Source organism: Grampus griseus (genome assembly GCF_964374135.1).
Source record: "Grampus griseus genome assembly, chromosome: 7".
Lineage (NCBI taxonomy): Eukaryota > Metazoa > Chordata > Mammalia > Artiodactyla > Delphinidae > Grampus > Grampus griseus.
The window spans coordinates 51,440,080-51,698,059 of record NC_139001.1 but is presented as its reverse complement, the minus strand read 5'-3'; the positions used below and the strand labels follow the sequence as shown (position 1 = coordinate 51,698,059).

General features: G+C 37.9%; 2 protein-coding genes across 4 annotated transcripts; one reads left to right on the top strand and one right to left on the bottom strand.

Annotated features, from left to right (window-relative positions):
* Positions 1-20,921: 20,921 nt before the first annotated feature.
* ITGA4 (integrin subunit alpha 4) lies at positions 20,922-103,706 on the top strand. Its single transcript, XM_082657925.1, has 28 exons — positions 20,922-21,197; positions 21,521-21,642; positions 42,974-43,080; positions 43,177-43,306; positions 45,562-45,629; positions 46,910-47,039; positions 48,457-48,542; positions 49,328-49,390; positions 49,482-49,619; positions 53,219-53,330; positions 57,440-57,534; positions 58,744-58,834; positions 59,444-59,489; positions 59,866-60,020; positions 63,150-63,304; positions 73,269-73,418; positions 79,826-79,902; positions 90,657-90,807; positions 92,099-92,194; positions 93,422-93,501; positions 93,901-93,990; positions 95,711-95,801; positions 98,226-98,333; positions 99,142-99,267; positions 100,030-100,149; positions 102,049-102,147; positions 102,516-102,635; positions 103,114-103,706. The coding sequence occupies exons 1-28, from the start codon at positions 21,001-21,003 to the stop codon at positions 103,210-103,212; spliced, it is 3,102 nt and encodes a 1,033-aa protein (XP_082514051.1). The 5' UTR covers positions 20,922-21,000; the 3' UTR covers positions 103,213-103,706.
* Positions 103,707-105,804: 2,098 nt separating this feature from the next.
* On the bottom strand, positions 105,805-255,823 carry CERKL (CERK like autophagy regulator; the record flags this gene model as incomplete). 3 transcript variants are annotated; one of them, XM_082658521.1, is made up of 13 exons in its annotated part: positions 105,805-105,886; positions 106,725-106,903; positions 114,051-114,147; positions 118,177-118,285; positions 118,381-118,406; positions 118,989-119,048; positions 119,128-119,305; positions 120,300-120,374; positions 125,866-126,008; positions 132,897-132,960; positions 140,872-141,003; positions 211,703-211,945; positions 255,586-255,823. In XM_082658521.1, the coding sequence occupies 13 exons, from the start codon at positions 255,821-255,823 to the stop codon at positions 105,805-105,807; spliced, it is 1,626 nt and encodes a 541-aa protein (XP_082514647.1). The 3 variants fall into 3 exon arrangements, with proteins under 3 accessions (XP_082514647.1, XP_082514648.1, XP_082514649.1); XM_082658522.1 differs by lacking the exons at positions 125,866-126,008; positions 132,897-132,960; XM_082658523.1 differs by lacking the exons at positions 125,866-126,008; positions 132,897-132,960; positions 140,872-141,003.
* Between the last annotated feature and the right edge of the window lie 2,157 nt (positions 255,824-257,980).

Sequence of the window (257,980 nt, the reverse complement as noted above, 5' to 3'; positions counted from 1 at the left end):
TTCTGACATTATTCTTAGTAAACCAGAACATTGTTGGGATTTGGAGATTGATTTTTATAGAATCAGAAAGAATTAAATAATTTTGCAAAAGGATGGCCTTGGAGCTGACTCTCTGGTACGTAAATATGTAGTTTACAATTCCGTGGCACTGAAGCACTTTCAAGACCAAGTCAAGAGACTCCATTCAGTGACACTAAGGCCATAGACAGTGCCCATGTAGAGCAGCCATCCTGTTTCCAAAATGAGCCGATGCGCTGAATTAAGCCTTTGAAAAGGCTTTGTTTTTAAGAGTAAGAAATACAGTTTTGCATCATGACACAGTATACTAATACACACACACACACACACCCTCACATTTATATATAATTGAAACTAAATTTCACAAAACAGTACTTATTGGAATTATAGCTAAAGCACTATTTTACTATTCTATTCTTTTCATCCTATTTTTTGTATGTTGACCATAACCCAGTAAGTTATGTCGTGTCCCGCTGAAGAGTAGCACCCAGCTTTTGACAAGCACTGTAAAGTGTGTTATAAAGACTGTCATGAGATGAGCACCTGTTATTCTCCAATTTCCGGTAAAGGTGCCCAAGGGAACATGAACTTCCTTTGATCAGTGCTGTCTACAAATTCTTTCACTTTTTGCCTCACAAAGACTGATAAAGTTGGAGAATCTAAGAAACTTTGAATGTCTAATACATTGAGACAAGTAAATGGAAACCTCTAAAACCTAAATTGAGTCACACAATCTCATTGGTTAAGTCTGCTTAGAAATAGCAGGTAGTCATTGATGTTTATGCAGTTCATGACCATGTGATATTATTAATTAAGCCTGTTTCTCAGATTAAAAATTGGGATCATCTCTTACTTCTAGCCACCTAGAGAAACAGTGGAGAAGAGATGAGATGAAGGGTCTGGCCTCCCATTCGGCTCTCTTTCTGTCTTGAGAGGGGAGCCTGAGCTTGGCTGTAGCCTGAGAATCTGAGAGGCAAAGGTTCTTTCCTTTTCATACACGAGGGGAGGTCTAGAATTATAGAATTTAACTGGACAGACTCTGGAATGGTCTGTGGGCTTCTGCTTGAACTTCTGCCAAGAGAAAAAAAATCCTTCAATTTATATTAAGTCACAACTCTTAGGAAAAATAAGTACCTTTCAGAGAAGTAATGGCCTATAAGCTTCTAAAAACTGACTGAGTTTATCAGAGTTTTTTGAAAGTGTCAGATGGCTAAAAATAAATGCAACAGGACTCAGGTCTTAGATGCCAAACAAGCCGAGAGCATGAAGGAAGGATCCCGGAACAGAGCGCACGTACACGTAGCTTCTGAGAGTCCGGGTGAATGAAAAGGCATCATGAAGACAGAGCAGAACCTGAAAGAGGAGGAAGCACCAAAGATGGCTTTGACCCCTGTATTATGTAGTGTAAAAGACTAAGCTGCTCTAATGCTATCCCGGGGAGTCTTAACGATAGAAAGTCTTCAAAATGACTTTATTTCCTCTTCACATATCAATGTGGGCCAAGTAAGCAGGCTGCTATCCTGCTATCCTGCATATGCTTCCGATATCCAGGCTTCTTCCGCCTTCTTCTCCAATTATCATCTGGGGTGTTTCCCCTACCCCATAAGGAATATTTTCTAAGGAAGGTTGGAGTTTTTTCCAGCTTTTTGAGGGAGAAAGTGCCTGAAGGATCATATGCACAATGTTTGAAGTCCCAGGACTGGAAGAGGCATGCAGCACTTCCAGTGACTTTCTCCTGGTGAGAATGAAGTCACAGAGCCATATTTAGAGGAGAGACTTGGGGGACGAGTGACAGTGCTAGAAAAGATAGCCCCTGCTTTGTGGTCACATCCCTAGCTTAGCTGTATTACTTTAAGGGGAGAATGAACTGTGATGAACAGCCAGCAGTCCCTGCCATAGCTATGTCTTAGTCAGCCTTGGCTCATGCTACATTTCTGTGTCTACTGTCCAAAAGCAGACTGTGGTGTGCCCAGGCTGCTGTGAATATGTGGAAAGCCTTCTTCACGGTGCAGATTTTACTTGAACATTTATCATCAGGTCATTGACATAACTACAAAGCCTTTTGAAAAATAACCTCATATTCATTTTAATCCAATTTTTCTCTTAGCTTGGAATGCTTTACATTGCTCATATAAAATTTCTGGGACTAAGGCCATAAGTTAAAAATGAATGTCTTTAATCAATTCCAGATTTCCAATCTAACTTCTAGTATAAATCTTGCTCCTTGAATTTAATATGTACTGTAAGAAACAAGGTATGATAGATAAGCCATAAGCTTTAAAAATTCTGGTTTGAACAGAAATCAGGCCAAGTATTAAGGTCTGACAACATCATCTATCTAACTCAAAATGTTCTTGCATATAAGGAAAATTAATCTGGTTTCTGTGTATGTGAAACAATGCACAGCCCAGATAAAATTATCTGTTAAATTTATGAATAATCTAGACTTGAATTTTAAGGTCTGAGAAGATTTTTTTAAGGAAGAGTCTTTTTTTAAAAATTATAGTTTTATTTCCTTTTTTATAATTTCCAGGTTTCTGCTGAAATTCTGATTCTTTAAAGTGTGATTCTTGAAAGTCTAATTTCATTTAGGTACTAATCATGATTATTTTAAGATTCATGTCTAATAACCCTAGTATCTGTACACTCTATCACCTGTTTATTCAGCCGTGTGGCTTTTTTTTTTTTAACCTATTATTTTTTTAACATCTTTATTGGAGTATAATTGCTTTACAATGGTGTGTTAGTTTGTGCTTTATAACAAAGTGAATCAGCTATACATATACATATATCCCCATATCTCCTCCCTCTTGCGTCTCCCTCCCACCCTCCGTAAGCCACTGCTCTAGGTGGTCACAAAGCACCGAGCTGATCTCCCTGTGCTATGCGGCTGCTTCCCACTAGCTATCTATTTTACATTTGGTAGTGTATATATGTTAAGGAAGAGTCTTGCAAATAGAATTTGAATGTAAGGGAAGGATTAGTTTGGGCTAAGTGGAAAATGAATTCAAAACCTAATATGTAGAAGACAGCTTAGATCCTGTCTAATTCAGAGGTGGGTTTTTGAGGTGGGACGTTATTTTTTGGGGTTTTTTTTGGTCCATTTCAATCTGTGGTATTCTCTAAGGATCAGTGCTCCAACCTTAAATCTTCATAGGCAGCCCTCCCTTATCAACATGATAGTGTTGTAGATGCAAGAGGTGTCAGCAGAAGGCCCAGATGGGGGTTCAAATGGAGTCAAAGACACAAAATCAAGTTTTGCAAGTGCAATTTTTTAAATTTTATTGAAATATAGCTGATTTACAGTGTTGTGTTAATTTCTGCTGTACAGCAAAGTGATTCAGTTATACATATATATTATTTTTCTTATTCTTTTCTTTTATAGTTTATCACAGGATACTGAATACAGTTCCCTGTTCTATACAATAGGACCTTGTTGTTTATCCATCCTATAAATACTAAAAATGCAATTTTTTTAGCCTTGCTAACACTCAGTGAATTTAGCCTCATCCCTGGGTTTAAAGAGATCAAAGATATCAGCAAGAACTTTGCTATTCAGAGTTCCCATTGTGATTTCCAAATGATTTCTATTACTCTGTAATGTTCTTTACAAACAACCCACCGCTTTCTCTTTTAAATGGCCATGATGGTTTTCTCTTTTAACTTTATGGATTTTGTTCATGCATTCCACACATATTTTCAAGACACTATGTGACGCACTGTTCTAAGTGCTGAGCACACAGAGGTAGACAAGAGCAGCTCATGTTTTCATATCCTAGTGGAGGCAGCAGAAAATAGACAAATGTAAAAGTATATGACAAAAAATATATATCAAAACAATAAAGCAGGTGTCTTAGAGAGCCTGATCAAGGAGGTTCTCCCTGAGGAGGTACCATAGCAGGGAATAAGGGAACAAGTCATGTGAAAATCTGAAGAAAGAAATGTATGGGCAGATGATAGAAAGTACCAAGGACACAAGATTTAAAAAATAGTCTAGGGCTTCCCTGGTGGTGCAGTGGTTAAGAATCCGCCTGCCAATGCAGGAGACATGTGTTCGAACCCTGGTCCAGGAAGATCCCACATGCCGTGGAGCAACTAAGCCCGTGAGCCACAACTACTGAGCCTGCACTCTAGAGCCCGCAAGCCACAACTACTGAGCCCATGCACCACAACTACTGAAGCCCACGTGCCTAGAGCCCGTGCTCCGCAACAAGAGAAGCCACCGCAATGAGAAGCCCACACGCCGCAATGAAGAGTAGCCCCCACTCACCGCACCTAGAGAAAGCCCACGTGCAGCAACAAAGACCCAATGCAGCCAAAAATAAATAAATTTTTAAAATTAAAAAAAAAAAAAAAGTCTAGCATTTCTGTGTAACTTGCAGCAAAAAGGCCAGGACTAGAATGAACTGAACAAAGCATGAGGTGAGGTTACAGAAATTCACAAGATCTGTTAGCCGTGACCAAGGAGCTGTATTTCATTGTGCTAAATGAAATGGAAACCCACTGGAAGGGCTTGAGCAGGGAAGTAACATGACTTGATTTATGTTTTTAAATGATCACTCCAACAGCTATGTGGAGAATTGATGGTAAGGAGACAAGAGTGGAAGCACCAGTAAAAAGGCTTTTAAAGAAATGAGAAAAGATGGTGACTTGAACCAGAATGAAAAGGGTGGAGGTGGTAAAAACATTTTTTAAGAAAAATCTCCTCTAGGCTTTGCTAGTTGCCTTCCCAGAAGCCATCCTCACTTTCACTCCTTGTTCATAGCTCTCTGACATTCATCTGGTGTGCCAGCCAGGTGACTAATCGGGACAGGTCTAATTGTATCCTGACCACTCCATCCTCCCTTGGTAGACATCCCCTTGGCCAACACAGCTCAGAATGTCCTGGTTTTCCAAAAAAACTTCAGAGAAAGTCATGTGACTTTCTCTGAAGGCTTTCTTTTTTATTGATGAGAGAAGGAATGACATCCTGTCCAGGTCTTCCTCAAGCCAAAAATTTAATCAATATGGAAAAAGATTGAAAATCGAAAGGGGAAACGTTTTCCAAAGTGTACTCTGTGGACAAACAAATTTGAGAAAATACTGTGGTAGAGTACAACAGGTTGATTTTCAGAATTTTTCTAATTTGTGGATGTCTAAGAGAGGGTTAAAGAATCCAAACTTATATAACCACAGAATTCCCCTTTGGGGAATAATAATCTGGTTCACAGAATTAGTCTTCTTCAGAACATCACTTATGGTAATATTGGACAAAGGGGTGAATTTTTAGAATCAACTGTTCTTCAGAATCGTGGTACATCATTGATATACTCAGCCCACAGCAGGCTGCAAACAACTAAATATTTAAGTGTTGAAGTCTTTCGAGATAAAAATAGATCAACTACTTGGTAGAATCTATCAATATAGATGTTTGATGTTAAGATTTGGATTCTCAGAAATCATATTCATTCTCCAGAATTAGAAGACTCATTCAAATTAAAATTTCAATAAGGATCCAGTTAGAAAATTGCTTTCTGGATTTTCCCCCTTATTAATAGACTCATTATGAACTTAAGTTATGGAAGCTACTACTCTCCTTTTAGGAAGGGAGGGAGGGAGAGAGGGAGAGAGGGAGAGAAGAAGGCAGGAAGGAAGGGAGGAAGGAAGGAAAGAAACAGCTAACAGTCTTCTGTACAAATTATTCTGTTAGTGTGAAAAAAGTATTTAAATAAAGAATCTGAACTACACTAGAAATTTTACCATGACAATTTACAGACAGTTATATAGAATGAGATGGGGTTTCTACCTGTAATTCATTGACTCTGTTAGTAAAAGATAACAGGCTTCAAAATTTTATCTCATCATAAAAAAAGGATTAATATGGCTTATAACTAAATGTCAAAATAGATTTTCATTACACAGTCTAATTTTTCAACCACAAGATGTTGACAGAAAAGAACGATTCACACTTAGCTGCTCAGTTCAGATTTTCTTTGCTGGCATTACTGACAGTAGATTTTATACTTTACTGGTCTAACTGTGTGATGAAACTCAACCAAGAATATTCTTTTAAAACCTTACTACTCATAGCCTAGCAGCTATGGCATCACCTGGGAACCTGTTAGAAGTGCAGAATCTTAGGCCCTCACCCCAGACATGCTGAATCAAAATTTGCATTTTAACAAGATTTCCAAGCGATTCATAGACACATTAAGTTTTGAGAAGCTCTGTCTTAGAAGACATTCTCCAGGTGTTTTGCTATCATTGAGGATTGTTCTGCCACCACCTGGGGTGATCAGCAGGTTTCCCTAAGAACATGACACTGCGATTCCAGCCCAGCCCCTTCCCTGTGCACCCACTTAAAATGTGTGAGCGGCAATAGACTGAGAATAATGTTTAGAGTGCAATATACATGCCACACTTTGTGCAGGTCTGATGTACAAATGTTGAATAGATAATTAATTCACATCTATCTAGTCTTCCTTTAGTAGGGCACAAGGTTACAAACCTTTATGTGTGTGCGTGCGTGCATGTGTGTGTGTGTGTGTGTGTGTGAGAGAGAGAGAGAGAGAGAGAGAGAGAGAGAGAGAGGGAGAGAGAGAGAGAGAGAGAGAGAGGAGAAATAGAGACAGAAAGAGAGCAGGGGTTGCCTGGGTTCCAAGTTCATCCATTAGCAAATATTCAAACAGCCAAGTCTTTAGCCACTGAGTTTCCGAACAAAACCCCGACTTTATTGGAAGTCTATGGCCTCATTGAAATCCTTCCGTCCTAGATTCTGAACCATGTTTCTCTAAAATCCCCAAGTTTATTCAAAACTCAGCCCACTCTCAAACACTTGGCCAAACTACCTGGGTGGCTGAGCTCCCTTAAAATGTCAAGAACCTCTGATAGTCTCAGAGTCTGACCTCTGTGACCCAACAACAGAATTCCATGCCGATCACTCAGCCCAGTACAGGGGCAGTGCTACTGGAAAGATTTGGCATCTGACAACAGGGCCTGGTGTATTATGTTGAAGAACAACCATGTCCTTAGCTGCCTTCATTCTTCCCCTGCTGAGCCCAAGACTTGGCCTTCCTGTGTATACCCTCTTGCTTCCCCTCCTGTTCCAATACAGCTGTATTCTCCATGTGAGGTTTGCAAGCACTAAGGTTTATATGTCCATCATCTCCTTCAAAGAACCAACTCCTTCTAAATTTGAAGAGGCTGAGGTAGCCAGAACTGGGGGCAGTGAAGTTGTTTGTAGGCAGTGGTCATCGTCAGTTGCCGTCCATAGAGGAGCAGAAAGGGAACTAAAAGTTAGAACTAAGGCTGGTAGAGTCGAGACTTGAGAGAGGGCTTGCTATCTGGTATTGGGTTGGCCCAAAAGTTTGTTCGGGTTTTTCCGTAAGATGTTACGGAACCCAACCCAATAGTAACCAGGGAGAAAGAAAATGAGGCCTATGCTGGTGGAAAAAGTGGGTAGGGAATTGAGGAAACCAGCCATATGGAAAAAGCAACATTCAGAGGGAGCTGTCCTCTTGGTCATCTGAGACATGACATGTCCCTGGTTCTCTCACCTCTCTGATGATTCCTTCATAGACCAATTGTGGCTTGCTTTTCATCTGCGTGACCCCAAACTTTGGTATCCTTCAAGATTCTTTCAAAGCTCTGTTTTATTCTCTTTACACATGCTCTCCATTGTCCATCTTTATATTAATGATGCTACCGAAATAATATCTGTAGCATAAGTGTCTCTCCTGAGTCCCAAAATTGTCTATCTAGTTGTCTCTAGAACACATTCACTTGGATGTCTCTCAGAAAATTCAGATTCAGCACAACCACCCCTGCTGTGATTATCTTCCCATCTGAAAGGCTCCCCTCCTTCACACTTTATCACAATGAATGGCAGCACCCAGTCACCCCAGAACTGTGACACCATGCTCAATTCCTCCCTTGCCCTCACCTCCATTCCTTCCTCTTTAGCCTTTTAAGATTTAATTCAGGCTCTTGGCATTTCTCTCCTATTTTAATACATCAGTCATTTGATTAAACTATCTGCATCTGATTTCCTATCACTCCAATCTCTCTAGGCATATTATGGTATTGCATAAAATATTTTTCTGAATGTAGCAAAAATTCATACTACTTAACATGACAATGAGGTTTCCATGATCTAAACCCTGACTACCTCTTCTGCATCTTTTCCTACCATTCCCTGCTCTATGCCACATGCCTAACGTTCCCTAACTGTACCACGTAACTTCATGCAGTCCTATTGTGCAACCAACCCATCCAGGAAGCACCTAATCATATTGAAAGAGTCAATGAAGATATCCCCCTTGAGATAAAGCTTTTTCTGAGTCTCAGAACTGACTACTCCTTTCTTTGTTCCTACATGGAGTATTGCACTTTAAAAAAATGTAGTTCTTTATTTGTTTCATGGTAATCTCATGTGTATCTACTGTAATTGCCTGGAGTGTGGCAACCTGTCTTAATTATGTTTATTTTTGTAGCTCTGAGCACAGTGCCTGACAGAGAGTAGGTGTCAGTAAATATTCACTGAGAGAGAGAATGAATATACAGGCATGGGATGAGTTCAAGGAAAACAGGGAACTTGTCTGTAGTTTACTTGTTGATGCCTCAAGTTTATCGTGACCAATCCAGGTTTAAAATGAGACTGGACAGCATTCCAGCATGGACTGCTGAAGGAAGGATATCAGAGTCATTCTTGTGATGGGGGAACCTGAGAGGAAGCAGATCTCCTAAGATATGGGCACTGACAAGTGGTCAGGGAGGTTCCAAAAGAAGAAGGCAGATTTTATCTGTGAACAGACATCTGAGTTACAAATACAGAGGAACATAAAAGAAGAAGAAGGCTTACCCTCAGACAGATGTTTCTCTTTTCACTTCAATTCCCATTTAGGAGACCTTTTGATGTTGTTTACTAGCCACACTACCATCTCACTTCAAACAATATCCCTAGCCTGTGTACATCTCTTGTCTCATTTTGCTGAGTTCTCTCTTGTGAAAAACAAGGAATTCCCCTAAATTCAATTGAAAAGCTGTTCGGAAGTCCTTTTAGTGAAGGACTATCTAATGAAGTTATGAAATCTGGGATTTTTTTTTTTAAGACAGTTCTCCTGGCTTAAAAAAAATAGACATGCAGGGCTTTGCCTGTGGCTTCCCATGTATTCAGGGGTCACTGGTGTGAAATTAAGTTCCTATTTTGTGGCAAGACAAGAAAAATTTAAACATGAAGGTTCTTCTCTGCTGTTTGGCTGCCTGCCTACCCCCATCCATCGTGCATTGTGCATTGACCAGGCCTCTCCCATTGGCGGGAATGCATACTCAGCCATAAAGAGCAACATTCTCCCAGAAGCAACAGGACAACTCCTTGGAATATAGCATTCCTTCTTGATCTTGTAGGGGGTCACATGACCCACCACGATGGTACTTAGATATGGATCATGTAAACTGTCAATAATACCTCGTCGATATACAGCCCCCCATCTCAAAAAACTTATATAGGGGCTTCCCTGGTGGCACAGTGGTTAAGAATCCGCCTGCCAATGCAGGGGACACGGGTTCAAGCGCTGGTCCGGGAAGATCCCACATGCCGCGGAACAATGAAGTCCGTGTGCCACAGCTACTGAGCCTGCGCTCTAAAGCCCACAAGCCACAACTACTGAGCCTGCGAGCCACAACTACTGAAGCCCGTGCGCCTAGAGCCCGTGCACCGCAACGAAGAGCAGCCCCCGCTCGCCACAACTAGAGAAAAGTGCATGCGCAGCATCGAAGACCCAATGCAGCCAAAACTAAACAAATAAAATAAATAAATTTATAAAAAAAAAAAACTTATATAAACTGTGTCTTGACTTCTAGCCGGCGGAACAGTCCTCAGAGCTTTCTGAGATGCTCTTCCCGGGTAATAATCCTCATATTTGGCTCGAATAAAAATTTCCAATTCTTTCTTAAAAAAAAAATAGTCTGATGCTATTGACAGTGTGGTTTAGAATGAGAGTCTGTTATGAGGGCAGTGGAAAAGGTTTATCCTGCCCCACCCTCGTTCTGCTCTATTGTTTTTATTTTATAAACTGCCTGAAGGACTCCAAGTTGCTAAAATGTCCATTGGCAGCAACTGCTGTCAATATGGACATTGATCCCAAAGCAAGTATTCTTTTCAGTCAAGCCGCTAAAATTTCATTTGACTCAATGAAGATTTTTCGGTGGAGCTATGAAAGTGTTTCTGCCCATTTCCTAAACCGTTCCTAGTTGGAAACTGAATTGGATTTCATAAAGATTTATGAACACTTCCAAAATCACTTAACGGCTGAAAGCCATATAGTAACTTTTTCCATGTCTGAATAGAAGGTGAGGCCTGTAGAAGCGACAGCTGTAGAAGAGCAATGTGATAAGATTTGGATCGTTCCCACCCAGACCTTGCTCTGTCTACTGCAGGGCCCATGTCCACTGCCCCTAATGAATTATGCAAGCTTGCTGAAGCCTTGGAGTGCAGTCTTTATACTATCAACTTATTGGAGTTCAATTAAATGTTAGTATAGCCCACCCCTAATTATTGGCAGTAACGATTACCCCGTTGTTACAAGGGATAATTATGTCTTAAGTGCCAATAACCTGAAAATTATTCTGAATGAAGGTTGAAATAGATTCAATTTTACATTTATACCTGAACATAGGTAGGTCAGGTACTCCAGGAATTATTTTTAATAAAGTCTCATTATTAAGATCTGACTTCCATGGATCTAGAAAATCATTCTCTTCAATTTCATTCCTTCAGCCTCGTTTCCGATTCCTGACCCTTATTGTACATGAAAAGCACTAGGCTAGGCAGAGTCGCTTCTCAAAACTGCCTTGACAGAGAGAGTGGTTCAGAGTCTGCTTTCCTAAGCCTTCCTTAGTTTACAAGGAAAACAAGGGGAAAGTTGTGAATCTGAAATCAACTAAGCTAGGAATTAAACAAGTAGGTACTGCCAACATTTAAAGGCATGGTTTCTTGGTGGAATCAGGGATGATTACTCAGAGTAGACTCCTTTTCAGATGTCTTCAGATACTGAGCTTCTCCTCTGTATACACAGATAGCATAGGCACTGGGGTATGTTGGAAAGAAATACTTTAAAAAAAATAGTACATTTGAGTTGCAGACCAGTCCTTGAATTCTATCTCAGTCACTTAATACTGTAACACCCTCCCCGGGCAATCTCCATATCTTTAAGATGTTAAAGCCAGTTGAGACAAGCCATACATGCTTCCGCTCTGTTCACAGCAATGGCCCAGGACCATTTGGACCTGCTCCTGTTTTGTCAGTCTGCCTGTTTCCTGAACCTTAGCTCTGCTTTCTTCTTTCCCCACTTCTGTTCTTTGGTTAAATGGATTCATCTTGGTTTCTCTAACTCAGACTTTAAGAAGGTCTTTCTATTTTTTGCCCAGTTCTGTTCCCAGAGACCCAAGCCCTGGCACCCATTCTGATAGCAGTCTTTCTAGATAAGCCAATCCAGTTTCCTTGTAAGGGAATATGAAAGGGTCAGGAATGTAGTCCCTCACCTTGAGCAAGCCCTTAACACTTTGGAAGCCATTGCCTCACCTCTAAATGAAATAAATCATCCTACCTAACAGTATTTTAAATGAAATAAATTATCCTAAAATGAAATAAATCATTCTACCTAACAGTATTTTCTTCTAAGGATCAATAAACTTAAGAGTATGTAAACCTATGATATAAAGTATTTAAGTAGTCAGGAATGAGCCTTGGTAAAATAACATTACCTCCTACTTAACTGGTATGTATTCTAGGCAGCAGAGTAGTGACTGCAATTTTTAGTCAAGATGCTTTAGGTATAATTAAAGCTGGCATCTCAGTACTTTGTACTAGTAATAAAACATCAGCTGGGATTGACTAAACTCACAGAGTAATGTGAACTACATGTGACTTACGGTACTACTAAGTTTTAAAAATCAGCTAGGTTAGACTTCAGATAGTAATTTTCAATCTGTCCTCCCTGAAGAATCAGTAATAATCTTTACCCAGTCGTGGCCAAGAAAATTCTTACTGGCATGGTCAATGCTGTTTCTTATCTGTTCTTTGACCTGCTTCCTGTACATCCTTTACCTCCATGCCCTGGTTTGTACTTGTATCACATTAATAGGACCTGAGGTGCACTTCCTTTTAGAAGACAGTTCATTCTAGAACCTATTTACAAAACAGAAATTGAGTCACACATGTAGAAAACGAACTTATGGTTACCAAGGGGGAAAAGGGGGGAAGGGATAAATTGGGAGACTGGGATTGACATATACACACTACTATATATAAAATAGATAACTAATAAGAACCTACTGTATAGCACAGGGACCTCTATTCAGTACTCTGTAATAACCTTTATGGGAATAGAATCTAAAAAAGAGTGGATATATGTATATGTATAACTGACTCACTTTGCTGTACAGCAGAAACTAACACAATGTTGTAAATCAACTATACTCTAATAAAAAAATTAATTGAAAAAAAGACAGTTCATTCTAAATACAGAGACTTCTCAGTTTTTCACTCAAAGCCCAATCTCTAATAACAGAGGCTCCAGTGTTTTCCAATTACACTGCAAAATCATTTTAATCAGGTCTGTACTACTCCAGGAATGCTCTGTCTTTGCGGTTCTCCCTGTCCCTGAGGTCTGTCTGTGATCTGTCTAGACTTTTGACATTTCATCTCTGAGTTTTGCAGTACTGCTCTTACTTGCTCACTTATAGATGAGACGAAGAAATTCCAGATTAAGCCTCTGATGAAAATCATGTCCCCATGGGGTTTTATTTTTGTTTTGGTTTTTAATTAAAAAATGTAGTCTTGGCTACCATGTTGCGTTTTGTATTATTTCCTTTTGCACCATACAAGCTTTATTGATAATTACTTCACATCTACTTTAGCACAGCTTGGAAAATGTACTTTGTAAATTATAAAGACCCACACAAGCACAATTTACTTTTTGCTCATTTATCAGAAGACACATATATGAGTTAAACTTCTCTATTTGCATATACTTAACTAAGCCAGCATATGATAAGATAAATGATAGATAAGATATCCAATTATAGACATTGACATATAGACGTGTAGAGTTGACATTTATTCAAGATTCATATTTTTCTCCTTGCAGTTGCTCATCTCACCTTCTCGAAAAGAATTAGCAACTGAATTGAATGCCCTTCACCTGCCTATTTGTCTGTGTGTGCTTTTTGATTCCTACTGCAGGCTCTGTAAGAACAGGATTCTCTGGTTGTGAATGGTAACTTAAAACAATAACATTTGGAGAGTGGAAAACATTAGAGACAATCTAAGTGAACCCTTTCAGTTTAATAAAATAGCTAGTTCTAGTGGGAAGGAGCCGCATAGCACAGGGAGATCAGCTCAGTGCTTTGTGACCACCTAGAGGGGTGGGATAGGGAGGGTAGGAGGGAGGGAGACACAAGAGGGAGGGGGTATGGGGATATATGTATGCATATGGCTGATTCACTTTGTTGTACAACAGAAACTGACATGGCATTGTGAAGCAATTATACTCCAATAAAGATGGATTAAAAAAAGCTGTAAAAATATAAGGGCAGTTCCATTATCAGTTTCATGTCTCCTAAATCCCTGTATGGTTTCTAAAACTGGTTTTTAAAAAGCTTACTGATTTTTACGTGAAGCAATGAAAAGAGTAAGAAGTAGTTCTACAATCCACCATATATATATTATATATATATATATAATTGTATTGTATTAGTATTACCATCCTTTGGCCAGAATAAAAAATATGGGTCTGAAATTTTTTTTTTTCACTTTCATCTACAATTCTGATGAGTTCCTTATGAACAGCATGTGGTTTTAAAACCAAAATAGTTTTTTAAGTTTCTGTAAACAGAGGGAATTTACTTTATTGGGTCAATATACTGTGCAACTGTTATAAACAAAGCTTTTCAGTGTGCTCCAAAAATAGAATATCCAAGCTGTCTGCTGACTTCCAATGCATAGATGTGAGATAGAGCTGAAATTATTTTTGTATTTGTAGTATTATTCATTATGTTTTACTAATCCAAATTATAATTATTTTCCCAAAGTTTCTTTGGGATTTTAAGTAATTCAGGGAACTTTGGTGCATTAAATTATTTCTCTTATTTTGCACTATTGTCCTTACAAAGTGGTGTAGCCTCTTTCCACTGTTTACATTCCTCCTATTTACTGATATTTTAGTTTCTGATGTTTTCTTATCTCTTTTATCTAGTCTACAAAGACTAATCTCTGTGTTCCCCCAGTTTGCTCTGATTTTTTTTAAAAAAGAAAACAAAACAAAAGAAACATAAGTGTAAGATTAAACTAAATTTATTTCTTTTAGTCCCCCAACAAAACCTTTTGCTATTCTGAAAGCATCACAATTGCATTATATAGCTTTTGCTATATTCACAACATATTTTGTAAGTTGCTTTGAAATCGTTTTCTGGTTTGAGGTCTGCATGTGTTGTCTATCTAAATTAAATTGGCAGATTTATCTATCTATTTAGATTGCCAGCTATTCAAGAATAAGAGCACATCTTTAACTTCTTGTATCCTCAGAGTACTTGGGATATGTGTACATAAACGTTTGTTGTGTGATAAAACTTTACCCATGATTAATCAATTTTACACTGTTTATTTACCATGTCCTTTTCTAAAGTGCCTAGGAACTCGGTTTTTCAAGATGAGGTCATGCGTATGAAAGGCTTCAGATAAGACGCTGTTGTATAGCCCTTTTACATGGACTCTAACCTCTGATAATAGGAGAGAGTGATGCTGTAAACTGTGTGTCTTGTGAACCTTTGAGATCTTGCATGGACCAGTTGTTAAATCATTCCAGTGCACAAATCCAATCTTCCAGATCAGATTACTTATGAGATAGAATGTTGTCACATAATAACTATGTGCTCTGAGGGGAGAATGGTTTTATACCAGGTCCTTTATACACTGTAACAAGAGAAGCAGTTGTTTCTTCTTCTGAACTGAAGCATGAAATAGACTTAGTTTAAGAAGTTATAAAGTATCAGTAGTTTCAGGAGTTGTAAAAAAGACTGATAAAAAGTGAAATTTCTCAAAATTGTCCTTCTATTCCAGAAAAATTGCCCCGAATAATCCAGCCAGAAGAAACTTGTCTGTTGAATTTCTCTGTTAGGCACCATTTTGTATGGTATTTGGTACCTACTGGCTCAAATAGTTATTTCTTGATCTGTTCATTTCCCAAACTAAAGGGAACATTTCCAGAGGGAAGGAAAAATAGGCTGTGTTTGGGATGGGTTGAAAGAAAGTTTGAGGCCCAGCATGGAGGGTATTAGGCCCCAGGCAAGAAATTCTAACTTAATTGGGTTGAATTGGGGGAGGAGCCATTAAGGGTCTCTGAAAGGGAAATGATGTATTCATAGTTGTAGAAAAAAGCATCTGCTTATGTATGTCAATGTACTGAAAAGTGACAAGGGGATAAAAGTATCAAGAGGAAAAGAATCCCAAATCTGTCTGCCATGTTATGCATAACATCTCTCAGTTATACGTAATAGGTGTTCAATAAATATTTGTTGAATGAGTGAATAAATAAACAGAAGCAAATAGAGACAGAAAATGCCTTTTATTAACTTAAACAACCTTCCACATGAGTCATTGGCACTGAACTCAGATTTCTATACAGAGTTTATTTCCGTTGGTAGTTTATTTCTGTACAGATTGCATCATTAATGATGATGATACGAGAAGAAAAGAAGGATGAAGGAGAAAGGGCTACTATTATTTTCAGTATCGATTATGTTCTAAGTACTGCATTAAAGTGCATTATCCACATTCACTCGTTTTCCCAGCCAACCAGAGAAAACTTAAGAGATTAAAAACCAAGCTTGAGTAACACTAACAAACTGTGTATGGTTTTGATTGGCAGTTGTGGCCAATGCTGTCGATGCTCCCCGCCCCTTGGGCCACCTGAGCTTCCAGAGCTCCCCTGCCCAGTACAGTTTCCAAGGTTGGCAACTTCCCTGCTCAGGTGCCTTTGTCCCTCATCTCCCACTGAGGACTCCTCTGGCATGTGGGAACGTGCTTGCCTGTGAACAGGTGCAACCTGTAAGTGTGGCAAGGTTAGCTCTCCACCAGTAGAGGGTGAGTCCTTGGATAAATGCCCCAGTCTCCAGGGTTGGGGATTCTGAGGTATGTTTTACACAGTTTCTCAGCCCATTTCAGAACTCTTATAACGAGGAGAAGCATTATTTCATGGTTCTTTAAAAAGGAACCTGGTTGTTTATATTTATATTCAAGCATCAGGAAATTCGGACTAATATTACCAATCAGGGTAAAAAAGCTTTTTGTTTCACGTTGGGAACCTTACTACTGTGAAAAAAATTATCTCCTATGTCGTAGCTCAGATCCCCCAAGAGCAGACCTTGAGACAAGCACTTGGAAGCAGTTGTTTTACTTGGGGAAAGGGAACACTTTAGAAGGTTGGGTTAGAGGGAGGCAGGAAGAGATCGCAAATATATTCTTTATGCATCACTACTTGTTTTACATGTTACATGCTTTACTTTGGTAATTTAAAAATATCTATTAAAGAAAACATAAAAAAGCTTTTTTAAAAAATCTTAAAAACTACTTGCTAGACATGTCTATGGATGTTCCACCAATATCTCAGACTCATCTCTAGAACCCAGCCAGCATTATCCAAACACATTCTCCTCTCCCTCCCTATTCCAACTCTTCTTTTCTGGTTGCTTTTTCTTTTCTTTTTCTCAAGGCATATCATATCTCTCCTTATAAATTATAAGCTGATTAAGAGTAAGACCCATGTTTTGTATACTTGCAAAGTATATCTTTGAATCTGCCAAAGGACACATCCATAATGCATGAACATAGACTTATAAATATCCAGATTTCTTTCAGTTTATGACATTAGTGATGTTAAAAGTCCAAATCATGCAAGGGCCATTCATAAATACTGACTGCACACATGCTGTTGGTCAGGCAGCGTATCAGGTGCTGGAGATAGCGTGGTGAATAACGTAACAACACAACATGTGTTCTGCCCTTGTGCTCTAGAGAGGAAGACAAAATGAAAAGGTAAAGACACCTGTGATTATAAATTAAAGAGCTATGAAGAGAATGAACAGGATGGTCTGCAATATGGTGACCTATTTTAAGTGGATGGGCAGGAAAATCATCTGTGAGAAGATGATCTTTCAACTGAGACTGAAGAAAGAGAGGAATCATGTGAGAAGTCAGAGGTTGTGTGTTCAGGCAGAGGGAACAATGTGGGCAAGGGCACAGAGAGTGAAAAAAACCTTGATGCACTTAAGGAAAGCCAGTATGAGCTGGCAATGTACTCAGAGGCCAGATCAAAGAGGCCAGTCCTTGGAGGCCATGTTAAGTGTGGTTTGTACTAGAAGAGCATGGGAAACTATTTAAAGGATTTAAGCAGAGACTTCCCTGGTGGTCCAGTAGTAAAGAATCCACCTTTAATGCAGGGGATGCGGGTTCGATCCCTGGTCAGGGAATTAAGATCCCACATACCGCAGGGCAACTAAGCCTGCGAGCCACAACTACTGAGCTCATGCGCCTCAACTAGAGCTCATGTAAAACTACAGAGGCCATGGGCCCTGGAGCCTGAGCACCACAACTAGAGAGAAGCCCACGCACCACAATGAAGAGCCTGCGTGCTGCAATGAAAGATCCCCCGTGCCGCAACTAAGACGCGACACGGCCAAAATAAATAAATAAGTCTTAAAAAAAAAAAAAGGATTTAAGCAAGGGAGTGGCCTGCATGATTTGATTTAGAATTCTAAAAATTCACTTTAGCTTCTATGTAGAAAATCGATGATGTGGGGATGGGATGAATAGGGAGATCAGGTCTTGGATTCCTGAACAGCTCAGATGAGATTACCGTACTTGAAAGAGGGTAGTAGCAGGGCAGAAGAAGCTCATCAAACCGATGAGCTGGAGATATATTCTGAAGGTCGATCAATAGAACTTAATTACTGATGGATTAGATGTGGGGAATAGAGAGAGAGAGGGGACTCAGAATTACTTTCCAAGTTTCTGGTCTGAACAACCGGGCAGATGGAGTGCTGTTTTGGGGAAAGAAAGATTGAGTGGAGGAATAATTGAGATACGGGTCAGAATTCAGTGTTAGACGTGTTACGTGCGCCATGCCCAGTAGACATCCAAGTAGAGATGTCAGGTAGGCAGTAAAACATATGGGTCTGGAGCTGAGAAGAGAGGTCCAGGCCGGAGACACGAACTGGGGAATCATGGTGGTATTTAGCGGGATTATTTAGTTGGTACTTAAAGATACAGGAAATCGGTTAGAGCTCTTAAGAAGGAGAGAAAGAGAAGGAAAGAGGGCTCAGAATGGAGCCGTAGGCCTTTCCGACACTTAGAGTGGAGGGAAAGAAGCCAGCAAAGGAAACTCGGAGTGGCCAGATAGAAAGGAGGGAAGGGCTCAAAAAGTGTCATGAAAAGAGAGCCTTTCAAGGAGAAATGCTCATTCTTGATAACAGCTGAGAAATTGGGTGAGCCCATATTAGAATCCTCTCTACTGGGGAGGACTTCTTACCAAGGATAGAAATCACTTGTATTTTGTCTTTTATTTGAGACCTTAACGCATCTCCTAGCACACAGTGGGCACTTGAAACATATTAATCAAATGACACATTAATTGAATGACTGAATATTTTGGTTCAGTTGAGAGTGAGTGATAGGCATGAGAAGTTTGAAAAAGTCTTTCTGTTCTCCTGCCTACATGCTCTCCACCCCCCACCTGATTCTCACCCTTGCCTGCAAAAGTAATTGATTGGGGTTAGAGCAGTATCTTCAGGCTCTGTAATAGCAATGTTAAATACCCTTTATTTCTCCCAATTTAGGAAACATGGACTGTTCTCTAAGCCTTGGAGGAAGAATACTCGGGGCTACCATAGTGTATGAGATCATAAAGGGTGGCTGTTTCTGCAAATGTAGTGAAATCATAACCATAATGACCATCACAGAAATTAGGTCCTGCCCTATGAAGTGCTCTACTGGCCACTCTCCTCTTAGTTATCCTGTGAAAGAATTGTGTTGAGTGGATTTCATTGTGTAAGATTCTGGTGAAAGGAGGGAAAGAAAGAGGTAGGGGTTCAGATCAGTGGCTCTGACGCTGCCAGTGCCTGAGGGTGTGTGAGGGCTTCTGAAACCCGCAGCTGATCCAGACCAGTTCTCCAACAGCCTCCTTTTAGCTCCAGCATAAACACTCCTAGCCTGGCTTAGGAGGTTCACAGCGTGTCCCTGCCTCCCTACTCAGCCTCATATTGTACGATCCTGTGTGGGAGCCGCTAACTGCTCTAGCCAAGACCGCCTCTTCTGGTTCCTCTGCCTGGCCCTGCTCGCCCTGTCCCGCATCCCTCCTCTCAAAGTGCTTAGCCTAACAACCCTCCTTGTCCTTCAACTCTAACTGTCCCTAAAGCATCCAGAACTTTCTCTAGTTAGTAAATGTTTGTCTACCACTTGGCTGAAAATTTTCCTGAAAGCTTCTCCTGCCTTGTTCACCGTGGCATCCTGTGGACCTAGCAAAGTGCCTGCGCAATGAATATGCTGAGTGAGTGAACAAGTAATTTAATTACGTGTCTGCCTTTACAACTTCAGAGGTGCTATTTCAGTATGGTTTTAATGCACATGCGCACACACACACCATTTGATGAATGCTGTTTCTTTCTCTCTTTTTTTCCAAACAGTAATAATTAATAACTGTACCTGCATCTCCTGCAAATACCGGCCTAATTATCTATGGCTGTCTCTGGTTGCTCTAGAAAGAAACCTGAGGCACACCTGCATTAATTAGGACGAGAATCAAACCCAGTTCAGGTGTGTTGTGCTGTGGGTCCCCAGCGCATTTTCAGAGGCTCATTATGATGCCTGACTCTTGACCTCAGCTGGGTCTAAGCTCTGATGGCAGGTGTATCCGGGGGAACTGAGTGGATGCGTGGGAAGGGGGAGCATCAAGAACCGGAGGGAGGAATCCGTTGAAGTGAGGCAAGTCACAGTGCTTCCTTAACCCAGACTCGCCCTTGGACTCGGCCACAACCTAAACTGCCCGCCTGTGCCTTTCAGCTCGAGCCACTGCTCCTCAAGCAAGCAGCCCGGACTTAAGAGGAAGTATGGGGAGGAAGGAAGTGGGCATAGAAGAGTGCAGGGTTCTGAGTCTTGAAGTGATATACCATAACGTCTTTATCGGGCGCCTTCAGGGAGTGCGCTTTGTGTTTAATTTGTGGCTCCCCAGTGGTTGCTTGTGCCCCCAAAATCAGGTATACCGCTTAACTATCAACGAAAGATCAGGACAGTTCCCCGCCGCAGTCCCTCCCGGCGCCCAGGTTTGTGGCCGGCCTTTGGGCTACTCCGGGCAGGCCGAGGAGCCTCTGCGTTCATAGTGGGGCGCGCGCGGGTCGGATTGGGGCCACGCCGCTAACATCTAGGCCTCAATCACGGATAAAAGGCGAAGCCCCGGACCCCTTCCGGCTCCACTCTTGCAGTCCCGGGAGCCCAGAGTCATCCCGTGCTCCGGGACTAGGAGGCCCCGGCCTGGACGCGCGTTCTGCGCAGCCAAGGTCCCCTAGCGCCCCCTACAGTCTCACGCGCGGGGAGACGGCATCGGGTCCTGCGCCTCCGCACTGCGCCCGGGACCCCACCCAGCGGCCCGCGCCCCGGGACCACGTGAGCACCGCACCTCCAGACTGCAGAAACGGGGCGTGGGGACCGGCGAGCGCGCAACATCCCCGGCCACCTCTGATCGCTCCGCCCGCCGCTGCCTGACTTCCCCTCCCTCCCTCTGTCCCTGCCCCCCACCCCCGTTCCTCCCGCCCGCCCGCCCGCCCGCCTGCCGGCGCCGGACACGCTGATCCTCTTCTCTTGGGGCGCTCTTCCCCTTGGCCGACCGTCTCATCCCGTGCAACTTTGGGACGGACAGTGGCCGTTTGGTGTTGAATGTTCCCCTCGGAGAGCGCATGGCTGCGGAAGCGAGGTGCGGGCCGGGCCCGCGAGGGGCCGCCGTATGGGAGGCGGTGATGCTACTGCTGTGCTTGGGAGTCCCGACCGGGCGCCCCTACAACGTGGACACCGAGAGCGCAATGGTTTACAAGGGCCCCGCCGACACCCTGTTCGGCTACTCGGTGGTGCTGCACAGCCACGGGGCGAACCGATGGTGAGTGGGGTCGGAGGCGGCGCCCTCGGTATCTCAGAGCGGCGAGCGAAAGGCGCCTCAGGGATTCCCTGCCCGGTTCAAACTTTCCTCCCTCCGCGGGAGGCAGGAGGGGAACCCTGCGACGGCCAGCTCGCTAGAGAAGTGCTCGGGAAACTAACTTATCTTGGGGTGGCAGCACCCGGGGTGCGTTCTGGCGCCAGGCCCTGGAGTTTGGGGTGGCGGGTTGGGTGCGCGGAGTGGTGGGCGGAGGAGTCCGTGAAGACCCGGAGTTCAGTGGGCAGCACGGCTCACGTCTGCGCGCACGTGCCCATTGCTCACTTTAGGCTCGTAGTCGGGGCGCCCACGGCCAGCTGGCTCGCCAACACTTCAGTGGTCAATCCTGGGGCGATTTACAGATGCAGGATTGGAAAGAACCCAGAGCGGACGTGCGAACAGCTCCAGCTGGGTGAGTTGGACCTGGGGCCGGGAGCTAGTGACCCACTCCCCCCAAAACACACACACACACACACACACTTGTGAGCCCCACGGTAGCAGAAGTCCTGGAAAAACTCGTGTTGCCTATTACTTTTAGTTTAAAGCGAATGACGTTCACTTAACTCTAGGCCATCTTCCCTTCTAAACATAAAAGTGGTCTCCTTTCTGTCAATATTGTTCTCCCTTTTGCTTATGACAATGATTGCAGTACTCTGACCAAACTACGTGGAGAAAAATTTCTTATAAAACCTTCTCCTCACCTCTCCCCTCCCCACCCACCCCTCCCCCACTCAGCAAAGTGTAAAACACATCTTAAAGTCTCTCAGCACATTAAGGACAGGATCCAGCTGAGCCAAGACTTGAGAATTTTATTTCTATCTTTGACCTATCAGCCTTGTTAAAGAACAGGCTAAGGGGCAGATCAGGAATAGCAGTTGGAAGTGATCCCATACCCTGTCATTTAGCCCAAGGGCTTTCTGAAAAAGAAAATTATACAGTTTTACTTAGATATGAAATGTAAAAAAGGAGAACACAAGAAAAAATTGGCATCTCCACTGTTAATATAATTAAAATGAAGTTTAACATATAATTATTAATTTTTCTTTCCAGAAACTCCGATGTTAAATGGATACCTCTATTTGAAATCATTTCTTAGTGTCTTTTCTTAGATTTGTGACAGCTTGAAAAATGCATTCTGATGGGGGAGAGGAGAAAGTTCATGTTTCAAAGCCAAAAACAAATTTGCTTTGCATAGACACATGGGGGAAGAAAGGGGAACTAATATCAATGCAGACCCTATCTTGCTTCGAACATTGTTAGGAGCTGCTATATATGTTTCTTGTTTTCCACAAAACACCACTGGGTCATGGTTGGCATTGTTCTTACTTTACACATGAGGACTCTGTGACTCAGAGAGTTGCAAGGACTTTTTCTAAAGTTATTCAGCTAGTGAATGGAAGATGGGACCTCAAGTCAAAGTCAGGTCTGCCTGGGTCCAATGTCCAAGCCCTTTTCTTTCATGTATGCATCTTCAGTGAAAATAAAATTCAATGAGTCCGATATGTTGTCTGCTGAGCTGATGAGTCATCTGTGAATGGTGAATAAAAGGTCATATTTGGTACCTTTTTCCTATTTATCTTTGCTATCAATGGACTTTTGGGATAAGTTAGTTACTGAATCTTTACCACTCCCCTCCCCCCATTTTTGGTAGTAATCTTTGCTTTTTCTCAAACTGGGAAGCGGCTTCCCTTCATTGAGAATGAAGTCAAATAGAGTATGCACATAATGGAAGTTTATTTTTGACTCAGCATCCGTAAGAGTCTAGGAGTTGTCTGCAGTGTGTAGAATAGGCCCCAGCCTCTCATTAAGCATCTTCCATCCCCAAAGGCAGACTAGGAAAGCATAACATATTCACAGACCTATCCATTTGGAATAATTCTGCAAAGTATAATTTTCATTGCATGAGAGACTTGTAGGATGAATTAGGGAGCGGAGCAGACAGGCTTGATCTGCCAGAGGATCTTGACAAGGTCTCAGGAGGGGATGTTTTATTTTTGTTGTCCTGTCATAGTTTCCTGATTCATGACATTATAACTACTGGTATTTAACTCCTACTTCCTGTCTGGAAGGGCACTGAATCTATTTCTAGATGTCGGTATTTAACTGGAAATATTCTGTCATAATATTATATAATATTTAAAATTTAAGATGATAATACCTGTCAAAATTGAAGGGAAACGTATATTGATTGGGCACGTGGAGCATAGGGGTTGACTACAGAAATATCCACAGAAAAATGTGCACATGATAGATGTTCAACACACATGAATTAAGTGAAGATGTACTGGATGGATAAATGAATAAAAGCAAAGTGAAAGTTTGTCATCGACCTGATCGGTGAATAAGAGAATTAGTTAGAAATGAGAAGCCAAAGGGATATTTTTAACTTTCAAATTTTTGATCAATAAAAAGGTTTCTACTGAGATGAAAGACAAAAAGGAAGACAAGATTTCTAGTCAGTCAACTGGTTGAAACACTAATAGCTGTAGTAATAGCTATGAACATTTGCAAAAGAGTTGACTGAAATTACTTCTCATATGACATTTCAAACGATATATCTTCTCTTCCTTATATGAAGAAATTGTGTGTTTCAATTCAGCACAGACTCAGAAGTAACTTGAAACTGTAAAATAAGGGATTGAGGATAATGTCTAGAAAGGAAACACTGAAAACAATACATCGGTAACTAAAGACATTAAAAAATTCTCAGGTTTGTGGACTATGTAGTATTCTTTATGAAGAATTTTCAAGGAAAAAATACATACACAATCGTCTATATAAGATGGCTTCAGTTGTTCTGTCTCAAATATGGGTGACTATAAAATAGGCAAAATGTTTAGCTCGGTACCTGACATACAACTGACATTCAAAAAATATTAGTTTATTTTTTATCTCTATTTTCTACTTAAATCTGTATCTGCATGTTATCTGTTATAGGCAGGTTGAGGTTATAAATATGGATAGTTAATAGATGAAACCAAAAGTTAAATGTGTAAATGAAAAGGTAGCAGTTGAAACACAATGAAAAATATTTTTTGTTGGCCCAAGCAAAAAATCTTTATTTTTTTTTTTAAACATCTTTATTGGAGTATAATTGCTTTATTGGGATAAGTTAGTTACTGAATCTTTACCACTCCCCTCCCCCCATTTTTGGTAGTAATCTTTGCTTTTTCTCAAACTGGGAAGCGGCTTCCCTTCATTGAGAATGAAGTCAAATAGAGTATGCACATAATGGAAGTTTATTTTTGACTCAGCATCCGTAAGAGTCTATTGTAAAGTCTGTTGTAAAGCTGGCTGGCTTTCTTCTCTGATTGCTGTGGCTAAAACTTCCAAAACTATGTTGAATAACAGTGGTGAGAGTGGGCAACCTTGTCTTGTTCCTGATCTTAGTGGAAATGCTTTCAGTTTTTCACCATTGAGGATGATGTTGCCTGTGGGTTTGTCATATATGGCCTTTATTATGTTGAGGAAAGTTCCCTCTGTGCCTACTTTCTGCAGGGTTTTTATCATAAATGGGTGTTGAATTTTGTCGAAAGCTTTCTCTGCATCTATTGAGATGATCATATGGTTTTTCTCCTTCAATTTGTTAATATGGTGTATCACATTGATTGATTTGCGTATATTGAAGAATCCTTGCATTCCTGGAATAAACCCCACTTGATCATGGTGTATGATCCTTTTAATGTGCTATTGGAATCTGTTTGCTAGTATTTTGTTGAGGATTTTTGCATCTATGTTCATCAGTGATATTGGCCTGTAGTTTTCTTTCTTTGTGACATCTTTGTCTGGTTTTAGTATCAGGGTGATGGTGGCCTTGTAGAATGAGTTTGAGAGTGTGCCTCCCTCTGCTGTATTTTGGAAGAGTTTGAGAAGGATAGGTGTTAGCTCTTCTCTAAATGTTTGATAGAATTCGCCTGTGAAGCCATCTGGTCCTGGGCTTTTGTTTGTTGGAAGATTTTAAATCACAGTCTCAATTTCAGTGCTTGTGATTGGTCTGTTCATATTTTTTATTTCTTCCTGATTCAGTCTTGGCAGGTTGTGCATTTCTAAGAATTTGTCTAAGAATTTCTTCCAGGTTGTCCATTTTATTGGCATAGAGTTGCTTGTAGTAATCTCTCATGATCTTTTGTATTTCTGCAGTGTCAGTTGTTACTTCTCCTTTTTCATTTCTAATTCAATTGATTTGAGTCTTCTCCCTTTTTTTCTTGATGAGTCTGGCTAATGGTTTATCAATATTTTCTTCTCAAGGAACCAACTTTTAGTTTTATTGATCTTTGCTATCATTTCCTTCATTTCTTTTTCATTTATTTCTGATCTGATCTTTGTGATTTCTTTCCCTCTGCTAGTTTTGGGGTTTTTTTGTTCTTCTTTCTCTAATTGCTTTAAGTGCAAGGTTAGGTTGTTTATTTGAGATGTTTCCTGTTTCTTAAGGTAGGATTGTATTGCTATAAACTTCCCTCTTAGAACTGCTTTTGCTGTATCCCATAGGATTTGGGTCATCGTGTTTTCATTGTCATTTGTTTCTAGGTATTTTTTTGATTTCCTCTTTGATTTCTTCAGTGATCACTTCGTTATTAAGTAGTATATTGTTTAGCCTCCATGTGTTTGTATTTTTTACAGATCTTTTCCTGTAATTGACATCTAGTCTCATAGCATTGTGGTTGGAAAAGATACTTGATACAATTTCAATTTTCTTAAATTTACGAAGGCTTGATTTGTGACCCAAGATATGATCTATCCTGGAGAATGTTCCATGAGCACTTGAGAAAAATGTGTATTCTGTTGTTTTTGGATGGAATGTCCTATAAATATCAATTAAGTCCATCTTGTTTAATGTATCATTTAAAGCTTGTTTTTCCTTATTTATTTTCATTTTGGATGATCTGTCCATTGGTGAAAGTGGGGTGTTTAAGTCCCCTACTATGAATGTGTTACTGTCGATTTCCCCTTTTATGGCTGTTAGTATTTGCCTTATGTATTGAGGTGCTCCTATGTTGGGTGCATAAATATTTACAATTGTTATATCTTCTTCTTAGATCGATCCCTTGATCATTATGTAGTTTCCTTCTTTGTCTCTTGTAATAGTCTTTATTTTAAAGTCTGTTTTGTATGATACGAGAATTGCTCCTCCAGCTTTCTTTTGGTTTCCATTTGCATGGAGTATCTGCATGGAGTATCTTTTTCTATCCCCTCACTTTCAGTCTGTATGTGTCTCTAGGTCTAAAGTGGGTCTCTTGTAGACAGCATATATATGGGTCTTGTTTTTGTATCCATTCAGCCAGTCTGTGTCTTTTGCTGGAAGCATTTAATCCATTTACATTTAAGGTAGTTATCAATATGTATGTTCCTATTTCCATTTTCTTAATTGTTTTGGGTTTGTTATTGTAGGTCTTTACCTTCTCTTGTGTTTCTTGCCTAGAGAAGATCCTTTAGCATTTGTTGTAAAGCTGGCTTGGTGGTGCTGAACTCTCTCAGCTTTTGCTTGTATGTAAAGGTTTTAATTTCTCCATCAAATCTGAATGAGATCCTTGCTGTGTAGAGTAATCTTCGTTGTAGGTTTTTCTCCTTCATCACTTTGAAGATGTCCTGCCAGTCCCTTCTGGCTTGCAGAGTTTCTGCTGAAAGATCAGGTGTTAACCTTATGGGGATTCCCTTGTGTGTTATTTGTTGTTTTTCCCTTGCTGCTTTTAATATGTTTTCTTTGTATTCAATTTTTGACAGTTTGATTAATATGTGTCTTGGCGTGTTTCTTTTTGGATTTATCCTGTATGGGACTCTCTGTGCTTCCTGGACTTGATTAACTATTTCCTTTCCCATATTAGGGAAGTTTTCAACTATAATCTCTTCAAATATTTTCTCAGTCCCTTTCTTTTTCTCTTCTTCTGCTGGGACCCCTATAATTCGAATGTTGGTGCGTTTAATGTTGTCCCAGAGGTCTCTGAGACTGTCCTTAGTTCTTTTCGTTCTTTTTTCTTTATTCTGCTCTGCAGTAGTTATTTCCACTATTTTATCTTCCAGGTCACTTATCCGTTCTTCTGCCTCAGTTATTCTGCTATTGATCCCATCTAGAGTATTTTTAATTTCATTTATTGTGTTGTTCATCGTTGTTTGTTTCTTCTTTAGTTCTTCTAGGTCCTTGTTAAATGTTTCTTGCATTTTGTCCATTCTGTTTCCAAGATTTTGGATCATGTTTACTATCATTATTCTGAATTCTTTTTCAGGTAGACTGCCTATTTCCTCTTCATTTGTTAGGTCTGGTGGGTTTTTATCTTGCTCCTTCATCTGCTGTTTTTCTGTCTTCTCATTTTGCTTATCTTACTGTGTTTGGGGTCTCCTTTTTGCAGACTGCAGGTTCGTAGTTCCTGTTGTTTTTGGTGTCTGTCCCCAGTGGCTAAGGTTGGTTCAGTGGGTTGTGTAGGCTTCCTGGTGGAGGGGACTAGTGCCTGTGTTCTGGTGGATGAGGCTGGATCTTGTCTTTCTGGTGGGCAGGTCCACGTCTGGTGGTGTGTTTTGGGGTGTCTGTGACCTTATTATGATTTTAGGCAGCCTCTCTGCTAATGGGTGGGGTTGTGTTCCTGTGTTGCTAGTTGTTTGGCATAGGGTGTCCAGCACTGTATCTTGCTGGTTGTTGAGTGAAGCTGGGTGTTGGTGTTGAGATGGAGATCTCAGGGGTATTTTCGCCGTTTGATATTACGTGGAGCTGGGAGGTCTCTTGTGGACCAGTGTCCTGAAGTTGGCTCTCCCACGTCAGAGGCACAGCACTGACTCCTGGCTGCAGCACCAAGAGCCTTTCATCCACACAGCTGCTAGTGTTGGAGGGTATTCTGCAGAAGCGGGGGGTGGCTGTGTCTCACCTTCTGAAGAAGGGGTCTCTGTTCTCCTTCATGTGAAATCTGGCAGTGTTTCCGTGACCAATTTTGTCTCAATTTGGAAAACAATTCTAGAGGTTAGAAGTCCAAAATCAAGGTTTCAGCAGAGCTGGTTTCTTCTGAGGTCTCCCTCCTTGACTTGTAGATAAATGGCTGTCTTTTCCCTGTGTCTTCACATAGACTTCCATCTGTTTCCAAAAAATCTTATAATAACTAAAGATTCAGCTATGACTGCCATGTCATAAAATGTTTTCTTTCATTCATGGCCTAATTTGCTATCAAAGAGATGAAGTTGAAAGAGCTCTTAAAATGGTGCCAATCTCCTATACAATTCAAAGTGCTATCTACATGGACTAGTCTTTAGGTCTCAGAATTTCAGATCAAAGTTTGATTCAGGTAGACTCCTTCCCTCAGAAGAGGAATCAATACTCTTCCCCCCTACCTCCTAACCCCTCTTCCCTGCAGTGGCTAATGTTGTCCCATACTATGGTATATTCACTGTAGTCATAATCAGAAGTGAGCAGCAAATGCCTGTTTATCTAGAATGTTCAGGGTATGAGATGTTGAGAATCAGATACCCCTTTTAGTGAAGTGAATTGACTGTAGAAGAGGTGCATTTCTTCCTGTGTGCAAACAGGCTTCTTCCACCTTCCTGCCCGCCTAAGAAGGGTCTCTCCCCTCACTTCCTTGGTACTGCTCTCTGTGAACCAGAGGAAGGTAGTCTCGCCATCAGGCGGGTCTGAATCCAAACTTGTTCATGAAGACTCCGTGTCTGAGGAGGCCATAGTGATTTCCACAGGTTCAGTTGCTTTTCCACTCAGGTGCTTTGCATCCTTGCTAAGTTTTTTAAAAGGAAACTTTGATCACAGGTGGTTGCTAAATTAAGGCATCACAAATAATGACTTCATTAATGTATTTATCCATGGATTTCCAGTATTTGAACAATTAGAACATAATAAAATACATAAATGGCTATAAAATTATACTAAAAAGATTACCTTTATTTGGTCATTCAAAAGGCATACTAGATCTTTCATTATTTTGAAGTTGCCACTAGTAGCATTATACATGCGTGTTTGGGCATGCACACGTGCGCAGGCACACACGTGCGCGCGCACACACACATGTCTGGGTAATAGAGGCTAAAATTATACAATTACACTGTACAGTACAGTAGCCACTAACCACATGTGGCTATTGAGCACATGAAATGTGGCTAGTTTGTAGTGAGAAGTACTATAGGGCAAATTACGTTCTGGATTTTGAAGACTTAGTACCAAAAAAAAAATACATACACACACACATACGTATACATAAAATCTCTTAATTTTTTAGATATGGATCACATGTTGAAATAAATATTTTGAAACTAATATTGATTACATTTTTAAATGAAAACATTTTGGATGTATTAGGTTAAAGAAAATATATTGTTAACATCAATTTTACCTATTCCTTTTTAATGTGACTACTGTAAAATTATTTCATATGCGACTTGTATTAGGGTTCTGTCGGACAGCGCTGTTCTAGAGAAACATAACTTCCCTATGTAAAATAACACTAACTTTTTAGCAGGTGCTTTCCCAGTGTCTATGCATAAAATGATTGGAATTTTCACTTTTCTAGACCAATGTTGTATAGTTACTCGACCTTTAAGCTCTCTCCTTGTACCTCTTTTTCTTACTAGAAAGAACAGTGGTTTATTTAGTCAGTCATCATTATTCCCCTTCAGATTTCTTCCTGGAAATTATATTGCCTTAGCCAGCCTTCTGGTTTATATTACGTAACCTACTTGGAGGAGGTTAAGTTAATTAGCGTTTGTGTCATTAAACTAATGATTACCTCACTCACTTCTGCCTGATTTGTAGGAATTATTAGCTTAACAATAAAAGGCAAACCTCTCACTGTTGAAACTTCAAATATGTCCTTGATAACTTTCCTTTTCTTTCTTATTTGTGATACTCTTTAAATTGTAGCTTATGAAGATGATGTTGATACAGACTGGTCATTTTGAAAAATCACCCCTGAACAGAGGTTGTTATGCTAATTACGCACAAAATTAAGACAGAGAGCTTCATGAATAAACCATCATATTACAAGAATTGTTTCCTTATTTCCAGCAATTTCCCAAACTCCATCTCTAAAAGAATGGTTTCCACCTAATTTAAGAGATGAGATTTTCTAAAATGTATTTTATTTTTTGCCTAAAGTTTACTTGACCACTGGGTGATATTTCTAATGACTAAAAAACCTCTCCCTTTGGCAGTAGTTCTTGGGCCAGATATGGTAATCCATTGTGCTTGTAGGTCATTTATTGAGGGATGTCAAAGGGCGAGAACCTGGGCATACAAAAGAAACATGGCCCTTGCCCCGAGGGGTTTACAGTCTATAGGTTAGGTTATTATAAGAAAGTATGGTGAGAAGATCTAATCTGTTTAGGAGATTGAGGTGATGTCTTCCTAAGGAATTGATGTTCTAGTGGAAAACTGCAAACAACAACAACAACAACAAAAAATCAAGAGTTAGCCAGAGGAAGAGGTTATGGGAAAGGGTGCCAGACAGAGCAAACAGTGTATATGAAGACCCTGAGGTCTCTGAGAGGGCAGCGTCTTTGGACTGAAAGAAAAATGCATACAGTTGAACTGTGGAGTGTGAAGTGGTGATAGGTTGGAGAAGTAAGCAGGGATTGTTTGTGTTACAACTTGGTAAGCTCTCTGGAAACTGAAGAAGCCCTGGCTGTCAGCATGCTCGTGTGTGGTTTCACACTCTTCCTCGGTGTGTGCACAATGCAGTGGAGGCTGGTGCTGGGTGTTGGGCTGGGGGTAGCAGATGCTCAGTTGGAGGTGTTGGCTTCAGGTGGGCGTTGTGGTGCCGAGCAACAGAAGGCACACCCTGACGCAGGCCCACAAAAACTTACAGGGGCCCCAGCTGTCCTTGTGCTCCCTCATGGCTGCACACTTTCCCCTGGGCGTGTGCACTGCAGTGAAGCTTGGTGGTGGGCAGAGGGCTGGTGGCATGCAGATGCACAGCTGTAGGGCCGAACCCTGAGGCCGGGCGCAATGGTGGAGTCAGCCACAAGGGTCTAGGCTGGTGTCTTGCACTTGGGCTTTGGTGGGTACAGGGAGGGGCTCAAGTGGCTGGCTTCTTATACTAGGGTAGGCACAGAGGCCTGGGATGACCGGTGGTTTCTGGGCTTTTCAGTGAGAAAAAAAGGGAGTCGGGAGGAACCCAGGCATCAGTTAACACTAATACCTGTGGGGCAAAAGCTGGCAAGATCTGCAGGGGGTCCACAGTGGCTGTACTGGCCTTTGGCTTAGTGCTGAAATCTGCTATTTTCCTGCAGAGCAGGTCTCCGTGAACTGGACTTTGTAATTATTAAACGAGAGAGATGAAAAAGGAGGTTTCAAAATGTTACCCAAGGTTCTGACTTGGGCTGTTGGCTAGATGATGGTGCTATGTCCTGTGAGATGTAAAAGTAAATATCTGGAAATCAGTTGGATGTATGGGTCTGGAGGGCAGGTGTGGTCTAGAGGGCAGTTCAGAGTTGAAGGTAATTGGCATAGAGATGGTAATCAAAACCATGGAGATTAATGAGTTTAACCTGGGAACTCTCTAGGCTGAATAGATCATCAGGCCCAGAAGAGATCCCAGAGGCTTACCTACAACTTGAGAGGCGGCTAGAACAGTGTTGGTCAACTCTGGCCGCAACCTAGGTTCTCCTGCAGAGGTTTAAGAATACCAGTGCTGGTGGCCTCCTCCTAAACTAATAAAATCTCTGGGGGTGGGTCTGGGGTAGGATTTGTGATTTATAATAAGAATATATTGATATATTTGGTTTTCACCCTCATTTCTGGCACAGAGATCCTAAAACCCTTGGAGTTTTCTAGAGTGATAAATATATCTTGTTACGTCAGTGAGATGACTTTAGGACCTAAGGATGTGGCTGGTTGCCAGTGGAACCAACCATATGATTAGATAGTTGGAACTTTCATTCCTATCCCCCTGACCTCCAGCAAGAGAAGAGGGGCTGGAGGTTGAACCAGTTGCCAATGGTCAGTGGTTTAATCAATCATGCCTATGTAATGAAACCTCCATAAAACCCCAGAAGGACAGGGTCGGTGAACACGTGGAGATTTAGGACTAGTGGTGCATTCAGAGAGGACCTGGAAGCGCTCACTCCCTGCAAGTTCCTCATGCCTTGCCTTATGTGTCTCTTCCATCCGGCTGTTCCTGAGTTACTTCCTTTTATAATAAACTGGTAATCTAGTAAGTAAAATGCTTCTTTGAGTTCTGTGAGCCACTCTAGCAAATTATTCAAACCAAAGGAAACTTCAATAGCTGGTGGACTTGAGATTGGTATCTGAAGTTTGTGCATGTGGGGGGAGCAGGGGTATGGGAGGAAAGCAGTCTTTTTAAATTTTTCATCTGTTTTAATCAGCTATTAAACAGATACACCCAGTGTATTTTTACCTTTCAGGTTTCTTTTAAAAGTTCTATTACCCATTAAGGAAGTTTTGTGTTAATTTATTAAGGTTGCCTAAATTTTCTAATACTATAGAAGATAGTCACAAATTACTAAATGATAGTAAGCTATTTTTTGGTGTTGCTCAGTAATGCACTGTATTTATTTTTCTCTTTGTACCTTTTGACTCCCTTCACCATTTTTCCCTCCCCACCCCCGCCTCTAGCAACTACATATCTGTTCTCTCTCTCTCTCTGTGAGCTTGTTTTTTTTTCTTTTTTTTGGATTCCACATGTAAGAGAGATCATACAGTATTTGTCTTTCTCTATCTGACTTATTTCACTTAGCATAATGTCATCGGGGTTCAGTCATGTTGCAAATGACGAGATTACATTCTTTTTTTGGCTGAATAATATCCCATTGCATATATGTACCACAATTTCTTCATCTACTCATCCTTCAGTGGACATATAGGTTGTTTCCCGTCTTGGCTATTATAAATAATACTGCAATAAATATTGGGGGTACCTAATATTTTTTGAGTTAGTATTTTCATTTTCTTCTGATAAATACCCAGAAGTGGAATTGTTGGATCATATGGTAGTTCTATCTTTTATTTTTTGAGGAAGCTCCATACTGTTTCCATAGTGACTGTACCAATTTACATTCCCACCAACAATACATATCCTTTTTCTCCACATCCTCACTAACGTTTGTTATCTCTTGTCTTTTTGATAATAGCCATTTTGATAGGTGTGAGGTAATAGCTCATTGTGGTTTTGATTTGCATTTCCCTGATGATTAGTGATGTCGAGCATGTTTTTATGTACCTCTGGTCCATCTGTATGTCTTCTTTGGAAAAATGTCTATTCAGGTCTTCCACTCAGATTGTTTGCTTGTTTTGCTATTGAGTTATATGAATTCTTGATATATTTTGGATATTAGCCCCTTATCAGATATATAATTTGCAAATATTTTTTCTCATTCAGTATGTTGCCTTTTCTGTACAGAAGTTTTTTAGTATAATGTAGTCCCACTTATTTATTTTTGCTTTTGTTGCTTTTGCTTTTGGTGTCAGATTTAAAAAATCATCACTAAGACCTATGTCAAGGAGCATGTAGGACTGAACCCTTAACCTGTGGGATCTGACATTATCTACAGGTTAGATAGTGTTACAATGGAGTTGAATTGCAGGACACCCACCTGGTATCAGAGAATTGCTTGTTGATGGTGTGGAAAAACTTCACACACACACACACACACGTTGGAATTGGGTGCAGAACCCTTAGCAGTGCATCAGGAGTTTCCAAAGGTCCCCAGATGATTCCAATATTCATCCATGGTTGAAAACCATTGGAGAAGAAAAAAGAGCCTGAAAAATAGATTGAGAAGGAAAAGCCGAAGAGGTAGCTAGGAAATCAGGTCAGTGTGGCACTATGGAAGTAGAGGAGTGAGAGGTTCTATAAAGAGGTGAGTGGTTGGCAGTATCAAAAGTTGCCGAGAGGTCAAGCTAGGTAAGAACTTAGGAGGTTTCGTTGGATTTAGAGAAAATTGGTTCATTAGTAACCTTGGTAAGACCAGTTTTAGTGGTGATACCAGACTTCAGAGGGTTGAGAAGTGAGGAGTGCGAAAATATTGGTGGCAGATGTCAACTCTTTTAACTGGGTTCTTCCTTTATTAAATAAATTTTATCAATTACTTATGCTGGTACTGGGAATAGAAAGGTGGCTAAGATGGCTAAAGCCCTGAAAGAACTCAGTGACAGGAGAAACAGGGAAACAGATAATTACTTACAAGAAAACGTAACATGCATAATGATAGAGACACACAGTGGGGAGAAGAAAGTGTTTGGATGACGAGAGAAGTTTTCCTGGAAGAGTAATTGAGCCAGTTCTGACCAGTTTTGATGAGCATGTAGTAAAATCTCAATGAATGTGAAATGGATGGGTGCATTTCTCAGATATGGGTGGGATCCTCTGGGGCTTGCTGTATATTTCAATATTGTTCCAAGAGGTCTAGGCCAGCCTTGGGTTCCAGACTCTGCCTACTCTACCAGGCAATCTAAAGAATACACACTCCTGAGATAGGGAGCTCGGAACTGACTGTCTTTCAAACAAGGGGATTTTAATTATAGGAAGAGCTGGAGATATCAAATTAAATATGGAAGTGGACTTGCAAGTGACAGAACTGGGCTCAGTAATGCAGTGTGTTGGTTCTGATGCTCTCAGTTTATCCCCAAGAATCTATTTTTAATGATTTGAAATCTTTTTCATATAATTTATATGAAATACTGTAATTCTCAATGAATATGTTCAGAAGTAGTAAGAGTATAGATTTAGTTATCAAATCTCTTTTGCAGGAAATATTTTGTGAAGTGGATTAGACATGTCCTTTTAAAATGATACCCTTTGTAGAAGTCTCTTGTCAATATCTACCCTCTGTGAAATCTTTCTAGGTCTACCTCGCCCCAGTGCTATTCTCTGTTTTCTTGTGACCATTTTCTAGTACTTATTAGAATATCATTATTTTGTCTGCAAATCATTGTCTCTGCAACATATTATCCCACAGTTTAAACTTTGAATGAAAAGATGTCCTCTGTTATCGGTAACCCCTCATCTCAGTCTGATCCTACATTGATTGGTACAGAATGATGCCATGGACTCTCTGACTGATTTTTACTTTTCTCACTTTTTTTGGCGGTACGCGGGCCTCTCACTGTTGTGGCCTCTCCCGTTGCGGAGCACAGGCTCCGGACGCACAGGCTCAGCGGCCATGGCTCACGGGCCCAGCCACGCCGCGGCATGTGGGATCTTCCCGGACCAGGGCACGAACCCGTGTCCCCTGCATCGGCAGGCGGACTCTCAACCACTGCGCCACCAGGGAAGCCCTCACATATTTTTAAACCTTGTTATTAGCCTGACCTCCTCCTCCATCCTACCCTGTGAATTCCAAAACCAGGCTCAGAACTTCAGTATTGACCACTGAGCATTAAATGAGGGCAGGTTTCCCTGGAGTTTTTTTTCTGTTTACATTTTTGCCTTATTCTTGTTTCAAAGACACTCAAAATGGTATCTATATATGAGTGATACTTTTTCAAATGAATGCTTAAGTCTAAGAGATTAGTTGAAAACCATGGAAGTACAGAATTTTCTTTCTTTATTTTCTAATATTGGAAGTTAATGTTATATAATAAGTTATTATAGAAATAGAATTAGAATAAGATTATTAATAATGTTGATACTTGGATTCATTTCCTGATTAACAGTGAAAAATACTAATAGCAAATCATTGTAAAGTGGTGTACGGTGGTGGATGACAGTACGGGTTTGAATCCTTCCTTCCCCCCTTACAAGTAGTGTGACTTTGGGCAAGATGCTTAGTCTCCCTTTGTTTCAGCTTCTCCATCTGTGAAATTGGGATAATGATAATAATACCTGCCTCATAGGGATATAGCGAAAATTAAATGACTTAATATACATGTTTACATGTATTAAAAGTGTGCCTGGCACATACAAAGCTTATAATGTGTTATTTATTATATAAATAATTCTATAATTATTGTAAGAAAACATTCCTTCTTTAAATTATGCACAGCAAATATATCCGTTGCTGTACATTTTTCTGCTGTACTTAGTAAAAATACTTGTATAGGTTTTCTGTAGGAATTTAAAGAAGTTTGGCCCTAAGGCACCTGGAGGAAACCCCGATCTTAGGTTCAAGCTCACCAGCAGGATGGTTTTCTAGGGTTCTGAAGCCTAGTGATGTCTCAGGATCAACTCAGATTCATAAAATTGCAACCATCAAGCTTGCCTCTACTGCCAGAACTTGTTCACTTCTGTGTGGAACTCTCTTCCTAAATACAACACAGTAAAATAAATATGGTTATTAAATAAAAAATGTAATTAAAATAAAATGAAATAGAGGACTTAAATAGCTGGCTTTTTCAGGCCTGTGATTATAGGAGTTGTTTCTCACATAAATTGAGCGTGATTATCAGCCATTATCAGATTTTTATTAGGAAGTCGTAGAATATGACACTTAAACATATTTTTCCAGAAAAAAAATACTTCAAGAATGGTTTCTAATTTTGATGTTTAATTTGATATTTTGACTCTCGTTTGCCCCTAGATGACTTGGAGGAAATGGTCTTGGAAGTTTAGTACTTTCATGTCCCATATCTCCTGTAAAACTTGGGTATTTCACTTTTCATTACTCCAAGTTATTGTTATTGCTGTTAAATTCATGAACATCACTGTTACCTTTCAGAAACATCTCCACCACATTTTATTAGATATGTGGGAAAAGTACACAGTTTAATATAATAAAAATAATATAATGAATCTAATAGTAATTAGTGTCTGATAAGAAACAAAAACAAGCGGCCATTTGGCTTAAAGAGCTGAAGGAAGGCTGCTGATCCAACCTCACAACATTGTGAGCTCCCTCTGCTGGTGTGTCCACATCAACGCAATGTGGGTACCCTGGGGAGCAGAAGCATTTACATTTAATGAACACCTACTAGGTGCCAGGCAGTCTTGTATGCACAGACACAAATTTTCTGTAATTTTTATAACCCTCCAGTGGTAGGCCTTGTAATCTGGTCATCTTTGAATTGGTTCGTTTGCTTTTAATCCCATATGTTTTTTCTATATTCTGAATCTTGGTAAATGAAGGAATTGTATGATCATTTTCCCTCGGTAATTATCGCTTCTACAAATAAAGATATCTTGCATGAATGAACAAAGAATCTTTATAGAACATAGACTAGAACAAGGGTCATTTATTTTTCAGGATTATTTAAGAAAAATTTCTAGTGGAAGAGTTTGAAAATACAGGACTCATCTTTCAATGGAATAGAGCTTCACGTTAAAAAAAGAAAAAGTAATTGGTGGAAGTAAGGTCTTTCACTGTTTTTCTGAAACTTGAAAATTATGTCACATCTTTTGAAAGATCAGATAAATGCATGTGTTCTCTTAGTAGCCAAAAGGCCAGTCTGAGAGCCCCAATCAAATGTCTGAACTGATGAAGCCACAGCCCAGTGACACAAGCAGATAAACCAAACTTGTCATTGCATCCAGAAGTCCCAGGCTCCCCTACCCACAAAGTGTGTCACTCAAGCTGTCAAAAGGTTACAGAAAGAAGACCTTTGAGTCTGGTCTTTCCCCTTGGTCCTTCCTCAGTGTAAATGCCAAAATATTGAGAACTGATCTCAGTTGAGGAAAAGGTCAGGGTAAGATAGGGACCAAGTAAGTAACATTTTTTGTGAACACTAGAAAGTTGACTGTATAGTCTGTGGGCAGACTTGTGATATTTTACACATTTTCATCGGAAAAAAAAGGTTTAGAAAGTAAAATTTATCCAGATAATTCATATGTCTGAAATATGTGTACAGTTCTATTGTATATACTCCAGATTAGTGGAAAGTAACTACTTTTAGATCTTCAATTTCTAAAAGCTTTTGATTTCCTTTTTTTAAAAATTCTTTTCCATTATGGTTTATTACAAGATATTGAATATAATTCCCTGTGCTATACAGTAGGACCTTGTTGTTTATTTTATATGTAGTAGTTTGTATCTGCTGATCCCAAACTCCTAATTTATCCCTCCCCACCCTTTCCCCTTTGGTAACCGTGAGTTTGTTTTCTGTGTCTGTGAGTCTGTTTCTGTTTGGTAAAAAGTTCATTTATATCATATTTTAGATTCCACATATAAGTGATATCATATGATATTTGTCTTTCTCTGTCTGGCTTACTTTACTTAGTATATTAATCTCTAGGTCCATCCATATTGCTGCAAATGGCAGTATTTCATTCTAAAAGGTTTTGGTTTTTGATTCTAATCTTTTCTGTTTACCAGCCCCATGGATTTGGGCAAATCACTTTACTTCTTTAAGATTCTATTTCCTCACCTGTAAAATGGGATCGATAACACTGTCCTCTGTTGCTACTCTGAGAAATAAAGAGTTAATGTGTATGGTAAGGGCTCGCTGACATTGATATGCCACAAATATGTTAGGGAGGAGGATATATCCCATGACATATGTGCAGCTTAATCGTATCTTTAGCTTAATCCTTAAAATAATAATGTCAGCATCAGCTAATGTTTTCTTGCTTTCTCTGCCAGGCTCTAGCCCGAGCCCTTCACATATACCTCATTTAGTCCCAAAATCCTTGCAGAACCCCTCTGAGACAGGCACTTCCTGGAGGCCCAGCTAATTCTCAGTCCTACATCATCCTACTCACATATCGCACTTTGTAAAGATCTTCAAACCTGCAAACGCTGTTTTCCTTCAGACCATCTGTTACTGTCTTAAAACTTAAGGGACTAATATTTTGGAAGTAGGAGAGAATAGTAGAGAAGGAAGAAGACCTTTCCAAAGCTTAGATCCCTGAGAGTTTGGTGAAAATTTTGTAGTAGTATCCTCTACTAGAGGATTTTGTGGTGGTGTAAGGGGTTTCAGAATTCCCTCCCTCAGCAAACATTTTGTTCCTGCCTACTGCATGTAAGGCCCTGTTCTGTGCTGTGGGAATGCCACAGTCAACAAAATAGTCAGTCTGCCCCCATGGAGATGACAATCAAGAGCAAATATCTAGTCTTCCATATTCTCTGTCACATTTTGGCACTTGGAAAAATGGCACTAAAACAGATGATGTGAATAAGAGCAAAAAAGACAAAGCGGGGGGAGTGGTAAAGAATGTACCTAATTGGCTTTGTACTAACATCCTTTGTATCCATCTGTCAAAATTACTGCTTATTCACATTTATATACTCATGTATACACTGAAACAAAATCAATAAGTGGAAATAAAAACTGAATAGTAAGCATACATTTTTATATTTTCTTTCCCAAATGAAAATCGAAAGAGGAAAAAAAAGAAAGGGAAAGATGGGCTTAATTTTTAGAATAAGGGTTATGGTTTTTATGTGCTTTATATTTTTAACGTCTACTGGGAAAATGCATTCAACTGCGCTAAGAATTAGTCATTCTAGTTATATAAAAGCATGGAAAATTATCACATGTTAATTTCTGCTGACCTCTTTTATGTTAAACCATGTAAAGTACTTTTTTCAATTATGAAGCTGATTTGATTTTCTGAGTTTAGATCAGTAATGTATGGGCTGAATTGAAAACCAGATTATAAATCATTTCAGCATGACATTTGGATAAAATATAATCTGCGTTTATTTATGGTGTTCTGTCAGGGAAATTCATGAGAATTAGCTTTCTCATGACAGTTCTAATGATCATCATTTCTGACCAAATCAGAAATACTGTATTTCCACATGAAGAAAATTGGCTTAATATTTGATATCCTATTCCAATATTTAGGTGAAACCAAGGAGGGCAAAAAGGTATTACTACTATTTTCTAAATGGAGTAGTTCCTTTCACATATAACACAGGAAATGACATAACCATGTACATTGCAGAGCAGTTGCTCACAAGCCCAGCTGCACACTACTGTTACTGGGGAGCTGTTTGAAAAATTCTGATGTCTGTGTCTCAACCCAGGCACATCAAATCGGAGCCTCTGGGAGTGGGACCAGGTGTCAGTATTTGTTCCAAACGTTCCCCCCCACCACCACCATCACCCCAGGTGATCCTCATGTCCAGTCAGGGCTGAGAACCACGAGAAAAGGCGTGGCCTCCGGAGCAAGGAAGTTAAGGCAAAGCTCTGGAGGGGCCCTGAGCATAAGTTGGTGATGTGAAGGGCTGACCTCTCTGCCAAGATTCTGCAGGCATTACAGAAGTAAAGGTGAAAAGTTGCTAGAAATGAAGACCCAGGTCAGTAGTGGGGATTTATAGGCTGTTCTTTGAACTGATATTGTCTTGTAACCAGTGCTGAAAGTACCTCAGGATTCTCTTTGCTGTTGGGTGCTACTCTGTGGCAGAAGCAGTATTAGGAAGTGGAAAGAAGAAACCTGTATAAGTGTGAGTCTGTATGTCTGTCCACTTACTAGAGTTATCTAAGTGTGTGACTCTAAGTGTGAGAATCTGAGCAGTGATGACATTGTGATGTCACCTGGTGAGGCTAAAACTAAAACAGAAAGGATGCAATGGGGAATAATCTGTGGACACAGAAAACAGTTTTATAACACAAGAGTTTCTCTAGTTTTCATTTTCAAATCTACAAATAAGAGAGCTCAGCTAGGAAACAGATGACAATTCACAATTTTTGTGCATAAGAACTTTTGGGCCATTTTCTTCAGCAATTTACATGGTATTTTTTAGTTCTAAACTATTGTATGTTTACTACGTACATACTATTATATGTTTTTAAACATTGGGGTGGCATCTCTAGGACACTAAATTTGTTCCTAAATATTGGCCGTAATCTTAATGAAACTGTCCATTAAATATACCACATTTTAACAGAGATAATGTGTTATTTGTGAACTCTGTCCTCTCCTGTCCTTAATTTTCCTCCTGCACAATTGCTTAGTTAACTGAGTGTTGACTGTAATTTGAGGAAGACTTTGGTATTTTCAGAGAAGATACTTTGTTGAAGTATCTATTGGGATAAATAATAACTTCAGCTCCAGGTAGACGATCTACCATTTATCATCTATTTTTGACATTAGTAAAAAAAAAAAAAAAAAGCAACGGACAGTTTTAGCAAAAAGTCAAACTGAAATTTGCATCACAATGAAAATTTAAATTTATTTGTCATTCTTTCACTTTCTTTCAATTACGTTGGTAACAACTTTCTATGTTAGACCTTACCCATTCAGTAGTACAACATAATTGTCTTTCCCTCTCCCTTATTCCTTCCTTTCTTTATTAACTTGAATATAGAAACCTTATGCTTCCACCTGGACCATCCTTGATCAAGGTTTGGGCTGCAGCAATATCCCCTTCCCATTCCAAGTAGACATTGCTAATCAACCCCAGCATTCTTTTTCCAGACAGATCCTTAGTCGTATTTCTCTGTCTCATGCTCTTGGCGGGCACTACCAATAGGTGGGAGTTGACATTACTATTCTCCAAGAAAATTGGCCAAAAAAAGACTATCCATATACCATGGTAACAATGTTCCAGATCATGAGAATCACCTGGGGTAATCAGGGCCTCACCTGGACCAACTAAATCAATCTCCAGAGACGGGGCTAGGAAACTTTCTTCAGTTTAGCTGTGTTGAAGGGTTGGTTTGTCCTGAACAACATTTTAAGAGAACGAACAAATGTTCATAAAATGTATGCACAAATATCTTTCCACACTCCTTAAAATCTCTCTTACCCAGGAGACTTAACTGCAAATAATTTCACTTTCTAATACTAACCTCATCTATGAAAGTATTCTGAGTTTGCCCAGGAAGCATTATCTAGGGGTCAAGGTTATAAGTGCTTGATGATTTAGAGCGTGGTCCCTATCAATGTATGAAAACTTGGTACCAAAATTAAGTTAAAAAAAAAAAGTTCCATGTCCCTATCCAGTCAAATTGATGCAAATGTTTTTATCTGCCTTTGTAACGGAACTGTCATGTGGCAATTGAAGTGGGTGGAAATAGCAAAAGGAATCTTAATATACTGCATCTTATTCTCCCCCAAAATCACTTACTTGAAATCACATTTAATACAGGATCCCAGCTACAAAGCAAATAAGTCACTTTAACAAAAAGAAAAATTACTGGGCTGATCACTTTTTCTTGCACAGTTTAGAAGTATTGCCCGTGTGTAATATTTTACTTTTGGCTTTCTGGTTATTCATGCCTTTGTGAAAGTGCCTATTGAGGTTGTTTCTTTGCTAAAATAATCCAGCTTTTCAAAGTCTTTTTTTCTTTGTTGAGAATGTCACAAACCACTAAATGTAAACCATAGGGCAGTTTGTTTTAAATACTGGCATTATTAGTATGCTAATTATACACAGCTGCTTTCCACATGCTCCATCATCACCTCCAGCTTCAACAAATTGTGACTTAAATGCTGAGGACCATATTGTAGTCCTTCTATTCTTAATGTCTCAGAACAAGAAACGTTTAAAAAAAGTGCTCTGGAAATGTTGCCTACATTGCTAGATAAATGATCAAAACAAAGATGACATTCTTTGCCAAGTATTACACAATGCAGTTGGACTTGCACAGCCAATGTTGTTTTAAACTGGTTTCCCCTCTCTTAGTCATGTTGGTTAGCTATCTCCTATTTCAAGGCCATCTCTTCCTGGTGTTAGCAGTCAGAGGGCATTTCTACAAACAAAAATCACCTGTGAGAGAACAATTATGTTGGCACAGATTAACTGACGGTTACCCCAACAATGTGCACCAAATGTATGATGACAAAGAAGCAGGGAAAGGGGGCATTCCACAGAGGGCTGAAGGAAAAAACACTGGGGATAAGCATGTGTGTTTGTTTGCTCTTGTAGAATAATATTGTTTTCAAGATAACTGATGATAAAATTATTTTCAAATGCTGTAGGTAGCCCTAATGGAGAACCTTGTGGAAAGACTTGTTTGGAAGAAAGAGACAATCAATGGTTGGGGGTCACGCTTTCCAGACAGCCAGGAGAAAATGGCTCCATCGTGGTAGGTTATTGAAATTAGTCCACTGATCACATCGTGAAATCAGATACCCTGGGTGTGACTTTCACATCATATGGTCTACTTTTATGTTTTATTCAGACTTGTGGGCATAGATGGAAAAATATATTTTACATAAAGAATGAAAATAAGCTCCCCACGGGTGTTTGCTATGGAATGCCCTCTGATTTACGAACAGAGCTGAGTAAAAGAATAGCTCCATGCTATCAAGGTAAGGCATGGTTTTGATATTAACTGAATCAAGAGAAATAAGTGAATGCCTTTAAAAATTTTTCTTCAATTTTCAATTTGGGATGTTTGGTTTGGGGTGGGAGGATCTTTGAAATAGCTCTGTTTCCTTTAACTACTCAGAGTATTATTTCCTTTTTTATCCACTTGCGGTTGTTTTAATTTTCAAAAATGTACTGTGTTTTTAGGACTAGGAATTCTACAATTTAATTTGAATAATTTTAGCATCTAGTTGAGCATTACCACTTTAGCATTAAATATATTTTCTATTCAGTATAAGGGAGTCTAATGCCCAGCAAGTGCAGGACACTTCAAATCATGAAATAGATTGAAAAATACGATCAGAAGCAAGAAAATTGTTTAAGTTTCTTGCTTTACCTTTAGCTTCCAACAAGACTTAGAAAGATCCAAAGTATAAATGTAAGCAGATCTTTCCCACTCACTGTCTTTTTTATTTCCCCAAATTTATTTGTTTTCCTTGACATTGCAAGGGATTGGTATCTTAAGTTTGAAAGGTCTTTCCCATAAAAATTTTAGGTCATGGTTAGTGCATGCAGAGCTAGGACATAAACTGAAATGAGCAAAGTTAGAGGTAAATGTCCACAGAGTATTGAAAAAATGATACCTGCAACAGAACTAAAATTCTGAAAATGTATCTTTGGAAAGGATAAAATATATATGAATGCCAAGTTCCAGTTTTTCTAACCAAAATGATTATCCCAGTGTCCAAAGGAAATTTCTATTACTTGACAAAACTTGGAGCAAGTATGCAAATTGAGTTGGTTTTATTAATATTGGAGTCTTTCCTCCCTGGAATTTGATATAATAGAAAAGATTATATCGTCTGTATTCCTAATTTGCCTTTGAATGCCAAGAAGATAAAAGGTGAATTTTAACTTCTCAATTGCAGTAAAACTTACTCTAGCTATTATCCTCTTTTGCGTAATAGTTTATGCTTTACACTTCAAAACATTTCACAGTAGAGGCCTCTCTCCCTGGCTGTAGCGGCCTTCATGGTCATTTGGGGTCTTGCAGTCTCTCCATAATGTAAACCTGCCCAGCCTGAGTCATAATCTTCAGTTCAGGTGAGGCCTTTTCCCTTGTGAACTTGGTTCCCTTTAAAATCAACTGTGCAAATGTTTGACAATAGGAATTAGCTGTATAGGCTGAAGGAAACCTGTCAAAGGACAGTCTAGTAGAGATGCAAGCTAAATACACCCCTCAACTGCAGCACCCCTCCCCACCTAGCTGGCCCCATGTCTGGGGCTTTTAATTGCCCCAGAAACAACTTCTGACTATTCTACTGGTGTGAAGTGATGCATTTGACCACTTAATGTTCTGCAACTCTTGTCCTACTGCTGGCTGGTCCCTTCACAAAATGCTGGTGCCTCCCTGGGTGTAGACTTCAGTCCTGTACATTTTCTCATGTGTTCTCTGGGTGACTTTGTACATGGACATCCAGTGTCCATAGATGACAATGTGCACCACCCCCAAATATATATATATATATGTAAATAAATATATGTATAAATATATACCTAGCCACATTCTATGAAAAAACAAAACATGATGGCAGAAACCTAAGACACCTAAAATTATGGTAATATTTTTTAAATCAAAAAATATATATAGGACCAGAGAAGATATAAAAAGGAATGAAAAAGCATGACAGGGAGTGGTCATTATAAATGACAGCAATTTATTTAACATTTCTGGTTAGCAAAGCCAAAATGAAGATGTGGTCCTGTATCTTCATAGAGGTTTACTCATGTCAGTTCTTCAGGTAAAGCAAGTTTTGTGCCCCTAGTAAGTTTCACAAAGCAACCATTCATGGGGGCTTTGTAAGAAGAGACCCTCCATCTCCATGCAGATCTTGACTCTGTTATTTTCAGCCAGGCAAAAATCTAGGAAGCCTATTTTAAATGGAAACCTGAACTGGAAGCCACAAATCCTACCTCTGTCTTAGATACTCACCTGACAACTTTTTGAGTGTATGCCGCATGTTCTTCCCATGGAAAAGAGGCTGGGTAGATTTTTCTAGTGCTATTTCACAAGAATATTTTGAAGATCAACGTGGAAGATATTTGTGACCTTAAATTTTACCACTTACTATTTTTTTAAAAATAATACTGTAAAAGAGCTCTTAAAAGGTATACTTATAAGGATTTATAAATAAAATTATGCAGATTTTGTCTGTTTTAAAATGAAATCATGAATTGTTTTTCTACTTTATTTTAGATTATGTGAGAAAATTTGGAGAAAATTTTGCATCATGTCAAGCTGGAATATCTAGTTTTTACACAGAGGTAATTGTCCCAAAATAGCTGCTATGGATGTTTACATATAGAATTTTAATTTGACTTAGAAGATTGATATTATGCTTTGAAGAAAAATTGTATAATACTCAAATAATATGTCTCTTAAATTTGAGTGTAATACAACTTAATTTTCACCACTCAATATTCGACATACGTATTGATAAAATATTAATATTTAGATGGCTGTGTCACGCAAGACCAACTAAAAGTCTATACTAAAGAAGGTTACTTTTATGAAGAATTTAATAGAAATCAAAAGTAGCTGTAGTTATTTGTTAATTTAAGCATTGAAAATATCTAGGTGTGTTATATTTAGTTATTAAATTGCTGGGGGGAGGAAGCGTATGAGTTAACACTTTTCATTAGAAGTGTGAGAACTGGGAGATTTAAGAACTTAATAATATCCTCTTAAATGAGATATGGTCCCAAACTCTATTATTCTTTTTCTAACACTATCACATACACAGTGAAAGATCACAATTGTACTCAACTCCTAAATCTCCCAGTTTCTCTCAACAACCCATTATGAAGTTATGAATGTTTTCTAAATCTTTGTAGACAGGTTGTATCACGCCTGGGGTTAACAATTTCCTTAAATATTGCCTAGTATGGGAAAATAATAATGCTTGCTTTCTTTCTATTTAAATTGACCTTTTTTTTTCAAAGTTTGGATTGTTTAGGAAATTTAGAAATGTTACATAGCTTTAACTGCTGAAAAGTTTTCATATTTCACCAGACAAGTGTCTGCTCTTTCCTTTCTTCTAAATTCCTACGCTTATCATCAAGTATGCCCCAATTTCATTTGAGTTGTTTTTTTTCCAAGCTAACATTATTAAGGAACCTATTCATTAGCTTTTTGCAAATTGAAATAAATTAAGTCCATTTTTTACTCTTTGGCAACACACAATTATCTCTGTAATGAGCACTAATGAGTTACCCAGATAGATAGGGTTTACTTTAGTAGAAAACCACATTGCCTTTCTCCCCAAAGCTTACTCTAGTGTTCAGTGATTCTACCTTTGATTTTAAAGTCCGCTGATGAGCATGAAATGAGAGTTTCAGCGTTTCTTCTCTGAAATTCTCATTTTAGGTGAAAATTCATTAGCTAGCTTCTCTGGCTTTTTTGATGTGTTTTTAAACTCATAAAATGCTTACATTTCAGAAATTTATAAACATGTATTTTTGTCACTCTTAAAGTGTGTATCTGGAGGAGGTTTTGGGTGGTGAGATTAAACTTTTAAATGATGATAATTTTTTTTTTCTTACAGGACTTAATTGTGATGGGAGCTCCAGGATCATCGTATTGGACCGGCTCTCTTTTCGTCTACAATATAACTACAAATAAATACAAAGCTTTTTTAGACAGACACAATCAAGTGAAATTCGGAAGTTATTTAGGTACTATAAAAATGGACAAACTCGAATTATCTCTGCCTTACAGATACTAGTAATTATAAATAAGGGAAGTTGTATCTTCAAAAGATCAAAATGGGGCTTCCCTGGTGGCGCAGTGGTTGAGAGTCCGCCTGCCGATGCAGGGGACACGGGTTCGTGCCCTGGTCCGGATGCCATGGAGCGGCTGGGCCCATGAGCCATGGCCGCTGAGCCTGCGCATCCAGAGCCTGTGCTCCGCAACGGGAGAGGCCACAACAGTGAGAGGCCGGCATACCGCAAAAAAAAAAAAAAAAAAAAAAAAAAAAGATCAAAATGGCCAGTAGTAATTAAAAAGCCATTTCAGAAACTCCCTTTTTAAGGATATAGTCTCTGAAACTTCAGTTAACTTAATATTTTATGTATGTAACTATTATCATCAATATATAATTCTTAGATTGGAACTCCTGGTTTAGCTTCCTCTTTTGCAGTAAATCACTTATAAGCTTATCTTTATGCAGTCAACTTGTTATTATAAAGATAGCATCTATTGAGTGCCTGTCATCTCCTAGGAACTTTTGTAAGCACTCTACATGAAACAACTCATTTAATCATGAATGGATGAGTAAGTATAGTTTCTTCAAGGACCAGCTGAAAGTCAGTGGGACTGCAGACAGCATTCTAGACAATGGGTAACATTATGAAGAATATGGGTCTAAAAACGGCCCATTGACCTTTGCCTCATAAGTTCTTAGAATATTTCCCAGAGCATAACTATTTTTATCATTCTTATTGTAATTATTTCTGAATATAGGCTGTTCACATTTGAAGTGAACCTCCCCCCCCATTCATACAGAAGGAATTTATTTTAAAATGGAGGGAATTCAGTTATAGTTCAGCATTTACTTGTTTATGGTTGAAGGATATCTTGAACCATTATGTTAAAAATGTAACTTAGTATTATGCCTTTTATCACATAATAAAATAAGAATATTTTACCTTTTGTGTAATCATACAGTTTTATCACAATCGGAAGGTTTCAGGGCAAGAAAAGTTGAAGTTTAAGAAGACTTTTTTTTTTACTTAAAGTTCAAAATGTTATATTTTATATACGTTAAAATATTTCTGTTGTAATCGTAGAAACTACCATGTCCTAATATACAGAGACTAACAGACCACATGTAAAGGTGCTATCTTCAGTTTCTAAGACTTAAACATATAAGCCATATTAACACACAGATTAATAATTGCTTAAAGCATATAAAAACCAATTTTGAGTATTGCTATTCTAAATATTCTTAAAACTCTATTTACTGTTGTCATTTTGAATTCAGTCTCATTTAATTATGAATGGATTTATGATCCATTCTATAAGTGGATTTATGATAATGAATTGTACCCATTGCGAATGATGATTCTCATACTTGTCTCCATTTTCTTGAAGGATACTCGGTTGGAGCCGGTCATTTTCGGAGTCGGCACACTACCGAGGTAGTTGGAGGAGCCCCTCAACATGAACAGATTGGTAAAGTAAGAGTTACATTTTTATATTTATTTCTTCTAAAAGGTTCATATGGATTGCATGAGAGAATGAGATATTACAGGAGGAACTGCAAAAATTCTAAGCAATGAAGCTGGAAATGATGAGAAGTGTGCTGCATTTAGTGGGCGAAATTTAGTGTGCTGCATTTAGTGGGGAAAACGGGCGAAAGTCGTATGGCTTTTAGATACAATTGAGCAGGAAAGCTTTCAGGAAGACTGCATAAATCAAATGAGGCTCTTCTTTCCTATGAGTAATTGTTTCTGAGATAGAATTGTCTCAAGATGTCCAAGGAATACATTTATTGGTTAATAAGTTTATAGCTGAAGGCAAATCAAGGCAGCTACATTCCTGGTACAATTGTGGTAGGACCAGAAAGAACAAAATGTTATTTCTCGTTCTAGTTTTTGTTACATTGCTGCATGAACATGACTTTGAGGATTGAGACAAACAACATTTTCTTTTTTTTTCTTTTAATTGGAGTATAATTGCTTTACAATGTTGTGTTAGTTTCTGCTGTACAAGGAAGCGAAGCAACTATATGTATTTTCTGTGCTCTCTAAGGAAACAGTAAGATTGTTCCTGAGAAGGTAGTTTTTCAAGGAAGACATCTTAATGTGAACTTGGTTCCCTAAGCCTTTTGTATCACTCTGAAAATGATTTTTCAGAAATCTATTTGAGCAATTACAAGTTATGAAAATTAATGTTTTCATTGACTGAAACATTTTTAATGTGATAGCAGTCTGACCTTTCCGAATTCTTTTCCCCATTGCAGGCATACATATTCAGCATTGATGCAAAAGAACTAAATATCTTACATGAAATGAAAGGTAAAAAGGTAATATGTCTCTACCTTCGGTATCACTGAGGGCTTTGGTGAGTAATTCTGCTTTTTTCTCAATGACTGGATCTGGTTTGCCTTGGAGCAGCTTGGGTCTTATTTCGGAGCTTCTATCTGTGCGGTGGACCTCAACGCAGACGGCTTCTCAGACCTACTTGTGGGAGCTCCCGTGCAGAGCACCGTCAGGGAGGAAGGAAGAGTGTTTGTATACATCAACTCTGGCACTGTAAGTCTGATTGGCTGCAATTTGGAAGCCATGTATGGGATTTTGATTGAAACTGATGCTTTTCTTATTCCAAAGTTCTGAGACTATAGATTTTTAGGCTTATTTTACTGATGAAAGTAAAAATTGTGGTATTGTACTGATGCTTTAGAAATGAAATGGAATATGATGATGAATGGGCCACTGTCCCATTTTTTTTTTTAATTTTATTTATTTATTTTTGGCTGTGTTGGGTCTTCGTTGCTGCACGTGGGCTTTCTCTAGTTGTGGCGAGTGGGGGCTACTCTTCGTTGAGGTGTGCGGGCTTCTCATTGCAGTGGCTTCTCTCATTGTGGAGCACGGGCTCTAGGCGTGCAGGCTTCAGTAGTTGCAGCACACGGGCTCAGTAGTTGTGGCTCACGGGCTCTAGAGCACAGGCTCAGTAGTTGTGGCACACAAGCTTAGTTGCTCCGCGGCATATGGGATCTTCCTGGACTAGGGATCGAACCTGTTTCCCCTGCATTGGCAGGCGGATTCTCAAGCATTGTGCCACCGGGGAAGCCCCACTGTCCCATTTTGATATCTTGAAAGTATGAGATCAGTTGTCTGGAGTTTCCCTATGCACAGCTTGTATGTGTTCACTGAAGTAGTTGAAGTTTCTTCCAGTTTTATTATGATGCAACTCTAATTTGAAAGAATGATTTTTATACAGCCCTAAAACTGTGAATGTCCTATTGGTTTGATGGTGAATGTCCCTATGTAATTTGGTAATTATAAAACACTACTAGAGGGCTTCCCTGGTGGCGCAGTGGTTGAGAGTCTGCCTGCCGATGCAGGGGACACGGGTTCATGCCCCGGTCCGGGAGGATCCCACATGCTGCAGAGCGGCTAGGCCCGTGAGCCATGGCCGCTGAGCCTGCACGTCGGGAGCCTGTGCTCCGCAACGGGAGAGGCCACGACGGTGAGAGGCCTGCGTGCTGCAAACAAAACAAAACAAAACAAAACAAAAACACTACTAGAAGTAGAAGATAAAGTATGAAATGTTTTTAATTTCTTGATTTGAAAACAATTGGAAACAAGATATGTTTTGATAAGATGTTAATTTGCACAATTTATATAGATTATATTCCTGATAAGAATGTAAAATTGCCGTAGTTTATTCCAAAGTAGATACAGTAGTTGTAGAAATAGGTATTTACTTGCTTATGGTTGAGTTTTCAATTCTGGGGGGTGTTTTGGAATAGAAACTGACCACTTGACAATTCAATTTAAAGAGTTCCGCTGGCCTTATCTTGACAGTCTATCTTCCTGGCATCAAATCAAAAGAAATAATTGATAGGGCCTTAATGGGGTCTTCTTGGCCTGTTTCTTTGATTTAAGAGCAAGAACAGGTTTGTGAGAAAATTGGTTCATTTCTTAAGTCACAGCATTTTCATTTAGGATTTAACAAAGTAAAATCTGTTTCCAGAAGGTATTTTTTTAAATCAGTTGTTTCAGAGCATTTAGTAAGTATTTAGCACCAGGCTAAACTCTTTACAATTTAAGAGAGAAAATACTCAGTCTTACAAAGCTGGGAGATTCTTAATGTTCCAAATATAGAGCAGGAAAGTTATTCTCGTGCTGGGATTTCCTCGACTGTTTAAACCTTAATTTTAATAGTAAAAGCGTATCATCTATGAAGTGATCATTCATATCTCATTAGTAGTGAAATCAGACATTACTCTCTTATGTAGATATTTCACATTTTCCTATCCATAAATGGTCTTCCTTATGCTAGCTGCATACTTTTCTTTCTCTTTAAACTAAAGTTTTTGAGAACAGTTTAAACAGTAGCATATATACCTAAAGTAAGGCAATAATAGAAACGTTTTTCCCACTGAAATCTCAAGCAATCCCAATATGAAAAACAGATAAAAGTGAATTGCCTTTGCTTAGAGGGCAAGGGAGGAGATCTACCCATTCGACTATCCTCTTGTTCGCCCCTCACTTCTACATCCCTCAAGAGAGGGCATCGCTGTTGAATACTGGGGTTAATTTTATAATTGATTTCAGCTTTTAAAACCTCTTGCATAAGTTATTCTTCTTTTGTTGCCTTCCAACTTCCTGTTTCTTAACTTTAAAAAGACACTAACCACTACCTGACATTATATTATATGTTTATTGGTTTGGTTTGCTGTTGTTTGTCGGTTCTTCCGTTGGAGTGTAGACACCGTGTGGAGAGAAATCATCTGTTTTATTTACTACTGTTTCCTCAGGGCTTGAAAGAGTCCTGGACAAGTTGGTGCTCAGTAATTGTTTCTGCATGAACTCAAGAAAGAATGATACTTGAATGAATCTGGCTTCCACCTACTTCTGCTAAAATAGCTCTCAGGGGTCCCCAGTGAACTCTTGGTCACCATTCTGTGCCTGGAGAATACTTGAAGAATAGTGATCACCACTTCTTGAAGCTCTTCCCCTGGAACTTCAGTGCCTTTGTGTTGTTTTAGGTCTGCACCTTCTCGTCCTCGCCTCTTCTGCTTTCTGCTCTTTACATTAGGCATTTCTCTAGGAGCAAAACAAGTATAGGAATTTTTTAGTTGGAAAATAAAAGGCGAAGGGCACTTCACAAGGGGAAGAACGTGTGTGCTATGGAAATGAACAGACTTGTTTGAGAAGAGGGAAGGATCTATGATGAGTAGTGCATGGGGTTTGGTTTTGTTTTTAATACAAGGGAGTGACGTGATCAGAGTTTGGAAAGAGGTCTGGCAGCTGTTACTGCAACAGCTCCTGTTGAAACATTATTGAGTGTCTAACTGTAATAACTCATCTTCCAGCTTCAGAGACAACAGTTGACCAATCCATGCTTCAGTGCTGCTGGAAAAAGATCACCTAGGCCAGCTTCAGTCGTGTCACTCCTCAACTCAGAAACCTTCAGTGGCTCTGTCTTGTTTTCCAAATTGAGAGTAAATTTCTCCCAGCCTTCAAAGTCCCACCCCATAAGACTGCAGTCTGACTTTTTTCGGCCTCATTCATTGTACATACAGTTGATTATAGCCAAATTCTTTGCAATTTGTGTTTTGCTGATTATTTTCTCTGTATATCAAAACTTTGCCCATCCTTCAGTAGCCACCTTGACCGCTACCTCCTTTTTTGAAATCTCTGCTGGCTCTCACAGTTAGATGTGCTCTCCTTGCTTGTCAATATTGCGAAGCAGTCTGTACGTCTAAGGCATGTACATGCTTGGACTATGCCTTTTCTGTAACTGGGGGCTTCTTCAGGAAAGGGAGTGTCTTATACACACACTGCCTTGTCCCCTTTCACCCATTCAGTCTTTGCACAGTGCATGGCCTTTGCTAGGAACTCACTAAATATTTGCTAAATTGAATTATCAAAATGATTTATTGGATTTTCAAAGCTAGGGATCATGAGTTTGACAATTTTTTTTCGTCCTCTGAGCTCTAATTATATGTGTTGACATACTTGACAGATATTTATTGAATTGAACTGAGATGTGTGTACTAAAGCTCAGGCTATAGTTTGTCCAACCTGTTTGAAGCATTAAGAAAAAATCCATACCCAATTACAACAGTAAATCATGTGTAAAGTTGTGTTATAATGACACCTTTCTCCCCCTTTCTATCTAGGGAGCAGTCATGAACGAAATGGAAATAGAGCTCATTGGAAGTGACAAATATGCTGCAAGATTTGGGGAATCTATAGTCAATCTTGGCGACATTGATAATGATGGCTTTGAAGGTAATTAAAAGTATCCAATTTGGTACATGATTTCCACTTTTAAAGTGGCACATGGAAAAGAATATAATTGGAGTTTTATGTTGTTTGTCTTTCTATAGAAAATGGAGGCAGACTGGTATGCTAAGTTGTTTTTCTTTAGTGTTATCCCTGATTTCTTCTCAGTTGCCAGCTATCGTTTCTTACTACTGTTAATAAAGAATGATATTCAACATACCTTATTTCATTGCTTCTAAGGCACCATTGATTATAAGTTGTTTTATTATAAGTCATTATTTTATGTGCCCCGAAAAAATGGTGCCTCTTAAACCGCGACTCACTTTTTTTCTATTTTAAGAAGGACCCTGATTTCAGGAATGTGAAAATGTGGAAAAAAATGTGCATCATAGACTCGCTGGATAACAGTATTTAACTATCAGTGTAGTAAAGACACTGACAAAACCCAACAGAGGCTGGCCACAGAGCTGGAGCCGGGCTCTGAAAGCCCCCTTGCAGTGCCAGGCTTTCCTTGTTCAGCTGCCCTGTTGTGGGAAGATTTGGGGATCCCAGGAGAGAGTCCTGAGTGGTGGTAAGGGGGCAACCGGTAGACTCAAGGACAGTGGATATTTACCACTCGATAGGGGTGCGTTTCAATAATGGAAGAGATGGTCTCATCAGAACTGTGACTGTTGCCTAGATATCAGTCCTGCTGTTGAAGTATCTGTCTCTACCAGCTTTCCCTCTTAAAATTTGCTTTTTGTTCAGTCTAGTTCTAAGCGGTAACTAAGTCTATTAAAACTGTGCCTAAAATGATGAATGGGTTTGAAGGGAGAGTGTATAATTCCTCAAGTTCAGCAAATAAGTATTCGATATTTTCAGGGCTCAGAATTGTCTTCTAGATATGGTCATTGGCAATTGGTATATGGTAGAAGTAGGTCAGAATTTACTTGGATACTGGACATAAGTGAGGGAGTACTGTAAATTCTCACTTTCTTAATATCTTCTTATGCCTAAATGCTTCATTCTACTTTAAATGTATAAAATGTTATTCTACAAGGAGCAAGCTAGTTGGTTATTGAATATATGCTTCCAGTGAGCCCTCTTGAATGTAAGATAGTGTAATTTGGTATACAAATATTACCATTTCTGGATTTATTTTACTATTTTTAAAACAAAAGGAGAGAAAAAGTATACATATATATTTCTATGGTTATGATTACACATAAAATTTTACATTAAAATATCTAAAAAATGTTATTATGATGTTACATTTCACAAGCAATCAGCAATTCTGTGATATTTATTGAGGACTTATTTTTTGTCAGTTGTACCGTGCCAGGTATAGAGTATGTACCATAATGAAAGTAAATGAAGGAAATAGTGGCACTCCTTTTTATAGTTTTACAATCGAATGGAATATAAGATTAAGACGTGACAAAATAAACATTATATAAGTGGTAAATTTAGATCCAACCTAATAAATATCTGTGAAAAAAACCATGTTTTTGCACCTTGATATTTCATATATATTATATAAAATAGTAAAATTCTTTCTTTTAAAAACAAAATCATCATTTAGTAAAATACTTATTTTGTTTACTTATAATTCCTTCTACATCCTCTTTTAATTGACACATCCAGGGAAGAGTATTCACTATTTTGAATGTATTAAAATATTTGAGAATGATTTTTCATTTCTCATGTGAACATACACAGATGGTTGTTGCATATGACAGGATTTCCTTCTTTTTTATGGCTGAATAGCATTTCTGCTTTGCCCATGGCTATGTGCTTTCTACATTTTAGATATTAGCCAAGACCATGCTGATTTGGAAGTAGGCTCAGTGTGTTCTAGCTCTTCACTGAGGTCTTTAATTCCACCATCTTGCTCTGTCTGCCTGGGTGAGCCATCAGGGCATCTATGTTTAATTTTTCGTTATGTGATTCCCTATTCTTTTTCCCCATCTTCTAACTTAGTTTGTTTTGCTGGGATATGAGTGAAGTTACTTCACGTTCATGGCAGAGTGTGTGGGATTGTGTAGAAAAGAGATGAAAAACCCACCTGTTCTTTTTCCTTCCTTCTCCAGTCTTAGATGCAAATCAGACTTAATGTTCTTTTACTATGCACAGCTTTGTGGTGTTTTGCATAGTAGACCTCAGTAATTTTGGCGTTCACGACATCATTTTTTTATTCTTCAAAAGAAAAAAATTAGAATATATTTCCTGTGTCCTTAGGAAAGCAAAACAAGCCATTTTCTAAGAATATAACCAATCAATTTGGCAAGAGTCCAGCATAAAAATTTCATCAAAAGTATGAGAAAGTTAAATAGGTAATAGACAAACCTATTCAACCAATGTGACCAGACAGACAGATGATAGCATTTTAGCCATAAAATGCTTTTGGCAAGACCACTTATTTTTGTTTTTTTATGTTGAGCCCTGTCATCTGACTTTTAGACTATATGTTTGAATATTTTTTTGAGCAGAACCATAATAAAGTTCTGCAGCTGTAAACTATATTATTTTATGTGCTCCTGAAGTGCTTATATATTATCAAATCATATATTGAGCACTTCTTTCATACATGTGCTAAGAGGGGAGAATGTTGGTCACAACTTTACTGTTGATGATTTTATAGAACATGGTGATGGAGAGCAAAGGTTGTGGAGCCAGACTGCGGGGTTTAAATCCCAACTCTACCACATCCTGGCTCGGTGACCTTGAGTGAGTTACATTCTGTGCCTCAGTTTCCTCATCTATAAAAAGTGAGGATCAAAAAGAATTTGATAGAGCTGTTGTGAGAGCTACACGAGTTACAGTGGGTTATGTGAGAATAACATGAATAACAGCCTCTAGTGCAATGCCTGCATTGTAAACAGTATATAAATACTAGCTGATGTTAAGATTGTTATGATCATACTAATGATAATTGTTATGGTTTATACTAACAGTGTAGTAAATGTTCAAATGGAAAGTAAAAACAGTTGTCAGATATCTCTGTTTATTCTCTATGTTTTGTCCCAATGGTGTTGCATAGGCATGGAAAAACATTATTATTAACATGTATTCTCCTTATTTCTATAATGATAGCTAGAACTTTAGGATATTATATAATAGATCCAAGTGTCATCTTAGGAAGTAAGAGTTTGGATCTATATATAAGCTAGCCAAAGACCGAATATACTTCAGTATCTTCTGCTTGGAATTAAATTGATCTGGGCCTTCTTAATAGTTCAGTACTTTCAATATGTACTTTGTATTTATAGCACTTAAGCAACCACGTTATTCGTAGTTTCTATTTTCTCTTGGTTTTCTTATGTGAAAACATACCCTTAACAGATACTTTAATTACTTTCATTGGAACAGGAATTAATTCAGAAGTCATTTTGCAGATAAAGTAAAACCTAGAGCTCAAAAGAAGCGTTCTTGTGGTTACAGTATTTACAGTGATAATAACTTACTATGTGCTACACACTGCTCTAAGCACTTCACATGAGTTACATCTTTCTGTGCCGAGGATGAGTTCTCTTACAATCTTGTGCTGAGGTGAGGGAACTGAGATACAGAGAGGTTAAGAAATGGGCCCAGCATAGCACAGCTGGGCACGAGGGCAGTGCTGGGGTCAGGCCTGGCCATCTGGCTGTAGGACCTGTGTCCTTAACCATTCTGTTAGCCTGTCTCTAAGACCCTAAGACTCTAAGCTTCTTCCACACACAGACTTACCTGTACAATCCACTACATTGTTATGACAGTAACAGTATTTTATAATTTTTTTCTGTCCAGTGGGAAAAGTGTCTTTGTTTTGTTTTTTGTTTTTGCGGCACGTGGGCCTCTCACTGTTGTGGCCTCTCCCATTGTGGAGCACAGGCTCCGGATGCGCAGGCTCAGCAGCCATTGCTCACGGGCCTAGCCGCTCCACGGCATGTGGGATCTTCCCGGACCGGGGCACGAACCCGTGTCCCCTGCCTCGGCAGGCGGACTCTCAACCACTGCACCACCAGGGAAGCCCAGAAAAGTGTTTTTTGATAAGGAGTTTTCTTATGTGATATTAATTAAAGAGCATGAAGGTTAGTTTTCAGAGTTGCATTCTTTGCATTAAGAATTTATTTTCTGTCATTTAAATTCTTGAATAGATGTTGCTATTGGAGCTCCACAGGAAGATGACTTGCGAGGTGCTATTTATATTTACAATGGCCGAGCAGATGGGATCTCGTCAGCCTTCTCACAGGTAGGATAATACTATTCTATTAATACCGTCAAAAGAAGCATTGGTAATAAAATCCTTCTTAAAACTTCCAGCGTTAATGTGGACTTATTTTTTTTAATTTGGTCTTTCAAATACTTAATACTCTTTCACCATTTTCTTATAATAACAGTAGATGGCCACATTTTTAAGGTCATTAATAACTCTTTGAAACCATTTTGTTTTTCATAAATAAGAGTTCTGGTTCACTTCCATTCTAGCTTGTATTTAACCTATTAAAGACATTCTCTCTGCATTTCATCAAATTTATGTTCTGAGGTAATACCCATAGTATTCCAGATGAGGCCATTTGGATTTGATTAACTGTGTCTTGCCCTATGGCTAAAGCCCCATGTTCCATGGAGATTGCACAGGGAGAGCAAAGACTCATGTGATACTCTGTGTTCCTTTTAGTGCAGAGAGTAAGATGAGAAAGTTCCCTGATCTAACTCTGCCTTTACTTTCACATTTTGAAAAATCAGGGCATTTCATTGCATAGAAAAAAACTACATACACGTGCGGAGAAGAGAAGTTTTTCCAAAGGTACTCTTAGGGAAACATTAGCTAATACTGTTATTTTTGATTAGGCAAAAATAGGTAAATTGTTCTCTGTATAACGTGAAAGATATATACTTGTCTAGTAAAGAATACTGATTCTCTTAGAATGGACAACCCTGATACTTATAAATCAGTATCTGGACATGAAATTAAACACATGGGATAGGAAGCACATATCAGACTTGAGTTGTCCTTGTCAAATACTAGGAAGCAATCTGGCTAAATGAGGTGGTTATTATAAACCTAAGTAGTAGGCTCCACTAAGTGATCATAGATGTCTTATTTTCTTATTATTTGTTTGGTTACTCATGTTGCTTAAGGAAATAAACACAGAGCCTGAAGAAAGACTGGGGAGAGAGTGTCAGGACTGTTTTAGGAGATCTTTACTACATAATTTTCCCTTTGCTCACAAAGTAAAGAAAGTGATTTTTTTCTTGTCCCAAAATAGATGTCAACTTCCCACTTCAAGCTGGAAACTACTCTTTCTCTTAGACACATGTATTTGACTTAACTACAATGCATTTGTTAATAATGTGCCAGGGCATGTACCAGGACTCATTATTTAACTAAATCATTGTTTCTCTGGGATATTACGTATTCAAATCCTGTTTCCCACTCAACTTTACTATTTTTCAGAGAATTGAAGGGCGTCAAATCAGCAAATCATTAAGTATGTTTGGACAGTCTATATCTGGACAAATTGATGCAGATAATAATGGATATGTAGGTGAGTATAAAATTTACCATATTTTAGAAATTGAAGTGAACTCTGTTGTGGATGCTGCTTTATTGTGAAGTACATAAAACTGGTAGAGAAAAGTTCTAATTTACTAATGAGTTTTTTCCTTCATTTTTAAAGCTCTTTTGAATTCAAGGATGGATCAGAAATAATCAAGTAATTCCTGAGCTTTAAACTGTTAGTTACTTAACACTTTATTCCTTGTTCCGGAAAAAAATTAAAAGCATTCATGAAAATAAGTCAAACACACAATGATGAAAAGAAAGAGGGGTTTCTTTGGTAATTTAAAAAGAGATTTCTGGGTGAATGTTTATAGTCCAAAAATTGAATCTTGTTTCAGCAAGGCTGTCTTTATATCATATGTTTATATCCTAATGTTTATATTTATACTGTAAAGGGATGTATGTCATTGTAAATGAGCAGATTCAGACATATGTGAAATGAATCTTAAGATGTAAGCATACCTCTTCTAATTAATTTTCTGTAAATAGTGTTTTGATATAGTCGAAAGGTGATATGTAGTTAAGTATTTACGGCTGAAAATAATTCTCTTTGACTAATGATGATCATTAATCTGTGTTGTTTTTTATCCTCCAGATGTAGCAGTTGGTGCTTTTCGGTCTGATTCTGCTGTGCTGCTAAGGTAAGGTTGATACATTTCACTGCTTAATGACAGTTGGGCTTAATTTAAATGATGGGAGGCAGTTTTTAAAATCAGCAGGGTGGTGACCTCATAACACTCCTTTTGATACTCTGAAATTTAATTATTGAACTTTAGGATATTTTTCCCACCTTACCTAGATATATACATAAATCATCAAAGTCAATATTTTTAGAAGTTTAAATGAAAATTTCTTTTGATTCATACATGGAAATGTAATTGGGTATATATATACACATATTATTAAACAGTTTCATGAAATTACTTGATCAGTGGAAACTGACAAAACAAATGTTAACTGTCATCTTAAGGAAAAATAATTCTGCAATTAATATTGCTAATTTTATTTCCTTCTTAGGACGAGACCTGTAGTGATTGTCGAAGCTTCTTTAAACCATCCTGAGTCAGTAAATAGAACAAATTTTAACTGTATTGAAAATGGATTGCCTTCTGTGTGCATGGATCTAACACTCTGTTTCTCATATAAGGGCAAAGAGGTTCCAGGTTATATCGGTAAGGGTGCCCTTAACAAATTAATGCCTGATAGAATGTGCACTTCCCTCATAAATCTCTTGGTCATCTTTCGAGCTCTCTCTGTATTTCACCATGGAGGGGATTTTAGGGCAGGAGAGAGCAGCCACCTGATAACCTTTCCTCTTCATCTTCCGGATTCTCGCTTTGTTCTAACCAATGAGTTGGACACATTAAGGCTCTAGTTGTTTAGAGATTATGGCAGGAAATAGAGCAAGAGTATCACTTGCTGTGTTATTTAAGGTAAACTAATTGAGCTTAATCTGTAAGATCTCTTTGGAATAAAAAGAACATCACCACAGCTCCTCCTGTTTTATGAGGCTCACTGAAGTCTTGAGCTGGCTTAAGTTGGAGGCCTGAGAGGGGGAAGATTCTTTTTTTCTTATTCTATCCTCTTTGAGTAATTGAAGAAGCTTATCTGGAGTCTAGACCCTGATTCTAATTTCCATAAATAACACACATCTCTTAAGGATTTACTATGACTATCGGCTCCTAAGAGCCATGCCCATTTGCCTGTACATAGGCAACTCTCAGTGATCTGCTCTGGAGAAAGTATCTTTGATATGGCTCATCCAACATTGTGGTTAATCTCAAATAACGTATATGTGACTTCATAATCATTACATTTTTTTCTAGCAGGTTAATGTTCCTAATTATGTTATATTTAAGCTAATATTAGAATAACTACTAATGAAACTAGCCCATGGTAGGAGAGAAGCATAACGGAGTTTACCATTTGGACATTAATAATTCATATATTTCCTGAGCCCCGCAAGGCCTATCAAGAGTTGTTCGTTCCCATGACCCTGCCGGGTGTCATCTAAACATCATGAAGGGTAGCAGATACTGATTGAACCAAGCTATAGATATGTAGCAGAGGCCTCAGTCTGAATTAGCCTGTAATAAGAAGTAGAGAATGAGCCTGGTATTTCTATTTTAGATCAGATTCATTTTTTTTAAATTTTAACTTTATTGGAGTATAGTTGATTTACAATGTTGTATTAGTTTCAGGTGTACAGCAAAATGATTCAGTTATACATATATGTATATTCATTCTTTTTTAGATTCTTTTCTTACAGATATCATAGATAAGATTCATTTTTAATGGTACTCTGCAGAAGTCCTCATTAAAGATGCAGTGATAGGCCAGTGGGCAAAACCTTCATCTGGTTATTGATTGAAGAAGTAGCAGTTGGAGAGCATGACCCTAGTAACACAGTGACACAGACAAGCTGATGATTATCTGAGAGACACATGTTAAATAGAGAGAACTATTTCCCTTTATGGAAAATCAGTATTTGTCGTACTACCGATTCCATTGTGACCAAATATTTCTTTAAATGATTGAAAACAAATATATGAAAATCATAAATAATCATAGCATTGTTACAAAACATGCTTTATAGTTGTCATAAAATGACTCCTTGGGAGAAATAATTCACATAGTAAGCATATTTAATAAAACCAGGACATTTTGCCACTTACTGTGAATGGATTTTTATTTCCCTTGTTTCATGTGCTCTTGTCTGAGCTCAGAGTGATGAATTTGTAGGTGACTATTTCAGTTGCAACTCTATCTCGGAGGCATTGAACCTCAGTTATAGTAATTTTGAAGCCAATTGATTTGGACTTTATTTTCTAAATAAAAGGAAGGTTGAAAGATTTATTTGAAGTTTGTAGGAGTGATGTAGGTTTTATACTTATGTTTCCTTGAAGTAGATAAAATCCTTCCAGAAGAGTAAGATACTCCTAAAATGTAAATGAACACTTGAGGAATAATATAAATTATTTTAAATATCACTTACGAATTATTTCTCCTATATAATGAATGATCTCTCAGTGGACTACTAGATGTAGCTTGTCTTGTAAAGAAGCCTTTTATTTTTCAATTTTTTAAATTGAGGTATAACTGACGAACATTATATTAGTTTCAAGTATAAAACATGAGATGATTCAATATTTGTGTATATTGTAAAAATAATCACCAAAATAAGTCTAGTTAACATCCATCGTCATACATAGTTGTAAATATTTTTTTCTTGTGATAAGAAATTTTAAGATCTACTCTCTTAGCACCTTTCAAGTGTGCAATACGGTATGATTAACTGTTGTCACCATGCTGTACATTACATCCCCATGACTTCTTTTGTAGCTAGAACTTTGTATCTTTTGATCCCATCACCCATCCCCCACCCCTCACCTCTGACAACCACCAGTCTGACAAAGAACCCTTTTATATTCAAGAAATAGCTCTCTCTTTCTTGGTAAGATCGGTCTTGGAATTTTTTTTAGTTGTTGTAAATTTTCCTTAATTTTTTGGTTATTGAAGATCTTCTTTAGCACATCATTTACCATGTCAGATTTGAAATAAGTTCTTACCAAACTGCCAGAATAGTTATTGAGAGAATGTCTGTATATATTTGTTTATTTTTGCATAAATCAACACTGGAAGATCCAACCAGAAACCAATAAAAACAAGGAAGGGAAATAATCAGGGTCTAGGGCTGGAAAGGAGATGTCTGTGAGTCAGCTGTTTATGTAGGTTTGACTTTTAAACCATGTGTTCACTTCACGTTAAAAAAAAAAAAAATCAAAAGAAAAATAGCAACCCCTCAAATTGGAAACAAATGGAAATAAATGAACCCAACCATATATGAAATTAGTTCTGTAACCACACAAGATAAAATTATTACAAGTGACATTTGGGTGCCTGTACTTCCTCAGTCAGACGTTCGACGGACAAAAGGACTCAAAGAAATCTGAAACTTTACTTGAGACTTTTATTATTAGTAAGAACTTTGGTAGTGTAGCTGTGCAATGTTTATATGTAGGAGGATTAAGCAAATCACTAAAGATGTTAATTTTAAAAGTAGAAACCTAGAGAAAAGTTTATAATTCTTTTTTTTAATTTATAAAAATAATTTTTGAAATGTGTATTTTAAGTTGTTCCCTCTTTCATATTTCAGGTTAGTTTTTAGAAAGTTATTTAATGAAGATAATTTAATATATTTCCAGTATTCTATATAACTTTGACTATTATCACTTTAAAAATAACAAAACAAATGCCTTCAGATAATTATACTAATTGCAATTCTCTCTACATTTTTGCAGTTTTGTTTTATAACATGAGCCTGGATGTGAACCGAAAGGCAGAGTCTCCATCGAGATTTTACTTCTCTTCCAATGGAACTTCTGACGTGATTACAGGAAGCATAAAAGTATCAAGCAGAGTGGCTAACTGTAAAACACATCAAGCATTTATGCGGGTAACGTAAACTTGTTTTTATTAACAGATACGTAAACTTCAATATTATCAATACGCTTAAGTCTTCTTGCATTGGTATCTTTTATAAAACACGGTGAAAAGCAAGTATTACTTGAACTAGCTGATCTATTGTTCCAGCGTCAAAATGTTAGAGGATCCTGTGACAGATCTAGATAATTCAAACTCTACTTTTTGCTTCTTCCTTATTTCACATTTATCACATTTTACCGCGTCACTGTTTTTTAAAGATTTGCCTTTTCCTCTTCACAATTGCTATTGTCCCTCTCTGTTTATGCACTTGCCTAAAAATGTAAATGTCGAGTAGCTCTGCTGAGCCCCAGATCTATTCCTGGTAGATAATGGAGGGTGGGGGGAGGCAGGGAAGTTGGTTTATTTTTCATGTGACTTTAAGAAGCAGAATCCAACGTGACTGCTTTTGGATCGTGCCTTTGTCTCTATGCCAGCATTGTCGGTGATGTCAGTGGGAACTTGCACAGTTGTAGCGTGATGGGGATCATCTGTGGGCCAGGATGATGCTTCTCATGATGGTTTGGGGTATATCCTGCCAAAGCACAGCCAGTTTCATGTTTCTTTTATTAAAACACTCATTCCCAAACTGATCATCACGTTCCTTGCATTGATCACATTTTATCGTATGAAGCGGTGCCAGGTCTTTTTCATTAGGGAATGGTGTACTTCAACAGAAAAACTACTGTCACAAAAAAGCCAAACTATTCCCAGGAGCCTTTTCTGGGATTTCAAATAGTAGCCTCAGCTTAGAACTTAATTTTTCCTTAGATACTTATTCCAAGCAAATGCAAACAAGCATCAGGACTATTAAATACTAACAGCAATAATCCCTATGCTATTTCCTCATTTCCCTTAACAGTTTTTATTGTCGTACTAGAGTAAAGCTATTAGATGGTCGAGAGCCAAAAGTATAGAATGATATTAGTGCAACCATCATTGATGTGGTGGGGATTAAAGAGGGTTTTTTCTTTTTAATTCTGCATAGTTGATTTTACTCAGGTTAATCAATTTTAGAGCCTAACATTGAGACCATTTTAAAGGGCAGTAAAAGGACCAACATCAGGCATTGACAGACATATTGTGTTGAATCTGTATAAATGGCAGCAAATTGATCTGATTTATTTAGTCCCGTTTCTTGACATTGTTCCTATGACTAAGGGTTCATCAAAATTGTGCACTTTCTTCAGAATAGATTTGTACCAGAAATGACAATTTAGCAGAGGTTTCTGTGTTAGTTGCATATATGCTTGTCACTACCATGGTAACACAACAAAAGCAGGTTACATCCATGACTTTGGGCCATACTGTCAATGTCAAAAAAAGCACTTAGCTCTGGGATTGGTACATAGAGGGACTGTTTTTGAAAAAGTGCTTGTTTCTTCCAATATTTTTTTTCCTTCCTAACTTACCTTGCTTTTGTTTGGGACGTTTTAAAACTCATACATAGAAAGGCAAAAGGCTACTCCAACACTCTCCCTTGCAACAAATCCAAAGGCAGGTGTAAGAACCACAGAAACAGCTGCCCTAATCTTGAGTTTTGTCAAGGACCCCTAGCTGTTACTTAGGAGAAGATGAAAATATAATGAGTGCATTTCCCACCCCCACCAGCATGGTACCCGAGGCTTTCGGAAACATTAACCGGATTGTTCCTTTGCTCTGTAAAGCGCGTCGGGTGTCAGGAGTGTTAATATACATGTGCATTCTACCTCAGCGCCCCTTACAGTGAAATAAGGTGACACTTGTTAATTATGTGCTCAGGGCCACAGCCCCCACCTCTCAGAGGACTCCCTGCCTGCTGGTTGGGCATGCTTTCTTTGCATAGCTCCTGTTGGCTGTACCAATTAAGTTCCACTTCTTCCAGTTAATAGATATTGAGTACCTATGTAGTGTCAGGTTCTGTTTGAGACACTTATACAGGTCAGTGACTGAAACAAAAAGATTACCACCCTCACAGAGTTTATAGTCTAGTGTGGTGAGATAAACAACGGCACAAAATGTAACGATACACAATAGTAACAAATAGTAACACAATAGTAACAAAATGTAATAGCACAATAGTAACAAAATGTAAATTTTATAGTATTTTAGAGCAGCAGACCCCAACCTTTTAGGCACCAGGGACCGGTTTCATGGAGGACAGTTTTTCCACTGGGGCGGGGGGGATGGTTCAGGAGGTAGTGTGAGCGATGGGGAGCGATGGGGAGCGGCAGATGAAGCTTTGCTCGCTCGCCCCTCACTCACCTCCTGCTGTGCAGCCCAGTTCCTAACAGGTCACAGACTGGTACCGGTCCATGGCCCGGGGATTGGGAACCCCTGTTTTAGAGGATTATATGGGTGATGGAAAAAGAAAAGGAGAGCAGAGCACAGGAAATTATAGGGTGCTGGGGAAGGAGTGAAGAATGTAATTTTAAATAGGGTGGGCAGAGTGGGCCTCATTCAGAAGGTGACATCTGAGCAAAGACTTGAAGGAAGCTAAGAAGTTACCATGTAGATGTCTGGGGCAGTGGTCCGCAACTTTAGCATGCAACAGCGTTACCTGGGGGGCTTGTTGAAACACAGATTGCTGGGCCCCACCTAGAGTTCTTGATTCAGTATGTCTTCAACAAGGCCTGAGAATTTGCTTTTCTACAAAGTCCCCAGGTGATGCTGATGCTGCCAGCTTGAGAGCTGTACTTTGAGAACCCCTGATCCAGGAGGAGAACATTACTGAAAGAAGAGCTAGGTAAAAAAGCATCAGGAAAAGAATGAGCCTGGTTGTTTTAGGAAACCATGAGGAGGCAAGGATGGCTGGAAGAGTGAGCAAGGGGGAGAGCAGTAGAAAAAGAGTCAAATCGCATAAGACCCTGTGACTTTTTCTCCAAGTGACATGGGGATCTATTGTAGAGTTTGGGGCAGATAATTGACATGATCTGACTGAGTAATAAAAAGGAATACTCTGACTGCTATGTTGAGACTACACAGTAGGCGACCACAGGTTGACACAGGAAGAAGAGGACACTGCAATAAGCCAGGTGAGAGTTGATGGCTCCAACGAAGGTGGTAGCAGTGGATCTGCTGAGAAGTAGTAGAAGACAGATTCTACAAAATTTACTGACAGACTGGATGTCTAGCATTTGAGAAAGAAAGGCTCCAAGACGACTCCAAAGTCATTAGCCCAAGCAACTAGAAGAATACAGTTTTCATCAATAGGGCAAGGGAAACAACTTTTGGGTGTAAAATGTTGGAGTTCAGTTGTGGACCTGCGGAGCTGGAGAGACCTATTTTACTTTTAAGTGTAAACAGCAATTAATCATTTGTATTGTATATACTCATCTGGAATTGGAGAGGGGCATGGAACTGGAAATCTAACAATGCATCTTTGGCGTATGAATGGGTTTGAAAGTCATGTGAGGTGGCTGAGATCATCACAGGAGGAGAAAAGAGCTGAGGTCTGCACTCTGGACCCTACAACATGAAGTGGTTAGAGAGAAGAGAAGGCTTACAAAGGAGATGAGAAGGACTAACCAGTAAGGAAGAAAAACAGGAGCTTGTGGCATCCCGGAAGTGAAGTGAATAAAGCAGGGCAAGGAGAAAGGCGTGACAGTGTTTTCAGTGCTTTCCTCTTAGTTGAAGAAGATGAGGGCTAAGAACTCACCATTGGGTTTAGCAATGTAGAAGCTATTGGTGATCATGACAACAGCAGTTCAGAGGAAAAGGAGGAGAGGAATTGGAGACAGGGTGTAGCTTATTCTTTCACAGATTTTTGTTCCAAGGGGAGCTAAAGAAAAGGGGTGGGGAGTCAGTAGCTGACAAGAGAAGTGGAGAGACTTTTTGTTTCTTTTAAGATGGGAGGAATAGCATGCTTTTATGCTGATGGGTGTGTTCCAATAGAGTAAATGAGATAGATAAGAGGAAAGAATCAGAATCGTCAGTGCAAAGAGGGCAAAAAGGGTGAGATTAATTGTACAGATGAAAGGATTGATTCTAGATAGCACATGCATAGTTCATTTGTTTATTTGCTTGCAGATGCTGGGCAGATGTGGTTGAGAGGACTGGAAGTTCTCTTCTGATTGCTTTAATATTATCAGTGAAGTAAGAAGCAAAGGCATTAGCTTCCATCGGAATGGGAGAAGTGGTGTTTAGAGTTCGGGAAGAAGACGTGAAGTAGTCTTCTAGGAGAGTGGGAGAGTGAGAAAGTACAGTATGATCCTGAGATGGAGTTAGGCTCTAAGTTGCATCAGAAAGTGAGATGAGTCAGTATGGTTGTGGTTTTTTCCAGTCATGTTCAACCTTACAGATGGGGGTAGATAAAGAGTTACAGTCAACCATGGTTGTGGTCTGCCAATAGAGTGAAGCAAAGAAGGAACGCACTAGAGAGCCGAGGAGTATGCAAGGGAGTGGTTATATTTTTGGCCATGAAGATTAAGCAGGGTAAGGAGAGGAGAGAGGACAGCAAGAGGGTGTGTGAGGGACAGGGGAACAAAGTTGAATTGGAGGTCCCAGTGGGAGCAGCACATTGTTGGACTTGAGTATTAAAGAGAATGAGCCAGAAAGATTTCATCAGTATGACAACATGTTAGAGCCATTGGGGACCTGAAGGTGAGAAAAAGAATTGAATTTTATTTTTATTCTTGCTCACAACCCCTTGATGATCTCACATAAATGAAAGTCTTTAAACCTACTTATATTTAAAAAAAACCCATCACAGTCTTTGATAGTAGAGAATTTGGCTATTTTAGAAAATCCACATCTTCTCATAAAACTTGGCTTTTATTAAGTCCTTCTCTTTTAGTCACACATTCTCTAGTTTCATGTATTGGATCTTCTTGGAATATAGGAGACATTGTTAGCAATCTAATAAGTATCACATCACTAGCATATGCATTTGCTGGTATGTTATTTTTCTGAGACTATATGGTCATTTACCTGGTTGGTAAGCACATCAGTTTTCTCACGTCTGCTTCATCTACTCATAATTAAAACGGGTATTACATAAGACTGTTTTATGTGTACGGTCAAAATGTATTCCTCAGAAAATAAGGCAGAAATTATTTTTTTCCTTATAGAACTCCATTTTTTGGTGGTTTTTAATTATGCCAAGCTTTATTTTTTACTGTTAGAGCCTTACAATTATTAGATGTTATGAAAGGAGAATCTAGAATTTAGAGTTGGGAGTTAATAAAAGGTTTCTATGGTAGAAGGCAAATGGTTAATTTTTTAGGCCTTATAGTGTTTTATCTATTGAAATTCTGTTCTCTTGGACCTCGCTTTTCCCTTTATGAAAATGTTTCCCCATCCATGTAAGCATATTAAAATGAATCTTTGTTATCTTCAAAGGTACAACTTGATTAGGTCTTAGAGATTTCTTAGGACAAGATTTTAGGACAAAGGATAATTTTGAGGCTGTTTTGATTTAGAGAAACCCATTCAACAATTGGCAACAATATTTAGAAATGTTGGAGCAGCCATGGTAGTGAGACTTACCTTCAGGTTTTTAGAGATATTTCTTGATTGATCTTGATGGAATCTCTGCATCAAAATACTCTCTGATGTTTGAGAAGAAAACAAACATTCCCTTCCTGTCTACAGCATTCCATAAAATCTAGAAATATTTAGCTTAGTCATTGGACCAGGAATGCCTGTCTCTACTGGTATCTGAGATCCAGTGAGTTCAGTGGCCTTAGTATGTTGTATAATAATCATGAAATCAACCTGCCTATGTATTTAGTAGATTAGTTTATTCTTTCTTTCCTTTGGTTTCTCTAAATTCTGGATTTTGGACTTCTGAAATAAAGGAATTTTATTTTGTTATCTAAGTCTTAGGTAACTTATAAAACCCATCATTTTCAGTAATAACTTCAAAAAATGAACACGTATTTGATTACTAAATATATGTATTTGTATTTTATTTGCTTATATTTTTAAGCTATACAAACACATAGTTTAATGAAGTACCATTTGCTCCAAAGTAGTTATATTTTAACCACTGTGGACCAGTCCATATATGCATGCATTTCTGCTGAAAATCTAAATACAGACCAACTATATAACTATACTGATATGGTAACCTAGAAGATGATTGATTATTCCAACATATATTAATTCTTTGTTAGATTACAAGGTCTTTGAAGACAGGATATTATCTTTTCCATGTTTGTTTTCTTCTTAGAGCTAGCACAACTCATTACATAAGGCCCCCAATCAATCAATATTTAATAAATTTATAGATGATGTGTTCTCAGAGCTTTTTAAAGAATTCTGTGAGGGAAAATCTGTAATGTTCTATTCGTGTGATGGTGAGGGCACCTGTCTTGGGGGTGTTGTCTTTTCTCAGGAAGTTGTAGTCCCAGATGTTTGACAGTTCACCCTCTGAAACATACTTACTAGATAAAATGGTTATAATTACACAGGGCATTGCTAGCTCAGATTCCAATCTATGCCTCAGTCTTAACCTTCTCCACACAAATCTGATCACATTCCTTCTTAAAATTCTTCTATGTAAGAATTTTCCCATGCCCTTTCGAGTGTAGGTTAGGTGGCCCTCCCTCTTCTGTACTTCTGTCTGCCTGTATCAGAATGCTCACCCCTCCACCACATGTGTGGATTTATGGGTTTTAAAGTGTAATGTAGGCACTGGCTTTCAGTTTTGTATCCCTAGCTGCTGTCTTCTACAGAGTAGACCCATGAATAGATATTTTCACATGTTTATTTATACCTCAACATCATTGTTCATTAAGTAATATTTTATAAATATTTCTGGCTCCATCCTTTAAATAAATTCCCTCACTGCATAAACACAATAGGATGACATGGGCCTACAGCTCAGTTCTCAAGCTGGCCATAATAAAAATTTCTGTGAAAGTCAGACAAGAAGGCAGACTTTGTATAATTTCAGGCATGTGCTAATTTGTATGCTTGTGGGTGCCCTGTTTTATGTAATTTTCCATAAAAATGTGGCATGGAATCTTCATTATTTTTAATATAGATAGCACATGCCATCCAAATTAAAAATTTTAAGCAAATCTACTTTTTCCTCCTGTATATTAATTAGTCACTTTAAGAATTTTTGATATTATAGCTTTTGTCCTTAGGTGGAGCTGTTAAAGTTAAGTAAGTGTGAATATCTGTCAAATACAGTTCTTGCAAGAGTGCACGTACATTTTATATATTGTGAGAAAGGCGTAATTAATAGCAAATTAGGATAATGAAAGTAATATACACCAGATGTAGAGAAGACCTTGTGGAAAATTAGTATGAATTAGATAACATGTGATGTGGTCAAAGCAAGCTTGTTGAGAAGAATTAAAACAGTGGACATGTGGAGGGACAGTCAGTGGCTGTCTAGCTCCTACACCTAGGGAATAATTTAATCAAGTTTGCTATTGTAATACTCAGGGCTTCAAGCTGTTCCATTTTCACAAGTTGATAACTTGGGATTTGGACCTTGATTTGCAGCATTCCTATATGGTCAAGGTTTCGAGTTGAGATGATCACTTACCAAGTAATCTAATAAAAACATCTCCATGTGTGAGAATGGAAAAGCCATGAGAGATCTTGAGTACTCTGAGTCATGCTACACATCTTCCAGGTACCACTTAATTAATACAAGTCTAATAGTTGTATTAGTAGAAAACGTAGCTCATTTTCTATTTAGTGTTCACTGGTTGGCAATAGACTAATTTTCTTTTTTCTTATTCCTTCCAAATAGTCACCAGAATTTATTATAAGAAATTGAACTTCTGTAATTTCTTGGTTGGCTTATATAGCTACATTTTGCAGTAATATACACATAATAATTATAATATTTAACATCTATTGAGACCTTAATACGTACCAGGCATTGTACTAAGTGTTTTACATACATTATGTCATTGAATCCTCACAATAAGGTATAGGTGTCGTAATCATCATTTTCATTATCATTATTACCAACCATTTTCAGATGAGGTAATAGTTCCATAGACAGATTATGTAATTTGCCCAAGGTTACATATAGATAACAAGTGAAGGACCTGAGGTTTGAACCCCAGTACTCTACCTTCAGACCACTTGCTTTTAACCAATTTATATATATATATATATTTATATAATTTATATATAATGTTGTAAATGATGAGAAGAAACAATTACATCCTTTTTTATAATTACATAAAAGACATAGGATAGGTGTAGTCTTATGTGAAATGTCATCTTTATTAACTTCATTGATTTTTATCAAAAGTTACTATAGGCATAAATAGCATAGCAGTAATCTGTATGATAGGTATTTTTTTCTATTCAGTAGGGATTGTTAATTTATGAGCTTTGGAAATCTGCTTTTAGGCAGAAATGTTTAAGCTATATTCCAGCTCTGAATTGTCTAGATAAATAGAAATCCGCTGACATTATTCAGTAGGAGGTCTGTCAATTACAGTGTCATGGATCTACTAAAGAACTCACTAAGTGTAAATATAAACCTCATAAATATAAAGCTCAATTATGGTTAAAATTAGTATGTCTAGTCCCAATGAAAACACTTGAGTTTCTTTAGTGGGACTTTGATGAATCTATTTTTTTTTTTTAAATCAGAAGAAATGTAAATTGAAACGGGCATATGAAACGTAGAATCAAGCCAAGCTTTACATTTAAATTGTTAGTGTGAAAGACAAAGTGTGTGACCAATTCTCTGAATATCTTCTGAGTATAGTAACAATTCTAATACCAAGAAAAAGAAAAAAACTGCATAGTTCCTGTGTAGGTGGACTGTATCTGCTGATCGTGAGCTTCTCTCTCAAATCCTGATATAATATCTACTTTTAATTTTTGTTGTGCATAAGCTACTTGTTCTATAGATTTGCCATCAACATGTCTTATTTCGTGCAGTTTAAATTGTCAACTGAATTCTGTTATAAATCCTCATGGATTACTTTATAGTGGAATCTTATTTGCCCATCCTCTTAGATAGGGAGAAAAATAAATGAGTCTGCTTTGTTCAATATATTTTGAAAATCTCATATCTGTATAGGCAGGGCTGCTCTGAGAAGCGCTTTCTAAGAGATGCCATGTTTTTTATCTTACTTGACTTCCTTTTTTTTTTTTTTTTCACAGACTTGGGATTCTAGAACACCTTTACTCTTTAGGGAAGTGTTTTCTTAATTGAATGCCAAACTACTTCAAAGTTATTTTCTTGTCAGTTATTTTAGTGTTTGTGCATGTTTATGTTAGCAAATAATTTTGATAGTAATGTTGTATATTCCCATTTAATGAAGGGGCTATTGAATAATCAAATGAAAAGATGAAATAAATTTTAAGTTCATGGGAAAATGTTTTTAAAAGAGAGAAAAATAATGCCTGCATGTAGAAATAAAGATTAAAATATATGAATTGACAACCAGTGTAATAAACTCAAGAGTCATTCCTTGGGGGGCAGAAGACAATAAATTTTAAAAACCTAATCCCTCAAAGACTTTTTGACTACATATAAAGAAGATTAAGAATGATAAATGCTGTGTAAAAAATTAGTAAAATATTAAACTTAAAAGAGTGTCATACAGAGCAGAATGGATTCCAAATGGGTTACAATTCCTGTATCATTGATAAATAAATCCAAGAATTCTTTCTTTATAAAGTGTAAAAGCACAATAAATGTAGAAAAACTGTAACAACTAATAAGAAAATTGTATGCATAGAAAATAGCATTGAAGAAAATATGCCAAAATGTAGACCTGCATAACTATTATTGGATAGTTACGGTTTTTCATTTTTAATACATTTTGTCTTTTTCCTAATAAATGTGATTGCTTTTGTAATGTGTGAAAATAGTTCAATTTTTTCACAATTTAGCTTAAAAGGAAAGGATTTTCTTTGACTTCCATATATTGTGTTTGACCTTATGCAGGAAAGGAGGCACTTTATATATATTTTTTATTTAGATGCTTATTTTTGTTATTAATTCATATGGCTTTCAATTTCTTTAGAAAGATGTACGGGACATCCTCACCCCAATTCAGATTGAAGCCGCTTACCACCTGGGACATCATGTCATCAGTAAACGAAGTACAGAGGAATTCCCACCACTTCAGCCAATTCTTCAGCAGAAGAAAGAAAAAGACATCATTGCAAAAACAGTAGGAAATTTTTCCTTTATTTGAAACATCATGTGACATATAACTGAAGAAATTTTTTGGAAATAGTACATAGTTCTGAGGAAATGAACTCCCTCTAAATTTCTTTAAAATTATAATGTTTTTATAAAAAAGATTTATGGTATGTCTTGTTTTCCATTTTTCTTTATTTTTTATATTCCCTTTAGGATATTGAACTGAATACTTTTAAATATGCATTTAGTCATAACAGTGGTTTCCCATATACATAAAATGTTAATTTTCTCTCCTTGATGCCTTGCCAGTGAAGAAAATATATTTCCAGAGAGCACTCCTAATGGAAGTGAGTTGCATTCATGAGTTATTCAGCATCGTCATGTGTGTTCAGCTTATCTTTCTCATTTTCTGTCTCCTTCTTTTTCAGTTTGTCTCCCTCTCAGTCACCCTACCCACAGATTCACTCATGTCTTGTTAGTCAGATTTTACTCATTTATAAACGTGTATCTATGTTACACAACAGTTTCTCTTTTTAACTTAACTGTATGTGCATATTGAGATGGATCCTGCATTCTAAACAGTGAACAGCTTTTTAAAATGTATCCCTGAAGTGATGAAAGGGAAAAACCTACAACCAAGATTGCTCTACCCAGCAAGGATCTCATTCAGATTTGATGGAGAAATTTAAAACTTTACACAAAAGCAAAAGCTAAGAGAATTCAGTGCCACCAAACCCACTGTACAGCAAATGCTAAAGGAACTTCTCTAGGCAGGAAACACAACAGAAGGAAAAGACCTACAAAAACAAACCCAAAACAATTAAGAAGATGGTAATAGGAACATACATATCAATAATTACCTTAAATGTAAATGGATTAAATGCTCCAGCCAAAAGACAGAGACTGGCTGAATGGATACCAAAAAACGCCCCATATACATGCTGTCTACAAGAGACCCACTTCAGACCTAGGGACACATACAGAGTGAAAGTGAGGGGATGGAAAAAGATATTCCATGCAAATGGAAACCAAAAGAAAGCTGGAGTATCAATTCTCATATCAGGCAAAATAGACTTTAAAATAAAGACTATTATGAGAGACAAAGAAGGACACTACACAGTGATCAAGAGATCAAGCCAAGAAGAAGATATAACAATTGTAAATATTTATGCACCCAACATAAGAGCACCTCAATACAGAAGGCAAATGCTAACAGCCATAAAAGGGGAAATTGACAGTAACATATTCATAGTAGGGGACTTTAACACCCCCCTTTCACCAATGGACAGATCATCCAAAATGAAAATAAATAAGAAAACACAAACTTTAAATGATACATTAAACAAGATGGACTTAATTGATATTTATAGGACATTCCATCCAAAAACAACAGAATACACTTTCCTAAGTGCTCGTGGAACATTCTCCAAGATAGATCACATCTTGGGTCACAAATCAAGCCTTGGTAAATTTAAGAAAATTGAAATCATATCAAGTATATTTTCTGACCACAATGCTATGAGACTAGATATCAATTACAGGAAAAAGTCTGTAAAAAATACAAACACATGGAGGCTAAACAATACACTACTTAATAATCAAGAGATCACTGAAGAAATCAAAGAGGAAATCAATACCTAGAAGCAAATGACAATTAAAACATGAAGACCCAAAACCTATGGGATGCAGCAAAAGCAATTCTAAGAGGGAAGTATATAGCAATACAAAATCCTACCTCAGGAAACAAGAAACATCTCAAATAAACAACCTAACCTTACACCTAAAGCAATTAGAGAAAGAAGAAGAAAAAAACCCAAGGTTAGCAGAAGGAAAGAAATCATAAAGATGAGATCAGAAATAAAGGGAAAAGAAAAGAAGGAAACAGTAGCAAAGATCAATAAAACTAACAGCTGGTTCTTTGAGAACAGAAGCAAAATTGATAAACCATTAGCCAGACTCATCAAGAAAAAAAGGGAGAAGACTCAAATCAATAGAATTAGAAATGAAAAAGAAGTAACAACGGACACTGCAAAAATACAAAGGATCATGAGAAATTACTACAAGCAACTATATGCCAATAAAATGGACAACCTGGAAGAAATGTACAAATTCTCAGAAAAGCAGAACCTTCTGAGACTGACCCAGGAAGAAATAGAAAATATAAACAGACCAATCACAAGCACTGAAATTGAGACTGTGATTTAAAATCTTCCAACAAACAAAAGCCCAGGACCAGATGGTTTCACAGGCAAATTCTATCAAACATTTGGAGAAGAGCTAACACCTATCCTTCTCAAACTCTTCTAAAATATAGCAGAGGAAGGAACACTCCCAAACTCATTCTGTGAGGCCACGCTGATACCAAAACCAGACAAAGATGTCACAGAGAAGGAAAACTATAGGCCAATATCACTGATGAACATAGATGCAAAAAACCTCAACAAAATACCAGCAAACAGAATCCAGCAGCACATTAAAAGGATCATACAGCATGATCAAATGGGGTTTATCCCAGGAAAGCAAGGATTCTTCAATATATGCAAATCAATCAATGTGATAAACCATATTAACAAATTGAAGGAGAAAAACCATACGATCATCCCAGTAGATGCAGAAAAAGCTTTTGACAAAATTCAGCACACATTTATGATAAAAACCCTCCAGAAAGTAGGCGTAGAGAAAACTTACCTCAACATAATAAAGGCCATATTTGACAAACCCACAGTGAACATCATTCTCAATGGTGAAACACTGAAAGCATTTCCTCTAAGATCAGGAACAAGACAAGGGTGCCCACTCTCACCACTGTCATTCAACATAGTTTTGGAAGTTTAGCCACAGCAATCAGAGAACAAAAAGAAATGAAAGGAATCTAAATCAGAAAAGAAGATGCAAAACTGTCACTTTTTGCAGATGACATGATACTATACATAGAGAATCCTAAAGATGCTACCAGAAAACTACTAGAGCTAATCAATGAATTTGGTAAAGTAGCAGGATACAAAATTAATGCACAGAAATCTCTTGCATTCCTGTACACTAATGATGAAAAATCTGAAAGAGAAATTAAGGAAACACTCCCATTTACCATTGCAACAAAAGAATAAAATACCTAGGAATAAACCTACCTAAGGAGACAAAAGACCTGTATGCAGAAAACTTTAAGACATTGATGAAAGAAATTAAAGATGATACAAACAGATGGAGAGATATACTGTGTTCTTGGATTGGAAGAATCAACATTGTGCAAATGACTCTACTACCCAAAGCAATCTACAGATTCAATGCAATCCCTATCAAACTACCAATGGCGTTTTTCACAGAAGTAGAACAAAAAATTTCACAATTTGTATGGAAACACAAAAGACCCTGAATAGCCAAAGCAATCTTGAGAAAGAAAAATGGAGCTGGAGGAATTAGACTCCCAGACTTCATACTATACTACAAAGCTACAGTAATCAAGACAGTATGGTACTGGCACAAAAACAGAAATATAGGTCAATGGAACAGGATAGAGGGCCCAGAGATAAACCCATGCACATATGGTCATCTTATTTTTGATAAAGGAGGCAAGAATATACAGTGGAGAAAAGACAGCCTCTTCAATAAGTGGTTTTGGGAAAACTGGACAGCTACATGTAAAAGAATGAAATTAGAACACTTCCTAACACCATACACAAAAATAAACTCAAAATGGATTAAAGACCTAAATGTAAGGCCAGACATTTTCAGACTCTTAGAGGAAAACATAGGCAGAACACTGTATTACATAAATCACAGCAAGGTCCTTTTTGACCCACCACCTAGAGAAATGGAAATAAAAACAAAAATAAACAAATGGGACCTAATGAAACTTAAAAGCTTTTGCACAGCAAAGGAAACCATAAGCCATAAGCAAGACCAAAGCAAGACCATAAGCCATAAGCAAGACCAAAAGACAACCCTCAGAATGGGAGAAAATATTTGCAAATGAACCAACTGACAAAGGATTGATCTCCACAATTTACAAGCAGCTCATGCAGCCCAATATCAAAAAAGGAAACAACCTAATCCAAGAATGGGCAGAAGACCTAAACAGACATTTCTCCAAAGAAGATACCCAGATTTCCAACAAACACATGAAAGAATGCTCAACATCACTAATCATTAGAGAAATGCAAATCAAAACTACAATCAGGTATCACCTCACACTGGTCAGAATGGCCATCATCAAAAAATCTACAAACAATAAATGCTGGAGAGGGTGTGGAGAAAAGGGAACCCTCATGCACTGTTGGTGGGAATGTAAATTGATACAGTCACTATGGAGAACAGTATGGAGGTTCCTTAAAAAACTAAAAATAGAACTACCATATGACCCAGCAATCCCACTACTGGGCATATACCCTGAGAAAACCATAATTCAAAAAGAGTCATGTACCACAATGTTCATTGCATCTCTATTTACAATAGCCAGGACATGGAAGCAACCTAAGTGTCCATCGACAGATGAATGGATAAAGAAGATGTGGCATATATATACAATGGAATATTACTCAGCCATAAAAAGAAACGAAATTGAGTTATTTGTAGTGAGGTGGATGGACCTAGACACTGTCATACAGAGTGAAGTAAGTCAGAAAGAGAAAAACAAATACTGTATGCTAACACATATATATGGAATCAAAAAAAAAAAAAGGTCATGAAGAACCTAGGGGCAAGATGGGAATAAAGATGCAGACCTACCAGAGAATGGACTTGAGGATATGGGGAGGGGGAAGGGTAAGCTGTGACAAAGTGAGAAAATGGCATATACATATATACACTACCAAATGTAAAATAGATAGCTAGTGGGAAGCAGCCACATAGCACAGGGAGATCAGCTCTGTGCTTTGTGACCACCTAGAGGGGTGGGATAGGGAGGGTGGGAGGAAGGGTGATACAAGAGGGAAGAGATATGGGGACATATGTATATGTATAACTGATTCACTTTTTTATAAAGCAGAAACTGACACACCATTGTAAAGCAATTATACTCTAATGATGATTTTTTAAAAAAATTTATAATAAATAAAATGTATCCCAAAATATATCAGTTTCACTCACTGTGTGTTTATTCCCAGGAGTCCAGTTGTTCAGACTTTTACTGTCCAACAACACAAAGACAGAGTCAACAGGATGTTTGGGGCCATGGTTAAAGCATTCATTAAAACATTCAGTAATGGCACACAGAATGCAAAAGATGAAAGGGACATTTAAAGGTCCTGTTCATATCCTGTCCAGATAAAATTGCCCCTACGTCACTTTAACATATTTGAGCTTACAGTCAGCACTGTCTGGTCTACAATACTAGATCAAATGAAGATGATAAATTAAGAGCAAAGTCTTTCTATAGCCTTGTATGAAAATATTTTTGGAAGTCGGTTTTTTTCACTCTTCTGTTGAACTTCAGTTTTCAATATCAGCTACTTTTAAATGTCTTTAATAATGAACCTCTCAATATTGTAAAGTACGTAAGCCCAAACCTTAGCAATTTGTAGTTATATTAGAATGAGCTACAAATGAGCTACATTTTGATTCTTCAAGCCACCTGCTTTACGAATAAGAGAAGTAGAAAAAAATTATATTAATAATCTAGAGAACTATTTACACTTTCCCGCTGCTCCCGCTGGTATAGGCAGTCTCTGGTCTGACGCGCCATTTGACAACGCTCTACCCACTTCACGTTTCATGTGCCTGGCTCCTTCTCTGACTTTCTAGATTTCTTTCTTGTCTGCATCTCTCCCTCTCTCACCTGTTCCTCTCAGCTTCCTTTCTTTTTGTATCTCTCTATTTTTCCTTTGTCCAGATTATACCTCAGGGCTTCCTGTGTACCTTGCAGTATCTCTGGGTCCTATTAAAATACTCAGAATTAAATAAATTCTGGAACCTGTTGATAAACTATCATTTATTTTTATTCACTGTATCCTCAAAGTAAAATTTCTAAATTTTATTATTTTCAACCAATATAAAATCACTGTTCTGCCATCTGTGAAAATTAAGTGTCATGCGTATGCATAATAGGCGGGATCAAACGGCAGCACCAGAAAATCGAGAGGGACTCAACGAAGAAAATCTTGGCAGCACAGGTTCTAAACATTTACAGAGGTTACTACCACAGTCTGATTAAACTTCTTTTTATACAACTATTATGAAAGAAAGAAGTTATTTCTTTCGCTTAACAAACTTAGGCTTTAAATTTACCTATTGAAAGAACGTGGTTCCTTTAGCCCTGGAATTGTCATCTGAACCTACTGATGCTCAAATCGAACTCTTCAAAAGGTATAAAGGAGTTATCCATTTGCTATATTAGTTTTATTTTTTCATGTGTCATAGATATTTTATCCTTTAAAAAACATAGAAATACACCTACTGATTTGAACTAAGATAAAAAGTACTGTCATATTTTATTTCCAGATAAACTTTGCAAGATTTTGTGCGCATGAAAACTGTTCTGCTGATTTACAGGTTTCTGCAAAAATTGGATTTTTGAGGTGAGTGTAGTTGGCTCTCTGCTTACTTATCAGGATGGGGTAATGGGTGTGTGCATGTGGGTTCTAAAGAGTAAAGGACTAAGAACTAATCCTTGGGGGTTAGCAGCATTTAAAGACCTGGAAAAGAACAGCAGTCTCATTCTGCTGAAAGAGACTAAGTGTTCTGTACAGCAGTCACATAAGTATACACTCAAAGATTACCACTTTTCAAAAGAATGAGAATGTGTGAGCACCATGGTTTTATCAAGCATGATTTTAACCTTTCACTGATAACTCGGAAGATATTTCAGGATTTAAATGTGCTTTGGGCTATTGTTATCATAATTGTAGTTATTTTTCAGACATCTGTAAGTGACTGTTAATAGAGTTTTGGTTCAAAATGAGCTAACCTTTACTACATAATGCTTAGTATTTTATCATCCAAAAACTGGTTACATAATTCAGATTGATGTACAAAACGAAGATATCCCTAAATATATATGTGACCCATTTGAAAGGGAATAAATCATCTTTGTCTTCTAAATTCATAGAAGGGAAACAGGAAAAAGAACATACATGTAAACGTGCTTAGAATAGTGCACACAGTGCAAACTGGATAAATGTTGATTGCTATCATTATTTATGTTGGGAAATAAACCATTGTAATTCTGTATCATGTCTATATCCCCTCTGTTGACATTGTTCTGCATGCCAGAGGGAAGATGTGAAAATGAGGACCAGAGAGAGAGAATCCACACTTCAGGTTAAGAGCTGGTTGTGTATGGAAAGTGAAAGAGGGCAAGGAGGCATCACTGACAGGGCAGGAATATGGGAGACTGTTTGGGGGAGGTAGGGATATAGAGGAAGCAGGTTTAAATTGGGGTGTGTTGAATTTGATGAGACTTCTATATGTAGCTCTGCAGTGGAAAATCTAGTTCAGGATTATGTTTGGAGGTCCTCTTCACATTAGTTATGTGAATGCCTGCGATGGAAATGTGAATTTCACAAAGAACTAAGGATCAAATCTTGAGAGGGGTGGGTAAATTCTATTTAAAGAGCTTAAAAAGAATAAGGACTTAACTCCAGGAGACTGAAAAAGTATCTTCATCGAACTAAGAGAAACCACCTCCAAGGTGAAATAGCCAATGGAGAATGTAAAAAGAGGGACCTAATACTGTGATTTTGTAGCAATCAGAGAGCATAATGACTGAGGAAAGGTCGTGGAAGTTGGCACTTAAAATGTGACTGGTGGGGGAGAAAAGGATGTCGCTGGCAAATTTTAACAGAAATTTCTGTGCAGTCATAGCTAAATGGCAGCATCAGTGATTAAGGGAAGGAGAATTTATTAGGAACAAGTAGGTTCAACTGAATTTTTATGTATTTATCAAATGTTATTTAATTATGGGAAGATATAAACAAGTATGAGGATCAAAGGCAGGGAAAAGAATAAATTGAACAAAGAAATAGTCTGCTTAAATCCAGGGGACACTTCGTATATTACTTGATCTGTCCTGTGAAGAATTTGACAGCTGTTCACTTCCTTTTTTTCAATGTCTTTTAATTTCCCGGATGCCATCCTACTCCCACTCTCCTTTTACTTCTCTAGGCCCTCCTTCTCACTTGTGTTTGGAGGACCTCTGAATTTGCCTCTTTGGGCTCGCTTAATAGCCCTCTCTCACTCCTTCTCACACTCCCATATTTTCCCTGGATAATCTTGCCCACAACCATAACCTCACCTGGTCTGCCTCCTCTGCTGATGCCCAAATCAGTGTCTCTGAGTTCCACACCCACCCATCCAGCTGGCTATCAGACATGCAGTCTTGGGTGCCCAGTCACTATCCACCAGTGACACAACCATTAGTTAGTTACCAAAGCCAACAGCCTGGAGCTCAACCTGCATTCTTCTCTCTCTCTTATCCCTGACATCAAATAAATTACCAAGTCCTATAATACTACCACCCAGATGTGTTTTTTATCCATCATACTTCTCCATCTCTACTGCTATTGCTCCAAATCAGGCACTCAATATCCTGCCTGAATCACTGAGCTTTACCACTTTCTGGGCTACTGGCCTCTGATTTTACATTATTCAAATTCCTCTACCAAGACGTTTCCAGAGTGAGCTTTCTAACTTACACTTTTGATAGCAAGGCTTCAGTAGCTCATTAACATCTAAAGTCCTTAGTGCCCTTCCTCAGCAATTCCACAGGACTTCTTTCCATTGATTGCAGAATAGTTGTGTGGCCATGCCATGCTCTCCTGAGCCTTTGTATCTTTTCACTTTGACTTATCTGATTAATGCTTATTTATCTTATAAATCTCAGCTGTTTTCTAGGTAAAGCCCCCCCCCCAACTTTGTCTCCAGCTACATAAACCTAGTCCTCCTGTGGCCCTGGTCCCATTGCACCTGTGCTCAGAACTATTATTGTCTGTCTCCACACTATCCTGTACACTGCTTCAAGCTGGGTTCCTGTCTTTTCATCTTTGCGTTCCCAATAGTGCCTGGAACACTGTAGGTGACAAGTGGATGTTTGCTGAGGATGGAACAGGGTTCTAAAGGAAACAGCATGTACCTGGGATCAGACTCAGGTGGAAGGGTTAGCCTTAGAAAGAAGTTAAGATTCCCCTTGTCTTGAGCTAAGAAGCTGTGAATAGATGCTGACATTGATTAAGAAATTTTAACGTGGAAGGAAGGGAAATATAGAGAATTAATGGATGGCCAGAATAAAAAATGGGTTTGTATATGGAAGGTGAGGGCTCTGAGGTTGGGTTTGGGACCTTGTGAAGGGAATGGGAAAAGATTGAAAATAGCTGTGAAGATAAATGGGATAGGGAATCAACCAGGAATGAGTAAAAAGGTTGACAAACAGCACTGAGTACCCTGCTGGGGTGGGATCACATATGGCAGAGAATAAATTAATTCTTTTCACCTAGGCAATGCCAGGATAGCCTTGAGCATCCACAGTTGAGGGCCAAGAAGCCCTAACCTATTTGATAGATAATTGGACTTTATACTTAAATTATCCAGATTGGCTGCTTAGATAGTCCAGAAACAGCAACCGCTAACTGCTTTGTAATCCAGCATGTAATTGTGGTGCCTTTGTTGAATTATTAGATGAATAATTTATAACCTTCCCATTCACATATTTGTTTTCTTTCTAAAATGCTTAGTCTTCCTGGTGCTTTGGCTCTCATGGGCCTTTGATAAGAAGAAGTATTTTGTGTGGGAAAGATTATCTAAGCTCCAAATAAGTGGTGTTTTCATCTTCTCAAATCAGACACTTCCATGGTTACCTTGTCATCTTTCACTGCAGTCCCTCTGGCCCGTGAAAAAAATGAGATGTTGAAATTTATGTGGAAATATTACTGAGAATGCTTATTTCCTGAAGAATGAAAATAATATCTTACTGAATTAAGATATTAAATCATTAATGTAATTGAATTATCAGTTTTTCTTCATTACGTATTTCTCACGAGAAATTACATTACCTACATTGCATTTTTAATTTGAAGTGATAATGTTTCCTGTAGTCGAAATATCAAGTCCATTATGATTTTGTATGGCAGCCAACAGAAGGTAAGGCAGTTTTTCTCAAGGTGTGGTCTTTGAGTCACCTTCATGAGAATCACCTGGGATGCTTGGTAGAAATGCAGGCTCCTAGGCCCCTGACCATCCAAATCAGAATCCATGGGGACCAGGCCAGAAATGTTCATTATTAAGAAGGCTGTCAGTGGTTCTTATCAAGCTGAAATCTGAGAACCAGTGTTGTGGTGGTTTAGAGTTTAGATTTGGAGTCAGGCTAACCTGGTTCAAGTCTATCTACCATTTACTAGCTGAATGACCTTTTCAGAGAAGCCTTTCAACCTCTGTAAACGTCCTTCCTCATTGGCAAGAAGGTAAAATAGTACTCTGTAAGGTTGTTTTAGGAGGCCAGTGCCTTATCCATTAGGCCACTGGGGCTTCTGTAAGGTTGTTTTAAAAATAAAATGGGATAATGCAGGCCAGTGCATTGCATAGCACAAAGCCTGGTACATATGAAGATTTGAGAAAAGGTGTTATTTTTGATAAATTATGGTTGGAATAGTTATAGACCACGATAAAAATGTTTTCATTTGGATAAAAAAATGAAATATTGCCAGTGAATTCTAAACATTTTCTGCACGTGTACTGGTTATTTGTCCAGAGTTTATTGTTTCTTTATGTCCCGAGATAGCTGCTGACTGTGCCTGGGTCAGTTGTTTTCAGTTCTATGAAGTTTGTAGTGGCCTAAAGGCCAGTGTAAAGTGTAAGCCCCACATGTTTTGCATCAGTTAGGAAGATTACAGGCTCTTTCCATTAGGTAAATAACTTATTTGAAGAGTTTTCAAATGAAAACTCTTTGAATTAGTTTTTAGGCCCACGGGTGAAGGGTTCTGACAAACTACTTTGCATTTTAATAAATGATGCTCTCTCAGAGAACAATTTGCCTCTCCCTCAAAGGAGTCCTCTCTGCCTTCTCGGTCGTGGTAGGCAAATTGCAACCATATGTCCTATGCCTTCTCCCGACTGTAACTCTGCTGGCACTAGTGGTATTTCTGTGTCTCAGAGCTACATACCTGCTTCAGGTATGATGAGTTTCTGATGGCTGCACTAATAGACTGCCGACAGCAAACTAAATAGTGCTGATGCACTCCATCTCATGTTTTCGTTGAGTTGAGGCTTCCTCCTGAATCTCTAAATTCTCAGGACAGTAAACCACATTCAAATGGACTTACAGTACGAAATGAAAATGAACAAATATGACTTTATCTAAAAGATTACAAATAGTAGAGCAGGTATTAACCATCACCTAGGTAATTTAAAATCGAGTCTTTCGCAGAGATGACTGATCTAAATGACACTACTTCTCTTCTGTGCCTCCGTCATGCTTCCAGGGTAAGTGATGGAGGTTTTTCCTGAACAAAAGTGCTTTCATATCAGTGAGGAATGCTTTTAACTGTGAGTAACAGAGTACGGGACTAATAGTAACTTAAACAAAGGTGTTTAATTCTTTTGCATAATAAGCAGTCTGGAGAAGGTGGTTGCAGGTTTAGTGAGAAGCTACCAAAATCTGGGCCTTCGTGGTTCATGGTTATCTTTCCAGTTCTCTTGGCTTTTCCCTTGTGGCGGCTGGGGCATCAAGGTTCCCAGTAAACAGAAAGGGGCAGGAGCAAAATTCTATGTCCTCCTGAGGCTGCCTTTCAAGGAAGGGAAGTGTCTGAGCAGACGCCTTATTCTGATTAACCAGAGTGGTGTCACATGCTGCCCCTGATCTATCCTGGTTGAAAGAGGATGGAGTCGTCACGATCATAGTAGATCAATCATAATTCACTCCCTGAAGCTGAGCTGGGGGCTTAGCTTCTGCAGTATCAAGGGGATACTACCGACTGCCTGGCGAATCCAGGGTTCTGTTAGCAGCTAAGAAGGGAACTCACTGTTGGGTAGACAGTGAGCGGTGTGTAACCGCACTGTGCTGTTACCCCCAAAAGAGTGAGTGTAACAAAACTGTCCATTTTTAAAATGCAGATAGTGGGAATATATGCCTCACTGATGTCACAGAGTTTGGGGAAGAGGAATCGTGTGCTTCATACACTAAACATTCTAATTCCTAGCTCTATCTTCCAGTCCATGTTCTTCTGCTATCCTCCTTGGCATCTTAGTGAATTTGTCTGTTCAGTAAAATCTTCTTAAATGTCAGGTATCTGATATTGCCCAGTAGATGAGAATTTTCCACTATTTTATTTTTTTCCCTGAAGTCAGTAATAAAGAAAAAAGAGGACAAAATTTTACTTGGGCCTGAGGCCACTTTGCCGCAGGCTAGTCTTTTGTCAAATAAATGACTCGTATTACCTTGACCTGGGTACATAGCAATTTCTGTTATATTTTGTTCTAGCATCTTGATTAAAAACATGTTAGCTATGAAGCAGTCATTCATCTTATCAAGGCAAAATGCATTAATTATATGAAGACTTAGGGAGCATTTCTCACAAAATAGAACAGTAGCGTTCATTCAGGAAAAACGTAGAGCCTGGTGCCGAAATACATCATTTTTCTGTTTTTCCTTTCACTTATTAAGTTATGATTCTGTATGTACACAGTATCTTGATTTGTTTAAATTACATGGATTCTAGGCTGCTTTGTAAATTTCAAGTCTGCATTATGCATGTTTTAATAAAGAATGAACTGCGATTCCCGGGGAAAGCTCTGGTTCGGCCTTGTCACACTTCCAGATGTGCACCTGGTTCTTTATTATGTCTCATGTAAAAAGCTAGTGGGTATCTTTCTGACAGCACCTTGTTAATCAAGATACAGTAAGATGTATACACACATATATATATACACACACACACATAAAGAGTAGAATTGTAATTATGGTAATGTGGCAAAATAGCTTAAAAATGGAAAACAGACCAGCAGCCTCGCTGTTGAAATGTGAATACTGTGTTTCTCTTTCATTTGCTGTTGTCTTGGAACCTAGCTGTTTATGCAGTGCTTTCACCTTCTGTTGCTTGTCTAAGTGCCAACTTCTTTCCCAAAGGTGTTCAGTGACTAATGCTTTGGTTACAAGCCAGAATATTTTATAAATGTCTATTTATAGGCAGCTCTTCTACAAGTCTTAATTAAACTTTAATGTCAAGCTGAAGTTTACTTTTAGAACCTCTTAGTTTCCTTTAGTTGTACCGTGGTTCTAGAGAAGTAGAGGGGATGTGGGACAGCCATGTTCCCGCACGTCTTCACTCTGCCCTTTATCACAGGGCCACCAAGCAGATGCGTGCTTGTGTAACACAAAGGTTTACAACACAAGAATAAGCCACAGCCATCCCCTCAAACACTGGGAGGAATAGCACATTATGACTGAGTCAGATTCTTCCACCCTCAAATGATAGCCATGATTCAGAAGAGGTACTGCCTTGTTACTTATCATACATCCTTCCAGAAATATCCAGCTTCTCAAAGCCGGGGGTCAGAACTAGAAATGCTACATAGGGACATTTTCTTCATTCCTTTCTCCTCGATGTCTTTAGTACCAGACAAGGAATTATGAGGTCTGGGAGATCGTTTCCTCTAAGGCAGCATCGGGTGCCATCTGAAATAATGAAGCTTCTGTTATCGTCAGAATAATACAGGTTTTAAATATAGTAATATGATGTGGTACGCTTATTTTGAAACTAATTATGCTCCTCAGTCAGACTGCCCAATGGCAGAGCCAGCAAACTTTTTACTTGAAGGGACAGACTGTAAATATTTTAGGCTTTGTGGGACAGAGATGTCACAACTGCTCAACTCTGCCGTCATAGTGCAAAAGTGGCCACAGACGAAAGAGCATGGCTGTGTTCCAATAAACCTTTATTTACAAGACCAGGCAGCGGTCCCAATTTGGCCTTCAGGCAGCAGTTTTTGAACCCCTACTCTCTGGTATGCTTTCTTTTATATGATAATCCTGTAGGACATTTTTATTTTTTATTATTTAAATATAGTTCCTTATAGTGTATTTTATTTTTTTAATGTAATTTGTTAGTAAAATTTAAGCTGGTTGCCAAAATTAGCCAGATTTAGAGGTTTTTTTCAGGAATTAGTCCTGGGTTAATAAACCATAAGGGCCTGCTCATAGATAGACAGACAGACTGACACAATGGAATTATGTATATATGTTTACTGAAAAACTATAAAGGCTCCAAACTGTAATTGCCAAAATTCCCAATGATAGTTGAAAGGATAAATAAAATGTGGCGTATTTACAAAAACTAGTATACACACCAATGAGAAGAAACGATTTACAACTCCATGCATCAATATAGATTAAACTTAAAAACAAAATTTTGAGTAAAGAATGTTGGATACTCCAAGATTACATACTCAGTGATTCCATTTATATGAAATATAAAACTGGGCAAAGCCAGTCTATACTAGTAAAAGCAAGATGGTGGGTAGGGCCAAGAATTGGAAGGGGGCACAAGGGTATTTCTTTGGTGCTGGCAATATGGTTTTCTTGATCTGGGTGCTGGTTTCACACATGTATTCAGTTTATAAAAATTTGCTGAGCTCTACACTTAGGTTGTGCGCATTTTTCTATATGTATGTCCTACCTTGATAAGAAGGTTTAAAGTGAAAAGCAATTAGGATAAGAAGGGAAGAACTTTTAGGTATTAAGTGAAATGTCCAGTTTCTCATAGATATATTATTAGAAGTATCAAAGTGGGGGGAAGTGTTCAAAATTATAATAATTTTGTTTGTAGATTCTGAGGCTCATAATAATTTGCTTCTCAAACTCAAACAGTATCGATGTTACCATTAATTTATTGGTCAACTCAATAGTTGTATTGCCACTAAAACATTAGGTTATATGGGCGGGGTATAGATCACATGATGTGGTAGTAGTAGATGTTTACTTTATCTTAATGAAACATTTGGAATTTGCATACCGTCACAGAACAGATAAGCATGGCTCTAATTTCATAGAATGTATAATGAGTTCATGAACTCTTAACAGTCACTTATCCAGTAATTTCCTCAATCTTTCAGACTTTTTTTTTTAGTGTTATCCAGCCCTTTTTAATGTTTGATACACTTACATACCACACATATATTTTGAACACTGTGTTGCTAGCCTCTGAGAAAACAGTGATATTCATGACCCGGCACCTTTTCTCCAAGAGAACTTATTCTAGTGGTGAGAAAAGCCAGGCAGTGTGAACATATTGCATTAGAGGGTTGCCCAGTGTGTGGGAAAGTGGCAGAGAGAGAAGCCATTTCTGTTGGGGAGGATGCAATGCTGGGTGAAGGGGCTTAGCAATAAGTATCAACTGGAAGAACTTCTGAGGACTCTTAACATTGACACTCAAGCTGAGTCTTGAAGAACAAGTATAAGTTAACCAGATAACATGAAGAGGGAAGAGGTTGAAGGCAGAGGGATGGCTTGAAATAGGACACAAAACACAGGTGTTTGGACCCCTGTTTGTAGGTGAGCATGGCTAAAGGGAAGGAATGGGTTGTGCAGTGGAAAGTAAGGCACGACCAGCTCTTGCAGGCTGCATCTGCTGCACTAATCAGAACTCTATCTTGAAAGCACTGGAGGAAAGGAAGCAGACACGTGACATTATCAAGTTTGCTTTCTGCAAAGTGACCACCACCCGCCCCCAGTAGTGTGAAAATTGGAAGAGGACTTGACAAATCAATTAAGAGTATAATCCAAGTGAATGCCAGTTCAATCATGAAATTTTCAGATGTTCTTTATTTAAGAAAAGAAATTTTAATCTTCATTCAGCTCAACCTAAATAACTAGAATAGTACAAAAGCAAGAAGCAACATGCCTTTGCTACCCCCAGGCAAAATGGGTCCCCGCCCTGGTCCCAGAGCCCTTCGTTCATAACTCTTTTCAAGTATTTCTAATATCTGTTTACATCTGTTTATAAATCTGCCCTTTATAAGCTCTACAAAGCTGGGAATTTGTTATACTATTTTTGTATGTGGGAGTAATAGATGTAACGATTGTTATACAGGGGCTTTCAATTAAAATCACTCTTCATCTTCAAGTAATGCTTAAAAGCATCAATCTTGAAACTTGTTCTTTAACTCTGTCCTTAAACATTTAAGACATTAAATCAACTCACAAATAACTACTAAATGCCTACTATGTGTTTAACATTTCCATAAATAGTTTATTCAAACACAAATACAGATGTTGATTAGAATGATACAATGTAAGCATTGTTGAAGAAATGTTTTCTAAACTCTAGTTGCTAGGTGAATATCTTTCTTATTGTTATGATTATCCTCATCTGATATTCTGCCTTGGGTCATATTCTTCTCTGGTTGAACTAATTTGTTTTTAATTTAAATACTTTGATATCTAAGAGTGTCTGTTTTTGAGGACAGCTTACAGAATCATGACATTCTGTAGCAGGTTCTGAGCTCTTCTAACCATCTAATCAGTAAAGGGAATGGGTTGCCTTGAGACTTTAGAACATTCTAGCTGTGGTACCTTGAATACATTTCTTAAACCTCAGGTTCCTTGGGGTTTCATGGAATGTGCATGAGTCATATCTTCACTGAACAGTAGTTTTTATTACAGGTGGGGTGACTTGAGTCTTTAAAATGCTAAATGACCTCTCCCCCGGAAGAACGGGGGCCAGAGCCAGAACTTGAACTCACTTACGTGTTTGGATTTGTAGCAGTGTTCCCTTTCCAGTTCACAAGATGGTGAAACACTTCCGCAATTCTATTTTTAATTTGGTCTAGTTCTTGGTAGAGGTGACCAGCCTGCCTTAAGAAATTCTTTCTAGTTCAACAGATTTTAGTGGCACCCACGTGCTGGCCATAGCAGTCCTTTCCCATGCCATGCTCACTTCCACCAAAGCATCCTCTGTTTTGGTGGAAATAGTCATTCTCCTTTGGCTTTGGCAGCAGCTAGTTCAATGTCTACTCAAGAATGAAGAAAGAAAAAAAAAATCTTTTCTTTTAGGAAGATATTTTGAAATAATGAGAAAAATATGCTAAAATGATAGAAGCAAGAAGTTAAACAGAAAGCAGACTAGTTTAATTATAACTAAATTAGAAAACTTTTCCTGTGTAATAACTAACTGAATTTATCTGAAACCTGGGAAACTGAGTTCTTTTTACAATGGATTTACATCTACTTGCGTGGGGTCATCTCCTATGGCTGTGCTTCCAAATTAGTATTTTATGTTCAGGATACATAAATGAAGAGATGGGATTTTTAGTTCCAAACGAAAACTAAATCGTACTTAATTTTTAGGCCACATGAAAATAAAACCTATCTTGCTGTTGGAAGTATGAAGACATTAATGTTGAACGTGTCCTTATTTAATGCCGGAGATGATGCGTATGAGACAACTCTGCATATCAGACTACCCACTGGTCTTTACTTCATTAAGATTTTAGATCTGGTAAGAATCGAAAACTACAGTAGCATGATACTACATTGATATTTTACTTAACTTTTAAAGAATGTAAATGTATAAATCACTTTATCATTTGAGGTATAAATATTTGGCGTATGAGTCTTAATATTCAGACTTATCACTCGGGCTTCCAGTAATTTTTTTCCTCTGTGCCCCTAATCAAAATGGAAAGTTCCTTGGGATCTGACTGAGATCAAGAGAGTCAGCTTCCTGCTTACCAATGCTACTGTGAGACAGAAGCGATTGTCCAGTTATCCAAGCAAGCTGCCCGGGTGTCATTGCTTTTCTCACTGGTACAACCTCATCTGGTGCTGTGATGGTGTTCCTCATGGTTGGGGTCTCTACACGGGCCATATTGGTCCTTCATGCTGGGCTCCCAGAGTTACTGCTCTGCATTTTAAGTTCACGTACACTGTCTCGATCCCAGAGGACCTCCAAAATGCTAGAACCAGCGTCAAATTCCAAAATCCTGGTGCCAACCAGATTGTAGGCAAGTTTCTCCTTTCCTGCAAGAGTTTGGAGCACCTGGAGACCTTTTCCTTTTTTTTTTTCCTTTTTACCACTGTGCCTCAGTCATGAGCACTTAAATCCATCAGTGAGGTATTAATAATGTTAAATTTGAAAGAGAAAAGTCTCAGTCACTTTCTCCGTGGATGCTCCTCTGCCTCTTAGAAAAATTTACCCACCTCTTATCCAGAGACCATTTCTTCACACTAAGGACATTTAGAAAGGCCTTTGACCTCTTATAAATATCTACTACCCACTTCCTCTAGAGCTTTGGGAGCCTGTTTGCAATGGTAAGAGGGAAAACTCAGTTATTCAGGGAAATATACATCTGTGAGATGTATATAAATTTATATTTCCCTGAATATTTGAATATATATATAATTGTGATTACAGTTATAATTAAATACCTTTATCACACTCTCACAACCCAGACAGAAGGCAGCCAATGAAATATAGACCTTATGAATTCCTTGCTTTGTGGTTTTTCAAGGAACCTTGAGTTAGGGAACACAGAAACATGGTTGAAAGCTACAAATCCAGGAATTATTCTGTGGAGAATATATGTGAATATTAGAATGAATCTATACTTGTACACACATATTTATGTAGTGTATTTATATTCCTATTGATTTATCCCCAAAGTAAACAGAAATTAGTCTTCCAAGAAAGTATTCAGGGATGATTTTCTTTTCAAAAACCATCCTTAAACATATGTTATGAACTTCTCATTCCTTACCTACTTAAACCAGTTATTTCATTTTCCTTTTAGGAGGAGAAACAAATAAACTGCGAAGTAACAGACAGCTCTGGCATAGTAAAACTTGACTGCAGGGTTGGTTATATATATGTAGATCATCTATCAAGGGTAAGCATTTAGCATTTATAGTTTTTGTTACTGACATGAATATAAAATATTTTCTGTTTCCTTATGTTTGTGCTGCATGCAAATAATTTGTTGTTGTCGTTTTTATTATTTACTAAGAGTAAGTAGCTAAATGAAATAAAACCCAAACCAACTGGGCTTGAGATCTTTGAGATTGTGTTTATATTCTTGGCAATGTTCACTGTTTAAAAGAAAGAAAAAGAAGGGGGCGCCTGTTTGTGTCAGGACGGGCAGGTGAATGTGTCAATCAATTCCGCTGCCCAGCCTCACCCTTCCCCAACACTCCCCCAACTCCACCCCGGGTGGTCCTATCTGCCAGGCATGTCACCTGTCCTCTACTAAAAGGTGTTTCTGGCAAGAGTGCCCACTCAAGTTGTTAAAGCATCTCTAATTTTGTCAGTCTGGACCTGCCTATCTACATTCAGAGGAGGCTTTGTCTCTGAACGTCACTCGTGGAAATGCTGCTGCTTTAAAATTGCCACAGACCGGACAGCTTCCCCGTAGTTCTCTGAGTGAGGGTTAGCCTATGCTTGTAGGACATCATTTCGTATCTGTATTTCACAGAACATAAATAATAAGAAAAACTAAAATTCAGATTGTAAAAACAAACTTTAGATTATTTTTATTTTTTTATTTTTTTTTACATCTTTATTGGAGTATAATTGCTTTACAATGGTGTGTTAGTTTCTGCTTCATAACAAAGTGAATCAGTTATACATATACATATGTTCTCATATCTCTTCCCTCTTGCGTCTCCTTCCCTCCCTCCCACCCTCCCTATCCCGCCCCTCCAGGCAGTCACAAAGCACCGAGCTGATCTCCCTGTGCTATGCGGCTGCTTCCCACTAGCTATCTACCTTACGTTTCGTAGTGTATATATGTCCATGCCTCTCTCTTGCTTTGTCACAGCTTACCGTTCCCACTCCCCATATCCTCAAGTCCATTCTCTAGTAGGTCTGTGTCTTTATTCCTGTCTTACCCCTAGGTTCTTCATGACATTTTTTTTTCTTAAATTCCATATATATATATGTGTTAGCATACGGCATTTGTCTTTCTCTTTCTGACTTACTTCACTCTGTATGACAGACTCTAGGTCTATCCACCTCATTACAAATAGCTCAATTTCGTTTCTTTTTATGGCTGAGTAATATTCCATTGTATATTTGTGCCTAGATTATTTTTAAAATGAGCGTTCCCTATGTTTTTCAGACAGATATTAGCTTTCTTCTGGATGCCAGCTCACTCAGCAGAGCAGAAGAGGATCTCAACATCACAGTGCATGCCGCCTGGTATATTTCATTATGAAAAAACAATTGTGTTAAAGGAAATGAACCCCTGACTTTTGGGGGGAGAAAAGGGGGGTGACCTTAGGGGAACCATGGAGCTGTGTTCCATTGTCTGCAGGAGAAAACTTCCTTATGTGATCTGTTAAACAAACAAAAAACCCTTCTAACACAGGGTTTTATAGCATAGAAGCAAATAACAGCATAAATAATGAGAGCAAATTTCTGCCAACTCTGACATAAATATTTCTTACTACTGCGTCTACTTTTATCCCCGCTCCTCAAAAAGCATTTTTTAAACCAACCTCCAAGTACATTAGGTATACATGGGGCGTAACTAGCTCCCTCTGAAGAGAAGTTTTGTGCTGACTGGATTCTAAGACGGTTTTCTATTTGCTTCTGTAGTGAAAATGAAGGAGAAACAGGCAACGTGAAGCGTAACAAAGTGCCTTTAACAGTACCTCTCAAGTATGAAGTCATGCTGACTGTTCATGGGTGAGTAGATATGGAGGACTCCTGTAAAATTCTGAGCTGATTTTGAATTCTGTTGCTTCTTAAACTACTGGTCAAAAGCCTATTTAAAGTTTTTTAAGAAAAGGTCATGTGCTGTTTCTGTCTCTTAACAATTACCTCGGTGTTGCAGCCCATTGCTTAGGTGTTCGTTATTTTAACCCACTCTGTAGTGATCACTGAGACCACCTCAAACTAATGCCCCAACGGAGGAGATTTCTTACTGGAAAAGCCCAATAGGAGGCCACGTCCAACCATTCAGCGGTACGCCGTGCAGGCCAGGGCCCCAGAGTGCCAGTGTGCACTTTGTATCATGCTCAGTGGCCAGGGCAAGTGTGAAGTTCAGAGAAGTGGAAGGTTGGCCAAATCGCCCTTGTGCAGACCCCGCATCTACCTGCGTGGCAGATGAATTGAGATACAAGAGAGCCGGCTCCCTTGTCCCCTCTTTATATCCGTGAATTACAGAGTTCCATAGCCACAGCCCAGCAGTCACTGATTCCTCACAATTTTAGTAATTGTTTGAATGGACCCTCCTATGACTCAGGAAGGAGATGTGAAGAGAAGGAATTAAAGGAGTATCATGAAAACCTTTCATGATTTTACTGGAAATTATTGAGCCTACTAATCTTTGTTTAAAACCACATTTTTAAAGCAATAGACAATATGAGACACAGGACAAATAGATGAGCTCTTCTAGTTGCCCTAACTATAAAGCATCCCTAGTCATTTTTAACCACCCATAAAGGTGGCATATAGTTATATAAAAATAGTGTCCGAAACTGATGGAACTGATTCTCCAGTTTGTGAGAGAAAACCAGCGGAGGAAAGAGGAATCCATTCAAGGGCGAGTAGTGGGGAGTAAAGAGAAGTCAGTTGCACGTTGCCTGGGTTCGAATGCTTACCTCGCCTCGCCTCCTTGGTTCTGTTATAAGTATGTCCTCCTGCTTTTCCGTCATCCACATCTCATTTTGAGCAAGGGATGCTCTGCAACTGTCAAGCTGCCTAAATCTACAACATTGGAATATTTCTCATTTCTTTCCTTTGTAAAAGAGTCTCTAACATATTACCTCATATTAGCTGCCAAATATTAGCAACTTGGGGAGTCGGGATTTTCCTAGAAAAATACGTCTTAAAGTTCATTACTGACCATGCGTGTGCCTCATCTCAGGTAAAGGAATGACAACCTTGTACCCTAACAAAAATTTGCCCTACTTCTTGATGTTTGAATTGTTCCCCAGACTTGGGGTCCATTACAAACAGCCAGCAGGAACTGGGCGTGATAAGAAATCACTCAAACATCTGTCAGCTAGATTGAAATACAGGAGGATACTGGAGCCCTAGGGAAAAGCTAAGAATTTATCTCATATTCGTCAAGTTTGCGTGAAGCATTTGAGGGCTGAGAGAGAAGGAATGGTCACTAGAGTGAGCCAGGCAGTATTGGGAAGGCAAAGGATATTGGCGGGAAGAGAAATGATCACCCCAGTCAGAGCACGTGGCTTTCTAATTTCATTACATTTTCCCTAAAATTCTTACCTTTACAAGAAACCAAAAGTATTCCATGGTACTTAGAGGCACCTGTCGTCTGAATGATGGCATATTTAAGGGATATTTAAGAGATATGCTATATTTAGACTAGAGAGAAAGACTGTTTCTAATACCTCATCAAATAAGACAGTTAAATTAAATCTGAATTCATTTCTGGCAGGTTTGTAAACCCAACGTCGTTTGTGTATGGCCCAAAGGAGGAAAGTGAGCCTGAAATGTGTATGGCAGAGAAAATGAACTTCACTTTCCACGTAAGAAAAGTTGATTGTGCTGATATTTGTAGCAAACTGAAAGAATGTTACTGATGCATTGCTCCAGAGGACATCATATCTGTGTGGCATCCCTCAGCTTTGGGCCACCTCAGCTGGCTGAGGGCGAGAAGGGAGCTGCAGCAGGGCTCATGCCCTTGCCTGGTGGGCCCCTGCGCCTTCTCTCCCATTCATCTTGTCCCTGTTATTGAGCCCACTCTCCTTATACTACCTCTCCTTATACTACCTCTCCTTACAGTAAGTGCCTCCTGGGAACAGAGGTAATGCCTGAAATAGGCCAAGTTATGGGAGGAACTGAATCTGCTAAAGATGCATGCAGAAATCAGAATAGGTCAAGAAAAGGCATCTTTGGGTCGTGGTCCAAGCTTCATACAAGTCCTAACCTTACCAAGTAAAGGAAGCTTTTACCTCCACATCTCCATTTAAGGTCTACTTGGTCAGCCTTTCAAGCCATTGGTATATGACCCATGACAAGTGATCCATCATTTACTAAATAATCTTTTTAAAAAGGAAAGAGTATCATCATCATCCGGAAGTATTAACATACTAATAGAGAGCTAAAATTTCATTAAACACTTTTTACCGTCAAACTGAAATTTTTGTTACAGCATGGGTGTTGATAATGAGCAAATAATTGGAGATAATGTCCACATTTTTTGAACCTAAAGCACTGCTCACACATTCTCAAGAGCTATATAACAATCGACAGACTGTGAGTGAATCTGCATTAGGTACATTATCATATTTTGTAAGGCAATGCTTTTCAACATGTGAATCAGAATCACTTGAGGTGCTCATCCAAAATGCAAACCCCTGGGCCACTGCCCCAATCTGTGGAAGAAGAATGACCTCAAAATTCTTTTGAGTCAATACTCAAGTTGTTGTTACACTAGTATACCCTAGTGTTGGAAAAATGTCGCCCTCTACTTTGAAGTCCCCCAAAATGCTCCTGTCACAGTCCAGTGGGGGTTTGTACTCTGATAAACAGAAACTGAGTTGGACTCTAGAAGGCCTATTTATTACGTTGCAAATAATAGTTCACAAGTATTGTCTAGTTAAATTACAATGGAGTGACTGGGCATGGAGATTCTTTCAGTCTGTAGGCTTGGTGCCTTGTCCAAGTATGAAGATGTTCTTGGAGGTCTAAATGTTATTAGGCGAACATGCATAAAGAATATTGTAAGTGAGCTTGGTTATTTGCTGGCGTCAGGAAGACCTTGTCTAAAGGTCTGGGCAGTGCTGGGTCCCCATTGCTGACATTGCCTTTTGCAACTGCCCTTGTGCTTCCAAGGCCTGGCAGTTACCACCTGTCCCAAAGCCCAGGGATACTCTCTCTCTATTTACATCGTGTGCGTTCAGAAGATTATTGCAGGTCTTTGAGTCATGCTATTTCATTTAGATATTGTAGCACATCTTTTTTCTGACTTACTGTGTTGGTTTTATAGTTCTCAGGAGGCCATATTTTGGCCCAATTTCCTTCTTCAGCGTTCTGCAAACCCCAGATTTATCAACAGTAATGAAGTATCTTCCCCTTATGCATTATTAAAAAACTGGTTTTTTTCTAAAAGCCAATAACCTACCCTCTTCTGATTTTATGAGTGCATCAGCATTATAATTTTCCTGAATTTAAAATATTTTTATTCACTTACTGCTGCTGATTATCCTCTCAGCACAGAGTGACTTTGTGAAACCCACATAGAATTTAGAATTAGAATACCTGGGTTTTGGTCCCGCTTCTTGTCACTTTTTAACTTTCCTCTTGGTTACAACGTTAACACCTCAGCATTTTCCTGAGATGGCAAATAATAAAATGTCAGCCCACCTCATGGGATAGTTATAAGGACAACCGATCATGGTTTTTAGATCTATAATGTGCCATACCCAGGTACAGTTGGCCCTTGAACAACACAGGTTTAAACTGCACGGGTCCACTTACATGTGGATTTTTTTTCAATAGTAAATACTGTAGTACCACACAATCCACGGTTGGTTGAATCTGTGCAAACAGAGAAACCATGTAGGCAGGGCTGAGTATACATTATATTAGGAGTTTCAACTGTGCTGAGGTCAGTGACCCTAATCCCCCTGAGTGGTTCAGGGGTCAACTGTATATTATTGATGTCTTTTTCCTCAGACTACTTCTGCGGTAGACCATCAGTGTAGACAGTTTGGTCTAATCGGCACCAAAAGGAGAGGTCTAGGAATAATGACTAGTTATATTATTAACAAACGTTTTAAAGTTCTGACTGGATATTCTGTCTCCTTTTGCCGTGCAGCTGCCAACTCCAAACCCCCACCATTGTAAATGTTATGTGAAATATATGGGTTCACCTGAAAAGTTCATTGGTATCTGTACTTCTATAAAAAGTATTTTTTGAGTGTTTAAATTTTCTTTCTCCTTATCAGGTTATCAACACTGGCCAAAGCATGGCTCCAAATATTAGTGTGGAAATAACGATACCAAATTCTTTTATTCCCCAAACTGATAAACTGTTCAACATTTTGGATGTCCAGGTAAAAATGTGTTCCTTCCTTTATTCTAAGTAATATTGCTAAAATGGAGATTTCTGCTACTTCAGTCACACTTAGTCTAAACTATGAATGCACCATACATTTACTGTGCACACTTTGAATATCGCATTAGAATGGCAGGATTACAGTGGAACCTCTACATGTGACTTAACACAATAAAAGAACTATGCTGTACCATCTTTGGTAGATTTTCTTTGTGATAGGGACCTGTGGAAGTAATTTAATTGGTGGAATTCTCCATAAAGCTTGAGACCACTGTTGAAAAAGCAATACTTCAGCCTTTTATTAATACTCAAATAACTACTTAAGAATCAATATTTTTGTGTTGATGATTCTATCAGAATTGTTTTTACGTTCCCAGTTTTGAGACAATCGACAAAGAAACCTACTCAGTAGATCTGATATATAGTCCTTAAAAATCTTACTTGAATCCCAGATTTAGATGGTAGGGCATGCTTTTAGAACACTTTGTTGTATGTCTAAAGCCAAAGAAATGTTCAATATAATGCTAATGTTCAAATGTCCATTTTTCGTATTGCCCTAATTTCTGTAAAGTTAAGGCCATTTGATCAATTTGGGACCTATATCCAACCCTTTAAAATTTTTCTGGGTTTTTGTTGCGTTTTCTGCTACAGAGATTTAATCTCTCCCACATCAAAAAATATTTTCACACAATTTTATAAGTACTTGATATATTTCAGGAAAGGTAAGCTTTAAAAGGTAAGTTTTAAAGCCATGTAGCTGTTGTTCTTTCCAATATTGGATAAGATTTTTCTTTCTTTCTTTGTAGACTACTGTTGGAGAATGCCATTTTAAGAATTACCAAAGAAAGTGTGCATTAGAGCAGAAAAAAGGCACAATGGAGACCCTGAAAGATATATTCAAATTTTTATCAAAGACTGATAAGAGGCTACTGGTAAGTTTCAATTTTTCAGGTTGTAGTTTTTGCTTTCCAACCTACAGAACTGAAACACTTAAACCCATGAACCAAGGGGTTTTGAACTGTCAGTTGAGTATAGGAGAGAAGCCAGTTCAGGTAATGTTCTTGTGTGTGAGGAACAGGCATGATTGGAGAGTTGAGAGACACCCAGGGTTAAATATATACAACATACTTTCATTATTTATGCAACAAGTGCCCAATTTATGCCAACCAGACGTTGTGTCAGACCCTTTGCGGGTCAAGATGCTGTTCTCAGCTGAACGGCCTTTGTGGCATGAAATTAATTTTCAGTATTTTCATTTTAGTGAATGTATGGGGAAAAAAACCCAAGAAAGCCCTTAAAATGATCCAAGTTTTACAATGAACATAGAACATGTAACGTAGCAAGACTCTGATTAGGTGTCTTACTTTTTCTATCCCAGAAGATTAAGTTCATAAGAATAATGAAAACATGTGATCTAGTTCGAATACTTTGTTTTTGTTAATTTACTAAACATTTGTGTTTTGTTTAAAACAAGATAATTTTTTAAGTGCCACTAATGAAAGCATATCTTTAATTCCATGTTTATATCAAGATAAATTTCTGCAAAATGCCACTAAGGGGAGCAGATCTTGAACTCCACGTATATTTAGCCATCTAAATATTTAGCCATCTAAATATTCAGCCATCTAAATATTTTAGCCATCTTTTTTTAAAATGTTGAAATTTTAACATCGCTCTTTTGTATTCTTTTCAAGTACTGCATGAGAGCTGATCCACATTGTTTAACTTTCTCATGCAATTTTGGGAAAATGGACAGTGGAAAAGAAGCCAGTGTTCACATTCAGTTGGAGGGTCGGCCATCCATTTTAGAAATGGTAAGTCTATGATACAGTGACAACTTTGTGGAGAAGACTTCATATAGAATCTACAAACGCGACCATCTTATACAGGTAGGATGTCACGTAAGGAGGCATTCAACAAATTAAGACGGTATGAATGAATGTAAAATCTGGAGTGAAACTCCAGAACTGTTTCCATTTATCACTACAAAATACATTGTCTAAATGACATGGCTTTAGTAATTAAACAGATTACTAAGACTGTAAATAGACTATAATTAAGAGATTTTAGAAAGCATGTCCAACTATTTATGAACCTTGATCAAATTAGAGAAGTTAGCTGCTTTAACATTTCATCTATCCTTAAAATTCTTTCCAAATTACTTTATGCTTAAAAACCTACTATTGTATATCGTATACATTTATTAATATATATTTGCTAAAAATTAAGACTTCCAGAAAATCAAACTAAAACATCAAAATTTATCAACAACAGTAAAATACAAACACACTTTTAAGAAGATGAACTTTGAAAGGTTGAATTAAAAATTAACTAAATACATGTTGGACTTCTTCCTAAGAAGCAGTATGCATATTTATGAGAAGTACTTTGAGATCATTGGTTTTATCTGGAGTTCTGTTCTTCAGTTTCCTTATCAGATTAATATGGGTAATATCTCTTTTTCAGGGTTGCTGCAGATTAGATGATTTTCATAAAGCACTTACTGCACAGCACATAATAAGCCAAAGGAAATGAGAGCTATTATGTTTTGTTAAGAGGAGTAGTTGAAATTACCGCAAGGTGGTCAAGAGGAACACGCACCAGACAGGGAACTAAGAGCTGTCTGTTTTAGTTACAAGTTATTTAAACTTTTGCAGCCTGCCTTCACACTCTTTTTGAGGTCCAGGTTTCTCAACAGTGGGCACTAGTAGCATTTTGGACCAAATGCTTCTTTGTTGTCAGGGGCTGTCCTGTGCATTGTAGGATATTTAACAGCATAGCTGGCTTCTCCCCACTAAATGGCAGTACACTCCCTCCCAAGTCCTGCCAGCCAGAAATGTCTCCAGACATAGCTGACTCTCCTCGAGGGTACAGAATCATCCCTGTTGAAAAAAACTGCTCCAGATAAAGTATATATTTTTAGCCCTAAAATTCGACATGTTCTCTCCAAAATGTTAAATAACCTTTACACAGTAGTTTTAACTTTTGTTGGTCATAGTGTCCTCTTTAAGAATTTGACAAAAGAATATATTCTCATCTACCCTAATGAACGCACATATGAAAAATAAAAAAATCTCGATTTTGACTACAACTTCAAAGATCCTTAGAGTCTATGGAGCCTGTCCACAGATGCCCAAGCTCTGGATTCTGGGTGATAAAGCCCTCTGTTAGACAGTAAAGCTCTGAGGTCAGCCACTGATTTTATTTTTGAATGTTATAAATATTTGTACCGGATTTTTTCATTACGATATTTGGTACACTAATCTGTATTTGATCAGAGCAGAAAGATGACAACACTATTAAGAAAAACAAGCCCAAATAAAATTAATTTGAGGAAATGTTTATCAGACAAAGAAAGTCTTCTTTGGGAATAAAAATTCAATAGCTAAGGTAAAAATACACTGGTAATTATCAAATAGTATTTAAATATTAACTATTATAAGCATTTAAATCAAGTTCTCTGCAAAGCAGCCATGTTTAATAAAAGGATTTCAACAAAATGATGCCATATAAATTAATACCAAGGACATGCCTTTGGAACCAAAGGAAGCATTGCATTGCAATTAACTACAAATGGTGAAACCGGAGAAGCTAACTTGTGAAAACCTTTAGAATAGAAGTAGTTTCTCATGATTCTTACCTGCTCTGTGTTTTCATGAAACAAAACGATGTATCAGGCTACAGTGATCTTTTTTTTTTTATTTATTAAACAGGATGAGACTAGAGCCCTGAAGTTTGAAATAAGAGCAACAGCTTTTCCAGAGCCAAATCCAAAAGTTATTGAACTAAACAAGGATGAGAATGTTGCACATGTAAGATTATTACCTTTTTAACCAAAACATTGTGGGAAAAAATATTGCTAGTGTTTGGTCAGGAAAATCATGGCAAGCCTAATATACTTTACAGGGGATTGGTATTTTCTACAACTGCCAGGAAGGCATGACATAGCTCTTTCAGGAGGTGATTTTGGTAGGATGGATTGGAGGAAGAACCACAGATATGGCCCATTACACACCCTGTTTCTGCTAAACAATTACCAATGTTTCCTATGGTTTGTGTTAGACCAGCAAGAGAATGGGATGGGTTATTCTGAATACTATTGGGGATCGTGGAGGGGCTTCAAACGAAATAGAGGCAAGGTTTTAAAGTGGTGTTTCTTTATTTTGGTTAATTTATGTAGGTGCTACTCGAAGGACTACATCATCAAAGACCCAAACGCCATTTCACTATAGCTATTATTTTAAGTAGCTTGCTACTTGGACTTATTTTACTTTTATTGATTTCATATGTTATGTGGAAGGTAAGCCTTTAATAATTACCATTGTTAAACCACTCAAAATGCCATTCTTGATCTTCTCAAAGCCAACTTGTGACTCCCACGTTACTAGATTTCAGCATTTCAGTATTTTTAATGTTAATTCTTATACTGATTGATATTGCATATTTCTCTTAACTTTAGTACCACAGTCTTTCTAGAAAAATATGCCTTCTTAAAAGATAACTTATCTTCAACAAATGTTCAAACTATAACAAACGTTTTGAAAGATGTTCTTTCTAACTAAGCATTGGGCAAACACTGCACGTTATATGTTGAATTTCAATTTTGGAGAGTGCGTGCATCACTGAGAAATCCTGCAGTAACAACAAAACAATGCTCTTTAACCCAGTATTTCCCAAACTAATTATTTCCCAAACTAATTTTTACTGACTACAATTGACATTGACTCTTATTATACTCATATCAAATAGCTAATGTTCATGACTAATGCTATTTTCAGGCTGGCTTCTTCAAAAGACAGTACAAGTCTATCCTACAACAAGAAAACAGAAGAGACAGTTGGAGTTACATTAACAGTAAAAGCAGTAAAGATGATTGAAGACTTCTTTCAAATTGAGAGAATAACAGACTCAGGTTACAGCATACTAAAACAAATTTAGACATTGTTTACAAGAAACCGTGAATTTTGCCTCAGACTTCTTCTGTGTACTTCTTTTAGTCATGACCTTGTGACATGTTATGTCTTAATGCAGATGAAAAATCCAAGCAGTGATTATTCTAAGAGAAAATAACTCCAAAAGTAATATTTTAATATATCCAAAAAGATAATCTTTCAGCTCTTAAATGGATAGAAAAACACTAAAGCATCAGCTTATCCAAGATAAGTAATCCCTGGACAATACCTTGAAATGAGTGCATCTGAATTAAAATTATGTTGAAGTAAACAACTCGACTGGAGAAAACTTGGCCTTTGAGGTATCATTCCTTTAAAAGAAATACTATTTACCATATGTGCTGGCTTTGGTAAAATTAATTCCACCAAATAGGTAAGGACTCATTTCTAATAGCTCTTTGAGACTTGTTTGGAATATGTTCTCTAGAAATATTTAGCAGAATTTTTGAAAGGCTGTTCCCAAATTTTCTAATGAATAGAAGAGGAACATTATCATTTTAAAGCATATTTTATCTTTAAAGACATTGATTTGTAATATATTTCCTATAACCTTTGATCAACAACCATCTATTCAGCAGTCTATGAATACTATGGCCTGATGAGCAAACTTCAGACTGAAGTTATACACTGGTTTGAGCTTAATGGGATAATTTCTGGCTAATTATTGTTGATACAGCTATGGATTTTTTTCTTTCTGTACATATATATATACATAAGTTTTTAAGAGAAAATATGTTTATATAGGTATAAATCCAGTAAGTCCTTCTATAACACAATTTTATCAAGGGAAAGGTACTGAAGAGTAAATTGTAAAAATCCATCTTTAATCAAATTTTTTGTTTATAAAAACAACAGTACTTAGAATTCTAATTTATATTCTAAAACAAACAGATCGAATGTTGCACTTTAGCTGATATATGTAAACTATGAAAACTGTACCTCACTAATTTTTAAAAATCAAAGCTCTGCAAAGAACATATTGGGGACCAGTATTTCATACAAATTAGATACTGTTTAAAATGTTGACTATCAAATTCAGCAAATAAACAAATTCTTGTTTGGATGTTACTCCTTTCTCCTCAAATGTAAGTATGAAATGTGTTTTCACCAGTACTATAAGAGCGTTCTCTTCTTCAGGGAAATAAATAGAGAAGCAAATTTAACTGTAAAATTGAAAAATATAGATTTAGCTTGTATCAGGTAAAAATGTGACATCAAAATTTCCATGTTTTAGTGATGACTGAAGTATTTTAAGTTTTTTGTTGGTGTTATCTTAGACTTTTTATAATGAAGTAGTTTTTCTGCGTCTAAAATACCTCTTCACTTGCAAATACAATCACTTTTTGTAATATTTCTTCATGCATATGAACTAAATGCTGATAAACACCAGAATATAATTTCCTCTGATTTGTCCCTACGTCTGTCTTGACATGAAGGTTGTGGCCAAATTTTCGAAATCTGTTACGGGAAGTGATAGGTTAGAGGGCAGTCTTTACCACTATGGAAGAGGATTACTTCATAGAGGTCCCTGCCAACAGCTGTCTTCCTCAGACCACTTAATTCCTGTAAGTTATCTGTTCACAAATTGGTGGCTGGAGAATGAAAAATGCACAGAAACTTGTGAAGGCATTTGAGCAGCGGGACCCAATGAGCACGAAAGCTCCTGCATTCGGGGGTGTACCAATAGAAATTAATTCAATTTTAAAGAACCCTTTGAACAAAAGATACTATTTTTTTTATGATTAAAAAACAAGTAGTTCTTTCAAGAAAATGTCTAGGCTCATTGGTGGAAAATCAAATCCAAATTTAGAATTGCTTCCTCAAGGATGATCCCTGAGGAAATTTAAATTTTGTTCCTTCCTACTAGAAATGACACCATTTCAGGTAGGATTCTAACCAGTTAGATAGTTTGAATAGTTTATGTGTATTATGGATTTCAAAACCCTACCACTTTGAGTTTTCAACTTTCAGAGACTATTCACCAAAGTGGTACTATAACTTTTTTAAAAATCCATCTTTTTTCTTTTTGGCAAGTAGTCTAGGTATTAGAGAGCTTTTGAAAAAATAGTACTATTTCTGGTTGTATCATTTCCTAGCTGTGTAATTTAATACCGCTGGATTACGTACCTCATCAAGAAATCAGGACAGTCTTTCTTACATGAACTCTGTGGTCTGTTGGCATCAGGCTATAGGAAATTTAACATCAGAATTGATGGACTCAAATCCAGGAATCCAAATTAGTTCATTTTGGAATTAATCTAGGTTAAATATTGATATATCATGTTTAAATTTCAAGTATATGAAAGATTTACTTTCCATTCCAATAAATACTTTCCAAAAACCAGAATTTAAATCGTTTTGTATATATTTCACGTCTTAAAGCCTAGAAGCTAATTTTTAGTAACATCAAAAATAGCAATTTTAATTTCTTTTAAAAATAGTTTTTCCCTTACTAAAATATCTGTTTAAAACATGACAGTATCCCTTCATATTAAAATTCTAATTTTCACATTCCTCTTATAAACAACTACATGTTACTTTGGAATCATTCGTTTCTTCCATGCTTTTTCCATAAAGATTGATAAGTCTTGGGTGTACTCTGTAAAGAATATAAGAATATGTATGATTATTTCATCAACCTATCATTCTGTTATTTTTCACACATAACCCCTATCGAATGTGGTGCACAATACCAAATAGAAATCTAATGCTAGCCAACGAGCATACATTCATGGCAGAGCTGCCATCTAGGAAAAAATGCAGGGCCTAATAAATCAGCAGCAGTAATTCCTGTAAAGCCCAGTCACCCACGCATGTAGAAAGCGCACACCTAGCAGGCTACTCAGGGAGCCCTGCACACTTCTTCTACCCACGGAGTCATAATGCTTATCAACAATAAGTTTGCCTGTTCCCAAGCCTGTTTGTAACCCATTGCTCTTGTTAATATGTAAAATTGTTCTTACGTAAAGTAATGCTTTGGAAAGACGATAAAAGCAAACTGCTGAACACAAAGTGTTACAGTATTTGTTGTGGGTAAAAGGAAATTTTAAACGACTGGGGGATTAAATTGTAACCATCTGCTATTCAGATGGCATCACAAGGTTTGAGATCTTAATCCATTTTTTAAAATTCAAAATGGAAATTGTAGACGTACATTATCTGTATAGTTTGTGAAGAATGGTAATTCAGAATGCCAACGTAGAGACTCATAACCAAAGAAAATGCTTTGGTTCTACATAACAATTAGTGAATAAATACAGTTACACGTCTTTATTTATTAAAATTGTACATGTGTCTTTTTATGCTTCCCTGACTTACGAATTTAAAACAATATTAGCCCAACTGCCTGTTTTGATAGTTATAAGGCAGCAACTTCCATTTATATGTCTATCAGACACAAAACTGATAGTACAAGATGGTGAAATAATTAGACTTACCTAACATGGACCTCTGATGCAACTTCCATTAAATCACCATCTACATTCCAAGGGAAACTGCTTCCTGTAGCAGTTTCATGTGGTACGTCTTCTTCCTCTGGATTGTGTCCACTGCTGTTACTCCTTGGGTGAACTTTTACTTCTTCAACAGTGTAAGTCTCAACAAATGGAAAATTAAACTAAAAAAAACAAAAAATAAATGCAAATAATCTTGGTACTTGCTTTATCCCTAACTGTAATGCAAACTAGGAAAGTTCACTGTGCTCTCATTTGCAAGTAAATATCAGTGTGCATGCTGATGTTTTCATAGCTTTGAAACCCTAATTAGTTCCAATTTCTTTGGAAGAAGGAGCCCCTTTTCTGCTTTCCTAGCTCATTTAGATCTAGCAGCTGGCAAACTTGTTTTATGACAAATAGTATATGTCTATGAAATTGTATACAATAATTTCCAATAAAAACTAAATCTTTAATATTGGTCTGTTGTTATAGAGAATTTATATAATCCACTGACTTGATTATTGTCAACTAGTTTAACTGATGTACAGCAAACTCTAGAATAAGTTTCACATTTGGAATTTAATTACGAAGAACTAAACTTATGAAGGTAAAAAGAGAAAGTCCATCCCATGTGATTTTGACAGGTATTTGCCTGTCTCATCCTCACTTTAAAGATGGACACAAGTGGCATGATAATTATGGTTGCTTACTGACCACTCTAGCATGGTACAAAGTCAGCTTCATATTTCAGTCTTTCTTGGTCATGCTACCCAAAGCAACCTACAGATTTAATGTGATCCTTATCAAACTACCCATGACATTCTTCACAGAAATAGAATAATCCTAAAATTCATATGGAACCATAAAAGACCCAGAATTGCCAAAGCAATCCTGAGGAAAAAGAACAAAGCAGGAGGCATAACCCTCCCAGACTTCAGACAATACTACAAAGCTACTACAAATACTACTACTAATCAAAACAGTGTGGTACCGGCACAAAAACAGACACATAGATCAATGGAACAGAATAGAGAGCCCAGAAATAAGCCCACACACCTATGGACAATTTAATCTTTGACAAAGGAGGGAAGAATATACAATGGGGAAAAGACAGTCTTTTCAGCAAGTGGTGTTGGGAAAATTGGACAGCCACATGAAAATCAATGAAGTTAGAACATTCCCTCACATCATAGACAAAAACGAACTCAAAATGGCTTAAAGACTTACATATAAGACATGACACCATAAAACCCCTAGAAGAGAATACAGGCAAAACATTCTCTGACATAAATCATACCAATGTTTTCTTAGATCAGTCTCCCAAGGCAATAGAAATAAAATCAAAATTAAACAAATGGGGCCTAATCACACTTATAAGCTTTTGCACAGCAAAGGAAACCATAATCAAAATTAAAAGACAACCTAAGGAATGGAAGAAAATATTTCCAAATGATATGACTGACAAGGGCTTAATTTCAAAAATATACAAAGAGCTCATACAATTTAATAACAACAACAACAAAAAAATCGAAAAGTGGGCAGAATATCTAAATAGACACTTCTCCAGAGAAGACATACAGATGGCCCATCGGCACATGAAAAGATGCTCATCATTCCTAATCATCAGAGAAATGCAAATCAAAACTACAATGAGGTGCCACCCCTCACTGGTCAGAATGGCCCTCATTAAAAAGTCTACAAATAACAAATGCTGGAGAGGGTGTGGAGAAAAGGGAGCCCTCCTACACTGTTGGTGGGAATGTAAATTGGTGCAGCCACTATGGAAAACAGTATGAAGGTTCCTCAAAAAACTAAAAATAGAGTTGCCATATGTTCCAGCAATCCCATTCCTGGGCATATACCCAGACAAAACCTTAATTCGAAAAGATACATGCACCCAGTGTTCAAAACAGCACTATTTATAGTAGCCAAGACATGGAAACAACCTAAATGCCCAACAACAGATGAAAGATAAAGAAGATGTGGTACATATATACAATGGACTATTACTCAGCCATAAAAAAGAATGAAATAATGCCATTTGCAGCAACATGGATGAACCTAGACATTATCATACTAAGTGAAGTAAGCCAGACAGAGAAAGACAAATACCATATGCTATCACTTATATGTGGAATCTAAAATACAACACAAATCAACTTACCTACAAAACAGAAACAGACTCACAGAGAACAGACTTGTGGTTCCCAAGGTGCGGGCAGGGGAGGGAAGGATTGGGAGTTTGGGATTAGCAGATGCCACCTATTATATATAGGATGGATAAACAACAAGGTCCTACTGTGTAGCATAGGGAACTATATTCAATATCCTGCAATAAACCATAATGGAAAAAAATATGAAAAATATTATATATATGTATAACTGAATCACTTTGCTGTAAGCAGAAATTAACACATTGTAAATCAACTATACTCCAGTAAAAAATTTTTTAAAAATTTAAATTTTTCTTACTTGCCTAAGGAAACTATAGTGAAAAAATATATATTCTCTGAAATAAGATAGCCAAGTAACTTTTTAGTAGAAATGCACAACTACTCATTTATTTCAGTTTTCAGATAAATGGCATGAGGTTTATCACAAATACATTATCTACATGTTTTTTTCCCTTCTTTCACATGTAAACCTCGATGAAGCACAGAATTTTAAAAGTTGCCGGAAAACTATTTTCCCCAAAACCCTTATTTTGCCAAATGTGGAAACATCAATGTCCAGCAGATCTTACACTTTATAGTGAATAATGCATGGGTTACATGGTGGATAACACTGGGTTACATGATGGCAACAGTTGTTCTATTTGAAGTACAGGGTTAGCAGGCCCCAAGCAACTCTCTGTTGGAAAAAGCAAGGCTCTCTCTAAAACTGCCTAATAGTCACTGCATTAGACTTCCCATTTCAGGTGTAAGGTTTGGGGCCACGCTTCACACTGCACTTGTAAAATGTTCTACATTTTTCATTCATTGTAAAAATAATGTGTTTTAGTTGTTTTTTAAAACATTTTTTAAAATTTTATTTATTCATTTGGTTGTGCCGGGTCTTAGTTGCGGCAGGCAGGCTCCTTAGCTGTGGCATGTGAATTCTCAGTTGCAGCATGCATGTGGGATCTAGTTCCCTGACCAGGGATCGAACCCGGCCCCCCTGCTTTGGGAGCACGGAGTCTTAACCACTGCGCCACCAGGGAAGTCCCAAAATAATGTGTTTTAAATGAGTCATTTAACCCATAACCCATTATGGGTTAAATTGTGTCCCCCGTAAAGATATCTAGAAGTCCTAACTCTTAGTACATGTGACTGTCACCTTATTTGGAAATAGGGTCTTTGCAAATGTAATCAAGATGAGGTCATTTGGGTGGCCCTAATCCAATATGACTGATGTCCTGGTTAAGAGAGGAGAATGCCATGTGAAGATAGACACTCAGGGAGAATGTCATGTGATGAAGGGGTCAGAGACTTGAGCCATGCAGCTAAAGCCAAGGAGTGTCAGGAACTGATGGCCATCACCAGTAAGTCTATTGTCTTACATCGTCAGTTTTCATGTGCACACTTCACAAAATGAAGCTCCATTCATCCATGCATGCACATTTATTACCTAGGAAGCCACAGACATTGTTAGATGGGACTTAGGGAAGCCAAGAGCGTGATATCACGTGTGAGGGTGTGTTTGGGGCATGAGGAAGGGAAGTTAATAATTAAAGTTGTGATATATATATAAGTGCCATGATGGTATAAGTACAGAGAAATGAGAAGAGGCAAACAGGCTCAGGATATTGGGTGAATTGCCCTCTTGAGCTGAGTCTTAACACAGAAGAATTAGCCTGAAGGTGAAGAGAAGCTCTGGAGAGAGGAAACCACGTTTGCAAGAATACAGAGATATGCCATGATCAAGCATAGTGTGATACTGATGGCAACACTGGTATTTTGGCATTTATTTTTCAGAGTATGTTAATGCCTATATTTGATTTTAAAACATAGACACAATATGGTGTTATGGGCTGAATTGTGTCCCCCCTCTCCCCAATTTATATGTTGAAGTCCTAACTCCCTGTACCTCAGAATGTAACCATATTTGGAGATTAGGTCTTTAAAAGGTGATTAAGTTAAATGAGTCTTTTAGGGTAGGCCCCAATCCAATATGACTGGTGTCCTTATAAAAGGAGGAAATTGGGACACACAGAGAGACCCCAGGAATGTGCATGCATAGAGAAAAGATCAAGTGAGGACACAGCCAGAAGGCAGCCATCTGTAAGCCAAGGAGACAGGTCTTGGGAGAAACCAAACCTACCCAGCCTGTGGTATTTGTTATGGCAGCCCGAGAAAACGAATTCAATGACCAAAGCACGAGAAATCTGGTGGAGGATGGCAAGAAGCGAGGCTGTGACACAGGCAAGGGCTAGAATACAAGGGGCCTTGTATTCCACACTGAGGAAATATGATGTCATCCTGATGACAATAACAAACACATTGAAGAATTAGGCAGGAGATAAATCAGATATGTATTTTAGAAAAATCCCTCTAGAATGCAGTGTGGAAGACCAGAGAAAAGAAAGATCAGAAGGAGGCTATTGGAAGCAAGAAGGGATTAAGGTTTGAATTAATTGGTGGACTGGTTGTGAGGAATGAGGGAGAGGGATCCAGAGTAACTCCAGGATGGGTAGAAAGTGGTACCATTGCCCTTTGTAGGGAAACACAGAAGGAGCACCATCAAGGAAGAGGGCGATAAGGTAAGTAGTGGACGTGCTGGACTCAAGATGCCTGTGAGTTTTATAACCTTCTCAGCACACAGGAAGGCACAGTGGTCCTGCAAATCAGAAAGGAAGAGAGAACCCTTGGTAGTGTGCAAAGTTCAGATAGTGGTTCAAGCAATGGGAAGCAGTGAGATCACCCAGGAAAAGGTATCATGAGAAGAAGGTTACAAACAAATCCCTGGGGAATAACAAGGGTTTTTAAACCCCCTAAACAAAAATGAGGGTCAAAGCAAACGTAGGAATGTTTTCAATATGAACAGAGGAAACAAAGGCCAGCTACAGGATGGAGTTGAAAAGACTTGAAGAGTAATTTTTACCTCTATCTATTTCACACAGAGATGGGAAACGCAAGATGCGTCACCTACAAATGATGGTTTTCAGTACATTCTACAATTGTTCAGATACGCGAACATTCAGTTCAACCTGGAAAGATGGCTCAGAGACCTAGACTGTTGCTCTCCTTAGGCTGAAGTGCCGCATTTCCCTTCCTGGATACCAGAACTGCTACTAATTGAGAGTGGATTATATAATCTTATATTTGTCTGGTCTTTATAATATTACATAATTTATATAAGTTTATATTTTTGAACATGTCACCATGAAGGAAAGAGACTACACATACACATGTATATGTGTATATGTATGTCTGTGATTTTTTAACAACTGTATCAGATTAACATTGCTTGAAAGCAGTCACCTTGGGAATCAATCCAATTATTCTTACTATATACTATTATGCAAAACAGTTTAGAATTTCTTTGCAAAATACTACAGAGCAGTAGCATGGACTTGAATTTTTGGAAAGAGCTGAGCCAATCAGTTAAGCCTAATGAAACACACACACACACACACACACACACACACACACGCAATAGTTTTTTTGTATCAAAAGCAAGATATGACTGGTTGAGTACCTGAGAAAAATGGTTATGTCTTGCATAACATGGTCTTCTTTTGAAAAAATTTACTTTCCTATAGATACAGAATTACATTCACTACTATGTCTTTGTCTTTATTTTTTATAGTAAGCATCTATTACTTTTAAAGTCAGAAGAAAGCTACTTTCGTAATGAAAAAAGGATGTCTACAAAAATTACCTAAGACATTTGCCCCTTAGGCAATTCCAAAAGAGAACTTCTGTAAGTAATCTGTGCAATTGTGCCTCCCTAAAATAAATATACAGCTTCTCAGGGTCAGTACCTTGGGGTTATTACTCCTTTAAGTTCTCATATGTATTTAATAGAAAAAGAATAGGAAAAATTTATACCAACATAATGGCACTCATTATTTCTTGGAATATAGAATTTTGAGAGCTTTTTATATATATTGTTATCTTGTTTCTATTTTCTGACTTACAGAAAAACCAATGAACATGTATTGCTTTGGATTAAGAAAAATAGTAAAGTTGCAAACAAAATTAGCAACACCTGAAAAGGCATACATTCCTTTAAAAATCAATAAATCACTATTTTCCCAAACACATAAAGTTATTAGTTAGTCTTACAACCTACCTTATATCAGCTTTTTTCCACTTTGTCTCCTTAGAGATTTATATTTAAAGAAAATAGGCCTGTATATAATTTTATGACATAATTTCCTAAACATTTCATTCAACTGGTTGCTCAATAAACATTGATCAAATAATGTAGTAGGCAGAGGAGAACTGAAACTTCATGAAGCCTGCCTGAGAAAGTTTAAAATTATAAAGAAGCAAAAATGACAGCCTTGCAGTGGCTACCTATGTAAGAAAGATACAGCTGCTGGTCACCGGCTGGATTTACTCTCCTTCCCCCATCTGTTCTCCCCCAACTACATCCAGGCACAATTTTATACCTGGAAGAAGGTATGAGACTGTAGGGTTTTACATGCATACTCTGTACTTCAAGATTCATAATTTCAGAAATTCACATATTTCTGGATCAGCTTCCTAATAACCGGCTCAGAATGTCTGCCCAAAGAATATGGCTTATAACAGTCATTGCTTCTCTTTAAAGCAAATCCCTTAAGAACGGAAATACAGTTTTATCTATCTCTACAAATACCACCACACATCCTAAGTTTAGAATAAAATAAATAACATCTATATAAAAGTAGTGTATTTTAAAATATATTTCTGCAAATCTATTTCAATCAATGTCAGTAGGCTGATCTTAAACAACAGGAAAATCCAAAGGTCATAACTTTAGAGGGAGTCTGCTGCCATAAAATCAAGAAGGCTAAAAATCTCAGATTTCACTACTCTTCATTCTGAAGAACAGCTGAGTATGTCATTGTATCCTTAATTTACTTCACATTTCAATGTAACACTACATTTTCTATTTTCTCTTTGCACACACACACATAAATGTGTATAACCACCAACCCACAATTCAAAAAGGCCAATCCGTATTAATACTGGTGGATACTTTTCAGAATTTGAAGAACAAATTGAAAAAAAAGAAAAGGTTAATGCATTCAGAAGAAAATAAAGCTTTCTTACAAGGCAGGACTCGGTGTCAACTCCGGCAGCATCTCTCTCCCCATGATTAATTGCCTTGCACACAGGTAATCTAAATGGTTTACTGTACCTGGTTTTTAACACTTGCATATCTTTTCAGGTGTTTTATAAATTCTGGTCGAGAAGCGTGTCGTGAAATTATAAGAGCCATGCTTCCATTATTTAATCTGAAATTAAATATTTGTATTTAACATTAAAATATTTATTAAGAGAGTACATCAGAAACTACTCTGTATCATTCCTCCTAACAAATAATGTTTACTAGAAGTTATAGGCAAGCTAGATAAATCACCATCACATTAAATTTACCTAAAATTATTAAATCATATCTTGCTGTGCTGTCTTTTAAACGAAACAGCCTTTCAAATTAGTTTTATTAAACAACTGACTGATTTCCTTCTCACCAAGCACTGACACCAAGCACTTCTTAAAAAATGAATCATCATGCATCCTATTCACATATCAAGACATAATTTGAAATCCAATGTACTTACTTAGGGATTCTAAGTGTGAAACCATGTATTTTTTTAAGGATGTGTTGTACGATAGTTAATAAATACAAATGGTCTAACAACTAGTTCAACACTTTTTAAGATCTAAAGTGTGATTTAAATATTTATTTATGGGCAGGTCTAAGTGACACAGGAAACCAAATAAATCAGAGGCTCTTGGATGGATGAACTGGAGTGAACAAATGCTACCACACATGCTCAGTTAAATGACTGAACATTTTAATCTTGCATAACTCTTCAGTTCAATATAAGAGGCTGCAAATTTAGAGGTGTGATTTAGTGCCAAAAAGCCACTCACAGATGCATCTAGCTTTAGAAGGCAGTTTGCAGAAATATGTGCAAATGACTTCTAGGCTCAGTTTCAGTGCAAATATAAAGTTATTCCAAGAATAACAATGACGACATAAAAAAGAGCTCTTTAAATCTTATGGAAGCTCAGGTTAGAGCTGTAAGGGACCTTGGAGATTACCCAGTCATTCACTCAGTTTACGTAGAAGGAAAAGAAGCCCCGAAGTTTAAGTGATTGGTTCAAAGACAGAGAAAAACAAAATAATCACTGGAACCAGAGCGCTTAATCCAGGGTCCACCATTCCTTTTACGCATTATGTCACCTCTTCCCAACTGGAAATAAACAGTACCAAAACATCAAAAAATCTAGAAACAATAAATGCTGGAGAGCATGTGGAGAAAAGGGAACACTCTTACACTGCTGGTGGGAATGTGAATTGGTACAGCCACTACGGAGAACAGTATGGAAGTTCCTTTAAAAACTATAAATAGAACTACCATATGACCCAGCAATCCCACTACTGGGCATATACCCTGAGAAAACCATAATTCAAAAAGAGTCATGTACCAAAATGTTCACTGCAGCTCTATTTACAATAGCCAGGACATGGAAGCAACGTAAGTGTCCATCGACAGATGAATGGATAAAGAAGATGTGGCACATATATACAATGGAATATTACTCAGCCATAAAAAGAAATGAAAATGAATTATTTGTAGTGAGGTGGATGGACCTAGAGTCTGTCATACACAGTGAAGTAAGTCAGAAAGAGAAAGACAAATACCGTATGCTAACACATATATATGGAATCTAAGAAAAAAAAATGTCATGAAGAGCCTAGGGGTAAGACAGGAATAAAGATGCAGACCTACTAGAGAATGGACTTGAGGATATGGGGAGGGGGAAGGGTAAGCTGTGACAAAGTGAGAGAGTGGCATGGACATATATACACTACCAAACGTAAGGTAGATAGCTAGTGGGAAGCAGCTGCATGGCACAGGGAGATCAGCTCGGTGCTTTGTGACCGCCTGGAGGGGTGGGATCGGGAGGGTGGGAGGGAGGGAGATGCAGGAGGGAAGAGATATGGGGATATATGTATATGTATATGTATAACTGATTCACTTTGTTATAAAGCAGAAACTAACACACCATTGTAAAGCAATTATACTCCAATAAAGACGTAAAAAAAAAAATAGTACCAAAACATTAGTGTTTTGTGCATTCTTGATTTTATTTAATTACTTAGTAAATTTACTGGTAAACATGAAAAGCATTTCACGTGTCTACGTTTCAATACTTACTAGTAATTGAAACACAAGCTATGTGCCTGGCACTGTTCTAAATATTTTCCATACATTAATTCATATAATCTTAGAAAAAATCGAATATAAAAAAATTAGTTCCTATCAGCAACTCACACTGAGGTATTTTGAAGTAAATTATACTTTCCTGTGAAAAAATAAATAAAGGTGGAAGTTGAAACTCCTTTGCAATTTCGCTGAATCATCCAGAAGCTAAATTTTTGAATACCTTGGTCAGCTGAGGCTCTGATGTAAAGGCCTTTTAAAAAATGGCATGTTTGCTTACAATCCACAGAAGACATCTCTAACTAATCATCCTCCTCTGAAAAATTCATCAATGCAGATGGAACCTGGAGAGTAAGCAGTGGAATTCCAGGCCAGCTGGAAAATGACTGGAGCAGCTTGGAAGGAGGCATGAATCTACTGCTCCCAGGAGAGCAGGACTACTTCCCACGAAGGTCCTCGAGCAAACACGAGAGTCAGAGATGGCGTAGGGCTAGAGCAGCATTGTGTCGAGTCCTGGAGAATGTAGCTCTAGTCAGCCAGCCAGATCTTCACTTTTCATGGAGGAAACTACACTAGGGAGATGCACAGCTATCTAGGGTTTCTGAGGGTATGGGGAGGAAACAATCAGCCTCAATTTCTAAACCACACAAGCTCCAGCACTAGAGATAATTAATGAGACTCTGACATCTGATTTTTAAAATAGTTTCTCGGGCTTCCCTGGTGGCGCAGTGGTTGAGAGTCTGCCTGCCGATGCAGGGGACACAGGTTCGTGCCCCGGTCCGGGAAGATCCCACATGCTGCAGAGCAGCTGGGCCCGTGAGCCATGGCCGCTGAGCCTGCGCGTCCGGAGCCTGTGCTCCGCAACGGGAGAGGTCACAACAGTGAGAGGCCACGTACCGCAAAAAAAAAAAAAAAAAAAAAAGTTTCTCTTCTTCTCTAACTTTGGATATTTCCCTCTTTCTTACCTTCCTATCAATTGCCAAGGAAAACATTTTAAATCAATCTCTTTACCAACTGTTAATCCTTCAGATTAAATATTTTGCAGGGAAGTTGAAACTAATCATTAAAATGATGTTATGAATTGCCAAAGTACATACATAAGTCTTTCATTCCACTTCTGGGGAAAATCTAGCGGTGACGACATTACACAACATTCATCACCTTTTTTCTATGCTCTACAGAAACGCAAGAGAAATATATTTTCAGACCAATGATGGACAACTACATGAAAAGGATGTGCAAGAGATGGAACAGCTATAGCTTGTGGATAAAATGATACATAAAATGTCTCATGAAAATGTGGGCAGTAGATTCCGATGTACCACAATTCACACTAAATATAACTAAAATGTTTCCTTTGACTAAAAGTATCATACACACATACATGCTATTCCTGCTACGGTTGTATACATCTGCACTAAAATCGAAAGGCAGAGGGGTGCATAAGGAATACCAGAATTAAATATAATATTCTCAATGACTGGTAAATAAATAAATAAAGCAAAGTAGACATAAAATAACACAATAAGATCATGTCAATAAAACCCAAGGAATATTATTTTAGCCTCAGTGATATTAAAAAATCAGAGTAAATTATCATTTTTCCAGCATAACAGTTACTCTCAGCCTACTCTGAAGACAAATCCCTTAAAATCAACTCAGAAATGACCTCTTGATAATATTCTAGTTAGCCAAGAGTTAGCAGGGTATTCTGAAAGATAAATGTGGTTTATAGAAAAGTTTCAATGGGGCTTCCCTGGTGGCACAGTGGTTAAGAATCCGCCTATCGATGCAGGGGACACAGGTTCGAGCCCTGGCCCGGGAAGATCCCACATGCTGCTGCAGAGCAACTAAGCCCGTGCACCCCAACTACTGAGACTGCACTCTAGAGCCCACGAGCCACAACTGCTGAAGCCTGCGTACAAGAGAAGCCACCACAATGAGAAGCCCGCCCACCCCAACAAAGAGTAGCCCCCGCTCACCGCAACTAGACAAAGCCCGCACGCAGCAACAAAGACCCAACTCAGCCAAAAATAAATAAATGAATGAATGAAAAGTATCAATGATTCAATAAAAACGCTTACTAACCTGGTATTAGGTGCCAAGCCTCTAGGTGCCACTGAACACAGGCATGGAATTGCCATAATGCTGACATTCAAGAACTGACCCTGGATCATTTGCCACTGATCATTACAGTCTAAAGGTAATGGAAGGGATTGGTTACTTTCCCCCACCAGATCAAAATGTCAATAGAGCCCTGCTCAGTTCTCAAGGAGGTAACTTCATACTCACCAGATTTCAGAGATCCCTGTGCCCTCCTAAAAGTAAGAAAACAAGACAAAGAAACATCACATCACACACGAAAAAATAGCATCTATTAAACATGAGATGATTAGAGAACCCAACATTATATATATGATTCAGCAGTAAGTAAAAATATGTGAACAATTCTGTCACTGCATTAGTTGTTGATTCATTGATTCATCAGTAACAATGATTTTCAAAATTTCTTTTAAGACTAGAGCACTTCCTTTGTGTGGCTTTGAGTAATATTTTTGTTCCACATTAGAAATTCTCATGAGGGCAGAAACTATGGATTTTGTTTGTTTGTTTGTTTGTAGGCATATTTTATCCAAGGTGTCTGGCATACAGCAGGTACTTTAATAAATAGATATTGAATGGACAGATGGATGGATGGATGGAGTGAATAGTTGTTTCTGAAGACAGATGCCAAACTACGTGGCCTAATAGAATCTGTAGGACCCCATGATTCTATATTCTTCACTAATACGATAGAAGAACAACCAAAGATCAGAAGTCTAATAAACTGTTTATATTAAACAGTTTTATGCTTCAAAGAAAGATACAGACTCCTGTATTACTTTGAGCTGTTCACTTACCTTTCTCCTAAATCCTGAGGGTCGTTAACTGGTAAAAATGATATTTCACATTCCTCTGGCCTAAAATATAATGAAATTTGTTATTAGCACTCATTGACTCTGGGATATGAAATTTGGGGGTTAAGAAAAAAAGACTTACTTAAGTTTTGCCAGTGCCTTAATGACAGCAAAATCCATACGTTGGTTAGGGGACATCCATCGATGTTTTTCTGCCAGAGCCAAAGCTCTTCCACCAAAGCCAAACATAGCTGAGAACCCAAAGCGAAGAAACTTGCCAGTGGTGCTGAAGGTGCAGACATCGACCGGTTGTATGTGCCCTTGAATGTTATATTGAGTATTAGTCAGCAAGTAAGTAGAGCCAGGTGTCAAAATGGCAAACATAGGAGAGCATAGTTATCTACTCAGAGAAGAAGAAAATGTCAGGCTACTTTATACCATAATATCCTATTTTCTCTTCCACTCTCACTACCTACAATTACTGCAATTGCCATTTATAACTTTTTTTTTTTTTTTTTTTTTTTTTGCGGTACGCGGGCCTCTCACTGTTGTGGCCTCTCCTGTTGCGGAGCACAGGCTCCGGACGCGCAGACTCAGCGGCCATGGCTCACGGGCCCAGCCGCTCCGCGGCATGTGGGATCTTCCCGGACCTGGGCAGGAACCCGCGTCCCCTGCATCGGCAGGCGGACTCTCAACCACTGCGCCACCAGGGAAGCCCCATTTATAACGTTTTCAGGTACCAAGGGAAGAGACACAAAGTGGTAAATGTTGCAGCTTACTGCTATTTTAAACAAAGCATGGCTGAGGAAGTGAAGTTGAAGTACATGTGCAGAGTAAACTCAGATTTAACAGATTTGCATTTGTTAGAGCTTACATGCTTTACATCAGTTGAGATAATAAAAGGTCTAGTGGAAGTACACTGGCTAAAAGTTTTTTTCTTGTGCTTTTTTTTTCTTTTAATAACTAGTCCTAGAGTTTTGGTAGTCAAACAACAGTACCTGATATATTTCATCAGTATGCATGGATTTTCTTGACCTGGTTATCAAATTGTGATCGTGAACATTATTCTATTATTTTCTATCAAGATTATAGTAAAACTTCACTTACTACTCTTTAGAGCACCTGTATTCTGAAAAAATCAGCAGTCAAAATAGTGAAGCTTTGCCTAACTGACTTTTGGTTTTTAGTCAGACATTTCCCTGCTTTGAGAGATAAAGAATCTGTCTTAGACAAGCCTGAAGGATATAAAATAGACTTCCTTATATAAATAGAAACTTCCTTATAAAACATAAACTTCTTTGGAAGAATTCTTACCCATTATAATGTGCAAAGTTGCAGTTACCACATGAGAAATTCCATGAAGAGAATGTGCCAATACATTAGTAGATCCTGCCAAATCAAATTTAAAACATGTATGATCAGTATAGCAAACATTTTAAATTAACCATTTGCTCCTACTTTATAGAGATGTCACTATGTAATGTTCAAATGAAAAATTAAGTGGAAGTGTATAAGTTTTTGTTCACATCATAGATGCACACTGAATGGCTACTCAATTATTATTTAATCTTTAAATAACTTAAAAATTAGGAAACAAGTTATAGTATCTACTTGCTCACAGCATCTTCCATCATGAATGTCTGTTTTCTACCTGCAAAAGTGCTAGTTATATCAAAATCTGCTCCATTCAACTTTAATAAACGGGCTTCTTTACCAAAATGCGCACCAACAGCAGAAGGATGGCTCTGGAAAGCAGACAAATGCATAAACACAAAAAAGCCAAATAATAACTAAGAAAAAAGTATAAAATCACTATAAAGTACAAAAGATATGCTTTAAATACATTTTAAAGCTCTCAACCAAATGGAGATCCCTTCTATTATCTGAAAAATGGTACACCAGATGAAGAAAACTCTTCATCCCATGGTATTTGCCATAGTTTGAGAATCTGTATTGAGACATTATAGGTTTCTGTTTTCCATAATCACTAAGATTATTTAAGATCCACATGAATTTTTCCCACCAGCCTACAAAGAGAAAGAGCTTTCTCAAGTCAGGCCCCTGTAACATTTGTGTGTGTCTGAGATCTTCGGGTAAAGGCCTGGTTTCGAAGGGGAAAATACCAGCTAGCCACTGCCATTCCCAGGAGGTAAAAAGCATTTAAAATTAAGAAGCTACATTTTTCTTGATTTAAGTCCAGTAACAGCCAAGAACTGTGAAAGCATGGATGTACTGTGTACAATCGCTATCAATGCAAAGGCTAGCTAATCAGGACCTTTCCTGTGTGGTCATATGTAATCCCTTCGGTTTGTGTCACTTTGAACAGATGTATTATGCTTGGGCTGCTCATCTGGAGAAGCTGAGTCAATGAAGCCATTATCAAGCAAGACTGTCATTAAAACAATAGTCATCCTGAGGTACCTATCTAAGCATTCATGATTTCCAGACCTCTAGTGAAACCAATGCAAAGAAATGTCCCCCTTAACCAATTGGTAAACTGGTTTTAACTGATTCATCAAACAGTAGTTTATGTTCTGACCCTTGTTACTCAGAATATGTCCCACAGCCCAGCAGCAATGGCCACACCTCCGTGTTTATTACACTCTTGACTCTCAGGCCCCACTCCAGACCTAAGGAGGCATAGTCTGCATTTTATAAGATCCTCAGGTTATGCATATGGAGAGGCCCTCCTCCAGAACATATGGTTCGAGGATCAGCAGCATCAACATTACTTGCGAGCTTGTTAAAAAGGGAAATTTCTGGGGCTTCCCTGGTGGCGCAGTGGTTGAGAGTCTGCCTGCCGATGCAGGGGACATGGGTTCGTGCCCCGGTCCGGGAAGATCCCACATGTCGCGGAGCGGCTGGGCCCGTGAGCCACGGCCGCTGAGCCTGCGCGTCCGGAGCCTGTGCTCCACAGCGGGAGAGGCCACAACAGTGAGAGGCCCGCGTACCGCAAAAAAAAAAAAAAAAAAAACGGGAAATTTCTGGGTTCCACCTCCAACCAATGGAAAGGGAGTAGCTGGGAGTGGGGCCCCCGTGCCCATGTCTTAGCAAGTTCTCCAGGTGATTTGTATGCACCCTAAGGTCTGAGAAAAAGTGATCCAGAAACCGGTTCCTCAGTGGATCTTTACCAGGAGTCAATTACCTAGGTTCTTCCGATTATTCTTTGACCCTCTACAGCCTGCCCTTTGGCTGTCTAATACTAATTAACTTGGAATGGGCGGGGGAAAAAAGCAAAAACAAATCAATTTTGCTTCCCAATCGGATTTATGGTAAAGGTTTTGGAGGAGGCCGCATAATTAGAGTGAGATATTTAAGATTATCCATGGATTACAGTACTCCATGAAACACATTTCCTCCATTACCATGGTTAATTAAGAGTAGACCATAAAAGCATTCCTCTAGAAAGACTATTAAAAAACAAAATGTAATGTTGTCATGTGCAATAGAGAATGACACATATCATGGCTCAAGAAAATAAAGACCATTCATTCCCTGTGAGTTTGAAGTACGCTAAGTATGCCAAAGTACAAATCCTCTTAGAATGCTAGACATTGCTTTTTTATTTCTATGTCTTCTCAGGCTTTGCAACTTTGCCACTTTTCTTTAATTCCACTGAACTTGGCAGTGATGACAGACATGACCAGAAATCAGAAAATCATCTCAGTCATCTTCTACTCTGCTTGACCTGTACCTTAATCCTTAAGAACGTTTTTAACACTCTGAATTTAAAAGGAAAGTTCATGAAGAAAGTAGATGTAAAATTATAAAACTATAGATTGCTCCATATTTTTGTTTGAATAATCTAAAAGAGTACAATTTCCAGAAACAAAATGGGATGCAACCAAAAAGATATCTACATGCCAAAAGAACATGCTGCTCACATAAATAAAAACTATGTAATTTTAGCATTCTCACAAAAGCTATAAATGTTCTACCTCAAGGTAAACATTTTAATTAGCCTGAAAAGTTATTTTTCTTAACACTACCAGCAACTCTGCTCACCACTGCCACCCCAAACCTGCTAAAATGTGCCACATCCAATGAGTAAGGACAGAAGTAGCAGCTCATGTAAAGCATGACTGGTAGAAGAACCAGGCAGAAACTACAGAGGCAAGAAGAAAAAAAAATTGTCCTTGGAAGTGCAAGCACTTCTGCAGAACAATTAACTTAATTAACCAGACATCATGAATATTCATAAGGCCATTAATGTCTCCCACATCCAAACAGATAAATGTGATGTAATGACTTCCTAGTCAAGCATATCTAAAATTCTCATGAAAACTGCACCTACACTTGGTTCTTTGCCTGAAATATCACAGAAATTAACAGTCCCTTGGCAATATTTTATTCTCCTCAAATTAATTGGAAAGCATGAATTTATTTATGTGAATGCTATAGAAATATATGGTTCCCAGTCATCAGTATGTGGATTGAGCCTTGTTTTACAACAACTGGATTGCTTTTTTATTTTTATGTCCTCTCTGGCTTTTTTCCCTATCCTCCCCCTCATCCCCTTAATCGGAATCTCTCTGTATAGTTCCTTAGCACCAGTTCCCATAGCAACAAACACCGTTGCTAATGGCCAGCAGTTCAAATACAGGCTTCCCCACATCTGATCCATCTGAGTCTGACCATAATTCAGCGGCTTAGTCTGTTGGCTCAGTGGAGTAATTTACTAAACACTCTCCCTCTGGGTGTCTCTCTCCAGGAGGCAAATGGCTTCAAAGGCAGACTCTCTTCTGCGTTAGCTTAGAAACTTCCTGCCTAGCTCGTGTTCCCATTCATTATCAAAGCCCTGACCAGACATAGAGTCCTCATATTAAATACATCCTGCACATGACTTCCTCCTCCTATTAGATGGAATCCACAAGCTAGAACTCTATACAACCACTAAAGTTTTGGCAACAGGCTGTATCTTCTAAACAAAAAGTGTTCCAATGGCATTTCTACATATCCACTGTATCTAAAAAATGCTTTCAAAATCAGAAATATGCTTAAAAAGTATAATGATAATAAAACTCAATGCTGTTCCTTTATAACATCTGAGTTACATATTAAAAATGTAAGCATAACCACCAGTTTTTCTAGCTAGCTATTCACTTTATGTCAAATGAAGATCCATGGGGACACCCATCTTTCCACTTTTGATGCAGAGCAGTGAATGAGTGACTTCGGGGGTGTAAGTACTAAGGAAGAGAAACAGTGACCTAAGCACATCCACTCTGTACAGAAGGAAATGTTGGGAAATTTCCACCATTACAGACGGCACTTCTAAAGTGACACAGAAAGGTCAAAGTGCAGCCCAAATGCATCGTTTTGAGTTGATGCATTTTGTTCTCTTCTACCTAAGGGGGTCTTTCTCACAGATTTTTCTTAACAGGTTTTTACAATCATCAGGATATATCCCAATATCCCTCTCCTTTTAAATTCTTATTTTTATGAAAGACTTTTTTCTCTAGAAGGGCATTGGTGTGTCTTTGGCTCTTTGTCAATTAACAATACTAAATATACTGAAATTCCTACTAAATGACTCTGGTCATCAAATGGATAGAACGTTGCTTTTTTTTCAACCATGTGTAACCATGTGTCTTCTATTTTCATAGGAAAGAATACAGCTGACCCTTGAACACAGGTTTAAACTGAGTGGGTCCACTTAGACATGGATATTTTTCAGTTGTAATTACTACAGTACTTCATGGTCCCCGGATGGTTGAATTCGAGGATGCAGAGGAAAGGAGGGCCAACTGTAAATTGTTCAAGGGTCAACTGTAATTGTTTCCGCTTTTCTTGTAGAGATAATAACATGTGATGTTCTAAAGTGAAAAAAAAAGTCACTTTCCTTCACTACTGTTTATTTCAATAATAATTTGAGAGGAGGGACTCATATAATAAACCTGCAAAAGATACTTTTGTCTTCTCTGGATCCCAGTGTTGCTCTGGCTGCTCTCCCTGGCTCTGACCTCCACTTCCTCTTCCTCCCTTCCCCTAATCAGGAATCTTCCTAGAACAGGCTCCCAGCAGGTTGCTCCCTTGCTCTAAACCTCCCATTGTTCCCTACTGATCATCAACTGCAATTCAGATCCCTTCCTGTGGCATCCAGGAGCCACCATGATGTGGACCTGTTTTGACACCAGTACTACGAAACAAATGGCCTGTTTTCTATTCCTCAGCATTCCTGGATTTTGCCTTGCCATTTATTATTTTTGTAGCCAAGAAAATAACTCATTCCCATCTTTCAGGCCAGAAAAAAAATTGTCATACCTATTTTTAGGTGCAATTCAAGTGTTACTTGCTCTGTAATGTCTTCTTTCCATTTATTCACTTAGACTTTATCGAGTGTTCACTGTATCACATTCTGTTCTAGCTGCTGGAGGTACAGCAGTCAGGATGAATCCTTTTGGCATATTCAAGCTTATCTGTTTACACTTCAACTACGGGAATTGAGTTACCACATTTTACCCCCCCCCCCAAGAAATTATAAACAGCTTGACTGGAATGGCCCTGTTTCAAAATTTCACATCTGGGACTGTGTGATCATTAGACCTTTATGTGGGAAGGTAGAATAACGGTCCCATTTATTGTTTGCTTAACTATGTATTAAACCCTGCACGTATACTATCTAATTTAATACTATAATAACCTTGTAATAAAGTGAGTGTCATGTGTGTTATCTCTCTTTTATGAATTAGAAAAATAAGGCTCAAAGAAATTAAATAACTTGGCCAGTCTCACATGTGCTAGTGGAGATGCCAAGCGTGGGTCTTTCAAACTCAAAGTCTGCGCGTTTAACTCTGTGTGACACTGCCTAGGTTAGGAAGTAAACCAGGGGAAGATAGGCGAGGGGTTCCATTTGGCAAATCCATGGCCCCTCCCTTGCCTGCTGGTATCACACCAAGTGGAAGCTGGGCTCGGACAGGAGTCAGGATGCTGTCTGTTTCCACCCCGGCGTTCTTCTGGGCACTAAGAAGCAAAGCATGGGCTACTTCACTGGCAGATCCATCTCCACCAACACAGACCACACTAGAAAAGAAGAAATTAAGTCAAAGAATGAACAACATCAAAACAATTGGTGATAATTCGTGAAATTTTGACTTTAAAATATTGGGTTGGCCAAAAAGTTTTCGTAACACCTTATGGAAAAACCCGAACGAACTTTTTGGCCAACCCAATATTAATTTTATATATTCTGTGTGTGTGATTACTCACACCTTCAAACACTTCAACATGTGTCAATGGATAAGAAGACATTAGCACTGCTCTGATAAAGTTTACTTCACAAATATCATACCTAGATGATACCCCGTAGGCAAAATATTTTTAAATGGGTTAAGAGGCATTAAACACTTGAACATGTTAATTCACATCTGACCTGAATTTTCCTCTGTTAATATCCCAAAGCATATTATCCTCATCTTGTTTATGTTAATAATAGTCGTTGCAATTCATTTAACTAACACAAGCCAAAGTCATAAACTCCTGCTCATTTTCAATATAGCTCTGAAAAGACAGACAGCAATAAAAACCATGTAAAATATGAGGCTTTAATTTAAGGAACTGCTAATTATCATTAGTATGTAAATGTTAATTGCAAACCTGAACTAGTTTTCATCTCCTGGACATTACTGCGATATGGCACTTTTAAAATTAGTGTTACTACCCTTTGACCCTAGTCAGTCATACTAATATTTTTTTTAAAACCTCACCATATGTACACTACAGGAGTGATGGGGTGGGAATCCATGAAAGTCATTCAAGGTATCAGAAGTTTTGTCATAATCATTCGTGTTTAAAAGATGCAAAATAGGGGCTTCCCTGGTGGCGCAGTGGTTGAGAGTCCGCCTGCCGATGCAGGGGACACGGGTTCGTGCCCTGGTCCGGGAAGATCCCACATGCCGCGGAGCGGCTGGGCCCGTGAGCCATGGCCGCTGAGTCTGCGCGTCCGGAGCCTGTGCTCCGCAACAGGAGAGGCCACAACAGTGAGAGGCCCACGTACCGCAAAAAAAATAAAAAATAAAAGATGCAAAATAATCTTAAGTATCAAAATCACATCAATTTACCCAAAAGGAAAAGATTTTGTGTTACTGAGAGCAGGTGTCACACCCCAAGGCCTCCAAGGCCCAGCAGGAGCAGAAGAGTCTGCTCAGTCTAAAGAACAGGCAGCTTCTCAGCACCAGCCCACTCCCGTCATCCAGGAGGTAGGCTTTAGAGGACCACATCTTCTGATTTCTCTAGGGAAGCCACAGGTCCTGATTTTGGGGACAGTCTCCTAACTTACAAACACTCACAACTAGCATTCAATATATTTAAAAATTGTATGTGCCAAACAAAACAGCCTGTGGGCCATAATCAGCAGGGGGTCCTGGTTCCCTAAGTTTAGGAAGCTCCAGAAGTTGGTGAATCCAGAGGCTGAGAATACTTTTTGCATCAACCCCTTCTACCTCTCAGCCTTCCAGCCCCGGCACCTAGGTGGGGTTCAGCACTAGGGCTGCACATAGCCTGGGCGATCCAGGTCCATCCTAATTAGAAGAAACTCCAGGATATGAGATACGACCCAGGTCATTTTTGGCTGGGGGTATTATTTTGTCTGAACTGATTCCAGGGGCCATCAGTGTGGTCACTGATTCAGAGAAGAGTGATTATACCTGCTGAGGACCAACTTCACATCAGGTAATACATTGGCTCTTTTCTGTTAAATTCCCAGAATTCTGTAAAGTAAGCGTTAGCCTCATCCTTATATATGGGGAAGCCAAGGTTTCATTTGAACCTTATCTGTATGATTTCAAAAACCTCTATGAGCAGATTTCCAAACGTTCTGTGAACTTAATTATAACTTTCAGTTCCATGCCTGTCTACCAACCGAGGTGTATGTGGCCTAAAAGGGACCCGTAAAGTCTTCCAACACAGCATCTAACTTAGAACAAAGAACTTGCCTCTTCCATATAGTATGTCAACACTTGAACCCTGGAATCGTGCATCCAGTTACAGCACATGTTAACTCATTGCTAGAGTTAGTAGAAATGGCCTTTCTATGAACATGCTCTGCTACAAAAACCTTTGCAATTTTGTCATAACACATTCTGGGGCTTCCCTGGTGGCGCAGTGGTTGAGAGTCTGCCTTCCAATGCAAGGGACACGGGTTGGAGCCCTGGTCTGGGAAGATCCCACATGCCGCGGAGCAGCTGGGCCCCCCGTGAGCCACAACTACTGAGCCTGCGCGTCTGGAGCCTGTGCTCTGCAACAAGAGAGGCCGAGGTAGTGAGAGGCCCGCGCACCGCGATGAAGAGTGGCCCCCGCTCGCCGCAACTAGAGAAAGCCCTCGCACAGAAACGAAGACCCAACACAGCCAAAAATAAATAAATAAATAAATTTATAACACATTCTGTGTTAAATATTTTGAAACTATAACAAGTGATAATTATAACAATAAAGTAACATTTAGTGAACAATTACTATGTACCAGACACTGTTGTCAGCACTCTCCATGTATTAACTTTTTAAATTTGAACAATAACTGTATGCAATAGATACTTTTACTCCCAATTTACAGATTAGGAAACTAAGACATAAAAAGATTAAGAGACTTTTCCAAGGTCATACTATAGTAAGCTATGGAATGAGATTTTGAACCAAGACAATTTGGCCTTAGAAACTACACTACTATTTGATATATTAGACTCCTTTCTTATATATAAAACCTAATGAAAATAGCCTTATGAGAGTTTTATTATTTTGGAAATCCGTTTACCAGTAGAATCACTGTGGAATTAAATAAGTGAGAAAGGAATATATTTATTTATCTTGACAACTACTAGATCACTGAGATCATCTCAAGATATAGTTACTCAACCTAGGGAATATGCTTAATACAAACATATTGCAAGAGTCTAGATATTACAAGAAAAGGCAAAAAATAAACTTTTTATAATGAGTTAATTTAACCACACTTAAGAGCTACCCTAAAACATACACCTTTACAAGTGGTACACCTTGTGTTTTCAGAATAAGCAAACTCTTTCTTGCCATGACCCAAAGTAGAGCTTTTCTGTCTAGAAAAGTACAACTGGTGGCTAATATCTTCTCTTTTTTAAAAAGTGACAGGAAAATTTTTAAATTGCTGTTCGTGTATTTGTCTATCAACCCATATCATTATTGAAATGTTTATTATTGCATTTTTGACTTAAAATTTTTTTTGAAAAGAGATACTTTTTTTTAACCTTATTTAGTAATACAGATATGGTGGTGATAAAATGTTAGTGCAAGCCAAATAATGTCTAGATTCTCATGAAATTAAAAGAAGGAAAAAACTATAATTCAACAAATTAAAATTTTAAAATGCTGTGAAATAAAACAGGAAAATATTAGTATATGTATAATTGCATAAGAGCTACAGATTAGCTTAACAATTTTCACATTCATAAATCCAGCTGTTACCGCTTCAAGTCTATGCACCCAATATTACACTTTTCTTTGCCTTTACAAAACTTCCTATTCATGCCACTGTAAAGAGGGGTCAATATGGAAACGGACGCTCCTGCAAGCTCTAGCAGTGAATCTGAGAGTATTTGCTAGAACACACTGGAGCTGCACACAAGCTGTCATGAGAACTGATACACTGTTCCTGTTGGCATTAGGAATATGTCGCAATATGTCTTCATAGAAACATATGCAACTCATTTAAAAAACTCCAAAAACTTAACAAATAATCTTCTTAAACATTATTTACTAATCATTTTGCTTTACTGAAAAATATACATAGAATTTCTCTTGGATCTTAAAACTCTCTGTCTGGTCTGTGTCTAAAAAGCTTTAGATGATTTCCTAGTCACTCCCTACCAACAGCTCCACTAGAGTCAGGCAGAGATGCTTCAGACTCAAGCTGAGCTCCTCTTTCATCAAAATACCATAGAATCCTGGGGTTACCTTATCCCGACCTTGAGTCTTTTGTATCAATTTCTCAAAAAGTCCTCCTATAGCCACTCTTTGAACAGATTCAGGAACAGGGAACTCATGAATGTAGTGTCTTCCACTTTCAAACAACTCTACTTGTTAGAGAATTGTTCTTTGGAAGTGCCTACAGAAACTGTTTCCATTGTTCTCCTATACGTATACTTCTCTATGTAATTCTAAGTAGAGTGACTTAAAATTACTATTTTATTAAGACAGTTATCCCAACCACCACTTCGTCTCCTAACTAGAAAGACTGGGCTCAAATAAATAAATAAATAAGCTATTTAAAGGATCTTAGAAAGATGAGACAACTTGCAATAGAAATTTTAAATTATTATAAGTTCTAATTAATTCAGCATGCTGTAGAGCAGCGGTCCCCAACCTTTCTGGCACCAGGGACCTGTTTGGTGGAAGACAATTTTTCCACGGACGGTGGGCGGTGGAGGTGGGATGGGTTCAGGCGGTAATGCAAACGATGGCGGGGATGGGAAGCGGCAGATGAAGCTGCACTCCCTTTGCCCACTGCTCACCTCTTGCCGTATGGCCCAGTTCCTAACAGGCCACAGACCGGACCGGTCCTCAGCCCGGGGGGTGGGGACCCCTGCTATAGAGTTTAGAAACAGTGAACTCACTGGAACTCAATTGACATAATGGTTAGGCCAAACTACTTGGTTTAAAAAAATGTAGTTAATAACTAAAGGATCTATATATCTTGCGCTGCCACACTGCAAAATAACAGCACCTGCCATGTGGAATAAACAAGAATTAAGTATGTTCAGGTAAAGAGAAAAACATTACTTGTTGTGCTATAGTCTTTCATCATTCTGCAAAGTTCTTCTTGATCCTTGCATAGTTAATTACCAATGGAACTTAGTTATCGATACCACATCTATCAGAACATTTCATAACGTGGACAGGCAAGACCAGGTCTAATACCTACAAATACCTGTTATTATTTATATAATCACGTTTCGAAGCAAGGACTTATTTGCAATGCAACATCTCTTATATACTCACAAGCTGTGCTTCAGGACTATGCAGCATATTAAGGTAGGTAGCTGGTAGGCATGATTCCCCCAATTACTTTTCCTAAATTGTCTACTTGCAAGATAATTTCCTAAATGTAGCCTATTAATCAATCTGTCTAGCTCTAAGTATAAAGCTCTGAAGTAATCTCCTACCTCATATTCTTCATGCTCAGTATTTATACAACATTGCCATCTAGATTTGCTCCCCTCAATTAAATTCAAATGCTCGAGAGGGTGTGGAGAAAAGGGAACCCTCTTGCACTGTCGGTGGGAATGTAAATTGATACAGTCACTACGGAGAACAGTACGGAGGTTCCTTAAAAAACTAAAAATAGAATTACCATATGACCCAGCAATCCCACTACTGGGCATATACCCAGAGAAAACCATAATTCAAGAAGACACATGCATCCCAGTGTTCATTGCAGCACTATTTACAATAGCCAGGACATGGAATCAACCTAAATGCCCATCGACAGACGAATGGATAAGGAAGATGTGGTACATATACACAATAGAATATTACTCAGCCATAAAAAGGAACGAAATTGGGTCATTTGTAGAGATGTGGATGGATCTAGAGACTGCCATACAGAGTGAAGTAAGTCAGAAAGAGAAAAACAAATATCGTATATTAAAGCATATATGTGGAACCTAGAAAAATGGTACAGATGAACTGGTTTGCAGGGCAGAAATAGAGACACAGATGTAGAGAACAAACGTATGGACACCAAGGGGGGAAAGTGGCGGGGGGTGGGGTGGTGGTGGTGTGATGAATTGGGCAATTGGGATTGACATGTATACACTGATGTGTATAAAATGGATGACTAATAAGAACCTGCTGTATAAAAAAATAAAATAAAATTCAGAAATATAAATTCCTTTTTGAAAAATTATGTTTTACTTACCAAACTTTCTTCTTCATCCAATAATACTTTTCACACCAACAAATATTAAGCACTTCTGAAAAACAACCCTACTAATTCTGATTGCAGCACTTTCCTCTCTAACACATTCTAATAATTTTTCGGGAAGAGCAAAGCCTTTCATTTCAGTTGAAAAACCCAAATGCCCTTCCTGATATTGTGAGTGTATTGTTGCCCCCCTGTCCATTACCACGTTACACAAACAATTCACATACCTGCCACCTTTTAAAACTCTGAAATATCCACCCTTGCAAAAAAAATCTTCCCTAAAAGAATATGTTTTTAGTCTTGTACATCAATCCATCACTTTAGCAAACTGATTCACCTAAATTTTAAAAATGTCAATTAAAGTATATGTCACTTGCCTTGTTTCTAATGTTTGCATGCCAGTGAACAATTTCTACACACACCAGCAATGTATTGCAAACAACAGTTTCTAATGCCTACTGTGAATAACATATACTTATTTGGTAGCTACTAAATTAGAGAAGGTAAGTAAAATTAGCATATTTTTTCATCCTGAAAAATATATATTTGTTTTTACAGAATATTTACACTCAGTCAATCATATCCAAATTAACCAGTGGGTAGCTATTAATACTATCAATAAATTTGCAAAAAATGATCATAGTATAGTTATATCACACAATCAATACAATATGTTCCATCAATGCTTTTCTATATACTCACAGGGTTAAAGCCAAGAATTAAGGACTACAGAGGCAAATGTATACACATTAGGTAAGAATAAGGTGATACACTGTGATTTCTCAGTACTTACATTTATATCCCTCCTTTTGCTTTCCTATGCCCCATCCTGCAAGGTGGATGACTATGCCGTAGTACATTATCAGCACTGTTATTACACAGATACAAATGAACTACAGCCTAATTACATACATCACAAACATTTAAAAATTGTAAGTCTCAAATATGCGGCTAAAAACTAATGAAAACATTTAATAACATAAGCCATATGACATTTATAGATTAATAATACAACCTACCCATCAAATCCCTGTAGTTCACATTCTTTTAGCAGTGACACGGCATGCCCTTCATATTCTGTTACTATATGAAAAAAAAAACAACACAGAAAAAGTTGAAAGTTTTAAACAAATGATCTACACTTTTAAACTTGGTTTGGCAAAATAATACGCTAAACATATGGTCAGGTCGTAAAACAACATTTATTCTTGAATATTTATATTTTAATCATGGGAAAGAGGATTAAGTGTTACTTGCCTGTTATGTTTTACAGCTTTATGTAAAAGAGGGTCATATATTTGTTCCAACTACATAAGTCATTTGGGGATATCCCATTAGATAATTTATCTTGGTGCCTGTCTGTTTAGTGTTCCCTAAATAAGACACATTTCCTTTAAATCAGAAGCCTAGGAGCAGCAGTATTTTGAAAATAAGGCATATTAGCTGGCACCAAATAGTCAATGTTAAATCACTTTGGCAACCTTACATGAATAAATTAGTTGAAAGGTTAGTGTAAGATTTACATACTAGAAGAATGTGTGTCTGGAACTGCTAGACTAAAAAGAGGAGGAGTTGGATGTGAAAATGTGAGGCAAAGCCAACACCAAGGATAACAGACCCAACGCCAAGAAGGGTGGCACACATGCCCACCAGAGCCCAGATTCTCTGAGGAAATGAATCTGTCACTCCCTATTGCTGCCTCTACAGTCATGATGCCCTATGCGGTGTTGCAAATGCCAGAGAAGACAGGATAAACTGGCACACTGCAGATGGCACCAAGCATCCCAACCACATTTAGCATTTTCTAGGGCAGCTTTGCCAGAAGAGACAGCCCAGCTGTACCCACCCATCAAAGATTTCTGCTGACTGACGTGACACTGCAGATGGATGTTTTTGTGTAAGAATGTGCATCATTATATGCAAGATTACATTAATCTTTCATGCCTGTCTGTCCCTGGGGCCAGCATGGTTCAAGCTTTTCCTACAATGCTTTTAGATATTGTTAAAAATTATCAGTCTTGGTGTCTAAAAGAATCATTCTGTATCCAGCAGCATTACATTGTAATTCTCCCACAGCTTATTCAAATGCCGTTAACATTCACATGAATAAAACCTCTCTCTATTAAATTCTATTCAGAAGAAAGCTACAAGAAAATGAAATATTTAATATTAACAAATTTAGGTTATCGTAAATGATTGTGTGCTGATCATTCATCTATAACTTCAGCAAATAGTTGCAACCTTAAAAAGCAAAATAATAAAGTGTCTTACAAACACACATTAAAAATAATTAAGGATATTAGGAAGAAATATTTATGCTGAGAATCAGTTTATCAAGTCTCGCTTTTATTCCAAAGCTTACTTTGGTAAAGCTTTTCGAATCCAAAACAAAATTAGCCTTAAAATTATCTTGTAGCTGAATGCTATTTTTACTTAGGAGAAATTTTGAAATAATAGTCTATTTCTTCCTTTCATCTTGCAGGTGAAATGTGACTATACACTGATGCAAATTATCCAAGAACAGTAATTTTTTAAGTGATATTGTAAAAGTTAAATAAGATGACTGATCCGGAACAACAGACGGACAAGATGACTGAAACCTGACCACAATATACTAGGACAATGAACAAAGTTTATCAAGTCCTTGGCCTCAGGGAGGTTACATTCTGGAGACAGAGGATACTCACTAATTTTTTTCAATGAATGTACAATATAAAGTAGTATTAAGTGATTATGAAGAAAAATAATATAGGGGAAAAGGATAGAGAGTAATCTGAACTACTATTTGGAAGGAGTAGAAGAAATCAAAACATGTGTTTAGACAGTGTATTATGGGCTCTGGAAGCAGAAAGAACCAGATTCAGATCACTCCACTTCACAAAGACATCAACAGTGGGCAGCTGCACTTTCAAAAGAAAGTTACTGGCCTCTTCTTTCAACTACTTTCCTTTGCCAATGAGACTGACACGCCTCTTACATAGGAAATTTGGAGTTTTTATCATTTACAACTCTTTGAACACACAGTTCTCACTGCTGGGATCCCCCATGCACCCCAACCTTCAGTTTAAATATTACTACCTTCCTCCAATATTGTCTTTCTGAGGAAATGTCTTGAGGTTGATACTGAATGTTGAGGAAACAGGCTGAAGTCAAATCAGATGAGTTCTGATTTGAATGTAAGGAAACATTTCTTAGTCTGGTGATAAAATTCTATGATGGGATAAGGTACTGAGATGTCATTTTCTTTCCTGTCCCTTAGGTACTTCAAACTTCGTAAGTTCAAAATAGAATCCATCATTTCCACCTTCAAATATACTGCCTTTCAGTTACACTATTCTTTTGTGTGTTCCATCATCCACTCCCCACTACCCAGGATAAGAAAATGTCTTCTTTCTAGAGTATCCCTTTCTTTTACTCTCCAAAACCCCTCCATGCCCAAAGCCAGTGGTTTCTGTCTTTTAGTTTATGCGGCTGCATCCAACATTCCTCAAGCCAAGGCCCTAAACCTAGTCACCACCATCTTTAATATGCAAACTACATCAGCCTCTCCTCCAGTCTCCCTCTAACATTTATCCCACTCTAGCCAGAATGACCTTTCTCAAGCACATGTTTAACCACATCTCTTCCCTACATAAACACCACTGATGACTATTCATTGTCCCCAGGGATAAAGTTCCAACTCCCTGAGATCCTATTATTAGAAATGGGATTGGTCATATACATACATAATTATCCTAGGGATAATAAAAAGAACTTTTCACCCATAATTCTCTCCCTCTCTAGCTGGATCTGATTCATGGAACATTTACGATCCAGATTTTTATTAAAATGTAGGTAAAACTGGAAGTGAGTAATGCCTCAGCGTACTAGCATCTTTTGTAACAGTTTTATCAGATTACCTAGCCTCCTGCTCCGTGAGATCAGGAACCATTAGAGGCATCTCCAGGGAATGGAGGGCTTCAAGTAGAGACATAAAGAGCCAAAGAGAAAGAATTCAAAGAGAAGATTTGGTAAAAGTGTCAAAAGTTAAACACATCGTTCTAGAAGGAGGAAAAGAAAGTGAAAATAAACCCCACTCTTTTGACAACTCTGCCCAGGCTCAGAAAGGAGGTAAAATTATCTGGTGAATAGGCACTCCCATGGGCCCTGAGCTGGCAGAGATCAAGGCTACATTCAGAGAAGTGTCTTTGACCACGATAATGATAATCAGCGTGATAAGGTCTAGCAGCTTTGTTACTACCAAGATTGACTGAAGGAGGTGGAATTGCCTGTCTTGAACAAGAGAGATCATGGGCAGACATGAAATCTGTTTTCAAATACCTCAAAGCTCATGGAAAACACGTATTTCATTTATTTTGTATCACTACTAAAGATAACGTCAACACTGAAAGTCACAAGGTGGCAAACGTCAGCTCACAAGTTCTTGCAGTTTATGTCTTGCACAAAGGCATTTGGCAAAGGGTCAGGTAGGTTTGCAATCCAGCCAGTACTCCTATTCAGCATGTGAGGTGACCTTGGGCTACATCAGCCCAGAAGGAAGAGCACCTTTTTGTAAGTTAGCACAAAGGAGGTGCTCTTTTCTAATATGACCCTGAACTCCAGTTGAGAATATCCATCAGTATTGTCCAGTAACGGCACATACTGACTCCATCACAGGGTGCCCAGGCCGAGGCTGGGTGTTCTTCCACCAAGAGCGTCACGTGACTGCACTCCACCGCATGAGGGAAAATGAACTAGATGGCCTCCAAAGTTCTTTCCAGTTTAATTTCTCTGCTGCCTTGACTCTTTCACTTTATCGTTCTATGAATTATCGTATGAATCTATGATGTCCAAAATTCCTCTCACACCTTTAATAGTGTAATTCCGAAAGTCTGCTCTGAGAGGAAGAGAAAGAAATGGTATCATATGCCATTTGATTCACATATCAAGTTATTAGGAATAAATAACTCTTTTTTTTTTTAGGTTCTTCCAGTTCTTCTGACACCCTGTCCCCCAACCTCTGGAAATCTGTTCTCTGAATCTACATGTTCTGGTTTCTTTGGGGGAATTTTTTAATAATATTCCACATATAAGTGAGATCATATGACATTTGTCTTTCTCTGACTCATTTCACATAGCATAATGTCCTCAAGGTCCATTTATGTTGTCCCAAATAGCAGGATTTCCTTCCTTTTCATAGCTGAAGAGTATTCTGTGGTATGGCATGCAAATATATATGTATATGTATACACACACACACACACACACACACACACACACACACACACCACATCTTCTGTATCCATTCATCAACTGATGGACACTTAGGTTGATTCCATGTCTTGGCTGTTGTAAATAATGCTGCAATCAATATGGGGCACAGATATCTGTTTTGAGTTAGTGTTTTTGTTTCCTTTGGATAAATACCCAGAAGTGTGGAATTGCTGGATTATATGGTAGTTCTATTTTTAATTTTTTGACGGGCCTCCATAGTGGCTGCACCAATTTACATTCCCACCAACAATGCACGAGGGTTCCCTTTTCTCCACATCCTCACCGACACTTGTTATTTCTGGTCTTTTTGAAAACACCCATTCTTTTTTTTTTCTGTACGTGGGCCTCTCACTGTTGTGGCCTCTCCCGTTGCAGAGCACAGGCTCTGGATGTGCAGGCTCAGCGGCCATGGCTCACGGGCCCAGCCGCTCTGCGGCATGTGGGATCTTCCCAGACTGGGGCACGAACCCGTGTCCCCTGCATCGGCAGGCAGACTCTCAACCACCGCGCCACCAGGGAAGCCCTGAAAATACCCATTCTGACAGGTGTGAGGTGATACCTCCTTGTGATTTGATTTGCATTTCCCTGATGATTAGTGATGCTGAGCACTTTTTTATGTACCAGTTGGCTATAGGCATATCTTATTTGGAAAAATGTCTACTCAGGTTATCTTTGCACTTTTTAACCAGATTCTTTTGTGGGGGGTTTTGCTATTCATTTTTTTTAATGTATAGAAAAATTATAATGTATTCATCTAGCTATAATTTTTACATCATGCCTCATTTATACAGCACTATCTCTTAATGAATTCATCATCATACAGAATTTGTTACATAATTCATATTCCATTTGGACTTGGCAGTGCACAGAAGATATGTTAAAACAATGGTCACACTGGACATGCAGAAAATATGTACTCTTTCTGCTTTACTCTTTCATAGAAAATACTTTTTCAAAGTTTGAGTTGAATCTTACTGTTACATAATTTATGAAACTGAAATCAACTGCATTATGACCATGTTTTTATAGTACTTTACAGTACACAAGGTAGTTTTAAATATACTACCTTATTCAAATTATAAAACTATACTGTGAGATAAGCAGGAAGATTCTAAAACTTTTCAGATACCCAAATGTTTATTCAGTCCTTCACATGAAACAGGAGATATTTTTAATATAAATATTTAGCCAATATACATATCAAAATGGTTTTATAAGCAAAAGATGCAATTTTATAATTTTGCCTGTAGGAGGAGTGTTAGGCAGCTAATAATTAGCCATGCTGCACAAATATATAAATAAATTCTATATTTGCATTTATGTAATATTCTAATTTTATCTTAAACTAAACATAATAAGCAAAAACATCTAAAATTCAGGGAAAAAAGTCCTAGAACATAACATTTTTCTCTCCAATACACTTGTTTTAAGAAGGAAAGCACATCCTATCATCTCCTCTACCTTAGTTCAGGCCTCATAGGCTGGTTTCCTTTCCTCCAATCTCTCCCTCTTCTCTTCCGATATTTATTCTGATGACATAATCATCTTTGCCAAACTAGATTACAACACGATGATAAAAAAAGTACACCACCTCCGAATCAATGCATGATGAATAAACTCCTGAGTGTAGCATAAAGATTCATCCTTAATCTGGACTCAGACTTCCTCCTGTGCACTTTGTTGGGAGCCTTCCCAACTTCAGTTCAGGTGTCCTCAGCCTTTAGGAGAAGGGGGTCCCACCCTCATCCCATGGGAAGGGTCTTGATGCTTAGACAGTAAGTGCTCCAGGTGGGGTATATGTACTACATTAGGACAGTCAAACTGATAGGAAAAAATTTTTAATCCTTGTTCAGGATTAAAACATGTTGAATCTCTTGCATATACACACCTCTCCCCATCTCACTAGATTTGAATAAAGAAGAACTGAATTCATTGGCACCATTTTACAATGATGGAAAGGACCATATTTAAGATAAAGCCAACGTTATGAAACAACTACCAAAACACTATGGGTACAGCACACACAGCCACACCCACTTGTATGTGCTGCTAGCGTGCCTGCCTTCTCTCACTTTTCTTTTCTGCTATATATATATAGTAAATATGTATATTTATTATAACGGTAAACCATTATTTGCCTTCTCTGACTTTCTAAAACTGTCCAGTTCAAATTCTTTTCTTGGGTCTTCTGATCAAAATAAATAAGACCCCTGAGATACCATAATTCCTTTATGTATATCCCAATTATATCTACTTTAAATATCTATTTTAATCCCTAATAAATTAACAGTCACTCAAGAGCAGGTAGTAGAACTTATCCACCTTGCATGGTGCATAGTGTTTAACACAAAGCATTCAACAAGAGTTTCTTGAACTGAATGATATGTCGTAATATCCATGTAAAACTGTTTTGGATACTAAATCAATGAAACAACAATTAAATACTATTGTGTTCACCAATAAGTTTATTCAACTTTTAATTGGCTCATCCTAATATGAACTTCAAACTTTTCCTTCTTCCAATCCTTGAAAATCTTCAGGGAAAGCAACAATAGATCTGAATCGTTTCTTTTTCTTATAAATCACCTCCAAGTAAGACAAAAGCCACAAAGATGAAAGATTAACTCCTTCACTACAATTTTATTTTAATTCAGAAACTCCTCTTGAGTTTTTCATGGTAGTTTCTCTCCAACCTTCATTGTAGTAGATGCCTTTTGGGGTGGATGACCTTCTCCAAAAGATTATTGTTGCTGCTTTTTTTGTTTAAAGGAATTTCCTTCTACCCCATCCATCAAGTCATGAGATGTAGGTTTATAAACCTTATTTACGTTGTGAGACCCATCTCCCCTGGTGACAGCAGAGCAAAGCCAGGTCACTCTGAATCCCTTCCCTAGGAACTTATGACTGGGACTGGGAGATTCCAAGTACATTCTGGCCTTGTATCCTGAGTAGGCTTATTATGCAATATTCTTCATCAATTAAAATTTACTACAAATTTACACTGTGCGTTAATGAAGCTACACAGAAATAAAACCAGAAGAACTGAGGGTGTGATTCACGATAACGTCAACCCTCCTCACCCCACCCCCGTGGGAAAAATAAGAGTCTCAAGGAAACAAAGGAATCTGGTCACCAAATTTTAAAAGCTGAAAAGAATTTTACTAATCTTCTTTATATGAACTTTAGCATTAGCAAATTTCTGTCTTCCTGGGCACAAACCTAAGCACCCTTCTTATTTTAGACAATGAATTTAAGCTTCTGGCTTCTCTAAATTCATCTAAAATCAGCAGTTAAGTGCTTAGTTTTGACCTAACCAGCAGGGGTCAGAGTCAGAACAAAAACCACCTAATGAAGGATTCCATGGAAAGACATCAAACATTTAAGTGAACAAAAATCAATTGCTGCTGAACTGCAGAGATAATGTTTAAATAGCCAACATCTCAATGAAGGCATCAAAACGTGTGCAGCCCCCTTAAAAATGACACCTAATAATTTTTAAAGTCTGAAAAAAGGTTGAAAGAGAAAATACTGATATTCTAATAAAAATAACACAATTAAAAGAAAACAAAATAATTGAATTATAATCCTGGAGCTGGCTGCAGTAAGTTATCGAAGCACAAAAACAAGATTTAGATATTACAAGTAGCTTCCTAAATTGGACTCAAGAGCAAACTCAAGGTTATTTTGCTTCCTCAAGTATGATTTTTTTTAGAGGTGAAATTATATTCTGAAAATACTTACCTGTTACATCCGTCTTTATTCCCGCAATCTTCAACAGTGGTTCAACCTTCTCATAATAGACCTGAGTAGCTTCTTTTTTGTGGCTTTGAGGGTTAAGGACTATTTTTAATGACTTCGGTCTGTCTGAAAAACCTAAGAGGAAAATATAAAGACAAAAATTATAGTCTCTGTCGGCATTTTTTTTCTTTCCCTTTAAAACCATACACTAAGGCCAGTTAGAATGTTATACACCTATTTAATTACTGTTTGCTATTTTTATTTGAAATTCTTCCAAGAGTTTTCCTGAATATGGCATTATTTTAAAACATTTCACAGTTCCTAGCAGTGAAATAAGAATATCCCTCTTAACGTAAGTCATGAGTTATAACAAAGCATTTAATTTATGAAGGAAGGTGTGAATGAAAGCGACTTCATGAATATTAGGCAATGATTAGTATATTTACCAAATCACCGATAATATATCCGATGTTCCTTTAGCATTTGTTTCTGGGGAAAAAAGCAATGGACTATAACAGATTAGAAAGTCCATTTCCTCTCCTTGGATAAATGTGCTCATTATTGGAATTGGGCATTCCGGTAACCCCAGGGCTACCCAGGGCTGACCTGCTGAGCCCAGAGTGGAGTGGAGGATGCAAGGCCAGGTCAGGGCCAGCACCCAGAGCAATGCACGCTGGAAGCTAAAAAGAGGGTTTAGGTCGGAGTTCAAGCCTGAAAAGGGGCCAAGGGAGAAAGAACTCTTCCCTGGGGAATTGGGAAAGCAACGCCTCTCAGCGGGGGGTCGGGAACATAGTGCTGCCTCACAGTTGGGGCTGAGATTTGATACTACAATTTTCTGGGCTTGCAAGATGCTTAGCACTTAGAGCCCAGTTGGAGCAGGTGCAAAGCAAATTTTCCGTTGTTAGGAAGGGGCAGGAGAGGACAGAGGAGCCAGAAGAAAGCTGACGACTATTTCTTTCACGGTAAGCTCTTCTCACGGGGCCATGCTTCAAAGTTAGAAAAGCAGTTACTAGCATCCATTTTTAATGAAACCGTTACTAAAGCCAAAAGAAAAATGTCCATTACACCCACGTCAGTTTTTGTGCCTCAAGTAGAGACAATATTTTATTTCTTACCATATTTGAAATAATAACAATTTTTCAACAACACATATTGTTTGAATTCAGGGAGTGCCTTGGCTGAGGACCAGATGGGACGATGCTGAACTCCTTACCTCTTCTGTACTTGGCCCTGGGATCCCATTTTGGTGAGAGACTTCTGCCAGTCTCCTAATCACCCAGTCTTGCAACCTCAATTCCTTGTTTTTCTTTCAATTCCTACATTCAAATGAGTGCCCAGATTCGTGAGGTGATAACTATTTGCTTCCACGCTTCTGCCCTTCCTGGCTGTCTCACTCTGGCTCGGCGTTCTCCAGGACCACTCACGGGTACCTTGCAGCCCCCCCTTCCACCATATCCTCAGACATCACAGCTCCCAGCAGCCCTGCACTGGTCCAAAGCACCAGGGCTCATCACTGCCTGTGGGGCAAGCCTGACCCCTGAAAATGACATCCAGAGCCTCCCCCAACCAACTCCAACCTATCCTCTCTCCTCTCACACATATTCAAGAAATACTTGTTGAGCATTTGCACTGAGAACTGGGAAGAGGTGGAAAGTGATTAACATGTGTTCATGCTTTACAGGGGGAAGACGTATCCACAAATAGAACCAGTACAAGACAGAACAGATTTGTTAACACGAAGGCACAAAGTGCCCTGGGAGTGGATGAGAGGAGGGTGGTTAATTCTTATTAGGGATCTGGAAAAGGCTTCCCAGAGAAGGGAGCATTTGAGCGGGACTGGGCTCATGCTGTTTTCACTACTTGCAATTCCCTCCTGCCTCACACTTCATCCTCCCCTTAGCGAAACAGCAGGGGTAGTCAGGGAGGAAATACCAAGCAGTGAGACCAGCACAGAAGATGCTCGAAGCAAACTAAGTGCAGAGGGTTTTCTGTTCCATTTCCACTTCCCCTTCACGATCCAGACCCGCTGTATTACTTGCTGAATACCAGCTGCTAGGCCTTCCTCTGTTCAGACAGTTCACCGTTTCCACTCTGCCTCATCTCCAATCCTGTAAAAATCTGACCACTTTTTCAAAGCTCACCTCAAATACCACTTCCTCACTGAAGCCCTTCCTGACCAGCAGAATTCACCTCTCTGGCTTCTTGCTCCCGTGTTACTCTCTGTACCTCTACTATCGATTTTTTATATCATTTATACAGAAAACTCTGATAAAGGACTCAATGTCTCAGGACTGCCATTGGCCAAACCTGGGACAACACAAAATGGAATTAAGACAGTAACATATCATACGTACTACAATGACTTTTTAAAAAACCCAATTCTGGGAGTCAAACCGACACTAAATACACATATAAATAAAGGAGGAAAAGGAAAAACTTCATCTTAGAGTAACAATTAATAAATACGGGAAAATTACAGAGTCAGAAAATCACTATTTTCAACCATCATAATAATGATGGATTTAGGCAAGAATCAGCAATGGATGCTAAAACCATCAGTGACAGTCAGTTGGGGAACAAAATACTTACTTATTCTTAAACTCTGTCCTTCCCTATTACTCTATTTACAGAAAGTAAAAAGGAATATTTACAGTAGGGAAGTCGGGCAGACACGTCCTCAGTCAAGTGATCAAAGTAAACAACACTCTGAGTGTTGTTAACTCAAACTGACACAAACTGAGTGATACAAACTGACACATGTGCCTCATGTACGAGATACACAGCACTAAGGACACACAACTTCTGTGGGAGTCCTGCCCCAAGTGCATACATAATGTGGACCTAACAAGATGAAACACTCAGACAAACCCAAGTTGAGGGGCATTCTCAAATTACCTGCCTTAAACTTTTCAAAAATGTCAAGGCCACGAAAGACAAAGAAAAACTGAGAAAGTGTTCCAGATTAAAGGAGACTAAAGAGTGACAACTAAACGCAGTATGTGACTCTGGATCAGGTCAAAACAAAACTGCCATGAGGGGGGCTTCCCTGGTGGCGCAGTGCTTGAGAGTCCACCTGCCGATGCGGGGGACGCGGGTTCGTGCCCCGGTCCGGGAGGATCCCATGTGCCGCGGAGCGGCTGGGCCCGGGAGCCATGGCCGCTGAGCCTGCACGTCCGGAGCCTGTGCTCCTCAACTGGAGAGGCCACAACAGTGAGAGGCCCGCGTACCGCAAAAAAAAAAAAAAAAAAAAAAACTGCCACGAAGGACAGCATTTGTGTCCTTTAACCAGGAAGGACGAAGCAGATTAATCTAGGGCTCACTTTTATTAAAACACGAAAAGGACCAGAAATTTGTTCTAAACTCCAGAGTCCAGACAAAACATCTGTTTAGGTTTCTCTTACCTGGTAAATTTGTTGGAATACCCTCATTTCTCCAGCAGGGACAGACCCAGTAAGGAAGGTGTCTAGCCACCAAATTGCAGTCCCCAAATGCTGTCATACAAACCAACTTTTATTTCCCCCTTTTCTTATATCATGACTGTGGAGGGACAGACGTTTGTGGAAATGAGAAACAGTCATTTGGGGTTAGTGAGGATAAGCACATTGCAGTCGAAGGCTTGTAGACCTTAAACATATGTTTAAAAGTGCACGCTATACGTCCCACCCAATCTTTGTGACACAATCTTCTTAAAATGGCAGGAAAGGGGCTAAAATTATTTTTAAAGACTTTCTAAAAGGATTTAAGCAAAATAATTTTATTTTTAAGCCTCAGTTAACAACAACAGCAATGAAAACTAAATTAATCAGAAAGTCCCATTCCTTAGACATTCTGGTCAATCAAGGGGTTTTTAAATACAAGTCAACAAAGACAATTTTTTTTTTCTTTACCAGAGCACGTATTCATTTCCTCATTTCTCTTTTTCTTTTAGATGCATCTAATATGATGACTATGAAGATAGAGCCTAAGTATATATGAATTAGGTAGCAATTTGAAATCAATTTAGAGATCACGATGGAGACCTCTACCGAATAAAGTCAGATTTTTAAAATTTTCTTAATTAAGTGGAATAAAGAGACATAACTAACAAATCCCCATCCTTCTCTCCTTCCATGCTCCCTCCTCAAGCCTCCTCCTATTCCATTCAGTTTCTTGAACTCCTTTGTTCCCTCTACCACAGGGTCCTTGCACCTGCTCTCCCCACTAGCTGCCCACCTACACCCGCTGCCACCATAGCCACTTTGCCCAATTAACCCCCTCTTCTCTTTGTCTTGATCTCACATCAGTCATTGTTTCTAGGGAAAGCCTACCATGGCTTCCTTGGCTTTGTGACTTCAGCTAGGTCATTTCCCCCTTATCATTTGTTCTCACAAGTCCATATACTTCCCAATCTTGATTCTTACACTGCTGTTATTTTATATCTATTTATTAATTATTCTTCCATATTAGACTGGAAACTCTCTGGGTTTTTCTCCACATTCTATTTCCTTAGTGCAGGGCACATAATAGATGATCAAATACTTGATGAGTGAATAAAAGGGCAGTGTTAGCTTTAGGTCATCTAGATAACAATAACAGCCATTCATTTATTCACAAATAACTACATGCCTGTTATTTGCCAGGCAGGGCTCTAGAAGCTGAGGTTCTATCAGTGAACAAGGAAAGCCTCTGTCCTCATGAAGCTTCCATTCCAATGGTAGGAGACAGAAATAAACAAGAGAATTCAGAGCATGCTAAGTGGTACAAAGTTCTAAGGATAAAAGTGAAGCTCAGGACCTAATGAAACTTAAAAGCTTTTGCACAGCAAAGGAAACCATAAACAAGACCAAAAGACAACCCTCAGAATGGGAGAAAATATTTGCAAATGAAGCAACTGACAAAGGATTAATGTCCAAAATTTACAAGCAGCTCATGCAGCTCAATAACAAACAAAAAAAACCACAAACAACCCAATCCAAAAATGGGCAGAAGACCTAAATAGACATTTCTCCAAAGAAGATATACAGATTGCCAACAAACACATGAAAGAATGCTCAACATCATTAATCATTAGAGAAATGCAAATCAAAACTACAATGAGATATCATCTCACACCAGTCAGAATGGCCATCATCAAAAAATCTACAAACAATAAATGCTGGAGAGGGTATGAAGAAAGGGAACCCTCTTGCACTGCTGGTGGGAATGTAAGTTGATACAGCCACTATGGAGAACAGTATGAAGGTTCCTTAAAAAACTAAAAATAGAACTACCATACGACCCAGCCATCCCACTACTGGGCATATACCCTGAGAAAACCATAATTCAAAAGAGTCATGTACCACAATGTTCATTGCACCTCTATTTACAATAGCCAGGACATGGAAGCAACCTAAGTGTCCATCGACAGATGAATGGATAAAGAAGATGTGGCACATATATACAATGGAATATTACTCAGCCATAAAAAGAAACGAAATTGAGTTATTTGTAGTGAGGTAGATGGACATAGAGTCTGTCATACAGACTGAAGTAATTCAGAAAGAGAAAAACAAATACTGTATGCTAATACATATATACGGAATCTAAAAAAAAAAAAAAGTCATGAAGAACCTAGGGGCAGGACAGGAATAAAGACGCAGACCTACTAGAGAATGGACTTGAGGACACAGGGAGGGGGAAGGGTAAGCTGGGACAAAATGAAAGAGTGGCATGGACATATATACACTACCAAATGTAAAACAGACATATTTTACATGGACATATATACACTACCAAATGTAAAACAGCTAGTGGGAAGCTTCTGCATAGCACAGGGAGATCAGCTCAGTGCTTTGTGACCACCTAGAGGGGCGGGATAGGGAGGGTGGGAGGGAGGGAGATGCAAGAGATATGGGGATATATGTATAGCTGATTCACTTTGTTATAAAGCAGAAACTAACACACCATATAGTTTATGGTGTATACAAAGCGATTATACTCCAATAAAGATGTTAAAAAAAAAAAAGTGAAGCTCAGTTGTGGGAGAGAAGAAGGGCAAAGGTAGAAGAAATGACTTGCTGGCCAGAGAAGGTCAGATCACCCAGAGCTTTGTAGGCATTTACAAGGATTTTAGCTTTGGTTCTGAGTGAGAGAAGAAGCATGGAGAATTTTGAGCAGTGTTTACAGCAACATAGCCTTAGGTGTTAAAAGGATCACTTCAGCTGCCATATGGAAAGTAGACACAGTTAGGGTAAGGACTAACAAAGTAAAGAACACTGGCAATAGTCTAACACTGTGTGCTTAGGTACAGTGGTTGAAGTGGACATTATAAGAAAAGTCAGATTCTAGATATATCTCCACATTGAAGTATAATTGACATACAGATTATACTAGTTTTGGGTGTACAATATAATGATTCAACATTTGTATCCATTGGGAAATAATCACCACAATAATTCTAGTTACCATCTGTCACCACAGAGTTACAAAAAAATTTTTTTCTTGTGATGAGAACTTCTAAGATTTACTTTCTTAGCAACTTTCGAATGTATTTTGAATATATTTAGATATATTTTGAAGGGAGAATGGATAAGATTTGTTTCCTATTTTGATATGGTATATGAAAGAGAACAAAGAGTAGTCACATGTGTGGCTGAAAAAGGGGAAAGTAAGGACATAAGAGGGCTAAGGACTAGTGAAAAGCGGCAAAAACAGTAAATTGTGGTCTCAGTGGGGCTGAAGGATTATAGGGGTTGGGAGAGTTGATCTGGTGAGCTAGGAAGACAGAAGGCAGTAGCCACATGGGGGGTAGGATGATTAAAATTGAGACAGAGAGTTATTGCTAGTGACAATAACAAGATCTGATGAACTTCCACATTCATCAGAATCACAAAAAGGAGCTTCTTAAAACAGAGATTTCTGGGTCCCAGCCCCAGAGTTCTGGACTCAGTAGTCTGCGGTGGGGTCTGAGAATTTATAACTAATTCCCAGGTGACGCTGATGATGTCGGTCCAGGGGGCCACACTTTGAGAACTACTGTACTAGAAATATGATTATGGGAGAAAATGGGGAAAGTGAAATACCTGTCAAGATCTCTGAAGGAGAAGAGGTAAAAACTGAGAGAAATGTACAAAAAAACCACATAAAATTATGACAGCAGTAGTATTGGAGGGAGTGACAGTGAGGCAGGAGCTAAAGTCTTCAAGGACTGGCAGAAGGATGCAGCAGGCTGTACAGGACGGCAAGTAATGCTAGCAGGTGGTGTCTGATGGACTGAGCTTCAATGCTGAGGATTTTTAAGAGAGTACGCTGAGAAAATGGTCCCCAAATATCAGTGAGACGCAAGAAGACTTCAAGACATCAACAGCACCTCCAGCACCAGTTGTATGAAAGGAGAGGACTGCAGGGGACGCTATAAGCTCCTGGAAGAGCTGTGTCTCTCTACTAAAGCAAAAGGGGGATATTTGGAAAAGTGGTTGACAATATAGATTTCGCTAATGATGAATCGTTCATTCCACAGGGCAAAAATAAAATGGTGTCTGGAGTTGAGGAGAGTAGGGGATGGTGTCAGGTTAGGCGGTACACAGAGAGGGCCTTAGAGGGATGAGAGTCTAGGTGATGAAGGGCCTCAGGCGGCAACACAGTGTGTGTAAAGAGCTAAAAATTGTGTGCAGCAGTTGGGATTGGAGAGTGGGGCAGTGATGAGTGGAGTTTTACCCCAAGCACAAAAAGCTCTATGGATTCTGTCTTCCCTCTGGTCAATATCCAAGTTAGGGAAGAAGCAAAGTTGCCCGGAACTACAGTTGCTCCAAAGCCCCTTTCCATCTGGCAACCATCCAGTGTTGGAGTCTGAACCCAGGTCTGTCTATGGCACTTGGTTACACTCTTCACCATGTGACCACATGCAAACGTCTCTATATCTGAGAACCATATACACAATTATTTTCTGTACAAATTAAAATACACACATTGTACAGAATTCAAAAATCTCATTATTCAGCTCATTCCCTGGTATCTAGTTCCCTTCCTGAGGGGCAACCACTGGCATCATGTCAAGAATCTATTCTCTGCATATACAAAAATGTAGGTATACGTTCTGTGACTTTTTACATAGATGGTAGCATCCCAACCCACTATTCTGTGCCTTGCTTTTCCTTTTACAATATTTTGGAGATAATTCCATATCACTACATAGAGTGCTACCTTACTTTATTTAAAGCTGCCTAGCTTTCTTCCTACGGATGAACCTCAATTTAATTAACGAGTTCCCTGGGGATGGGTATTTAGGTTGTTTCCAATCTTCCTTTACTGCAAATACAGCTGCAATGAGCGTCATTTTGCATCTATTTACATAAAACTGCAGGACAAACTTCTAGAAGTAGAAACACTGGGTCCAAGGGTATGTACAATTTAGAGTGCACATTCCCAAATCACTTGCCATAGAAATTTAGACTTGTGACTGAAAAAAAAAAGTAAATGCTAGAGTAAAAGTAACTGATCTTAAATCCTGGCTCCTCCATTTGCCAACTGTGTGACTTTGGGTTATTGTTTAACTTCTCTGTTCTTCAGTTTCCTCATCTGTAAAATGGGGATAATAAGAGTGCCTCTCACAAACTGTGATGATTAAATAAGTGTAAAGTACTTAGAAAAGTGCATGGCACATAGTAAGTACTCAGTTTACCTATTATTTTTACTACCAATTTACAAGGGTGTTTTCTTACACCCTTGTAAACCTTGTAAATTTTCAAAATTTTGATCTTTGACAATCTGAGGGGTGAAAAACCGCATATCACTCTAATTTCAATTTACATTTCTCTTATTATGAGAGAGGCTGAGAAACTTTGCAAATGTTTAAGAGCTACTTATATTTTTCCATGAACTGTCCGTTTATATCATTAGCCAATTCTTTCTTTGTACTGTTTGTCATGTTAATTGTAGCAGTGCTCCATACAGTATCAACCTTTTACTTGTGTGAGTTACAAATATTTTTCCCCGTGTGTCATTTAGTGCTTTTAATTTTATTTATGCTGTTTTCTCTATGTCAAACGTTTTCATTTTTATGTGCCTATGGTTGAATTTATCACTTCTTTTATGGTTTCTGGGTTTTGTGTCATATTTAAAAGCTCCCTTTGTGACAAAAAAAATCCCCTATATTTTTCTAATAATTTTATGGTCTCAATTTCATATTTTATTTAATACTATCTGAAATTTATTTTGATAGATGATACAAAATTGGGAGTTGACTTTACTTTTTTCCAGGTGGCTATCTATCTGTCCCAACATAACTCATGGCATAATCAGTCTTTCTCCTACAGATTTCAAATGCCACCTTTAGATATACTAAATTTCTGGATGTATTTGAATCTCTTCTTGAGTGTCTAGTCTGAGATCTATTGATTTATTCATATGCCAGTATCATAATGTCTTAAATATTATAGTTTCATAACATGACTTAGTAGCTGATAGAGTTCCTTACTACTTTTAAGAATTTCCATGTCTATTTTGACACATGATCTTTAAAATCAGTTTGTCTAGTGTGAAAAAATTCTCCTGGTATTTTATTCAGATTATGTTAAATATATATTATCTTAAGGGCTGTTAACACTTTTATGAGATTCAGTCTTTCTTTACAGAAACATGGTATGCTTTTCCATTTTAAGTCTGCTGTGTCCCTAAGTACCATGGTAAACATTTTTCAGATAAATGCTGAATAAGTCTAGGTTTTTCACCTTTTTTTGCTGCTGCTGTCAATATGTTTCTAACTCCATCTCCTAACTGACTCTTGACGCCATATATCAAAACCATTAGATTTCTACACCTAGCACTTAATTTTCTCATTGTTCATCATAGATTTTCCCTTATTCTCTTGGATTTTCCAGTCTAATAGTTATTTCATCTTCAAATAATGGTAATTTCCTCTTTCCAACTGTCACACAAATTCATGTTCTTTTCTAGTCTACTTGCATTGGTGGGTTTCACCAGAAGAATGTGACCAACATTCTGATGAAGGATACTGTTGTCAGTTTCAAAATTTAATGGGACTCCCTCACATGTTTCTCCTATTATAGGCTTTAAAATGAGATATATATTTATCATGTTGATAACACAGCCATCTATTCTTATTTTATTAAGGGTTGTTTGACACTCATAAGTAAAATCAATCTATACTTTTCCTTCTTTGGACTTCATTGTCAGATGTCGGTATTAATTTCATGCAAGCTCTAGAAATAAAATCTGGGAGTTTTCCATATTTTCCTATGCTCCAGAATAATTTATATAGTATTGAAGTTTTCCTGTTCCTTAAAGGTATGGTGCACATCCCTGTGAAAATATCAGAGTTGGTGCTTTTTTTAGGAGTAACCAAAAATTTCTGCTTCTTTGGTGATAACTGGTCTTTAACATTATCTATGTCTTCTGGAGTCAGTTTGGCCATTTTTATTTTCCTGGACAATGTGTTCATTCATTTCATCCTGCTCCTAAGAGGCAGCCCAGGTTGCCTGCTGGGTTCTAAATATCATCCTCCTATTGAGTAGTAGTAGCAACACTATTTCCCCCTGATAATCAGAACTGATCACCTTTGCCAGCAGAGCAACTTCATTATTAATTTTTCACTTGCTGGTTCAGTGATATGGTTCAATAATGTGGCCAGGTAGTTTTCAATGTCCAATTCAATTGAACCACTGTCATGTTCCCATATGAAAGTATTCTTTTAAACTAAAAGCTCTAAATCAGCAGAGTTCAAAGTTGTAGAGGCCGGAAGCAAAAATATTATGAGTGGGTCACAAAAGATGGAGATAAGAAATGACACTTCTACCTTAACTCATTCATTAGTCCATAGACCCATGTATTCTGTTTATGGAACTAAAAACTACTTTAATATCACAAGATTTAGTCTCCCAGGTGGAAGACAATATTATAAAATAGGAAAAATGGTAAGACTAGTGAATCCCATACTTGTCAGCCAACTGTTTCACTATTTTTGATGTGAATGAGTCCCTTGATCAAAAGCAGTATTGTATAGGATGCAAATTCACTGAACACGGCATTTAGTAGGGCCACCAACGGTAGTGTTGGCAGAAACATGGTGGACAGGAAATGCAAATCCATACCAGAAGTAAGCATTCATAGCAATGAGGCCAAGCCACTGACCTTTCACAAAGGAGAGGATTCAATGTATCAACCTGACACCAAGTGGTGGACTGGTTGCCCTGGGATATGGGGTGTATCCAGGGCTAAAGGCTGATCTGCTCGCAGGCAGAGTACTCAGCAATGGTGGTAGTCAAATCAGCCTTGGTGAGCAGAAGTGCTTATTGCTAAATCCCTGTATTTTTCTCCTTCCTGCTTTAAGGCCACTTTGTTTATATGTTCATTGTGCAAGCCCTGGGTTTGCTCTGAAAAGAGGCTGACAAACATCTATAGAATGGAGCATCTTACATACCTGGTTATTTCCTGGTTATTTCTAGAGAATAAATTTTCTTTGGTGAGCATTTACATAAAACACAAATCTCATATTCTGTTCTTATTCTGTGAAAGTCATCCATATACTTTTGCTTTATACATCTTTGCCACCAACCCTCCAAATTTTTACTTCCAACTATTTGGCCAAGCTCTTCGCCACTGTTCATGCATTGAGATACATCAATCCCTGTGGCCATCGCTCCTTAACAACTAGTATCAAGTGTTTGAAGTTCTCACTACCAGAAGGATCTCCCTTCCCTGCTATCTTTTAGGAACACCTTGAGTGGGGCTGTAATGCTTCAGGAGCTCACTTCTATTATACCATGCAGAGCTGTCTCTGAACTAGGCCCCATTTAGTTCCCTTAGGCAACTGGTCAGAGAAAATGTTTCATGAGGCCATATATGTGGGGTGAGGGGGAAAAAAGCAATCAGCAACAGTTGTAGGCCACCAGCACATTCGATGCCCTAGAACCTTCTCTAGCCCATTAATAATATTATCTGTATAAAACAGTTTTCTATTTAAAATAGCTAGAGTATTTTATGTTTTATATCAACTGAACTTTGATCAATACAAATGTTTAATAGACATCTCAAATTTAACATATTCAAAACTGAAATTCTGCTTTTCCCCACCAAACCTGGTCTGTCTACCCACCATCTTCCGCTTCTCACTAAATGACAACTTCATCCTTCCACTCACTCCAGTCAGAAACTTCACTTTACTTTGAACAACTACTTAAGCATTTATCCTGCCTTTCTAATATGCACTATACTCCTAGCTAACCAAACAGTACCAGTTACAGAAGCAACATCATTTTTTAAAAAAAGAATAGCACTCATTTAGGAAGAATGGTTGAATTAGAAAATCTCCATGATCTACCCCTAGTTAAATAATCAGTTCAGGCAAGGATAATCAATGCATGTTAAAACCGTTAGATGAAATATTTACTGAGGACTACACATTCCCTCGGTCCCTGAGTACCACCCAACAAATTATCTGCTAGTTTCAAATAGAGACATTACAATGGAGGGATCAAGCTTTTTCACCTCCTTGATTCAGGGATCAGTCTTAGCCTTGGGGAAGTCATCTTGGCCTCATTAACAGTAGAGAAGTCAGACATTCATTATGTACCACCTGAGATGATAAAAAATGAGTACCCATACCACCTTGCCCCAAATTTATAACATAAATCTAATTAAGTCTTTAGATTGAAAATCCAGTTTATAGTAAATACAGAGAATAGAAGAACAAGTTAAATGATGCCCCCAGGAAGCAATCAGATAGGGGCAGAGCAGTACTGCTCAAAGTCTGTGGTCTCCACAATGACACCCCCGTATCACACAGCAGCTCATTAGAAAGGCCCACACCAGATCCACTGAATCAAAATTTCTGGGAGTAAGGACCAATAATCTATATTTAAATGGGCTAAATGTTTCTTATGAACACCAAAATGTCTACAGGACAAATAATCCAGTCTCTTCCATAAGTCAGTGTCCGAGAGGATATGAAAGATGAGGAAGAGCATGTTGTAGTGTTGTCGTTTAAATGCATTTAATTGACTGGACACTGATGGTTACAAATCAGCTATAAAAGACATTCTGGAAAACAGGGGGGAAATGTCAATGTGGACCAGGTATTAGATCATAATAAACAATTATTGTTCATTCATTTTATAGGATAATGATATTTTGTTATTTGTAAAATTTCTGTTTTTAGAGATGCATACTGAAATATTTCTGGGAAAAATATAATGATGTTTATAATTTACTTTAAAACACATTGACAGAATAAAATGTTTGAAGTCACTATGGAAGAATGTTAAGAACTATAGAATCTAGGTAACAGAAATACAGAAAATCTAAAATCATTATAATGGGCACCTTGATGTTTGATAATTTTTCATAATAGAGTAAAAAATATCTTGATATCATCCTTGAATTTTTTTTTCAATATCCCCCGTATCCACTAAGTCAGTAAATCCAGTCATTTCTATCTTCAAAAACAAATGCAAAGACCAACCACTTCATACCATGTCTCCCGCTCCTACCCTGATTTAAGCCACCATCTCTTGCCCAGATTATACTAATTTCACTTAACTGGTCTCCTGCTGCACCCACTCACCCACTCGCAAAATCTACTCTCTACTTGGCAGCCAGAATATCCATTTTGAAAGTAAGTCAGACCATGTCGCTCCTCTGCTTAAAACTCCCCAATGAGCCCCCATTCTTCTCAGAATAAAAGTAAAAAATCATACAAATCTTGCAAGATCCTTCATGGCTATTCCCAGCCACCTCTGTGACGTCATTTCCAATTATTTGGCTCCCTGTTGACTTTACTCTGCACGTTGACTCTACTCTGCACAAGCTTTCTTGCTCAAGCTTTTGCACTTACTGTTCCCTCTGCTTGGAACATTTCCATATCCATATGGCTCCCTCTAACACTTCACAGCCCATGAAGTCTCTTCCTTGACCACCTGTGTACATTTCACATCATAAATATATTTGACATTTTTTTCAATTCCCTCTTCTTATGAATTAAATACTTGTGTCCCGCCCCCAAATTTATATGTTGACATCCTAGTCCCCCAATGTGAGGTATTAGGAGTTTGGGCCTTTGGGAGGTAATTAGGTGATGAGGGTTGAGCCCTTATGAATGGGATTAGTGCTTTTATAAAGGAGACCCCAGAGGGCTCTAGCTTTCTTTCTGCCATGTGAAGACACAAGAAGAGGGTTCTCACCAGAACCTGACCATGCTGGCACCCTGAGCTCAGACTTCAAGCTTCCAGGACTGTGAGAAGTAAATTTCTGTTATTTATAAGCCACCCTTTCTATGGTACTTTGTTATACCATCCCAAACAGACTAAGACACTCCACTACCACTAGAACATAAGCTACTAGAGGTCAAAGACTTTGTGGTTCTGCTCTCTGCTATATTACTAGCCCCCAGAATAGTATGTGGCACACAATAGAAGCCATATATGTGTGTGTGTGTGTGTGTGTGTGTATTCTTTTTAAAAATAAACCAAAAATTAAAGAAAAAATAAATTATAAAACTGTAATTCCAATTGCATCATAGAAAACAAGAGATCAACATTTAAGCAAAAAGCCTTCCTTTTAAAATTGCTGTGATATAAAATAAGTCTAGAAACATAACCACTTACATTAATTCTTAAAGTAAAACAAAAAGACTAAGGCAAATACTTCACAAAGAACCAAAGATTTATCAACAGTAGGTTTTGCAATAGACATTTATATCCTTTGAAAGAAATATTTAGCATGAAAAATCAAACAACCTCTTATTGCTGCCAAGTTAAGCTTTTAAAAAATAATTCAATCACTAACTCATATTTACTTCCTATATATACAAACTTATGACCAGTAGAAGAATTTTTTAAGAGCTGGGGAAATCTTTTCTAAATTAAATTTACAGCAACAATGAAAATAAATACTAACCCTTTTGCTCAGAATTTAAAATAAATCAGTTTGCCCTCCAAAAAAAAATCATCAGTTATTAAAAAATCAGAAAGTGGGCCAGAAAGAAACTGCCTTTACTGCACATGGTACTAGTTGGTTTTGAAAAACAACATCAGTTGTCCCATCTTAGGCTTGGACTGGGAGTGCTGCCCTTCAGGCCCATCAGAGCACTTGTGTGCCATCATCTCACATGAATAAGGACAACGCAAAGAAGCAGGTAGCCAACAGGATGGTACCAGTGTGTAAAGATGATGACATACAGATGGCCAACAAACACATGAAAAGATGCTCAACATCACTAAATATTAGAGAAATGCAAATTAAAATCACAATGAGATATCTATCACCTCACACCAGTCAGAATGGCCGTCATCAAAAGTCTACAAACGATAACAGCTGGAGAGGGCATGGAGAAAAGGGAACTCTCCTACATGTGTGGTGGAATGTAAATTGATACAGACACTATCAATTTGCATTGAGGAAAACAGTATGAAGGTTCCTTAAAAAACTAAAAATAGTACTACCATATGATCCAGCAATCCCACTCCTGGCCATATATCGGGAGAAAACCACAATTCAAAAAAAACACATGCACCCCAATGTTCAAAGCAGCACTATTTACAATAGCCAGGACATGGAAGCAACCTAAATGTCTCAACAGAGGAATGGATAAAGAAGATGTGGTACATATATACAATGGAATATTACTCAGCCATAAAAATAAATGAAATTGGGTCATTTGTAGAGACGTGGATGGACCTAGAGAGTGTCATCCAGAGTAAAGTAAGTCAGAAAGAGAAAAACAAACATCGTATAAAAATGCATAAATGTGGAATCTAGAAAAATGGTATAGATGATCTATACCAAGACAAAATTCACCAGGTGAGACTGCCAAATAATCTAATAAACCTATCTTCCACAAAAAGAACTGTAACAGTTAAGAAAAGAATTTGGAGACTTTGAAAACTAGGTTAGGAAGGTAAAAAAGAGGAGGAAGTTCTCTAAGTTTTATGAAATTTATTTATTGATTGATAAATAAAGAAAAAGGAGACATTTTAATTTCATTTGTGGGAAAATAGACATGCATCCTAGATCTCTTGCCCAAACAATAAACATTCTCATGTACTATAGAAATATAGTTCACTGTAAAGATTTATGTAAATTACTAGCTACAAAGAACTCTAAGGAAGACATTTTTAGAATGAGATGATGTGAAGCATCAGGCAGTCACAACCTTGCTCTTCTCTAGTCCAATTATGACAAACTGTTTAATATGAAAGCTGTATAGAGACACATAAATCCCCTGAACTCTTTGAAAAAATGAATCTGAAAGTGATTATTATCATTCATTCATAATTTTACAATAGTATAAGCATCCCCCCAAAAGATAATCCAAGATTAAACTATAGATATGATTCAACATTAATATGCAGCTGACTTGGTTCTCAGTCTTTTGGTAGCCTCTCAATTCAGACTCTAGAGTATAGACCTTTTTAGCACACCAGTTTGCAGTGAACAAGCAATGTAAAACAGAATGGCCAACTGTTCCTCCGTTAGTAACAAATGTGCTAATATGTACTAGTTTAAACTTGATCTATCAGTGAGTCAATGAACCATGAAGGGTGGGGGTTAATCAGGGTGTTCTCCAAACAAAGGCTCATGAGAGCAGTGGGGACGCCACTCCCAGACTCACATCTGTGCTGTTTTGAGTGCAGCATGATGGAAATGGCATGGTGTTCATCAAAATTAAGAGCCCAGAACCTTGTCATAGTCTTGCATATAGTCACAACCATTTTACACAGAAAAGCAACCAAATTGTTGCAAATCAAAAATCCACACACAGGAAATAAAGACCTCAGTTAGCCACAATTCTCAGGAACTATTAATATTAAACTATACCCAGTTAATGTGTAACAGTGATGGTAAAAACCTTTCACACATAAGATTTAACAACTTCCCAGCAGCACTCAGAGTTGGAAGTATTTTATATTACATGATATATATTTAAGTGCATCAATTTCACTTTATTATTAGCAAAAGCTAATTGATGCACATCTTTACACATACCAATGAAAACAATCTAAATGCTATATAATCTACTTAAAGTAACAAACAAGCTCAATAACTTCTGAATGCACATGCAGCCCACCAATGTGACATATCTCTATTTCTAAGAGCTGAAATGGACTGAGCAGCAATTAGTAGAAAGAATCACCTGCTGCCAGGAATAATCACCTCCATACTTCAGTATTTAAACAATAAGGGAGTTAAGACTATGTAGACAGAGCCAGAACAAACAGAAAGAAAAGAAAAAGAAAATTTAACAAAATATATCATCCATTTATTTTTACCAGATTTTTATAATAATCTTGATAAAATAAATTTTTATTTATTTTGTTCACTATATCACTTTCCCCAATACAAAACCCAGACTGAAAAGAAACACATGTTACTGGCTTCAGGAAAGTTTTTTATTCCCTTGCTCTGCTTAGAAGTTGACCACAGAATTAGTTAAAATAATTAGCATTTAAATATGACTAACTTTATGAAAATCCGATTTGATGAAATAATTGTACATTTAACCCTTCTCAAGCCATGAAATTATGAAAATATTAGAGAATTTAATAAACTTTTAAATTTTTTCATTGAATTATAACTGATATACAATTTTATTACTTTCATGTGTACAACATAGATATGCAACATTTGTATATACTGTAAAATATTCACTGCAATAAGTCTAGTTATCATATTCAACATACAGAGTTATAAAATATCACTGAATGTATTCTCCATGCTGTACATTATATCCCCATGACTTATTTATTTTATACCTGGAAGTTTGTACTTCCTGCTCCCCTATACTCATTTCACCTTACCCCTTATACCCCTCCCCTCTGGCAATCATCAATCTGTTCTCTGTACCTATGAGTCTGGGTTTTGTTTTATCTGATTTTTTAGATTCCACATATAAGTAAATCACACAGTATTTGTCTTACTAGGACTTATTTCACTTAGCGTAATACCCTCAACATCCATCCATGTTTTCGCAAATGGCTAAATTTCATTCTGTTTTTATGACTGAGTAGTATTCTGTTGTATATATGTACCACATCTTCTTTAACCATTCATTCATCAGTGGACACAGGATCTTTCCAAATCTTAACTATTATAAATAATGCCATAGTAAACACAGGGGGGCATATACATTTTCAAATTACTGTTTTTGTTTTCTTTGGATAGATATCCAAAAGTGGAACTGCCGGATCACATCACAGTTCCATTCTCAATTTTTGAGGTACCTTCATATTGTTTTCCATAGTGGTTGCAACATTTACATTCCCACTAACAGTGCATGAGGGTTCCCTTTTCTCCACATCCTTGCCAACATTTTTTGTCTTTTTGATAATAGCGATTCTGATGGGTGTGAGGTGATTATCTCATTGTGGTTTTGATTTGCATTTTCCTGATTATTAATGATGCTGAGCATCTTTTCATATGCCTGTTGGCCATCTGTATGTTTTCTTTTAAAAAAAAGTCTATTCAGATACTCTGCCCATTTTTTAATCAGAGTGTTTGTTTTTTTGTTATAGTGTGAGTTCCTTATAAATATATTTTGGATATTAACCCTTTATTGGATATATGATTTGCAAATATCTTCTCCTATTCAGTAGGCTGCCTTTGTATTTGTTGACGGTTTCCTTCACTGTGCAGAAACTTTTTAGTTTAATGTAGTTCCATTTGCTATCTTTGTTTTTCTTGCCCTTGCCTTTGTATTCAGATCAAAAATATATATATATCGCTAGAACCAACGTCCATGAGCTTACTGCATATGTTTTCTTCTAGGATATTTATAGTTTCACGTCTTACATCCAAATCTTTATTCCATTTTGAGTAAATATTTGTATATGGTATAAACAGTGGTCCAGTTTCATTGTTTTGCATGTAGCTGTCCAGATTTCCAAACACCATTTATTAAAAAGACTGTCCTTTCCCCATTGCATATTCTTGCCTCCTTTGTCATAAATTAATTGACCACATAATGCATAGGTTTATTTCTGGGCTCTCTATTCTGTTCCATTGATCTATGTGTCTGTTTTTATGCCAACAATAGACTGTTTTAATTACTATAGCTTTGTAGTATACCCTTCTAACCTGCAAAGTTTATGCTGAAAAATTTGCCGATAGCCTTATGGGGTTTCCCTTGTATGTTACCAGTTGTTTTCTTCTTGCTACTTTTAAGATTCTCTCTTAACTTTTGATATTTTACTTATAATGTGTCTTACTGTGGATCTCTTTAGGTTTATCTTATTTGTAACTCTTCAGGCTTCCTGGACCTTGATGTCTGTTTTCTTCCCTAGATTAGGAATGTTTTCAGCCATATTTCTTCAAATAAGTTTTCTGCTCCTTTCTCTCTTCTCCTTCTAGGACCCCTATAATGCAAATGTTATTCTACTTGATGTTGGCCCAAAGCGGGCATGTGTGTGTGTGTATACATGCTCTTTCTGGGTGAGTTCCATTGCTTTGTCTTCCAGCTTGCTGATCTTTTCTTATGCTTCATCCAGTCTGCTGTTGAACCTCTGTATTTTTTCAGTTCAGATATTGTATTCTTTAATTCTGTCATTTCTATTTGGTACTTTCTTGTGGTATTTTCTTATGTTTTATACCTCTTTATCGAAGTTCTCACTGTGTTCGTCTATGCTTTTCTTGAGTTCAGTGAGTATCTTTACAACCATTACTTTGAATTTCTTATCAGGTAGATTCCTGATATCTCCATTTCATTAAGATCTTTTTCTGAGGTTTTGTCTTATTCTTTCATTTCCTCATTTTTGCCTGACTCCTCTCTGTGTTTGTTTCTATGCATTAGGCAAAACAGCTACTTCTCTCAGTCTTGAAGGAGTGGCTTTTTGTAGGATAAAATCCCTGGGGCCCAGAAGTACAACTGCACCCCCACCGGCCACCAGAGACAGGTGCTCAAGGGGCATCCCCTGTGTGGGTTGCATGAGCTCAACAACTGTGGTGGAGAAAGTCCTGGCAGATTCCTGCCTCTCCAGTAGATGCTTTAAGATTAGTACTCACATGTGGTTTATGTACTTTTCAGACTGATGCTTTTGCATTGGAGTCCCTGAGTCTGCATGCAAGCCCTTCAAGAACAGGTTCTCCATTCCCTACAGCTCTGTGGTTCTCCTGGACATATTCCCCATTGTTTTCTAAGGCCAGATGTTTTGGTGGCCCATCTCTCCAGTGCTGTGCCCCTGATGTGGGGCACAAACTGCTTGCTCCTCGGGGAAAGTTCCATAGTTTTGAGATCCCTCCCAAATGTGGGTTGCTGTACCTGGGTTGGGATTTTGGCAAGACTGTCTCTGCCTCTTCTGTCTCAATGTAGCCCTTTTACCCTTTGTTGTGGAGCTGCTATTCATCTAGCTTTCAGGGTTTTATCAGAGAAAATTATTCCATATGTAGTTGTAGATTTTTTTGGTCCAGAAGAAGAGGCAAGTTCAAGATCTTCTTATGCCACCATCTTGAACTGCCTTCTCATGAACATTTTTTAATTCAATGATTTTATAAGTTAGAAGGCTTTTACAAAGTATCACCTCTGGATCACATGTAAGTAAATAGGTATGACTTTTAAGAGAGTTTTTAGTTATCTGCAGGGCTCCAAAAAAAATCACACAGTCTTCAACACAGTCCTTGACTTACAATGGTTTGACTTATTATTTTTGTCTTTATGATGGTGTGACAGTGATATACATTCAAGAGAAACTGTATTTTGAGTTTTGAATTTTTATCTTTTCCCAGGCTACCAATACGTGGTAAAATATGCTCTCATGGGCTTCCCTGGTGGCGCAGTGGTTGAGAGTCTGCCTGCCTATGCAGGGGACACGGGTTCGTGCCCCAGTCCGGGAAGATCCCACATGCCACGGAGCGGCTGGGCCCGTGAGCCATGGCTGCTGAGCCTGTGCGTCCGGAGCCTGTGCTCTGCAATGGGAGAGGCCACAACAGTGAGAGGTCCGCGTACCGCAAAAAAAAAAAAAAAAAAAAAAAAATGCTGTCATGATGCTGGGCAGTAGCATGTCTCAGTCAGCCACATTGTTCACTAGGGTGAACAATGACACACTTACAACCATTCTGTTTTTTACCTTCTGTACAATATTAAATGAATTACGTGAATTATTCAACACTTTAACACCTTGTGTTAGATAATTTTGCCCGACTCTAGGCTAGTGTAAGTGTTCTGAGCATGTTTAAGGTAGGCTAGGCTAAGCTATGATGTTTAGTAAGATAGATGTATTAAATGCATTTTTGACTTAAAGATATTTTCAACTTGTGATGGATTTAGGACACACCCCCATCATAAATCCAGGAAGATCTGTATTCCAAGAACATATGTTCCATTGTAAAATGAAGGTTCCTGAAAAAGTTTATGTGCTATAATATATGTTGCCAAAGAAAAACCTGAGCTGAACGGTAGTGGAAGTGGTAAAAACAGATTTTATCAAGAACTATTGCAATAGGAGGAAAGAGACCTCAGTACAGAACAAGTCTTATTTCATTATACAGCATGAGAAACTGGGAGTTTACATCCAAGGAGCAAGATAGGGGTCAGTGGATAGAAAATTACTAAGAGGAAATATCAGAGGTAATGGGTATTCTGGCTAAACCGACCTAACAGGATTCTTTGTTGAAGACAGGCCAGGATGATCAGATATTACCAGGAAGACGGCAGAGAATGAGAAACCTGATCAGTTACTGTGGGTGATCAGATATGGAGGGTGGGGGGTCCTAGATTAACTGACTTAGCAGGGTCTTGCTAAGAGTGGAATTTACGAGGAAGTGCACAGATGGGCCTAGGAAAAGGTTCAGGAACCTGATACTTACATAAAATTAGCCCTGCATTATAAATGATAATCATAATGTGTTTCCAAAAGCTTAACATTTCAGTATAAGAAAACTGAGAAAGAATTCTGAGGGATACTCTCCATCAAAATGATACTGCTTTGGGACTACCATTTTGGAACACTATAGCAGCTGCCTGAAACCGAATTTTGCTGCGTGAGTTCTGGCCCAAGATGTCAGTTCTTCCTAAGTTTATTTATAAATGTAATGTGCTCTCAATAAAAATATCAAATTTCTTCTAGATCTAGATAAGTTGATACTAATATATATATATATATATATATAAAATTAACTTTCAAACATAGGTAGGAAACACTGAAAAACAAAAAAAAGATCTAAGAGAGAAACTAGTCCCACCAAATCCTGAAACATACTATTTACAAAGCCTTTTTAAATAAACCACTGGCATATGAATAGACAGACCAACCAATGAAATAGAATAGAAAGCCCAGAAATAGACCTGAGTTATATGGGAATTTAGTGTATGATAAAGGTGTTAACTCAAAACTCTGGGACAAAAATAGACTTTTTAGTAAATGGTATTGGTACAACTGAATAACTATTTAGGAAAAAGGTCCATTTTATACCACACAAAAACTAACCCCAAATAGATTAGAGATCTAAAATTAAACTATGCAAGTACTAGAAGAAAATATTGATGATTTTCTCTATAACCTGTGTATAAAGAAAGGCTTCCTACTATGATTCAAATACCATATGCAATAAAGAAAAAGAATGGCAAATTTAGCTACATAAAAATTTTAAAATAAAAACTTTGAATCACAAAATCACTAGAAGAAAAAGTCAGGAGAAAAATATTTGCAACATATATAACAGCAAAGGGCTAATGTCCCTAATATATAAAGAACATTTACAAATTGAGGGGTAAAAAGACCAAAAGTATGATAGAAAAATGGGCAAATAATACTAACACAATTCACAAGATATTAAAATGGACATTAGACATATGAAAAGGTACTCAACTTTACTCATAATTTTAAAAAAATGCAAATCAATACTCTATTGACACAACATATCTCACCTATCACACTGGAAAATTTCCAAAGCATGAAAGTATAGTTCGTTGGTGAGGCTGTATGGAAACAGACACTTTCATACATTGCTGGTTAACATGAAAAATGGCACAAATCCTTTGGAAGGGAACTTGGCAATATCTAACAAATTTACAAATCTACCTTTTAATCCAGAAATTTACTCAAGATACAATATGTACAAAACTATTTATTGCAGCATTATTTGTGATTACAAATATTAGAAATAATCAAAATGCATAAGTATGCAAAAGCATTGAATAAAATATAGTACACACCACACAACAGAGTTTTATACAGATTTAAAAAAAATAATGAAGCTCTCTATGAGGCAACATGGACTGATTTTCAACATATGTAGTTAAGGTGAAAAAAGTAAAGTGCAGAAGACTTTATATTGTATGTTACTTTTTGTGTAACAAAGAAAATTTAAAAACATACATACAGGTCCAGAGACAAGAAGGTGGAGCAGAAGGATGTGAACTCACCTCTTCTTACGCAAACACCAAAATCACAAGTAACTGCTGAACAACCATCGACAAAAAAACTCTGGAACCAGCTGCTGCTTCCAGGATGCTCCTCGGCTGGCCATGCCAGCCCAAGGGCTGGTAAGGTCCCCAGGTCTGGCCCACCACACCCGCCCATGGGAGCTGCTGCCACCACCATTCAGGGCCAGCTGTCAGCCCTCAGCCCTGTGGAGTTCCAGGCTCCCTTGTCAGCTGCACTGCCCCACCCTGTCCTGCCCCAATCTGCAGCACCTGGCTGGCATGCACTCTACCTCCCCTGGCTGAGCCCCCCACTGCCGCAGGACCAGAGTGGATGTACAAGGTACTAGGACTAGATGGTGGACTAGAAGGACATGAGTTTACCTCTTCCTACGAAAACACCAAAATTGTAACTAATTGCTGAAAAACCATCGACAGAAAAATTCAGGAACCTACTAAAAAAGATATCCTACACCCAAAGACAAAGAAGAAGCCACAACAAGACAGTAGAAGGGGCACAATCACGATAAAATCAAATCCCATACCTGCTGGGTGGCAACCCACAAACTGGAAAATAATTATATCACAGAGGCTCAACCATAGTAGTGAAAGTTCTGAGACCTATGTCAGGTTCCCCAGCCTGGGGGTCTGGCAAAGGAGGAGGAGACCCCAAAGAACCTGTCTTTGAAGGCCACGGAGGTTTGACTGCAGGAATTCCACAGGACTGGGGGAAACAGAAACTCATAATTTTGAAGGGTGCAGACAAAATCTCGTGAGCACCAGGAACCAGGGAGAAAAGCAGTGACCTCATAAGAGCCTGGGCTAGACATACCTGCTGATATTGGAGGGTCTCCTGCAGAGGCAGTGGGTGGCTGTGGCTCTCTGGGGGTACAAACACATTGGTGGCAGTAGTTCAGGGGATTACTGATCGGCATGAGCCCTCCTGGAGGCCACCATTTTCTCACGAAGACCTAGCTCCACACAACATCCTGTAAGCCTCCAGTGCTGGGATGCCTCAGGCCAAACAACCAACTGGGTGAGAACACAGCCCCACCCGTCAGCACACAGACTGCTTAAAGTCTTCCTGAGCACACAACTTCCCGTTAAACACATGCCCTGGAAAAGTCCTGCCCACCAGAGGGAAAAGACTTCACTCACCAGTGGGCAGGAACCAGTTGCTCTCACCAGGAAGCCTGCACAGCCTCTTAGACAGACTCATCCACCAGGGGGAAGGCAGCAGAAGCAAGATGAACTACAACCCTGGAGTCTGCACAGCAGAAACCACAATCACAGAAAGTTAGGCAAAAATGAGACAGCAGAGGAATATGGCCCAGATGAAGGAACAAGATAAAACCCCAGAACAACAACTAAGTGAAGTGGAGATGGGCAATCTACCTGAAAAAGAATTCACAGTAATGATACTAAAGATGATCCAAGATCTCAGAAAAACAATGGAGGCACAGATTGACAAGATACAAGAAATCTTTAACAAAGACCTAGAAGAACTAAAGAACAAACAGAGATGAACAAGATGACAAGTAAAATGAAAAATACACTAGAAGGAATCAATAGCATGTTAACTGAGGCAGAAGAATGGATAAGTGAGCTGGAAGACAGAATGGTAGAAATCACTGCCACAGAACAAAGAAAAAAGAATGAAAATAAATGAAGACAGTCTAAGAGACCTCTGGAGCAACATTAAACATACCAAAGTGTGCATTACAGAGGTCCCAGAAGGAGAAGGGAGAGAGAAAGGATGTGAGGAAACATTTGAAAACATAATAGACGAAAACTTCCATAACATGAGAAAATAAACAGTCACCCAAGTGCAGGAAGGGCAGAGAGTCCCAGGCAGGATAAACCCAAAGAGGAACACACCGAGACACATAGTAATCAAATTGACAAAAATTAAAAACAAAGAAAAAATATTAAGAGCAACAAGGGAAAAGCAACAAATAACATACAAGGGAACTCACATAGATTATCAGCTGATTTCTAAGCAGAAAATCTGCAGGCCAGAAGGAAGTGGCATGATACATTTAAAGTGATGAAAGGGAAGGACCTACAATGAAGAACACTGTACCCAATAGGGCTCTCATTCTGATTCGATGAAGTAATCTAAAGCTTTAGAGACAAGCAAAAGCTAAGAGAATCCAGCACCACCAGACCAGCTTTGCAACAAATGCTAAAGAAAATTTTCTAGGTGGAAAAGAAAAAGCCACAATTAAAAATTAGGAAATTATGAATGGAAAAGCTCACAGGTAAAGGCAAAAATACAGTAAAGGTAGGAAATCAACCACACACAAATATAATTATCACAACTAGCAATCAGGAGAAGAGGAGAGTACAAATGCAGAATATTAGAAATGCATTTGAAATTAAAAGAACATCAACTTAAAACAACCTTGTCTCTATATACACTGCTGAATCAAAATCTCACTGTAACCACAAATTGAATATCTACAACAGAAATACACTCACAAAAGAAAAACGAATCCAAACACAACACTAAGGTTAGGCATCACATGACAAGAGAAGAGAACAAAAGAGGAAGGGAAGAAAAAAGACCTACAAAAACAAATGCAGAGCAGAAGCAAGAAGAACTACAATCCTGCAGACTGTGGAACACAAACCACATTCACAGATGGATAGACAAGATGAAAAGGCAGAGGGCTACGTACCAGGTGAAGGAACAAGATAAAACCCCAGAAAAACAACTAAATGAGGTGGAGATGGCAACCTTCCAGAAAAAGAATTCAGAATAATGATAGTGAAGATGATCCAGGACCTTGGAAAAAGAATGGAGGCAAAGATCGAGAAGATGCAAGAAATGATTAACAAAGACCTAGAAGAATTAAAGAACAAACAAACAGGGATGAACAATAAAATAACAGTAATGAAAACTACACTACAACGAATCATTAGCAGAATAACTGAGGCAGAAGAACGGGTAAGTGACCTGGAAGACAGAATGGTGGAATTCACTGCTGCGGAACAGAATAAAGAAAAAAGAATGAAAAGAAATGAAGACAGCCTAAGAGACCTCTGGAAGAACATTAAACACAACAACATTCGCATTATAGGGATCCCAGAAGAAGAGAGAGAGAAAGGAACAGGGAAAGTATTTGAAGAGATTATAGTCGAAAACTTCCCTAACATGGGAAAGGAAATAGCCACCCAAGCCCAGGAAGCACAGAGAATCCCATACAGGATAAACCCAAAGAGAAACACGCCAAGACACATAGTAATAAAATTGGCAAAAATTAAAGACAAAGAAAAATTATTGAAAGCAGGAAGGGAAAAACGACAACATACAAGGGAACTCCCGTAAGGTTAACAGCTGATTTCTCAGCAGAAACTCTACAAGGCAGAAGGGAGTGGCATGATATACTTAAAGTGATGAAAGGGAAGAACCTACAATCAAGATAACTCTACCAGGCAAGGATCTCATTCAGATTCAATGGGGAAATCAAAAGCTTTACAGACAAGGAAAAGCTAAAAGAATTCAGCACCACCAAACCAGCTCTACAACAAATGCTAAAGGAACTTCTCTAAGTGGGAAAGAAGAGAAGAAAAGGATCTACAAAAACAAACCCAAAACAATTAAGAAAATGGTGATAGAAACATACATATCGATAATTACCTTAAACGTGAATGGATTAAATGCTCCAACCAAAAGACACAGGCTTGCTGAATGGATACAAAAACAAGACCCATATATATGCTGTCTACAAGAGACCCACCTCAGACCTAGGGACACATACAGACTGAAAGTGAGGGGATGGAAAAAGTTATTCCATGCAAATGGAAATCAAAAGAAAGCTGGAGTAGCAATACTCATATCAGATAAAAGAGACTTTAAAATAAAGAATGTTACAAGAAACAAGGAAGGACACTACGTAATGATCAAGGGATCAATCCAAGAAGAATATATAACAATTATAAATATAAACGCATCCAACATAGGAGCACCTCAATAAATAAGGTGACTACTAACAGCTATAAAAGAGGAAATGGACAGTAACACAATAATAGTGGGGGACTTTAACACCTCACTTACAGCAATGGACAGATCATCCAAAATGAAAATAAATAAGGAAACACAAGCTTTAAATGACACAATAGATGAGATAGATTTAATTGATATTTATAGGACATTCCATCCCAAAACAGCAGATTACACTTTCTTCTCAACTGCGCACAGAACATTCTCTAGGATACAACACATCTTGGGTCACAAATCAAGCCTCAGTGAATTTAAGAAAATTGAAATCACATCAAGCATCTTTTCTGACCACAACGCTATAAGATTAGAAATGAGCTACAGGGGGAAGAAACGTAAAAAACACAAACACGTGGAGGCTAAACAATATGTAACTAAATAACCAAGAGATCACTGAAGAAATCAAAGACGGAATCAAAAAGTACCTAGACACAAATGACAATGAAAACACGATGATCCAAACCTATGGGATGCAGCAAAAGCAGTTCTAAGAGGGAAGTTTATGGCTATACAAGCCTACCTCAAGAAACAAGAAAAATCTCAAATAAACAATCTAACGTTACACCAAAGGAACTAGAGAAAGAAAAACAAACAAAACCCAAAGTTAGTAGAAGGAAAGAAATGATAAAGATCAGAGCAGAAGTAAATGAAATAGAAACAAAGAAAACAATAGCAAAGATCTATAAAACTAGAAGATCGTTCTTTGAGAAGATAAACAAAATTGATAAGCCATTAGCCAGACTCATCAAGAAACAGAGGGAGAGGACTCAAATCAATAAAATTAGAAACGAATAAGGAGAAGTTACAACAGACACGACAGAAATACAAAGCATCCTAAGAGACTACTACAAGCAACTCTATGCCAATAAAACGGACAACCTGGAAGAAATGGACAAATTCTTAGAAAGGTATAACATTCCAAGACTGAACCAGGAAGAAATAGAAAATATGAACAGACCAATCACAAGTAATGAAATTGAAACTGTGATTAAAAATCTTCCAACAAACAAAAGTCCGGGACCAGATAGCTTCACAGGTGAAATCTATCAAACATTTAGTTAAGAGCTAACACCCATCCTTCTCAAACTCTTCCAAAAAGTTGCAGAGGAAGGAACACTCCCAAACTCATTCTATGAGGCCACCATCACCCTGATACCAAAACCAGACACAGATACTGCAAAAAAAGAAAATTACAGACCAATATCACTCATGAATATAGATGTAAAAATTCTCACCAAAATACTAGCAAACAGAATCCAACAACACATTAAAGGGATCATACACCATGATCAAGTCGGATTTATCCCAGGGATGCAAGGATTCTTCAATATACACAAATCAATCAATGTGATATACCATATTAACAAATTGAAGAATAAAAACCATATGATCAGCTCAATAGATGAAGAAAAGCTTTTGACAAAATTCAACACCAATTTATGATAAAAACTCTCCATAAAATGGGCATAGAGGGAACCTACCTCAACATAATAAAGGCCATATACAACAAACCCACAGCAAACATCATTCTCAATGGTGAAAAACTGAAAGCATTTCCTCTAAGATCAGGAACAAGACAAGGATGTCCACTCTCACCACTATTATTCAACATAATTTTGGAAGTCCTAGCCACGGCAATCAGAAAAGAAAAAGAAATAAAAGGAATACAAATTGGAAAAGAAGAAGTAAAACTGTCAGTTTGCAGATGACATGATACTATACATAGAGAATCCTAAAGCTGTCACCAGAAAACTACTAGAGCTAATCAATGAATTTGGTAAAGTTGCAGGATACAAAATTAATGCACAGAAATCTCTTGCATTCCTGTACACTAATGATGAAAAATGTGAAAGAGAAATTAAGGAAACACTCCCATTTACTATTGCAACAAAAAGATTAAAATACCTAGGAATAAACCTACCTAGGGAGACAAAAGACCTGTATGCAGAAAACTATAAGACACTGATGAAAAATTAAAGATGATACAAACAGATGGAGAGATATACCATGTTCTTGTACTGGAAGAATCAATACTGTGAAAATGACTATAAGACCCAAAGCAATCTACAGATTCAATGCAATCCCTATCAAATTACCAATGGCATATTTTACAAAACTAGAACAAAACCTCTTAAAATTTGTATGGAGACACAAAAGACCGTGAATAGTCAAAGCAGTCTTGAGGGAAAAAAACAGAGCTGGAGGAATCAGACTCCCTGACTTCAGACTATACTACAAAGCTACAGTAATCAAAACAATATGGTACTGGCACAAAAACAGAAACATAGGTCAATGCAACAAGATAGAAAGCCCAGAGATAAACCCACACACCTATGCTCAACTAATCTATGACAAAGGAGGCAAGGATATACAATGGAGAAAAGACAGTCTCTTCAATGAGTGGTTCTGGGAAAACTGGACAGCTACATGTAAAAGAATGAAATTAGAACACTCCCTAACACCATACACAAAAATAAACTCAAAATGGATTCGAGACCTAAATGTAAGATTGGACACTATAAAACTCTTAGAGGATCTTGGTTGCAGGTTTTTCTCCTTCAACACTTTCAATATGTCCTGCCACTCCCTTCTGGCTTGCAGAGTTTCTGCTGAAAGATCAGCTGTTAACCTTATGGGGATTCCCTTGTGTGTTATTTGTTGTTTTTCCCTTGCTGCTTTTAATATGGTTTCTTTGTATTTAATTTTTGACAGTTTGATTAATATGTGTCTTGGCGTATTTCTCCTTGGATTTATCCTGTATGGGACTCTCTGTGCTTCCTGGACTTGATTAACTATTTCCTTTCCCATATTAGGGAAGTTTTCAACTATAATCTCTTCAAATATTTTCTCAGTCCCTTTCTTTTTCTCTTCTTCTTCTGGAACCCCTATAATTCGAATGTTGGTGCGTTTAATGTTGTCCCAGAGGTCTCTGAGACTGTCCTCAGTTCTTTTCATTCTTTTTTCTTTATTCTGCTCTGCAGTAGTTATTTCCACTATTTTATCTTCCAGGTCACTTATCCGTTCTTCTGCCTCAGTTATTCTGCTATTGATCCCATCTAGAGTACTTTTAATTTCATTTATTGTGTTGTTCATCGTTGCTTGTTTCATCTTTAGTTCTTCTAGGTCCTTGTTAACTGATTCTTGCATTTTGTCCATTCTATTGTCCATTCTATCTCCAAGATTTCGGATCAACCTTACTATCATTATTCTGAATTCTTTTTCCGGTAGACTGCCTATTTCCTCTTCATTTGTTACGTCTGGTGGGTTTTTATCTTGCTCCTTCAACTGCTGTGTGTTTTTCTGTCTTTTCATTTTGCTTATCTTACTGTGTTTGTGGTCTCCTTTTTTGCAGGCTGAAGGTTCGTAGTTCCTGTTGTTTTTTGTGTCTGTCCCCAGTGGCTAAGGTTGGTTCAGTGGGTTGTGTAGGCTTCCTGGTGGAGGGTACTAGTGCCTGTGTTCTGGTGGATGAGGCTGGATCTTGTCTTTCTGGTGGGCAGGTCCACGTCTGGTGGTGTGTTTTGGGGTGTGTGTGACCTTATTATGATTTTAGACATCCTCTCTGCTAATGGGTGGGGTTGTGTTCCTGTCTTGCTAGTTGTTTGGCATAGGATGTCCAGCACTGTAGCTTGCTGGTCGTTGAGTGAAGCTGGGTGCTGGCGTTGAGATGGAGATCTCTCGGAGATTTTTGCTGTTTGATATTATGTGCAGCTGGGAGGCCTGCTGCACCAAGTTGCTGGAGAAAAACCTGCAACCAAGATTACTCTACCCAGCAAGGATCTCATTCAGATTTGATGGAGAAATTAAAACCTTTACAGACAAGCAAAAGCTGAGAGTTCAGCACCACCAAACCAGCTCTACAACAACTGCTAAAGGAACTTCTCTAGGCAAGAAACACAAAAGAAGGAAAAGACCTACAATAACAAACCCAAAACAATTAAGAAAATGGGAATGGGAACACACATATTGATAATTACCTTAAATGTAAATGGACTAAATGCTCCCACCAAAAGACACAGATTGGCTGAATGGATACAAAAACAAGACCCATATATTTGCTGTCTACAAGAGACCCACTTCAGACCTAGAGACACATACAGACTGAAAGTAAGGGGATGGAAAAAGGTATTTCATGCAAATGGAAACCAAAAGAAAGCTGGAGTAGCAATTCTTATATAAGTTATATATATATATATATATATATATATATATATATATATGTAGTTTGCTTGAGTGCAGTGTTTTTTGTTTTCTGTACTGAATTCATTAGCATGGGTCGGTATAAAATTTAGCATAGGTCAATATGTAATTTGTAAACTAATAAGGTCTTAAAAGTGAGGAATTAAGTCTTAAATTTAATTATTTATTGTAAAGAGCAGAATAGCATACATAAACAGGTGCCTAAGGAAAACTTGTATTCTAATATGGAACTCTCATGAACACCTTTTTTTTTTCTTCTAACGGTATGATAGTAGGCCATTTGATTATTTTTATGGCTTTAACTTTACAACAATGAAATATTCGTAAATTTTAAATTGACATGACACAGATTAACAGCAGAAAATCAAATTTAATTTCACACATTCAGGAACCCCCGACATACATGAAAGGTTCGAAGACAGAAGGGTAAAAATGAGGTACATACATCATCCTGAGCTAAAAAATAGAATAAGGGTCTAGGATTTCCAAGGACAGGAGCCTTATTTCCAGAAAAGTAAGAAGAAAAGCAGATGCTTTGTTATTAGATATTTGCTCTGTCATACATGTGCCACTCAGATAAAAATTATCTCTGGTAATAACTCTCATTCTGGGAAAGCCCCCAATTTAAATTTTTCTAGATAGTTGAAGGAGGGGCAAGAGTTTCTTTTGAGGCTGCAGGACATCAAATGCTTTTAGTTCAAAATAATCTTCATTCAAAAGTGGCACATTTGTGGGAGACCCATTCTGAACTCTTCCACCAGTAACTTGGAAATTCTGTGGTGAACATGACATGTATTTTCTTGCACAGCTTCCTGGATCGAGGGGATTGTGCATTGACATTGCATCACTTAGTAGAGCAGATATATCCTAGGTCACATGACAAGCATACTGACTTTCCATAAGGAAAAAAATCATATTGTATTCATATGTGTTATTCCTAATATTTGTGCAAACATTTGTAAAATTTATTGTCTCCTAATATGGATGAGAAAATATTAAAGATTTATATACAAAAAAAAAAAAAACTCTTAGAGGAAAACATAGGAAGAACACTCTTTGACATAAATCACAGCAAGATCTTTTTTGATCCACCTCCTACAGTAATGGAAAGAAAAACAAAAATAAACAAATGGGACCTAATGAAACTTCAAAGCTTTTGCACAGCAAAGGAAACCATAAACAAGACGAAAAGACAACCCTCTAAATGGGAGAAAATATTTGCAAATGAATCAACAAAGGATTAATCTCCAAAATATATAAACAGCTCATGCAGCTCAATATTAAAAAAAACAAACAATCCAATCCAAAAATGGGCAGAAGACCTAAATAGACATTTCTCCAAAGAAGACATACAGATGGCCAAGAAGCACATGAAAAGCTGCTCAACATAGCTAATTGTTAGAGAAATGAAAATCAAAACTACAATGAGGTATCCCCTCACACCAGTTAGAATGGGCATCATCAGAAAACCTACAAAAAACAAATGCTGGAGAGGGTGTGGAGAAAAGGGAACCCTCCTGCACTGTTGGTGGGGATGTCAATTGATACAGCCACTATGGAGAACAGTATGGAGGTTCCTTGAAAAACTAAAAATAGAATTACCATATGATCCAGCAATCCTACTACTGGTCATATACCCAGAGAAAACCGTAGTTCAAAAAGACACATGCACTCCAATGTTCATTGTAGCATGCAGCACTATTTACAATAGCCAGGTCACAGAAGCCACCTAAATGCCCATTGACAGATGAATGGATAAAGAGGATGTGGTACATATATACAATGGAATATTACTCAGCCAGGAAAAGGAACGAAATTGGGTCATTTGTTGAGACGTGGATGGACTTAGGGACTGTCATACAGAGTGAAGTAAGTCAGAAAGAGAAAAACAAATATCGTATATTAAAGCATATATGTGGAACCTAGAAAAATGGCACAGATGAACCAGTTTGCAGGGCAGAAATAGAGGCACAGATGTAGAGAACAAACGTATGGACACCACGGGGGGATAGCCATGCGGGGGTGGGTGTGGGTTTGGTGGTGTGATGAATTGGACAACTGGGATTGACATGTATACACTGATGTGTATAAAATTGATGACTAGTAAGAACCTGCTCTATAAAAAAATAAAGTTAAATTATTAAATAAACAACAAAAAAAAACAAATCCAAAACAAGTGAGAAAATGGCAACAGGAATATACATTTCAATAATTACCTTAAACATAAATGGATTAAATGCTCCAACCAAAACACATAGACTGGCTGAATGCATACAACAACAAAACCTGTATATATGCTGTCTACAAGAGACCCAATTTAGATCTAGGGACACATACAGACTGAAAGTGAGGGGATGGAAAAAGTTATTCCATGCAAATGGAAATCAAAAGAAAGCTGGAGTAACAATACTCGTATCAGACAAAATAGACTTTAAAATAAAGACCGTTACCAGAGACAAAGAATGACACTACATAATGATCAAGTGACCAATCCAAGAAGAAGATATAACAATTATATACCCAACACAGAAGCACCTCAATATATAAGGCAAATGCTAACAATAAAAGGAGAAATCGACAGTAACACAAAAATAATGGGGGTTCTCTAACACCTCACTTTCATCAATGGACAGATCATCCAGACAGAATATTAATACGGAAACACAGGTCTTCAATGATACATTAGACCAGTTGGACTTAATTAATATTTATAGAGCATCTCATCCAAAAGCAGCAGAATACACATTCTTCTCAAGTACATATGAAACATTCTCCAGGATTGATAACATGCTGGGCCACAAAGGGAGCATTTAGTAAATTTAAGAAAATCGGAATCATATCAAAGCATCTTTTCCAACCACAAAGCTATGAGATTAGAAATCAACTACAAGAAAAACACTGTAAAAACCACAAACACATAGAGGCTAAGCAATATGCTACTACACAACCAATGAATCACTGAAGAAATCAAACAGGAAATCAAAAAATACCTAGAGAAAAAAGACTATGAAAACATGATGATCCAAAACCTATGGGACGCAGCAAAGGCAGTTCTAAGAGGGAAGTGTACAGCAATAAAATCTTACCTCAGGACACAAGAAAAATCTCAAACAACCTAACCTTACACCTAAAGCAACTAGAGAAAGAACAAACAAAACCCAAAAGTTAGCAGAAGGAAAGAAATCATAAAGATCAGAGCAGAAATAAATGAAATAGAGAGTAAAAAAATAATAGAAAAGATCAACAAAACTAAAAGCTGGTTCTTTGAAAAGATAAACAAAATTGATAAACCTTGAGCTAGACTCTTCAAGAAAAAAAGGAAGAGGGCTTAAATCTATAAAATTATAAATGAAAAAGGAAAAGTTACAATGGACACCACAGAAATACAAAGGATCATAAGAGACTACTATAAGCAACTATATGCCAATAAAATGGACAACATAGAAGAAATGGACAAACCCTTAGAAAGGTACAATCTCCCAAGACTGAACCAGGAAGAAATAGAAAATATGAACAGACCAATAACAAGAACTGAAATTGAAACTGTTATCAAAAACTCCCAACAAACAAAAGTCCAGGACCAGATGGCCTCACAGGTGAATTCTACCAAACATTTACACAAGAGTTAACACCAATCCTTATGAAACTATTCCAAAAAATTGCAGAGGAAGGAACACTACCAAACTTATTCTACAAGGCCACCATCACCCTGATACCAAAACCAGAAATATATACTACAAAAAGGAAAATTACAGGCCAATATCACTGATAAATAGGCACAAAAATCCTCAACAAAATACTAGCAAACAAATCCAACAATACACTAAAAGGATCATACACCATGATCAAGTGGGATTTGCCCCAGGGATGCAGGATTTCTTAATACCTACAAATCAAGCAGTGTGATACACCACATTAACAAATGGAAGAATTAAAAACCATATGATCATTTCAATAGATGCAGAAAAAGCTTTTGATGAAATTCAACATCCATTTATGATAAAATCTCTCCAGAAAGTGGGCACGGAGGGAACATACCTCAACATAATAAAGGCCATATATGACAAACCTACAGCTAACATCATACTCAATGTTGAAAAGCTAAAAGCATTTCCTCTAAGATCAGGAACAAGACAAGAATGTCCACCTCCGCCACTTTTTCAACATAATACTGGAAGTCCCAGCCACAGCAAACAGAGAAGAAAAATAAAAGGAATCCAAATTGGAAAAGAAGCAGTAAAACTGTCACTGTTTGTAGATGACAGGATACTATACATAGAATATCCTAAAGATGCTACCAGAAAACTACTAGACATCATTAATGAATTTGGTAAAGTTGAGTTACAGGATACAAAATTAATACACAGAAATCTGTTGCATTCCTATACACTAACAACAAAAGATCAGAAAGAGAAATTAAAGAAACTATCCCATTTACCATCATATCAAAAAGAATAAAATACCTAGGAATAAACCCACCTGGGGAAGAAAAGACCTGTACTCTGAAAACTATAAGATGCTGATGAAAGAAACTCAAGATGACACAAACAGATGGAAAGGTAAACCATGTTCTTGGATTGGAAGAATAAATATTATCAAAATGACTGTACTACCCAAGGCAATCTACAGATTCAGTGCAATCCCTATCAAATTACCAATTTCATTTTTCACAGAACTAAAACAAAAAAATTTTTAATTTATATGGAAACACAAAAGACCCTGAATGTCCAAAGCAATCTTGAGAAAGAAAAACAGAGCTGGAAGCATCAGGCTCCCTGACTTCAGACTACACTACAAAGCTATAGTCAACGAAACAGTATGGTACTGGCACAAAAACAGAAATATAGATCAATGGAACAGGATAGAGAGCCCAGAAATAAACCCATGCACATATGGTCAATTAATCTACAACAAAGGAGGCAAAACTATATCTTGGAGAAAACAGAGTCTCTTCAATAAATGGTGATGGGAAAACTAGACATCTACTTGTAAAAGAATGAAATTAGAACATTCTTTAACACCATACACAAGAATACACTCAAAATGGATTAAAGACCTAAATGTAAGACCTGATACTATAAAACTCTTAGAGGAAAACATAGGAAAAACACTCTTTGACATAAATTGCAGCAAGGTCTTTTTTGATCTGACTCCTAGAGTAATGGAAATAAAAATGAAAATAAACAAAAGGGATCTAATTAAACTCCAAGGCTTTTGCACAGCAAAGGAAACCATAAACAAAATAAAAAGACAACCCAGTGAATGGATGAAAATATTTGCAAACGACATGACCGACATGGGATTAATCTCCAAAATCTATAAACAGCTCATGCAGCTCAATGTCAAAAAAACAAACAACCAATCACAAAATGGGCAGAAGACCTAAATAGACATTTCTCCAAAGAAGACATACAGATGGCCAAGAAGCACATGAAAAGCTGCTCAACATAGCTAATTGTTAGAGAAATGAAAATCAAAACTACAATGAGGTATCACCTCACACTAGTCAGAATGGCCATCATCAAAAAGTCTTCAAACAATAAATGCTGGAGAGGGTGTGTGGAAAAGGGAACCCTCCTACACTGTTGGTGGGAATGTACATTGGTATAGCCACAATGGAGAAGAGTATGCAGGTTTCTTAAAAAGCTAAAAATAGTTTAGTGATGATCTAGCAATCCCACTCTTGGGCATATATCTGGAGAAAACCATGGTTTGAAAGGATACATGCACCCCAATGTTCATTGCAGTGCTGTCTACAATAGCCAAGGCATGGAAGCAACATAAATGTCCATCGACAGATCAATGGGTAAAGAAGATGTTGTACATATATACAATGCAATTTTACTCAGCCATTAAAGTAATGAAATAATGCCATTTGCAGCAACATGGATGGGTATGGAGATTATTATTCTAACTGAAGTAAGACAAAGAAAGACAAATACATGATAATGCTTATATGTGGAATCTAAAAAAAAAATGGTAGAAATGAACTTATTTACAAAACAGAAACAGACTCACAGTCTTAGAGAAACAAACTTATGGTTACCAAAGGGGAAAGTTGTGGGGGGTGGGGAGGGATAAATTGGAAGTTTGGGATTGACATATACACACTACTATATTTAAAATAGATAACCAACAAGGACCTACTGTATAGCATAGGGAACTCTGTTCAATATTCTTTAATAAATTAAATGGTAAAAGAATTTGAAAAAGAATAGATGCATGCGTATGTATAAGTGAATCACTTTGCTGTACACCTGAAACTAACACAACATTGTTAATCAACTATACTCCAATATAAAATAAAATTTTTTAAAAAACAAAAACATACATGTATCTGTCAATTTTGAAAAAAGAAATATAAGTAATACAAACCAGAAATCAAACCTATAAGATGGATGAGGAGGGTTTTTTTTTCTTTTAGAAACAGGTATATATTCTACACATTAAAATATATATATAATTAAATCAATAAAGGTGGAGGGGAAAAACCCAAACTTAATACAAACAGGAACAAACAAAGCCAACTGTATTTCAAATTAATAACATATCTATCATGAAGGGGGAAAAGCTAATCCATGTAACTTTTGAACAGAGTACTTGAAATATATACCTTCAATCTAGGGGTCAAAAAAGGAACTGCCAACAAATCCTGAACTCATTTTAGTAGGTTTCCTGTTCATAGTGGTGTGCTTGCAGCTATTCTGAAACTATTTTTTGTATATTATATGATGGAGCAATGGGAAAATGTGTTGCTGTCATTGGGAGTCAGAATTCTTCCTACAGAAGAAGCAAGATGCAGATATAAAAAGGAGAAAACCAAGGAATTAGCCTATAGGATTGGATTAAAGTTATCAATATAAAGTCCTGATTTCTGATCAATGTTTCCTAGCTCTGTCTACTGCAAGAGCCTATATGTTATGACATCCTAAGAGCAATGTGTACATCTAGCACCCAGATTTTGGTTTCTCAATACCATTCCCCACCAAAAGGAACCACAACTCCTTGGAGAAGTGGGTCATTCCATGGCTGGGGCAAGGAAGTTATAGTTAAGCCTGGAATATCCTATTGTGCCAAGAAGTGAAGAAATGCTCCAAAACTGATGGAAGAAGTTTGAAAGAATTTTAAGGGGCTCCTCAACATGTCTTTACCTCTGTACCTCAAAGGAAACTCAATTTGTATGAAAGGAAATTCCTTATCTTTCCCCCTAAACCTGCTCCTTTATTTCAGTTCCAGGCACTCAAGTCCACCAACGCAAGAAATCAGAGTCATTTTTCTCTCTTTCACACACGTGAAGGATTCAGCTGATATCATGACAAAAACATTTACATTTTTTTCTCTTACCTCCTGGGCCTGATAGATCTAAAATCGCCAGATCAATTTCGAGCTTTACTTACAGATAGACTAGTCAACAAGAAGAAATATTAACAATTACATAACATTAATATGAGCAGAGCTTACTGCTTTAACTAAAGTCCAAATAAGGTATGGTACTTTAGAACCAACCAGCCCTCAAACATATAGAACACAGATAACATATGTCAACTATAAACAACTATTGGATTGGCCAAAAGGTTCATTTGCTTTTTCTCTAAGATGGCCCTAGTGGCACTTAGTTTACTTTAATTTCATTTGAAACAATTTTGTTAGATTGTGACAACTGTCATATCATCATGCATTTTAAAATATTACTCATCAAAATTGGTGAATTTTTGTGTAGCCACTTTAATATTGGAGATGGAAGAAAAACAGCAACATTTTCAGCATATTATGCTTTATTATCTCAAGAAAGGTAAAAACGCAACTGAAACAAAAAAAAAGATTTGTGCAGTGTACGGAGAAGGTGCTGTGACTGACTGAACATGTCAAAAGTGGTTTGCGAAGTTTTGTGCTAAAGATTTCTTGTTGGACAATGCTGGTGTCAGGTAAACCAGCTGAAGTTGATAGCAATCAAATCGAAACAATAATTGAGAACAATCAACCTTATACCATGCGGGAGATAGCTGCCATACTCAAAATATCCATATCAACCACTGAAAATCATTTGCACCAGCCTGGTGATGTGAACCGCTTTGATGAGTTCCACATAAACCTTCTTGACTGTATTTCTGCATGTGATTCTCTACTTAAATGTAATGAAAACATTCTGTTTTTAAAAACAAATTGTGACAGGCGATGAAAAGTGGATACTGTACAACAATGTGGAACAGAAGAGATCATGGGGCAAGCGAAATGAACCACCACCAACCACACCAAAGGCTGGCCTTCAACCAAAGAAGGTGATGTGTATATGGTGAGATTGGAAGGGAGTCCTCTATTATGAGCTCCTTCTGGAAAAGCAAATGATTAATTCCAACAAGTACTGCCCCCAACTAGACCAACTGAAAGCAGCACTCGACAAAAAGTGTCCAGAATTAGTCAAGAGAAAATGCATAATCTTCCATCAGGATAACGCAAGATCGCATGTTTCTTTGATGACCAGGCAAAAACTGTTACAGCTTAGCTGGGAAATTCTGATTCATCTGCTGTATTCACCAGACATTGCACCTTTGGATTTCCATTTATTTTGGTCTTTACAAGATTCTCTTAAGGGAAAAATTTCAATTCCCTGGAAGACTGTAAAAGGCACCTGGAACAGTTCTTAGCTCAAAAAGATGAAAAGTTTTGGGAGGATGGAATTGTGAAGTTGCCTGAAAAATGGCAGAGGTAGTGGAACAAAAGGGTGAATACATTGTTCAAGAAAGTTCTAGGTGAAAATGAAAAGCGTCTTTTACTTTTACTTAAAAACCGAAAGAACTTTTTGGCCAGCCAATATTTTGTTGGCATCCACCAGTTTTTGAGTTTTTATATATTTGAGTCCAAATTACACATGCAGCCAGGAAAGGAGTTATTAGAATAGCCGATCTGACAAATATACCAAAAATAGCAGCTAATAGACATTACCAGGTTAAAATTAGATTCTCTATGAATCAACATTACAGACTACAGAATATGCCTTCTAACTTAGAGTGATGAGGTAATATGGTGGGCTAAGAACATGAGCTGTGTAGCCATATTGCCCAAGTTTGAACCCCAGTTCCACAACTTTAGTTATGTGACCATGTGCAAATTCTTTACCCCTCTATCTCCTTTTCCCCAACTGAAAAATGACAGTAATGATAATAGTACCTGTCTCAGGAACGTTGGGAAAATTAACGTCAATTGGTATACGTTAAACACTTGGTACACTCCCTGGCACACCAAGAAATCATGGTGATGATGGCGATAAAGATGAATTCTATTAGTATATATTCTATTAGGGAATTGACAGTTCCCCTCACTCTCCCCTCTGCAAAGATGATGCTTAAATGTAGTACTGAAGGGCTAAAGGGTTTGGAACTGTGAATTCTCAAAAAGTGCAACACTATTTACAATAGCCAAAACATGGAAGCACCTAAATGTCGATTGACAGATGAATGGATAAAGAAGATGTGGTACATGTACACAATGGAATATTACTCAGCCACAAAAAAAATTTAATACCATTTGCAGTAACATGGATGAACCAAGAAATTATCATACTAAGTGAAGTCAGAGAAGACAAATATCACATGATATCACTTATATGTGGAATCTAAAAAAAATGATACAAATGAACTTATTTATAGAACAGAAATAGAAAACAAACTTATGGTTACCAAAGAGGAAGGTGGGGAAAGATAAATTAGGATCTTGAGAGTAACATATACACACTACTATATATAAAATAGATAACCAACAAGGTCCTACTGTATAGCACAGGAACTATACTCAGTATCTTGTGATAATCAATTATGGAAAAGAATCTTAAAAAAAGAATATATATATCCATATATATAGATATATATGGATATATATATGGTGGGCCAAAAAGTGCCTTCTTCAATTTCAAGAACTTTCTTGAACAACGTATTCATTCTTTTGTACCACTACCTTCTGCCATTTTTCAGGTAACTTCACAATTCCATCTTCCCAAAACTTTTCATCTTTTTGAGCTAAGAACTGTTCCAGGTGCCTTTTACAGTCTTCCAGGGAATTGAAATTTTTTCCATTAAGAGAATTTTGTAAAGACCGAAATAAATGGAAATCCAAAGGTGCAATGTCTGGTGAATACAGCAGATGAATCAGAATTTCCCAGCTAAGCTGTAACAGTTTTTGCCTGGTCATCAAAGAAACATGCGATCTTGCGTTATCCTGATGGAAGATTATGCATTTTCTCTTGACTAATTCTGGACACTTTTTGTCGAGTGCTGCTTTCAGTTGATCTAGTTGGGAGCAGTACTTGTTGGAATTAATCATTTGCTTTTCCAGAAGGAGCTCATAATAGAGGACTCCCTTCCAATCTCACCATATACACATCATCTTCTTTGGATGAAGATGAGCCTTTGGTGTGGTTGGTGGTGGTTCATTTCGCTTGCCCCACAATCTCTTCTGTTCCACATTGTTGTACAGTATCCACTTTTCATCTCCTGTCACAATTTGTTTTAAAAACGGAATGTTTTCATTACATTTAAGTAAAGAATTGCATGCGCAAATACAGTCAAGAAGGCTTTTTTCACTAAACTTATGTGGAATCCATGGACTTCCCTGGTGGCACAGTGGTTAAGAATACACCTGCCAATGCAGGGACACAGGTTCGATCCCTGGTCTGGGAAGATCCCACATGCTGTGGAGAAACTAAGCCCATGTACCACAACTACTGAGCCTGCATGCCACAACTACTGAAGCCCGCACACCTAGAGCCCTTGTTCTGAAACAAGAGAAGTCACTGTAATGAGAAGCCTGCGCACCACAACGAAGAGTAGACCCCACTCACTGCAACTAGAGAAAGCCTACGCACAGCAACAAAGACCCAACACAGCCAAAAATAAATTTAAAAAATAAAATAAAATAAACAAAAATAAAAAATAAACTTATGTGGAACCCAAACATCAAAGCAATTCACATAACCAAGCTGGTGCAAATGATTTTCAACACTTGATTTGGATATTTTGAGTATGTCAGCTATCTCCTGCATGGTATAACATTGATTGTTCTCAATTATCATTTCGATTTGATTGCTATCAACTTCAACTGGTCTACCTGACCGTGGAGCATCGTCCAGCGAGAAATCTCCAGCACAAAACTTCACAAACCACTTCTGACACGTTCGATTAGTCACAGAAAATTCTCCATACGCTGCACAAATCTTTTTTTGCATTTCAGTTGCATTTTTACCTTTCTTCAAATAATAAAGCACAATGTGCTGAAAATGTTGCTTTTTTTCTTCCATCTTTAATATTAAAATGGCTACACAAAAATTTACCAATTTTGATAAGTCCTTTTAAAAATTTATTTCTTTATTTACAATTAATTAATTAATTTTGGGGGGCTGTGTTGGGTCTTCGTTGCTGTGCGTGGGCTTTCTCTAGTTGCAGTGAGCAGGGGTACTCTTCGTTGTGGTGCGCGGGCTTCTCATTGTCGTGGCTTCTCTTGTTGTGGAGCACAGGCTCTAGGCATGCAGGCTTCAGTAGTTGTGGCACGTGGGCTCAGTAGTTGTGGCTTGCAGGCTCTAGAGCTCAGGCTCAGTAGTTGCGGCACACAGGCTTAGTTGATCCGCAGTATGTGGGATCTTCCCGGGCCAGGGCTCGAACCCATGTCCCTTGCTTTGGCAGGCAGATTCTTAACCACTGAGCCACCAGGGAAGCCCTAATTTATTTTTTTAAAGTTTTTTTTTTGATGTGGAACATTTTTAAAGTCTTTATTGAATTTGTTACAATATTGCTTCTGCTCTATGTTTTTAGTTCCTTGGCCACGAGGCATGCGGGATCCTAGTTCCCTGACCAGGGATCGAACCCACACACCCTGCATTGGAAGGTGAAGTCCCAACCACTGGACCACCAGGAAAGTACCTTGATAAGTCCTTTTTTAAACGCACGTTGATAATGACTGCAGTCACATACAATCTACCAAAATTGTTTCAAATGAAGTTAAAGACAACTAAGTGGTACTAGAGCTTGCAGAAACAAACAAATCTTTTGGCCCACTCAATTATATATTACTGAATCACCTTGCTATACACCTGAAAGTAACACAACATTGTAAGTCAACTATATTGCAATAAAAATTTTTAAAAAATAAAAAAGTTTGAGAAGTGCAACACTAACTTGGAGAGCTATGTGATAATGAGAAAAGCTACCCTTTATTGAGTGCCTGCTGTTTGATACACATTACATATTGAAGTATCACAATAATCTTGCAAGACTGGTATCACTGACTTCATTTTACAAACAGAAAGCCAAAGGCTCAGAGAAGACATGAAGATAAGGTACACAGCTAAGTAAGTAGCAAAACTAGGAACCAAATCCAGATTATCCAAATAAAAACTCCACGGGTTTGAATAACTCATTCATAATCCAGCAATGATGGATTTTCCATTCAAGTAAAAGGAGAATAAAAAGAATTGAACCCAGCCATGCTACCCTAGGGTGATGATCCTTTCCACCCTTCTTGGTGGTTAGGACTAAGTCACCTTGTTTCTGACAGATTTAATGGTATCTGTGGTGAGCTGTTTAGGACGTTTCAAAACAATAATATGTGGTGTTTGAACTTGAAAGTCCTTTGATTCTTTATGTATTACAAAATGGAAATTTTTATTTTTGATAGGACATTCAGACAAATCAGAAGTTTCTAAAGAATAACACTTTCCTCTCCTTCTAGATAGAAAACCACTGGTAAAAGTTGGGCATGCATCTTGTCAGACTATTTTGAGCCGTCCAGTCTGGCAGGTCCAAACTTGGGGAATAGGAAAGCCTTGTCCCGGAAGATTTCAAAGGGACCCTGTTCTTTGCCAATATCAAGATTCAGTACAAGCTGGCTTTGCTGGATCACTGATTTCATCGGTGTCTCATCTTCTAGAAATTCTTCAACCACATGGCCCATTGATGTTATCCTTTCCAGTGCTGCCACAGATTTTTTATTTTAATGTAAAGTGTATTTATTTTAAAAAAATACAAAATAAACTACAAGTCTGTCTTTCTTTGTTTATGGCCTTTCCCTGTTCTCTTTTACCAAAGTGGGGTCTGTCCCCTTCCTTGTAGCTCTAGCCAGGCAATAAAGACGCCTTCCAAGAGAGCTGCCACAGATTTTTTTTTCAATATACTTGATAATAATATATTTAGTTCCAAATACATAACATAGTCAGTTATACTCTGCCTTTTAAGAAACTAATACCACTCTTTAAAAATAGATAGATAGATAAAAAGTTTTCAAACCTTTCTGTTGGGAGGCAGTGTGGCTTAGGAAAAACAGGTGGATTTTTGAGTTAGAAAAGCCTGGGCTTGAACCTCATTCCACCACTATTTTTAACTGCATGACCCAGGAGTCAATCCATCTCTCAGAGTTCTATTTCCATAGCTATTTGTGAAGATTAAAAAAAAAATCTTGACCACAATAAAAGTGTTGTGATTAAGATTCAGTGAGTTGGGGCTTCCCTGGTGGCGCCGTGGTTAAGAATCCACCTGCCAATGCAGGAGACAGAGGTTCAAGTCCTGGTCCAGGAAGATCCCACAGGCCGCAGAGCAGCTAAGCCCATGCTCCACAACTACTGTGGCTGCACTCTAGAGCCCGCAAGCCGCAACTACTGAGTCTGTGTGCCACAACTACTCAAGCCCACACGCTGCAACTACTGAAGCCTGCACACCACAACTTCTGAAGTCTGCGCGCCTAGAGCCCGTGCCCCGCAACAAGAGAAGCTACTGCAATGAGAAGCCTGCACACTGCAATGAAGAGTAGCCCCCGCTCACCGCAACTAGAGAAAGCCCATGCACAACAACAAAGACCCAACACAGCCAAAAATAAATAAATTTATTAAAAAAAAAAGATTCAGTGAGTTGGTTTATATTAAAAGCAGCAAAGACAATGCCTAACACATACTAGATAATAGATTCAGTTCACTTCACCAACATGACTGAGCTATGTACTGTTAGAAATAAAAAAAATAATAACAAACATTTATAGAGTACTTACTATACTTGAAACTCCATGTGCTTTAAAAAAAATTTCTGTGCTCAAGAGAGCTCTCAGTCTAATAAGGTATCATCTGTATAAGCCAACAATCAGAACGTAAGTGACTGTGTGTTTTATCAGAGGTATATAAGTGCTACAAAAACCTAAAAGAGGAAGTGCCTGGTTTTGCTATGTCAGTTGGCTTTGCAGAGAATTTGGTGGTTACATCAGGCCTTGAACTGCAAAATGGACCTCACTGTGCCAGCAGGACATGAGGAGCAGTCCAAACAGATGGCAGTTCCTAGCTTTGCCACTTACTTTGCACATGGGCAGGCAATGAGGGATGAGAGAACAGGGCCCAGCGTTAGATGCTGCAGAGAGCCCAGGAACCCAGCCATGCAAGCAGTTTCATCTTTGCCCATCTCTTCTCTTTTCATTAAAAAAACAACTAAAGTGTATAACTAGCAGAAACAGAAAATACGCTTTACCAAGTTACGTAATGTTTCACTTAAGGTATTTTTTTCAAAGAATAAAATTTTTAAAATAGATGTTTTCTCTTTAACAATGACAAATAAGGAGAAAAAAATGGTTGATCTGAAAAATGTTATCTCAACTCTTCAGCATGTAGTCACTGCAAACATCCACCTACCTGTCTCAAACAGTAAATATATTCATATAAGGTTATAATAAAATTCCTGAAGTTACATATAATATCTATATAAATACAGAATTTCATTACCATTAATGGTAGTCTAATGAATACCAGGGGGCTTAATAATTATTTGTCACGATATGAAATATTATGTATTTACTAGTTATGCATACTGTGAGAATGCTGCTTTATTACTTTTTACTTCATTTCTTTCCAGCGAAAAAGTTGTTAAATGACAATCCATTATACTCTCATCTAAGGATTGATCCAAATTTTAATATCTCCTGTAGGCTAACAGCATTTGTGATTTGTTTAGGGAACTCTGATAAACATAGAGCCTGGAAATCAGTCACAAACCAGTGTATTGATGTGTTTTAAAATTCCTTTAGGCTAATAGAAAGAACTCTTTGCCATCTTTTTCATAGTGCATTCCTAATTCATTCCAAGGCATTTGAGAAATCTCAATTAATAATGGTGACAGTCATGAGGAGGAATTTTTTTAAGGACCGAGAAACACATTAGTGTATTACTGCTCGCCCTGAATGCAGAGGGTTACCTTTAGAACTCCAAGGATCCAGAGTTCTGGATCATATCATTTTTGGAAAAGAAGTCTAGAAAGGGATAATCTTCAAACAAGATAATGTAGCTCCTTCCTAACAAGAAAAGTGTTTGAAGTCCTTTTTTCAGGATAGAGTCTAAACTGTACAGTAAATATGGTATACTTTAAGAATTGTACATGACAGACCAGATAGGCAATAGCACATCAGTCAAAGGTTCATGTTCCAGATTCAGGCAGTTACGAATTTGTTTCCAGCTCCTCCACCATACAGTAGGTGTGTAACTTCAGACTAGCCAATTTTTAAACTATTTAAACCTTAGTTTTCTAATGTATAAACTAAGATGAAGAGTATATTAACAAAAATAATTTACTTAATTCTACTATTTGCTAAATCGTGCATCATTTTAACTCAAACCTCACAACAAAACTCATAAAATAAGCAATATCATTCCCCTTTTCACATGAGAATATATTCCTTGATGCTATTATTACAAGGATTTAATGAGGTAATAAAAATTATTTACAAGAGTGGCACATAGTAAATGCTTAATAACTGTTAGCTATTAAGATTTAAATTTTTTATCATTAAGATTTAAATAATGACTTCTCTATAATTCAGTAAAGGGAGAAATATTAACTAATTCATTTAACAGCATGAAAACTTAATTCAACATTTTACTGGAAATATTTAGAAAAGTTCTTATTTAGTCTTTGATATAATCACATGATAAAATGTGACAAAGCATACCTAATTTTTTTCTCCAGAGAAGTAATTTATTTACACAAAAGACATAGTCAAAAAGAACTTTTATACAGAAAAAGCATTAGAAATATATTAGAAATAACTTGAGAATAAATATATCTCCTAATTTCTTTTCTCAAGGTAGTCTGTAATGACTGAAGCAGGAATATAATTTTCTTCTATAAGACATCAACGACTTGTTTTTAAACATAATTATCATCAATTATATGCAAAATATATCCCTCTCTTAGGATAAAAATGTTACAGAGGCCTGTGAGAAACCCTTGGGAAGGTGGACTTTTGCCACTCATCCCAAGTATAAACAGCATCAATAGTTTCTAAAGAACTAACACTAGCTTGCCTTCAGCTGAAGGAGTCATGGCTGTGAGTTAGAGCTGATGCTAATAAGAAAAGAAACTGGAAGGAACAAGAGAAACTCTTGGCATGCCTCTGTCGGTCTTTTCCAGGCTCTTGTGAACCAGGCCCAAGGTAATGGTCTTGGAAAATAAGTGATAATCTTACATGACTCAGGAATGGGTACTGGCTAACCTGTAGGAATACTTAACATAACAACAAGAATATAAATTATACCTATAATTAGTCATTGCACAGATACCTTTGGTAAGTGTGGAGTGCAGAGTTTTACAGATGTTCATCAAATTAAAATTATGTTGTTCAAATCTCCCACATTTGTGGTTCTTGGCCCTGGCAACACATTAGAATCATTGAAGAGACTTCTCAAGGAAGCTCATGCCTGGGTCCATCCAGACGCATTTAATCAAAACCTCTGAATTCTCAGGCTCAGGAACAGAAAGTCCTAGGGAGGATGAATTTTTTAAAGTAGCATGCATACATATATATGTCATAGCAAAAATGTTATCCTTTTTTATTATACCCTATTCTTTTATATTTTCAATTTCTCTTTTTGTTTGATAATTTTCAATTTATTTATTTCATATCCTCTGCTTGTTCTATTATGTGCAGTTCTTGGGGATCTACTGCTATAGTGTATGTCTGCAGACTCTTATTCATGGTGATTTTTCACACTGTTAATTTCTGGAATGGAAATGGCTTGAAATGTTAAGCTGGTACTCTCCAGGTTCAAGATAAATAGTATTTTTTCCTTCTCTTTATTAGCAAATTTTGCAAGATAATGATTTTTCCATATACTTATATTTTCAGTTACAAATTTCATGAAATGGGAGGTTTGGCTTTTAAAAGTTTTATGTACTATCCTTTGAAAAGCTAAGCAGTGTTATTAGTCATTAAGAATTTAATAAAAATTAGTTTACTATCACAGTTTTCCTTTGAATCTCCAGATTAGAAAGCAACAGAAAGTTCAAGGAAGAGAAAAAAGCCAAACCTTTGAAATAATTTATTTTTTGACTCAATTTCAATCTTTGATAACATATATTTTTCTTATTTGCAAATTCATTTGTATTCAATAATTTACAGTTATAGAAAAGAAAAATACATTTAAACATATATTTAATAAGTAATTTCTATTGAAAACAACAAAATTACATGGACACTCGGATAGTTCAAAATATGTGGCTGCCACAGTGACTGTATATTTGGAAGCTTTCTTTAAACAAAGCTTTACTCAGTACTACTGAATATAAAATGTATCAGTTAGGAGCTACACTCACTCAAGAGTGAGTGACAGATATGGATTCTGCACAGTGAGGCAACTCCTGGGGGATAGGGTAGTGATAATCTACAGAGCCCAGGTGGAAACCACTACAGGAGGCATACATCACATCATCTTTGTTGGACACAGTGCTTCAAATGGGATTGGACTTTAATATTTATATGTAAATAAGGTAATACATATTTAATCAGTTTCTACATTATTTCAATATATATTGATAGTAAAAATATATTCAACAGTGACACGCATGGTAGAAGGTGGAAGCTCTCAGTGGAGCAGCCGTCCTCCACCGCCTACTCACGCCCCACTTCCTCCATCCTGCTCCGCCCCATCCCTGGCATCCCCATCTCCGTCCACAAGTGACTGAGGGTAGAGTGGCCCTAACACCATCCCAGCATGAAGCCTGGGTCCCTGCAGAGGCTGAACTCAGCATCTCCTCCCTCTGCCATCACTGAGCTTCCCCGGAAACCAAGGAGAGAGTAGCACAACCACCAACCCCACCCACAACCACAATGCTACTACACTCATGAGGGACACCACTGGCCAAAGCCCCATCTGCCCTCAGGCCCATGCACCAGGAAAGAAGATAAGATTACAGAGTAGAAGACCTTGAGCTCACCTCCTCCCACGAGAACACCAAAAACACAACTAACTGCTGAACAACCATCAATGAAAAAGACTGGAACCTACCAAAGAGATATTCTACATCCAAAGACAAAAAAGAAATCACAACAAGATGGCAGGAGGGGCACACTCATGATATAATCAAACTCCATAGCCCCCAGGGGTGGGCAACTCACAAACTGGAGAATAATTATATCACAGAAGTTCTCCCATGGGACTCAGAGTTCTGAGCCCTACATCAGGCTCCCAAGTCTCGGGGGTCTGGATGAAGACCCCCAAGGGCATTTGGCTTTGAAGTCCAGTGGGTCTTGATCACAGGAGCTCCACAGGAATGGGGGAAACAGAGACACCACTCTTGGAGGACACACACAAGGTCTTGTGCACAACAGGACCCAGGGCAAAAACAGTGACTTCATATGAGCCTGGGCCAAACCTGCCTGCTGGTCTTGGATGGTCTCCTGGGTTGAAGGGAGGTTGGCTCTGGCTTTCTCTTGGGACATAAAAGCTGGTGACAAACATATCTGGAGTATTCATCTGAAGGCTGACATCTTGCTTGGGATATTAGCACCAAGACCTGGCCCCACCCAACAGCCTGTAGGCTCCAGTGCTCGGATCCCTCAGGCCAAACAACAAACAGGGTGGGAACACAGTCCCACTCATTAACAGACAGGCTGCCTAAAGACCTCCTGAGCTCAGAGCCACCGGTAGACATGCCCATTTACATGGCCCTGCCCACTAGAGGACCAAGACCCAACTCCACCCACCAATGGGCAGGTACTGGTCCCTCCCACCAGGAAGTCTATAAAATCCTCTAGACTAGCCTCACCTACCAGGAGGCAGAAACCAGAAGTAAGAAATATACAGTCCCAAAGCTTGTGGAATTGAGTCTACATACACATCAGAACCTACCCTTGGACCAGTTGGTACCTGAAGATTGGGTGATGAGAGGGGGGTGTACTGCTTGAACACATAGGACATCCCCCACAGAGGGACACTTCTCCCAGGTCAAGAAACATAACTAACCTTCCACATACATAAAAATACAAATAAAAGTTCAGACAAAATGAGATGGCAGAGGAATATGTTCCAGACAAAGGAACAAGATAAAACCCCAGAAGAACAACCAGTGACATGGAGATAGGCAGTCTACCTGAGAAAGAGTTCAGAGTAATGACCGTAAAGATGATTCAACAATTCAGGAAAAGAATGGATGCACAGAGCAAGAAGTTATAAGAAGTTTTCAACAAAGAATTAGAAAAAATAAAGAACAACCAATCAGAGATGAAGAATACAATAACTGCAATGAAAATTACACTAGAAAGAATTAATAGCAGAATAAATGAGGCAGAAGAACAGATAAGTGAGTTGGAAGACAGAATGATGGAAATAACTGCCTTGGAACAGAATAAAGAATGAAAAGAAATGTGGAAATCTAAGAGACCTTTGGGACAACATCAAATGCACCAGCATTTGCACTATAGGGATCCCAGAAGGAAGAGAGACAGAGGGCCTGAGAAGATATTTCAATAGATAATAGCTGAAAACTTCCCTAACATGGGAAAGGAAGCAGTCACCCAAGTCTAGGAAGTGCAGAGAGTACCATTCAGGATCAACCCAAGGAGGAACATGCTAAGATACACTGTAATCAAACTGACAAAAATTAAAGACAAAAAAAAATATTAAAAGCATCGAGAGTAAAGCAACAAAACATACAAAGGAACCCCCATAATGTTATCAGCTGATTTTTCAACAGAAACTCTGCAGACCAGAAGGGAGTGGCATGCTATACTTAAAGTGATTAAAGGGAAAAACCTACAACCAAGAATACTCAGCAAGGCTCTCGTTCAGATTTGACAGAGAAATCAAAAGCTTTACAGACAAGCAAAAGCTAAGAGAATTCAGCACCACCAAGCCAGCTCTACAACAAATGCTAAGGAACTTCCCTAGGAATAAAAGAAAAGGTCACAACTAGAAACAAGAAAATTATGAATGGGAAAGCTCACTGGTAAAGGAAAAACATCCAGTAAAGGTAGGAAATCATCCACACACACATATGATATCTAAGTCAATAATCGTGAGGATAGGAGAGTACAAATGCAGGATACTGGAAATGCATTTGAAATTAAGAGATCAGCAACTTAAACCAATTATGTATATATATAGATTGCTATATCAAAACCTCATGGTAACTGCAAAACAAAATATAGATATACACACAAATAAGAAAAAGGAATCCAAACACAAAACTAAAAATAGTCATCAAATCACAAGACAACAAAATAGTAAAGGCAGAAAAAAAGACCTACAAAAACAAATTCAAAACAATTAACAAAATGGCAGTAAGAACATACATATCAATAATTACCTAAAACATAAATGGATTAAATGCTTCAACCAAAAGACGTAGACTGGCTGCAGGGATACAAAAACAAGACCTGTATGTATGCTGTCTACAAGAGACCCACTTCAGACCTAGGGACACATACAGACTGAAAGTGAGGGAATGGAAAAAGTTATTCCAGGCAAATGGAAATCAAAAGAAAGCTGGAGTAGCAATACTCATATCAGACAAAATAGACTTTAAAATAAAGACTGTTACAAGAGACAAAGAACGACACTACATAATGATCAAGTGATCAATCCAAGAAGGTATAACAATTATATATGCACCCAACATAGGAGCACCTCAGTATATAAGGCAAATACTAACAGCCATAAAAGGAGAAATCAACAGTAACACAATACTAGTGGGGGACTGTAATACCCTATTTACATCATGCAGACAGAAAATCAGTAAGGAATAACAAGACTTAAATGACACATTAGGCTGGATGGACTTAATTGTTATTTATAAGCATTCCATCTCAAAGCAGCAGAATACACATTCCTTTCAAGTGCACATGGAACATTCTGCAGGATAGATCACATGCTGGGCAACAAAGAGAGCCTTGGTAAATTTAAGAAAACTGAAGTCATATCAAGCAACTTTTCCAACCAAAACGCAATGAGATTAGAAATTAACTACAAGAAAAAAAAACTGCAAAAAACAAATACATGGAGGCTAAACAATATGCTACTAAGAAACCAATGAATCACTGAAAAACTCAGAGGAAATCAAAAAATACCTAGAGGAAAATGACAATGAAAACACAACGATCCAAAACCTATGGGATTCAGCAAAAGCAGCTCTAAGAGGGCAGTTTATAGCAATACAATCTTACCTTAAGACACAAGAAAACTCTCAAACAAACTAACATTACACCTAAAGCAACTAAAGAACAACAAACAAAACCCAAAGTTAGAAGGAACGAAATTATAAAGAACAGAGCAGAAATAAATGAAATAGAGACTAAGAAAAACTAGAAAAGATCAACAAAACTAAAAATTGCTTCTTGGAAAGATAAACAAAATTGATGAACCTTGAGCCAGACTGATCAAGAAAAAAAAAAGGAGAGGACACAGATAATAAAATTAGAAATGAAAAAAGAGAAGTTAAAATGGACACCACAGAAATACAAAGGATCATAAGAGACTACTACAAGCAACTATATGCCAATAAAATGGACAACATAGAAGAAATGGACAAATTCTTAGAAAGGTACAATCTCCCAAGACTGAACCAGGAAGAAATAGAAAATATGAATAGACCAATAACAAGAACTGAAAATGAAACTGTTATTAAAACTCCCAACAAACAAAAGTCCAGGACCAGATGGCCTCACAGGCGAATTCTACCAAACATTTACACAAGAATTAACACTGATCCTTCTGAAACTATTCCAAAAAACTGCAGAGGAAGGAACACTACCAAACTTATTCTACAAGGCCACCATCACCCTGATACCAAAATCAGACTAATACACCAGAAAAAAAGAAAATTAGAGGCCAATATAGCTGATGAATAGACGCAAAAATACTCAACAAAATACTAGCAAACCAAATCCAACAATACATTAAAAAGGACCATACACCATGATCAAGTTTGTCCCAAGGATGCAGGATTTCTTAATATCCACAAATCAGTCAGTGTGATACACCACATTAACATATGGAAGAATTACAAACCATGTGGTCATCTCAATAGATGCAGAAAAAGCTTTTGATGAAATTCAACAACGATTTATGATAAAAGTCTCCAGAAAGTGGGCATACAGGGAACATACCTCAACATAATAAAGGCCATATATGACAAACCTACAGCTAACATCATACTCAATGGTGAAAAGCTGAAAGCATTTCCTCTAAGATCAGGAACAAGACAAGAATGTCCACCTTCGCCACTTTTATTCAACACAGTATTGAAAGTCCCAGCTACGGCAATCAGAGAAATAAAAGGAATCCAAACTGGAAAAGCAGTAAAACTGTCACTGCTTGAAGCATGATACTATACATAGAGAATCCTAAAGGTGCTACCAGAAAACTACTAGAGCTCATCAATGAATTTGGTAAAGTTGAATTACAGATACAAAATTGATACACAGAAATCTGCTGAATTTCTATACACTAACAACAAAAGACCAGAAAAAGAAATTAAAGAATCTATCCCATTTACCATCACATCAAAAAGAATAAAATACCTAGGAATAAACCCACCTGGGGAGGAAAAGACCTGTACTCTGAAAACTATAAGATGCTGATGAAAGAAATCAAAGAAGACACAAATAGATGGAAAGATATACCATGTTCTTGGATTGGAAGAATCAATATTGTCAAAATGACTGTACTACCCAAGGCAATCTACAGATTCAGTGCAATTCCTATCAAATTACCAATTTCATTTTTCACAGAACTATAACAAAATGAATGTCCAAAGCAATCTTGAGAAAGAAAAATGGAGCTGGAAGCATCCGGCTCCCTGACTTCAGACTATACTACAGAGCTATAGTCATCAAAAGAGTATGGTACTGGCACAAAAACAGAAATATAGATCAATGGAACAGGATAGACAGCCCAGAAATAAACCCACACACCTATGGTCAATTAATCTATAACAAAGGAGGCAAGACTATATAATGGAGAAAACAGAGTCTCTTCAATAAACGGTGATGGGAAAACTAGACATCTACTTGTAAAAGAATGAAATTAGAACATTCTTTAACACCATACACAAGAATACACTCAAAATGGATTAAAGACCTAAATGTAAGACCTGATACTATAAAACTCTTAGAGGAAAACACAGAAAGAACACTCTTTGATACAAATTGCAGCAAGGTCTTTTTTGATCTGTCTCCTAGACTAATGGAAATAAAAACAAACAAAAGGGGTCTAATTAAACTCCAAAGCTTTTTCACAGCAAAGGAAACCATAAACAAAATGAAAAGACAACCCAGTGAATGGATGAAAATATTTGCAAACCACATAACCGACAAAGGATTAATCTCCAAAATCTACGAACACCTCATGCAGCTCAATATCAAAAAACAAACAACCCAATCAAAAAATGGGCAGAATATCTAAAAAGACATTTCTCCAAAGAAGACATACAGATGGCCAACAAGCATGTGAAAAGAGGCACATCATCACTAATTATTATAGAAATGCAAATCAAAACTACAATGAGGTATCACCTCACACTGGTCAGAATGGCCAACATCAAAAAGTCTACAGGAAAAGCTTCAAGATGGTGGAAGAGTAAGTTGTGGAGATCACCTTCCTCCCCACAAATACATCAGAAATATATCTACATGTGGAACAACTCTTACAGAATACCGACTGAATGCTGGCAGAAGACCTCAGACCTCCCAAAAGTCAAGAAACTCGCCACGTACCTGAGTAGGGCAAAAGAAAAAAGCAAAACAGAGACAAAAGAATAGGGATGGGACCTGCACCAGTGGGAGGAAGCTGTGAAGGAGGAAAGGTTTACACACACTAGGAAGTCCCTTCGCGGGCAGAGAATGCGGGTGGCGGAGTGGGGAAGCTTTGGAGCCATGGAGGAGAGTGCAGCAACAGGGGTGCAGAGGGCAAAGCAGAGAGATTCCTGCACAGAGGATTGGTGCCGACCAGCACTCACCAACCCGAGAGGCTTGTCTGCTCACCCGCCGGGGCGGGCGGGGGCTGGGAGCTGAGGCTCGGGCTTTGGAGGTCAGATCCCAGGGAGAGGACTGGGGTTGGCTGCGTGAACAGAGCCTAAAGGGGGCTACTGCACCACGGCTAGCCGGGAGGGAGTCCAGGAAAAGATCTGGAACTGCCGAAGAGGCAAGAGACTTTTTCTTGCCTCTTCGTTTCCTGGTGTGCGAGGAGAGGGGATTAAGAGCTCTGCTTAAAGGAGCTACAGAGACATGCACGAGCTGTGGCTATCAGTGCGGACCCCAGAGATGGGCAAGAGACACTAAGGCTGCTGCTGCAGCCACCAAGAAGCCTGTGTGAAAGCACAGGTCACTCTCCACACCTCCCCTCCTGGGAGCCTGTGCAGCCCACCACTGCCAGGGTCCCGTGATCCAGGGACAACTTCCCAGGGAGAACACACGGTGCACCTCAGGCTGGTGCAACGTCATGCCACTCCAGCCTCTGCCGCTGCAGCCTCGCCCTGCATCCGTACCCTCCCTCCCCCAGGGCCTGAGTGAGGCAGAGCCAACGAAGCAGCTGCTCCTTTAACCCAGTATTGGCTGAGCGAAGAACACATGCCCTCAGATGATGTACACGCGGAGGTGGAGCCAAATCCAAAGCTGAACCCCAGGAGCTGTGTGAACAAAGAAGAGAAAGGGAAATCTCTCCCAGCAGCCTCAGGAGCAGCAGATTAAATTGCCAGAATCAACTTGATGTACCCTGCATCTGTGGAATACCTGAATAGACAACGAACCATCACAAACTCAGGAGGTAGACTTTGGGAGCAATGATATTTTTTCCCCCTTTTTCTCTTTTTGTGAGTGTGTATGTGTATGCTTCTCTGTGTCATTTTGTCTGTATAGCTTTGATTTCACCATTTGTCCTAGGGTTCTGTCTGTCCATTTTTTTCTTTGTTTTTTTTAGTACAGTTTTCATTGCTTGTTATGACTGGTGAATTTGTTTTTTGGTTTGGTTGTTCTTTCTTTCTTTCTTTTTAATTACTTAAAAAATTTTTTTAATAATTATTTTTTGTTTTTTATTTTAATAACTTATTTAATTTTATTTTATCTTATCTTTTTCTTTCTTTCGTTTTTCTCCCTTTTATTCTGAGCCATGTGGATGACAGGCTCTTGGTGCTCCAGCCAGGCATCAGGACTGTACCTCTGAGGTGGGAGAGCCAAGTTCAGGACATTGGTCCACCAGAGACCTCCAAGCTCCACGTAATATCAAACAGCAAAAATCTCCCAGAGACATCCATCCCAACACCAAGACACAGCTCCACTCAACGACCAGCAAGCTACAGTGCTGGACATCCTATGACAAACAAGTAGCAAGACAGGAACACAACCCCACCCATTAGCAGAGAGGATGTCTAAAATCATAATAAGGTCACACACACCCCACAACACACAACCAGATGTGGACCTGCCCACCAGAAAGACAAGATCCAGCCTCATCCACCAGAACACAGGCACTAGTCCCCTCCACCAGGAAGCCTACACAAACCACTGAACCAACCTCAGTCACTGGGGACAGACACCAAAAACAAAGGGAACTATGAATCTGCAGCCTGTGAAAAGGAGACCCTGAACACAGTAAGTTAAGCAAGATGTGAAGACAAAGAAACACACAGCAGATGAAGGAGCAAGATAAAAACCCAGCACACCTAACAAATGAAGAGGAGATAGGCAGTCTACCTGAAGAAGAATTCAGAATGATGATAGTAAAGATGATCCAAAATTTGGAAATAGAATGGAGAAAATATAAGAAACGTTTAACAAGGATCTAGAAAAACTAAAGAGCAGGCAAACAATCATGAACAACACAATAAATGAAATTAAAAATTCTCTAGAAGGGATAAATAGCAAAATAACTGAGGCAGAAGAACAGATAAGTGACCTGGAAGATAAAATAGTGGAAATAACTATTGCAGAGCAGAATGAAGAAAAAAGAATGAAAAGAATTGAGGACAGTCTCAGAGACCTCTGGGCCAATAATAAATGCAACAACATTCGAATTATAGGGGTCCCAGAAGAAGAAGAGAAAAAGAAAGGGACTGAGAAGATATTTGAAAAGCTTATAGTTGAAAACTTCCTTAATATGGGAAAGGAAGTAGTTAATCACGTCCAGGAAGCACAGAGAGTCCCATACAGGATAAATCCAAGGAGAAACACGCCAAGACACATATTAATCAAACTGTCAAAAATTAAATACAAAGAACAAATATTAAAAGCAGCAAGGGAAAAACAACAAATAACATACAAGCGAATCCCCATAAGGTTAACAGCTGATCTTTCAGGAGAAACTCTGCAAGCCAGAAGGGAGTGGCAGGACATATTTAAAGTGATGAAAGGGAAAAACCTACAACCAAGATTACTCTATCCAGCAAGGATCTCATTCAGATTTGATGGAGAAATTAAAACCTTTACAGACAAGCAAAAGCTAAGAGACTACAGCACAACCAAACCAGCTTTACAACAAATGCTAAAGGAACTTCTCTAGGCAGGAAACACAAGAGAAGGAAAAGACCTACAATAACAAACCCAAAACAATTAAGAAAATGGGAATAGGAACATACATATCTATAATTACCTTAAATGTAAATGGACTAAATGCTCCAACCAGAAGACACAGACTGGATGAATGGATACAAAATGGGTATCCAATGGATACAAAAACAGGTATATATGCTGTCTACAAGAGACCCACTTCAGACCTAGGGACACATACAGACTGAAAGTGAGGGGATGGAAAAAGATATTCCATGCAAATGGAAATTTAAGAAAGCTGGAGTAGCAATTCTCATATCAGACAAACTACACTTTAAAACAAAGGCTATTACAAGAGACAAAGAAGGACACTACATAATGATCAAGGGATCAATGCAAGAAGAAGATATAACAATTGTAAATATTTATGCACCCAACATAGGAGCACCTCAAAACATAAGGCAAATACTAACAGTCATAAAAAGGGAAATCAACAGTAACACAATCATAGTAGGGGACTTTAACACCACACTGTCACCAATGGACAGATCATCCAAAATGAAAATAAATAAGGAAACACAAGCTTTAAATGATACATTAAACAAGATGGACTTAATTGATATTTACAGGACATTCCATCCAGAAAAAACAGAATACACTTTCTTCTCAAGTGCTCATGGAACATTCCACGCGAGAGATCATATCTTGGGTCACAAATCAAGCCTTGGTAAATTTAAGAAAATTGAAATCATGTCAAGTATCTTTTCTGACCACAACGCTATGAGACTAGATATCAATTACAGGGAAAAAAAATCTGTAAAAAAATACAAACACATGGAGGCTAAACAATACACTGCTTAATAACCAAGAGATCACTGAAGAAATCTAAGAGGAAATCAAAGAATACGTAGAAACAAATGACAATGAAAACACAATGACCCAAAGCCTATGTGATGCAGCAAAAGCAGTTCTAAGAGGGCAGTTTATAGCAATACAATCCTACCTTAAGAAACAAGAAACATCTCAAATAAACAACATAACCTTACACCTAAAGCAATTAGAGAAAGAAGAACAAAAAACTCCAAAGTTAGCAGAAGGAAAGAAATCATAAAGAACAGATCAGAATGAAAAAGAAATGAAGGAAATGATAGCAAAGCTCAATAAAACTAAAAGCTGGTTCATTGAGAAGATAAAGAAAATTGATAAACCATTAGCCAGACCCAACAAGAAAAAAAGGAAGAAGACTCAAATCAGTAGAATTAGAAATGAAAAAGGGGAAGTAACAACTGACACTGCAGAAATACAAAAGATCATGAGAGATTACTACAAGCAACTCTATGCCAATAAAATGGACAAATTCTCAGAAATGCACAACCTTACGAGACTGAATCAGGAAGAAATAAAAAATATGAACAGACCAATCACAAGCACTGAAATTGAAACTGTGATTAAAAATCTTCCAAAAAACAAAAGCTCAGGACCAGATGCCTTCACAGGTGAATTCTATCAAACATTTAGAGAAGAGCTAACACCTATCCTTCTCAAAATCTTCCAAAATATAGCAGAGGGAAGAACACTCCCAAACTCATTCTATGAGGCCACCATCACCCTGATACGAAAATCAGACAACAATGTCACAAAGAACGAAAACTACAGACCAATAACACTGATAAACATAGATGCAAAAATCCTCAACAAAATACTAGCAAACAGAATTCAATAGCACATTAAAAGGATCATACACCATGACCAAGTGGGGTTTCTTCCAGGAATCCAAGGATTCTTCAATATATGCAAATCAATCAATGTAATAAAGCATATAAACAAATAGAAGGAGAAAAACCATATGATCATCTCAATAGATGCAGAGAACGCTTTTGACAAAATTCCACACCCATTTATGATAAAAACCCTGCAGAAAGTAGGCACAGAGGGACCTCACCTCAACATAATAAAGGCCATATATGACAAACCTACAGTCAACATCATCCTCAATGATGAAACACTGAAACCATTTCCACTAAGATCAGGAACAAGACAAGGTAGCCCGCTCTCACCACTATAATTCAACATACTTTTGGAAGTTTTAGCCACAGCAATCAGAGAAGAAAAGAAGTAAAAGGAATCCAAACTGAAAAAGAAGAAGTAAAGCTGTCACTGTTTGCAGCTGACATGATACTATACATAGAGAATCCTAAAGATGCTACCAGAAAACTACTAGAGCTAATCAATGAATTTGGTAAGGTTGCAGGATACAAAATTAATGCACAGAAATCTCTGGCATTCCTATACACTAATGATGAAAAATCTGAAAGTGAAATTAAGAAAACACTCCCATTTACCACTGCAACAAAAAGAATAAAATACCTAGAAATAAACCTACCTAAGGAGACAAAAGACCTGTATGCAGAAAACTATAAGACACTGATGAATGAAATTAAAGATGACACAAACAGATGGAGTGATATACCATGTTCTTGGATTGGAAGAGTCAACATTGTGAAAATGACTCTACTACCCAAAGCAATCTACAGATTCAATGCAATCCCTACCAAACTACCACTGGCATTTTTCACAGAACTAGGGAAAAAAATTTCACAATTTGTATGGAAACACGAAAGACACTGAATAGCCAAAGCAATCTTGAGAAAGAAAAATGGAGCTGGAGGAATCAGGCTCCCAGACTTCAGACTATACTACAAAGCTACAGTAATCAAGACAGTATGGTACTGGCACAAAAACAAATACAGATCAATGGAATAGGACAGAAAACCCAGAGATAAACCCACACACCTATGGTCACCTTATCTTTGATAAAGGAGGCAAGAATATACAGTGGAGAAAAGACAGCCTCTTCAATAATTGGTGCTGGGAAAACTGGACAGCTACATGTAAAAGAATGAAATTAGAACACTCCCCAACACCATACTCAAAAATAAACTCAAAATGGATTAAGGACCTAAACGTAAGGCAGACACTGTCAAACTCTTAGAGGAAAACATAGGCAGAACTCTATGACATAAATCACAGCAAGATCCTTTTTGTCCCACCTCCTAGAAAAATGGAAATTAAAAAAAAAGGAACAAATGGGACCTAATGAATCTAAAGCTTTTTCGCAGCAAAGGAAATCATAAACAAGACCAAAAGACAACCCTCAGAATGGGAGAAAATATTTGCAAATGAAGCAACTGACAAAGGATTTATCTCAAAAATTTACAAGCAGATCATGAAGCTCAGTATCAAAAAACGAACCACCCAATCCAAAAATGGGCAGAAGACCTAAATAGACATTTCTCCAAAGAATATATACAGATTGCCAACAAACACATGAAAAAATGCTCAACATCATGAAGCATTAGGGAAATGCAAATCAAAACTACAATGCGGTATCATCTCACACTGGTCAGAATGGCTATGATCAAAAAATCTACAAACAATAAATGCTGGAGAGGGTGTGGAGAAAAGGGAACCGTCGTCTCGCACTGTTGGTGGGAATGTAAATTGATACAGCCACTATGGAGAACAGTATGGAGGTTCCTTAAAAAACTAAAAATAGGGCTTCCCTGGTGGCACAGTGGTTGAGAGTCCGCCTGCCGATGCAGGGGACATGGGTTCGTGCCCTGGTCCGGGAGGATCCCACATGCCACAGAGCGGCTGGGCCCGTGAGCCATGGCCACTGAGCCTGCACGCCCAGAGCCTATGCTCTGCAACGGGAGAGGCCAGAACAGTGAGAGGCCTGCGTACCACAAAAAAAAAAAAAAAAAAAAAAACTGAAAATGGAACTACCATATGACCCAGCATTCCCACTACTGGGCATATACCCTGAGAAAACCATAATTCAAAAAGAGTCATGTACCACAATGTTCATTGCAGCTCTATTTACAATAGCCAGGACATGGAAGCAACCTAAGTGTCCATTGACAGATGAATGGATAAAGAAGATGTGGCACATATATACAATGGAATATTACTCAGCTATAAATGATACGAAACTGAGTTATCTGTAGTGAGGTGGATGGACCTAGAGTCTGTCATACCGAGTGAAGTAAGTCAGAAAGAGAAAAACAAATACCGTATGCTAACACATATATATGGAATCTAAAAAAAAAAAAAAATGGTCATGAAGAACCTAGAAGCAGGACGGGAATAAAGATGCAGACCTACTAGAGAATGGACTTGAGGACACAGGGAGGGGGAAAGGTAAGCTGGGACAAAGTGAGAGAGTGGCATGGACATATATACACTACCAAATGTAAAATAGATAGCTAGTGGGAAGCAGTCACATAGCACAGGGAGATCAGCTCAGTGCTTTGTGATCAGCTAGAAGGGTGGGATTGGGAGGGTGGGAGGGAAGGAGATGCAAGAGGGAAAAGATATGGGGATATATGTATAACTGATTCACTTTGTTATAAAACAGAAACTAACACACCATTGTAAAGCAATTATATTCCAATAAAAATGTTAAAAAAATTAAGGTAAAAACAAGGTATTTAAAAAAACAGTAAAAGACACTTGCACCCCAATGTTCATTGAAGCACTATTTACAACAGCCAGGTCATGGAAACAACCTAAATGACCATCGACAGACAAATGCATAAAGAAGATGTGGTACATATATACAATGGAATATTACTCAGCCATGAAAAGGAACGAACTTGGGTCATTTGTAGAGATGTGGATGCATCTAGAAACTGTCATACATAGTGAAGTATGTCAGAAAGAGAAAAAGAAATATCATATATTAACGCATATATATGGAACACAGAAAATGGTACAGATGAACCGGTTTGCAGAGCAGAAATTAAGACACAGAAGTAGAAGACAAACATATGGACACCAAGGGGGGAAAGTGGCGGGGGGTGAGGGTGGTGGTTGTGGGATGAATTGGGAGATTGGGATTGACATGTATACACTGATGTGTATAAAATGGATTTCTAATAAAATAAATAAACATTTTTTTAAAAAGTCTACAAACAATAAATCCTGGAGAGGGTGTGGAGAAAAAGGAACCCTCCCACACTGTTGGTGCAAATGTAAACTACTGTGGAGAACAGTATGGAGGTTCTTGAAAAAACTAAAAACAGAGCTACCATATGATCCTCCAATTTCACTCCTGGGCATATATCTGGAGAAAACCATTATCTGAAAAGATACATGCACCCCAATGCTCATAGCAGTAATATTTACAATAGTCAAGACATGGAAGCAACCTCAACGTCCATCAACAGATGAATGGATAAAGAAGAAGTGGTATATATATATATATATATACATACATACACACACACAATGGAATATTACTCAGCCATAAAAAAAGAATGAAATAATGCTCTTTGCAGTAATATGGATGGACCTAGAGATTATCATACTCAGTGAAGTAAGCCAGACAGAAAAAGACAAATATCATGATATCACTTATTTGTGGAATCTAAAAAAATATATGCAAATGAACTTATTCACAAAACATAAATAGACTTACAAACATAGAAAACAAACTTATGGTTACTAAAGAGGGGGTAAATTAGGATTTGGGGATTAAAGTATGCACACTAGTATATATAAAATAGATAACCAACAAGGACCTACTGTATTACACAGGGAACTATACTAAATATCTTGTAATAACATGTAATGTAACAGAAATTTTAAAAAGAATATATATAAAACTGAACCGCTTTGATGTATACCTGAACCTAACACAACATTGTAAATTTACCATATTTCAATAAAATTTTTTTAATTAAAAAATTTTTTTAAATGTTTAAGTGACATTCATATTTTAACGTCCAACTCAAATGCTCATCAACCAAAGTCTTGAATCATTTTTTTGGTGCTTCAAAGGAAAAACTACCCATACTTCAGACAAAATGTCCTTGCAGAAAATAATTTGTCCCTAGGGAGACAGGTGTTGCTAACTCAAATACTGTACAACGAAATTTCTGAAGCTATCATACTTTTGATATATAACAAACGCTCATCTTAAGATAACCATTATACTGTTGATTTCCAGTTTATTTCTCCTTATAAGTACATCATCTGGCAGCACATCCTAGTAAAACTTCACATCATTATGTTCTCCTCCTAAGAAAAACTCTACCTGGTTCATGATAATATAAATCACGATACAGTTTGGATTTTTAAAAACCCCAAAACATATTTCACCATGAATTTCTTACATAAGACAACATGAATATTAAACAAAATATTGTTTAGAAGCCCTGGTTTTTACTATTGAGGAAAGGATCCTATGAAAACCATCATTATTATCACATGGCAATCAGATTCGACGTCTTTGGGAAACTAGGAAAACTTGCTCTTCTTAGGAATAAAAGCCAAATATTTATTTAAGTAATTTTTCTATTTTCTTTGTTTTTCAGAACTGAAAACCTGGAGGCTGTTCAACTAGAAGCTAAGAGCAAATTATATTACAAGGACAAAGTGTGTTTAATCAAAACGGTTCGTGAAGTTAGCATTTAAAAATGAAACAGAAAAATATGATAACAGAACTAACTCAGTCAAATATGGGCTAAAAATACCTTTGTCAGTTGTCTCTGGGTAACAATTAAATATTACAAATAAATTAGAAAAACCAAAATATAATCACAAAATTCAATGGTCTTATGATAAAAGGGTTCTTCATTTTTTTTTTTTCTTTTTACCATTCCTTCTATTTTAGTTCTGGCTTTTGTCTCCTCTGCCTATTTTAATGTATGAGTATCCCCCCAAGATTCTGTATTTAGCCCTTTGCTTTTTTTTTTTAACTAGGAAGGAAGTATACTACTTCCTTGCAGTCTTTCATCTATTCCCATCATATCAGCTCTTCTTCACCTCTTCATGCACTCCTCTCAAACTGCCAGCCTGCTGCACATCTCCAACAGATGTTATATATGCCAAATGTGTCTGCAACACATCTTTCCTTCAAATCAACCAGTGTCCGGATTTCACTCTGTTTATGACTTTACCACTCTCCAAGTTACTTGGGCATAAGGCTTTAGATTTTTTTTTAATCTTTTTTTTTTTTTTTTTTTTTGCAGTATGCGGGCCTCTCACTGTTGCAGCCTCTCCCGTTGCGGAGCACAGGCTCCGGACGCACGGGCTCAGTGGCCATGGCTCACGGGCCCAGCCGCTCCATGGCATGTGGGATCTTCCCGGACCGGGGCACGAACCCGTGTCCCCTGCATCGGCAGGCGGACTCTCAACCACTGTGCCACGAGGGAAGCCCTAAAATCTTTTTCTTCATTTCCACACCATTCCCCTAAGTCCTCCACTGAAGATCAACCAGTTCAACTCCTGAAAATCTTTCAGTTTTGAGTGGCCCTAAATGTCACCTTAGGGATACTTTGTTTTGTCCCCCTATATGGGATACCTGTCAGAAAGCCTATGAATATGCTTTAAAGTATAGATTATAGTACCTAGAGGAAAGGTTGGTTGAGGGTGCAGAGAAGCTTGCAATTCACCATTTCCAGGAAACTCAAATATGCAGAGACTGGATCACACCCTAATTGAATAAAAGTTAATGCATCTAGTGTACACACATGCTATAGTTAAAGGTTGTGCATGTTTATCTTTTCATCACAGGTATAAAAAAAAGCAGAGAAGACTATGTTAAATGACTTTCACCACAACGACTACATATTAGGCTTATCAGTGACTACATTTCAGCCTTAATTTTTTAAGATTTAAATTTCTGATTCAATGATCAATGGTGATGTTCCCTACTGAATTTTTCATATCTTCATTGTGGTCCTTAACACATTTATAATACGAGTTTTCTTGTCTGTCTCCTAGGGCAAGAGTGCTCTATACAGGATTACATTTCATTCTTTTTTGTATTTCCAGCACTTAACACAGTGCCTGATCCAAAATGTGTGTTGGATGAATTAACTTATATTGACTCTTAGTCAATAAAGTTATGGTGACTTTTCTATTACTAAGAATAAAAAAGATACTGTGCTCAACTGTGTTATTAAAAATTGGAATGTAAAAGGAGTTAATTTTTTTCCAAATAAAAAGAGAAACAGTTCTAAGACTCCTTTTTTATATTTATAAACCCTTTTTAATCTGGCTACTCTTTGTCAATGTCTTGAAACTTCAAGTATCAATATTTGAGAGTTGGCTTCATCCTCCTTTTAGTACTGCCAATTTGGTCTTTCCTCAAAAATTCATCAAATCTTATTCATTGCTCCAGTTCAAAATATAAATGTGCATATTTGAAAATTTAATATCCAAATATTCTAAAATTATAATTGTTAGACTAATCTCACTAAAAGACCAACTAGTTGAGGCTTTTAATACCTTCTTCATGTTTGTCTTAATAGAAGAATAAAGGAGAAAAAGATGTAAAAGCTTACAGGAAAAAAATCCATTTGCTGATTAAAGACAATATTCAAAATCAATGAAAAAATATATATTTTTTTAATTCACTGTTTTGCCACAGAACCAGTTAAAGCAAGATCTTTGGACTTAAAATAGTAATGTCTAAAATTCAAATGTAGGGTATTTATAGTTTTGTGATGTAAACTTCTCTCATCCCCTGAACTTACATCAGGTCTATTTCAAACACAAATTCCTTGGTTGGGGACTGTAAAAAAATTTTTTTGGAAACCAGCAATCACTATTTGCCAAACCTGATGCAGTATATATGGTACAGGATAGGGACAATGGATGTGAGATACAAAGATAATCCACAAAGAGACCCAATTCTGTGGAAATAAGAACAAAAGAGGACCAGGAAGAAGTAAACAATCAACATCATCCCAAAAAGAGTGGGAAAGACACAGGCCACCTCCATTTATGGAAAGAGCCTCGAGCTAATTGTATTTGACTCTCAGACAATAGGCATTTTAATAAACACCTGGATTACCTAGCTTTGAAAGTAAAAGAAATATGAACAAAAACGCTCTAAGATTACAAACCTAAGAAAGGAAGTGTCAGTATTATGCAGCATTTGGCAGAGATCTTTGGAGGCTTGAGCGTGCATTTGCGTACGACGAAACTGACCCAGAACTGTCTTTGTGAGGCATGGGGTTGAGGAGTTGGTTCCTCCTATAGGACCTACTGAGTCTACTGAGAGGCAGAAATGGAACAGCCATTCATTCAGACCATCCTGATTCGGTTCCTTCATTTTTATTAGATGATTTCAAACCTGTTTTGTTTGTTTGCATTGGTGGATTTCAAGTCAATCTATTTGCTTTTAATCAGCAAAATCGCTCTGTCCTCCAGGACCATGGCAGAGAATATGACCTCGTATATTTCACTACCTCCAACTGTTATCAAAATCAAAGGTACAAAAAGTAACATTCCCAAAGGATGATAGCTTAAAAAATATGTAATTTATTCATCTCTATAATTGCCTAGATTTTAATCCTGGATCAAACCAAAACGTCATTCATTAAACTGAAAAAATATGTGGACAGTATTTTTGTGGTGTGTGTGTGTTTGGACAAGTTGCTCTACTCCAATAAAACTGCTTTTACGGAATTGGGCTTTCTTGTGATGCCCTCTGCTTACTTGCTTTTGGTTTTATGGGTGAGATATATTGCGGAAGTTGTCTCTCACATCACTCAGCCAGCCCTTCATAAGCCCCTGGGGAGACTTCCTCAGACCGTCAATGCAAGGAAGAGCTTTGCCTCTCCTAATCAAATGACACATTCTTATTTTATAGACCATTCAAGTCCCACAAATACCTGCCCATCTAAGGAAATTTATTCAATTAAGTTTTCATTTTAACTTCTTTTATCTCTTCTCAAATGAATTTAAAATAAGAACACTGTAAAAGACTCACCATTAAAGTGGAATACTTTTATATATATATATATATATATATATATATATATTTTTTTTTTTTTTCCTGTATGTTTCCAGAGAGATGAACCAAACTACAGCCTCTGTAGTTTCCTGTCTTCTTAAAACAATCAGGTCTCCTTGAAGGGACCACTTAGTAACAGTTCTCCTAGCTCTAATATTTCCCTTCACCTCATCTTTTGTGCATAAAATCGTATCAGTTGGCTGCCCTTGACCAACTTGGGTCCTCAGTCTTCTTGGTCAATGATTCCTGGCCTGAAAATTTCTAACCTCGCCATGTGCCTGCTCTTTGTCTGGCACCCATCTCTGTCCTGAGTCATCTTACCCCAAGCTGTGCATCAACTACACCAGCTGCCTCTACCTTGATCAATCTGGCAAACAGGAAGAAATGGCCAAAACAAAAAACGAAAAAAAAGAAAGCAAGACTTACAAGTTTATGAGAAGAAAAAAGTCCTAAAACTCAGTTTGATTATACTTTACCTAGATACCTTTAGAAATCCAATTTGCTTTATATGTCTATTCATGCACTTTATTTAAAATGTAAAATATAAATGCCATTCAGAAATTTTAGATACAACTGAATTCAAAAGGAGATAATATTCTAGTAAATGCTCTCTTTTCTCTGGATATTACCTTCAGAAAAATCTACCCTGAAATATAGACAATTTAAATATTATCTTCAAAAAACTGTTATCCTCACTGGACAGCCATGTGTACATCAATGAAGTTAGAACACTCTCTCACACCATACACAAAATATAAACTCAAATGGCTTAAAGACTTAAATATGAGACATGACACCATGAAACTCCTAGAAGAGAACATAGGCAAAACATTCGCTGACATAAATAGCACTGATGTTTTCTTAGGTCAGTCTCCCAAGGCAATGTAAATAAAAGCAAAAATAAACAAATGGGACCTATAAATCAAACTTATAAGATTTGTAGAGCAAAGGAAACCATAAACAAAAACAAAAGACAACCTATAGACTGGGAGAGAATTGCAAATGATGTGACTGACAAGGGCTTAATTTCCAAAATATACAAACAGTGCATACAACTCAATTTCAAAAAACAAACAACCCAATCCAAAAATGGACAGAAGACCTAAACAGACATTTCTCCAAAGAAGACATGCAGATGGACAACAGGCACATGAAAAGATGCTCACCATCACTAATTATTAGAGAACGGCAAATCAAAACTACAGTGAGGTATCACCCCACACCAGTCAGAATGGCCATCATCAAAAAGTCTACAAATAATAAATGCTGGAGAGGATGTGGAGAAAAGGGAACCCTCTTGCACTGTTGGTGGGAATGTAAATTGGTGCAGCCACTATGGAGAACAGTGTGGAGGGTCCTCAAAAAACTAAAAATAGTTACTGTCTGATCCAGCAATGCCACTCCTGAGCATATACTTGGAAAAGATGAAAACTTTAATTCAAAAAGATACATGCACCCCAATATTCATGGAGGCACTTTTTACAATAGCCAGGACATGGAAGCACCCTAAGTGTCCATCCACAGATGAATGGATAAAGAAGATGTGATACACACACACACACACACACAATGGAATATTAGTCAGCCATAAAAAAGAATGAAATAATGCCATTTTCAGCAACATGTATGTAGAGATTATCATACTAAGTGAAGTAAGTCAGACAGAGAAAGATAAATATTATGATATCACTTTTATGTGGAATCTAAAAAATAGTACAGATGAACTTATTTAAAAAACCCAAACTCACAGACATAGAAAACAAACTTATGGTTACCAAAGGGGAAGGGGGGGAGGGATAAATTGGGAGTATGGGATTAACAGATGCACGCTACCATATATAAAACAGATAAACAACAAGAATTTACTGTATAACACAGGGAACTGTATTCAATATCTTGTAATAAACTGTAACAGAAAAGAATAGAAAAAAAGGAATATACATATATACACATACACACACACACACACACACACACATACATATATATATGTATAACCAAATCACACTGCTGTACACCTGAAACTAACACAATATTGTAAATCAACTATACTCCAATTTAAAAAAAAACTGTTATTCTCAAGCCATCCAGTACATATATGCACTTGCCATCAATGTGTAGGTGGAAGAAAAGCAAATTCCAATATAAGCTCAAAAGAAACATTAATAGAAAAATAACAAGTGAAAAAAAATATTTAAGAATTGTTTTATTTCAGATTATCAAAGTTTCTTTAAGGAAGCGGTCATTCAACAGTTACTTCCTAAGTCATTCTATAAGGTCAGCATCACCTTGATAGCAAAGTCAGAAAAAAGATAATAAAAGCAGAAAAGAAAACTACACACAGATATTTCTCACAAATATCAATGTTAAAATCCTCAACAAAATACTAGCAAACCAAATTCAGTAAAATATTAAAAGAATTATATACCATGACCATGTGGGATTTATTCCTGGAATGCAAGGATGGTTCAACATATGAAAATCAATCAATGTAATACACCACATTAATAGAATGAAAGGAAAAAGCCATATGATTATTTCAATTGATGTAGAAAAAGCATGTGACCAAATTCAACACCTTTCATGATAAAAACACTTAACAAACTAACAACAGAAGCAAATGACCTCAACATAATCAAGGGTTACTGTACTGATAAATACAGTGTCATGTTTAGATTAATAACCTACGTCAAGGAAACTAGACTCATTAAAAATCTCCACAAGGAGTACTTACCTGCCAAAATTTTCTTGAACTGTCTAAACCATACGTCACAGTGGTCTTCACTTAAATTAATAAGATCAAGTGTAGAATCCTTTAATTTATTTTGTTCCTTTTTCAAACATATGAAGAGTGTGATTCCTAATAAAGTACCACTTCTCTGCTGTTTAACTGAATAACGCCGTTTCAGTTTGACAGAGAATATGTCTTTGAGTTCAATAAATTCTTCTTTATGTAGAAAATTATACTTGGAATCACCTGAAAAGAAATTAAATTTTCTAATCAAAACCACTGTGTCTATATCTTATATGTATGAATAATAAATAGTGAAAACCCACAAAATCGTTATCATCTGTTATTTTACTGATTATGCTTTATGTCAAGTCCTGTATGAGATGGGTGGGGATAAAAAAAGAAAAATTGGGTCTATTTTCCCATAAATAGAAGAAGTGGAAGGGAGTCCCTGCCACACAAGGCCTAGGACATTCAGAATCTGAGAATATTCAATGTATGAAGAATTCCAGGAACATAAACAAAGCAACATTTCAATAATAATAAGTGAGTATCATGCAAGAGGCTTCCTGGTACTTACAAGGACAGAGTAAAGTAACGGAAAGAAGAGAATTCACTAACAGAAGTGAGTTTATGACAGGTTGTTGAAGGCAACATGTAAAGGAAAGAAAATTTACATTCTAGGGAAAGTAACACATATGCAAAAAGGAAACAGAGCAAGATTACTGTGAGCAGAAAGCATTATGAATGCCTGCTATTCTAAAAAGAAAGATGCACCTGAATCTTACTATAGTCAGACTTTATTTTATAGTGGCATGAAATTTTACTGGTTATGTTTAAACACAGGTCAGAAAACACCTGTTGTTGTGATAATGGACTTTTTCAACTGACTCTCAAAGTAGAAGTGTTTTATACTTTAAAAATAGTACTTTCAAAACTTCCACTCTGGCCCACATGGAATCACAGGGAATGCTTTTACCTTCTGCCTGAAACGACTAAAAGAGCACACCAGAGAAAGGAAACATCAGTTTCAGACATGGGACATTAGGTAGCACGGGACAGTGATTCCTGAGAGGGGGAAAACAAAGAAGCCATATGATTACAAGCCGACTGTCCCAGGCCACAGGGAGCGGAACCCTGGTGGAGTCTGGTTGTCTCCCTGAGTTGAGGAGGACTGAGGAGCCAGGAAAGCCAAGATGACTTAGAGTTCACTTGGAAAATTATTATAAAAAGAAAGAGAACTCTATAGATCTTCCCCCTGAATCTTCAGCTGAGCATGGATCTGTATATGTGTGAGGCCAGGGAAAGAATTACCCAAAGGATTAGAGAGAACAACACTCAGAGATCACACAGGTGTTTCCACCAGCCAAAGTGGAAAAATAATGAAATTCGTGGGACTCTGGGGAGAGCACTTAAAAAAGTATTGTCTCGTTAGTGAGCTGACCAAAGGCTGCTCTGATTCCACCTAACAAAGCTTAAGAGCAACCCTCAAAAGGATTCAAGTGTTTCCAAGTAACTTAACATCCTAGAACAAAGCTCAAGAGTATTTACTGGAGCTGCAATGAACATTTTGGTACATGACTCTTTTTGAATTATGGTTTTCTCAGGGTATATGCCCAGTAGTGGGATTGCTGGGTCATATGGTAGTTCTATTTTTAGTTTCTTAAGGAATCTCCATACTGTTCTCCATAGTGGCTGCATCAATTTACATTCCCACCAACAGTGCAAGAGGGTTCCCTTTTCTCCCCACCCTCTCCAGCATTTACTGTTTGTAGATTTTTTGATGATGGCCATTCTGACCGGTGTCAGATGATATCTCATTGTAGTTTTGATTTGCATTTCTCTAATGATTAATGATGTTGAGCATTCTTTCATGTGTTTGTTGGCAATCTGTATATTTTCTTTGGAGAAATGTCTGTTTAGGTCTTCTGCCCATTTTTGGATTGGGTTGTTTGTTTTCTTGATATTGAGCTGCATGAGTTGCTTGTATGTTTTGGAGATTAATCCTTTGTCAGTTGCAGGACATGGAAGCAACCTAAGTGTCCATCAACAGATGAATGGATAAAGAAGATGTGGCACATATATACAATGGAATATTACTCATCCATAAAAAGGAACGAAACTGAGTTATTTGTAGTGAGGTGGATGGACCTAGAGTCTGTCATACAGAGTGAAGTAAGTCAGAAAGAGAAAAACAAATACTGTATGCTAATACATATATATGGAATCTAAAAAAAAAAAAAAGTAGAAAATGGTCAGAAAAACCGAGGGGCAAGACGGGAATAAAGATGCAGACCTACTAGAGAATGGACTTGAGGATATGGGGAGGGGGAAGTTAAGCTGTGACAAAGTGAGAGAGTGGCATGGACATATATACACTACCAAACGTAAAACAGATAGCTAGTGGGAAGCAGCCGCATAGCACAGGGAGATCAGCTCGGTGCTTTGTGACCACCTAGAGGGATGGGATAGGGACGGAGGGAGATGCAAGAGGGAAGAGATATGGGGACATATGTGTATGTATAACTGATTCACTTTGTTATAAAGCAGAAACTGACACACCATTATACTCTAATAAAGATGTTAAAAAAGAAAAAAAGAAAAGCATTTACAGGAATACGAAAATATTTAGCAACTCTAAATGGTAAAATTCACAATTGCTCTCATTCAATCACAAATCACTACACATGTAAAAAGGCAGAAAAATACCAGCCAAGATAAGAGACAAAGAAATCAATAGAAACAGATGTAGAAATGGTACCAGCGCTAAAATAGCCCCAGGAAGCAGAGGCCCTCTCTCAGCTTTCTTAGGCCTTAAGCAGGCATAAAGATATTCTCAGACTGGAGCAAAAATTTTCAGGTGATTTAAGTTCTTTCTCTGCATTCTCAGGGAGTTTGGGGGCCTTTCCCAACCATTCAGCAAACAGCCCAATTGCTCCCAAAGCACATGTACCACTGAAAAAGAAACAAAGACAAGTTCTTCTCTCGGTGCTTATGGCAGTGGGATAGGGTGAACCCACAGGCAAATTTTCAGGCCTGTCATTTCCTCAGAAAGCTCAAGCTTCAGGTCTGCGTACCGTCTACTTCTATTGTCACCCGGTGACCTGAGAATCAATACCCTCAAAGTATCACTTCAATGGGAAACATTTATATATTCTAGAAAATAAAACAGCCATCACTATTACTACAATCATCACTTAATCAACAGAGTGAAAATAATGTATCATCAGAAGCCAAAATGTCCCACGTGCCTTCATGAACAGAGTGAGTCAACCCACCCACTCTTCTGTAAGTACTAATGGATTAACCCATGTTGGTAAGATTGACTTTTCTCTAGTTCAATGGCTCTCAATCTCTTTGGTCTCAGAGCCCATTTACATTCTTAAAGACTGAGGGCCCCAAATAGCTTTTGTTTATGGAGGTTATATCTATTGATATTTACCATATTAGACATCAAAACAGAGACTTTTTTAAACACAAGAATACAAAGCACACACTGTATTAGCCATCAGGGCAAATATGTCACCACATATCTCAGCCTCTGGAAAACTCAACTGTACCCTCGAGACAGAATAAGAGTGCAAATAACAAATAACTTCTTAATAAAATTATGAAAATAGCTTTGATCTCCCAAACTCCCTGAGAGGGTCCTAGAACACATTTTGAAAATGCAGCTGTAGCATATTTTAGATTGTTTGTTCCCTTTGACCATATAATAAAGTTAGGACCTTTTATAGACTCAACTTTTCAATTAATTAAAATTCTTGTTTCCACTTGAATACTCCAAATTGGTACAGAATGACCAGTGAGAGTTCCTCCCATCTGCCTCCTTTGTTACAATATCCCAATAGCTTTGAAAATAACCTTTCTTTCTTATAACAGCATAGTGTTTCAAGCTCATCTGGATTCCTCAAGGAGCCTGGTTCCTTCTCAGGAAGAATATCTTAGAAACTAAAGCTGGACAGTATGTGTTATATATGAGGGAAACCAAGCTCTTTCACAGTAAATCATCATTAAGATATCTGCAGCTGGTGGGCTTAGTACAAGTTATTTGCACTTGTTGAGCAGGTAGGCATATGGCCAGGGTCTCTAGAACAATTGGGAGGGGCCAGGGAGAGCTTACATCCTTCCACTACCGTCAAGAATGGAATCGGGGCTTCCCTGGTGGCGCAGTGGTTGAGAATCCGCCTGCCGATGCAGGGGACGCGGGTTCGTGCCCCGGTACGGGAAGATCCCACATGCCGCGGAGCGGCTGGGCCCGTGGGCCATGGCCGCTGAGCCTGCGCGTCCGGAGCCTGTGCTCCGCAACGGGAGGGGCCACAGCAGTGAGAGGCCCGCGTACCACAAAAAAAAAAAAAAAAAAAAAAGAATGGAATGAAGCAGGCTTTCAAAGGTCCCGACAAATCCTCACCCTGTGGTATGTACTGTCTGTATGGCAAATGATACCTTGTGAAGTGTAAAGAAACTGGCCTCCCATATACGGGTGCTACTGGGTGTCTGCTTCATAAGCTAAATGTTATAGACAGGTCATAGCACTTCCCTACCCTAAAGGAATTTATATTCTTGATTATATCTGCGAGTACTTTTCCAAAAATCAGTTAAACAATCAATAATGTTGAACATCTTTTATTTTTCATTTGTATTTCTTAAAAGAGTTGCCTCTACAAACGCATTTCCCTATTTCTATTTGGTTGCTTGTCTATTTCTTCTAATTTGTAGGAGTCCTTCAAATATTCTTGAAATTAATCCTTTATTATACATGCATGATATATGTTACAAACAATTTCTTCTAGGCTAAACTTATAATATTCGTTATAACCTTGCGTCTCATATCAATTTGAGTATTTACGTAGTCAAACATACAGCAAATAAGCGCTCCAAAGGAGGGAAGTAGAAAGGGAGGGAAGGACCACTGAGGAAAAAAAATAGAGGGATGAAATATACACTTTTCACTCGAAGTCCTATATTAGTCTGAATTCCTTGCCGTGTGTGCTCTACTTTGGCAGTAAACAATTCAATGACTATTCCTAGTTAAAATCTCTTGTAAACTGCAAATTTAAAGATACTAAACCAACAGCCAAGATCCAACTTAATAGTGAAAACTAGAAAAATTTACGGAAACAGGGCGAGAATACCTATTATCATTCTTACTATTCTCAATTATTCTGGACATTCTGGTCACTATCATACATAAGGAAAATGAAATAAAAACAACTGATGGTGGAAGGGGTAGAGGGACAGCTGAAACTATAACTATTTATAGATAGTATCACAATATATTCACAAAACTCAAAAGAGTCAACTTAAAACCAATAGAACTAATAAGAATAGCCAGTAAGGAAGCTGGTTACAAATATATCAATACCTAGAAAGAAGGCATAATGGAGATAAAGAGATCCTATGCAAATTATTATCCAGAAACAAATTTAGCAAAATGATCCTGGACTTGCTTGGGTGGAAAAGGCCATTCAAAATAAACTGAGAGACAAAGAATTGAATAAATGAAGGCATACCAAGTTCGAAGATTACATATTTTTATGCCAGTATTCTCATTATTAATAACTACATTAATGCAATTCCAGTCAAAATCTCAATGGTATTTTCTTTGATGTAAGGGGCAAGGAACCTAATCAAATGATTTGCAAATTTTCTTGGAATAAATACATTAATGAAGAAAATGTTTTAACAGTAATGAGGGGAAGTACATACGCAGTCAGATAAAATACTATTTTTTAAGGCTATAATAATTTAAACATCTAGGAATAGATAAATGAATGGTCCATAGAAATACTTGTAAATATTTTAAGTCACTAATGTGATAATGGTAGTATCCAAGTTCAGTGGGAAATATTCAGTGAAAGGTGATTTAGAACTGGTTCATCTTTAAAGAAGAAAAGAAAAACTAGATCTCTATTTCATAATATACACCAATATTCCTAGATTAGAAAGAACTTTATATAACCATAAATTAGTAAAGCCATAGCATGGCAATAAAGGCAGACATTACAGAGACTGAGATACTCAACACAGAAGTTATTTAATGCCAATAAAGTCCTAAAGACCCATAAGAAGTCACAAACAAAAGCCAACTGGGCAGAAATATTTGCAACATATGACAGTTAAATAATCTATTTAATCAAGAAAAGAAACACTTTAGTGGAAAAGTACATAAAAGGCCCAGACAGGCATTTCACAGAAGAAGAAATGCAAATTGACCAATGAACATATGAGAAAGTTCAATCTAATTAGTAATCAAAGAAATGCAAATTAAAACAACAAGATACCATTTTTTGCCTTTTAGATTGGCACAAGATCAAAAATAATGCCCAGTGATGATGTCGGTAAAGGGACCCACTCCCAGCACTGGTGGGAATGCAAAAATGGTAACTGCTGGAGAACAAGTTGGGAATACGTATCAAAAGATTTCAAAATGTTAATTGCAGCATTTATAATAGCAAAAATATTTGAAGCAATATTCATGTTCTTCAATAGGAGAACAGTTTAATCATAATCTTCAACTCACAAATGAGCAAATTAGATCTTTGTGTTCTAATCTGGAAAGACACTCATGTTAAGAGGTATGAATAAGTGGAATAAAAGCAAGTAACAAAATAATCTGAGAAATTTGATCTCATTTCTTTAAAAGGAGAAAAAAACCCAAGGGGAAAATAAACAGTGGTTACCCATGAAAAGAGAGATATGAGGGAGTATAAGATTAATTTTTTCTTAAAAACCTCCCTCTCTGTAGTCAGCATTACATTTTATATTTTTTTTAAAATGGAGAGAAGGGAAAGTGCTTTAAAATATGCATATTTTTGATCCAGCAATTTACTTCCAGGAATTCACCCTAAGGGAATAAGTAACATGCACAATTTAGCTAAAAGAATGCTCACCCAAGCATTATTTGAGTGAAACTTGGAAACAACCTGAATATGAAATAACAGAGTATTGGTTCTGATAAATGAAGCAGACTCATATACCAGAATGCAATTCAGTCATTAAAATGTAGAAATCTGACTAGAAAAGTGTCTAAAACAGTGCACATTTCCATTACTGTTTTGTATATATTTACTGAACACATAATGCACGTGGAATATATTTCCATATGCACATATGTATGAAGATGCATATGAAAACTTGGAAGGAGAATGAGTTTGTGATTTAGTTTGCGTATATGAATTTCTAATTTTCCTACAATGAAAGTATTTCTGTAATTAATTGAAAAAGATGTTTCCTTTGCTCATCCTAAAATAGTTCCTGATCATAGTTTTAATTGTTAAAATCCCATTTTCTGGGCTTCCCTGGTGGCGCAGTGGTTGAGAATCCGCCTGCCGATGCAGGGGACACGGGTTCGTGCCCCGGTCTGGGAAGATCCCACATGCCGCGGAGCGGCTGGGCCCGTGAGCCATGGCCGCTGAGCCTGCGCGTCCGCAGCCTGTGCTCCGCAAGGGGAGAGGCCACAACAGTGAGAGGCCCGCGTACCGCCAAAAAAAAAATCCCATTTTCTAAAATGTAAGGGTAGCTAATATTTAATGAGCATGTGCTATATCATTGTGCTATATCATTGCTATAAGCACTTTACATCTATTATCTCATTTAATCCTTAACCTCTGGATCTACTAACCTGAGGTAGATGCTTTTTCCTAAAAGAGAAGGAATTCAGGCCAGAGTGTTTACATAACTTGTCCACGGTCATACATCTGGTAAGGGCCAGATCCAAGATTTAAATCCAAGCAATTTGGCTTGTCTTCACCCACATTTCACATTAGTAAGGACCTTCTTCAAGTAAACACACACTCGTCTGACCCTCTGGATCTGCTTTTTATTCTAGTCAAACTTAAAACAGTAGGCAAACCATTATTCTGTCTCTAACTATTCTGTAGGAAAACAGCAAACCACCAATGTCTTTTTTATTTATTTCTTAAAATAAATTTATTTATTTTTGGCTGCACTGGGTCTTCATTGCTGTGCATGTGCTTCTCATTGCGGTGGCTTCTCTTGTTGCAGAGCACGGGCTCTAGGTGCATGGGCTTCAGTAGTTGTGGCTCGCGGGCTCTAGAGCTTAGGCTCAGTAGTTGTGGTGCAAGGGCTTTGTTGCTCCGCGGCATGTGGGATCTTCCCAGACCAGGGCTCAAACCCATGGCGCCTGCATTGTCAGGAGGATTCTTAATCACTGCACCACCAGGGAAGCCCCATCGACGTGTCTTAACTGAGTAGCAGAGTTGATCCTTAAACAACTCAGGGCTTAGGGCTGCACCCTCAGTGCTGCCAAAAATCCTCATATAATTTATAGCTGTCCCTCCGTATCCACAGTTCCCCCCATTCGTGGTTCCACACCCAAGGACGCAAACAACCCCCCACTATTTACTATTAAAAAAACATCTGCATATATATGGACGCATGCAGTTCAAACCCATGTTGTTCAAGGGTCAACTGTATTTCATCTGAAACTTCAGGGTAACCTTCAAGGAAATGGAAAGTTAGAATGTAGCAACCAGGAGCTGACAGAAGTGAAAATTCTGAAAATCGCTGTAACTCTCTGAGTAGTATTTCCTGCTTTCCCTGCTCAGGCTTCTAATCTCTTCCCACATTTGCCCACTGATTCAAATTTGGGCTTTTCACGTGGTCTCTTTGCCGGGGTGACAACAGGAAACTAAGAGGGAGAACTACAGATTTAGAACAAACATTCTGTTTTTATTTGAAATGAAAATAAAGATAATTGATCTGTGAATAAAACCGTTTTTGTTTTACGAACTTCTAACAATATGCGAATGTTCTTCAGCACTCTTTTTCTCAGCAGCTATAGAGATCTCTCAGGTGCCAATTTCCTACATAGTAATTCTGGCCTATTATTCATTTCTCCAATGTTAATCATTTACGTGACATGAGTAAATCTGCCCAGTTCTCTCTAATCACAGGATACACCTGATTTTGAATAAAACTGTTTCCTAACATATGTGAAGACGTGTATACTAGTTTTATAGAAAATTATTTTCTTCTTCTGAATATGGTCTTTAGGATTAAAACTTGTTAGAATTCTGTGAACTTGAATTTAAAATGGTTTTATTTAATGGCTTGGAACTGTCTAAATATTGTTTAATCCATCATCAGATTAGATGGTGCTTGTCTATGTCTTATTTTTGTTTTTTGAAGTTCTTAAGATATAAGCAGTGGACCAGCTGGCTCTGCGGGGCAACAGGACATTGGTTTCCAAGACTTGAAAGAGAGCTAAGGCCGAAGGGTCCTCAGGTTTCTAGGTGGAAAGCCCTCAGGCTAACCCCCAGTGAAGGCTGAAGGTTCTAGAGATCATCTGATAGGATAAGCTAAAAATCTAAGAAGGTCACTGTTTCTCCTCAACCCCCATACCAAAACACTTACTCTTTGGGACACATTTAGAAAATACAAATATTTATGAAAAACATGATTAAAGAGGGAAAAAAAAGAAAATAAACCATATTCAGAGTGAAGACTACTGTTTTAGGGTCTATAAAAATTGACCACTTATCTACACCCCTTTATAAGTAATACCTTAAGAATGACTCAGACTCTCTTTATTCTCTATGTGAATCAGAAAAATACTGCTTTTGATTTATAACCTATTTTATCTGTAAATTTATAAATGCTGAAACATATTTAGGTCTTTTATCTCTGCTTACTTTTTCATCTGCAAGAAAGCTGCTTCGATCCCCACACCAGCCACCTCTGTTAGAGTATACAACAAGTTTCTGCCATGTATAAAAGCAAATGTTTTCATAATGTAGCAAAAGCCACATTTCCATGCACAACCTAACACATGCAGACAGTATGTAAAAGGGGAATTAAAAATATTTTTTTTAATTAAAAGAAAACATACTTCGGGGGGTGTAGTTTAAATATAACTTTAATTTTACCTTAATGTTAAAACATACCTTTACTGGTGAAAAATATGAAGTCAAACTTTATCCATAAATTGATATTTGATAATAGTAGATAAAAATATGAGAATCATTTATAGACACTTTCTCAGATTATGAGAATTAAAACCTTACAGATGATATATATTTATATATGTTTTTCTTTGTGGCAAGTGGTTTATTATTTGAAATCTATTGGTTCATTAGGATCATATTGGTGATAGCTAGTTGTTTCAGAACATTAACTGTCCTCTCACATTACTTACATAGATGCTGGGGACCATCTGTTCCAGCACGGGATTTAAGTATACGTCTATTGGATATCATGCTATTTATTTAATTCAGCACCCACTTCCTATTGTTGTATTTTCTTGGGGGGAAAAGTCAATTTAATTACAAGGAATAAAGATAACCTCTCCTGGCAGGTTACCCTGTCACCATGAAAGCAAAGCAGGACCTGCTTAAAGTAGGTTACAGTGGTTAACAAGAAGAGTAAAACCAGCAACACTTAAGAATATTTAGCAAAGGTTTAACAGAAATAGAACAGTGAATGGCACTTTTAAAAATATTACTGTAAGCCCAGGGCTTGTCTAAATCAATCTTGGCACATCTGTCTGATGCAGACCGTAAACAGGATTAGAGATGGATTTATCTGCTTGGCGCTAATTGCGCTCACAGTTCCTGCACATGTCCACTCTTTAAAATACTGCCTGAAAAACAAGCCTGCCTGATAGATGGCTCCCACAACAGAGTGTAGACACACACTTATGGTATATTAGATGGTTAAGCAATGTGATGTCTAACAATTTTTTTTCCAGCTCTTCAGAATTACTTATCTAATCCCCTAATTAAAAATACAAAATTCTGTTTGAATATACCACATACTGAGATAAATCTGTGAAGCAAGGGACCAATAAATTTGAATACACTTTAACTGTAAGAAGAAAACACAATTTAATTGTTAATAATCAGGTTAAACCAGGGTTTAAACAAATAGGGCTGCACCAGTAATTTACTGAAAAACCATCACAATGCATTACTATCCTCAAGAATTATGACTTAACATGTTAGCATAAATGTTTAAGTTCCTAAATATATATACTTATCAAGAGTGACAAGAAATAGAATTATCTAGTAAAAGAATTATAGAGGAAATTCTAAACTTATCACTTACTGAGAGATAAATGCCAATCCCATACCAAAAAGGCACATTTTTGTCATACCAAATAAAACATTAATGCTCAATTTCTTAGCTGCAATTTGTTTTCCCACTTAGTTATTTCTATCATGTGTAAACAGCTTAGGTACTTCTCTTAAGAACTAAGCACCTGGAGATACATAGGTACTTTTGCATGAAGTCCAAAATGAACTAATCAGGCAAAAAATTAAATATTATTCTTTGTTTTGATGATTTGAAATACAGACAATATGTAATTCTTTATTCAAAACAACATTTAATGCCTATGATACAGAGTGTCATTAACAATTTTAAATTACATAGTCTGTTTAATCACAAATACCACAAAATATCAGTATTTTAAAAATCAGTATAATTGAAAATTTAGGTTGACTTCCAATCATAGACAATCTTCTGTTCTAAAGCTCTTTTCTTGATACATAATTTACTCATGTTCCATATATCTTAGTGAGCTCTTAGAAATCAGTTTTTTTCCTATATCTACCATTAATAAAAGTACATCTACACTTACACTGTTGTTTCATACAGACAAATGGAGAAATTGGCAAATTAAGTCAATCAATTAGATATTCTCAATGTGTAATCTCAGAAGGTATATAGGGTCAACATGATTTTTATAATAATACTAGAGACGTTATTTGCCTTTTTCACTGTGCTGACATTTGCATGGATGGTGAAAAGGCAACAGTGGTTAAAACTCCTGGTGTCACCATGAATCAAGGCAGTGACACTAAATTCCATTAATAATTGTTGCATCCTTCATCACCTCAAACTCACAGTTTAAAAAAAAGAAGTTTCACTTAACTGTCCTTGATGAAGCAGTAACACTTCAATTTTTTAAAAAAATCTCTGCTCTCTAGTATATTTCTTTTTAATATTATGTGTGGTGAAATAGGAAATGTGCAAAAAGCAGTTCTGCTACAAATGAAAGTGATGGCTCTCTCCAGGAAAAGCACTTATACCCTTCCCATTATGACTAGCTGGATATTGTGGAAGACCATTTTTGCTTGAAAGATGGACTAACAGACTATGGTATTCAGACATGAGTATTTGGTAAATGTTTTCTGGGAATTGAGCGAAGTGGGCCAGTCACTCAAGCAAAACAACTGAGAATATTTGTTGTCACTGATAAAATTCCAGCCTTCAAGCAAAAATTAGAATTTTGTAAAACTTGTATCTGTCACGGTGAGCTTGACAGCTTCCCAATATTTAAAGAATCTTATGATGCAGTGCTGTTAATGTATCTGATATTTTAAACATATTACATAAAATGTGTCAACATTTGGAAGCTCTATATAACTCAGTAGACCAAATTTTCCAAATAGTCAATGCAGGATATTATAAAATCATGCATAATGAAAGATTCATTCAAAGTGCAAGGCAGACCAATAAATTTTCAAATAGCAGACTACAAAAGGTTAATTGATGTCTTCAGATCCTGCTTTGTAACTAACATTTAAGAAATTAGCACTTACCAAGTTTTACTGTAGTATCAAAGAAGGATATCCACAATTACCTGAAAACATTATTAAAATACTTCTCCTTTTCTAAGCAAACATCTGTGTGAAACTGGATTTTCCTTATACACTTTAACAAAAACAAGATATTCACAACAAACTGAGTGCAGAAGCAATCTTGAGAATTCAGCTGTCTTTTATTAAGCCTTCTATTAAAGAAGACTGTCTTCTATAAAAGAGATTTGCAAACTGTAAAGCAGTCAAGAAAGTGGCATTGATTTTTTATTGTTTTGGAAAATATTTATTTTTAGTCAAAATATTATTTATGTTAAAATGCAATGGACTTACTACTGTTATTTTCAATGAATTAATGTTTTGAATGTTTAATCTCTAATGTGATAAATATCAATGGGTATAACTTATATAAACAAAAGCTCTTTTGTGGTTTTCAATAATTTAAGCGTGTAAAGGGGTCCCAAGACCAAAAGGCTCAAGAACCCCTGGTCTATCTATAATGTTGTAAAGATAGGCCTAACCTTAAGAAAATGCAGCCTAAAGATGTCATGGTTCACGCATTTTAACTTTCATCATCTTGTATCAAACAACTGAGATTATATCATTAATTTTTTTAGACTGTCTATGCAACAAGTCCCTATTACATATGAAACCTAGTGAAATGAAAGAAAAATTCAAAATTTCATATTCTGTATTTCATATTCTATAGCATGACTTTATCATGCAGTTAATTGGGTTTTGTCATTTTGACTTCAGCAAGAGCACTCACGTGCATCTATTGGGCCTATGTATTACTCAATTTTACTATCTACTTATATATTTACCCCTGTCATTTTATACATCTACTTCCATTTCTATTCCTTAGGAAAAACATTTATAAATGGGGAGTCTCTGAGAATGGCACCAACAGAAAATATGACATTAATTGAGTCACCTTAATCTTATAATCTAGTCTTTTTTGGCATTATCAGTTCAGTTATGTGTATCAATTCACAGGATTTACAGTTCACATATATCCTACTAGATGACCTTTGCAGATTCCCCACGAACGTCAGAAGTACTGTAATCGGTCTTCCTTTTTCTAGTTTCTCAGTCATTCACTTCAACAATATCTTGACCGTCCTCCTCATCTCTAATCTCTGTATCCCAGCATCTAGCTCAATGCTTCAAACACAGGCTAGGTTTCCAATAAAAGTTTTTTTATTGACTGTATTTACCATCAATCAGATAATATCTTAATGATAGTGTATGCATTTCAACCTCTGAACCTTTGTTCCTTCATTACCCAGCAAATGGAAGGCCTTCTTGACTCTAGTCTTTTCAAACATTAACCATCTGTCAAAGCACACGGAGCCCCTCCTCCAAGAAACATCCTTCATTTTCCAGTCCCTCTGAACTCCGCTGGCCCAGTACTACTCAGCTGAAATGCAGTCACATATCAGAAGTTCCTAACTTCAGAGAGGTGAAAGCACAAAGGTCCTTCAAAGCCTTTAAGAACTTATAAACAAGTTACACATATATTTTTTCCCACACTAGTTAAACGGTGGTTTTAAAAAACAGCAATGGGGGAGGGATTAGAGAAAGATCAGACTGTAATAGTTTAGGATAAATCCAAAAGCTTATTTCTTCAATATGTCTGAACACCTAACATTCCAGGCACTTCTGTGTGGATATTAAAATGCTAATATTAACATAGCGATCTCCATGGACAACTGTTTCTAAGAGAACAAAGGTTAAGGAGTTCTTTATCCTTCACGGCCTGGAACTTGCTGGACTGTGGAAATAGGACCAAATCTAAGCTACAATGATGGCTTCTATTGCCAGCATCTAAGGACAATGCCTGCATATGGGCTTCCTGCCTGGTAAGGGCCCTTTCATCTCACAGTCCAAGCTGGCTCACTGATACTCTTTTTTTCTGAGGACCTCAAAGACAGTCACAATGACTTTGTTTTCACCTCTGCCATTACTAGCAATCAATGCCCTAGCTACGCAGGTCCCATCCCCCATCACCTCATAGTAGTCACAGTGAAGTTACCACACAGCCCTCCAGATAATCTAAAGGGTTTTGCTACTGAGAGACACTAAAAGGCTCAGTTTTATACCACTCCCATTCAGTTTTACCTTCAAGACTGTCATTATTTGCTCCTAAGAAGCCAAACAAGTATTCAGAATAACTACTGTAAATCCGGGGTATCTGAAATTAGCACATGCAGATCCACGTTGCTGGTAGGAAACAGAACCATTACATGAGAGACTAAAGGAAGTAATAATTTTCACTTGATGAAGATTGATCTTAGTACCAGGAAGGGAAAAGTTCAGCTGAAGAGCCAAGACAGCTAGGAAGAGAATGCCACCATCCTGACCATCCAGAAATGAACTGGAAGAAATTCACCTTTCAGCCTCCAGGACACCTGAACTTATCATTAGTCCACCTTCCAGATGCCAGAAATGGCACATCTGTGGTCAAGGAACCACTGTGCGTGTGAAGGAAGCAAGGGGGGAGAATAAAGAGAAATTGCCAGAAGTTACTTTTATGCTGAACATACAAAAGTAAACTTAAATACAAACATATTCACAATAGCCAAAATATGGAAACCTAAGTGTCCACTGATAGATAAATGGATATAGAAAATGTCACACACACACACACACAGTGGAATATTATTCAACCATAAAAAGAATGAAATCTTGCCTTTGGGATAACATGGATGGAACAATGAGGGCATTATGCTAAGTGAAATGTCAAAGAAAGACAAATACTGTATGATCTCACTTGTATGTGGCATCTTAGAAAACAAAAACCACAAGCTCATAGACAGAAAATGGACTGGTGGTTGCCAGAGGCAAGGGGTAGGGGGTAGGCAAAATGGGTGAGGAAGGTCAAAAGGTAAGAACGTCCAGCTTTAAAATGTCATGGGGATGATGATACAGTCATTCAACATGGTGACTGTAGCTAATAATATTGTACTGCATATTTGAAAGCTGCTAGTAGAGTAGATCTTAAAAGTTCTTATCACAAAAATTAAAATTTTGTGACTATGGTGATGGATGTTAACTAGACATTGTGGTGATCATTTCAAAATATAAACAAATATTGAATCATTATGTTGTACATCTAAAACTAATATATGTTACACGTCAATTATACCTCAAAAAATACACATTTGAGATATTCTAAAAATATTTGTAAATCCTTATTAATTTGGTGAGGATTTGTAGGCCTAGACTTAGTGGAGACAAAGGAAAAGTGATAAACAATTTTAATGTAGCTGATCAGGGTTTTACTAAAAAATTCCAACTTAATAACTTTCAAGACAAAGTTTATGTTTATTTTTAATATGCTAGGCACATGGGCGATGTAGCCCTTTATTTCATTTCCACCATTAAAAGCATACAGTTGACAAACATGTTTAGTTTCTGTTTTGTTTTTGGCATTCAAAACCTCTAGATAAGTAAATCCAGTGAGAATTGATTCACTAAGAAATATTAAAATGAAGTTACCAATAAAATGTAGTCAAATATCCTAACTTTTAAATTTATTTTCAGTTGGACTTAGGCAAAATGTAAAAAAAAAATTACATCTTAATAAACACACATACAAAAACTATAAATTATGCTAGTCAGTTGATACCATTTAGGCTCCTCTTCACAAAAAATATGACCTTCTACCTACCTATTTGAAATGAAATTTTTAAAGCCATTTTGGAGTAGAAATTAGAAGTTATTTTTTTTCTGAAAAAGCCTTAAATTGATTCAAAGAGTCTGATATGAAAATAAGCTCAATGTTTGACCTTGATGTTCTACATATATGGTATTTATTCAGTTATGTTCCCAATTAAAGAGTTTTAAAGTAATAGTTTCTTCTCCATGCCTTTTGTTATAATTTTTACCACATAATTAGTACTATGATAAAAGGCCAAAATTAAAGGTAAAGGTAAGAAAGTATTACTTTGATAATGTGAAAATTTTAGAGAAAATTTGAACATTTTAGATCAAGTATATATTTAATTACACCATATAGCATGTAATCGAAGCAAAATAGCTTGTAGGATTACAGCAAGCCATCTTCTCCACTGTGCTGTAATACTACTGTCAGTAATTTTTTTAGAAAGATAAATTTGATATCAATACGATGTGACACAACTGCATCAAACCTTAATTTCACTCACAGTAAGAAGTCACAGGATTAAATAACACTGTGCAGTCTTTTAGAAAAGTTTATTGCTTCCAGATGGATTCAAGTTTCCTTTCAGCCCCGATTACATCTAATATGCACAGGGTGCCAACATTATAAACGACAGAGTCAAAAATATCATTTATATAGATAGCAAGGGGCAGGGTGGAGGAACACTGGCTTCTAAGTAGGTTGTGCTGATCAGGGTTTGACTATTTTTAAGAAATTATAAGAAACATTTTTTAAAAAACAAACCTCATACTATGTAAATGTCTTGAATGATGGCTGTTCCACAGAAAAACACAAATCTACAGCGAAGTGTCCATAAGATGACTCCTAGCTCAAGCTGCATGCTCTCTGCCCCCATGTTGGGCTGTGCCATGTGTCACACCGCATGAGGCTTACCACCAAGATGTCCACCTGTGCCTCTGTGGCAGAAGAGGCAACTATGTTTATTTCATTTAATGGCACTGTTGAATATAAGCCATGGTGATCACATATAAAGACCTTCAAAAATACTATTTAAAGGCACGTTCGATAAGTTAAAGGATGCAAGTAAGTCAGTACTTATATTTAAAATAGCATTTTCTTAAGCAACTGAAGTATCAGTACCATAATAAATAAAATCCTTTCCATAAAACCCAAACAAAGAAAGCCCTCCCTGTCATGTGGATTAAAAAATAAAATCACATCTGCTCTATCTAGTCTATGAGAGAAAAGCAATAAAAATTCATGATTGAAGGAGGATTTCAGTCTGTACATCGGGAGCTAACTTTTTAAAGTACAGTAAAATTCTAGTAACGCTCCCATTTTCTTAAATTTAATTTTTCAAATGTTCTGAAAGTGCTATACAAATTAGGAATTTGATTCAATATAAATGTTAAGCAATTTATTATGTATCCTTCAAAACAGATTAGCAATTTAAATACAATTATGGTCTCACAGATCGAAAGAAGAGAAAAATGATTAATTTCTGGAAGGACATAAAATTTTTCTTGTTGGAGAACCACTGGGAAAAGTGGTACTACAATAATTCCTACTCATGCCTAACTTTCTCCAGTGGATAGTCAACCAAAACTAAGACAAAAACCATTACAGCTCTTTACTACTCACATTTTCTTTAGAGAGAAATAAGTTCATTTATATAAGGGTTATAAATGAATGTTAAGATTTCGGGTGATTTTAATGCAAGTTCTGCACTTTTATTTTCTATTTATTTTATACATGATACTTTAAATGTATATGAGAATTTAAATTTTAAATTTTACTTACATTCAAATAGTGACAATATATCCTTGATCAACTGCATGAAAATGCTCTGAGACACAGGGTGATCAAAAAAGGATGAAATTATACTAAAAATTCGACTTAAAGTTACATGCCAAATTAATAACAGATCAATGAAACAGAATCCAACCGATTAGGCTACCAGGCACTAAAGTAGGTAATGGGTTTTGTGTCAGCAGATGATTCAGCCATTAAGTATTTCTGATATTTCAAATACTAATATGTGTTTGAGATAACTATCACTTATCAAAGAGTACTTTGTTTTTGATAATGGTTAACTGTTCTTTAACCGGGCACACTGTCTCCTAAATAACACATATTTGAGTGAAAAATGATTTGAGCTTCATTCCTTCTTTCAATAATTGTTAACTAGACACTTTCCACATGCCAGACTTGCTCTACAAGAGAAAAGCCTTTTAGATAGAGATCTACCCTGACTACCCAATGATCATTGAATAAAGATTGGAAAAAAAAGAAAAAAAAAAGGGAGCAAGCCATGTAGTTACAGGTCCAAAATCTCTCACCTGCAATTCTAAAATCCCCAAAGCTCTGAAAATTGTTTATTTTTTCTTAAATCATTTGGCAACAAAACCTGAGCTGACCTCATTTTGCCCCAAAGTTGGACCTGAACTGACCATGAAATGTCAAGTCTTTATTTATGCCACTTCACATAGATATTCTTAATGTTTCATTCAGAAATATTAATGTTTGAATATGCAATGCTACCTGAGGCTAGTTGTGGGTTTTACATACGCATAAACATATGTCCCGTATTGCTTTCTAAAATCAGTAAATAGCTGAATTTTCACACAGCTGGTTCCAAGGGTTTCTGAACAAAGGGAACAGTAAGTATAAAGGCCCCGTGGCAAGAGCATACTTGGTATATTCCAGAAACAGCAAGAGGTGGCTGGAGTTAGTGAGAAAGCGGGGAGGGTAAAACATGAGAATACAAAGGTCGGAAGCAGGCAGACTTTAGATTTTAGCCTGAAAAAGATGTGAAGTCACTGGAAGTTTTGGAGCAGAAGAAAGACGTAATCTGACATATAGTTTCAAAGTATCAATAACATTCTATCTGATACATAGAGAATAGACAGGAGACATGGTTAGAGACAGAGAGACTAGTAAGGAAGCTTATACAATACTCCAAGGGAGAAATGATGGTGTCTCATACTAAGATGGTGGCAGCAATCCTGTTCAATTTTGAATATATTTCAAAGAAAGAGGCAACAGGATTTGTTAGTGGATTGGACGTAGAGTGAAAGAGAGTGGAATCTAGCAGATCTCCAGTGTTTTGGGCTTGGGCAATCAGAAGGATGAAGTCTCCATGTACTGAGAGCTGAAAATCTATAGGAAGTACATAGTTGGAGGCTGCAGGAGAGAACGTGGAGTTTATTTTAGATCAAAAAAACTTTGAGGGCTTCCCTGGTGGCGCAGTGGTTGAGAGTCTGCCTGCCGATGCAGGGGACACGGGTTCGTGCCCTGGTCCGGGAAGATCCCACATGCCGCAGAGCGGCTGGGCCCGTGAGCCATGGCCGCTGAGCCTGCGCGTCCGGAGCCTGTGCTCTGCAACGGGAGAGGCCACAACAGTGAGAGGCCCGAGTACCGGAAAAAAAAAAATCTTTAAAAAAAAAAAGTTTGAGAAATCTGTTAGATCTCTAAGTTGAAATGTAAGTAGGCAGTTAGGTTTATAAATCAGGCATTCTGAGGAGAGGTCTGGACTAGAGATATACATTTGAAGGTCATGGGTATTTAGATAATATTTGAAGCCAGAAACTAGAGGAGGTTAAACCAGAGAGAGAATGGAAACAGGCAATGGGGTCAGAAGACACTCATGGAAAAATGAGGATAGCCAAGAGATGAGTCAGAGAAGGAGCAGGCCAGTGCGGTGGGAGGAGAACCAAAAGAGTGACATCCTAGGAGATACAAAAGTTGTATCAAGGAGCACAGTGTGATTTAGCTGTCAAACCCTGTTCATAGGTGAAGTCACATGAGGACTGACCTTGACAAGTGAGCTGCGGAGTGATGGGACGCAAAAGCCTGATCATAGAAGATTCAAGAAAGAATGAGAAACAAGGTAAGACTGTGAATGTAAAGTAAGTCTAACTAGACTAAAAAGTTGGTGGTGGGGAGGGCCAAAGAAATGGGACCAAGCACTCTACATGGATTACCTCAATTCATCCTCGTAATAGTTCTACAAGGTAGAAATTCTCTCACTTTACAGATGAGGATGTGTAAGATAGGCAGTGTGCCAATGATTTTGATAAGAATACTAGAATTTTATCCAAGCATGTCTGATTATCAAAGCACATCCTCTTATAGTAATATACAGCTTCCTATGAATTTATCATATAAAATAAATACTGAGAAAATGACATCATCTTCTCAGAAAGGACACTGGTGTGGGAGTTAGGAGACCTTTGCTTTAGCTCTAGCTCTGTCACCAATCTTGAGGCAAATGCCGTAACTTTTGAGCTTGATAGCTCATTCCTAAAATAAGGGAATTGGAAGAGATTCATTCACTCAGTCAGTCAACAAATATGTATTGAATACTAAGTTGCTGGACACAACTCTAGTTGTGAAAGAAACAGTGGTGAAAAAAGAAGGAACTTACCCTTTACTGAGGAAGATGATGAATATTCGATACAAAAGTTTCTTTCAACTCTCAAATGCTACGATAGTTGTTAAATAAATATTAATAATAGACAAAAATTCCATTCCAGGCTAGTTCAAAGAAGTTGAGATTTATTATATCACTGAAAACTCACAGCACTGTAAGCTGGGCACTATTACTATATCCCATATTTTACAGGCTGGTGGGAGGCAAGGAGAGATGAGCTTAGAGCTTAACTAGCTTGCCCCACAGTTACATAGGAAGTGGCAAAGCCCAAATTCTAACATATAGTATGGCTCCAAAAACCCATCTTTCAATCACTCTCAATAGTAAGTTACTACTATAATATCTCATTTTACTGGTGTTTGACTCTCCTCTCCTGTTGTTTTTCTTGATGGTCTTTGAATGTTCAAAATGGGAAAGAGGAGTAAGAGAGAAAAAAAAGAAAAATAGTGAAAGAGAAACTGCAGAACTAGAAGTGAATATTGATATAAAGACAAATATCAAGAAAACCAAAGCAGTGAAGTAACACGAACAAAAAAGAGGTTTGCGAAGCACATGAAGGAAAGAGAACAGCAGCCCTTGAGCTCCTGCATCAGGTCAGTGACCCACCAGGTGCTACATGCCTAACTGTACAGGACAACGGACAGGCCTGGTGAACCGGGGCTCCTCCGAGGGGCCTCGCCTCTCCCATTCTATCAAACTCGCTGCCCACTCATCAACCCTACTGAGAATCGACACTTCTAATGAGCCTAACAGAGTAAATATGCTCTGTAAAATATTTCAGAAAGGAGCTCTGCATACTTTCTCATATTTTTTTTGGTACAAACATGTTGAAAAGGAAAGCAGTCCTTGAGGGTTCAGAGGTGAAATCCTTACAGAAATCCGAGAAGGACAAAGGAGGCAGAGATGAGTCGCCTGGTCTTGGGACCCCTGAGGTCACCCTCTGATTTTCAGCAGACAGCTAGTATCTGGCTCCGCTCTTTGCATCGTGGATGTCCAGCCAGGACCAGGTGCCAGGGACCCTCACAGGCTGGGAGCCATTTTATCTTCCCGAGCTTTCCACACAGAATGGTGATATTAGAATAACTAGATTTTTCACTTTGAAGAACGATTCTTATAGCTGGCATTTCCCCCTCGTATTCTGAAGATTATTTGGAGATCATCTTGCTTTATAAATTGTGGAGACAAGAAATGTATCTCCCATTAATAATCTATCTGGTTCCAAAATGTAAGTGCCTACTATATTTAGGTGTTTTCTGACCTCAATATTGCATATTTAAGGATGGTTAGATATGGTCTTTCGCTCTAGTGGTTCAGTATGTTGGGGAGTGGAAGCACAGTGGGTACTAGTCATCTTGTGGAACTTCACCAGATTCATATTTACAAATTATTCCTTCACCAAAGGATACTGGAACCCATCAGAGATTTTAAGAAACAACTACCCAATCTGTTTCATCTTTCTGGTTTCTACCCAGGGCGCCTTCTCAACACAGATTCAGATTCATTCAGATGTATCAATACTATAGGCCTCTCTTAAAAAATAGTCCTGCATTAAAAGGTGAAATTAGAACTAAATTTCCCTCCGAAAAGTGTGCTTTTGTTTATATTTTCTTTTACATACTCTTTCATATTAGCTAAATTTCTACAAGTTCAATTTATATGTATAATAAGAAAAAAAAATTTTAAAGCTGTAGTTTTTACTTGCCTGAAATTAGTTCTCTATTCCAACTGTTCCCTTCCTTCATTAACTTCTATTAAGCATCTAAGAATGACTGACTAAAGAGGAAACTATTGCATTCAGAAGCTCAGCTCCTTCCCAAGTTATCAGTAGGTATAAAGCTAATACTAAGTAGTAAAGCTTTTCTTTACATATTTTCCAAATTACCTTACTATACATGTATTCCATTAATGGAATGGAAATATGTTTCATATGTGTTCCTGGCAAGGAAGCAGTCAGTTTTTTATTGTAAATGGCACGGCACAGAAACACAGGCAATTGAAAGCCGGATGACATGCCTGCCGAGCTAGGCACTAAATCAGATACTCCATCTCATTTAACCATAAATTATCTTCAGGTTATGGTGACAATGAAAGGAGATAGCATCCCTGTTTCTTGATTTTAGAGAAGACCAAACAGATCCTCAGAGAGGTGAAGGGGCTTATCAATGACAGATGTCAATGGCAGAGCGTAAGACTGAACTTTAAAGCTCATACTCTTTTCCCCTGTTCTACAGACTAGAAGGACTTGCAAAGAACCACCTTGTTATTACAACAATATTATTATGTGCTTTATAATTAGGCTGTGAGGAGATATGGTTCATTCCATAGCATGGGTTCACACTTCAGCATATCTTCTGCTGTCTTTCTGAAACTCCAAGTTTCAGAAGCAGCACTTCAGGTTTTGTTAAGAAAAAGGTCCCAAAGAGAAGCAGCAGAGGTAAGTGATATGCCTTTTCCAACTAAAAATAAATCATATTTAGAATTTGGGTATTCATCATTTCCTGAGGATGGTGTTGCTGTCAATCCAACTTGGATTACATAAATTAACCAGCAAAAATCAAGCACATTGGTCACATTAAAACTTTAAACGTTGCGATTCAGTGTTCTGTCAACACGTTCATATGGACCAAGGGTTGGCAAACTTTTTCTGTGAAGGGCCAGATAGTAAAGATTTTAGGCTTTGGGGACCATATGGTTTCTGTTGCTCTGCTGTAGTAGTTTGTATGGCTGAGCAGCCAAAGTCAAGACAGAGTGAGGCTGTGTTGGAAATTCGATAAATAATAATTAATTAAACTTGACTTATTGACATCAAAAAAAAAAAGCTATGGCTTCTTATATAAAATAACTAATGAGAACCTACTGTATAGCTCAGGGAACTCTACTCAATGCTCTGTGATGACCTAAATGGGAAGGAAATCCAAAAAAGAGGGGATATAGATATACATATAGATGATTCACTTTGCTGTACAGGCAGAAACTAACACAACGTTGTAACTCCATTGAAACACAACACAACACAATACTCCAATAAAATTTTTTTAAAAAAGAATTTGGTATTATCCAACCTAAAAAAAAAAAAAAGAAGGTATGGCCTCTTAGAAAAGGGGCTGGAATCCAGGCTCTGCCTCTTACTACCTGTGTGACCTTGGAGAAGTTACTTAAACTTTTTGCAGTTTTCTCATCTAGAAAATGGGGATTATAATAGCCCTTACCTCTGAGGATTGTTGTCAAGATTTAATGAGTTAATATGTAAGATTCTGGTAACAGTTCCTGGCACATACAATGTGCTATATAAGTGTTTACCACTATTATTATTATTACCTGAACTAATTCAACAAATCCTGGAGTCACCACACCAGTAGCTGAACTAGATAAACCATGAAAGTAGCATGTGTGACAGAATGGTACTAGGCAGGAATGATTAGAGGAGACCTCTTCCGTACACTTAGAATACAAAAATGCTCCGGGCTTGTTTTGAATTTATAAAGGTAACTCCTAATATTAGGGGGCATCCTGATTGCCTTCCCCAAAGCAGACTTGGAAACACCTCTCTTGTTACAAAGGGCCTACTAAGAAATTTATGGAATAGGTTAGGAGGAGCAAAGTAGGAATTGAGAGAATATAGACAGTATTAGGAAGATACATTAGAAATAACAGTAAGACTTACGTAGATTTTCATCACATAATCAAGACAGAACGTCTTTTAATTGGTTCATTATGTATCCACAGTGGTCCCAAATGAAATGCTCAATTTATAGTGGCTTTATCCCATGAGAAATAAGATTGTTGTTCGTATTAGTTAACTAAAAAGTCTTTCAAATTAAGCAAAAAGAAAGGGGAAAAAAAAGAAAGAATAATAAAAGGAGAAAATTACCAGAAGTTGACTCACAGGTCACTACTACTCTGATTCTAGCTAGGCACAAATATTTTCCCAAATATTTTGGGAAATATATCAAGTTCAGTTTGTATTCATCCTGAAAGGGTTTATGTGCCCCACTCACAATGCAAGTTCTTCATCAATTCCACCCCAGGATGGGACAACGTTTCTGACAAACACTAATGATGATGTAGTGTGGAACAGAAATTTGATCACAATCACCTGGTTTCATCACCTTGTAGTATTTTCCTTGGATCCTGGATTTTGTTATGGAAATGCACAGACTGTGCTGAGGAGGAAAATCTTAGCACACTCTATTACTGGCAGGAAAGGCTGCACACATCACTGCCCTGAGTACTGAAACACTAGATGGTGTGAGAACACACCAGCTCCGAACGTGACATTCTCCTTATTCACCATTTCGGTTCCTCAACAGATATGAAAACTATGCCACAGCAACAGTTTACGGGTGAAGGAGTTGCTAAGAATTTTTGACTAAGTGATGACCTATCTGTAAGCACATCTACGGCAACAAAACACATGCTAATAACCTAAGATACAGAAAGTAAAACCCATAGCATAATTATTCCAGAATATTCTCAAACTATAATGTCTTGTCCTGAAGGTTTCATTTGTGTTCAAAATCTTTTTGGGAAAAAAAAAAGTAAACAACCCTACATTTAGATGATCTTGGTGATAACTTGCTGTTTAGACCGTGACTATCAACAGACTCTTATTTTAAAACTTCAGACTCCAAAAACCGACACCATCAACTTCAGAAATTTCTGTAAGAACCTCCACAACTTTGTAGCTCCCTATTTTAGCAATGGTTTATACAGTGCTTCTCAAACTGACCTCCAGATGATTCTAGACCTTCTATGACACGAACCTAATGAGCTCTGCTTTGCTTTATCTATTGGGGAGGGAAGAGAAGGTGTTTTAAGATGCCCTTGGAACGAAGAGATCAAAATTACAAAAACCACTGCTTTAGTACGGTTGTTGGTTCAAGTAACTGTGCTCTCACAGTGCCCAGTGTATTCAGAGATACTAGGATGCTTGAAGATCAGGGATCCATCCATTTGTTTAAAACGCTCTATTTTCAGTGGACACTATATTAAAAATACAAAGGCAGTAACCTACAGAGACATGCTCAAAAGCCTTAGTATATTAGGATTTGGACTCTTCAAAACATTTTCCAAAAAGTTGTTGAAAGAACTGTCTAAAAAATAAAAGTGAGGTCTTCTTCTGCTCTTTAAGCGGACAGATGAGCTAAAATTGACACAAGTTCAATTTCCTTGTAATGTATTTTACAATTACATTATTTTTCCAATACATGCATGCAGTTACTACCTATACAAGATTATTATAATCTATCCCCGGTAATTAGTGCTGAGATCAGCAATTTAATGCCCTTTGTTTGCCAAATTTTTGTTTTCCCAAGGACCAATCCCACTCTATAAAGATGTGTTTCCAGGATACATATAATTACGCTGGGTATAACATCTGTTGCTTTGCATGTTCAGAGGCTTACCAAACCAAGGTAAGGACACGCTTCTACACCTATTTTAGGAGAATGACTGAAGTATTAAAAGCTTAAAGATTCAGCAGAAATTTTTTTTAAAAAGGCAGTATTTATCAAAAGCAAAAGCTAATTCTAATTTAAATATTTCCAAATAGAATTAACTCATCTCAGCCCTTATTTAGCTAAATGTTAACATGGTTATTATATCATGTTTCAATTTATGTTTCCTATGATTTCATATAGGAATCCTAGTGAAGTTTCTACTTCAGTTATCTTTCAGAAGCAGACCATCTAACCAAAAACAAACCCCCTTACTCCGGGACAACAGAGAAAATAATAATGGTGACCTCTTTTTTGTATTTCACCCTTTCATAGCACAGTGGATTTAGATAACAGAACAGCATTGCACTTTCAAATGTAGGTCAGTACTCTGATTGTACCACAAAAGTGATTGTTCAGACTTAAATAAAGCAGAGCGGTATCAACCCAATCACTTTTCTGCGTGGCCTTTTAAGGCTGCCCAATAATATGATAGTCCTAAGAACTTCCAAATATGCAAATATTTATTGGCAAGATTTACCAGGAAGATACAAAATGAACACTAATTTCAGCACTGAAACCTGAAATAAGCCCTTAATAAACGGGGGGAAAAAAATCCTACACGGTCATCTCTCACCAAACATTTGCAGTCATAGACAAGAATATTGAAGTTATGAGTTCATCATGTTTTCAGAAAATTTTAGGACAAGCAAACTCATGAGTATCAGTGTATTCAGATGTAGTTTACAATCTTTGAGATCTGCGCTTACTATTATATAACTAAGATTGCTATTTGGCCTGCATTTAGACTGATTAGATATGCCAAGTTCACACAGATTTAGAGTTGAGGAAACCTACTTAAAATGTTAAAAAAAAAAATTTTTTTTCCAAATCATTTTAATATGTTTTAGCTCACTTGACTCTTCTAACAATTCTTATTTCCTAGCGTTATATATAATTTGATGTAACCAACCATACATTAACTATTATATTAAAAATCAAAAAGAAACAAACCAAAAAAACCTCACCTGTTAACAGGAATTTGGAGGGAGGGGGTAAAACCCACTTTCAGGATTGGAAAAGATTTAGCTAAAGGAGTACTACAGTAAATCCACTTGTTTTGGACTGAATTGTGTCTCTCCAAAATTCATATGCTGAACTCTAATCCCCAGGGTGACTATATTTGGGCCTTTAAGGACTAACTAAGTTTAAATTAGGTCATAAGGGTGGTCCCTAGTCTGATAGGACTGGTGTCCTTATAAGGAAAGGAAGAAACACCAGAGATCTCTGTCTCCATGTGTGCACAGAAGAAAGGCCGTGTGAGGGCACAGTGAGAAGGCGGCCGTCCATAAGCTAAGGAAGCGAGGCCTCACCAGAAGTCAACTCTGACAGCACCTTAATCTTGGACTTCTAGCCTCCAGAACTGTGAGAAAAAAGTTAATTTCTGTTGTTTAAGCCACCTCATCTGTGGTATTTTGTTATGTCTGCCCTAGGAGACTAATATACCTTCCTTCTTTAGCTTGTCCTAAGTTTTCATTTCCTCTATAGAATCTCTAAATTTTCTACACCAGGTGGTGACCTTCTGTCTTATCACAACATCAAGCAAAGTATGGCAAACAGAGAAATGAATCATTTTCCTTTTTTCCCTTCCAGGTTTCAATATTTCCAAATGTGAACACTGAAGACTATTGAATGCCAAATGGAGAAAAAACTTTAAATAATTACCTAGGTTATCATTAATTAGAATGCTAGAGTTATATTAGGAGGACACTAAATTATTTTAGGTGGGAATTAATCAAGATAGCAAGGGATGCAATGCAGCCCAGAAACGACAGATGAGGGTAACTGAGAAACTTGTGTAAGATTTGAAAGCGCCATTTACAATATTTTTCATTTTGCCTTCATACGGGATCAAATACAAAATCTCTCGAGAGTCCTTGACATTTTTGCTCCCACTCGTTCTTTAAAAGTTTGTACTGGAACTAGAAACACTTCCTCCTTGAGCTTCAAAACTTAGGAGGACCCAGCATAGCTACACCTGGAAAGTTAAGGGTCAAGACTGACTCAGGATTAAGTGGAGAAACAGGTCAGTTTGAAAAGCTTCACCAAAGTCCAAAAGTGACCAACTAGAAAAATGGCCCTTCATCTACCACCACACCTCCCCACCCACACCCACACCCCCGGTCTCCTGCTAATGCTGCTCCTAACACAGCTCTTGCCTGGGAGCTCAAGTTCTGATTTAAGGGGCTGAGGGAGTGCTTTAAGAAGGTCCCATATGGAGGAAGAGTTTGCCCCAAGCAAAATGCTCCCCCTTCTTACCACTCACCCTAATGCTTGTCCTCTCCTGCACTCACACATGATTTAAGAGTCTCAGAAAAGGGCTCTGGAGTATGGAAATCAAAAAGAGAAGAGAAAGAAAGGGGGACAGAGCTTACTCTGGGAATTTTTCTTAAAGTAACAACTAGACATTTACATTTTGCTTTTCTCCTATTTCATTTTAACCCTAACCATTTTTAAGCTAAACCATCTTCAGGGCATTAAAATACCATTTCATGAAAGCATTTGTCTGAAATTAAAAATATGTGGTACTGAATTTAGTATTTTGATGGCAGAGTTAAATAAAATTATACAAATAGTTTGTTTATATTTTTAATAACTTATTGTGAATATCAATATATCATCATTTAAAAAGAAAGTTTCCACAGCTTCTGTTGTTCTTAATTAGTTTCTGTATCTTTGCCTTTCCCAAATCTAAAATAAGTTCCTGATATTACATTGGTTTCTATATTATCATCTGTAAACTCTGAGAGGCATTATTAAGATTCAGTGGTTAACAGAACTATTTAATTTGGAAATATGTATTAGCCGAAGACACCATTAGGTTTATTCTCATATATAGGGATCAGGGAAACAAAGGAAAGAAATCCAATTATTTAAAACAGTAATCCCTTAACACTGGGATTTTGTTTTAATTATAAAGAGTGTGTCTTATTAGAAACAAAACAAAGCCTTGTCCTTTAAGGGAGAAGCCCCATGTTTCTCTAGTGAACATGCATGCAAGATTTCCTAAAGAATGCTTCAACAAATTAATTTTGCTATTCTTCAATTTCCCGTGATATAACTGACTTCTTAAAAAGAGCATCAAGTAAACAATTATGAGCCCACCTGTTCATGATACCATACCAGACACCATACGAAGTTAATGAAAATAGATTTCATTTTGTTTCCCGCTCCACTCCACCATTGATAGTATGACAAAATTCTCTGTACTAAAAACTAACAACAAAAAGTATAGGCAGTGATAAGTATTAAAATGGTAATTGCTAAATAGTCTTTATCCTTCAAATAGGACTCCAGGTATACCCAGTACCTGAAAACCCTTTTCATGAATGTCTTCCCCCATCCCCATGGTTCCTCCAGTGCCTTGCATAGGGTAGAGGTGTCAGAGGGGTAAGAAGCCATGACTTAAAGTAAATGGCCTGCCCTACAAGAGGCAAGAAAAGTCATTAGGGACTTCCCTTAGTTGGTTCTACTCCCATGATACACAGAGCAAAACTAAAACACTATTTGAGGAAATTACACCCCCTTTGGGTCCAGCCCACTAACCCACTTAAATGGCTCAGTGTTGAGCCCAGAAGGCTGAGGGAAATCTTTCTTTCTCAAGGGACATTGAGGCTCCTGGCTCTCCTATTTCAGACCTAAGAGAAAGCTATTTAGGTACGCAATACAGACTCATTTGGGCTTTATCACTGAAACTAAAGCTTTCAGTCATTCTGTCACCCCTCACAGAATTGAGTTTTGGCATGGAAGGCACACAGACATCACCAAGGCCAAAGCTGAACCCAGGCAGGTCCAGCACCTAAGGTACCTGGCAAGGGCATCAGCTCAGTTTCAGCCAAGAGATGGTAAGCAGGAGACAGAAGGTTGTCCTAATGACAAGTTACCCAAGGGACAAAGAGAGAGTAAGAGCAGCAAGGGCTACTGAATGAGCATGGAGATATAAATGATGACACACTTCGAGTCTAAAGGAGTGCAACAGCTGATACACAGAAAGCAGATGAGTAGAAAATAAAACCGAGTGTTCTATTATCTTAATAACATAGGCAAGATTAAGGACTATACCTCATGTATATTTACTTTACTGGGTATCAAGTATGTAGGTGATACAAAATTTTATAGACAATGTCCTCTGATACAATAAAAGGAGTTGGAAAATCTATTTATATATTTTCCACTGGAAAACATGGACAGATATTGCTATTCAAAGTCCTGTTTTTCATTTTGTTGATGTTCCAGGTTTGTTTAAGTACCATGAGTACATGGTCATATTGCTTTCTTTGAATAAGTAGCTATGACTTAAGAAAGACATTTGAGGAAAGAGAGGAAAGCAGGAAAGAAAATTCCAGACAATGGGAGTCTGTGACCATGGCTTCTTAGTCAAGGTCATACCAAAGCAAGTAAAAGAAAGGATCCCACCCGTAACATAATCATTGGCTTATGTTCTCTAAACGTTTTTCCAATCTCCTAGAGGAAAGATTTCATAACTTTATTGAAAGTTCATTTCCTTTTCCTTTGTCTGCCCTTACACATCCATTGAAGATTAGCAATTAGCAAAGGATATGAACGGACCAATGATACACCACAACTACTGCACACTTTTGTAAAATTGAAAGAATAATTTCAGAACCATTAGAAAGCAATTTGGGACCTAAAATTTTGGATGCTAAAGGATCCATTAAAAGGGCACTTTTCTATTTTAAAGTATCAATGACACATCATGAAAAGAGATTTTTAAAATAATGTGCACAGGCAGTTCAATTACTTTCTGAATTATGTCATAAAGCTGAGTCAAAATGTTGTTAATTAATATCAGTAATAAAAAAACAGAAAGTGAGCTTATTCTAATGAAATACTGTAGATTTCACATTAAAAAGTGACTGACAGGTCAAATTCTAAAAAAGAAACTGTAGATATCACCACAAAACTAGCAGATGTTTCTTGGGGTCATTTGTACAAAAACATAAGCATATGTTAAAGAAATCTGACACTATCATGGAATCAGTTGGTGTCTAAAATAATAGCAGCTCCTTATGGCAATATGGTAATATCCGTATCAAATGCACAACACATTATGTTGCAACAGTATGTGCAGACAAAAGAGCATCAGTGGCAGCAATAATGACCAGTGCTTTCATTAAGGTGAAAAAATAAAATTAGAAGGTTATATCCAGGGCATAATTTTATTTAACAGTAAACTGAACGTGATAGACAGTATGTTGAATTTTCCAAGTTCCCATTTAACTGATTTTATTGAGATTCTCATAAAAGCAGAATATTAACCAAATAAGGATACTAAAGTTTTTCTACGGGCCTCCAACATGGGTTTTCTTCAGTCTACCCTAGAATACTGAAGATAGTTATTTTCAAAGCTAATGGTAATACTTGGTTAGTTTAGAATATGACCAAGAATTCTTCACTTCAAAATCAGTGGTTTCAACCTGGTGTCCTATATTCAGTAAAGAAATAGGTAACTGCTGAATCTTTTTAATGTAAAGCAGCACATAATTTAGTAAGTGTATTATCAGCTTCAATCTCAGAAGTCTAAGATCCTCTAGAATATTCCTTGTTACTAGTCATATCACCCCGAAGTATACAATGTACACAACGATCGGATGCTCATTAAATGTTAATGAACAAAGGTCTTTGGAAAGTCAAAATGAAAAGGCATTTCATAGCTTTACATTGTTGGGACTCATGTTGCGCTCTAGGAAATTTAGATTTGAAAAAGCACTTAGAATTTCAATGTATCTATCTTCCCATGCAGATGAAGTGGATGCAAAGTGAGTCTGTACACACCTAACAAAGTATCCAAGTACCAAGAAGATTTGAGTAAAAGAGGTCCCCCCATAAGATGTTTCCAGGGCATGAAGCTCAATAACAGAGTAGGTTTGGTCCCAGTGTAAAACATTCAAACAATATGGAAAATGATAGATTTGTCTTCCATTCAGAAACTAGGATATCAAGATATTTTTCCCCAAAATATGAAAAATGCTAATTCAAAGAAATGGAAATAATGATTTTTAGAGGATGTATTTTTACTTTTAAAATGAGTGTATTAGAAATCAAATCTCATGACAAAAATGTATCCACATTATTTAAATATTTAAATATTATCTAAAATAAGTGGGCTATGAATGGGACTTCAAAAATCCATTATATTCACCAAGATTTCAACTGTAACAAGTTTTCATCTGTATAATGAAAACCACAACAAAACATACTATCTAGACTTTACACTTTCAGTACATGAAAACATGCCTAAAATATAAGGAAACCAGTACACTCTAACAGTTGTCCTATTTTATTGATCCTATTCTGCCTGCACAGATGGGCACTAGAAAATACTTTGAATTATGTGTTTGTAACATTTTACTAAGCTTGAAAGTTTAATTTGGAACAAATATTATACTTGCATTAGACAAAAAGATTTCATGAAATAAATGAATTTTTTTACTTTAAAATGATATAGAAACAGTTTTTATACATATAAAAATTGACATTTAACATTATTTCACTGTTTTTTTATATTTCAATAATACCTAAACATTATGGTTGTACAAAGATCATAACTTTATTTACCAATTTTTAATGAATAGTGTTTTCTGAAAATAGTTTTAAACTTTTTTCCAAAGTAGCCCCAACCTAGTAAGAAAGGGCACAGAAGGAGAGCCCAAGGCTCATGGAAAACATAGATCTTAAACTTGACAGGGTTCAACTTATAATCCTTCAAGAGCAATTTCTCAAGCTTATGCATTCTTCAAGCTTTCCATTTCCCTTCTGTTTGAACATTTTGCTAGTCTTGGCATATTTGATTCTTGGTAGAATACATTTCGAGTGAGATAATTCTTAGATTGGCAAAATAAGAAGCAATTTTAGCTGTGTTCATTATCCATTCCATTGTCCAAGCTAAAAATCTCAGCTTCACCATTGTTTCTTCCCTTTCCCTCAAACCCCACATCCTCCAGGTTCTATCTTTGACAATATCCCTTTGCACCTGGCCTCATCTCTCCTCTCCATTCTCCCGGCCAAATACACACCATCTCCTAGATCTTCTGGGGTACTGGCTACTGAAATGGACTCCATTTATAATCCGTCCTACCCCCATGGCTGTCTTTCTAAAACCCAAACTCACTTACTTTAAAAAACAAAAACTTGATATCCTCTGACACTCGGCCTTTGCCACCCTTTACTCAACCCTCAGTTTAAGACACCAACTTCCTGGCATGATATTCAAGGGCCTACGCAAACTACTGACTTACACAAAGGACTATCATCTTCTCCCATGAACATACACTCTCCCCACAGGCTATGGTCTTATTTTCCACAAAGGTCAAAGCATTCTTTCCTGATTTTTCCAAAATATTACTTCCTATAATGGTTTCCTTATTCTTTTGTGCTGCCAACTCCTAATCATGCTTCAAGGCCCACATGCAAGTTTACCCTCACACCCCTCTGCAGCTTTCCCTGACCTCCCCCCAGCCCACTCAAACAAAATGATTTTCTCCTTTAGCTACATTTCCTTGGTTCTTTATAATGCCTTGTAAGTAATACCTCAATGGCACATAAAATAGACTACCTAGTTATTTTGCTGATAAGTCTCCCTGCAGATTGTGAATACTTGGAAGCAGAAATTGTGTCAAATTGATTGTAGCATCCCTGAAACCTATCAGATACCCTAGCACATAATAGTTGCTCCCTAATATTAGGAGGAATAAGCTAAAAAAGTGAATTATTTAAAGAGGAAAATACAAGTTAAAATTATGCCGAGATACCACTTCTTATCTCAGATTGGTTTTTTAAAACAAGGTCTGAAAATATACTCTTTTGAAGAAACTGCACAGAAACAGGTACCCTCATACAATGACAATAGAAGAGCAAAACAGCACAATCCTTTTGAGGGAACTTGGAAATATTTAAAAAAATTATATAGGCAGAAAGTAGATGGGAAACCTCTGTACCTTTCACTCAATTTTGCTGTGAACCTAAAACTGCTCTAAAAAGTAAGTCTATTAAAAATTACATAGATACTTATTCTTGAGTCAACAATCCCACTTCTAGGATTTTAGTAGTTTATTCCAAAATAAATTTTAGTAATTTATTCCAAAAATATACTAAAAAAAAAAACATGACAAGGTTTATTTTGTTACACCACTATTTGCAATAGCAAAAATGACTGGAAACAACCCAAGTCTTTCTATAGAAAGATGGTTCAATAAACTATAGTACACAATAGATTATTGTGCAGATATAAAAAGAAATGATGACTCTCGCTATATACCTCTATCAAGTGATATATCAGGTATACTGTTAATTCAAAAAAATCAAAGTGCAAAAAGCATATATGGTACACTACCAAGCACTTAAGAAGATGGGTAGGGGTGGGGTAAGGAGAATAACATATGTACATGTTTGCTATATAAGAATAAACCAAAAAATTTAAAAAGGCTTACCAATAATAGGAAGGAAGAAAAAGGGTAGAAGGGGCACAGATAAAAAAGTATACTTCCCAGGATATAGCTTGTTTAGCTGATTTGATTTTGGAACCATATAAATATTTTATATAATTACAAACAAAATTGGATTAAAAAGAGCAATGCCCAAAAATAAAAGCAAAAATGAAACAAATAATTCTGCATATTGAGTTGGAGGCATAACATCACAGATAGGAATGATTCCAAGTGTCTTTAAGACATAGTAATTTGACTATACATAGCATATACTCTAAGTGGTATGTCCCTAAGAGCTACAACAAAATATTACAGAATGATCTTAAATGGCTCTGGTTAATTATATTATTGATGGTGGCATTGGTGTTGGTATTCTGTGATGTACATTTATTGCAGGATAAGGCAAATCAGTAATGATATTGTTGCAGTCAGAACACAGGATTTTAAGGGTAGGAGCAAGAAGACGAAGTAAAAACCTTTCGGTCTTGAACTTTTACTGGAAATAACAGCATGATTCCACGGTGCATTTTTTTCTTTCGGAAAAAAAATACATACTTCCTAGCTCTGCTTTCAGAAAAACCTAGGAAACAGGACCATATAAGGGAAGTTCTAGCAATGAGCACACAGGTGCTCAAACTGTGGTCTCTAAATACCATTAGTCAATTTTAAAAATTAGGCTTCCTTGATGATAGGCATAAAATGTTCAAGATGAGCCTGGAATATCTTGCCACTCCAGAAAGCAAAGAAGCTAATAGAGACAGCTGAGAGAATGTCAAAAGGTCTCAGAAGTCAGCCTGGGGGGGTTCTCATTGGTCCAAAAATCTAGAATTGGGGCAGTCTGAGAATTAGTAAGAACAGTCATTGCCGTGAATTGAAATATATTTAAATAACTGAGCTCATAATGATAGTAATAAACGTTATTGGTCGCTGTGGTTGCTGTGATTTCTCCCTTTAAGAACTTGCTTTTCTGCTGCAATGAATGCAGTTAGCTGACAGCCTCCAGCTACTGGTGCCTTTAGGATCCACCTCAACTTCACTCTTCCCAGGCAGCCCCCAGTCTATGACTGAACACAACTAGATTTGGCCATTTCTGCCTAAGACAGGACCCCTAATGAGCAATCTTTGCTCCCAAGCTCTCATCATAGGTAAACAAAGACTTTATCAGATAAGCACCATGGACTGAGGTTCTCCCTGACCCTGCCTGCTTCATCCCCTCTTTACAGGTGTCAGACTGGCATCACAGTCTGAACGTTATCCCTCCCAACCTGCTTCCTGCCCCTTTTATCTTTCACAGACATTCGCCCCCAACAAACCTTTCATTTTCCTATGAAAAACTACAGTCCAGACAACCCAGTTTGTTCAGAAAATAAGTTATAAGGAAAAAGTTAAAAATGGAGAGGAATCTGTGGATTTGAAGATATAAAAGACATGGCAACCAACTGCAATATGGACCTTATTTAAACATTGATTTATATAAAAAAGAGAAAGAAACAATCAGGAGACAATGAACACTAACTGAATATTTAAGGATAGAGGATTATTTTAAATTGGAATAGTGGTATAGTGACTATACTGGGTATCATATTGTGTACTATATTTTTAAAATCCTTATCTCCTAGAGATACATGTAAGATGTTTATAGGTGCAATTATATGATGTCTAGGAATTGCTCCCGATTATTCCAGGTAGAGGGACATATGGGTAGGGCATAGATGGAATAAGACTGGCCTTGAAAATTGTTTAAACTCAACGTGTCACATAGAGTCTCACCACTCATTGGGTTGAACATGGAGGCTTATTATATTATTCTTTCTACATTTGGGTATGTTTGGTGTTTTCCACAATAAAAATATTGGGTTTCAAAAACTTTGTCTGTCCCATTTGGTCATTTACTCAGGAAGTAGAAGTGGCAAGAGAAGTGGAACATGCTCTCTACAGTGGAACTCTCATGAAGGTCTGAAAGAAGTCAGATGATTTTGTTGTATTAAGGTTTATTATTCTGATTTACCCCTTAAATTATCATTTCTCACGTCAAATTTCATGTGCTATTTCTAGAGCAATATTAATAGTGGAGATGGTAGGCATTACTATCTAACTCTTATTCTAGATATGAAAATAAAACTTTTAATGTTTTACCACTAAAAAAAAAAAGGTTTATTGTTTTGGTTTGGACCATGATGCTGCACTGTCAGTAACTCGGACATCACACAGACTCTTGAAGGCATTAGGGAGAACTCTTTCTTACTGGACTGAGGAAACAGTATAACCTCCTGGGTACAGTGTAGACTCTGGAGTCAGGCTGCTTGGCTTGGAATCCCAGCAACTCCATTACTAGCATGACCTTGGACAAGGAACGTCACCTCTGGGCCCTAGAAATAAAAATCCTGTCTGGACTACATAGTCTTGTTGGGAAGATTAAACAAGATAAGACACTTAGCACAGGACCTGGCAGGGTAAATATCAATAAACGTTCACTATTTTCAGTCAAACACCGGACACCAATGCATAGCAGCAGCAGTAGTTTCCAGAACACTGTTTCTGATGAAAATCTTGGAATGTACAAAGGAATTCCCCGATGCCAGCTGGTACATTATTTTAGACGTATCTGTAGGCTTACCATAAGTCCATAGCACTATGCCAAGTGTTTTTTAATATATGCATACCTGCCCGCCTGCTTGCCTGCCTGTCTCTGGAGTCTGGCATCCATTACACTAAGGGTCCTCGACTTCTAGTTCACATGCCAAAAGTCAGCAGAAGGTTTAATTTCCTTCAAACTCCATTTCCCTCCCAACTTCCCCTTTTAACTCGTCACTTACTGATCTTGGAAAACACAAGAGCATATAAAAAGCCACGGCTACCAAGAGTTTCTCCCCTTTGCCCACCACATACCCGACCAGAAGTCACTTGCTCAGCATACGGTACCCCCATCATTGGCATAGTACTTCTAAAATTCGGGCAGGAATACAGTCATATGGAAGGAATGAGAGAGGCCTATGCTGAGGACTTTGATGATGTTTGTAGATTTGTCAATATTTGAAATGTAATCTAATAACCTAGTCAACTAATGGACTAGGCAGGATTAGCAATAAGGTTCAAAAGGAGTATTCTAGTACTAAGATCACAATCAATTATATATTCTATATCCCTGGCCCTTTAAACAAGGATGTAATTTCCCAAATTACAGAGGGCACAAAAATGTCTAGTCTAGGCAATAGCATCCTCCTGTGTACCCAACCTATCCGTTGATCCCTATTATCTACTGCCGTGGCTCTTTGGTTCTTTAGTTCCATCATGTTCAGACTCCTGCAGTTCACTTCAGGTCCTCCTGCTATGGCGGATCCCATCTGGATCAGCCTCTACCGACCTTGATCCAGTTTATCTGATTTGCAGTTTGTACGTCCCTTGCCTTCAATTGCAAGTACCATTCCCCACTTCTAGGAGGATATTTTTGTGCCAGTTGCAGCCTCAAATACCCCCACGTGGAGGAGACCGAGAGGAAGGGGACGCAAAAGTAGACCAGTTTTTAGAAGTGTTTGTCTTCAGATGGTGCCACATGGCTGTGGTATATTTATGAACAACACTGGGATGCAGACTTTCATGGGGTCAAGGTACGCAAGCTAGGACAGTTATTTCAAATTTACTATCCCTATAGTAAGAAACAGATTTTTTGCCAAATTTTAGCTTACATAAATCATGACCGTGAGGAATAAGACTATGGTTTTAACAGACAAGACTTCAATTTTACTGTCAGCCAATTAATTCACAATAACAAAAGCATGTTTTTGTACTCACAAAGTACGTTAAAGGGTTCTGCCACTTGGGCATCTCTGGACTCAGTTGTTTTATCTTTAAATCGGCAGCTCAGATTATATGGTCATATCAGTTCTATGTTGAGATTAATTACTGAAAACTGTACCTTACTATAAAGATGCAAACCCATGCCTGGGAATAAAGGGAATAAACGTTTTCAACTCTTCATGGGTCTATGCATTAGAGCTACGTTGTCCAACGCGATCGCCACTAGCTGCATACGGCTATTAAATTTATTAAAATTAAATAAAATTTAAAATTCAGTTCCTCAGTCACACTAGCCATATTTCAGGTCCTCAGGTGCCCCAAGTGGCTGGTGGCAACCGTATTGGACAGAACAGAGCATTCCATTAGTGCAGAGAGTTTAACTAAACAGTCATGCTTAGAGATTCATTTTATATTTTGTTTTCCTGTGTGGACCAATTTAAGAAAAAGCTAATATTTATACAATATGAGCTTTATACAGTATTTATACAATAGGATAACAGACCTGTCAAAGCATTTTAAAACATTATAAACATTACATGCAGTTGTCTGGTAAGCTTGATTTTTCGCACCCAGCTTTTAAAAATTCCTTCAAATTTGACAGCTTAGGAATACACTAATAATTTTTTTAAAGAAGTATTTTTCTTCTTCATATGTAGACTGGTGAATCAAAGCATCATGTTTTACTGAGTAATTAGTCCTTCAATAATTCACATGAGTAATGGGTCATTTCGGGGTTTAACCCCTGCTTCCATTATTTCTGACCAACGGTTTACCGACAGATGTCTCACTTTGGATATACACAACAGAAGCCTGGGATCTGTTTCACGTACATCTGTTCCCAAACAGCTCAGGCAGATTAATACTTAGAATGGACCCAGCTCTGCTAAGTCCCATGTAATCACTAACTCTTGTTGTTTTAAAATTGATTGGTTTTTTTCTCATTTTCACATTTTTCCACATTACCTTTCACGTTGCAAAGTTTCCAGCAAATGAATGTCTATATAAACTTAAAGGACAAGAAAATCATGAACTCCCTTATAAAAGAAACACTTTCAAGACCTTATTTTGAAGCCCAGCTTTCTCAGGTTTTTCTGGTTACTGCTCTAATTAAGCTGGGCTCAAAGTCGTGGTAGGAATAACCCTTTGAAAAAACACAACATGAAATGGTATAATCTGAGGTAGTAAGTCTAAGAATAATAAGAGAATTGTAAACCATAACTAAGATTTGAAACCTTCACTGTATTTTTAAAAATATTTAAAACATAACATTCTCATGCTAATCGAACACATTGTAAGATCCTTGCCCTGAAATTTAATACGAGGGTAGAGGAAATGAAATTGAAGAAAGGATAAGCTAGTCCTTTTGTCCATCATGAAAAATCTGCTCATGACTAGCCTTATCCCACTATTTTCTATCAGAAAGTGGTTTCTTCCTTTCCAAAGACAGACCCTGTGCTGAGGTGACTGCCCACCTCTCATTATTGTGTCTTGAAGCTAGGGAAGGGGAGCAAGAAACTTGGCCCGTATTTCCCAGGCGGTTCTTCTAATTAGAAATTCATTAGGGCTGTGAAGCTTTGGTGTAAAATACAAGTCTTCCACACACACCTGGCATCTGATCATTAAAACTTAACTCAGGTTTATTACGATGTCCTAACACCAAAAGTCTATAAAAATAGGTATTTTCTTTAAAATGCAACTTCACAGAGTTGATGGTTCTTAGAGATCATATAATGTAAACGCCTCATTTTGCAGATGAATAGACTGTCACTCAGAGCAGTTAAATGACTTGCCTTAAGTCAGTTACACCCGTTAGTTGTAGACAAGACCTCAGGCCCCTTGGTGCACTCCTGAAACCCTTCCTACACCAGATGGGAGATTACAGGCAGCGGAGTGGGGTGCCTGTAAAGGATCCTGTAGTGCTTTTCATACTTCAAGGTGTTATTCATCAGTAAGTGATAAAGGTGCCCAGTGTGAGGTAACAGAGACTTGTGGGCATGTGGCATTCCAGTCATAGAGATCCTAAATTAATCATTCTTCAGTGTACTAAAATATGAGCTTAACATAGTCTAAGGCTATGCATTACTGACTCTCCCTACCAGTAGCTTTTCCTTTACGGGAAAATCTCATAACCAGGTCTCGCAGTACAGTAAGCAGATTCTGCATTGGGGATACACAAAAATGCTTGTACCTTCTGCTTCCATCTAACGTTTCCAACAGAAGTTTACCACTTGGTAAGCGCACGTTCCTAGAAGTCTGTCCTCGGTTGAGATTTAGAACAATGCCAACAGGCCATCAGTGATAATTTTGAAAATGTTGAACTCTGAAAATATCTGATCCAGCAACAAGCTAAGGGCTAAATGACAAAATACACATATTGGTCTATGGCATCTGCCCATACCCCCTTTCTGAGTCTCTTCTCAATTTTTGACACCTCACGCCTGGTCCCAGGCACCACGTAGGGGGCTAACAACACTGTGGCCTGCTCTGCCTAGACAGGGTCCCATGACCCAGATGTGCCTGACCTTTCTCATTTGGCCTTAAAATCCTCATCTGACCCCTCTCCCATTTCTTCACGAAAGGTTTTGCTCTTTCCTAGAGCACAGAGAGTTAACTTGGTAATTAACATGAATAAACTCATACGATTCCACAAGTAAAATGACTGTAATTTGAGATTCCAATAGGAAGATCATTAGGCACCATGGCAGGCGATAATGAAGATATTTTCTGAATGGATGATGCCCTTTTGTATACAGTTTGCTTACAGATGTGACATACTGGTCAATCTATGCCCTGGTCATAGATTGCTTTCTTTTTCCAACTTACAGCTGAGCAAGATGGAACCTTCTCACCATGATGCTAACAATGGAGAAGTAAGCCAACATTAGCTGAAGAATGTTTTGTAAAAAGAGTTCTAATGCTTTAACAAAAGGGGAGGGGGATACTCTTACAGGTGATGAGAAGTCACTATTAAGTAGCAGTGTAGTAATCAGATTATAATGCAATGGGCAAAACTAAAGTTCATGAGGCCAATTAACAAATTCATTCACGTAACAAATGTTTATGTCAGGCACTCTTCAAAGCGCTGAGAGTAAACAAAACAGATGTCCTGAACATCTTCCCTCTTCTCATGTAGATCCCATCTCTGGGAGCTACACCATCAGTTCCCCCCAGTTCTCAGGCCTTCAGATTTGGTCTGAATTATACAACCAGCTTCCCTGGTTCTTCACTTTGCAGATGGCATACAGTGGCATATCTCAGCCTCCATAATCCCATAATCTCCGATTCCCGTAACAAATCTCCTCAAATATATATTGTACTGTGTATTTTTTTCAAGGTTCTATTTCTCTGAAGAATCCTACTACATGTCATTATAAATAAGCCAAAACCCATAGAATGCAGAACACCAAGAGTGAACCCTAATGTAAACTATGGACGCTGGATGATAATGATGTGTCAATGTTCATCAGTTTTAACAAAGGTACCACCTTGGTGGGAAATATTTATAATGGGGGAGGCTATGCATGTGTGGGGAGCAGAGGGTATATGCACCTTCTGCTTAATTTTGCTGTGAACCTAAAACTGCTCTAAAAATAAAGCCTATTTTAAAAAAAAACCCAAAAAACAAAACAGCTACTAAGGCACTATGAGGTTTAAAAACTGAGTGGTCTTGCAAGCATCTCATATGATCTAATAATGCCCAGCAATCCGACCCCACCCCTACCCTTTCCTGGGACAGCCAGGCACCGGCCAAGGAGCAACAGACATGGTCTCCTCCACTACATCCTCCCACACCACGTCCTCCCAAGTATGGCAACCTTAAGGTAGTTTTTCTGCCATTTTCTGGACCAATTTCATTTGTCTTTCACCACGCACATCTAAGCTAATTCCAGATCAGAGAGTATTTCTCACATTTAAACATATCTCTCAATACCTCCTTTTCTTTTCCCACTCTTATTATTTTACTAAGTAAAACATCTCTTGGTTCCTCCTACAAATAGTAGTGCTTACTAAGGTGCTAGGCTTCTGGACCTCCAATTTTCGGGGCTCAAAGTGGTTTGCATACTAGGTGTTAGTTACAAAGAAAGGGTGGTATATCTAAATGAAGGAAAAGAAAACCAAAGTGTTTTAGGTCAAAATTAAAGATCAACACTTGCAACCTTTAGAGTTATAACTGTCGGGATGTCTTTTTAAACTCTACAGCCAGGAATGCTAATTAAGACTATTTTCCCTCCATCACCACTCAGTATATAAAAGAGCATTTTTTGTCTTCATGCCATTATTTGACTTTTCGTGTACCGGTATTGCAACACTGATTTGAATACCTCTCATTGCACAATGTCTCCTTTTATTCCTATAGTAATTCAGCTTCATTGTAGGTTAAATCGACTCTTGTAGGCCAATTTAAACTCTAATGGTAAACTTCTATGTCCCCAAATTCAAACAGACTTAAAAACTAAACAGAATAACTCTATGTCCATATCCCTAGCTTTTAACTCAAAGGTTCTAGAAAATACTCCACAGCTTGGTTTTCAACACACCTGAAAACATTTTTAATTAAAGTCAAAGGCAGTTTTAGTTAAGTGGGTCAGCAGGACACCTGCAGCAGAAGCAGAATTCCCAACTCAGAACCAGCACTGGGTCCCTGACTAGTCTGTTTTGTTCGATTTTTGTACACGAAACTGTAAAACAGTGACATTTTTCTATTCTTTGAGGTAAACAGCGCATTGTGTCTTGTTTTCCAAGAGGGGAAGGCATTTTTTAAAATTTCATAAGTTAGCATTTAGAGGGGACGTGTACCACATCCCAAGGTTTTCCCCTAAATCATCTCTAAGACTTGAAATAGTTCTATTGTACAGAATTATAACACTTTCTAAATAAAGGTTTAGGTCAAAAGGCAAATGCACGTAAACAACAAGATGATTCTAAAGTCAATATTGAACACCAAAAGTTTCTAGACTGACCTTTAGACTTGATTCTAGACAATGGCAAGGAATGTGAGGGATGGAAAAGTCCAGAGAGACCAAAAGTTGGGGTGAAACTTTCAGAAGTCAGCAAAATGAGAGCTGGATTTGAAACCCACGTGTAGGTATACTCGGTAAAATGCTTATACTTTCAGCGTTACCGTCAGAAGTTGACGGAGTAAAACTTCAACTTGGAGGGGAGGAGCAGGTGACCTTCCTGCATCTGGAGAACACCTCCCCTTGCGGGGCTCAATTCTTTCTTCGGCGTCACAGAGCAGAAGCAGAGTGTGACGCAGGTCCCCGGATGGCACCCCAGGCGGAAAGCCAGCTGGGAGGGGACAGGTAGCTGGAGGCCCCTGGGGGCGGCGCGGGTTCTCGCCCCCTGGCGGGAGGGAGGAGGCGGCGGCTTCTGGACGCGGTAGCCCGCTGTGGCAGAGGCGGAGCTTGCGGAGGGACTGCGCCGGGAGGAGGGTGTGGGGCCGGGAGAGCGAGGAGGCGCCGCGGGGGGCGAAGACGCCGGGACCTCCTAATTGGGACCACTCACCTGTGGGGCGCTCGGGCTGGATGGGCTGCCACCTCAGGGCCCGCTCGCTCAGCACCACGTCGCAGCTGTCCCTCCGGATCTCGAAGATGCCCCGGAGCAGAATCAGCTCGGCAGCCGACTCTGGCTGCTGCCCTGACGCCCACAGCACCGAGGGCACGGCGTCCGCCGCCGGGGGCGCCTCCTCCTCCCGGCAGCCCTCCAGGGCGCTCACCCTGCCGCCGCGCCTCCCCCAGGGCATGGCGGAGCTACCGGCTGGGCCCGAGCCAGGGGTCCGGGGAGGCCTTTGGGGGAGGAGGTGGAGCCCGCGGCAGCCGCGGCTCTGGCTGCGTCCGGCGCTGCCATAGCAACCGCGCGCTGGGCAGAGACCCAGGAGGGAGGCGGGGCGGGGCGCGCAGGCGGAGCCGCCCTGACCTAGTCCGCACCTTGGCCCGCCAGCCTCCTGCCTCTGCCACTTACTACAAAAAGACCGCAGTCCAGGAAGAGGAATAAGTGGCTCTCTCCACCTAGTCCCTACAGTTGCTTGAGATTTTGCGCACTGCGTTACCCGCCAAAATATAGGCCAGCGCTTCTCAAACACTGACTTGCATACTCACCCCCTGGGCATCTTGTTGAAATGCAGATTCTTATTGAACAAGTCTGGGATGAGGCCCCCGACACTGTTTCTAGGAAGCTCCCAGGTAACGCCGCTGATCCTCAGAACGCACTTTGATTTGCAAGGGTATAACCCTCTGTTTTTCCACCTTCTTCCCAGCGGGCTTTCCTGGAGCGCAGAGGTCGTGCTTTATAACCTTGCTTGCATGCCCCCACAGTTAGCTGAACTATATGCAGCTGGTAATAGAGAACTCAGTTCCCAAAAGCCCTGAGAGGACGCCAAAGACAAGTCCCTGGTTTACATAGACAAATTTTCGTTCTGACAAATTTAATGTTAAAGGAAGGTGCCTCCATGCTGTAAGTATTAAGGGTCCTACTTCTCCCCAGGATGCTCCTCTGCAGTCTTGTCTCTGCCTGGATCTGACTTTCCCTGGAGAGAGATCACAAGACGCAGGGCTTGTTCTCCTGAAGGCTAATGCAGCGTTACCTGGAAATGGAGAGAGCCCCGGCCGGGGCGGGCGTGGGAGGGTGGGGGCGGTCAATCCTTCACTTTCTCGCGATAACTGAGATTCATGAAATTAGCTGTTAATTTGGAAAGCACAGAGTCTGGAGGCCAATGGTTCTCAATCACATTAGAGTTACCTGGGGAGTTCGCTTATAATCCAGATGCCCAGGCTACACTCAAAGACAATGAAATTGGAATCTCTGGGGGATGGGACCAGACTTCAGGAGTTTTTAAAGCTCTCCAGGTGACTGCAATGTTCAGCCAGAGCTGAGTGCCTCCGCTTTAAGCAGTGTATTAACAGGGAGCTGACAACTTGTGAACGTGAGCTCTCTGGAGGAGGAGCCAGAGTGGGAAGTAAATCAGCAGGCTTATTTTTTATATACACAAGGCCAGAATAATTGTATTGAGAAAAAGTTAGGGAGAGGAAATTAAGTTCATAGAGTTGTGAATCTAGTTCCACTATGCTAGTGCCTAACCAGTAACTTCTGATAGGCAGCCACTTCTCTTTCTGTCCTCACCCCTCGTCACACTGCAAAGTCAGACAGAAGAGCTAATGGTAGCAGGAGCATCTCAAGGGTCTCTGCTCAAACTCAGATTTCAAAAAACCGAGGATGGAGACCACAGACCTAGCCAAATCCCTTTCAGACACAAAGCGCCTGTGTGCCAGTTAAGCTAGGACTCTTACTGTTTAATGCGCTGAAAACAAATACCCAAGCTTCCAGGTGACGTGGGGAAGAGCCTCAGTGTGATCTGATTGCAGCCAGCTGTTTCTTGGAGCAGAAGTGCAGCTGCTGTTAAACCTCACGCAGGCTTCAGGTGGCTCAGCTCAGCGGTCATTAGTGGGGAGGGCTGGTGCCCTCCGCAGAATGAGTTGCAGTTCTGGAGTCAGCATCTTGTATTCACAGCTGTCAGGCAATCAACACAATAAGAGCTCGTTGGCATTTTAAAAGCTCACTGAAAGCCAGGGCCGATAGGCCAAGACAGTGGCTACTTCTTAGGACATTTGCAAGGGGCAAGTTGCCATTTTTCAAGCTTCAGTCAAGCCAGACAGCCAAAAACATTGGCTTTGGTTTTCTTGAGGATGAAAGTACTGGCTATGTTCCATTCTTTCCCTTTGATGAGCTGTTCTCTTCTAGGATTCTAAAGGTTGCAGTGCCCTGGAGCTCTATCCACAGGATCCATCTACACGAGCATCAGTGCCATGGCTTTACATACTATTCAGGGCTCCTCCAGTGATGTCATCAGCCCCAATCAGTCCCCTGAACTTCAGGCACTATGTCCAACTGCCCACCTGACATT

What these genes read in the sequence shown, in the direction of transcription:
- ITGA4 (XM_082657925.1), top strand. Translation starts at nt 21,001, where the DNA reads ATGGCTGCGGAAGCGAGGTGCGGGCCGGGCCCGCGAGGGGCCGCCGTA. An exon ending in TGATAATGATGGCTTTGAAG is followed by an intron (nt 53,331 to 57,439) that starts GTAATTAAAAGT and finishes ATTCTTGAATAG; the next exon opens with ATGTTGCTATTGGAGCTCCA. An exon ending in AGGATGAGAATGTTGCACAT is followed by an intron (nt 102,148 to 102,515) that starts GTAAGATTATTA and finishes TAATTTATGTAG; the next exon opens with GTGCTACTCGAAGGACTACA.